The sequence below is a fragment of the Schistocerca americana genome, chromosome X (genome assembly GCF_021461395.2).
Source record: "Schistocerca americana isolate TAMUIC-IGC-003095 chromosome X, iqSchAmer2.1, whole genome shotgun sequence".
In the NCBI taxonomy this organism is placed as follows: Eukaryota; Metazoa; Arthropoda; class Insecta; order Orthoptera; family Acrididae; genus Schistocerca; species Schistocerca americana.
Window position 1 is genome coordinate 702,469,337 of NC_060130.1, and position 288,358 is coordinate 702,757,694.

Below are 288,358 nucleotides of genomic sequence, written 5' to 3' on the forward strand. Positions count from 1 at the left end.
TGTACCAGCCTGGCCAGTGATAAATTTTAGAACTGCTCCAGGATATTATCTAGCCAGGCACGTACATACTGTTCTACGAAAGCACAACACATATACAATAAAAGACCTAATCCACAAAGCATAGACTAATATGCCTGATACCAATAAACTACTCTGAATCGACATCCACATACTGTTTGAAGAAAGAATCAAAATAACTGAGAGACATATAATAACGACTAACATTATACCACAAACGAGACACAGAAAGTATCAGTGAACGTGAAAGTAATTACAGGATAAAAAATTTGAAGTTTAAGAAACACTTCCATACCCAGCCTCAACGACACCCCGTGGGGTAATCCTTACGCAGCTTACTGCTCAGTACCTTCCTTAACAATTGAAGCTTAGGAAACAACTATTTTGTAATCCACAAAATCATTGACATGAATATAACTGATTCTGGTATACTCATCTGATCTCACATCAACATACACCCACAAACCAACTGAATAAGCAATCAGAATAATTGAAAGACTGCTGCGACAGAAAAATAATACCAGAGACACAGAAAGATGGTTTCAAACATTTTGAAACTAATTACAGGGCAACATTATTTAAATTTTGAGGATTGCTTTGCATTCAGCAGGCAGGGCTCTCCTTCGGATCGCCCGCAAGTGGCTTACTGCCGACATATTCCTTAAGGATACAGGTTACTTATAAATGGTAGAAAACTCGAATTTTGTTATGACTTTATTAAATTCTATAGTCTTTCCTGATTACATTGATGCATACATAATAGGGTTTCAAATGAAAAATCTCCTATGTATACCAAATTTTAAAGTTACAGTCGTGTATGCCGCCATGCCCCCTTTATTTCTGTTACAGAAACCAGTATTATTTCGAAATGAACCGAACTTTCTGTTTCCTGCGATTATACGTACGATATATTGTATATGTTGATAACAGTGCAGGTTTCTAGTGTCTGTAAGTACTTATCTTTGCTACTATTTGCTTTTGTTTCGCTGAAGCAGTTTGTTCACGTGTTACTGAATGTTTGTCGCTCAAGTGCTACATATACTTGCGGAAGTACATATCCTTTATTGTGTAATAAATACGAGCTATGCATCAAGAAATCCAATAAAAGGAAATTCCGTGGTAACCAGTTCACAAACAAAGCAAGCCACACTGTTGAAAGTAACCTATGTATCAGTTCTTCAGGGAAGAAACTCCCACATGGCATGTCTCCTGGTGATTCAAATTTTTGTGTTAACAATGATACTGTTTGTAGTCGATTTGTTGTTGATGAAGTGAGCATCTTGTCTTCTTTGATAAAGGAAGTGGCGAATGTAAAAAATGTGATGTTGGCTGTCTGAAAATAACCGAACAACAAAGTACCAGGAAGGGCTGAGCGTCAAAATTAGTTGTTCTGTGTAGATCCTGCAATAAATCTACCTCGAAAATGACATTGTACATAATTCATATGATGTGAATTTGAAGTTAGTGTATGCAATGCATGTAATAGGAAAAAGAAAAAAGGCTGTTCAAACGTTGTGTGGTTTGATGGACCTTCCTCCTCCTCCCAGTAGGTTCAGCAAGTACATAAAATTACTTTTAGGTGCCTTGGCGGTTGTGTCTAAAGCATCTATGAAACGTTAAGTTGAAGAAACTGTAAATATTGGTGGAACCAGGGCCTTTGCTGTTGCACTTGATGGGATATGGCAACATCAAGGACATCGTTCCTAGAACGGTGTTGTCAGTGCCACTTCTCTGGAGAATGGAAAAGTTGTTGATGCTGAGTGATAAGCTAAGTACTGTCACTCCTGCCATGGTAGCACTGAAAGACATATTGAACATCAGTGTTCTAAGAATTATGATGGTTACAATGGAAGTATGGAATGTGCTGGAGCTCTAAAAATATTTCAGAGGTCGGTGCCCTTTCATAACTTTAGATATACGAAGTACCTAGGCGATGGTGACTCTAAAGCTTGCAATAAAATTAATGAGTTCAATGTTTATAGTGATACCTTGGTAACAAACCTGGAGTGTTGTGGACATGTGCAAAAGAGAATGGGTGCTAGATTGAGGAAGCTACGAAGAGAAATGAAAGGAAAGTTGCTATCTGATGAAAAATCTCTCTCTAGCCGAGGCAGATTGACAGAAACTGAAATAGACCTTCCTCAGAGTTATTATGGACTGACCACTAGACGAACTGCACCTCTGAATGATGTTACATCAATGAGAAAAGCTGTATGGGCCACCTACTTTCATAAGTTGTCCACAGATGACCACCCTTTTCACAGACTTTGCCCTAAAGGAGCAGATTCTTGGTATGGTTACCAAAAGCAAAAGAAAGTAGTCGAATAAACCACTATAAGAATTCTCTTGCTGAGCCTGTTATGAACGAAATAAAACCAATTTTCAGAGAACTGAGTGACCCTGTTTTGCTAAGTAAATGTCTTCATGGGGGCACTCAGAATACAAATTAAAGTTTCATCCATTGCCTATGGGAGAGATTACACAAGAATATTTATGTAGGACTAAATACATTAAACGTTGGTGTACTAGATGCAGTGATATGTTTCAATGATGGAGTGATAGGAAGGTTAGAAGTCCTGATAAATTTAGGCGTAAAATGTGGCTTTAATGTGGAAGATCAATTGCTTGCATGTGACAGACAACAGGTGCACGAAGCTGAAAGATTCCCTCTTCAGGTTGCCAAAGAAAGCAAGAAGTCCTAAAAGGAATGCCAAGAGAAAGCTTGAAGATGAAGAAATGCTGCAGGATGAAGACTAGGCTTTAGGAATGTTCTGAGGCACAGTTTAATAGGATTCATATCTTCATTCTCAATTTCCTGCAAGTTGTATTTTTCAGAATTCAGGTACAAATATTTCATAAAGTTTATAAAGCATTGCTCTAATTTTTTTCCAATAGGCCATACTTATGAAGTAAGTAAGATTATACAAAAAATAATATTTTTACCAGGGAAAAATTATAAAAATTACAATGTAACATGTGATAGTTTTTATCCTTGTAATATACATATTAGGTGGAAATAAATAGGTCTTGTACCTCTGCCATCATGTCATGCATATCTGGTAAAAATTTGGTCTCTTCCAAATCTATAACATTGGATTTAATGTTACCTCAATTTGAGGAAGTATTTTGGGGGAAAATTGCATTAATTTCTCTGTCATTCTTTAGTAACCCTAAGCAGGTTCAAAAATATCCAAAATACATCTAATTTGTTTAGAAAGTGTGCTGCTTTACCTGATACAAGAACAAAATTTGTAAAACATATACATTATAAACAGTGCCTGAAAGAAATAGGAGTTAATTTTTACGTGATATTGAGCCAGAAAAGTACTCTGTATCCTTAACTACCTTGAAAACAAAATCTTTGAAGAAATAAACCTAACTAGTACAAAGTAATATACTGGTACCTCTAGTCTGATTACATAATTTTCTTCATACATGAAACACATGACTGGACATCACAATTACATGTAGACATCCATACCCGCCCACATGAACACCCATTTCACACTTGAAACCACAACAGATAAGCAAACATTCTTCCTAGAAATCACAATAGAAAACAAAAACCACCCACACCAGTCCTCAACACAGAAAACCAAAACTAACTTGTAGAATAATATGTAACAGACACAAATTTCTCACAACACACAAACAAGCCAGCCTCAGATACCTTGTACACAGACTGAAGAGAATTCCAATGGATAAAGATAGCTACAGAGAAGAACTAAATATAAACAAGTAGACAGTCACAGAAAATGGTTACAAAAAGAAACTGAACTCTGAAATAAAAACACAACTGACAGAACATACACAAGACAATATTACAGCACAATACACCATCGATCATGACACAGCAATTAACACACAAAGTATACAATATGAAGAAGACAAACAGGAAAACGAAGAACACACTGACATTTTACCACAAAATAACCCAGCAGAAAAGGAAAATAATTGTGATAAGCAAATGCTACAACATTTCTATCGAAATTCTCTTTTGACACGACTCTCCTAAATTTTAGATACTACCATCTTCAAATGACTGTTTAACCATCAATGTAACATTCAAGTCACAATTCAGATTTCTGATGCATTTCATTACTGAGAAAACTACAGAAACATACAACAAGAATATACATTTTGCACTAGGTAAGAAATTATAAGTTAACAGTATTCTGTGAGGCTTGTACAAGGTGTCTGACCATGTGAGAGATAAAATACTTTTTCTGAAATGAAAGTCTTGTGGTGTCACATGAAGTGCTCAAAAAATGGTTCAAGTCGTCTTTCAAGCAGTAAGCCAACAGTTCAATACAAAGAGACATCAGTCATCATCTCACTGGCAATTAATTATATGAGATGTCCTTCAAGGTTGCATTGTAGGGCTTTTAATTATTGTTGTACATATTAATGTCCTTTCATCAGTTATATCACCAAATGCTGAGTTTCTTGTCTGCATCTGATAAAAATACTGAGGTAAATCACAGGTCAAGTGCACTACTGAAAGTGACGGTCAAGGAAGCAAATTATATTTTGTGGGGATTCCAAAGTAGATTTTCTGAAAAAAAAGCTTGACCTTGACATATTACTTGGTTCTTTCAATTTGACATCAGTTATTGATTTTCACACTCAGGTCATTCAGGGAAGCAGCACAGTGATAAATAATGTTTTTATAGACCAAGATAAATTTAATTAAATGAAAACTTTTCCTATGAAGAATGGTCTGTCTGATCACAATGCACAGCTAGTTACAGTATATGACATAGCTCCATACAGTAATGCAAAACATTCCTTCAAAACAGTTCTTTCAATTAAAGATTGAACAATTGAAAGTTTTAGGGAAAGCTTAAACAGATTGGGATGAGGTGTACAGGGAACCTGATGCTAATTTAAAATTTAACCTGTTTCATGATACCTTTGTGAGTATATTTGAAAAGAGTGAAATATAATTGTAAGCAACTATCTAAAAAGCCATGGCTTACTAAAGGGATAAAAATATCTTGTAAACAAAAACGAGAAATGTATCTTATAGCTAGGAGGAGTAATGATCCAGAAACAATGAAACATTATAAAAACTACTGCACTGTATTAAGAAAAGTTATTAAAAAGTCCAGAATTATGTTCATTGTGTCAGAGATTAGCACATTTAATAATAAAATTAAACCAATTTGGAATATTGTTAAAATGGAAACAGGGCAATAGAGATCACAGGAAGACAGTATTTCTATCAAACTCAATGAAAAGTTTGTTAACAAGACGTCTGAAATAGAAAACATTTTAATAATCATTTTTAAGTGTTGTAGAGAAAATAGGATCCAGAAATTCAGTAGAAAATGCAATGCAGCAAATGACAGAGGCAATACCTATGCAATTTGACAAAACTGAAATTCAACCCACCTCTCCTACTGAAATTAGGAAAATAATAAATTCACTCAAAAGTAAAAGCTCACATGGAACTGATGGCATTTCCAACAGAGTATGAAAAGCTTGTTCGCAACAGATCAGTAGAATTCTCTGCCACATATGTAGTAGCTCACTGACAAACATGGCATTTTTTCAGATAGGCTGAAATACGCTATTATTAAAGCAAGGCATAAGAAAAGGGATAGGTCTGATGCTAACAACTATGCCTAATCTCACTTCTGATGGCTTTATCCAAAATTCTGTAAAAAGTGATCTATTCAAAAGTAGCATCACATATTTGTAAAAATGAAGTGCTAACTAAATATCAGTTTAGTTTTCAGAAAAGTTTTTCAACAGAAAATGCTATATATGCTTTCACTGATCAAATATTAAATTCTTTGACTAACCAAACGTCACCCAATGGAATGTTTTGTGATCTCTCAAAGGTTTTGGATTTGTGAATCATGAAATTCTAGATAGGCTTGAGTGTTGTGGTAAGTGTGGGACAGTGCACAAATGGTTTAATTCATATTTAACTGAAAGAATGCAGAAGGTTGAAATTAAAAGTACAGATAGTCTGCAAAAATCAGCAGAGTCCTCTAACTGGGGAAGTACCTCTCAAGAATGATGCCCCACAGGGTTCAGCCTTGAGTCGCTTATTGTTCTTAATATATATTAATGACTTGCCACTCTGTATTCATGAAGATGCAAAGTTGGCTCTTTTTGCTGATGATACAAGTATAGTAAACACACCCAACAAACAATCAGCTGAGGAATTTGTAAATAACGTCTTTCAGAGAATTATTAAATGATACTCTGCAAATTGACTCACTAGCTTATGAGAATATATAGCATATACAATTCTTTCCAGGAAATGTCATAACACCATTGATAAATATATCCTATCAACTGAAGTCTGTTGCTGAGGCAGAATATGCAAAATTTCTGGGTGGGCAGATTGATGAAAAATTGAATTAGAAGAAACACATTGCTGATCTGCTGAAACAGTTATGTTCAACTACTTGTGCTATTAGGGTTATTGCAAATTTTGGTGATAAACATATCAGTAAATTAGCCTATTTTATTCATTGCTTTCATATGGCATCATACATTGGGGTAATCCATCATTAAGAGAAAAAGTATTCATAACACAAAAGTGTGTAATCAGAATAATATCTGTAGCCCACCCAAGATCACCTTGCACACATTTACTTAAGGAATTACCTCCGCAATACATATATTCACATATGAAATTCGTTGTTAATAACCCATCCCAGTTCAAGAATAACAGTGAAGTGCATTGTTACAACACTACAAGAAAGAATGATCTTCACTATTCTGGGTTAAATCTGACTTTGGCACAGAAAGGGGTGAATTATGCCACCACAAAAATCTTTGGCCGTTTGCCAAATAGCATTAAAAGTTTGACAGATAGCCAACCAACATTTAAGAACAAAAGAATTTCTGAATGACAACTCCTTCTACTCAATAGATGAATTTTTAGATAAGAATTAGTAACTAAATTAATTATTTTTTGTAAAGAAAACTTATGTTAAAGTGACACATTCTTCATCACTACGAAATGTGGTATTCATGGTCTAGGGAACAAATATTAATGCATGAAACTTCCTGGCAGATTAAAACTGTGTGCCAGACCGAGGCTCGAACTCGGGACCTTTGCCTTTTGCGGGCAAGTGCTCTACCATCTGAGCTATCCTGCTACAGAAGCAGGAGAGCCTCTGTAAAGTTTGGAAGATAGGAAACGAGGTACTGGCGGAAGTAAGGCTGTGAGGATGGGGCGTGAGTCATGCTTGGGTAGCTCAGATAGTAGAGCACTTGTCCACAAAAGGCAAAGATCGCGAGTTCGAGTCTCGGTCCGGCACACAGTTTTAATGTGCCAGGAAGTTTCATACCAGCACCCACTCTGCTGCAGAGTGAAAATCTTATTCTGGAAATATTAATGTGTGTATATATGTATGTACGTAACCAAGAGGTTGTATAAAATTAACAGTCTTAAACTTAGAACAGGCCCATTCTATGGCATTTAGAAACTAAAAATGATTTCCATTGACATACTTATGAAGTAAAAGAACATGGAACTAGTAATTGTTGGATGCACTGAATTCTTATTATTGCAACTTGATTATAAATTTAGTTTAGGAAGATAATACTTTCCAATTGCTGAATTTTTTGCAAAATGATTACTAGCCAAGAGGATGTCATCATCCAGTGGTGCCATAAAAGTAAAATGGTGACATATATTCTTACTTCCCTACTATAATATTAACCAGTTTCATATTGTAAGGGTAATTCCTCAAGATATGCTAGTGTATTCTGTGTACAAAACAGTATAACATTTATTTGTCAGTTTAGTTGAAGAGCATACTTCAACACCTGTTCAGAACATTGACTATGCTAAGTGCACTTCACGAGTATGTTTATAACCCTAATGAAATTTCTTGTATATAGTATTTTTTTCAATCAGCACATCACTTCAGAAACTATTAGGGATAACTTAACACAAAAGCTTGTTGCAAGTTATGTTGTCATGATAAAGTGTTTATTATTCACAAACAACCATTATAAACAATGTGAAAAACAATCATAAACTTATGTAACTAGAACACTCATTCTGTTAGGTGCCTACAGGCGTTATTGGTGACCAAATTCTTCTACTTCATCAATGAGTTTATTATCACAACTAGTTTACGAATATAACAGTGATAATATTATAATATATGAGTTGAATGTAATATTAAACTTCTGTTTGTTTTAAGGGGTGTAATGTGATCAGTATAAGTTAACATTGCAAAACTCATTTTCATTTGTTATTTATCTACATTAATTATGAACTATTAAAATAAGTACATTTACATGTCTATAATGAATAATGTGTTAGTCTACAGATGAAAGAATAGTTTTAATCTTGCTTATTTCTTCCACAACAGTCCACCAAGAATGAACGGAATGAATTCCACAGCTTCAAGGACCTGTTCATGTTAGGTCTACAGTAGTAAGTAAACATTTTACGTAATCTATAGTATGTCATTGCTCTGTGAGCACAGAATATGTTATTAACCTTTCCTTTGTGAGTTCTGAATGTAAAAACGTTTTTGAATACTGTATATTTATGTTACTTCACACATTAATGGGAAGTGATATATTTTAAAGCCTATGAATGTGATGTTTCTTGAAGTTTCTAATTACTGCAACATGCCTTACAAGTTGATAATCAGCACTTATGAATTTCCGTACTCTTCTGCCTATAGACTACAGCTTCATATTCCATATGAATGAACGAAGCATCTCAGAGATATGGTCTTCAAATATTTACTCTCATATCAAGATGTAGCAATGGCATTATTTCTTTTATACATATGGTCACCACTCTGCAGGTGACACAGGAATTTTCTGACACCATTTAATAAAATTACTTGATCTAATGGATAGCATTCATTTCTCCAAACTTATATTCCTGTGACTGTTATAAAATTGACAAAGATTTTAGTTTCTGAATGAAATTAGCACAGTGAAGACAAGAATGTAACTAATGTGAGACGCTATATATAATTCATTAGACAGAAATACAGCTCATGATTTATAATGTAAGTTGATGAACCTATGTAACTGAAACAGAACTTTATCTTTACCTTCTTCCTTTAGTGGCTAGTTCAGATACATACATTTATATGATAGGCCCTTCACTTGCAAATACCCCCTGTTCAGCCATATGACAGATGGTTCAATGCTAAAATTTTTGAACAAAGAAAGAAAAACTATTGGTAGAATTTTAGTGAAACCTATGGATCATTTTAAGTTATTTATTTTGCTATATGATACAAACAACAGAATAAACACAAAAACAATATTTTTCAATTGTTATGGTTTCTTTCTTTGGATGAAGACTGTAGATGTTCATGATAAAAACGAATGTAGGTCGATGGTACCTGCATTTCTTTTATTTTAATTAAAATTGTGTATAGAATTAGAGACCTGATAGAGATATTGCAAATTACAAAATTTGAAGCTGCAATTTTAATAAAAATGTACGCACTAGAAGATATGTTTTCAAATAAACTATACTGTTCATACTCTTTATGTGGGGAAAGAGAGACTACCTATGAGCAGTAATGATCTAATTTCATGCACATGTCTTCCTAAACTATTAAGCAAGTACATTTTTCATTGAAAACAGTTATCTTTCTATCAGTGTTATAAGAAATTATTGATGATACACCAATTATGTGTTATGGAAGAAATTGAACAGATTAACGTGTTTCACAGAATTATGAAGTTCACTGTTGAATGTGAAGAAAAAACCTCCATAACGTTTCTTAGTATTAGCACATATACATAGATTGCAAACCTACACTAATATCACTATACACAATTCATCTCACCACCACACAAGATACAAATATGCCATCTTTACATCAACAGATAATGTAAATATTATCCTTTACTGAGGTCAGCCTCCAGTGAGAATTGAAAACAATCACGAATAGCAAAAAAAGATGATTATAAAGAAAAAACTACTTATAATCTATGTAAAAATAAGCATGAACCAGCTCAAAACTAGTAGAGAAAACGAAGATTGCTTCACAAAAAGTATGAGAGCAAATCGTATCTTGGAAATGATTCCAGTAGATAGTCTACTTTCAAGAAGTGTAAGGCTAAATTTATTTTTGCACAACAAGCTAACACAATGAATAACTCAACACAAATTCACACAAGGACAAAAAAGAAAGTAGTTACATACATAAATTATGTTCAAAAAGCTGTCATGCTTATTATCAGTCAGGTACACAGAAGCTGCAACGCCCTATTCAAAGAGCACATGGATGTATTCAGCGAGAACAGTTTTGAAATACTGCCAGTAACTAATGATAAGTACATATATGAACATACAGCAAATGACATTCAACAATGTATAGGTTTTACCACAGGAGCAAAAGAAATAACCTTCAGCTCTTGGCAGAACTGGAAATTTTCTTCCACTGCCTAAAACACTCTTAATCAAGAATCTGAACTGAGTAATCACGTTTCTCACAGTTCTTCAGATATATTTTGGAACAACAAGACACGAGATTAAAGGAAATTACGAAACGAAATATCTTTTTAAATAGTTGACAAAATGTGACCTCTACAAGGACAGTGAAGAAAAGTCTTTGTAACAGATGTCTATTTTCACATCTCGCATATGTTTACTATGTGTGGTAATAATTAACTTTGAAACAATGTATGTATTTACTAATTTGAGTGTTGTTCGAATCGAGAACAGTAAAATGTGTTAGTAAATGATCACAGTAAGAGTCGTTTCATTTGTGCTGATAATTTTTGTGGGAGGTTTCACATTCACACGCAAAATTTAATAGCTTAAGTATATTTTCATAGCACATATAAAGACATTAACAAAATAATTTATGTCTGAAGAAGACTTATTCATCAGAATCGTCAGATACAGTCATAAGAATTACCATTTGCATAATGGAAAATGTGAAATGTATTAAGCCATCTTCGTTATAAAAACAGTAAGGAATGCTAATTGTTTTCTACTGCACTATATTTTACACAAAACATGATTCACGGGCAAACAAGACGCCAGAGAGTTAGCTGAAGATACAGTGCAATGGAAGATGGAGATTTCAGCGCTGTGAAGGTTGTGCTTAATAGCCACATCAGTTCGGTATTATAGATATTATCTGAGATGTGGCGTAGAAACGTGAATTGCACGCGTTCCCCACGGAGTGAAATAAAAAAGTGGAGAAAAGAGGCATCAGTGAGCATCTGACAGCATTAATGTCCATGTTTTCATTGTACTCTACTATCATCATCATGCTACTAGTACAAGCGCTTAGGGATATGAGGGGGCAAACGCGGCAACCTCTTTCGTCTCCTTTGTGCTCTTTTCTGTCGATGTCCTTTTACTGGCAAGTGTTTTTCGCGCCGCTCCCGGAGAGCTCTGAAAAAAGGGAAATTATCATTATGAAGTTTCTTCTTCTGCTATATCCCAAAATGAAACTCTATACATATTACATTCTCAGCTATCTCTACACAACATCAACTACTACTCCAGTGTAATAATGGGAAAATCTCAGAGATAATCATCTCTGCTCAGGATTGTTTACAATATCAAGTCTTTTTTCTCAAAACTATAACGTCTGTATTTGTATGACTTTCTCATGTGTTGTTCATTACGTTCTACTGATTGTGGGACGAAGGTGTTGAAACTAAGATTTCCGTACTTACATTGCCATTATTACAGTTTGTCAGGTTCCTTCGAGAGAAACTGCGTTAAATGATAAAGACACTGAAGACTGTCACAGTCATATTGTACAATTTACAGCGAATTAGCAAAATATTGGAACCACGTCAATGATTTCTGTTCTTAATATCATTGTCCACCCTATTATTTTACTGCAGCTCGACTCGACAGAAACGTGTACGAAGTGTCAGTTGAATGTTTCGAGCGTGTTTAATGGAATGTCTAGCTTGTTTAATGGAAAGTGTGACTTCCCAGCTGCACGCATTCTGTTTGTTCTTTTTGCTCCTGTAACGGAACTTCCTTCTTCCAGGAGTAGTCGATTAAAGTATGTAGGACAGTTTCTGCGGGGATGAAAAGTAGGAGAGATATATTGTTATAATCGAAACTGTAAGGGCGTGTCGTGAGTCGTGCTTGGGTAGCTTAATAGATGAGCACATTCCCAATGAAAAGTAATGCCCCGCTTAGCCATGCCAGTTAACCACACTGTTTTTCCTGCGCTCACAAGTTGTGGGCTGTTATTTGTAGGATAGACGCTATGACTTCTACTTATAATTTGCAGAGTAAACGGATCTACTGGTAAGAGGAAGGATAAATGTAAGTACATGTGATTCGATCGCATGGCATCAGCGACAAACTATCGCTATTCAGTTAAGGATGACACAGTTCAGCTCAGCAGTATGCAAGAGGCGAAATCTTACAATAATATACGCCAGCTGACGTTAGCTCTGTACATCTACACACACACACACACACACACACACACACACACACACACACACACCGCAATCCTGTGCAGAGTACTATGTATCGTTTTTGGCTGCTATCTCCTGTGCAGTTTGGGAATGGAAAGATGCAGATGGATGACATACTCCAAGAACGCCATCAAAGTGTGAACATGGTGCGCCTAAATTGGTCAAGTACTTCATGAGTAGTTTCTGATATCTACATCTACATCTACATGACTACTCTGCAATTCACATTTAAGTGCTTGGCAAAGGGTTCATCTAACCACAATCGTACTATCTCTCTACCATTCCACTCCCGAACAGCGCGCGGGAAAAACGAACACCTAAACCTTTCTGTTCGAGCTCTGATTTCTCTTATTTTAATTTGATGATCATTCCTACCTATGTAGGTTGGGCTCAACAAAATATTTTCACGTTCGGAAGAGAAAGTTGGTGACTGAAATTTCGTAAATAGATCTCGCCGCGACGAAAAACGTCTTTGCTTTAATGACTTCCATCCAAACTCGCGTATCATATCTGCCACACTCTCTCCCGTATTACGTGATAATACAAAACGAGCTGCCCTTTTTTGCACCCTTTCGATGTCCTCCGTCAATCCCACCTGGTAAGGATCCCACACCGCGCAGCAATATTCTAACAGAGAACGAACGAGTGTAGTGTAAGCTGTCTCTTTAGTGGACTTGTTGCACCTTCTAAGTGTCCGGGCAATGAAACGCAACCTTTGACTCGCCTTCCCCACAATATTATCTATGTGGTCTTTCCAACTGACGTTGTTCGTAATTTTAACACCCAGGTACTTAGTTGAATTGACAGCCTTGAGAATTGTACTATTTATAGAGTGATCGAATTCCAACGGATTTCTTTTGGAACTCATGTGGATCACCTCACACTTTTCGTTATTTAGCGTCAACTGCCACCTGCCACACCATACAGCAATATTTTCTAAATCGCTTTGCAACTGGTATTGGTCTTCGGATGACCTTACTAGACGGTAAATTACAGTATCATCTGCGAACAACCTAAGAGAACTGCTCAGATTGTCACCCAGGTCATTTATATAAATCAGGAACAGCAGAGGTCCCAGGACGCTTCCCTGGGGAACACCTGATATCACTTCAGTTTTACTCGATGATTTGCCGTCTATTACTACGAACTGCGACCTTCCTGACATGAAATCACGAATCCAGTCGCACAACTGAGGCGATAGCTATAACCTGGATTTAGAAGGCATCGCATTGAGTCACCTACGCCAACCACTACGATGTACAGTGCATTCGGCATCAATGGACGATAATGACGTACAAGCAATCACGTCGGAAACTGCTTGGACTTTTGCTAGCTGACCATAAATGCATAGTTTCAGCTCTGTATCTAGTTATCTATCCAGACAACAGGCCTTTTTTCACAAAGAGAGCATTTTATAATAGCTCGCTCCATGTGGTAAACGTAGCATAATGTGTTTTACATTTCGATCAATGACAGAAGATATTGCACAAAACAGTAAAAGTCTAGCTTTTATCAGCTAAAGAGTACATAATACTTGTGAGTTTTCTCATAAGGCATGCACTGATCTTGTTAGCTTAAGTTAGCCAACTTCCTTTTAAGTGGCGAACTTCAGACAGGTGTACACTTGAAGACTAACGATGCCTCTCACCACTGCAAAGGAGTGGCAGTTGACACAAGAAAAGTCCTAATGATTGGTTGGTTGGTTTAAAAGAGGGGGAAGGGACAAAACTACGAGGTCGTCGTCCCTTGTTCCTAATAAAGCAATGTCACAAGTGTGAGAATAAAACAGACGAGACATATAACACGAAACGGAAAGAAAGGAAAACCACAAGAACGAAGGAAAGGCAACGAACACTAAAAGGAACAAAGGAGGACAAGAAAACAATACAGAGACGCTAGAAACAGAAGAGAGTAAAACAAGAAAGCAGATTACAGTGGCTGGCCGACCACAACAATAAAAAGGAGAGGTCAGCCACTCAGCAACACATTAAAACCTCCACCATAAAAGCACTAGGGAGGTGGGCACATAGGGACAAAGGACATGTGTTTAAACTTATATCAAGTGGGAAAACCCACCCTCACGAATAAAACGTAGAACTCAATCAGCCTGAGGTGTTGTTAGATAAAATGAGCGGCAACGAGTCCAGTTACCCAAGATTTCGTCACTGGGCAGTCAAAGTGGGCCAGTGCACCAGAATATGGGCCACTGTCAACCGGGCGCCGCATAGACACTGAGGCGGGTCTTCACAGCTTAAGAGCTAACCCTGGGTCCCCCAAGTGTGGCCAATGCAGAGCCGGTAGATGACAACTGATTCCCTGAGAGAGGCTCGCATGGAAAACTTCCACACATTTGTAGTCTCCTTAATGACATGGAGTTTGTGGTGTGTACTGTTATGCCATTCCACCTCCCAAAGCCGAAAAACCCTACGACTTATGCCATTCCGCCTCCCAAAGCGGAAAAACCCTACGGCGTAGGTTAGAACACAGGTCAGGTTCAAAGATGCCCATCTCCAGAAGCGTTTTCCGCGTAGCCTGTTTGGCTAGCCTGTCAGCACATTCGTTGCCTGGGATGCCGACGTGTCCTCGGGTCCACACGAACACCACTGAAAGACGGGACCAGTCCAGGGCATAGATGGACTCCTAGATGGACGCCACCAAAGGATGGCGAGGCTAGCACTGGACGACAGCTTGTAGGCTGCTCAAGGAGTCAGTACACAGAAGAAACTATTCCTCGGGGCATGAACGGATATACTGAAGTGCATGAGATATGGCCACCAGCTCTGCAGTGAATACACTGCAGCCATCGAGCAAGGAATACTGTTCAATATATCCTCTATCGACATACGCGAAGCCAACGTATCAGCCATCGAGCCCCCGGTGTAAACCACTTTCTGGCCTTGGTACTCGTCAAGAATCGAGAGGAAGTGGCAGCGGAGGGCCATGGGGTTAACTGAGTTCTTAGGGACATGTGAAAGGTCCACGCGAAGCTGCAGCCTAGTACGGACCTCAAGTATAGGTGGTAAAGGCAAAGAGTCCAGTTCAGAAAGAAAGGATAGGAGATGAACTGCAATTGGAAGCCCTCACCTGGGGCGTCGATGTGGGAGATGAACCGCAGTGTGTGGGAAAAGGAGACGATGATTCGGATGTGCAGGAGAACACCGAACATGTGCTACATAACTGCCCAGCAGATGTGCACACCTAACCTGCAATGGAGGCACTCCGGCTTCTACAAGGATGCTGGTCACTGGACTCGTCCTAAAAGCTCCTGTCGCTAGGCAAACGCCACAGTGGTGCACTGGGTCGAGTAAAGGCAATGCTGAGGGCGCTGCTGAACCATAAACCAGACTCCCATAGTCAAGGCGGGATTGAACAAGGGCTCTGTAGAGCCGCAGCAGCGTAGAGCGATCTGCACCCCAGTTGGTGTTGCTCAGGCAGTGTAGGATATTGAGGTGCTGCCAGCACTTCCGCTTAAGCTGACGAAGGTGAGGAAGCCAAGTCAATCAGGCGTCGAAAACCAGTCCCAAGAATCGATATGTCTGCACTACAGTGAGTGGATCGTTATTAAGGTAAAGTTCTGGTTTTGGATGAACGAAGCGACGCTGACAGAAGTGCATAAAACACGACTTTGCAGCCGAAAACTGGAAACCGTGGGCTAGAGCCCATGACTGAGCCTTATGGATGGCTCCCTGTAGGCGCCGCTCAGCAACAGCAGTACTGGTGAAGCAGTATGGAATGCAGAAGTCGTACAGAGAAGGTGAGATGGACGGCCCTACAGCTGCTGCTAGACCATTAATGGCCACTAAAAATAGAGGTACACTCAATACAGAGCCCTGTGGGACCCCATTCGCCTGGATATGGGGGGAACTACGGAAGGCACCAACTTGGAAACGGAAGAACGAAGTGACAGGAAATTCTGGATAAAGATCGGGAGTGGGCCTCAGAGACCCCACGTATAATATGGCAAGGATATGATGTCGCCAGGTCGTGTCATATGCTTTACATAAATCAAAAATGACGGCAACCAGCTGTTGGCGTCTGGAAAAGGTTGTTCAGATGGCTGACTCTAGGGACACAAGATTATCAGTGGCAGAGTGGCCCTGGCGGAAGCCGCCCTGACATGGATCCAGTAGGCCACGTGACTCCAGGACCTAACCCAACTGCCGACACACTATACGTTCCAGCAGCTTACGAAGAACGCTGGTGAAGCTTATGGGCCGATAGCTATCCACATCAAGCAGGTTTTTACCGGGTTTGAGCACCGGAATGATGTTGCTCTCACGCCATTGCAATGGAAAGACGCCATCGCACCAGATCCAGTTGAAGATGATGAGGATATGTCGCTTGTAATCAGATGACTGTTTAATCATCTGGCTGTGGATCTCATCAGGCCCAGGAGCCATGTTGGGGCAATGTGCAATGGCACTGAGGAGCTCCCACTCTGCAAATGAGGGGTTATAGGATTCACTGTGGCGTGTAGTAAACAAGGGGACTTTCCCTTCCGTTTGAGAGTGCAAAAGGCTGGGGGGTAATTCTCTGACACAGAGGCTCGAGCATAGTGCTCAGAAAAGTGCTTGGCAATCGCGTTTGCGTCGGTAGATAACACGCCATTTATGTAACACTGGGAACGTCTGTTGGGGTCTAGTACCCGAAAACACGTTTGATTTTTGCCCAGACTTGGGATTGTGACGTATGGCACCCAATGGTCGAGACATACCTCTCCCAACACTCCTGCTTCCGTCGTTTGATAAGATGGCGAACGCGGGGACGGATCCATTTAAAGGCTATGAGGTGCTCCAGGATAGGGTGCGGCTTATGCCACTGTAGAGCTCGCCGACGGTCCTTAATTGCTTCAGTTACTTCCGGCGACCACCAAGGGACTGTCTTTCGCCTGGGGCACCCTACAGAGCGCGGGATCGTGTTTTCTGGCACAAAAACGATTGTTGTTGTCACCTGCTCAACCATCACATCAATGTTCCCATGCGGGGGAGATTCAGCGGTGACAGCAGAGGTGAAGGTTTCCCAGTCCGCCTTGTTTAAAGCCCATCTCGACAGGCGTCCGTGGGCCTGACAATGGGGCAGTGACAGCAAGATCGGGAACTGGTCACTACCACACAGGTCGTAATGTGCTCTTCAGTGGATAAATGGGACAAGTCCTCGGCTGCAAATTGATAAATCAATGGCTGACTAACTGCCTTGAGCCACACTGAAATGTGTGGCAGACCCACTATTTAAGAGGCAGAGGTCGAACTAAGACAGCAAAGTTTCGATATCTTTGCCTCGGCCAGTAAGCATGGTGCTACACCATAAGGGGTTATGGGCGTTGAAATTTCCCAAAATTAGGAAAGGTTTAAGGAGTTGATCAATCACTGCAGTTAATACATTCAGGGATACTACACCATCTGGAGAAAGATATACATTGCAGACAGTTATTTCCTGCGTCGTCCTTCTTTTGACAGCCACAGCTTCAAGAGGGGTTTGAAGGGGCACAGGTTCCATACAAACTGACTTTAGCACATAAACGCAAACTCCACCTGACACTGTATTACAGTCACTATGGGTCCTGTAGTGTCCCTTATAGCCGTGGAGGGCAGGGGTCTGCATTACTGGGAACCAGGTTTCCTTGAGGGCAATGCAGAAAGCAAGTGTAAAGCTTAGCAGTTGCCGTAGCTTAGCTAAGTGGTGGAAAAAAACCGCCGCAGTTCCACTGGAGGATGATGTGATCATGAGAGTGGGAAGGCATGGAACATTCAATGAGGCAGTTTACTCCTCACGGTCACCTCCTGCCACCGAGTTTTTGCCTGAGCAGTCTATATCCAATTTGTCTGAGGGTCCTGCGAGATCTAGGTGCTCTGTGGACGCCAGAACCTCCACCTCATCCACAGACGCTGAGCATGGAGGTAGCGGTGGTGTGGGTTCCACCAAAATTCCCTTGGTCTTGGGGACCTTCTTTTTGAATTTTTCTCACTGTTCCTTGGGTTTCCCTGGCTGATTCAGTCTCCAGGACTGAGGATAAGCGTGAAGCCCTGCGACCAGCTACTTTGGGCTCTTCTGCCACTGGCAGGTGTTATCTTTCCCACTAGCAGAAACCTGGGAAGGGAGTGACCCAAGGGACCCCTTCCTAGCGAGAGCAGCCAAAGAAGTTGTACGCTTCTCCGGCTTAGAAGTGGGGACGTGCATCCCCGATGGTTGGGGAGGGGGGTGTTGCTCCTGAAGTAGGTGGTGCAGGAGCAACAGGGAGGGAAGTGCGCACCACCATCAAGGGGGCAGGTGTAGTCTTCTGGCTCTGAGAGGTGACTGGGGTAGGCAGAGCTGATGGGGTTAGAAGGCGTTCAAATTTCCTCTTAGCCTCAGTGTAGGTCAGTCGGTCCAGGGACTTGTACTCCATGATTTTCCTTTCTTTCTGGAGAATCCTGCAGTTTGGTGAGCAAGGCGAATGGTGCTCTCCACAGTTGACACAGATGAGAGGCGGGGCACATGGAGTATTGGGATGTGATGGGCGTCCGCAACCTTGACATGTGACGCTGGAAGTACAGTGGGAAGACATATGACCCAACTTCCAACATTTAAAGCTCTGTATTGGGGGAGGGATATAGGGTTTTACATCACAGTGGTAGACCATTACCTTGTCCTTCTTGGGTAATGTATCACCCTCGAAGGCCAAGATGAAGGCATTGGTGGCAACCTGCTTATCCCTTGGACCCCAGTGGACACGCCGAACTAAATGTACACCTCGACGTTCTACATTGGCGCGCATCTCATCGTCGGTCTGCAAAAGAATGTCCCTGTATAATATGATACCCTGGACCACATTTAAGTTCTTATGGGGCGTGATAGTTACAGAAACATCTCCCAGCTTGTCACAAGTGAGTAACACCCGTGACTGGGCAGACGATGCTGTTTTGATCAAGACTGACCCACATCTCATTTTGGACAAGCCCTCCACATCCCCAAACTAGTCCTCTAAATCCTCAACAAAAAACTGAGGATTCATCGTCATGAAAGATTCCCCATCAGCTCTCGATCATACAAGGTACTGGGGCGAATAAGAGCCGCCGCCATCCTTAGCCTGACGTTCCTCCTATGGTGTGGCCAGGAAAGGGAACGATTGGAGGTCGTACTTGTGTGCATTAAATTGAGCCCGTGAACGCTTAGAGACTGCTGGTGTTTGACCACCAGGAACTCCTAATGAAGTAACTCTACTATTAGGGCTTACGTGACAGCTCTTCGTGATTAGAACATTTCCAGATTATTGCATTCCATGTCTCATCGACGATGCCACCATTAGCGACAGAAAAAAAGTTCGGATCGTGGAAATATGCGGAAGGAAAAAGGCCGTGCCCTTTTGAAAGGAACTATCCCAGTATTCGCGTGTAGGAAACTCTTGGAAAGTGTAGATGGCCAAAAATGGATATTCCTCTTCCCGAATGCCTGTCCAGTGTATTACCTACAACACAGATGCGGCTGTAACATTTGGTGTACTCAATAGACAATAAATGCAATAAGATGAAATACAAAAAATGTTACTAGTTTTCTCATACTTGTTACCCAGTAACTGTACACCTACTAATTTTCAAATTTTTGGCCTCCTTGGAAGTGGAATACTCGATTTGCTCGTATGGTACTCTAGCCAGAACTGGATTGAACACGAGCGGCGGATTAACGACCATTGGTCTGTTACATCTCCTTTACTGAATGTGGTTTTTGGGTGGTTTTCCACGTTCTTTCAGGCAAATGTTGGGCTGGCCCCAATCTCAGTTTCCGAGAATACGATACACAAACAGCTGAAATGCGGTAATATACAGAACAAAGCTACGTGGCGGAAACTACTACTCTTCCGTAGGGTAACTGACGGCTCTGGCGACAGAAGGGGCATAAAGTCACAAAGATAATCCACACATATATAAAAAATGGATGTATATATGCTTGTATGTTCCACATCTCCTCTTAAACCACTGGATCAGTTTCGACCAAACCTCGTACACATACCACTTACTGTTTGGAGAGAACTTCTGCGAGGGTAAGAGCAGCCAACCTATCAAAGGAATGGCGATGGGGGTGAAAACTAAGTGTAGCCAACAACGTGCGAATACCCAGATTTTATTCATCCAGTATCTGAGAATGAGAGTATTCTGTGACTTGCAACGAACTTTAAACACAATTTCAAACCATTATGGAAGTTTTCCTCCCTGACAACACTAAAAAATGATGGAAGGAAGTTTGTCACTTACTACATTTTCACTGTTCAAGGAGTAAGACTGTCACATCAGGCACGACTTTTAATTTATTACTACTTTAATACCAACTGTATTCATGACACATTTTGCAGACAGTATTCACATATACCACTGTATGTACCTGCAAAATTGAATCACTCTACGAGAAACAGTTCATGAGATATGATTTCATAAACACTGATTTGCTCGAAAACGAAACTGCAGGGCAGAATTCACTAGAGATACATTATGTGATCAAAACTATACGGACAGCCCCTAAAAGATACGTTTCTCATATTAGGTGCATCGTGCTGCCACCTACTGCCAGGTACTACCTCAGTACTCATTAGACATCGTGAGAGAGCAGAACGGGGCGCTCTGCGGAACTCACGGACTTCGAACGTGGTCAGGTGATTGGGTGTCACGCGAGATTTCCACACTCCTAAACAGCCCTAGGTCCACTGTTTTCGATGTGATAGTACAGTGGAAATGTGAAGGGATACGTACATCACACAAGCATACAGGCCAACCTCGTCTGTTGACTGACAGAGACCGCCGACAGTTGAAGAGGTTCGTAATGTGTAATTGGCAGACATCTATCCAGACCATCACACAGGAATTCCAAACTGCATCTGGATCCATTTGCAAGTACTATGCCAGTTAGGTGGGAGGTGAGAAAACCTGAATTTCATGGTCGAGCAGCTGCTCAGAAGCCAAACAACGTCTCGCTTGGTGTAAGGAGCGTATACACTGGACGATTGCACGGTGGAAAAGCGTTGTGTGGAGTGACGAATCACGGTACACAATGTGGTGATCCGACGACAGTGTGTGGGTATAGTGAATGCCCAGTGAACATCATCTGCCAGCGTGTGTAGTGCCAACGGTAAAATTAGGAGGCGGTGGTGTTATGGTGTGATTGTGTTTTTGATGGAAGGGGCTTGCACCGCTTGTTGTTTTGCGTGGCACTATCACAGCACAGGCCTACAGTGATGTCTTAAGCATCTTCTTGCTTCCCACTGTTGAAGAGAAATTTGGGGAAGGCGATTGCATCTTTCACCATGATCGAGCACCTGTTCATAATGCACGGCCTGTGGCGGAGTGGTTGCACGACAATAACATCCCTGTAATGGACTGGCCTGCACGGAGTCCAGACCTGAATCCTATGGAACACCCTTGCCAGGCCTTACCGACCGACATCGATACCTCTCCTCAGTGCAGCACTTTGTGAAGAATGGGCATCAATTACCCAAGAAACCCACCAGCACCTGATTGAAAGTATGGCTGCGAGAGTGGAAGCTGTCATCAAGGCTAGGGGTAGGCCAACACCATATTGAATTCCAGCATTCCCGATGGAGGGAGCCACGAACTTGTCAGTCATTTTCAGCCATGTGTCAGGATACTTTTGATCACATAGTGTACAGGCTAACTGTGGGTACAAATATGTCTAAAATATATTAAATGTGTGTTAAATATATGTGGCATGTGCGTATGCCAGCAAATCGGTCGATAAAGAAAGTCCACCGAAACCTCTGAATCGATTTCAACCAAACTTGGTACACATATTACTTACTACTCGTGTCTGGAAAGGAATGCTGTGGGGATAAAAAATAGCAACCTGCAATCGGGGTAGGCGTGATAAGGTGAAAAGAGTAGGTGGAGGAGGAGATGGACAGAGGAGGTAGGGCAGATGGACTGAGAGAGTGTGTAGGAGTAGATGGACGAGGGGGAAGGAGCAGATGGCAAGGCAGGTGAGGAACAGATGGACACAGGGGGAAGAAGCAGATGGATGGAGGGAGTGGGGTGGAAGAGATGGACAGAGAGAGGGGGAAAGAAGAGATGGACAGAGAGAGGGGGAAATAAGAGATGGATAGAGAGAGGGGGAAATAAGAGATGGATAGAGAGAAGGGGAAATAAGAGATGGATAGAGAGAGGCGGAAAGAAAAGATGGATAGAGAGAGCGAGAAAAAAGGAGATGGACTTAAGATTTGAATAAATACATACCCGGTCAATGCCCAGTACTAAGCTAGTATAAAATAAAATGGCAAATCATGAAAAATCCCATACCCTGGGACGAAAGTTAGGAAAGAGAGACTGAAGTAGATAGAGCTAGAAATATTTCCTCGAACTCGGACCTGAGTTGCTCGATGCAGGCGATGAGGCAGGCGAGCGGGATGCCTGCAATGGCTATGAGGAATGCCGGTGCCACCGACATGATGCGGATGCTCTCCGCCTCTCCCGCCTGGAGACAGGGCGGCCGCGGCGGGTGCCAGATGCGCTCCTGGTAGTTCAGCAGCCCACTCTCCCACACTTTGCGTAGCCTGCAGCATGCGTCCATCTCTTCTCTTTCCAGGCGCCTAAATAACTCATCTACATGACATAATAGAGCTTTTATACATCAAACACCGAGATCATTAGCATACGCTACAGCATAACACAGACCTAACATTGATTCTGGAAGTCTGGTGGCAGAGAAAATTTTCCTCACTAGCATTTGCTCGACAAGGACAGCGAAGAGGCTGGCCAAAGGTTTCTCACATCCATTGACCTGGCATAAATTCCACGCCTATTTGACATTTCTTCTATTCATAGAACGATAGCATGGAACGTTGCTGCTTTGGATCTCTCTCTTCAAACGAAATGTTTTGCTCAATGGCACCATGTGTAACTAAGAACGACTGGGTGATCCAAGGACTCATTGACACTGTTTCCTTTACACTGAATTGTTGCTGTATGTTCACAAACATTTCGTCATGGTAAGATTTACCCTGAAACAAAATACTGGCAACGTCTAAGTAGTGTATCAGTGTGGGTAAATAACGATAATATCCAAGGTAATGAGGTAAGACTTCCGAGAATTCCCAGCCCCACCCACGCTCCCTAGATGAGGCCAGCAGGTGTCCACCTAGACCCCAAATTGGCGGGAAAATGAAACTGACATTTGTCAAGTTAACTCCCATGCCTAGAATGGCAGGAAAAAAGACGTCACCCATCGACTGTGAGAGTCATACCTTATTTAAGGCTCTAAGCCAATTGCATGAATAAAAAATGGCGGAAAACCCCTCCCACCCCGTAAGTCAGTAAGAATAAACCTCCCCCATCCTTTTGCTAGTCATAAATCCAATTGCATGAGCCTCGTCATCCTTGTTCTGTATGCAGTAGTGAAAGGATCCTCATAAGGTGCCATCAGCGAGAGAGACCAGCCACCAGCCAGAAAAAAGGAAGAACACCATCTGTAAGTATTTGTCCATCCATTATTACTATTACAGTTAAGTATTAATTTATATTCTCTGTGTCTATACTTACAGTTTGATATTTTTTCCAACAGCACAACACGCCCTTGATGTGACGCTAGCAGAAATGCTGGAAAAGGACTCGCAAGAGTTTCACTTAGTACTGTCTGCACTACCACAGAAGCCCACAGTCGGCATTCCAAATTTAACCTAGTATTCTCTACTACCACAATTACAGCTGTCTGAACTTCCTCAGTTAAATGCTACGAGAATCCTATCCAACACTACCTATAATCTGACTTCTAGTGGATCTAAACATATAAACTTTGGCCTAGCACCTGATAGCGACTTTGACATAGTAACTGAAGTGGAAAATGTCGAATGCCTTGATTCTAGAGTACAGTATATATAATATGAGTGGGAATTTGCAGTATGACCGATTACATTGAGAGGAAGATGATGTGTTCGCCACACACTCCTATCAAAGGCCATATGTTTGGAAGGAAGGTATTCATAGCATGTATGGAGAAATGGTGCTGGAACTAGCTTCAGAGTCGATTTACATTAAACATTCTAGTGTCGTGATTTTATGTGAACTATACTGCACGTTAACAATGGTGACAGACAATGAGCCATTGGTATCTGTATGTTAACAGCTGCCTATTATGACTGAAGATTATGTATGCAAGCACAGTGTAAATATGAGTTAAATAGAATTCAGTGTATAAATTTCTGTGTCCATCCAGCGCCAAAGAATTCAAGTGTTAACTCCATAAACATAAAATCTATATAACTGGAATTTATGGACAGAGTACCCAATATGTAGTGCTGAATCTGATACAGGTCGAATTTAAGCCATACAAAAAATAAATAATTGGCAACATATTGCAGAACAGAATGACCATAAATTTATATCAGTATATTCATGTACATACGTAAATAATAATAATATTTTCCTACAAAATTGTTCCTAGTTCCTCCATACTGTCTTTGAAATGTTTTATGGTCACAGCTCAATGGAGGGGGAGAGAAACAATAGCAGTGATATCAAGTGACACACGTTAAACAATTACAAATACATTCATACTAAGTTACGTGCTCCAGCAATATTGCGATCATCGCTGCCACAGCTATGTCCTATAGCGGCTTACTGCAATGATTGCACTTATGTCAGTAAGTGCAGTAAGCAGCACTTGACAGGCAATGAAGCTGACACATGCAGAGGTCAGCACCCACATATGCCCGCATGGATTAACAAGTACACCAGCTGCCTACACTCACACATACCTTAGTGTCCAAGGAATAGAAAAGCAACTGGAATCACTCAATAGAGGAAAGTCCACTGGACCTGACGGGATACCAATTCGATTCTACACAGAGTACGCGAAAGAACTTGCCCCCCTTCTAACAGCCGTGTACCGCAAGTCTCTAGAGGAACGGAGGGTTCCAAGTGATTGGAAAAGAGCACAGATAGTCCCAGTCTTCAAGAAGGGTCGTCGAGCAGATGCGCAAAACTATAGACCTATATCTCTTACGTCGATCTCTTGTACAATTTTAGAACATGTTTTTTGCTCGCGTATCATGTCATTTCTGGAAACCCAGAATCTACTATGTAGGAATCAACATGGATTCCGGAAACAGCGATCGTGTAAGACCCAACTCGCCTTGTTTGTTCATGAGACCCAGAAAATATTAGATACAGGCTCCCAGGTAGATGCTATTTTTCTTGACTTCCGGAAGGCGTTCGATACAGTTCCGCACTGTCGCCTGATAAACAAAGTAAGAGCCTACGGAATATCAGACCAGCTGTGTGGCTGGATTGAAGAGTTTTTAGCAAACAGAACACAGCATGTTGTTATCAATGGAGAGACGTCTACAGACGTTAAAGTAACCTCTGGCGTGCCACAGGGGAGTGTTATGGGTCCATTGCTTTTCACAATATATATAAATGACTTAGTAGATAGTGTCGGAAGTTCCATGCGGCTTTTCGCGGATGATGCTGTAGTATACAGAGAAGTTGCTGCATTAGAAAATTGTAGCGAAATACAGGAAGATCTGCAGCGGATAGGCACTTGGTGCAGGGAGTGGCAACTGACCCTTAACATAGACAAATGTAATGTATTGCGAATACATAGAAAGAAGGATCCTTTATTGTATGATTATATGATAGCGGAACAAACACTGGTAGCAGTTACTTCTGTAAAATATCTGGGAGTATGCGCACGGAACGATTTGAAGTGGAATGATCATATAAAACTAATTGTTGGTAAGGCGGGTACCAGGTTGAGATTCATTGGGAGAGTGCTTAGAAAATGTAGTCCATCAACAAAGGAGGTGGCTTACAAAACACTCGTTCGACCTATACTTGAGTATTGCTCATCAGTGTGGGATCCGTACCAGGTCGGGTTGACGGAGGAGATAGAGAAGATCCAAAGAAGAGCGGCGCGTTTCGTCACTGGGTTATTTGGTAAACGTGATAGCGTTACGGAGATGTTTAATAAACTCAAGTGGCAGACTCTGCAAGAGAGGCGCTCTGCATCGCGGTGTAGCTTGCTGTCCAGGTTTCGAGAGGGTGCGTTTCTGGATGAGGTATCGAATATATTGCTTCCCCCTACTTATACTTCCCGAGGAGATCACGAATGTAAAATTAGAGAGATTAGAGCGCGCACGGAGGCTTTCAGACAGTCGTTCTTCCCGCGAACCATACGCGACTGGAACAGGAAAGGGAGGTAATGACAGTGGCACGTAAAGTGCCCTCCGCCACACACCGTTGGGTGGCTTGCGGAGTATCAATGTAGATGTAGATGTAGATGTAGAAAGATAACAATTTTACTACTTATCTGACAGTAGCAGCAGTCTATATTCATCTGTGAATTAAGAGTTAGTAAATAGTTGTAGTCACCATGGCTTAGTGGATATAGTGACAGAAATACTTATCCATTACAATACTCCAACCAGCTCAATAAGCTGCACTTAATACACATATAATTTTTTTGTAGGAAAGAGAGGGAGACTGATAAATCTTTTTCATTTTTTTGTTTATTCTGACTGTAGAACCCATCGATTTTTTTTTTTTTTTAGTGAGAGCAAAGATAATATAAATTATTTTTTGTTGTTAAATGTTACATATACTGTTGCTAATATTATATACAGGGTGAGTCACATAAGATGTAACATCCTTTTTATTTCGTCAACGGTTACACATATGAGAACGCGCTTTTCTGCAAATGTTAGAGTGTCGAGGGGAACGTATTTTTTGTTTGGTTAATGTTTTTAGTGCTGGTATCAACGGAGATATTGAAGCAAGTACATTTTTCTTAAATGGAACTTTATACTTTATATACCTGCATTCGACAGCTCTTGAAAAGAAAGTTAGTCGTATAACGTTTGTTAATGTTGACGTTGAAACCTGTCTTTAAAAAATTCGAAAAATGTCCTAGAATGTGACAGCAGCGTGCGTGGAAACGGCATTTACGCGTTTCGATATGTGTACCCGTTTACGAAATAAAAGGGGTGCTACGTATAATGTGACTCACCCTGTATATTTGCAATGGATGATACATCGTTCACCCAGTTGTATGAGGTCTCTCAAAGTGTAAACATGCCAAAAGGCATAGCAACACCTCCTGTTGCAAGGCCTGTAAGGCAGCCCTCATGGAAGTGTTAGTGCTGCTGAATAACAATGTAGTTGTAAAAAAAAAAAGAAAATAAAAGTGTAGCTCAATTTTTTCATTTCTCCTTGGAGAGGTGATGTCACCTGACGTGAAAATAATGATGTAAATGTGAGTTACAATTTAAACATCAGCAGTAAGAAACGCATCAGTGTGGGAATGATGTCAGATCATGACTTATTAAGTGGTGGTTTTGGAAAATTCATTATATAGTGACACAAAATTATAGTAGCCCTGGATGAGTGGACTCGCCTGTGAGACAACAGTGGAAATCGCTACCATGTTCCACAGAAATACTCACTCTCCTTCAGCGACATTTTGTGATCATATGATCACTGCAAGGAACTTCCCACAAGGAATTAAACTGTTTAACGAGAGAGCGAGAGTACACTTATCTACAAGAGCATTCTTTAAGAAATCTAATGCATATCATCTACGTCATCCAACATGATCTAGAGCTAGACAGTCGACTAAGTTGGCAACCGTACAACGATGAGCCAAAACATTATGACCACATTCCTAGCATGTTCTTCCACTTTCAAACACAGCACAACAGAGATTCTGCCGGACATACATTCTACAAGTCGTTGACAGGATTCCAGACTTATGTGCCACCAGATGTCTGCACACAGGTCGAGTAATGCCGCAAATTACTAGATGATGATTTACAGAAATTCAACTGGCTCCCGATGTACGCCCTTTGTAAAAACCACTTATAGCCATGGATTTCCGCATTTACGGCCCCTATCTTCGCTATAATGACTGCACATTCATCTCTCCTGCGCTTACAGTCTTCCCATACTGCGTCATATGCCCACGACACAACCAGGAGGCATTCAACCTCTGAATGGGCAGTTGTCATAATGTTTTGGCTCATTAATATACACTCCTGGAAATTGAAATAAGAACACCGTGAATTCATTGTCCCAGGAAGGGGAAACTTTATTGACACATTCCTGGGGTCAGATACATCACATGATCACACTGACAGAACCACAGGCACATAGACACAGGCAACAGAGCATGCACAATGTCGGCACTAGTACAGTGTATATCCACCTTTCGCAGCAATGCACGCTGCTATTCTCCCATGGAGACGATCGTAGAGATGCTGGATGTAGTCCTGTGGAACGGCTTGCCATGCCATTTCCACCTGGCGCCTCAGTTGGACCAGCGTTCGTGCTGGACGTGCAGACCGCGTGAGACGACGCTTCATCCAGTCCCAAACATGCTCAATGGGGGACAGATCCGGAGATTTTGCTGGCCAGGGTAGTTGACTTACACCTTCTAGAGCACGTTGGGTGGCACGGGATACATGCGGACGTGCATTGTCCTGTTGGAACAGCAAGTTCCCTTGCCGGTCTAGGAATGGTAGAACGATGGGTTCGATGACGGTTTGGATGTACCGTGCACTATTCAGTGTCCCCTCGACGATCACCAGTGGTGTACGGCCAGTGTAGGAGATCCCTCCCCACACCATGATGCCGGGTGTTGGACCTGTGTGCCTCGGTCGTATGCAGTCCTGATTGTGGCGCTCACCTGCACGGCGCCAAACACGCATACGACCATCATTGGCACCAAGGCAGAAGCGACTCTCATCGCTGAAGACGACACGTCTCCATTCGTCCCTCCATTCACGCCTGTCGCGACACCACTGGAGGCGGGCTGCACGATGTTGGGGCGTGAGCGGAAGACGGCCTAACGGTGTGCGGGACCGTAGCCCAGCTTCATGGAGACGGTTGCGAATGGTCCTCGCCGATACCCCAGGAGCAACAGTGTCCCTAATTTGCTGGGAAGTGGCGGTGCGGTCCCCTACGGCACTGCGTAGGATCCTACGGTCTTGGCGTGCATCCGTGCGTCGCTGCGGTCCGGTCCCAGGTCGACGGGCACGTGCACCTTCCGCCGACCACTGGCGACAACATCGATGTACTGTGGAGACCTCACGCCCCACGTGTTGAGCAATTCGGCGGTACGTCCACCCGGCCTCCCACAGGCCCACTATACGCCCTCGCTCAAAGTCCGTCAACTGCACATACGGTTCACGTCCACGCTGTCGCGGCGTGCTACCAGTGTTAAAGACTGCGATGGAGCTCCGTATGCCACGGCAAACTGGCTGACACTGACGGCGGCGGTGCACAAATGCTGCGCAGCTAGCGCCATTCGACGGCCAACACCGCGGTTCCTGGTGTGTCCGCTGTGCCGTGCGTGTGATCATTGCTTGTACAGCCCTCTCGCAGTGTCCGGAGCAAGTATGGTGGGTCTGACACACCGGTGTCAATGTGTTCTTTTTTCCATTTCCAGGAGTGTATATGTGCTGATTGTATGAGAAAATTTGGGGAAAACTTTGGAGTCAGCGTGCAAACACTTCCTCTATCAGAAGAAACCATTGTTCAAGATTAATATTCACGAAGAAACCATTATTCGACATTAAGATTCACGATGTGCATCAATACATGTAAAAACGTGTGACCCAACTCTGCCAGATGTATTTGCAGAACTACATTTGTATTTAAGTATGTTCATATACTCTGCTATATGTAAGAGTTTATAAATAAAAAAACAAAAGTGTAAGAGCTGTATGTGTGCGTTTTTTATTTCTCTACAAACTTCCTCCGATGATACTGAAAACCAGAACTATGGATCACTCCTTCCAGATAATATACATGCTGTAATTATTGGACTATCTGACTGCAGGAAGACTAATGTTATTATGACATTGTTAACACATCCCGAGGGATTGTGCTTCGAGCATGTACATATATTTTCAAAAACATTGTTTCTGCTAAAATACAAGCAATTAGAAGAGATTTTACACAGCAACAATGGCTTAATCTACCAGTCTTGAGTGAAAGATCAGTCTTGAGTGAAAGCAGTGACATACAGCCACCTGAAAAATTAATGCTAACACTGTATACATATTGACAATTTTCAGCGGAAAACCAGTATCAAATACTGAAATACTTTTGTTTCAGCTGCCATATCAAGGCTGGTGTCTTTTATATAAAATAAACATATTCCAGGGTTGAGAAACAGTTGGTAAGGAATAACCTGAACCTTATTGTCACATTTTAAACAGGAGAATATGAATTTGAAACATTTACAAGCGCTTGTAAGAACCGTCATGACATTCAGTGAATTTATTACCATATGCAGGGAGTGATGGAATAATATGCAGTATGGCTTCCTGGTTATTGATAAAATGGAAAAATTGAATCACGGGCAATATAGATGAAACTCCTAGGAGTTTATGCTTAAAAGACAGTTGTCATTACATTATAGACTATGGAAAAATTCGCATGCATGCAGTACACTCATTATTAGCGGGCAAAGCATAGGCCAAACATACATTTACACGTTAATACACAAATCCAAGCAATAAAAATTGAAAATATCAACCAAACTCTTCACTGTCATCTATGGAAATGCAAACATTGGTGTGAAAATGGTAACTGTAGAGGTCCAAGAAATGGAAAAAAATTAGAAATTATAAACAACTCTTCTTGTAGCTATGAAGCTCAGAAAGAAAGCAATGAATCCCTTCTAAGGTTAATCCATGTAGTAAATACGAAGGTTGATGAGATTGAAGGAGTTTTAGACATATGAAGAGAAAAACCCACATAAGACTATATAAGATGTGTACTCTGCCTAACTCCAAGGTCAGTTTAGTCTGTAGCAGCATGTCAATAAAGCAGTCATAAATTAAGATTATTAAAATTAGAGTAGTTGGGGCGACATCAGTCTCTCTCTGAAATGTTTGAAACAGTAACAAAAAGGATTAAACAGCTCTCACACATGGCAGATGGAGGCAGCAGAGGAGGAGGAGGAGGGGGACGAGGAGGAGACGAAGAAGAAGAAGAAGTGTGTACAAGTGCTACTACCAATTACGTAAACTATCACAGTGTTAACGAAAGAGATGCGACTAATGAGATGAGCTGGGATCAGCCTTGGAACTAACTTTCTCAAAAAACCTCGAACCCTGAGAAGTATTTGTCAAAAGAGAAACGAAAGTATGACGAAACAACATCCCACAAGAATGAATAAAAGGTTCAAACAGTAGGAAATACATTAATGTTGTTAGGCGCACATTAGATGGTGTTCATAGAGCAGGTGGAGGCATCGACATTCAGCATAAGAGGCTGAGGAATCTACTTCAATACATACTACAATGACTCTAACAAAGTAATAGAACAGCTATGAATGCTCACAGCATTGGCTGCCAGAAAGAATACAGCTCACACGAATGATGTGACACCAATAATTTCAGAGCTTTGAGGAAGACGCATTATTGAATAATAATTATGGAGATGATGGTGCAAGAACTCCACAAATTGTTATTCAAAATATTTCCGTTTAGATGTGTCACAATACAAGGTTTGGATGCTTTGTGGCAGGCAGACCTCGTAGATGTGAGACAGTATTCAAGGGTGAAAAAAGGGTTCAAATACATTTTAGTAGTGATAGGTACATATTCCAAATTTGTCAGGACCCTCCCTGTGAAAGCAAATACTGAGTAGGAGGTTGCACAGATGTTTGAACGAAAGATGCAGATGAGGATGACAATGGAAGCATATTTTGCAATGGGTGTTTTAAGATGGTAATGGAGCGATATGAAATAAACCAATCCTTGACATTCTCTCATATGAAGGTGAGTATTGTGAAACATTTGAACAGAACAACAAAAAAACTATATGTGGTAGTGACTTAAACTTCATGGTAATACAAGTGGCTAGATATTCTCCCACATATAATTGAGCAGTATAACCGAACATCATTTGTCTAAAGTGAGGCCAATTGATATTCATGATAATGACGTTCTAAATATAATATAAAATAGTACTGAGACAGTGGATACACACAAGCAGAATTTCAATATAGGTGATTTAGTATGTATTTCAAGATACAAGACTGCATTTGAGACGTCTTACCTGTCAAACTGGTCAACGAAGATATTTACAGTTACCAAAATGCAACGAACTAACCCAAGGAGTTACATCTTAAAGGACAGCGAGGATGAGAGAATTGATGGGAGTTTTTACACAAAAGAATTATAGGAAGGCCCTGGACCGGATTTGTTTCTGATACAGTATGTTATCAAACATTGAGGGAACAGTGCTTTAGTTACATGTCTCGGCACCCCATCACTGCATAACAGTTGGGTAAATGCTCTCAATTTGATACATAACAGGGTGTGCAAACCTCAAACAGTGATTAGCATGAGTGCTAGGTAGCATATCAAGGTGGTAGCAGTATTCTCAATAAGGTGCCAGTTGCACTGTACAACCCTAGACATATCTACTGTGGACCTGGAACGAAGCTGACAACTGTCTATCTTGCGGAGGGAAGGAGGTTAATTTACTGGAATAGCCCCGTAAAGGAGATGAGTTAGTTCACACGGCAAATGTAGGTTTGGCAGGACGTCAAGCTACCGATCGAATTTTAGCTGATAAGGTCACGAAAATACACCAAAAAGAGAGACAGGTATACGACAACATATTGTAGCATTCATAGTTGATGAAGCAATACGCACCAAACTCAAACTGGATGCTGGGATACGTTCCTGACATTTTATGAATGCTGCTAATTGTGCGTCAAAGGAGATGAAAAAGAAAAAAACATTGGGATATTTAAAAAATCTGCGGTTGCAGCAGCTAAAAGTGCCTTGATGCGGAAACAGCTAAGAAGAAGAACACATTCTGAAAAACCTAGGCCTCTGCCAATCCCTAAGACATTTGTTGAAATTATCCTAAACCTAGTTCCATCACTTGCCAGGCTGTTGGCTATTCATTCTCTAGCAGGAGGGACAGTGTTCATACCCTGAAAAGTGGAGAATCCACTAAATACAGAGAAGGAACTAAAAGAGGCTAAAAGGCATAATGGATTGAGGGAGGCCATCACTATTGGGAAAGGACTACTTAAAACCATACTAAAAGGGACCTGGTCTGTTTACAAAAATAAAAGTCTCCTAGCAGTACTACCAGACACACCGCTTACAAATACAGATCTGCATAAATTCGACAAAAAATTCAATATACCGAGTTTCTGTGTAGTGTTTATGCAGAATACGTATCCCAAGACGATGTGGATATCCAAAAACTTTGGATTATACATTTAGATGTTGGAAGATGATTTGGTACCCACTGGGTTGCAAGCAGCTGCATAGGCATACGGTGTAAAGCATAAAACTTAAGCACACAGCCAACAGTATATAAATTTGCAATGGAAGCACAACTTAATAATGTGGGTGTATTACAAGTTTCTTAAATTAATGCAACTGAAACCCAGCAATGATGTCACTCAATATAACACCTTCAGTTCAATATGATTAGGAAATCATTTGTCAGGACTATTTCTCCGACAAGCCCCTTCCTTTATTGATGTTTAATAATAATGATAAAATAAAGATTCTCATTCAACATCAAGATGCTCTAAAAATTCTGAGCACCGGTTTCCTGTATATGAGAGGGACATTTATGAAGAAGGATGGAAGATCTCCGGTAGCATTCTGGCTTACACATAATGTGTTTGACTTTGTGTTCGAAGAAATAAGATATAAACTTGATGCTGTCGAGGTCAACCACACAAGAAATATTGGAATCACATTGATCCTCAACTTCGGACTTGAATGGTCTACAGAATCCAGTGTGGTTAGTAGATGGGTCAATAAGTAGCAACTTAGCGTCTGGCACCCCTTCACGTTGTTTATAATCGACAGATGATCAACAATGTTGAATACGAACTGCTACTGGTTCGATGTGTGACAGGTATTAGCTCGCACATTCAAGGAGAGCAAGAAGAGAATAAGTTTGTGTTTGAGGAATTGGTAATGAAAATGATCCATATTTCTATTACAGATTAGAAGCACCTATAATTTTTAAGTGTGCTGAATTCAGTATTCATTTCCCATTAAGTCTCCATACATGGAAACCTTTCGAATATTCATTTCTACTGACAGCATATAGGCAGTCATGTGCCATTGAAACAGAAACTGAAGATGAACTGCTTCGATTCATTATCTGCTGCTGCAAACATGTGGGAGAGGAAATGTGAAAAATAATTGCAGTGTATGCGACATTGGTAAGCTAACCACTAGTAGAGTTCACTCGAACTCTGAATACTACTCATATGATATTCTACAACTTGACTAGGGTAACAACAACATTTCTCTATTATATGATTTGTGCATGATGATTCACTTTTAGTAGTATGAGGGCTGTGAATTTGGATGCATGTTCAGGTCACAGCAATTTAAAATAACAGTATCCATTGTTACGACTGACTGCTCAGAGCAAAACAAAAGCACAAAATAGGGACCAATAGGCATCTGTATCGAATTTGAATCCCCACACGACTTTACCTCAAACACTACTGGATACCTACTATGGCTACATGATTGGGTGATAAATTTACACGCCTCTCACTAGGGTTGTACAGTGATATGTACAAATTTAATGGTGGTACTTCACATTTGAGACATTTCACGGTGACACCCAAGAGCAGAAACATCATTATGGACATGATGGAGACAAAACTGGTTTTATCTGTGCTTCAGGTAATGTAAAAGAACTTTTAAGTTGTGTTACCAATAAATGATACTTTTATAATGAAAAACGCTTTGTATTATCCCACTCCTCTACCAGTTACAGGTTCCAGGTAATTATTTATCACATGCTGCCAATGGACTTCATCCTTGACTGGAGATGTACTTTTAGAAGTCTCTTCTATATGAAACTGGAACTGGCAATGATCGTTTGCTGCCTGTTGCCAAGGACCTATCTTAGCCACTCTGTATGCAGAAAAATGACAATCACAAAATATGAAAACTGAGGCACACCTCATCTGAAGAGTGTACTTTCTTCATGCTATCTCCCAGCCTTTTTATACTAATGGAGACATGTGCGCTGGCTGGCGCGTGTTGCTCATCAGCCACAACTACTGCGGTGTGGAGAATGCACCAGCCGCGGCAGAGTAACTTAAGTACAGCACACGCCGCATTAGCAGAAGTGACATTACGAAATATATTATGTTCTTTGACCTGCGCTGCAGCTGTTTGATAAGAGCATTCCATTACCTACATAGTTAAAGCATGCACTGATTATGGCTTCGTGGACGCCCACATTAGGCTGCCGACACTTGGCAAAGCAACAGAAGACACTACACACCAGCACAGGCAACCACACGTTGCCAAATACACTAAAGCGCCAAGGAAACTGGTATAGGCATGTGTATTCAAATAAATTCAAATAAAGATATATGTAAACAGGAAGAACATGGCGCTGCGGTCCGCAACGGCTAAATAAAGTAGCAAGTGTCTGGCGCAGTTGTTAGATCGGTTACTGCTACTAAAATGGAAGGTTATCAAGATTTAAGTGAGTTTGAACGTGGCGTTTTAGTCGACGCACGTGCGATGGGAAACAGCATCTCCGAGGTAGCGATGAAGTGAGGATTTTCTCGTACGACCATTTCACGAGTGTACCGTGGATACCAGAAATCCGGTGAAACATCAAATCTCCGACATCGCTGCGGCAGAAAAAAGATCCTGCAAGAACAGGACCAAAGACGACTGAAGAGCATCGTTCAACGTGACAGAAGTGCAACCCTTCCGCAAACTGCTGCAGATTCTAATGCTGGGCCATGAACAAGTGTCAGCGTGCGAACCATTCAATGAAACATCGATATGGGCTTTCGGAGTTGAAGGCGCACTCGTATATCCTTAACAACGGCACGACACAAAGCTTCACGCCTCGCCTGGGCCCGTCAACACCGACATTGGAATACTGATGACTGGAAACACGTTCCCTGGTCGGACGAGTCTCGTTTGAAATTGAATCGAGCGGGTGGACGTGTACGCGTATGGAAACAACCTCATGAATGCATGGACCCCTAAATCTATACTCCATGTTAACAAACTTCTCTTCTTCAGAAACGCTTTCCTTGCCATCGCCACTACATTTTATATCCTCTCTACTTCGCCCATAATTAGATATTGTGCTTTCCAAATAGCAAAACTCATCTACTACTTTAAGTGTCTCATTTCCTAATCTAATTCCTTCAGCATCACCTGATTTAATTCGAGTACATTCCATTATCCTCGATTTGCTTTTGTTGATGTTCATCATATAACCTCCTTTCAAGACAGTCCATTCCCTTCATCTGCTCTTCCAGGTTCTTTGCTGTCTCTGATAGAATTGCAATGTCATAGGCAAACCTTGAAGTTTTTATTTCTTCTCTATGGAGGGTAATTCCTACTCAAAATTTTTCTTTTGTTTCCTTTACTGCTTGCTCAATATACAGATTGAATAACATTGGCGATAGACTACAACCCTGTCTCAGTCCCTTCCCAACCACTGCTTCCCTTTCATGCCCCTCGACTCTTATAACTGCCATCTGGTTTCTATAAAGATTGTATACATCCTTTCGCTCCCTCTATTTTATCCCTGCCACCTTCGGAAACTGAAAAAGAGTATTCCAGTGAACATTATCGAAAGCCCATACATGCTATAAACATAGGTTTGCTTTCCTTAATGTATCTTCTAAGATAAGTCGTAGGGTCAGCATAGCCTCGCGTGTTCCAACATTTCTACGGAATCCAAACTGATCTTCCCCGACGTCGGCTTCTACCTGGTTTTCCATTCGTCTGTAGAGAATTCGTGTTAGAATTTTACAGGTGTGGCTTATTATACTAATAGTTCGATAATTTTCACACCTGTCATCACCTGCTTTCCTTGCGATTGGTATTATTATATTCTTCTTTAAGTCTAAAGGTTTTTCGCCTGTCTCATACATATTGCTCACCAGATCTGAGAGTTTCGCAGGGATGGCTCTCCCAAGACTATCAGTAGTTCCAATGGAATGTTGTCTACTCCTGGGGCCTTGTTTCGGCTTATGTCTTTCAGTGCTCTGTCAAATTCTTCACGCAGTATCATATCTCTCATTTCATCTACATCTTCGTCCTCTTCCACTTCCATAACATTGGCCTCAAGTACATCTCCGTTATATACACCCTCTATATACTACTCTTACGTTTCTGCTTTCCCTTCTTTGCTTAGGACTGATTTTCCATCTTAGCTCTTGATATTCATACAATTGGTTTTCTTTTCTCCAAAGGTCTCTTTAACTTTCCTGTAAGCAGTATCTGTCTTACATCTAGTGATACAAGCTTCTAAATCGTTACATTTGTCCTCTAGCCATCCCTGATTAGCCATTTTTCTCTTCCTATCGATCTCATTTTTGAGACGTTTGGATTCCTTTTTGCCTGCTTCAGTTATTGCGTATTTGTATTTTCTCCTTACGTCAATTAAGCTCAATATCTCTTCTTTTAATCAAGGACTTCTACTAGCCCTCGTCTTTTTACCTACTTAATCCTCTGCTGCCTTCACTATTTCATCTCTCAAACCTACCCATTCTTCTTCTACTGTATTTTTCCCTCCGTTTTTGTCAATCTTTCCCGAATGCTGTCTCTGAAACTTTCTACAACCTTTGGTTCTTTCAGTTTATCCAGGTCCTATCTCCTTAAATTCCCACCTTTTCGCAGTTTCTTCAATTTCGATCTACAGTTCATAACCAATAGATTGTGGTCAAAGTCCACATCTGCCCCTGGAAATGTCTTACAGCTTAAAACCTAGCTCCTAAATCTCTGTCTTACCATTATATAATCTATCTGAAACCTTCCAGTGTCTCCAGGCCTCTTCCACGTATACGACGTTCATTCATGATTCTTAAACCAAGTGTTAGCTATGATTAAGTTATGCTCTATGCAAAATTCTACCAGGCGGCTTCATCTTTCATTCCTTACCCCATTCCATATTCCCCTACTACTTTTCCTTTTCTTCCTTTTCCTACTATCGAATTCAAGTCCCTCATGACTATTAAACTTTCGACTCCCTTCATTATGTGAATAATTTATCTTATCATACACTTCTTCAATCTCTTCGTCATCTGCGGAGCTAGTTGCCATATAAACTTGTACTACTGTGGTAGGCGTGGGCTCCGTGTCTATCTTGGCTACGATAATGCGTGCCCTCGGGAAGAATTACGGCTATTGTTTTCAGCCCTTCGCAGTACCAGCACAGCAACGCCGTTTTGGTTAATGTTACAAGACCAGATCAGTCAATCATCCAGACCCTTTCGTCCGCAACTACTGAAAAGGCTGCTGCCTGTTTTCAGGAACTACACGTTTGTCGGGCCTCTCAACAGATACCCCTCCGTTGTGGTTGACCATACGGTATGGATATCTGTATCGCTGAGGCACACAAGCCCTCCCACCAACAGCAAGGTCCATGGTTCATGGGGAGAGGGATTTTCTAAATAAGTATTAGAAATTATTATTATTATAATAGGCATCTGCGTTTGTCTTTTCGGAATTGTGAGACAGATTATATTTACCAATACCATTCCATTTTTTTCCTTCCTTTGCAAGTGTACTGGAACTGTCCAGAGGCAGAACTATCGCAACAACACCATGGCCTAACCAGTCGATGATGCATTCTCCCCAAATGGTCTGTCGACAATGTGTTTTCCACACCCATCAATGCATCATTTGCTCAGCCTGGTCAATCATCTGGTCGTTATGGTCAACACTGTCACGGTTGCAATGGTCTGCACCATTGATGGCAGGATCACCATGGCGCAGCATGTGATCATTGCCAGGCTCCCCGCACATGGTACGTCACTCCAGCTGCTGGGACCTGTTTTCCATCTCCTGATACTAGCCTGCCAGTGCCCTGGATCACCTCATCATCACCCTGGGCTTATTCCAGTCCCCCAGCCCGCCCTAACAAGGAGCACCAGGTAAAGCACACACCTGATTGGAAGTATTCTGTTGTTGTAGGCCCTTCTGGGGATCGCAACTCATAAGCTCGCCTAATATGGACCACCGAGACCCTGATACTTTTCTTAACATGTGACTACCTGTTTTGGAAAGAGAGCTCCATGGAATCGTCAACAACCCGTGATATCCCACCACTGAGACTAATAAATTACGTTGGTGCTCATAAGTTCGTAACGTTTTTGTTCTGTATGTTGGTATGGCGCTTGTTATGGGTTTATTTATCGATTGTTACTTTTATTTGTAGTTTACCGTTGCTACTTGAGATTACATATCGTCATTCCATCATTTGAAGGTAGAGAGTGGAGCTGTGGACGGTAGAAAATGGCGTGCCAAGAGGAGAAATCAGAACATTTCCACCATATTCTACTGTCTGAATTCAACAGAGGGAGAAATGCAGTGCGGAGGGTACAAAAACCGGGCGTATGGGATATAGCATGCCCTAAGTCAAAATCACAAAAATCCCTGGGTGATCATATGTGCGTCTCTTCTTGCTCATCGTCTGTTGCCTTCAGAGCAACACCGACCATTCCTATCCTTTATCCTTACTGGTTACGAGAACTGGTGTCTTTGTGCTAACATAATGAACATAAAGGAATGGTAGAGCCCAAACGGAGCAGCATATCCTTGTACAAAGAATTGTGTGCATCCACACATCCACAGACGATAATTTTACGCATCGCGTTGAGCAGCGACGACGTGGTGTACTACGAATTGCTTCCCCGAGCTGTAACCATCACTGCTGAGATTTATTGTCAACAACTGAGCAGGAACAACAGCCCATGTAAAATGATGCTAGTCCATCATAGCACCTGCCTTCATTCTGCTAGATTAACGAAAAACACTATACAGTAGTTGGATTGGGAAGTCATTCCACACACATCTTATTCACCTGACCTTTTGCCCTCAGATTTTTACCTTTTCCCCTCTCTATCGAAAAATGTTCAAGGAACTTTCTTTTCGGATGAAAATGGGCTCCAAACATGGCTCGACGAGTTCTTCCCCTCAAAACACGTGATTTCTAGTCTCAGAATCTAACAGTTACCCAGCGTTGGCAGATTGTTGTAAATAGTGGAGGAGAATATACAGGGTTATTTTTTCGTCCGGGTACAAACTCTAGGGATTGATCGATGTGACGATATGGAACAAAAAAGGTTTAATGAACTTATGTCCAGGAGTGCATGGTTTCCATGCTAGAGATAATTTATTCAATCATACATTATTACAGAGACTCTGGTCTAATAAGCAGTGTATCATGCCGCCACAGTTACAGTATGTGCTGAAAATGGTTTCCACGTGCATCGACGCATGCGTGTATGTGCCGTATCATGTTCTGTCTCACATGTTCACATCGCCCAGGATGCATCTGAATAGTGTCAAAGGCAGCATGAATACGCTGATCCAGCGTCTCCACATCTGGAATGGTCTCTGCATATGTAATACTTTTGAGATGGCCCCATAACCAGAAATCGCACGGGTTGAGATCCAGTGAGCGAGCAGACTATACAACTGGACCCCTTGTCCGATCCACCAACCAGGGAAGACACAGTTGAGATGTGTCCGGATGTTAACGACGAAGTGGGCTGGAGCACCTTTATGTAGCAGCCACATAATCATCAATGGTACTTCTTCCACTAGGGGAGGCAAAGTCAAGCCGATGGTTCCAGCCTGTTAGGTGACGTGGAAGGAAGACTGGTCCTGAAATACGGTCGCCAGTTATCCCGGCCCATACATTCCGGCTGCACCGATGCTGATGATTCGCTGTCACCATATCATGAGGGTTCTGCATACTACCCCACATATGATTGTTTTGAAAGCCGAAGATACCACTCCACGTAAAGGTGGCCTCATCTCTCAGTAGGATGGATGACAAATCCCGGAATCGTGGTTGTCTGATGAAAAAACCAGCGACAAAACTGCTCACGATGTGGAAAGTCTGTCGTTAGTAAGCACTGCACACGCTGTAAGTGATAAGGTTAGTAACAACTGTCATGGAGAATGTTCCACGGTCATTTGGCTTACCCTGTACTGGCGGGCCAGCTGCCTGGTACTGACATGGCGCTCGTCTTCCACAGTGCTAATCATATTTTCCTCCAAGCCTGGAGTCCGAACATTTCGGTTACGTCCTTCGCGATTTCCTGCTTCCTGAAGCGACCCTGTCTCAGACAAACGGCGAAACATTATTGCAAACATTGAATGCTGTGGTTGTTGTTGGCCGGGATGGTCTCCTGATGCAACCTTGCTGTATGCCGCCCGTTGTCATTTGCCTTTCCGGAAGTAAACACAATGTCGGCAAACTCTCGATTCGAATACGGAACCATTATGTACAACGCTGTATCACATCCACTACATGGTAAGTCAGCAAGAGAAGTCAATCGGACAACATTACCAATGACTATGGCAGGAGAGGGCGCTAATCGTACAGCGCGTATTAGACCGTACAGTGAGTATTAGACCGTTGTCTCTGTAACAATGTGTGACTGAATACATGGTCTCCAGCATGGAAACTATGCATTTCCAGATATAAGTTCATTTGATCTTATTTGTTCTGTAGCCTCTCATTGATCAGTCCCTAGAGTTTATACACGGTAAAAGAAATTACCCTGTATAATTGATGACTAAAGTCTCTGTTAAGTGTATCTCTGGTGATTATTAAACTTAAGAAAAAACTCTACAAACTGATAGACCAACCCAACAGTACTATGTTGGAAACTCATGGATATCTCGAAAGAAGGTAGTAATGGTATTGAAGAAAAGACCACTGTCTACATCTGGGGGGGGGGGGGGATAATGGTGATATATTGCAGGACGATTCAATTATAGATTGGCTCAGAACTTTTATAATGAGCATCATAATGGGCTATTTTTTCTGAAATGTGTCTGGTAAGGTACTCAGCTGTGTACTTCACCTTCATGTGTATTAGCATGTCTATGGTCCAGGAAATGGTGGTGCCCAGTTTTATCCCTCTTCAAGTGGATATAGACGTTGAACAGCCAAGTATTAACGTCCAGAATACTACTGAAGGGGATGAATTTTGCTCTGCATGTTCGCTGCTGGTTTGCAATAGAAATTACCAAAAATATGTACATTGTACAAGTAAATACCAAATTTCTGATATATGCGAACATTGTAACTTCCATGGTATCAAATTCCTCGTTAAACTCCAGGACCCATCAAAAAATGAGAGGCAGAATTTTAATTCTCGTATTTCCAGCCTGGAGGTAGATGAAAGCAAACCACTGGAAGATGAAGGGCACACAGTACAGAACAAAAAGAAAGATGTAAACTATAAAGTAGTAAAAGCCCCCTACTTTTCAAAAGTAGCTGGTCCCTGCCCCAAGCACACAGATTTGCTGTTAATCTCCAAGGGTGAGACGCAACACTACATCAGGATCAGAAGCATGTCCCACCCACTTTCTGGCCAACTGAGTAAAAATAAAGGGCACGGCATTTTTGTCAGATGCCTCAACTCGTTGACTACGACTGAGTATTTAGAAAACCATCTAATTGCTTGTTCTAATCAGGAACCGATAAGTGTGGGAATGCCTACTTGAAGTTTAAGAACACCCACCAGTAGGAGCGCTGTCCCTTTGTCTTATATGCGGATTCCGAACGCCTTGTAGCTCCTGTGAAACGTTGTGAATGTGACAACACTACCTCCAACATTACCCTAACAGAACGACTAATGCCATATACTGCTGTGTATAAATTTGTATGCTCATATTACTCGAATCTTAACCAATTCGAATCGTATGTTGGGGATAATCCTGCGAGATGTTTGCTCACTGAGCGCGAAAATCTTGCATGGTGTGTCGATGCGATTCACTGCAACACATTCAATGACCGTATCGCAGGAGAATGGTACAATATACATGCAGGAAGTTGAGTGTCACATTTGTGGGATACTTCTGGACAGAAAAGAAAGGATTCCACATACAGACCCGTGTCCTTTAACAGGGAAGTTCAGTTGCAGAGTACACAGTGAATGCAACTTGAAATACCAACTGCCGTGACAAATACCCAATTTGAGAAGGTATGACGCTCATTTCATTGTAGAGCACTCGGGTAATGTAGGTGACGAAGTTATTGCCCTGCCCGATAACTTCAATGAATACGTCTCATTCTCCACTTACTAAGGACATTCCGCTCCGCTTCCTGCATTCACTAGATTTTATGCATGCACCTCTTCAAAAACTTGCTGAGACAGTGCGTTAGGAGGACATGCATATCAACAGAGCTGCAATCTTCGTGATGCGAAGTTTCAGCTTGTGACGAAGAAGGGATATTTGCTTACGAATACTTGGATTTGAAGGAGAGACTCAGCAAAACCATATTGCCAAGCATAGCCCCTTCACCAGTAAACTCGCAGGCAGAGCCATAACGGACACAGAGTATGCGCATGAAGTGAGTGTGTGGGAGGAGTTCGGAATTCCTAATTTAGACGAAAATGCAAGACTGTATAAGGACACAGAAGTACGCCTTCTCACGGATATTTTTGAGAAATTCCGAGTTGTATGTACGGGCACATGAACTCTGGATCCTGCTTTTTATTACACCGTGCCAGTGATTTTGTGGGACGCAATGTTAAAAAGCACAAGTGTCCGCATTAAACTAATAACTGTTGACAGACTACTCCATTTCAAACACATGATTCGTGGGGGGCTTTCCCTGTGTGTGCATAGGTACGCTAAGGTGAATAAGCAACGGATGAGTGGATGAGTGGGCAGAGTACAAAGCATTTAACTATTTGAGTTACATCCTATGCTTGGATGTGAAAAACTTGTGTGGGCGCCCCATGCGCCAGGCTCTGCCAATTGGAGGGTTTCGATGGCTGACCGAGAAGATCATCGCCAGATTAGATAAGTTCCAAGATGTGGCTGTGGATTCTGGTGAAGGATATGTCGCGGAGGTAGAACTGGCATATCTTACCAGTTTGCATTATGTACACAGCAACTTAACACACCAGAGTGAAAAGTCCCATGCATTGGTTCTGTCCCCAAGGTGATGGTGACGCTGGTGGGTAAAAAGAGACATTACGAAAACGGCAGCAGTGCTTCAGTTTGGCGATGCAGCTTATTACAGTCACCCACGCAATCTCCTTCGAACAGCCATGCAGGCTGGAGGAGTATATAATTGTCCATACCAAAAAATACAGCTCTTACGATGGGTGATTTTAAAAACGATCTCTTTAAATTAATGGTAAACTCAATATTCGGTAAAAGACGGAAGATCTGACAAATCATTGTTAAATTCATTTAGTTTGCCTTTGGGTTTGACGTCATGGCGCAAGAGCTTACATCGCCAAGCTGAAGTCTAAGCAGGCCACCATCTTCAGTCACGGATTAGTCGCTTCGGAGATGGCTAAGGTTTCTGGGGAGTTCCCAAAACCTTTTACTGTCAGTACGTGTATACTGGATCTTTCCAAACTCCACATGTACCGATTTCACTATGAGTTTGCGAAACTTAACTTCGCACAGACATTTTCATACACTGGGTGAAAGGCTGTGATCCGTATGAATTAACAAGGTGCCATCCCGACGCATTCAGCGCATCTGGATAGGCGACTGACAATCTTTGTGGCATTACACCTCAAAACAATTAAGTTATGTGTCTGATGAAAGATGAGGCGAATAGGAAGCAGATTGTCCAGTTTGTGGGGCTCAGATCGAAAAGACGGGCTAAGGGTGTGCATCGAGTGGTATCAATGGCTCTAACGTTCGAGGATTACAGGCAGTGTCTGCTCGATAGTTTTGGTGGTCCTCCCCATATGGTGTGGCTAGTAGTCTGCTAATAGCGAGATCGTGTTGTACCTACTGTATCATAGCTGAAAGTCTGTCTATCGTGCCATGACGACAAACGGTTCGTCTGTGGTAACGAGATTATCTCATTCTTATACTGTTCACTTGAAACACAACAGAGTGGACGCGCGTTTATACTCTATGTGTGTGTGGGATAGTAGTATGAGCTATTTGTTATAAGTGTGTATGCGTAAGCGTGCCCAAGTTAACTGCTAACGCACTATTTTTGTGTATGTAAATTGTACATACTGTATAGAAAAGAAACTTTTTACTATGAACACATCTATGTGTGTGTGTGTGTGTGTGTGTGTGTGTGTTTGTGTGTGTGTATGTGTGTGTGTGTGTGTGTGTGTGTGTGTGGTTTTTCCTTCACCTGCTGTTAATTGTCCCAATTAGTTTCATTTCCCATGTATCGCATGTATCGTATGAAAAAACGAAAATTGTACAGAAAAAAATGTTTGTTGTAAAAAAAATGAAAAAGTGAATTGTATAAAAAAGTATGTAAATAACCAATCAGAAAGAATAATGATTAAACGGGAAATGTACTATATAGAATCTTTACTAGTATCAGTGGAAATAATATTTTTGTATCTGGTAGTAGTATTGGTATCTCTGCACATATGCATACAATTTTCTATTAAAGTACAAAAAACAATGTATTCTAAAATAACTTTGAAAAATTATTGTTAAGGAAAAGAAATGTTAACAAGAATGTATTGTACAAAAACAGAAAAGTATTGTTAATAAACTATAAATTTGTTATATACCTGTTACTATTTACAAAGTAACACCCCAAACCAGCGCAATCCTTTCACTGCGTAGTACAGAGCACAGATGACGAGATTCGTGCAGCTGCTCGAGAGAGAGAGAGAGAGAGAGAGAGAGAGAGAGAGAGTAGAGAGAGAGAGAGAGAGAGAGAGAAGGGGGGAAAGAATATATTCCCGCCATTTTTTATATGCAGTTGCCCTAAATCCTTATCTGGGCTAGAAGTCGCACAGTGGATGGGTGACCATTTTCTCGCCAATGTGAGGTGTGGATGGATATGTGCCGGCCTTATCAAGAGAAAGGGGGAGGGGGGAGGGAGAAGTGGTGCATGCATCTGCGAATGAACATTGCATTGTGCTCCTTAACAACACAGGCACGGTAATATGGTATTTATTCACTGGTACCAGCCAGTGACTCAATTAAGATGTCCTCCCATCGAGGGAATTGCATAATGTGTACCAGTGCATATTGTCACTAATGAACAACGACGTACGAAAGTTTGGGTCTGGTCGTGAGTCGTACACGGGTACCCAAAGTGGTTAACAAGATCGTTGACGAACAGCGAGGAATCCGGGTTCGAGTCCCAGTGTTGCACAAAGTTTCATTGTTGTCATTCCATTATACAGTTGATGATTGCCCGTGTTCGCAGCTGCGTATACATTTCATGTGCAGCAGTTTTTCTCGCATCTCAGGGTTTATGTGTCATATCACCTGAACTCCTGGTGCGGCAGTTTACTTTAGAAAGAGATAATTTTTTTCCTTTCATCATTCGGTTGGGGAAGGGGGGGGGGGGAAGGGGGGGAGTGTCAGAGAGAAAAGGTATCGTAGAGCTTTGAAATTATGTGTGAATTTTGTTACAGGTCACTAATGGTGGGTCAGGAAGAAAGGTGCATGCTTTGAGAGATGATAGTATTAGTGATTGTGAACAAAAACATCATATGAAGGTATGTCCTCCTCTTAATGGTTTCTGTGGAAACTAATGAAATGGGGAACAGGACAAATGCAGGCTACAGTAAATGAAATGTTGTGATATAATGTTTTGTTCAATTGTGTACATTTCCTCACAAAAGAAGTTCAAAAAGTCCACCGTCAACTGAAATGCATTTTTCAGCTCTTGTAGATACGTGCTGTGTTGCTGATCTGATTTCATTCATACGGCCTTTACTTGAGCACACGCATGTAAAATACGAGCGAGAAGTTCCTCCTTTGTGTCCACTTTGCGCTTGAAGACTGCTCTCTTACGCCAACCTCAAAAACAGTAAACCAATGGAGTAAGCCCGGGTGATCTCGGTGGCCAAGAAATGAGTCCAAGGCGACCGATCCATTGCCCGGGATACGTTTCAGTGAGGTGCTGTGTCACTAACCGCACAAAAAACGAGTAGGAGGTCCGTCGCGCTGAAAATACATACGACACAGTGTTGGCAAAGAATATCCTCCAAGTATTCTTTATTACACATTCTGAAGGAAACCTAAAATAAATGGATCGATGAGCTGATCATCACTAATGATTGTGTATTAAAATGGTCCGTAAAGACAACGTAGCCTAATATCGCTTTGGTTGCATTCGCATTTGAGTGCTGGTGAAGAGACTGACGCCCGTGAGTTTCAAAGAGATCTATGTCGGATACAGTTAAGAAAAAGGCATCCCTTCACTTGAAGTTTTTTGTTAAAAATCACGAAATCTGTCTCCCCTGAGAGCATATACCTCTCCTCCTGCCTCGCCCTATATAGTCTGGCTATTTGCCTGTCGTGAACTACCCTTCTTTTTCACCTCCACCCCAACTCCGTTGAGACGTCGGTGGTTTTTACCCTCACAGTGGTTCTTTCCGGACAGTAAGTGCTATGTGTACCAAGTTTGGTTTAAATCGATCTAGTGGTTTAGGAGATGTGGAACATTCATACATACATATACACTATGAGATGAAAAGTATCCGGACACCTGCCTGAATATGACTTACAAGGTCGTGGCGCCCTCCATCGGTAATGCTGGAATTCAGTATGGTGTTGGCCCACCCTTAGCCTTGATGACAGCTTCCACTCTCGCACGCGTACGTTCAATCAGGTGCTGGAAGGTTTCTTGGGGAATGGCAGCCCATTCTTCACGGACTGCTGCACTGAGGAGAGGTATCGATGTCGGACAGAGAGGCCTGGCACGAAGTCGGCGTTCCAAAACATCCCAAAGGTGTTCCATGGGATTAAGGTCAAGACTCTGCGCAGGACAGTCCATTACAGGGATGTTATTCTCGTGTAAGCGCTCCGCCACAGGCCGTGCATTATGAACAGGTGCTCGATCGTGTTGAAAGATGCAATCGCCATCCCCGAATTGCTCTTCAACAGTGGGAAGCAAGAAGGTGCTTAAAACATATCAATGTAGGCCTGTGCTGTGATTGTGTCACGCGAAACAACAATGGGTGCAAGCCCCCTCCATGAAAAACACAACCACACCATAACACCACCGCGTCCGAATTTTACTGTTGGCACTAAACACGCTGGCAGATGACGTTCACTGGGCATTCGCCATACCCACACCGTGCCATCGGATCGCCACATTGTGTACCGTGATTCGTCACTCCACACAACGTTTATCCACTGTTCAGTCGTCCAATGTTCACGCTCCTTACACCAAGCGAAGCGTCGTTTGGCATTTACCGGAGTTATGTGTGGCTTATGAGCAGCCGCTCGACCATGAAATCGAAGTTTTCTCACCTCCCGCCTAAGTGTCATAGTACTTGCAGTGAATCCTGATGCAGTTTGGAATTCCTGTGTGATGGTCTGGATAAATATCTGCCTATTGCACATTACGACCCTCTTCAACTGTCGGCGGCCTCTGTCAGTCAACCGCCGAGGTCGGCCTGTACGCTTTTGTGCTGTACGGGTCCCTTCACGTTTCACTTCACTATCACATCGGGAACAGTGGACCTAGGGCTGTTTAGGAATGTGGAAATCTCGAGCGACAGCTAGTCACCTGACCACGTCCGAAGTCTGTTCGCGTAGTTCGCTGATATAGAGTATCTGGCAGTTGGCAGCGCAACGCACCTAATATGAAAAACGTATTTTGGGGGGGGGGGGGGGGGTGTCCGGATACTTTTGATCACATAGTGTATCTTTATAATATGAATGGATTTCTCTGTGATGCATAAGCGTAAAATAAAATAGAGTGAGAACGCAAATTGCACACTCGGTCATATCGACATTTTTGTATCCACATCAGTTCACATAATTTTCAGTTTATGATTTTTGATTTATTACTATCCAACATTAGACAGTTTCCAAATTGATTTTCTTTACGCGTCTACGCCCACCACCACACCAATGCCTTACTGCTTTGTGATGTTTCTGCTAAATTACTTCTTTTTCGTACAAAACTGTCAATTTTTTTCAGTCTGCAGATCGCTTTTTTTTCCCAAATCCATTCAGTCGCGCCCATCTTCTGATCATATGTTGTAGTCACAGGGTGACCTCTCGTAAGTAATTATCAGTTCACTGTCAATTTTTTTGGTTTCTTTGTGAGTATATGACGGTGAACGGCAGCTTACTCTGTAACTATAACAACTGCTCTGAAGATAGGCCACATTGCTCGAAGCCGGTAATGTGGAAACGAAAACCAGCGATGTGCAGACTTAGAAGTGAGAGAATATTATATAAATAATGGTCAAGGATACTCTAGTGACAAATACGTCCAGTTCTGATAGATTTTACTTTTGCCGAAATAAATTTCTGCCGCATAATAGGCATGAGCTCATAAATTTCGAGTAATTTTTAATCGTGGTATACTTCAATGTTTAGTGTCCCGTATCCTCCATTAGCAATTACTACATTGCTAACATCAACATTCCTAAGTCAGCATTTACTGACCCGTGTGTTAGCAGCCATTTCCATCTCTAACTTTGGCTTCGAAAAGAATACAACTCAAGTTAAATTATTGTTGTGAACCTTTTATATTGCTTTCGGTAACCTGAAGTTCTCTGTGAGTCCACTTATGCATCTAAAGATGCAAGATATCCGATTTAACGTACTCACTCGTTTTGTCGCAGACGTTTTCCGTGCGAAACCGCAGAACAATTAAACATCTTATACTCACCAAATCGATAACCGGCATACGATACTGAGGAGTAAAGGCTGTCGCTGTGATATCAAGAGAGGGAGATCCTGTAGAACTTTGAAGCCTGTGATGTTCTACGGCGGACTACTGACAAAGACATCTGTTGCGAAAATATTTTTACATGTAACTGTTATTACTGTCGGGTCAGGCAGTGGAATAAATTATTATCACGGTTTGATTACACACGACATTTTAGCGTGAAGAGAAAATGGAGTTTAAAATAATTACAGAATGTTGAATTATGTAAACTATGTTCTGAATTTATACCGCGTGAAGCTTACCGCAATACCATTGGTACAGATTGGAATGTACTGTACATGCACGCAGAAGACAGTTTCATCTGCATATTGCTGCTGCCTACAGCAGTGTCGACCTGCATAACTCTCAGAACTAGGAATTCAGAGGCGAAGTTAGCTATTGCATTAGTGACCGACTCGGACCTGGCCATTGCGGCGTCTGCAGGCAGGTGTTCGTCAAAGGATGGACAATATCTCGACACGGACTTGCAGGGTAGCAATCTTCAACTGTTCTAATTAGATTTATTCGTTTACTTAGGTGCGATCAGTATCGGGACAGTGTAACTTGAACAACTCAGAAGTACAGGCGTTCTTGTATCAATACACAGGCCGTTGGGACCCCACAATCTGTCCACCAAAGAATGATAAATATCCTCAGCACCTTCTGTCAGATTAAACATGTTACCATAAATTGCGGGGATGCACAGAGGTTCGTTGGAAGTTTGCCGACAGATGAGATGATCATAACACAATGATTGCAATCTACTTCGCAGAGTGACACATTCATTCAGAATGTTAAGTAATATGTTCTTCCAAAGCAATGTACGCTTGACTCCACATTTATGAGTGTTTACTCTAGTCCCTATGGAACAGCCCACGTTACTGAGACACTGTAAGAAAAAGATTTTGTGAAAATCGTGTAGCCTGCACATTAGCAAGAACTTTATCTCATAGAGAAGGCTTTCAAGAGACTTATTGCAAAAAAGATTCCACCACATTGTCGCTTAAAGATAAGCAAATAGCATAAATGACTAATGTTACATACAGCTACAGAAATGATCAGTAAAATTGTGGAGGACAGATCACGTGTCGCTTTCGACAGTGGCAACACTCATTACTGAATTGTTAGCGGATCCGGAGAAATGACAGCTCTGCACATAGTACGTATTGCTCCGAATGCAGGGGTGAGGTGTGTGGGGAAGGGGGGGGGGGGGGTTGCCTCTATCTGCGATGCTGAACTACTGCCATAGATGTTAGTGTTGCCTCTTAGTCTCCCAGTTCAAAGATTAATTAAATGCTAAAATGACATGTTTGTGCATTTCATCTAAGAAATAGGGAAGCTAAAAGAAAACACAACATCACTTTTAGAGGGGAACCACTGTGTCACACCCAAATACCTTCGAGAAAAGGGCACTGTTCCATTACATTTAAGCCCGCTACAAAGAAATAATGCACAAATTTACAGCCACCAGCTGGAGCACTCAAATCAAACATGCTTGGCACATCTGCCCTAGCACAATGTCTCTCCGCAGCAGAATAATCGGCACCATCTTGGCAAAATTCTGTACGTGCCAATCAGATTTGTGCAGTTTTGAACGGTACTGGACGCACTGTGACAGGCTACCTACGACCAACTCCTGTCACTAAGCTGTGCCAAATTATGAGTGGAGCTCCAAGTATTTGCAGGAAAGCAGCTCCAAACTGGAGAAGAATAAACAGGAAACTGATCCTAGGCATCCCTTATTTGGCTACGGGTCTCAGTGACCAAGACTCAGTTCGAGGAATAACTTTACGCAGAAGTCTAGAGAAGTTCCTTCGTGTTCCTGAACTTGCCGAGTGGAGCTTTGTCGAGATTCCCTGCCTGAGGCACGGGGAACGAATGTCAAAGACGAACCAGCGATGTGCTCACACTTGCCTTAGGCGACATGTAAGACGCTGAGAAGACTGAGAAATGGGGTCTCGTGATGCAAAGCCAACCTCAGAGGAGTTAGTGACCAGCATGACTAACAACATCTGCTTGTGTCCAGAACCCACCGGATATGTTTACTACCAGTGGTCTTGTAGTAGCTAACAAAACAACAGCCATAATCGCCGAATACTGTGCTCTCCATAGAATAAGAAAAGAACTATCTTGTTGGTTGCTTTTTTCTTTATGTTCCTGTCTGTATTTCATTGAAGATTGCATGAAACTGATTGTTTGTATGTCATTCATCTGTTTGTATATTACACTACTGGCCACTAAAATTGCAACACCACGAAGATGACGTGTTACAGACGCGAAATTTAACCGACAGGAAGAAGATGCTGCGATATGCAAATGATTAGCTTTTCAGAGCATTCACACAAGGTTGGCACCGGTGGCGATACCTACAACGTGCTGACATGAGGAAAGTTTCCAACCGATTTCTCATACACAAACAGCAGTTGACAGGCGTTGCCTGGTGAAACGTTGTTATGATGCCTCGTGTAAGGAGGAGAAATGCGTACCATCACGTTTCCGACTTTGAAAAAAGTCGGATTGTAGCCTATCGCGATAAAGGTTTATCGCATCGCGACATTGCTGCTCGCGTTGGTCGAGATCCAATGACTGTTAGCAGAATATGGAATCGGTGGGTTCACGAGGGTAATACGGAACGCCGTACTGGATCCCAACGGCTTCGTTTTCACTAGCAGTCGAGATGACACGCATCTTATCCGCATGGCTGTAACGGATCGCGCAGCCACGTCTCGATCCCTGAGTCAACAGATGGGGACGTTTGCAAGACAAAAACCATCTGCACGAACAGTTCGATGACATTTACAGGAGCATGGACTATCAGCTCGGAGACCATGGCTGCGGTTACCCTTGACGCTGCATCACAGAAAGGAGCGCCTGCGATGGTGTACTCAACGACGAACCTGGGTGCACGAATGGCAAAACGTCATTTTTTCGGATGAATCCGAGTTCTGTTTACAGCATCATGATGGTCGCATCCGTGTTTGGCGACATCGCGGTGAACGCAAATTGGAAGCGTGTATTCGTCATCGCCATACTGGCGTATCACCCGGCATGATGGTATGGGGTGCCATTGGTTACACGCCTCTGTCACCTCTTCTTCGCATTGACGGCACTTTGAACAGTGGACGTTACATTTCAGATGTGTTACGACCCGTGCCTGTACCCTTCATTCGATCCCTGCAGAACCCTAAATTTCAGCAGGATAATGCACGACCGCATGTTGCAGGTCCTGCACGGGCTTTTCTGGATACAAAAAATGGTCGACTGCTGCCCTGGGCAGCACATTCTCCAGATCTCTCACCAATTGAAAACGTCTGGTCAATGGTGGCCGAGCAACTGGCTCTTCACAATACGCCAGTCAGTACTCTTGATGAACTGTGGTATCGTGTTGAAGCTGCATGGGCAGCTGTACCTGTACACGCCATCCAAGCTCTGTTTGACTGAATGGCTAAAATATCTCTGAGCACTGTGGGACTTAACATCTATGGTCATCAGTCCCCTAGAACTTAGAACTACTTAAATCTAACTAACCTAAGGACATCACACAACACCCAGTCATCAAGTTTTGACTCAATGCCCAGGCGTATCAACGCCGTTATTACGGCCAGAGGTGGTTGTGCTGGATACTGACTTTCTCAAGATCGATGCACCCAAATTCCGTGAAAATGGAATCACATGTCAGTTCTAGTATAATATAATTGTCCAATGAATGCCCGTTTATCATCTGCATTTCTTCTTGGTGTTGCAATTTTAATGGCCAGTAGTGTATTAATGCTGTACTAGTATTGCAATAATTTCATGAACTCGACACGTAAAATAAAATAAATTAATAAACTAACTGCAACACATTACATGGCAGTTAATTGCATCTGGGAAGCAAACTGTCTGGCTCGTACCCGTACGACATATGCTCCCGCAGCGGCGAGCCCTTGGGGACGGCAAGATAGGTCATGCCGTGGGGCACCAGGATGATCTCTGAGAGCGCGCATTTCCCGCGTTCACTGAACGTGCGCAGGATGAGCGGGTACATCGTTACCGCCTCCGCCTGGAATGCGAACAGCGACGTGCGCATCCGCTCCACGCCCACATCGATCTGGTAGTAGGCTGGCCGTTTCGCTGTCGGCGGGAACACCTTGCGTACGAACAGCTCGCGCACAACTGGATCTGTCGATTTCTGAAAATTTTACAAAGAGAAATAAAACATCCAAAATCAACACTATAAGTTACCACATCAATGCAAGACACTACTTTCCACTAGAAATACAGAACATTTATGGAAGACAATTATACAGGGTGGTCAGAAACAGTCTGAGAAGTTTGAAATGGTGCTGCAGGGTAGATAGTGTTGAGAAATAATTGTTTTCGAGATAATTAGTGTGGAAGTTAACGTCAAGCAGATGCGAGCGCAAATTCAAGTGACTCGCCAGATACAATTAGTATCAGTTGATCCCATAGCGTAGATGATAGCGTACGAGAGTGCTCGGCCTTTGATTCTGGCTCGTTCCTTCCTACTGTGCCATGTTAAATTTTTATATTACTCTCTTTTTCGGTTTTAGGGTACCAAACGAAGAACACTTTTGTCGGCACCGTCACTAGCGGTCAGCTTGAATTTGTGCGCGCAACGGCCTCATTAGCTAACTTCAATGCTAATTAACTCTGAAACTGCACAACGTATCGATTTTTTTCCTTAACATTATTTCTCGGTGCATCCTACCCTGCAACAGCTTTAGAAGCTTTTCAAACTGTTTCTGACCATCCTGTGAATCCTATGGTCCATCTAAGTAGGTTTCTGGCGCTGACGTGGGGCAAGTTCTGTGCTAATCACAAGTATTACCCGTCAAAGCGAACTCGAGACTGGGACAGGGAGGAATCACAGTCCTGCTTAGAACCGAGACACAGAATGGGAGATAGTAAAAGCGTACACTCCAGCATTCTACAAGTGGAACGCTGTTATAGGCTGCACGTCTATATGCGAGTGGCCTGCATAGTAAAATGACTAAACATTGTTCTTGACAATACTACTCGCCCACCATCAGAGTGACAACAGTAATTCACAGAGTAACTTTCATGAACCGACGTTTCGTTGGAACGAACGACTGGCCCCTTTAATTTTAGTGCTTCGTATTTTGCTAAAGATCGGTACGTATGGGGCGGTATGGGCTACCTAATATGTTCCAAAAACACACGCATAAAAATGGAATTTTCCCGGAGTTCATACATCGCGTTCTATTGGTGATAGGAAGGTAGGGTAAATTATTTTGGTTAGCCCTTGGGCAATTGACCATTTGTATGGAAGGATCGTCTTACTGTAACTGTCCTACAATACGGGGCCAAAGTTTGAATATTACAAACTTCCTGCACCTTATGCAGATGGAGCAAATCGGATGGTTCTTTGTGCATTAGATTTGGATTACGGTGCGCCCTAAGAGGTTTATGGAGGCACCATTTAGTTCATGGGCGGTTTGTGAGGAAACATGAAAAACATGATGTTCGGGTAACAAAACCGAGCCACTGATTCCAAGACGACAATGCACAGCAGATGGCTGAGATACGAAGTTATCCTACTTGTACACGTAAAATACTCACGTGAAATCCGATGCGCCCCGGAAATGTCGTTTATAAAGTGACGTAGCACGCAGAAGTATGCCGTAAAGTGTCTCCATTATCATCAGAAGGGTTCTGGGAACCCCATGTTGTTGTAGTGCTGAAGCACACGCAACATTTTTGTGCACATAAAATCCGGCCAGAGGTGTAAAAGTCTATAGTTTTGCGTTATTTTAATTTCATATAAGTAAGCTATCAAAATTTAACTGACCCATAAAATTCTTTTCGAGTGAGTGAGATTCCTTGCTGCAGCACAGAAAAGGGAACCAGCAGAAAAATGCTCCTACCGGAGCACAGAAAAGGCGAATATGTTTCTGTTTATTAAAATAATGACTGAAAAATGCTCAAGTCCTTCATTCTACCTTCCTCAGCAGCTTTAAAAATTTTACGAAGAATTTTTGTATGCGAACATATTCGCACTTTTTTATACCGAGAAAGGAGAGAGTGGCAGTGGGAAAGAGAAGGAAAAGTAATAAATACTAGAGGACTGTAGACAGTGGTTATGGTACAGAAAGAGAGAAGGTGACAATGGCGTTGTGAGAGAAAGAATGAGACAATGGCAGTGGAACATAGTTGAGAGTGACAAAACAGAGCTAGGAAAAAGTGAAAGAGACAGTGCCAGTGGGAGAGGAATAAAGATAAAGAGAAAGTGAAAGTAGGTGGCAGCCAGTGATAATGAGAGACAGAATCTATGATAATAACAACGAGGAAGAGAGAGATAGTGACACTGAGACGAGGCGGCAACAGTGGGAAGGGATGAATGAGATAAAAGTAGTAAGAGAGGGCAACAGGGAGACAGTGAAAGTGAGAGGAGACAGTATTAGTACGACAGAAAGAAGGAGACTGTGGTTGTGAGAGTTACAGAGACACAAAGAGATAACAACAATGTGTTGGGCTGAATGAGAAAAACAATGGGCAAGTGGGACTGGACGGAATAGTGGGTATGGGCGAGGTTCAGTTAAGGGAGCTTGTGTGAGTGAGCGGTGCATTGCACGTTAAAAAGAGCGCCAATACCATCTCATCTCATACTTTTTGGGAAAATATTTAAAGGTGCTGACGAATATAGAATGAACTGGTACGCCACTTTTCACTCAGAGTCTTTAAATAAACATGAGCATGATCACCTTTTTGTGCTCCTATAGTAGTATTTTGCCTCTGGTATAATGTAGTAAGCACTTTTTTAAACTATGTGGTAGCGTTAGCACACATAACGACGCATATACAGGGTGTTACAAAAAGGTACGGCCAAACTTTCAGGAAACATTCCTCACACACAAATAAAGAAAAGATGTTATGTGGACATGTGTCCGGAAACGCTTAATTTCCATGTTAGAGCTCATTTTAGTTTCGTTAGTATGTACTGTACTTCCTCGATTCACCGCCATGATTTCATACGGGATACTCTACCTGTGCTGCTAGAACATGTGCCTTTACAAGTACGACACAACATGTGGTTCATGGACGATGGAGCTCCTGCACATTTCAGTCGAAGTGTTCGTACGCGTCTCAACAACAGATTCGGTGACCGATGGATTGGTAGAGGCGGACCAATTCCATGGCCTCCACGCTCTCTTGACCTCAACCCTCTTGACTTTCATTTATGGGGGCATTTGAAAGCTCTTGTCTACGCAACCCCTGTACCAAATGTAGAGACTCTTCGTGCTCGTACTGTGGACGGCTGTGATACAATACGCCATTCTCCAGGGCTGCATCAGCGCATCAGGGATCCCATGCGACGAAGGGTGGATGCATGTATCCTCGCTAACGGAGGACATTTTGAACATTTCCTGTAACAATGTGTTTGAAGTCACGCTGGTACGTTCTGTTGCTGTCTGTTTCCATTCCATGATTAATTTGATTTGAAGAGAAGTAATAAAATGAGCTCTAACATTGAAAGTAAGCGTTTCCGGACACATGTCCACATAACATATTTTCTTTCTTTGTGTGTGAGGAATGTTTCCTGAAAGTTTGGCCGTACCTTTTTGTAACACCCTGTATTCTGGCACCTTTAGAAACTAAGTATCATAGAACAATTTTTGTGACATTGCTTGATAACCTTGAGATCCAGTTCACTGCGAAAAAACCTTTGAAGTTTTCGCGAAGTTGATGCTTTGTCATTAAAAATAAGCTGCTCATGTGTGCTTGCTATCTGTCTTGTTCTTGAAAGCCACTTTGAATGGTTGAGGATTCTCGTTGTTAATTACTCATGAAACCTTCCACCTTTCCTGTTTCTAGCTATGATCAGGTTTCTATACACGTATTTGGACTACTAGAGTGCTCAACACTTAACAGTGGGGACACAGACATTAATAGGAAACGTGACGTTACAGACAGAAGCGTACAGCTTAAGCACGGGACTTCTTTATGACTGGTACCTTTTACTGACAACAAATATCACTCTTCGAGTTGGTGTTATTAATAAGAGGTTTAAATCCCCCGCAGATGGATAGAATATTGTATGACATCGTAATTTAAAGATTTACAGTGTAAATGAATAAACCTTTTGCTGAACTCAGTTGTAATTATGGGCTAACATATGAGAAACCAGGCTGCCTTTACTAGTGATGATTACCAATACACAGAATGATTATAAGTGCAGCTACACAGGAAGGCCCAGTATGGGCGGTAATTATCATATGGCAGCGAAACTTGGTATATATCCTAATGCATTAATGCGGGACCTATTTAACTGGAAAAAAATTAGTTCCAATTTTGGCCACCTGGTGCGAATCTGGCGCTGTATAGCATTTCGTCGAGCTCTCCATATTGAACAACTAGTCAATGCCTTTATCACTCGTTTAACCTCTTCTGCCCAAGTCCCGTTTCCTGATCTATTACATATGGAAACACTTTTATGCGTCTTTCGTGCATTCACAGCTCCAGATTTGCACCTAGTGGCCAAAATTGGAACTAATTTTTTCCCAGCGTAAAGCTGTTCCGCATTAATGTATTATAATATCTACCAAGTTTCGCTGCGATACGACAATTTCAACCTCGTATGTGGACTATTGAAGTAAGAAAAGAAGTAATTCACTGATTAACCTAAACGCCCATGACTTTGGACACAAAAAAGCGGCGCAGGAGAGGCGGGAGGATAAATGGGACAGTGAGGGAAAGCAATACGTTCACAAACCAGTTCATGTGAAAAATAAAATTAGAAGCATCATTCTTCACTTCGACTATTAACAACATGTTTATAACAAGCCCACCAGAGAGAGCATGTTTCCACTCCGTCGGTGGCCATGAGTTTGCAAATATACATCAAGTCTTTTAAATCCGATTTTGAGAAAAGAGAGTAAATGATATTGTACAGGCGTATAGGTACTCGTTCAGCATGGAATGCCACGTATTATTCGCCAACTCGACAGTTTAGGTGCTCATTTTCGAAACAGAAACACATGTGTCTCTGACTACAGGCATTCTACAACACATGTAGAGAGGGTAACTGCGGTACCAAAATTAACACTTTCTGGTGGTTGAGAGCAAGTGGACAGGAAACAATTAGTGACTCAAATTTAGAGCAAAAACGAGTCTGATGGACTCGTGATGACACGTAGTAACCATAAGGGAAGGTTCAAAAGTCTCGATTAAAAATTGTGAGTGAACGTGTTGTTTAATAAGTGCTGAAGGCATATGCAACTTAAATTTTATGGCGATTCAACACTACGTGTGAAGTCGTTGAACAATGATGCAAGTCTATAACATGACAACTCTAACCATACAGAGGTAAAGGGCGCTAACTATACGAACTATTACAGCAAGATATAATATTATCATTCACCTGGTACTTGAATAGCCAGACCTAAAGGATGTACAGACATAGGCTATGTGTCACTTCCGAACACTAGAGCAGTTGCCCGCAAATGACAAAGGTCCCGACTTCGATTCTCGTTCCGGCACACAGTTTTATTCTGCCATGACGCTTCAAACACAAAGATGGTTATATCGTCCGTTCAGATGACTCTCATTAGAAATTAACGTGGAATAAACCTTAAACTAACCCGTGAGGCTCACAGTGAATTCAGTCTGGGGATACATTTAGATAATCATGACCACACCGTTCTCCTAGTTATCGTAGCTACAGTTCGGATCAGAATAAAAGCGCCCTCGCGGAGCTCTCATTTTTCACACCCGTGGACTATTACAAAAGACATAAAGAATTCTCCCTAACATTATTCAGCTGAAAAGAAAACGTTTCGTATTACGATCGCTGAAAAACGAGACATCCTGATACCCATATCCGGAAATATACAGTGTGTTCGCAAAAACACAACTGTTCATACTCACCGCTGCGGCCCAACTGTGGCCACATCGGCCGCGCCAGAGCGCTTGGGGAGCCCAATGTGGTGGGGGTTAGCAAAGAGGCACGAACGAGCCTCTGGCCAACATAACGGCCCGAACACGAAAACTCTCCTTAGCGTCACCTATGGATGTGGACAAACCTCTCTGCTTTCTTTTATCAGCATATCAAATTGACATAACTACCATATTATGCTACGCCGGCCGGTGTGGCCGAGCGGTTCTAGGCGCTTCAGTCTGGAACCGTGCGACCGCTACAGTCGCAGGTCCGAATCCTGCCTCGGGAATGGATGTGTGTGTTGTCCTTAGGTTAGTTAGGTTTAAGTAGTTCCAAGTTCTAGGGGACTGATGACCTCAGATGTTAAGTCCCATAGTGCTCAGAGCCATTTGAACCATATTATGCTACAGTGTACGGTTACCCATGAAACTTTCAAATTAAACCTCATCATGCAGCCATGCACCCATTGCTTTCATACACAGCACGGGGAGAGGCACAAACATGTATTCATACTAGATGGACATAAAACACCTCTCTCCTCCAAAGACATATCACCTTCATTTACAGGCAACTTGTGGCGTCAGCTGCAGATAATCCACACAGTGAGAGACTTTCTGTATGAAACGGTTCTAATAAACTTGTTTCATTGTATTGTTTATTATATCGCTGAAATTACTACGAAATAACGCCTTTATCCATGTCATCAATGGGATACTTTGTTTCTTCTTCTTCGACGTAGATACTTGGATCACATACTCCACTCAGAATCGATCCCGCCTTCGTAACTTGAACATCATAGACTTTAAAAATTTGTTTGCACGTTCCGTCATCCTTCCCATCAGCGTTATTGCTCCCTTCTCCGTCTCATCAATACATTTATTGGCGTTAATAGCAAACCGTCTTGGCTTACGTCAAACACATTTACGTGCCTCCACTGCAAGCTAGTAATGGGGACTACTTTCAACTGCACGTAGTCAAGTGACCGAATTAGTTTCCGACACGGCTGGGTTTATGGTCTCTTTGCCGAGTAATGTATGTGTTGCACAACTTTCAATGCATTTCCCTTTTTAGTGCAGTTTGCAACGATCCTACATAAACTGGTATTGCCTTAATGGAAGAACACCTTATTTTTTGTGCCTCTGTGTTTAGACAGTCATAAACAAGGAATTTATTCGACTGTTATGTGGTACATATGACTGAGATCACTTGGCCTGTGTCGAACTCTAGTGGCAGTTTGGATAGGTCTGTCTTCTGACTGGAGGAAAATGATTTGGAAGTGCAAACAAGAGCCTTCTATTGACTGATTTCAATTGGGTACTACAGACCTTCAACTTGACGGGAACCCCAAAAGCTAAGAAGGTTTAAGGATTGCTAGTCGACGGAGTTCCGGAGTAGACTGAAGGCATTAGCAGCGTGACGATGGCTGAATCAAGAATCTGCAAATTAGAGAGTAAGACCATGAGGAAGAGATGTGCTGGACAGAGACCGGCGTCTGAACAACTCTTCACGGAGGATGTCAGTCTGGCAAAAGACGAAGACACCGAATTCTCCTTAACCATTACTTCCATGGTGTGTTACATGTCGCACTGTTTGAGAGTTACAGATTCTGCGATCGATGCTAGTAATAAATACTGCAGTTTCAGTAGAATGTGGAAAAACATATTGCCTCTGAATTGACAGCAATCTGAAAATTTATAGTATGTGGTCATGGACTTATATGAGCAGTACTTCTGGATTCAGCATCAGTCTATTAACTCCCACACTAATCAGCCACATCGAGAAAGAGGTTAAAACACTGGACTGGTCTTCGAGAGAAGCTGTATTAAAATCCCCGCCTGGGTGTCCCGATTTGTATTTTCTTAAACAGCTTAAAATGTATATAAATTGTAACAGGTTCCAGCGTCTACTTCACTATGCTACGTAGTTTAGTACGCAATAAATTGACGGTAATGACACTTATAACATGAAAATGGATTCCACCGCTTAACTTTGAGAAGTAGTCCAACACTATTGTCATTTTTAATACAGGGACCTAGGCTTCAACGACGTACTGCTAGACTATCATATTTATTTTTTTATTTACTTATTGCGTATTTAGCCTGACCAGATTGTGGTCTTAAGGTCTTCTCTTACATCTGCTCCGTCGATAGATTCGATATCGATAGATGCTTTTTTTTTTCTCTGTATAGTATGAGAAGAATTTCAGTTGCAAAACCCGGATGCTAGAGGAAATTAGTTAGTGTTGCTTTCTTGTATACCTTTTCTTTATGGTTAGCATTTTAAATACTAGATCTGCTTCATAAATTGAGTATCTCCAGTAAAAGAAAAAGAAAGACTCGAAGGACATTGTTGGCTGGGAGATCGATAAGTTTATTTTCCGCCGTATAATCTACATACTGCTGTTACTGCTTCTCTTCTTACATCACAACACACCCCGGCTCCTTTTGTACTGGTCGGTCCGATTCTTATGACGGCTGGAGGTCCATTCCGCATTACAGAAGGGTGTCCAGATACGTTTGAACATATAGTGTAGCATATGCAACTAAAGACAACCCAGAATCATTAAGATTTGCTCCAATGCATTATGTTAATATCAGTGTGGATGTAAATATTGCCATACGAAGTAGTCTGATGATTTTTAATCACTCTGTACTTCCCAATGTTATTGTGAATATTACTTCATATTTAATATTTATAATGCTGGAATTTGGTGAAATCGTTACTTGATACGTACAACAAACTCACAATAGAACTCGCCAGGATTTACTTAAGAAGAGTTTTTAGAAATCGCTTCGCGTTTTAGACATTGCGAATGATCAGATATGTTGCCACTGAATGTCACTGGAACATCACTTCTGTGACACGTTGATTCGAGCAGCTTCATACGACAAACTGATCGTGGTAGGTTTTCATCATTTCGCTTTACTTTGAAATGAGATACGTCAGAGGTGACTTCCAGGAGGTGGAAGATATGCATTGGCAGCGCACACTCTTACGTCTGTGTAGTGAAGGTCGGTGTCTATTGCAACACCTCGGCTGCGGCGTGTCACGTTTATGGATCCCGTTCCTGTGAGCGAGACGGACGGGGAACCACAGGTGAACAGAGGTTCCTCTTCTGTTGCTTCAGATCACTCTGGCTATCTAGCACAGCATCTTGTTTCAAGCCAACTTCTTTTGGTGGAGAAACGTTTCGTTGAATTTCAGTAAATGGAACTCATAAAGCTGACAAACGAAATACATCCTAATTACGTATTTAGTGATTCTTTTTGTCAGGTGTTCTATCATTAATATAAATTAGCTACTTCTGAATTGGCACCAGAATCAGCAAACCGATCATTAAATGAGTATATTCCTGGAAGCATTTTCTGCACACTCTGTTTACGGTAAACGACATGTCGATTTAGTCTTTGGAGATTTAACTGGAGAAAATATGTAAGAGTATCGTTGGATGCCTGGTAAATTATTTCTGCAGTTAGTAGCAATGTAGACTACTAGGCGATCTGTGTGCCGTTATCTGTGTCTTTATGTTTGTTACGCAATTTCATTTCATAAACAGCGTCTGTAGATACAATACGTTAACAATTTCCTTTGAAACTTCCATGTATCTTGTGGCGAGTATGACTCTAACAACACAACGTAACTAAGATATGGTAAACAAACTAAACTGTTTCTGTTACTTCGTATATTATGACTGTATTGAGTGTATTCCAAAAAAATGGCTCTGAGCGCTATGGGACTTAACATCTGAGGTCATCAGTCCCCTAGAACTTAGAACTACTTAAACCTAACTAACCTAAGGACATCACACACATCCATTCCCGAGGCAGGATTCGGACCTGCGACAGTAACGGTCGCGTGGATCCAGACTGAAGAGCCTAGAACAGCTCGGCCACACTAGCCGGCTAGTGCATTCCATCTAACGATGAGTTGCAGGATGTGGGTGCGTCACTAGCATGAGTCATATTTGCATTAGTAATTAATACGCATTTTCGCAGTTGTTAATAAAGTAATACTATTTCAAAAACTGAAAGAAAAATACAGTTTAAAAGTGAATTATAAGCAGGCTAGCAGCGTAATATTAACATATGGAAAGCCTCAAGATGTACTGAAAAACTACTGAAATATTTTATTGTTTATTCAAATTATATTATTGGAACAGTTATGCTCAAAAGTATCCGAACGACCTGAATTGCATTTCGCCTGATTCCCATGCAACCCACATAACGCAGCTTTCTAACAGGTCCTCTAATCGCTCCTTGCTACAGTCGTTTGACTATTGAAAATGGTTCCAACAAGTTACCACTAGAAAACACTGCTCTGTATCGTAATAACTCAAGATGTAAAGTAATACTACGATACTACAAATATTAGGGAACACCTTATCACAGGTAAGACTGTCCTTAAGGCTTGTATGCTCACATTTATTACAGTAAATGACACACCTGAAATGTTACCACTCTCATTATTACGTCAGATAGGTAATGCACGTAGTAAGTTCGTCGTATTCATGATTTCCTCTTCAAAGTAACATACCGTACTTATTATTTAACACAAAGTGACATTAAAAATTTAAGTTATTCACGAGCAGCCAGTTGAGAATATGTATGAACTTCAAATGACACAACGAACCGTCTCGTTTTGCATATGGATTCAAACCCAGGTCATGCAGACTAAGCAAAGATTTCGTGACTGACGGAAACTAACAGTCATTCCTGATTAGGCATACAGAGAGTGATATACCTCGATTTTAGACAGTATCAATTAGCAAATACCAACTTTAAATTACATAACGTAAACATTTTTAACGGACGCGAATTCCATCCCAGCACCTATTGTCCCTGTTAACGAACTACGAGAGATGTTAAATATTGCTTCTTAACAAGTAACTTATTTGAAATGCCGTGAGGTAAAGCTTTGTGTTGGACAGGGATTCCAACTCAAAACCTAATAAGATAGATATCGAACAACAATCAACTGTGATATATCGGATTTTCTCGGCAGTAGCTAGATGTTTTAACTGAAATGACGAGACGAAACATTAATTTCTTCCTTTCCAGGACTCCAACCCGGCACCTATCGCTGTTATATTCTAGAGAAAACGAACGTTAAATATGGGTTTGTTGCACCAGCAGCGAAAGTTGAGCATGTTTGAACTAGAAATAATATGACGAAGAGTTCAGTGGTGACTGGGAATAGAGCTCCACACGTATCATTGTTGACTACACACAAAGAGACGTCAGCTACCGAAATTTTCTCCACCAGCAGCTCGGAATAACATCTTGCACTTACAGCGACCTCGCAAATAGTTCTGTGTCTCACTGGGAGTCAAAAACGTCAGATATCGTTAGTGTCGACAACGAATGAAAATACATTAAAAAACGAAATTATTATCCACCAGCACATAGGTGTTCTCATGCTAGAGCTTGATAATACATAATGAAATCCTTAGTGCCGAGCCAGGATTCGAACCCATTCACGCGCAATATGTGGAGATGTTGAGGAATCTGCAGTTTCGAACAAACAACATATTGTAGCTGAGCTGTATTGTCACGAAGGGAACAAGTTCCACGTTAAGGGTGGTCTGAGTTGCAGTCCCAGTTCAGAACCAATTTTATCGACATACAGAAGCTCAGATAAAAGATGGAATAAGTGTCCTGTGAGCCTAAATAACGTTTGTTTCGTCACTAGAAATAAATAACTAGTCTAAGAAAGGTTACTGGTGATAGAGTTTCTACATGTCGCCACTCCAGACTTTATTGTGGTTCAACCTAAAGTCTACTTGGTAGAGAAGGAATATCATTTTTAATGTGAATTTCAGACCACAATGCCATTATATCTTCTTCACCTGGTGTAGCCAGAAGAGAATGGAATCTGTCTCTCCCTATCTAACATCATTGACCGAAGCTGGAATCGAACGCAAACCAGAGATATATAAACCTATCATCAGTCCAACAGACCACAAAATCCTCTTCTCAGTGGCTAATGTTTCTATCCTAACGCCTTTGTACCACACTGGCTGAGAATTCTGACACACAGGCTCCCTGTATCAACTTGCAGCATGTTCAGTAAATTCATTTACTTGGTTGACTGAATCACAATGAACTAGCTGCCTCGGCTACCCAGTGCATACATTCAACTTTATTTTGTAATCACCAAAATAAAATCACGTAACTGCCACCAACACAGAACTGCCAACAGTGTAGAATGCAGAAATTTAAACAGGAAATATTCCTTTCCACTTGAGCTACTCTATTGCACTATCTGTTTGTTGAAAACGTCGTCCAGTGCAAAAGAAAAGGTATAACTGTTTGTCTCCCTTAAGTATTGACCTGGCGATATGCATTAGCCCACAGCGCTGTGGAATGCAGATTTTCTGGAGGACTTGTTGTTGACTTCTGGAGCTATTATAAGTATGTGTGAGCTAGTGGCGTAATGGTAAGTATCGCGCACGGTAGATAAGATGTCGCGAGTTCGAGTACATTAATTGGTATATTTTTCAAAACGCAATTCTGCTGTCTGCTAAAATTATCAATCTAATGGAACTCGTACCATAATTTCCTTCACTTCTCAACCCAAAATAGTCGTATGTGGAAAAGGGGCTAACTTCTGCGACATTTTGTTCATTTCAGGTTTAATAGACAGCCAGACAGTAGATGCATCTCGAAAATTTTGTATTATGTATGGGTAGAGCGCATCGTGCCAAAATACATCGGAAAAGTATTTTCTACATTAGCTGTCGTCTGGTAGTGGCATTTTATTCTTCTTCAAACCTTGTTTGACAGCTTTAACTCAGAACAAATTTTCTACATGCATGTAATCAATAAACTGCATGTGCATTTTCAGACTGTTATAAATAACATCAGAGAATTCGCATATATCGTTGATGATTAATTTCTCTCTCATATTTACTATTGTTTTAACAACATTAAGGGAAACCTTACGAAAATTGTGAACTGTATTATAAAAAAATGAAATAAAACTACCCACGATAACCTTACGACGAACGTCTGCTTTAATAAAACTGAGTATCTGTACACAAGCGTGCCTCTATCGTCACGAATTAGTAAAATACTACTCACTTAGATTTTGATTGGGTCTGTGTTTAATTGGTATGCTATGTCATACTCAAGAGGTATGCAAATGTGGCATTTCATAAATAAAGTTATGTATTCCTAGAAACCCAAAATTTGCTTGTGAGCAGCGGAAAGAGGCGTTACCTGTTGTGCAGCATTGTAAGTTTTTCACCATAGCACTATGAGCCGAAAGTACTTTCTTGCGATTTACTTATCGATGTTTGATCTGACTGCTTGTAGCTCTTTCACAGAAGGGATAAAAATAATACACTCAGTGAGACTGGAACTACGAACCATATCAGACACTTTTTTATTTTTTTATTTTTTGTTTTTTCTTTTTTTTCTTTTTTCTTTTTTCTTTTTTTTCCTTTTTTGTTTTTTGAGTCCGAGCCCTAAACATCTATTTTTTAAGTTTTTAAGAATTTTTTTTCTTTTAAAAATTAATAATAATCTATACGTGGACATATAAGTTTTTTTTGAAAACCCCTTAATAAAATGGAACTACAAAAAAAAACCTAAGTGCCACCGTCACTTTTCATCCTATAACAAAAAAATCTGGTCCACTTCAGGCGCTGGCTCCTGACTATACCTACCCCAGAGAGCTGCCTATATACCAGGGGAAATATGGGAAATCAAGGTTAGGGCTATCCTTACAAACAAAACAAAATCTTACTTTTTCTGATTTTATTTTTTTATTTTTATTGTTTTTATGTTTTTTTGTTTAGTTTTTTAGTGTAATTGATCAGAGGCCTTCTGCGCCCCGCTGGTAATATGTTGAGTCACGTCTTCTCGAAATTGATGTGTTAAGTTCAATTGTACAGAAATGTTCGTTTGTTCAAACAGGAAATCTTCTTCTCTCTTGGCTTAACACATTCCAGCTGCGAGGCGGGTCGTGGAAAGCACTCCCAAGGAAGTTCGAGAAAAATTGTCTGTATTTTGGGTGACGGACAACGACATGACGGTCATTGAGGTATGTCCAAAAATCGAGTACAGAGTCTACAGTTTGTCCAAATAGGTATTGAATGGCATGTCCGCGAATCCAATTCACAGCATTGGTCTTTGTCCGAGGAAAATAGTCACGTTCCGGAAATAATAATGAAAAATGGTTCAAATGGCTCTGAGCACTATGGGACTCAACTGCTGTGGTCATCAGTCCCCTAGAACTTAGAACTACTTAAACCTAACTAACCTAAGGACATCACACACATCCATGCCCGAGGCAGGATTCGAACCTGCGACCGTAGCAGTCGCACGGTTCCGGACTGCGCGCCTAGAACCGCGAGACCACCGCGGCCGGCTAATAATGAAAGGGGAGTAAGCCGATCTGGAATGTCCTGCGTTAGAAAAGCCACAATACGACGAATCAAGTGCCAAACCTCCGCCGCCGGTCCGCAAACAAACCGATGTTCATCATTGTCTGGCACTCCACACGTGGAACATAGAGGTGATTGGGCGAGGTGGATACGATGAAGGCGAAATTGGTTGATTTGCTTACTATTGACGGTTAGGTACCAGGCAGACTGAGCATTCATGTCAAGGTAACAGGCGAAAACCGCGCGCCATACATGACGCCAGTCAACCTGGGGGAACTTTTGTTCAATCTGGTTAGGTGGACGACCTAATTGGAGGACATTGTATACTGCCTCTGTCTTGAGTAAAAGCTGTCTTGGTAAGGTGAGGTGTGGATAACTGAGTTCAAGAAAGAAGCATCGTATATAATGGAACTGGGCCGGAACATCCGAGATCATCACTGGGGCTGACAGTGAGACCGGCGTATAGGCCGACAGGAGGAGACCAGTGAGGCTCGTTGGGCAACGTGTCCATACCGTCATCTGGAAGCTGACAAATAGGGCGCGAGCTCTATCCGGCACGTGAAACAGACCTATCCCACCTCGTTCACGGGGAAGAGTAAGGGTTGCATAGTTAACTTTGAACAACAGCCCAGAGCTGACGAAAGATGCCATCGCTGCCAACATGCGGCATGCCACAGTAAGCGGGAAAGGTTGAACTTGTGCTACATGGGGAACTCGGGATGCGATATATATATATATTGACATATCGAGCTCGTTGGAGAATATCTAGGGATCGAAGGCGATGGTCCATAAGACCTGCTCTGATGATTAAAAGGAGGCGTCGGCAGTTGATGGTGACTGAACGCCGGAGATCAGATGAGAAATCTATTCCCAAACAGCGAATGGTATCAACGATGGTGAGAGGTGTAACGCACTCCACGGAAAGTCCCGTGCCAATGAACATAACTTGTGACTTACGTATGTTTAAAGAGCTACCCGACACCTCACCATAAGTCGCTACCCACGTCAAAACAGCTCGAACCTCGCCGGAATTACTTAAACAGATTACCACATCGCCAGCATAGGCCGTGCAACAGAATCGGTAGCGATCTATGGACAACCCTACCAAACGTTGTCTGAGTCCACATAGCAAGGATTCCAAGGAAAAGGCGTACAAAATCGCTGATAGAGGGCAACCTTGACGCACGGATCGACCTATTTTTATCGGAGGAGTGAGTCTGCCATTGTACATAACCTTGGAAGAGGCACCCCGCAGAAGGCGCATCACTACCGTGATAACGGCGACTGGTAAACCCATATGGTGGAGAACAGCCGTAAGGAACGAATGGTCAACCCTATCAAAAGCTTGACTAAAGTCCAAAGACTCAAGTGCCCCAGAGAGACTTTGTGCCTGGGTAACGGCGATCATATCCCTGTAGCGGCATAAAGCCGTGCGGATATTATTATCCCCTCCCAAAGATGCTTGATCTGGCGACACAACATATCGGGCAACGTTTTTAAGTCGTGCCGCCAAAAGGCGAGTGAAGACTTTCATATCACTGTTAAGGAGGGTGAGGGGCCGATAATCACTGATATTGTTGCCACCATGCGGTTTAAGTACAGGAATAACAATTCCTTCCATGAAAGCGTCCGGCACAGGTACTTCCGGAGACATCAGGTTCCCGACAGATGGAGGTGAAGGTGGTCTCTAACAAATCACGGAAGGTGCGATAAAATTCGAGGGGAAGACCGTCGGGTCCTGGGGAGCGATTGATGGTTTCTGCCCGGATCGCATCGCGGACTTCATCATCAGTCACCTCTGACATCAAGTCAATCGCCGCATCTCCTGGGATACCACCGTAGTTGAGCTGTGAGACTTCCTCGATCAACTCTGGGGAATGTGGAATTGCGGCGTAGAGCTGCTGGTAGTGGGCGTGAACACATTCCCTATTGCAGATTGGGTTACGTAGCGACGCCCTTCTTCGTCTGTTAGGACGTGAATCAATTTTCGGCGTCGATGTTGGCGTTCTTGGATGATATGGTACATCGACGGATGTTCATGAGGCATGCGATCAGCAGTACGAGATCGTACTATCGCTCCTTCCAAATGCCTTCGCATGAGATTGGAGATTTGGGCCTTATCATGGTTCATCCTTGTATGGCGCTCAGGGGAGGCTGGCATCGTGGAGCATTCTCGTAGGATCCTGTAGTAAAAGTCCATAGTGCTCTTCCTCCAGGCGACAACATCTTTGGCATACCGGATCAAAGTTTTTCGAAGAGCAGGTTTTGCACACTGGATCCACCAGGATATGGTAGACGGATACGTGGGACGTCGTCTAGTACATGTGATCCAAGTGTCTTCTATTAGAAGTCGACAATCAGCTGAATTAAGAAGTGCCGTGTTAGCTTTCCATAAACCACGTCCGTGCCATACTGCCTGTCTTGTGAGAACAACGTCACAGAAGTAAGCCTCATGATCTGAGAAAGCAACAGGCCAGATTTCAGCCTGTCGAGTGTGTTGAATTAGGGATCGCGAGATGTAGATGCGATCTAGTCGGCTAGAGGAGTGCGCAGTGTAGTACGTAAAGCCCAAAAGATCACCGTGAACATGTCTCCACGTGTCGACAAATTGTAGCCGCGTGACGACTGTTTCCAGAGCTGCGCATGGTGAGTGACGCGGCAATTGATCCTGAGGTCGCTTGGTGCAGTTGAAGTCGCCATCCATTACCCAGTCATCGTGTGGTCCCATAACAAGGGGTGTAACTTCATTCGCGAAGAAGGCATTGCGTTCACGACGGTAGCTGGAGCCCGACGGCGCATAAATGTTGACGATGCGTACACCAAAGCGAGTAAGGACCATACCTCTGCCGTTGGGGAGGTATAGGACATCTTCGGCGGGAAGACCATCTCGTAAGATGATGGCAACACCACTACCGGTGTCCGAAGCGGGAGAAAGATGCGCCGTGAAGCCATGTGGTGGTGAAAAATCGGCGACATGCACTTCCTGAAAAAGCGCAATATCTATGTCCGCATCATAAATCATATCGCGGAGCAGCGCTAGTTTGTGGGACGCACGAATGGTCGCGAGGTTGATCGTTGCGACGCGATAATGCTGGTGGAGTCCCACAGGCACAGGTGGGGCTCCTTCTTCAGGAGCGAGAGGTCGTCGATCTTGCCGGTCCGCTGAAGAGGCTGCTATTGTGGAGAGTTTGCGGGCGCAGGCGCAACCGATGGGGGCGCCCCATCATCAGCACCGTCCACCCCAGTCCCTTCGATCTCCACGTCGTCTGCCCAGGAGACTGACACTGCGGTAGGACATCGGCTGTGCACATCATCCACGTGGAGAGGAGACGTAGTTTTCGGTTCAGCGGATAGGCTCTCTTCAAATTCGTCCTGTGGGGGCGACGGCGCCAGTAAGAAGGGGTGTTCGTTGCCAGTGGTCGCCTGTGACGGGTCGTTCGCATCAGACTTTTGGTCATCAAAGAGCGATTTGTCGTCCATCTTCGGGTCTGCATCCCTGGTATCCATCCGTAGAATGATTTATCAGGGGGTGTACGGCTACGTGTCTTTCTCTTTCGTATCGACCCTTGTTTCCGAACAGGTCGTTCAGAGTGATTGCGGGTGGCTTTCGTCTGACTCCGGACCAGTCTGAAGGAAAGCAGAAGTAGGTACCACTCCCGGATCAACGTCCATCTCAGTAGCATTTTCAGTGACAGCGCTGCGATGATTCGGCGGGTCATGAACTGGCGTCTGTGGCACCTCAGAAGGAATCTCAGTACCGTTTGCATCTACCTGATCAGACGACGGCAACGGAGCAGGAAGACCCTGTGTAGAGGTGCTACCTTCCTGGGCAACCTTGGCATATGTGACAGGGATCTGAGTGATCACCGCTGGGGACGCTTCCTAACCGACCGGCGTCTGGATCAGGCGGCGTCGCATGCACGCGGATCTGACGTGGCCTTCTTGACCACAACCCGCACATGTTCGGGGTTGGCCGTCGTACATGACAATGGCTCACAGCCCGCCAATTGTCGGGTACGATGGTATATGTTTTTTCATTTCAATTTTGACCTGACCCACACCATTAAGGACATGGTAGGTCGTGAAGGTTTGCCATTTTTCCTCTACGTAACCGATGACGTTATCGTATGGTTGTAACGCAGAGACAACTACGTCCTTCGGCACTTCAAAAGGTAGTTCAAACACCCTAATCGTGCGTTGACCGTACTCTGCGAGTTCAAGTGTTACAGCTCCGACGTGACCATCAGAGTATTTGAACTTAAGTTCATTGGCATGGCGGCGAATAACATCTTCACACACCTTGGTGTTCGTCATTTTAATATAAACGACACTACTCATGATCGAAAAATGGATTCCGATAACGTGGTTAGGATCTAAACGAACTTCTTCACGTATGAACGTTTCAACTTCATGTGCACGAGGTCGCGCATGTTCAGCTGGGAAGGAAACTTTAAGGGTCGCACGGCGGTAAGCGCTCGACATGTTGTTCACGGTGGACGGACACAAGCCTTAAAGTACGACGCGGAAGTAAACAAACACCGACAACGGAGCACTGGCCGGCGCGCGGGGCCGTCCGCACGCTGCCACGGCTGAGAGCCGACTGTGGCAAACTTTTGTTACACCTCAAGCGATGATAACTCAGATTATTCACTGGAAATGACAGGTAAAATCAAGTGAACTTTGAGGCTTAATTCCGTGCACACCAGGAAGTAACTCGTCGATCACAGAGTTGCCAAAACATACATTGCCTTGTTGCCAAATCTCAGTTACAATACCAGCAGGAAGAAGACGAACCGATGTGATCTTAACAGCGGGCTGAGAAGTGACCATAGCTGGTGTCTCCAAGTCGCGGCTGCTACGGCCTGGAATACGTAATGCGTCTGATTCGCATTTCTGTAACTAGGTTTAGGGACTGGAGCGTAGTTACTAATAATACTCACAACTGACTGCAAACTAAGCATCATAAATCAGTAACTCTCATAGTTGTTTTTATATTTCTTTCGTAAGTGTACTCAAAACTAAGAAATTTATTCAGAGACGTTCTCGTGCCTCGCCGATAGTCGAGCACAACAAACAAATAAAAATAAAAAAAGAATGTGTGTGTCTGTGTGTGTGTGTGTGTGTGTGTGTGTGTGTGTGTGTGTGTGTTGCCAAAAGGCAAGAGATTTTACTGCCTTCCGATATACGTCGCTGTCAGTTCTTCCATATGATTTGGTCGACATGACCTGTTTCAAGTTGTGTATGACAGACAATGTTTTAGAAAATCAATTGTTTTCCTTTGCAATAAACAGAAAGATTTTCATTCTAAGCTATCCAAGTACAAAATTTTCGCAATATTAGTTCAAATTTAATATTCGCTTCTATAATGTAGGAAAGTATTTTGTGGTGTCACCGCCAGACACCACACTTGCTAGGTGGTAGCTTAAATCGGCCGCGGTCCATTTAGTACATGTCGGACCCGCGTGTCGCCACTGTGTGATCGCAGACCGAGCGCCACCACAAGGCAGGTCTCGAGATACGGAATAGCACTCGCCCCAGTTGTACGACGACTTTGCTAGCGAGTACACTGACGAAGCCTTTCTCTCATTTGCCGAGAGACAGTTAGAATAGCCTTCAGCTTAGTCAATGGCTACGACCTAGCAAGGCGCCATTAGCATTACATAGTTTGATAGTTATCATATGAAATGTCTCATCAAGAACGATGTATACAACAAGGATAGATTAGAGTTACGTATTCCAGCAGCTACCTACTTTTCTTTATCGCATTTATGAAGTATCCTGTTTCAGACCATCAAGTCCGCCTGCTTGCTTTATGGCCGCCTCCCTTAAATAATGTGCGTAGTGTTGGCAATCTGTCAACACTACAAATGACGACGAGGATTAAAAGCGGGATCGGTGCTGTGCTTGCGCACAAAGTTGGCTCGCATGATCGCCCTATTGCCTTTGCGTCAAAATTGCTCTCGTCTGCGCAAAGAAATTATTCACAGATAGAGAAAGAAGCTTTGGCTCTCGTGTTTGGTGTTACTAAGTTCCATGATTTCTTGTATGGTCGTCACTTTACCATCATCACAGACCACAAACCTTTGACGTCGCTTTTTCATCCGAACTAGCCTGTACCTCCGCGTACAGCGCAGAAATTCATTCGCTGGTCTATTTTCCTCTCGCAGTACCGCTACGATATCTTGTATCGGTCCACTGCTAAGCACGGAAACGCCGATGCGTTGTCCCGTTTGCCTGTTGCTGAGGATAAAGCATTCGATTCTTCCGAACTTGCTTGCATGTTCATTGATGCGGAAACCGATGAAGTGGTCGACTCGTTTCCGATTGATTTTCGTCGTGTAGCTACAGCCACAGCTGCTGACCCCGTCCTTGCTACCGTTTTGCGTTTTGTTGCTACGCAATGGCCCTTGTCAAAGTCACGGATCGAGGATCCGTTGGTTCGCCGATTTTTTGCTCACAAGGAGAGACTTTTTGTTCGACGTGGTGTTTTGTTGTTGCGTTCTGATAATGATCAGTGCAGAGTCGTGGTCCCACGTTCGTTACAGTCCTCTGTATTACGGCTTCTTCACCAAGGACATTGGGGTATAGTGCGAACGAAACAACTTGCTCGTCAGCACTGTACTTGGTTCGGCATCGATCCTGCGATTACGAATATGTGTTCTTCTTGCATGGCGTGTGCCGAACAACAATCCGCACCACCGCAGAAAGTCTTTGCATGGCCAAAAGCCACTTCCCCTTGGCAACGCTTGCACATCGATTTTGCTGGTCCATTCTGGAATGCTCGATGGTTGGTTCTGGTAGATGCCTTCAGTAATTTTCCTTTTGTTGTCCGGATGTCTTCCACGACGTCCTCTGCCACCATCCAAGCGTTGTCTGCTATCTTTTGCATTGAAGGTCTTCCGCAGACTATTGTTTCCGACATTGGCCCACAATTCATGTCTGCAGAAATTCAGTCATTCTGCCAGGCCAATGGTATTCAACATCTGACATCCGCGCCGTTTTCGCCTCAGTCAAACGGTGCCGCTGAGCGATTGGTCCGGACTTTCAAGTCACAGATGTTGAAGTTGAAAGAGTCGCATTCTCGGGAGGACGCGTTGTTGCTCTTTTTTTCATCGTATCGCTCTCAGCCCCGAGATGGTCGCTCGCCGGCTGAGTTGCTCCACGGTCGTCCTCATCGAACCTTGATGTCTTTGCTGCATCCGCCGCATCAGGTTCCTGTGCAGCGGCAGACTCATGCTTTTGCTCCAGGCGACGTTGTATTCTATCGCAACTATCGAGGTTCACGGCGTTGGCTCGCAGGGCGCATTCTTCGCGATGTATTTGGTTTTGGGGGCCTCTGGTGAGGTGCGTCGGCATCTCAATCAGCTGCGCCTCTGTCGTCGCACGGGTTCTGCCGCTCCCCGTCTGCTTTCAGCGACGGTGCCGTCCGGTCAGCGCCCTGGGGACCCATTTACTGGCTCGCCTCATCCCCAGGTGTTACCGACGATGCCGTCCATTTTGCCCCATGGCGACGCGCCGCCGCAGCCGCCGCCGCCGCCGCCGCCTGTTCTCCCGCCGGCGCCGCCCGCATTCGACGCTTCGCTGCAGCCGCCAAGCGCCTCCCTGGGTCACGCGCCGCCGATCGCTTCCCGTGACCAGCTGTCCTCCGCCATGGAACTCTTGCCCGCTCCGGACCACATGACGTCATCGCGCGTCGGATACCCTGACGCAATGGAGGTCGACCCTTCGACCCCTCCTGTCTCTTTCCGGGCGCATACACCGCATGTTGACGTGCACCCTGGACTAGGTTTTCAGGCGTTTCCTAGCTCCCCTCGGACCGAATGGCCGGGTGCGGGTGGCACAGCCTCGCCTGTTGCTACGCTCCCCACCTCATCGCCTACGTCAACATGGGGTCCTCCCCACGGCGGGCGGAAGCCTTATAACACGACCGTTCGCCGATTTGCGGGGGAGGAATGTGGTGTCACCGCCAGACACCACACTTGCTAGGTGGTAGCTTAAATCGGCCGCGGTCCATTTAGTACATGTCGGACCCGCGTGTCGCCACTGTGTGATCGCAGACCGAGCGCCACCAGAAGACAGGTCTCGAGATACGGAATAGCACTCGCCCCAGTTGTACGACGACTTTGCTAGCGAGTACACTGACGAAGCCTTTCTCTCATTTGCCGAGAGACAGTTAGAATAGCCTTCAGCTTAGTCAATGGCTACGACCTAGCAAGGCGCCATTAGCATTACATAGTTTGATAGTTATCATATGAAATGTCTCATCAAGAACGATGTATACAACAAGGATAGATTAGAGTTACGTATTCCAGCAGCTACCTACTTTTCTTTATCGCATTTATGAAGTATCCTGTTTCAGACCATCAAGTCCGCCTGCTTGCTTTATGGCCGCCTCCCTTAAATAATGTGCGTAGTGTTGGCAATCTGTCAACACTACATATTTCACTGTTGCAAAACTCGCATCCGACTCATTGACCTTATACTTAGTCGCTGACCATAAATTCTAGCTCAGAGTGACACCAGGTTAAGTAACCTAATATAGCGAAGACTGTTTGCCAGTGCTCTTTCTCACCGGAAAATACGCAATTCACTCATTGCGCTCCATTAGTACACTGTAACAGTAATTTCTGTGTGTATGCAATGCATATGGATTGGAATTTAGTGGTGCTCTCTCTTCCACTTCTGTATACAATATGCCTGACCTAAATGGGCCTTTTATCATTACAGGCCCTGGGCAGTGCAACATCATACTGACAACAGTAATGTGCTTATACTGACGACCTGACTGTTCGTTTTACCTGATTTTGTAATCATTTAAATAAAACAACATGACCTTCCAGTGGGAGACATTTCGTCCTCCTTTTCCTTCTGTGAAATTTGTCAGTAAGCTTTTGACCTTCCAGCCAGCGAAGTGCTGCAGAGTACGGCCGGTAAACGATTCACAAACCACGATTTAGTGCCTGTTAAGACGATTTATTTAAACATTGTCGTAGTTGAAGGAATTTAGTTTCGTCTTAAATCGTCTCAAGCAGCAACGTTCACAGACATCTCAAATAGGAAAAAGCTCATTATCCAGGTACGAAGGTTGTAAAACAAACTTCCCACAGTTTGTGTCAGGTTGATCTTTTCGTCTGATAGCACTGCGTAAGTATTTTGTCTATGAGGTATCACAAGTAGTGTTCCTGTAGCTGTGGGAATCATTGGTTGAAAACGAGTTTAACACCAATGGGTACAGTACTGCTAAATATTCAAAATGATTGTCAACCTAAGTCTGAGTTCATGCACAAACTGAGGCGAATTTATAATATTGAAGCTACACTGTGTATCCTTGTCTTCCTTGAGTAGGCATTGGAAGGCATTTACACACACTTATACAATACTATGAATACTTCGAACGCTGTAGTTAACGTTGCTCTCATAAACTACTTTTGTTTTTTAATTCTTCTGGGTCTTCAGCGTGCAATATGTATTGTAGATACAGTCTTAGAGCAAAAAATTGACCGCCGAGTCGTTCACGTAAGGTGGGCAATACAGTCGTGCTACTCTCAGAATCCTATGTCCGGCAATATGCTCGATCTGACAACATTGTAGACTGCGGCACTTCCCAGAGGAAGACTTGACTTCAGTCTTAGTACTTTATTCTTGACTACGACCATAGTCTTGAGGTAAAACGCGAGACCAGCTTATACGACTCTGGTAACTAAAAGCACACGTCGACAAAGTCTTCATCGGCCCTTTCCTCTCGGTGCTGAAGCTATGAGTGTAATTCAAGCGAATCTACAATAGATTTCGCTCTCTGTCACACTGGTAATAATAGTTTGGTCCAACAATGTTTTAGCGAAAGATTTCTTTGCCGACCATCTGCCTCTGAACACCGCATGCGTCTGAGTTCTCTGGGACCCGTGTACTGCCTACCGGCGGGGGCTGAGGCACTGCATTGTCTCGCCTTGTGCCGACAACGTCTGCTCCACTCCGCACTCTCGACCATGTAAAATGCTTTAATGTTGTTGAGTGGTGACCCATAAAATCTGTCTACGATTTGTGTTTCACTCTTGATAGCAAAGGAGGCACAAAACCGTTTTTATTTGATGATCATTTTATTACACTAGAATGTGGCACAGAATTAATTTCATTGTTCCTGATCCAGTGCAATACAATTAAAGTGTCACATTCTGTTCTTTTTCCTTTCACAGGAGGTTCCTCAAATAATTTATTATTGTCATGGATTCATATGTGTTAGTCAAGGCACAGAGAGTAAATGCAATGTAATGTGTTTGGTTTCTTTGATTCTCTATGGTAAATGGATGCTAAAGATTGTGTCAATACCTATCAGAACCTGCTCTATAGCTACTCAGGCAAATTGCTTCTTTTGGGGTCTATACCTTAATTAATGGAGAAGTGAACGCTGTTCACAAGTGATATTTAAAATATTCAATTGGATTTAAGGCGGCAAAATTGCCCATATTTGAAGCTACCCAGAGAAAAAGTAAGTTTCTAGAGCCGCTGTTAGCAAATGTCTGCAGGGAGTTCCTAATTGCTACTGTGGAAATTTAGCATAGAGGCCCTATAGTAATCAAGAGGTTCATTTCCTTCATACTTATCATCATGGCATGTGAGTCTTAAGTGAAGAACAATATTGAAATTCGTATCGCTGATGGTCGATTCGAATTTCTTCAGAGACGCTAGTATTGCGAAGCAGCTTGGCAGTCAGAAAGCCAAGATCTATGACCATTAACACAACTTACTGAGTCGAGCTACCAAGAGGATTTGATGTGTAAAGGTTTTCTTCCGATTTCGATACAGAATTTTTTCTGGAAATTCGCAGCCTCACAAAATATATCAGAAAAAAAAGCTCCCACACGCTGGCCCCTACCACGGTTAGAACTGACGACTGATTGAGCCGTTCTGACCCGAGACATGGGCGGTACCACCGGCCTACGGACACACTGCTACCTATACGCCGCTCTCATCATGGTATTTGTCACTCAGCCTCATAACGCATCGTGAAAGATAATAAAAGTTGTCACTTGTGTAAAGAATAGCATTTTTATAGGCAAAAAATTGAATTTTCTGTCTCAGTGTCTTAGTTTACATGAGGATTATATAGCACGAGTCACTCAAATGGAAAGGGAATATCAAGTGAATTTAGCGAGTCAATTCAGTACCATACGCGGAAGTGATTGCACTGCCACAGTGTTGCCTAATGTTTGTGACGATGTTGCTCGCACACGCTGGCCCCTACCACGGTTAGAACTGACGACTGATTGAGCCGTTCTGACCCGAGACATGGGCGGTACCACCGACCTACGGACACACTGCTACCTATACGCCGCTCTCATCATGGTATTTGTCACTCAGCCTCATAACGCATCGTGAAAGATAATAAAAGTTGTCACTTGTGTAAAGAATAGCATTTTTATAGGCAAAAAATTGAATTTTCTGTCTCAGTGTCTTAGTTTACATGAGGATTATATAGCACGAGTCACTCAAATGGAAAGGGAATATCAAGTGAATTTAGCGAGTCAATTCAGTACCATACGCTGAAGTGATTGCACTGTCACAGTGTTGCCTAATGTTTGTGACGATGTTGCCAATTCTCAGCTGTGCTAGGAACAGCTCTGTAGCGGTATGCGAGGAGAATCCCGTGCTCGTGTCATAGGAGGATATGGAGAGGAGGCGCGAGGTTTGGTTAATATGCAGCGTTTTCTCCTACCAGTTGTGTCAAACATTCAGGTGTATAATCTTCCATCACGATTACAGTTTCCTACAAAATATATACGAATAAAACACTTACCTTGTTACTTTGTGACAAAAGATTATTTCATTACAATAAAAAGTCTTTGAAAATCACTTATGCCCACCTGTCACAAAAGGAAGATAACAAACACTTGGCACCTCGAAATCGATTGCACCTATGTGGAGTCTTGTGGCGTTTAAATAACTCGTCTTAACAGGCACTAAATCGTGGTTTGTGAATCGTTTACCGGCCGTACTCTGCAGCACTTCGCTGGCTGGAAGGTCAAAAGCTTACTGACAAATTTCACAGAAGGAAAAGGGGGACGAAATGTCTCCCACTGGAAGGTCATGTTGTTTTATTTAAATGATTACAAAATCAGGTAAAACGAACAGTCAGGTCGTCAGTATAAGCACATTACTGTTGTCAGTATGATGTTGCACTGCCCAGGGCCTGTAATGATAAAAGGCCCGTTTAGGTCAGGCATATTGTATACAGAAGTGGAAGAGAGAGCACCACTAAATTCCAATCCGTATGCATTGCATACACACAGAAATTACTGTTACAGTGTACTTATGGAGCCCAGTGAGTGAATTGCGTATTTTCCGGTGAGAAAGAGCACTGGCAAACAGTCTTCGCTACATTAGGTTACTTAACCTGGTGTCACTCTGAGCTAGAATTTATGGTCAGCGACTAAGTATAAGGTCAATGAGTCGGATGCGAGTTTTGCAACAGTGAAATACTTTCCTACATTATAGAAGAAGCGAATATTAAATTTGAACTAATACTGCGAAAATTTTGTACTTAGAATGAAAATCTTTCTGTTTATTGCAAAGGAAAACAATTGATTTTCTAAAACATTGTCTGTCATACACAACTTGAAACAGGTCATGTCGACCAAATCATATGGAAGAACTGACAGCGACGTATATCGGAAGGCAGTAAGATCTCTTGCTTTTTGGTTTGGCAGTACTCGATAGCCATTTCTAGGCGCAAGTAAATGAAGAAAGGCAGCGCGTTTTTGTTATCAAGTAACGTCTTCATCAATTACTTTAGTTTTAATGTAATCTACGATGTTTGATATTGACATGAAAAGGATTCCGTAGACAGGGAAAGAACCTGTTCTTGGGAAACTACTTCAATAGTGACCAAAAGGCATCAAATGATCTTCAAGTACAGTGTTCCAGCAGCGGTATGAAGAAAATGACAGTAATAATGACGGTAATAATCGAATTATCCGGTAACTTCACACTTCCCAGTGGATTTTCTCGAACTAAGAAATTTGCTGAATTCATGAAAATTTCAAAATGGCTTCACATCGAGCCTATGATGCCTAGACGACCCTTTCATCCTGCTGACATGAGAATAGCATAATCTCCGTTTCAAAAGCTTGCTTCTACTTAACCATTTAATAGTCTGCGTTTTTCCACCGTGACTAATTTTGTAAGCTAAGCACATCACCTGTTACAGCACACTCCTGGGGCTGGGAAATGTGGCCACAATGGTCTGGCGGAACGAACTATCTCAGGTGCAATGCGTGGGTTCAGGCATTTACTTTTAAGAGGCACAAACGTCAAGAGAAAGACGTTATAATCCAGAATCCGCCTGAAACATCATGTTCCTTCATTAGAAACTGGGCAGAGCCGGTTTACGTTGGGAAATGACATAGCGGAAGTCATGGTAAACAGAAATACAGTCGCCAGCAAACTTAATTACAATAGAAAATTTTATTTTATTTGATGAACCGATAGCCATTTAAAGAAACAAGGCTCTTACTTTACCTGTACTTGATTGAACTAGAGACGTTGAAAAATTTGGTGCTGGACTGTGATTTGAATTCGAATTTCCTCTTTCTAGGATCTGAATCTCTCGGAACAGTATAGTTCAATCATTTCGTTCCTTTTCTCAAGACTGCAGTCTTCTCTAGGTCTCCTCCAAAGGTAGTATATGGGTCCAAATCCTGATCCAGTACAAAAATATTCATAATTTCATTTCAAGCCCTATCAAGTGCACATTGGCCTGTTAGTGAAAATTAACGTGCATGTTTAATGTCTCTTCATGTGCTGCCAACAATCGCAATAGATGTCGTTATTTCTGGTCAAACACGCACGCATCTTACTATTGGTGAGTAAGCAACTGATACTTAAGCTATATTCGTGGATGCACGGTAGGTGTGCAGTTCGATTGTCGCTTAGGCACGAAAGTTTGTATCCTTATTTTAGAGTCTAGCAGCTGATAGGAAAAACCGCAACGTAACATTTGATTTTACTCAGTTACCAATCTGATTACATGTTGGGTTCGTATCTCCATCACAGAACTTCACATCGTGCTCTTCATCTTTATATGCAAGCACACTTTGTTACTTCAGAATAGAGGTATATCAGACATCCTTCGTGGTTAGTCATCAGGGACGAAAGGGTCTTGATAGATGTCCCGGTTTATTACAAAAACTGTCGTCTTTTACTTTCAAGTTTAGATTTGGTTACTGGTATTGGCAAAAACTTCGGTAATACAAGACTCTTCATGGCTAGTCATCAGTATGATATGATTACATTAGATTACATTAGATTATTTCTTGTTTCATAGATCATGAATACGATATTTCTTAATGATGTGGAATGTGTCATTTTAATCAAAGATTTCTTTACGTAGAATGATTCAATTTCTTTATAATTTTTTACTCTCTCTCTCTCTCATTCTTTTTGATTTTTATCTCTCTCTCTGCCCCCCTCCCCACACACACACACACACACACACACACACACACACACATATATATATATATATATATATATATATATATATATATATATATAATTTTTATTTGTTTGTTGTGCTCGACTATCGGCGAGGCACGAAAACGTCTCTGAATAAATTTCTTAGTTTTGAGTACACTTACGAAATAAATATAAAAACAACTATGAGAGTTACTGATTTATGATGCTTAGTTTGCAGTCAGTTGTGAGTATTATTAGTAACTACGCTCCAGTCCCTAAACCTAGTTACAGAAATCCGAATCAGACGCATTACAAATTCCAGGCCGTAGCAGCCGCGACTTGGAGACACCAGCTATGGTCACTTCTCAGCCTGCTGTAAGATCACATCGGTTCGTCTTCTTCCTGTTGGTATTGTAACTGAGATTTGGCAACAAGGCAATGTATGTTTGGCAACTATGTGATCGACGAGTTACTTCCTGGTGTGCACGGAATTAAGCCTCAAAGTTCACTTGATTTTACCTGTCATTTCCAGTGAATAATCTGAGTTATTATCGCTTGAGGTGTAACAAAACATTGTAAATTTACGGTTTTCTGCCCAGGAAAGTCATTGCACGTAGAAATCGCAACTAATCTCGTCCTTCAAATAGCAGTTTACGAGTTGTAATTCCTATTGGTCTCGTAAAAGGAAGTACAGACACATGCATCTTCCCTAGCTCTGTGGGAACGTGCTGACCTGTAATACGCGTGTGTTAAGATTTGCAGTTCCAGTCTTTCTAAGTGAGATGTTTTTATCCCTCCTGTGAAAGAGCTACAAGCAGTCAGATCAAACATCGATAAGGAATTCGCAAGAAAATACTTTCCGCTCATAGTGCAATGGTGAAAAACTTACAATGCTGCACAACAGGTAACGCCTCTTTCCGCTGCTGACAAGCAAAGTTTGGGCTTCTAGGTTTCTTTTAATGTTGTTAAAACAACAGTAAACATGAGAGAGAAATTAATCATCAATGATATATGCGAATTCTCTGATGTTATCTATAACAGTCTGACAATGCACATGTAGTTTATTGATTACATGCATGTAGAAAACTTGTTTTGAATTAAAGCTGTCAAACAAGGTTTGTTGAAGAATAAAATGACACTACCACACGACAGTTAATGTAGAAAATACCCTTCTGACGTATTTTGGCACGATGCGCTCTCCCCATACACAATACAAAAGTGTCGAGATGCATCTACTGCCTGGCCGTCTATTAAACCCGAAAAGAACAAAATGTCGCAGAAGTTAGCCCTTTTTCCATATGCGACTGTTTTGGGTTGAGAAGTGGAGGGAATTATGTTCAAAATTCCATTTGACTGATAACTTCTGAGAGACAGACAGTTACAGCTTTTCTTTTGCACTGAACGACGTTTTCAACAAATAGATAGTGGAATAGAGTATCTCAAGTGGAAAGGAACACTTCCTATTTAAATTTCTGCATCCTACACTGTTGGCAATTCTGTGTAGGTGGCAGTGACATGATTTTATCTCGGTGATTATAAATTAGAGTCGAATGTATGCTATGGGTAACCAAGGCAGCTAGTTCATGGCGATTCGGTCAACCAAGTAAATGAATGTACTGAACATGCTGCAAATCTCTACAAGGAGCTTGTGTGTCAGAATGCTCATCCAGTGTGGCGCAACGTTGTCATGATAGAAAAATGAGTCGTAGAGGAGAGGATGTGGTGGTCTATTGGATTGATGATAGGTTCATATACTTATGGTCTGGGTTCGATTCCAACTTCTGCAAATGATTTTTGATAAGGAGAGACAGATTCTATTCTTTTCTGGCTACGCCAAGTGAAGAAGGTATAACGGCATTGTGGTCTGAAATTCACGTTAAACATGATATTCCTTCTCTGCCAAGTAGACGTTAGGTTGAACCACAATAAAGTCAGGAGTCGTGTCACGTAGAAACTCTACCAGCAGGAATCTCTCTTATACTAGTTATTTATTTCTAGTGACGAAACAAACGCTATGTAGGATCACAGGACACTTATTCCATCTTTTATTTGAACTTCTGTATGTCGATAAAATTGGTTCTGAACTGGGAATTCAACTCAGACAGCCCTTAACGCGGAATTTGATCCCTTCGTGACAACAGAGCTCGACTACAATGTGTTGTTTGTTCGAAACTGCAGAGTGCTCAACATCTCCACATATTGCGTGTGAATGGGTTCGAATCCTGACCCGGCACTTAAGTTTTCATTACGTATTATCAAGCTCTAGCATGAGAACACCTATCTGCTGGTGGATAATAATTTCGATTTTTAACGTATTTTCATTCGTTGTCAACACTAACGATATCTGACGTTTTTGACGCCCAGAGAGACACAGAACTATTTGCGAGATCACTGTAAGTTCAAGGAAGTTATACCGAGCTGATGGTGGAGAAAAATTCGGAAGCTGACGTCTCTTTGTGTGCAGTCAAGAACGATATGTGTGGGGTTCGATTCCCAGTCATCACTGAACTCTTCGTCATATTATTTCTAGCTCAAACATGCCTAAATATCGCTGCTGGTGTAACAAACCCATATTTAACGTTCGTTTTCTCTAGAATATAACAGCGATAGGTGCCGGGTTGGAGTCCTGGGAAGGAAAAAATTAGTATTCCTTCTCGTCATTTCAGTTAAAATATCAAGCTACTGCCGAGAAAATCCGTTATGTCACAATTGTTTGTGGTTCGATAACAATCCGATTAAGTTCTGGGTTCGAATCCCCGTCCAACACAAAGCTTTACCTCACGGCGTTTCAAGTACGTTACTTGAGAAGAAGCAATATTTAACATCTCTCGTAGTTCGTTAACAAGTACAATAGGTGCTGGGTAGGAATTCGCGTCCGTTAAAAATGTTTACGTTATGTAATTTAAAGTTGATATTTGCTAACTGATACTGTCTAAAATCGAGGTATATCACTTTCTGTATGCCCAATCAGGAATCACTGTTAGTTTCCGTCAGTCACGAAGTCTTTGCTTAGTCTGCATGACCTGGGTTTGAATCCATATGCAGAATGAGAAGGTTCGTCGTGTCATTTGAAGTTCATACATATTCTCAAATGGTTCAAATGGCTCTGAGCACTATGGGACTCAACTGCTGTGGTCATAAGTCCCCTAGAACTTAGAACTACTTAAACCTAACTAACCTAAGGACAGCACACAACACCCAGCCATCACGAGGCAGAGAAAATCCCTGACCCCGCCGGGAATCGAACCCGGGAACCCGGGCGTGGGAAGCGAGAACGCTACCGCACGACCACGAGATGCGGGCACATATTCTCAACTGGCTGCTCGGGAATAACTTAAATTTATAAAGTCATTTTGTGTTGAACAGTAAGTACGGTATGTTACTTTGAAGAGGAAATCGTGAATACGACGAACTTACTACGTGCATAACCTATCTGACGTAATAATGAGAGTGGAAACATTTCAGGTATGTCATTTACTGTAATAAATGTGAGTTTACAAGCCTTAAGGACAGTCTTACCTGTGATAAGGTGTTCCCTAATATTTGTAGTATCGTAGTATTACTTTACATCTTGAGTTATTGCGATAGAGAGCAGTGTTTCTAGTGGTGACTTGTTGGGACCATTTTCAATAGTCAAACGACTGTACCGGGTAGTGATTAGAGGACCTGCCATACAGCTGCGTTATGTGGGTTGCATGCGAATCAGGCGTAATGCAATTCAGGTCCTTCGGATACTTTTGAGCACGACTGTACATAGTTCGTCATGTCCAATTGTAGTTCGCGAATGTTTTTCGGTTTCATTGGGATTATTTGACCATCTATGGCAGGCTAAAACTGTGTGCCATTCGAACTAAATTTACTAAACATTAAAGTACAATAACATGTAATTTATCAGTGAAATCCCTTTGGAAATGATAAGCTTGCAATTTAATAAGTACGTCATAACAAAACAAAATTGTTCTAGACCAGGATACGAAGGCTGCTCTTTTGCTTATCGTGAGCAGCCGCATTACCCCTCCTGGCTTCTGCGCCACATGAGTTATTTATCTTTGTTATGATACATCTCGAGGTGCATCGTCTTGTCCAAAAATCCCGTGTTTCTATAGTTAAAATAGAATAAATTAAATAAATAGTAAGTCTCTCTTTCCTAATTGAAAAAGGAACGTTCTTCTCTGAGGTACTCTTTTAAATATCCAAGCAGTTAGTCTTTTGAACCTAAAATTGTATATACTTCACCCTTGAATGAGGAAGCTGTTCTTTTAGTCGAATCAGAAGAACCCACTAGATCACACCGGTAAGATAATCTGTTAATTAAGATATTTTGAAACCAGATTGTTTAGAGTGCTTTCGAAATTTATGGTGCTCTTCCGCAGTATACACTGCATATTCACATGTCCTCACAGCTTTGTTCGTCGTAACAAAGTATACGAATTGGCCACTAACTGCTTGGATTTTCTTCTTTTGAGTCAGAAAATAAATACAAGTCCGTAAGTGTTATTAAAAGTCCCTGTAATTCTTTGAATATTTTCGAGTTGTTCTTTCCTGAGGCAGTTCCATATTTTGATCTTATCTCAACATATTAGGGTATGTGCCAGCATCTCCACATCCTGGCAGTGTAGCAGTAGGAGATCTGTATCAGTTTAGTATTACAGAGTCTACCACCAGTGGGAATGTTTTGACTTTCAGAGTCATTATGTAGAAACTATTTTTAATGAAATATGATGTTAAATCTTTGCAGATGTTTTCCCATCAGGTTCTGATGCTTCTTGTGGGTGTTACGATGTTTTTTTATTTGGTGTTGGGGGGGGGGGCGGGGGGGGGGGAGGGTAGACTGCTAAATAAACTTTTACTGATTGTAGTACGGATAGATCGCAGGATCTGGATCATATATCTGGCGGCACATTGTAGCTGTACCTCCTCGATTTTCGACCAACCATCAATACGGGTTAGAGCTGTCGTTGGCGTTATGACCTTGATAATAGTTTCCCCCAGACAAATAAAAATACGAGGCATGTCCGGAAAGTAAGTACCGTTTGGAGAAAAGCACATAAACCTTTTTTTCAAATCAAAATTAATTTTCACAAGGAAGACCATTACTTAATCTGTTTTTCTACATAGCTGCCACCAGTGTTCAGACATTTGACACAGCAGCAAGCCAACTTTTTTATGCCCTCTTCAACGAAATACGCCGCCAGTGAAGACAACCACAGTTGAACACCGATTTTTGTGTCATTTTCTGCATGTGGAGTTCCTTCCCAGAGGTGAAACTGTGAATGAGGTGCGATACTGTTAAACACTGAGAAAACTTGACCGCGCAATTACACCAAAAGGCTTGGAATACTCAGTCAAGGCACTGTGTTGCTTCGTGACAATGCACGTCCCCATTCTGCTGGTGTAACTCAAAACCGTATTCAGCTACTCGGTTGGGAGCACTTCGATAACCCGCCGTACAGCCCCGATCTCTCGACTGCTTCTTCTTGAATCTGAAGCGTGACTTTGGATGAAGGCGATGACGACGCAAAAAGCTGTGTTTAGCAGTAGCTATCGTCACTGGTGGTATCTTTCTATGAAGAGGACGTAGAAATGTGGGTTTCCCGCTATGAAAAATGGCTGAATAATGGTGGCAACTTTGTGGATTAATAGTTTAATAAATGCTCTTCTTGTACAAATATTTGGTTTGAAAAAAATGTTTTCATGAGCTTTATTCCAAAACGGTACTTACATTCCATACATGTCTCGTATAACCACCATAATCTTGTTCGCAGTATCCTTGTGGACTGATGTAATGGCTGAAATGTAATATATTTCACCGAATAACTTTTAGAACGTAAACCTCAATGCAAACGATTTAGCTTTTCTTTCTATGGTCATAGACTGTAGTTCTTAATTCCGATCAGTGAGCCAGATACCATTAATCATTGGTCCTTACTGATGCTGCTAGAATCGTAAACTATACTATCTAAGGTTTCACGTTATAGATAGCTCAACAGCTGTAACTCGAATTCCACCGACAAAATTTCGGATTATCTGCAGGGATATATTCTGGGTATTTTGGTATGAGCGAACCTTGGCTTCCAGTGGCTCATTCCGGTGTAATTTAATTTCGTTTGACTTCTTGCCCCCATTTTCTTTGTGCACGAAGACAAGCAGTGTGCCTGGAGGTCTTACACTACTGGCCATTAAAATTGCTACACCACGAAGATGATGTGCTACAGACGCGAAATTTAAACAACAGGAAGAAGATGCTGTGATATGCAAATGATTAGCTTTTCAGAGCATTCACACAAGGTTGGCGCCGGTGGCCACACCTACAACGTGCTGACGTGAGGAAAGTTTCCAACCGACTTCTCATACACAAACAACAGTTGACCGGCGTTGCCTGGTGAAACGTTGTTGTTATGCCTCGTGTAAGGAGGAGAAATGTGTACCATCACGTTTCCGACTTTGATAAAGGTCGGATTGTAGCCAATCCCGATTGCGGTTTATCGTATCGTGACATTGCTGCTCGCGTTGGTCGAGATCTAATGACTGTTAACAGAATATGGAACCGGTGGGTTCAGGAGTGTAATACCAAACGCCGTGCTGGATCCCAACTGCCTCTTATCACTAGCTGTCAAGATGACAGGCATCTTATCCACATGGCTGTAACGGATCTTGCAGCCACATCTCGCTCCCTGAGTCAACAATGGGGACGTTTGCAAGACAATAACCATCTGCACGAACAGTTCCACGACGTTTGCAGCAGCATGGACTATCAGCTCGGAGACCATGACTGCGGTTACCCTTGACGCTGCATCACAGACAGGAGCGTCTGCTATGGTGTACCCAACGACGAACCTGGGTGCACTAATGGCAAAACGTCCTTTTTTCGGATGAATCCAAGTTCTATTTACAGCATCATGATGGTCGCATCGGTATTTGGCGACATCGCGGTGAACGCGCATTGGAAGCGTGTATTCGTCATCGCCATACTGGCGTATCACCCGGCGTGATGGTATGGGGTGCCATTGGTTACCTGTCTCGGTCACCTCTTGTTCGCATTGACGGCACTTTGAACATTGGACGCTACATTTCAGATGTGTTACGACCCGTGGGTCTCCCTTCATTCGATCCCTGCGAAACCCTACATTTCAGCAGGATAATGCACGACCGCATGTTACAGGTCCTGTACGGGCCTTTCTGGATACAGAAAATGTTCGACTGCTGCCCTGGCCAGCACATTCTCCAGATATCTCACCAATTTAAAACGGCTGGTCAATGGTGGCTGAGCAACTGCCTCGTCACAATGCACCAGTCACCACTCTCGATGAACTGTGGTATAGTGTTGAAGCTGCATGGGCAGCTGTACCTGTACACGCGATTCAAGCTCTGTTTGACTCAATGCCCAGGCGTATCAAGGTCGTTATTACGGCCAGAGGTGGTTGTTCTGGGTACTGATTTCTCAGGATCTAAGCACCCAAATTGCGTGAAAATGTAATCACATGTGAGTTCTAGTATAATATATTTGTCCAATGAATACCCGTTTATCATCTGCATTTCTTCTTGGTGTAGCAATTTTAATGGCCAGTAGTGTATTTTGCTGAGAAGTAACCCCAGGATTTCTTACCATGGAGGGGGAAAAGATGGGGCGTAGAATAAAGGTCGAAGTACCACAGTGTCGTAAGGGGGCCTCGGATGAAAGCCAAAGGGGTCCTGCTATGAAATGAAATGGCACCCGAACCCGCCAATCCCGACTGTATGGCGGGCGACAGTCAGGTTGGTATCCAGCCACAGTCTGGGGGCTCTCCAGACTCGTCTTCGGCCTGGGATCTCATTGACTAGAGTAGAATTGTCTTCTCTAATGCGTCCCGCTTTGAATTGTGCTCCCATGACCAGCGAAGACGTATCTGGAGGCGTTCTGGAAAGCAGTGGAGTACCAACCAGACTGTCGTCTGGTTTTTACCAGAATGTTCATATTATTTTCTCCGCATGACACCCGTGCTCTTGACCGCCGTCCAGATAAAAGTCATGTTACTGCCCACGTACAATTGCTCATCGCTTTCGTTGTAGCCTTGAGCATCACAAGTTCTGTGTCATCCTCCAGTACACGTTTTATTCTGACATATTATGATGAAATCATACGACATAGTATCTGCTCATCACATCTCATCAGTCACTAATGACACTTATTCGAGAAGCTCTAGACGTTAATAACACAACAAAAAGCGTTTTTTCATGGGTCTGCCAGTTCAAACTCCTCTGCCCATCTTTATTTAGGTGTTCCGTGGGTTTGAAAATCGACTAAGATAAATGCAGAGATGATTTCTGCGAAAGAGGCACGGCAGATTTCCTTGCCCATTAGTATTGGGTCCGAAATTGAGCTACCTCTCTAATGAAATAGTCTTCGGTGGAAAATTAGACGCTAATGTTTAATTTTTCTTCTTCCTCCTACTTTTCTATGCAGCAAGATATACAAGCGCATAATGAAAAATGTAGGATCACCGCCAGATCTATATATTGCGCTTTTGTTAGTCTAAACTCTCGATCTATTGTTTCTGCTATTTACGAAAAAAAATCAGGATTTTGTAATGTTTAATTTGGTGTTGTGGGTTTCAGTCCGAAGACTGGTTTGATGCAGCTCTCCACGTTACTCTATCTTGTGCAATCCTCTTCATCTCCGAATAATTACTGCAACCTACATCCTTTTGAATCTGCTTACTGTATCCATCTTTTTCCCTCATATTTCCCTCCAATCCAAAGTGGTGATCCCTTGATGTCTCAGAAAGTGTCCTAACAAGTGATCCCTTCTTTTAGTGTAGTAATGCCACAAATATCTTTTCTCCCCTTTTCTGTTGTGTTCAACCTGATGTACCAGTCTAATCTTCAGCATTCTTCTGTTTACTGCATTTCAGAAACTTATATTCTCTTCTCGTCTAAACTGTTTATCTTCAGCGAGTGAGGTGGCGCAGTGGTTAACACTGCTGTTCCATTCGGGAGGACGACGCTTCAAACCCTCGTCCGGCCTTTCTGATTTAGGTTTTCCGTGATTTCCCTAAATCACTTCAGGCAAATGCCGGAATGGTTCCTTTGAAAGGGCACGGCCTACTTCCTTCCCCATCCTTTCCTAATCCCAAGGGATCGATAACCTCGCCGTTCGGTTCCCTTCCCCTAATCAACCAAACACTGTTTATCGTCCACGTTTCACTTCCATACGAGGTTAAACTCCAGATGAATTACCTCAGAGCAGACTTTATAACGCTATAATCTATATTCGATGTTAAGAAATGTTTGTTCTTCAGAAACTCTTTTCTTGCCATTGCCAGTCTACATTTTATATCCTCTCTTCTTCGGACATCATCTGTTATTTCGCTGCCCAAATAGCAAAACTCATCTACCACTTTTAGTGTCTCATTCCCTAATCTGATTGCCTCAGCATCGCCTGATTTGATTATACTACGTTCCATTATCCTTGCTTTGCTTTTGTTAATGTTCATCTCATACCTTCAATACACTGTCCATTCCGTTCAGCTGCTGTTCCGAGTCCTTAACTGTCTCTGACAGAATTACAGTGTAATAAGCGTACCTCAAAGTGTTTATTTCTTCTCCCTGAACCTTAATTCCCATTTTAAATTTTTCTTTGGTTTCCTTTACTGCATGCTCAATGTACAGATAGAATAACATCAAGGACAGGCTGCAACACTGCCTCACTCCCTTCCCAACCATTGTTTTCTTTCATGGCCCTTCACTCTTACAACTGCCGTCTGGTTTGTGTACAAGTTATAAATAACCTTTCACTTCCTGTATTTTACCCCTGCTACCTCCATAATTCAAGAGAGTGTATTCCGGTCGACACTGTCAAAAGCTTTCTCAAAGCTACAAAAGCCATAAACGCAGGTTTACTTTTCTTTACCCTAGCTTCTAAGACAGGTCGAAGGGTCAATATCGCCTAAGCGTTCATACCGCTATCTATAATTTTGAGTTCAGACTGTTTAATTAGCTGTAGCCTTCTACATAATTTGGAAGTCTTTGAAGTATACTATGAGTCATTTGTTGTGGCAACTGTACTTTCTATTAAGGGCTACTTTCTGTCTATTTATCAAAAAAATGGTTCAAATGGCTCTGAGCACTATGGGACTCAACATCTAAGATCATCAGTCCCTAGAACTTAGAACTACTTAAATCTAACTAACCTAAGGACACCACACACATCCATGCCCGAGGCAGGATTCTAACCTGCGACCGTAGCGGTCTCGCGGTTACAGACTGTAGCGCCTAGAACCGCATGGCCACTCCTGTCGGCGTCTATTCATCAGCACTGAATCAGTCATATATTCTTACAATACACTATGTCCATGATTTTAATTTGAAATATTCGATGAAAATCTGTTTAGGGTTATAAAACTTAGGATTTTATGAAAAAGTAATGAACCTTTGGGATATGCTTCGGTGATATTTCCGTTCCTTTCAAGTCGACGACGATTATAAGACTTTCTACAGAGATGCCTATAGAATATTTTTAGTTTGGGGTCATTATTCATGATGAACATCCCTGCCAAAACATAACACAATCGCGATATTTGTCCCGTAAAATTATTGACATCTCTGTGGAGAAAATAAGACCTGACGCTACAGACATCATTTTCTAAATTCAGGTAAAATAGAGTGCAGGCCCTTGAAGAAAAACAATATGTGTTCTCGCAAATCTAGGCTAAGACTCACAAGATTCTGCCGCCTCGAGCAACCTGAATCTTGAAGTAATGCATACCAACGACCATGACATTGATGCACCATTTACGTAAAAAATTTCATCACATATCTAAAAGAAAAGACACATTTCAACATACGGATGCTTTATGTGTACGCAACACAGTTACGTCAGCGGTATTTCAATTTACATATAATGGTTAAGCAATACCACCTCTGTCCTCACTGCTGTCACCTTTTCCTCCTTTGGCTCCAGGCAATATTTCCCCAGGCAGAACTCTTTCGAGAAAGTATGTAGGCACCATGCCAAGGCGCGCGCCTCTTAGTTCTAGTCCCAGCTCCTGTCTCGTCTTTATTTCTTGCAAACTTGAAATGTTTACTCGATTTTATAAAGAAAAAACCAAGATCATATACAAATGCGGTATAATATTTCATATGGGAACAAATAAAACTTTAAATATATTGACGCCTCTGCATTAATTTCTTTATTCACACATTTTTAATTTTTGCAATGGGTTTTGATATGTTTATTGTTTGTTATGGTCTCGTTTGATCCAACTCTCCTTGATATATCGTCACTTGCAAGCCTTTCCACCTCTGCATAGCTGCTACAGCTAACATCCATTTCAACATGCGTCCTATTTTAAGCCTTGGTCTCTATAATTTTTAGTTCCCACACTCCCTTCCACTACCAAACCCATAATTCATTGGCGTTTTAGATCCTATCATCTGGTCCCTTCTTTAAGAAAGGTTTGTAACATATCACAGGCAGGCCGCGTCGGCTGGCGTGTGCTGGTCGCTATTATGAGCGACAGCACCGGCTTCCCACTCTCCGTGGAACTGCGGCTATCTCCAGGCTGAAGGCAAAGGGCCTGGTTCCCCTAAGCCGGCTAACGGGTGTTGGCCTGTCCCGACTGGGTGGGTTTCAAAGGCGAGTGTGTTTCCCACGGTGTCCAGTTAACTGCACCCAGTGCAATCTGCACCCATTGAAATTTTCACCCAGAAAAGGTCGAGGAAAGATCGACTAATCCCCCACCCCACCCAACCGCGTGACCTGCCCGGTAGGTAGAGGAGCCGAGGGTGCGCCCCGGTCCGCACTTACATGGTGTGCTGATGAAGAGAACTGGAAGTGCTCGAACAATTGTAATGTCTAAACTTTTAGAGTCGGACGTAATTACAATTCTTTTTTTAATTTTCTCTCATACCCTTTAAAAATCTTTTTCCCTTACGACCAGATCTTCAGTATATACAGTGGAAAACATTAAAATCGAATTACAAACACGGATTTTAAAAATTGTATGTCTTCAGCTCGACAAAGTACCGGGTGATCAAAACGTAAGTATAAATTTGAAAACTGAATAAATCACGGAATAATGTAGATAGAGAGGTACAAATTGAAAAACATGCTTGGAATGATATGGGGTTTTATTAGAACCAAAAAAATACAAAAGCTCAAAAAATGTCCGACAGTTGGCGCTTCATCTGATCAGAATAGCATTAATTAGCATAACAAAGTAAGACTAAGCAAAGATGATGTTCTTTACAGTAAATGCTGAGTATGTCCACCATCATTCCTCAACAATAGCTGTAGTCGAGTAATAATGTTGTAAACAGCACTGTAGGACAAGGTACAGGGATACAGTATTATAAGTGGCTAAAGAATGCCTTGAAACAGTAGTGTGTAAAGGTAGGATGAAGCAAGCAGCTTGGTGGAACACCCGTTAGCCGGATTAGGGGAACCCGGCCCTTTGCCTTCAGCCTGGAGATAGCCGCAGTTCCGCGGACAGTGGGAAGCCGGCGCTGTCGCTCATAATAGCGACCAGCATACGCCAGCAGACGCGGCCTGCCTGTGATATGTTACAAACCTGTAAAAGGAAAAAGAAGGCGTATCAAAAATGGCTACATACTAGAACTCAGGTAGACAGAGAAAGTTATGTTGAAGAAAGAAACAAAGCCAAACAGATAATTACAGCATCCAAGAAGAAATCTTGGGAAGACTTTGGAAACAGGTTGGAGACTTTAGGTCAAGCTGCTGGAAAGCCATTCTGGAGTGTAATTAGCAGTCTTCGAAATGGAGGTAAGAAGGAAATGACAAGTATTTTGGACAGGTCAGGAAAACTGCTGGTGAATCCTGTTGATGCCTTGGGCAGATGGAGGGAATATTTTGAAGAGTTGCTCAATGTAGGTGAAAATACGATCAGTAATGTTTCAGATTTCGATGTACAATGGGATAGGAATGATGATGGAAATAGGATCACATTTGAGGAAGTGGAGAAAATGGTCAATAGATTGCAGTGCAATAAAGCGGCTGGGGTGGATGAAATTAAGTCGGAACTCATCAAATACAGTGGAATGTCAGGTCTTAAATGGCTACACAGGATAATTGAAATTGCGTGGGAGTCGGGAAAGGTTCCATCAGACTGGACGAAAGCAGTAATCACACCAATCTTTAAACATGGAAACAGAAAAGATTGTAACAACTACAGAGGTATCTCTTTAATCAGCGTTGTGGGTAAAATCTTCTCAGGTATTATTGAAAGGAAAGTGCGAGTATTAGTTGAGGACAAATTGGATGAAAATTAGTGTGGGTTTAGGCCTCTTAGAGGTTGTCAGGACCAGATCTTTAGCTTACGGCAAATAATGGAGAAGTGTTACGAGTGGAACAGGGAATTGTATCTATGCTTTATAGATCTAGAAAAGGCATATGACCGGGTTCCTAGGAGGAAGTTATTGTCTGTTCTACGAGATTATGGAACAGGAGGCAAACTTTTGCAAGCAATTAAAGGTCTTTACATAGATAGTCAGGCAGCAGTTAGAGTTGACGGTAAATTGAGTTCATGGTTCAGAGTAGTTTCAGGGGTAAGACAAGGCTGCAACCTCTCTCCACTGTTGTTCATATTATTTATGGATCATATGTTGAAAACAATAGACTGGCTGGGTGAGTTTAAGATATGTGAACACAAAATAAGCAGTCTCGCATATGCGAATGACTTAGTTGTGATGGCAGATTCGATTGAAAGTTTGAAAAGTAATATTTCAGAGCTAGATCAGAAATGTAAGGACTATGGTATGAAGATTAGCATCTCCAAAACGAAAGTAATGTCAGTGAGAAAGAGATATAAACGGATTGAGTGCCAAATAGGAGGAACAAAGTTAGAACAGGTGGACGGTTTCAAGTACTTAGGATGCATATTCTCACAGGATGGCAACATAGTGAAAGAACTGGAAGGGAGGTATAGCAAAGCTAATGCAGTGAGCGCTCAGCTACGATCTACTCTCTTCTGCAAGAAGGAAGTCAGTACCAAGACTAAGTTATCTGTGCACCGTTCAATATTTCGACCAACTTTGTTGTATGGGAGCGAAAGCTGGGTGGATTCAGGTTACCTTATCAATAAGGTTGAGGTTACGGATATGAAAGTAGCTAGGATAATTGCAGGTACTAGTAGATGGGAACAATGGCAGGAGGGTGTCCACAATGAGGAAATCAAAGAAAAACTGGGAATGAACTCTATAGATGTAGCTGTCAGGGCGAATAGGCTTAGATGGTGGGGTCATGTTACACGCATGGGAGATGCAAGGTTACCCAAGAGACTCATGGGTTCAGCATTAGAGGGTAGGAGGAGTCGGGGTAGACCAAGAAGAAGGTACCTGGATTCGGTTAAGAATGATTTTGAAGTAATGGCTTAACATCAGAAGATGCAGCAACGTTAGCACTGAATAGGGGATCATGGGGGAATTTTATAAGGGGGACTATGCCCCAGACTGAACGCTGAAAGGCATAATCAGTCTTAAATGATGATGATGATGATGATGATGATGATGATAATAATAATAATAATAAAACCCCATGTCATTCCAAGCATGTGTGTCAATTTTTACCTCTCTATCTACATTATTCCGTGGTTTATTAAGTTTTCAAATTTATACTGACTTTTTGATCACCCGGTATACTGCAAAATACAAGAAGACATGGTCTATATCCATGAATCAGAATACGGCAGGTTAATGTACATAAGATGCTTTGTCATTCTAACCAAAAGGCCATTTTGAGTGTAAACAGGGTGAGCCAGAAATCAAATCATAAAACTTCGGATGTTGCCCAGTGGTTCGTTACAGAGTAATTACAGTTCGTTTGATTTCTTTCTCCTGGTATTACTATTGCATTGACAATGTTGGCGGTATGCGCTGTGTATACTGTTTAAAAACAAACTTGTTCCATTCGCTCCTCCATTCATTCCTCACAACAGTGAGGCCCACTTCAGTACTGCTTAGTCCAGACGAGGGTTTATTTTTTCGGCAATGTTATTTGCACATTATCAGTAATACACAACAGTATGAATAGGTTTACTAACGAAAAAATCGGCCGATATGCATCTCGTCTGAGGATTCATTGAATGCAATGGAAAAACGGCACGATGACAATATGCTCAGCTGTTTCCGCAGCGACGGCAATCACATCACAGCAGTTTTCCGTCTGTACTTAGTAGCCCACGAATAATCGGATCCTTTCGTGTTATTACATTTTTCGCTGTTGTGAAAACATTTTCACAGAAACAAAGGTAATTCTGGTAACGAAGTGTATTAAATCCGTTAAGTCATAGCTACATCAATACTTTGTAAGAACCCACCGGAGACCACAGGTCGTTATACCACAATGTTCAGAAAATATCTCTGAATAAACTCTGAAATTTTCTCGATGGAGTTCGGATTCAACCTGTATAGGTGACATGAGTTGTATGTAGTTTCTTCTCCCACTCGCAGTGCTACGTGCACGAATGTGTGACTTTAAAAACGTGAAAACAATTTTCCTTACAACAATAATTATATATCTACATCCACACTGCAAACCACTGTGGAGTGCATGGCAGAGGGCACTTCCCACTGTACCGTTTACTAAGGTTTCTAAACGATCCATTAACGTAGCGAGCGGGGAAAGTCGTCACTTAAACGCCTCAAGGGACGGTGTAATTATTCTAAACTTGCCCTCGCCATCCCTATGGGATTGTAATATATTCCTAGGATCATCATTCAAAGCTGCTACTTGCAGCTTACTACTATGCTTATTCGGGACAGTGTGCCTCGATCTTCAAGCATCTGCCAGTTCAGTTTCATCATCATTTCCGTGAAATTCTCCCACAGGTCAAAAGTACTTGTGACCATTAGTGCTACCTATCCTCTGTTAGTAGTGTTTGGTATGTATTCCAACCACTTCAACAACATTCTATAATGGGCCGCACAAGAGATTGGTATGCAGTCTCCTTTGTGGGCAGATTACATTTCCCTAGTATCCTTGCAATAGACCGAAGTCTGGCTCCAGCATTACCTACGACTGATCCTATGTGACCGTTCCTTTTCATACCCCTACAAAGTGTTACGCCCGAGTATTTGTATGAGTTGACCGATTCCAACTGTGTCTCGTTGATATTGTAGTCATAGGCCCTAAGTGATCCATCCCCGAAGAAGAAGAAGTCATAGGATAACACACTGTTTTAGTTTTGTTAAGCGCATAGTTTTACATTTCTGAACATTTAAAGCAAGTTTTCAGTCTTTTCACAACTTTTGAAGTCATATTAAGATCTAACTGAATATTTATGCAGCTTTTTTCATGTAGTACCTCATTATAGATAACTCCTTCATCTGCGAAAAATCTGAAGTTACCAAAATATTATCTGCAAGGTCATTAGCAAGAAGTTTCCCAACACACTTTAAGACTACATATGTTCATCATTCTCCACCGGAGATAATTTGCTACGGCCTCCTCACCAAAAAATCCTTAAACTACTCATAAACCTCGCTTGATACCCCATACAAACGTACATTTCATAATAAGCGTAGATGTGGTACTAAGTCAAATGCTTTTTGGAAATCGAGAAATACTGCATCTGCCTGACTGCCTTGATCCATGGCTTTCCGGATGTCATGGGTAAAGATTCCTAGTTGGCTTTCATATGGTCGTTGTTTCCGGAATCCATTCTGTTTGGCATGAAGGAAATACCTCAATACGTTTGAGCTCAGAATACATTCTCAGCTTCTACAACAAATAGATCTCAAGGATATTGAACGTTAGTTTTGTGGTTCACTTGTGATACGCGTCTTGAAGATGTGTGTGACCTGTGCTTTCATCCAACCACTGGGCACCGTTTTTTGTCCGAGGGATCTATGATAGATTATGGTTAGAAAAGGGCTAACTCAGGCCGAAGTCTTCCATCAAGTGCCGAGGCTTTGCTAAATTTAACCTATTTGAGCTTTTTCTCAACACCACTAGCTCCAGTTTCTATATCGCTTCTCTTGGCAGTGGTGCGGGAATTATGTAGGAGCAATGCTCCTGGACAATTCAAGATACCATTTTCATTCTTGTCAAGGGGAAATACGTGAACATAATAAAAATGTATATCAAGTAAGATATACGTTCAATGAACAGAGTATTCATCACAAATTACGTGACATCCTACCTTACGTAGGAAAAGAAAAAAAAATTTAAGGTGACAAAGCATAACGATTTTGGATGTTATACTAGAGTACGCGTCGTAACGTTACCGATGACAGTGCCACTAAAGGGAAGTTACTAAACACGGTTTTCCAAATCACTCTACCAAAGAAGACGAAGTAAATAGTCAAAATGGAAATGAAATGGGCGCATGGCATCGTTGGCCGCCAAGTGCAAGTCTTATTTCATTCGACGCCACATTGGGCGACTTGCGCGCCGGTGATGAGGATGAAATGATGCTAAGGGCAACACAACACCCAGTCCACGAGCGGAGAAAATCTTCAACTCGGCCGGTAATCGAACACGGGCCCACTTTCAGGGGAGGCAAGCACGTTACCACCCAGCTATGCAGGCGGACATAGTCAAAATTCGAACCAAGAACTGCTATCAACGTGAATAACTTAAAAGTAGATAACCTCGGCGTAGCGAAACGACTTAAATCACTTAATAAAGGCAAGTTTTACGATCCAGTATGTATACCAATTAGAGTGCTTTCACAGTATGCTGATGTAATAGTTCCATGTTTAGTTATCACGTACAACCGCTCGCTCGACGAAAGATCCTAACCTAAAGACGGGAAACTTATACAGGTCATTCCAGTACTCAAGAAAGGACATATGATAATCCCCTGAATTACATACCTATATCACTGATGTCGATCTACAGTAGGATTTGGAAGATCTATTGTGTTCGAACATTAAGAATTACCTCCAAGAAATCGGTTACTGACACACAATCAGCACGGATTCGGTGTAATCGTTCTTGTGCGACGCAAGTAGCTCCTTATTTTCATGATGTAATGAGTGCTAACGACAGAGGATCTCAAATTGATTCCGTATTTCAAGATTTCCAGAAGGCTTTCGACGCCATTCCTCACAGGTGACTTCTAATCAAATTTTGTGCCTATGATGTATCGTCTCACAATCAGTCGTTCAAATGGATTCGTGATTTCCTGTCAGAAAGGTCACAGTTCTTAGTAACTGGCGAAGAGTCGTCGAGTAAAACAGAAATATGTCTGGCGTTCACAGAGGAAGTGTTATGAGTCCTCTGCTGTTCCTATTCCACATAAACGAATTAGGAGATAATCTGAGCAGCCATCTTAAATTGTTTTCAGATGATGCTGTCATTTACCGTCCGCTAAAGCCATCAGGATATCAAAATCAATTGCAAAACAATTTAGAAGAAATATCTGTATGGTGCGAAAAGTGACAATTGTAATCCTAAATAATGAAAAGTTTGAGATCATCCACAGGAGCACTAAATCCTTCGTCAGATTTCGGTCATACGATAATTCACACAAACCTAAGGGCTGTCAGTTCAACTAAGTATCCAGGGATAATCTAACGATTACATAGATAATGTTGTGGGGAAGGCGAACCAAAGACTGCGTTTTATTAGAGGAACAGATAGAAGATCCAACTAATCCGCTAAAGAGGATCTCTACACTACGCCTGTCCGTCCTCTGCTACAGTGTTGCTGTAAAGAATGGGGTCCTACACAGATAGTGTTGACGAAGGACGCAGAAAAAGTTCAGAGAAGGGTAACTAGTACTGTACACTGATGGAAAAAAAATCGCAATCCCAAGAAGGAGCTGTGCGACATAAAAGAAAATAGGTAGGCTTGTTTCTACACTCATGCTCATAAATTAAGGATAATTGCCGAATGTTGTGCCACACAACGTGGTACTACACAAAACTGGCGCTAATAGCATAAGCACATAGGGAACACACACGACACAGATCTGTAAGTCCACGGTATTGGTGATAAGTTGAGAAAACCGTCCCGAAACACATGAGCTACAAAACGCCACTGTTTCCTGCGCATGTACCCCGACATCAATATGGGATATTATCACCATGCACACGTACACAGGCCGCACAACGTGTTGGCATACTCTGGATCAGGTGGTCGAGCAGCGGCTGGGGTATAGCCTCCCATTCTTGCACCAGTGCCTGTCGGAGCTCCTGAAGTGTCGTAGGGGTTTGAAGACGTGCAGCGATACGTCGACCCAAAGCATCCCAGACGTGGTCGATGGGGTTTATAACAGGCAGGTCACTCCATTCGCCTCATATCTTTGTTTCAGTTTACTCGTCCATGATGGCAGCTCGGTGGAGCCATGCGTTATCATCCATAAGGAGGAAGGTGGGACCCACTGCACCCCTGAAAAGGCGGACATACTGTGCAAAATGACGTCCTGATACACCTGACCTGTCACAGTTCCTCTGCAAAGACATGCAGGGGTGTACGTGCACCAATTATAATCCCACTCCACACCATCAAACCACAACCTCCATACAGGTCTCTTTCAAGGACATTAAGGGGTTGGTATCTGGTTACTGGCTCACGCCAGATGAAAACCCGGAGAGAATCACTGTTCAGACTATACCTAGACTCGTCCGTGAACATAACATGGGACCATTGTTCCAATGACCATGTACTATGTTTTTGACACCAGGCTTTACGGGCTCTCCTGTGACCAGTGGGCCAGTGGAAGGCACCTTTCAGGTCTCTGGATGAATAAACTAAGTCTGTTCAGTCGTCTGTAAACGGTGTGTCTGGAGATAACTGTTCCAGTGGCTGTGGTAAGGTCCCGAGAAAGGCTACCTAGAGTATTCCCTGGCCGTCTACGGTCACTGATGGTGAGATATCGGTCTTTTTGTGGTGTTGTGCACTGTGGACATCGCGTACTGTAGCGCCTGGACACGTTTCCTGTCTGCTGGAATAGTTGCCATAATCTTAAGATCACACTTTGTGGCACACGGCTTGTGCTACGATCTGCTGTGTTTGACCAGCCTTCAGTCGCCCTAGTATTCTACCCCTCATAACGTCATCAATATGTGTTCTTCGAGCCATTTTCAAGAGACAGTCACTATTAGCACGTCCGAACACGTCTGCACACTTACTCGTTGCACCGCACTCTGACATGCACCAACACACCTCTGCGTATGCAGACTGCTGCCAGCGCCACCGTGCGACGACCGCAGGTCAAATTGCGCCGCATGGTCATACCCCGAGATGATTTAAACCCGCAAACCGCCCACCAGAGCGTTGTTTCACCATGTATCAGCATTATCCTTAATTTATGAGCATGAGTGTATTTCTGAAGATGAAGTCTATTCAAATTTCGCACGATTCGCATAAGAGTGGCGCTAGTAGCGACACTAGGGCGATGTATATCAGGTTTGCTTTAAATACACACTGTAACGGCGGTGAGCATTATAGTTACCTTTGATACTGAACGTGGTGATTTGATGTTAGTCAAGAATGCCTTTAAGACGACAAACACGCCATTGCCAACACGTCACTGAGTTTGAATGTGATCGTGTAATAGGGCTGCGAGAAGCTGGATGTTCCTTCTGTGATATTGCAGAAAGATTTGGTAGGGATGTAGTAACTATACATGACAGATGGCACCGGTGGTCACGGGAATGTACAGTCGCAAGAAGAAAAAAATGTTCAAATGTGTGTGAAATTATGGGACTTAACTGCTAAGGTCATCAGTCCCTAAGCTTACACACTACTTAACCTAAATTATCCTAAGGATAAACACACACACCCATACCCGAGGGAGGACTCGAACCTCCACCGGGACCAGCCGCACAGTCCGTGACTGCAGCGCCTAAGACCGCTCGGCTAATCCCGCGCGGCTCGCAAGAAGACAGGGCACCGGATGACCAAGTGGTTCTACCGAGAGGGAAGACAATCGCGTTCAGCGTGTGGCTCTGGTGCATCGTACTGCATTTGCAGCAGCAATATGAGCAGCAGTTGGCACCATAGTAACACAAAAAACTGTTACAAATCGTTACTTCAAGGACAGCCCCGAGCCAGAAGCCCTTTAGCGTGCATTCCACTGACCGTTAGCCGGCCGGAGTGGCCGTGCGGTTCTAGGCGCTACAGTCTGGAACCGAGCGACCGCTACGGTCGCAGGTTCGAATCCTGCCTCGGGCATGGATGTGTGTGATGTCCTTAGGTTAGTTAGGTTTAATCAGTTCTAAGTTCTAGGCGACTGATGAACTCAGAAGTTAAGTCGCATAGTGCTCAGAGCCATTTGAGCCACTGACCCTTAACCACAGACACTTGCGGCTTCAGTGGTGTCACGCTAGAGCTGATTGGAGGGCGGGCTGGAGTTCTGTTGTGTTTTCTGATGAAAGATAATTCTGCTTCGGTGCCCCACTGATGGCTGTGTGTTGGTTAGCAGGAGGCCAGATGAGGGACTGCAACCAGCCTGAGCGAGTGCTAGAAACACTAGACCTATACCTGGAGTTATCGTCTGGGGTGCGATATCACATGACAGCAGAACCACTCTCGTCCTTATCCCACGCAACCTGACTTCAAATTTCTACGTCAGTCTGGTGGTTCGACCTGTTGTGCTGCCATTCAAGAACAAAAAACTGTTACAAATCGTTACTTCAAGGACAGCCCCGAGCCAGAAGCCCTTTAGCGTGCACTCCACTGACCGTTAGCCGGCCGGAGTGGCCGTGCGGTTCTAGGCGCTACAGTCTGGAACCGAGCGACCGCTACGGTCGCAGGTTCGAATCCTGCCTCGGGCATGGATGTGTGTGATGTCCTTAGGTTAGTTAGGTTTAATCAGTTCTAAGTTCTAGGCGACTGATGAACTCAGAAGTTAAGTCGCATAGTGCTCAGAGCCATTTGAGCCACTGACCCTTAACCACAGACACTTGCGGCTTCAGTGGTGTCACGCGAGAGCTGATTGGAGGGCGGGCTGGAGTTCTACATCTACATCTACATTTATACTCCGCAAGCCACCCAACGGTGTGTGGCGGAGGGCACTTTACGTGCCACTGTCATTACCTCCCTTTCCTGTTCCAGTCGCGTATGGTTCGCGGGAAGAACGACTCTCTGAAAGCCTCCGTGCGCGCTCGAATCTCTCTAATTTTACATTCGTGATCTCCTCGGGAGGTATAAGTAGGGGGAAGCAATATATTCGATACCTCATCCAGAAACGCACCCTCTCGAAACCTGGCGAGCAAGCTACACCGCGATGCAAAGCGCCTCTCTTGCAGAGTCTGCCACTTGAGTTTGTTAAACATCTCCGTAACGCTATCACGGTTACCAAATAACCCTGTGACGAAACGCGCCGCTCTTCTTTGGATCTTCTCTATCTCCTCCGTCAACCCGATCTGGTACGGATCCCACACTGATGAGCAATACTCAAGTATAGGTCGAACGAGTGTTTTGTAAGCCACCTTCTTTGTTGATGGACTACATTTTCTAAGGACTCTCCCAATGAATCTCAACCTGGTACCCGCCTTACCAACAATTAATTTTATATGATCATTCCACTTCAAATCGTTCCGCACGCATACTCCCAGATATTTTACAGAAGTAACTGCTACCAGTGTTTGTTCCGCTATCGTATAATCATACAATAAAGGATCCTTCTTTCTATGTATTCGCAATACATTACATTTGTCTATGTTAAGGGTCAGTTGCCACTCCCTGCACCAAGTGCCTATCCGCTGCAGATCTTCCTGCATTTCGCTACAATTTTCTAATGCTGCAACTTCTCTGTATACTACAGCATCATCCGCGAAAAGCCGCAGTTCTGTTGTGTTTTCTGATGAAAGATAGTTCTGCTTCGGTGCCCCACTGATGGCTGTGTGTTGGTTAGCAGGAGGCCAGATGAGGGACTGCAACCAGCATGAGCGAGTGCTAGAAACACTAGACCTATACCTGGGGTTATTGTCTGGGGTGCGATATCACATGACAGCAGAACCACTCTCGTGGTTATCCCACACAACCTGACTGCAAATTTCTACGTCAGTCTGGTGGTTCGACCTGTTGTGCTGCCATTCAAGAACAGCATTCCAGGGGAGTTTTCCAACAGGCTAATACTCGCTCACATACCGCTATTGGCCTTCTCGATCACCAAATCTGTCTCCAATCGAGCACGTATGGGACATCATCAGACGACAACTCCAGCATCATCCACAAACAGCATTAACCGTCACTGTACTGACCGACCAAGTGCAACAGGCATGGAACTCCTTCTCGCAAACTGATATCCGACACCTGTAGAACAAAACGGATGCAAGTTTGAGTGCTTGCATTCAACGTTCTTGTGGTTACACAAGTTTATTAATGTAGTAGCATTTCACATTTGCAATGGCTTATCTCGCGTTTACATTAACGTGTGGTCTTGCAGTATTAATCACTTAAGTATGTCACCTGTACAAATGTTTTCCCGAAATTTCATTACTCTACATTAATTACTTTTTGGTATTGCCATTCTTTCCCGACAGTGTATTATAGGGAAATAGGGGAGTGAGTGTCACGGATATGATTGGCCATTTGGAGTGGCAATCATTAAAACAAGGGCGTTCTTCGTTGCAGCGAGAGATTTTGACGAAATTTCTGTCTCCAGCTTCACCTCACAATAACGAAAATGCGTCCACCTGCATAGGAAGAAATGATCATGGCAATAAAATATGAGAAAGCAGAGCTCGCGCGGAAAGATTTAGGTGTTCGTCTTCCCCGCGTACTGTTCGAGATTAGAACGGTAGAGTAATGGTTCGATGAACCCTCTGCCAGGCACTTAAGTGTGAACTGCTGAGTAGTCATGTCGATGTATATGTGCATAATAAAAGGAGGAAAGGGAGGATATAAACGTTAAAACGAGTAGAATCAGTACCACATATGTGTGTAAGAGACAATATTGAAGAGCGTTTTGCAGACAGTTGGTGGTGCTCTTCCTCTTCTTCCGGCAACAGGATATTTTGTTCACGCTTATCTACATCTACATCTATACTCCGCGAGCCACCTTACGGTGTGTGGCGGAGGGTACTTATTGTACCACTATCTGATCCCCCCTTCCCTGTTCCATTCACGAATTGTGCGTGGGAAGAACGACTGCTTGTAAGTCTCCGTATTTGCTCTAATTTCTCGGATCTTTTCGTTGTGATCATTACGCGAGATATATGTGGGCGGTAGTAATATGTTGCCCATCTCTTCCCGGAATGTGCTCTCTCGTAATTTCGATAATAAACCTCTCCGTATTGCGTAACGCCTTTCTTGAAGTGTCCGCCACTGGAGCTTGTTCAGCATCTCCGTAACGCTCTCGCGCTGACTAAATGTCCCCATGACGAATCGCGCTGCTTTTCGCTGGATCATGTCTATCTCTTCTATTAATCCAACCTGGCAAGGGTCCCATACTGATGAGCAATACTCAAGAATCGGACGAACAAGCGTTTTGTAAGCTACTTCTTTCGTCGATGAGTCACATTTTCTTAGAATTCTTCCTATGAATCTCAACCTGGCGCCTGCTTTTCCCACTATTTGTTTTATGTGATCATTCCACTTCAGATCGCTCCGGATAGTAACTCCTAAGTATTTTACGGTCGTTACCGCTTCCAATGATTTACCACCTATGGCATAATCGTACTGGAATGGATTTCTGCCCCTATGTATGCGCATTATATTACATTTATCTACGTTTAGGGAAAGCTGCCAGCTGTCGCACCATGCATTAATCCTCTGCAGGTCCTCCTGGAGTACGTACGAGTCTTCTAATGTTGCTACTTTCTTGTAGACAACCGTGTCATCTGCAAATAGCCTCACGGCGGCGTCGAAGCAACTCGGACAGCGTCGCACAGCAGCCCACTGCGGGCGAAGAGAGAGAGAGAGAGTAAGCGAGGACTTGGTGTGTAGGTAGACCGTGATGTAGTGACCAGGAAGCTTAAAGGTACACTGGGTGCAAATTTCACAGATTTCTGGTTGGGGGCAAATTTCACAGAGTGCGTCTTTCATATATCCGTTTCCCACAAAATGGCGAGCGTTTCCTAGTGCTCTCTGGGAAATATCAGCAGCACTTCACAGTAGTATTACGAGTAATAACAAGGTATGACCAATTGCAGCGCCTACTTTCTGCTCTGGGGGCTGACTGGGCGAAACGTCTGTATGCGGAAAAAATGCCGTGGAGTTATAAACATCTCGCGAAATCGAAGTGTCGGTGACCCTGTTAGGATGGAAGAGGCGAGTTTGAGCCCTCTGGGGTGGAGATGATGTGGAGGTGTATTTCGGAAGTGTGTAATCAGGGATTATCAAAGATTTTCCCTACATGTGGAAAGTTCAGAAATTGCTCGGAAGAGCGTCCCCTTGCGCAATCGAGGGAAACGTCTTAGTCTATTGCCTATTCCGAGGTGGGTATTGTTGTTTCGCGAGTGTACGTGCTCATCTTCTTTAATTTTAGACTGTGATTCTGTGTTGTTTACAGAGGAGACCGTACGCACAGATTAGTGGCATTGTAGTGACTGATTGCGGTGTTTGCTGCCCAATCGGACTTGGAAGCTTTTCGAAGTAGTCGGATGGCTACAGAGCACTGAGTGGAGGTCTAGAGGAAGTGAGTATTTTAACCCTGTTTCATAGGTCTAATCGAGGCTGGCGACCCTGATTTAGCTTAATAGCGTGTTATAGGAATGCGTGGTGGCTGTTCTTTCGGATGTGTCCACGCATTTGCGATAAACTCTGTGTCTGGCTAGCGCTGTGGTTAACACAACCGCCTAATAAGCAGGAGATCCCGGGTTTGTATACCGGTCCGGCACACATTTTCACTCGTTGCCGCTGATTCCGCATAAATTCCCGATGTAGCTGATATCATTAGCTCCTTCCCTTTCTGCCTCCTCCACCTTCAATTTACATAACAATGATAGTATATGTGGAGCAGTGCACATGAATGATCCAGGGCCACCAATAAACATTTCGGGAGGAGTCTACGGAGCAATACGTCGCGCGCGCTTTGTCTCGCGCACACCACTGCGCTTAGAGTTCGTGGACTCTGGCTGCGGCCGCGGGAGAACACCAAACGCAACAGAAGCTCGGAGACGACGGAAGAGGAGGAATGTTTCAAATTGTGCCATAAATTTCTTTTATTCCCCAATTCGATTCAGTCCCTTCTCATTTGTTACTCGAACCATCCATCTGCATTCCTCCGCAGTATCTAATCATCTGCATTCTTCTATAGCAACACATGTCACAAGCTTGTATCTTCTTCTTCTCTGAATTGCCTATGGTCCATGTTTCACTCTCAAATAAGGCTGCACTCCAGACAAATGCGTTCAGAATAGATACCCCAACGCTTAAATTATTAAGGGGAGATCAAAAAGTTTCCGTTCGAAGGCCGTAAAATCCAGAATCTATATGCCAATCAGGTAAAACCACTGAGAGTTTTGAGCCGATCATTCCACCAGCGCACCAGGTTAAAAATACCCTTTGGTAAAACACCGTGTCGTGCTGCGTGAAAAAATCCGTAACTGCCTTCTCCACATCCTCGTCAGACAGGCATCGTCGCCCCTTCAAGGCCTTTTTTAAAGGATCGAAGGCGTGATAATGGCATGGGGAGAAATCAGAACAGTAGGGTGGGAGCTCGTGTGTCTTCCACTGCAGTAACTTCTGCGTTGCGATATTTGCGATATAGGAACCTGCGTTATCCTGAATCAACAGCATCCCTTGTCGCAGTTTTCGGTCCACAACAGTGGATTTCGGCGGACATGCTGCTCTATGCACGTTCTTCGTTCTCCGACAGAGGTGTGTCAGTGTTTGTTCTTCGGCAGTTTAAAAAAGAATAACAGCACGTTGGTCCTGCTTGGACGCATTTGGTAATAACTTCGTCATAGTTCACGTTTCTATATTTACAGCACGCACGCCGTAAAGACACCAATGTCGCACTAAGTCTTTGCCTACATGCCAGTGATTATATACCCGCATCGGAGTCCCACTACACAGCATATACGCTGCAGCAACGCCCTCAAATGGGATCGTTTTGATCTCTCTCTTCTACACTGAGATGACAAAAGTCATCTGATACCTCATAAGGTAGTGCAGTAACTCGACGTGGCATGAACTCAACAAGTCGTTGGGAGTCCCGTGCAGAAATATTGAGCCATGCTACTCTATAGTCGTCCATAACTGCGAAGGTGTTGCGGGTGCAGGATTTCGTACACCTACTGACCTCTCGATTATGTCCCATAAATATTCAATGAAATTCATGCCGGGCCATCTAAGTGGCCAGACCATTCGCTCGAATTGTTCAGAATATTCTTCAAATCAGTCGCGAACAATTATGGCCCTGTGGCACAGCACATTTTCATCCATAAAAGTTCCATCGTTATTTGGGAACATGACGTCTATGAATGGCTGAAATCGTTTACAAGTAGCTGAATATCCAGACGACCCAGGCCATTCCATGCAAACACTGCCCACACCTTTATGGCATGAGCAGAGGCGCATTCCAATGGGTTTAACAAGGGGACAGCGAGTACTCGTCATCACTGATTTAGTCCAGGTTTGTGGTATACGGAGGGCTTGGCAAGAAATGAAAGTTTCAGAAGTGTAGGCTCCAGATAGCTAAGAGTTTAGAAGAAATACGAGTAGCATATTTGGTGCGTGTCGGGCGAGGCAGCGGTTGGCGCAACGGAAAGCCTACCAGACGGTAACGGAGGGCCGCGTTGTCGAGTTCCTTTATGGAAACTTCTTTTATTTTCAGTTTTCACGTTACTTTTGCCCAATATATTGCATTTATCAATATATTGTGTTCAATATTTTCATAAAAGGCACGAAAAGGAAAGGCAAAGGTAAATTTGCTTTTGTAAATAAATTTCGAGCAAAGGACTGTACCTACAACAAGGACTCTGCAAATAACTTCGCAAGAGAGGATTGCAATCAAAGCGCACGGATAAAAATGTGGAGTTTATAACGTGCGCAAGATACAGAGACTATTGCTTCTTCTGTTTTTAAAATGAATATCACCCCCAGTGCGCGCAGATTATCAACTGTGAAGTATAAAAGCATTTAATTTTACATACATAGTTCTCGTGTGCGTCTTACAATCCCGTGCCGTAAATTTATTTGCAGTCGAAAATTATCCTATGTCTTCCTTTTTCATGCCTTTTATGAGAATATTAATAAAATCAATATACTGAGCATTATTTCAATTTTTTTTCAGTGTAAGTAACGTAAAAATTGAAAATAAAAAGAATGGTTCCGTGCAGGGTTTCGACGCCACGACCATCGGATTACCGTTCCGTACTTTTTCCGCCACGCCAACTGCTGCTTGGAACGTATGCTAACGCAAATGGCTTATGCCTCGCCCGATCTACATCTACACGCGCATCTAGACTCCACAAGCCACCTTACGCTGTGTCGCGGCGGGTAGCGTCACTTCCTCCTTTTTCTGTTCGAGTCGCGTGTGGTTCGCGCGAAGAACGATTGCTGGTAAGCCTCCGTGTGGCTCAAGTGTGTCTAATTTTATCTTCGTGGTCTTTTTGCGAGATATACGTAGGAGGAAGCAATACAACTGCTGACACTTCTAGGAATGTACACTCTCGGAACTGTAACAGTGGACTATGACGTGACGCTGAACGCATCTGTTGCAATGTCTGCAACTGGAGTTGGCTGAGCATTTCCATGACCCTTTCGCGCCTAATAAATAATCTGTAACGAAACATGTTACCCTTCTTTGGATCTTCTTTATTTCCTCTATGAGTTCCACCTGGTACGGATCCCATACTGACGAGCAGTATTCAAGTATTAGTCAACGAGTGTGTTGTAAGATACTTCCTTTGATGATGCACTACATTTCCCGAGGACTATTCCAGTGAGTCTCAGTCTTTCATTTACCTTACTCGTGGTTAATTTTATGTGCTCGTTCTAATTCGAATCGCTCCGTACGCATATCCCTAGATAGTTTATGGAAATAACTGCAGAACACAGCATGTCATTCTAAACTGAGAGAACTCTTCAGACGTAATACTAACTTCGGGCGTGACCCTAGGGGAGTGTTATGAGGGCATTTCTTTTCACAAGATGTATAATTTCAATGATTGTTCTGCAATTTTGTAATCATACAATAAAGGGTCTTTCTGTCTACATATTCGCACCACGTTACATGCGTTTATGTTGAGGGTCAACTGCCACTCCCTGCACCAGTCGTCCATCCTCTGCAGGTCTTCCTGCATTTCGCTACTATTTTCTGGCGTCGCGACTTCTCTGTGTACAACAGCATCACCCACAAAAAGCATCATGGTACTTCCAGCATTATCTACTATGCTCTCTATACATCTTGTGAAAAGTAATGGCCTTATAACACACCCCTTGGGTCACGTCCGAAGTTCGTATTACGTGTGAAGAGTTCTCTAAGTTTAGAATGACATGCTGTGTTCTGCTCGCAAGAAATTCTTCAGTTCGATCACACAGTTGGTCTGATATTCCATACGTTCGTATTTTGTTCACTAGATGACACTGCAGAAGTGTACCGAATACCTTTCGAAAATCGAGGAATACGGTATCTACCTGGGCGCCTGTATCTACTGCTTTCTGCATCACGTGGACGAATACAGCGAGATTGGTTTCACATGTCCGTTGTTTTCTGAAAACCCATGTTAGATTCTACGGAGGAGATTTTCGGTCTCCAGAAATGTCACAAAGCGTGAACATAAAACATTTTCCAAAATTCAACAACAGACCGAAGTCAGAGGTATAGGCCTACAGGCCTTTTTGAAAACGGGAATGGCCAGCGCTTTTTTCCAGTCATTAAGAACACTTCGCTCTTCAAGAGACCTACGGTACACTACTGTTAGAAGAGGGACAAGTTCTTTCGCATACTCTGCATGGAATCGAACTGGTATCCCGTCATGTTCAGTGTCCTTTTCTCTGTTAAGCGACTTCATTTGCTTTGTTGTCCCTTGGACATTTATTTCGATATCTCTCATTTTGTCGTTCGTGCGACGATTTAAAGGAAGAACTATAGTGTGATCTTCCTTTGCGAAACAGTTTTGGAAAAAGACGATTAGTATTTCGGCATTTTCTGTGCAATTCTTTGTTTCAGTGCCACAATGGTCACAGAGTGTCTGGGCAGATGGCTTTGGTCCGTTTACTGATTTAACATAAGACCATAACTTCTTAGGATTTTCTGTCAAGTTGATAGCTAGAGTTTTACTTTCGTATTCGTTGAACGCATCCCGCATAGTCTTCCTTACGCTAATTTTGAGTTCGTTTAATTTTTGTTTATCTGTGAGTCTTTGGCTACTTTTAAATATGCAGTGAAGCTCTTTCCGCTTTCGAAGCAGCTTCCTAACACGGTTATCGAACCACGGTGGGTCTTTTCCATCCTTCACAATTTTGTTCGAGACATACTAGTCTAAAGCGTATTTTACAATGCTCTTGAACTTTATCCATCGATGATCAACATTGTCAATGCTGAAGATGAAGTTTTCATGACTACCTGTCACGTAATCTGAAATCTGTCCTTGTCGCTCTTGCGAAACAAAAGATCTTTCTGCCTTTCTTTGTATTCCCATTTACGGAGGTATTCAGTGATACTGTAACAGCCTTATTATCACTTATTCCTCGTTCTACACTAAATGAGTCAAAAAGTTCGGGTCTGTCTGTCACCAGCATGTCTAAAATGTTATCTTCATGAGTCAGTTCTCTGATTAACTGCTCAGGGCAATTTTTGGATAAGGCACTTAGAATAATTTCACATGATTCTCTGTCGCTGCTTGTCAATTGAGTCTGCCAGTCTAGAGCTGGTAAGTTAAACTATCCACCTAAAACTATAACATAACCAGGAAATTTACGCGAAATGTTTTCCAGGTTTCTTCTCAACTGTCTCACCACTGCTGTTGCTGAGACAAGAGGCCTATTAAAGGATACGATGACCATCTTTGATCCACCTTTAACACTTACCTTCACCCTAACTACTTCGCACTCTGAGTCTACTAATCTAACTAGAAATTATCGTAATAATTTTCCCATTCCATCGTGATAGGCTGTTACAACAAACGGTTTAAAAGTGTTTCAGAACAAAAACAGTCTCGGTTGCAAAATTATTTAATGTCAATGACGCGTTTCACCCTTTTGCGGTAACATCAGATTTTATCGTACTTTTCATTGCTTTCAAAATGACTCCACCACCAGTTTTCCGCCGGCCGCTGTGGCCGAGCGGTTCTATGCGCTTCAGTCTGGAACCGCGCGACCGCTACGGTCGCAGGTTCAAATCCTGCCTCGGGCATCGATGTGTGTGATGTCCTTAGGTTAGTTTGGTTTAAATAGTTCTAAGTTGTAGGGGACTGATGACCTCAGATGTTAAGTCCCATAGTGCTGTTTAGTCGTCGTCTGTCGCAGTCTACCGCCTATATATAACGAATCCTGCTCTTTTAACACACAGCGAGATGGGTATTACGAGGGGACTTGAAAAAGAAAGTTACACATTATTACGACAAGCCAAGTAACTTTTATTGAATGTTGCGCTACACTTCATTGTGACACAGATACATAGTACTGTTTGTCGACACAGCCGCCAAACCTCTGTGAACGACGGTCGCTTCCTCGGCGTTAGAAATCCGCTCCTTGGACTGGGAGCCATTCGAGAACCACTGTGTGAACATTCTCATCATTGGAAAATCTGTTTCTCCAAGATGTTCTTTCAGCTTGCCGAAAAGATGGAAATGGCACGGTGCAAGATCTTAAGCCTATTGCAAATACTCCTAAACCTCCCATCGAAAACGTTGAAGTAAAATGTGTGTTGTAAGTGTATTGTGGGGTGCTGCATTGCAGTGAGGGGGACAATACTTTTGATTAATTTTACATGTCTCTTGTTCTTTATACATTAAATGTATTCGTAGTTGTGAATATGGACAGTCATCAGCTGTATAATGGAATGACAACAATGAAAAGTTGTGCAGGAAAGGGATTTGAACCCACTTATCGCTAGCGATCGCCTTAGCATTTGGCTACCTGAGCACGACTCACGGCCAGATCCAAACTTTCATATTTCGTCAACTATCTGTCCACAACCTCTACTCGTACGTCCATTATGTATATTCCTGTACAGGGGAGACATTTTACTTGAAAGCCGCTTGCCCAGCTTCGGCGGATAAATTCGATATTGCACTGCCTGTGTTATTCCGAATTACGATGCAAAGTTCCTTCGGACGTGCATGCATGTCCATATTCGCAACTGCGAATAGTTCATACATTTCATAACGGCCGTAGTTGCCGCAGTGGCTGTTCCTTCGGACATGCATGCACGTGACTTCATTCCATATAGGCTCTCTTTGTTGCAGGCGTGAAATAATGGACCTATGTATCATCGCCAGTAATGATGCGACAGGAAATCTTTACCCTCCACAGAGTAATGCTCAAAGCAGTCCAGAGAGCTATAAACCTTGTACTTACGTGTGCAGGTGGTAGTGATCGCGGAACCCACCGTGAGCACAATTTCCAATACTGCGGACGATCTCAGAAGATGACATGAGCGCTGCTTATAGAGATGAGCATCTGCCGAGCAATGTCCGCGATAGCTACTCTGCGACTGCTGTGAATCAGTTCCTCAGCTGCCTTGACATCGTCGTCTATGGTCAATGGCCTTGCTCCAGGATCAGCATCACCCACCTTTGTGCGGCCTTGAAAAAACTGCTGGCTCAATTTCGCTACCGCTGTACGCGATGTTGCCATATTTTCATGGTGAATCTGTGGGCTATTTGGACGTTTTGTCTACAAGAATCGTGCTGTCCCGCGTAATTCAACTTCGGAGTGCATTCCCAGTTGCCACGCCGTGTCACTCTCACTCTGTGACGCGTCTGTCATGCATACCACAACAGAATTGTCTCTGCAGGTAACCCGAAATATGTACTTTCTTCTGACAAAGCGCAACTCTACTCGCACAATGGTCTTAGCGTGGGCAGACACGTGTTACTTATTTTCTGTAATTTATACGTAGTATGGAACTTGACCTACTTGGCATGCCACTGCCCGACTCCGAGGTTGAGATTCACCAGACACCTTCTACCTCCAAAAATACGCCGAAATACGAGAGAAGGGCGACAGCAAATGCACGAAGTTCGCTGAAGAAGAAGAGTGCCAAACAAACCCCTGTACAACCCGCTAATAGCTTTGTACAACCTAAAGGATGGCAAGAGGTGCAGTTCTTTCTACTACGCCGCCACACAGATCACCAATAAATTCCAATCTCTCGAAATGGCAGCTGAATAACCCCGAAGGAATAAGTGGGTGACCTCTATAAAAAAAAATAACAGAAAGACTGCACATGTTCTATCCCTTCCTGAATCTGAAATCTTCATTCTGGCCATAAGTTGCAGCCATCTTTAATGTGGTTCTGCCTTCTACATACTGGATAATGCTGGCACCAGATGTAGCAACACTGTGAAGACGAACGTAAAGCGGTTCCAACGACTCCAGATCAGGGCGATCCGTCTCACTCTGCAACTACCATGAGGCTACCCATCCGGCGATCTCCAACGGATGAGCCATGTGCCTCCCCTTCGTAAGAGGTTCTGTCACATTACTCGCATTTTGTACCTGGAGACAGCGCAATTACCAAATCGCCACATCCACACAGTTGGACTGAGGTCAACCCATGAACACCTCTAGATAGCCCCACTTGCTCCAGAGCTAATGTTTCAGTAGCGCTATTAACGAGGAAGACAAAAACAGAAGAGCAGTACAAGAGAGATCAACCATCACAACAAGAAACACAAAAATAAAGTCTAACCACTTTGGAGACATAGACGGCCGCTGTGGCTGAGAGGTTCTAGGCGCTTTAGTTCGGAACCGCGCTGCTGCTACGGTCTCAGGTTCGAATCCTGCCTCAGGCATGGATGTGTGTGATGTCCTTAGGTTAGTTTGGTTTAAGTAGTTCTAAGTTGTAGGGGACATATGACCTCAGATGTTAAGTCCCATAGTGCTCAGAGCCATTTGAACCACTTGAACCTGCTTTCCAGCTGTCTTTGCGATAAACATTCCAATGAGAGTTTAGAATTTCATTGCAGTGAGGCTCTGGTTACAGCCAGCTTTCTGTCCCAAGTACTATGTCGACACTGTTACGTTTTAAAAGCGATTTTAATTCGCTAACACTTGCTTTAAGGATTATGAAAGAAGATTGTATACGTGGAAAAGACCTGGATACACCGGAAGGTTTCAGATTGGTTATATTATGGTAAGACAGATATTTTGGAACCAGCTTTTAAAATTGTAAGACGCTTCCAGGGGCAGATGTGGACTCTGATTGGTGACTGAAATTTCGTGAGAAGATTCTTCCGCAAGGAAATACGCCTTTGTTTTAATGTTGTCCACCCCAAATCATGTATAATTTCAGTGACACTCTCTCCCCTATTTAACGGTAATGCAAAACGTACTGCTCTTCTTTGAACTTTGTCGATGTACTCCTTGGATCCTATTTGGTGAGAATCCCACGCACCGCAGCAGTATTCTAAAAGAGGACGGACAAGCGAAGTGTAGGTAGTCCCTTCAGTAGATCTGTTACAGTTTCTAAGTGTCCTGCCAATAAAACACAGTCTTTGGTCAGCCTGTGTTCCTTCCAATTTAAGTTGTTTCTAATTGTAATTCTTAGGTATTTAGTTGATTTTACGGCCTGTAGATTTGATTGCTTTATCATGTAACTCAAGTTTAACTGATTCGTTTCAGCACTCATGTGGATGACCTCACACTTTTCGTTATTTAGGGTGAACTGCTAATTTTTGCACCATACAGATACCTTTTCTAAGTCGTTTCGCAATTTGTTTTGATCTTCTGGCAACTCTGCTATCGGTAAACGACTGCATCGTCTGCAAACAACCTAAGACGGCTGCTCAGTTTGTCTCCTAAATCGTTTACATAAATAAGCAACAGCAAAGGACCTATAACCCTACCTTGGGGATCGCCAGAAATAATTTCTGTTTTACTCGGTGACTTTCCGTCAATTGCTACGAACTGTGACCTCTCTGACAGGAAATCAAGAATATAGTCACATAAATGAGACGGTATTCCATAAGCAAGCAATTCCACTACAAGCCGCTTGTGTGGTACAGTGTCAAAAGCCTTCTGGAAATCTAGAAATACGGTATAAATTTGAAATCTCTTGTCAACAGCACTCAACATTTCATGTGAGTAAAGAACTAGTTGTGTTCCACAAGAAAGATTTTTCTGAGTACAAGTTCAGTACGTATCAATAGACCGTTCTGTTCGAGGTAATTCATAATGTTCGGACACAATATACACTCCTGGAAATGGAAAAAAGAACACATTGAAACCGGTGTGTCAGACCCACCATACTTGACCCTGACACTGCGAGAGGGCTGTACAAGCAATGATCACACGCACGGCACAGCGGACACACCAGGAACCGCGGTGTTGGCCGTCGAATGGCGCTAGCTGCGCAGCATTTGTGCACCGCCGCCGTCAGTGTCAGCCAGTTTGCCGTGGCATACGGAGCTCCATCGCAGTCTTTAACACTGGTAGCATGCCGCGACAGCGTGGACGTGAACCGTATGTGCAGTTGACGGACTTTGAGCGAGGGCGTATAGTGGGCATGCGGGAGGCCGGGTGGACGTACCGCCGAATTGCTCAACACGTGGGGCGTGAGGTCTCCACAGTACATCGATGTTGTCGCCAGTGGTCGGCGGAAGGTGCACGTGCCCGTCGACCTGGGACCGGACCGCAGCGACGCACGGATGCACGCCAAGACCGTAGGATCCTACGCAGTGCCGTAGGGGACCGCACCGCCACTTCCCAGCAAATTAGGGACACTGTTGCTCCTGGGGTATCGGCGAGGACCATTCGCAACCGTCTCCATGAAGCTGGGCTACGGTCCCGCACACCGTTAGGCCGTCTTCCGCTCACGCCCCAACATCGTGCAGCCCGCCTCCAGTGGTGTCGCGACAGGTGTGAATGGAGGGACGAATGGAGACGTGTCGTCTTCAGCGATGAGAGTCGCTTCTGCCTTGGTGCCAATGATGGTCGTATGCGTGTTTGGCGCCGTGCAGGTGAGCGCCACAATCAGGACTGCATACGACCGCGGCACACAGGGCCAACACCCGGCATCATGGTGTGGGGAGCGATCTTCTACACTGGCCGTACACCACTGGTGATCGTCGAGGGGACACTGAATAGTGCACGGTACATCCAAACCGTCGTCGAACCCATCGTTCTACCATTCCTAGACCGGCAAGGGAACTTGCTGTTACAACAGGACAATGCACGTCCGCATGTATCCCGTGCCACCCAACGTGCTCTAGATGATGTAAGTCAACTACCCTGGCCAGCAAGATCTCCGGATCTGTCCCCCATTGAGCATGTTTGGGACTGGATGAAGCGTCGTCTCACGCGGTCTGCACGCCCAGCACGAACGCTGGTCCAACTGAGGCGCCAGGTGGAAATGGCATGGCAAGCCGTTCCACAGGACTACATCCAGCATCTCTACGATCGTCTCCATGGGAGAATAGCAGCCTGCATTGCTGCGAAAGGTGGATATACACTGTACTAGTGCCGACATTGTGCATGCTCTGTTGCCTGTGTCTATGTGCCTGTGGTTCTGTCAGTGTGATCATGTGATGTATCTGACCCCAGGAATGTGTCAATAAAGTTTCCCCTTCCTGGGACAATGAATTCACGGTGTTCATATTTCAATTTCCAGGAGTGTATGTTCCAAAATCCTGCTGAATATCGAAGTTAGTGACACGGGACTGTAACTTAGTGGACTACTCCCACTACCTTTCTTGAATATTGGTGTGACCCGTGCGACTTTCCGGTTTTTGGGTACGGATCTTTCGTCGCGCGAACGGTTGTATGTGATTGTTAAGTATGGAGATATTGTATCAGCATACTCTGAATGGAACCTAACGGGTATACAGTATGGACCAGAAGACTTGCTTTTGTTATTTAAGCTGCTTCACTACTATGAGGATATCTACATCTAAGTTACTCATGTTGGCAGCTGTTCTTGATTCGTATTCTGGAATATTTACTTCGTCTTCTTTGGTGAAGGGATTTCGGAAGGCTGTGTTTAGTAACTGTGCTTTGGCAGCACTGTCGTCTATAGTATTTCCATTGCTATCGCGCAGAGAAGGCAGTTATTGTGTCTTGACGCTAGCATACTTCACATACGACCAGAATTCCTTTGGATTTCCTGCCAGGTTTCGAGACAAAGTTTCTTTGTGGAAACTATTATAAGTATCCCGCCTTGAAGTCCGTGCAAACCACACCTGGTCTATACTTACACTGTTAATTGAGAAAGAGTGGAGATTGTCTCTTAGGAAGGCAGCAACTGAAATTGTATCTGGTTTTCTGAATAGGTATATTTTTCGTTTATTTTTGGAGGACTTGGGTGTTACAATATGCAGTCTCGCTACGACACACCTGTGTTCACTAATCCCTGTATCCGTTATGACACTTCTTACTAGCTCAGGATTATTTCCTGCTAAGAGGTCAAGTGTGTTTCCACAACCGCTTACCACTCGCGTGGGCTCATGAACTAACTGCTCGAAATAATTTTCAGGGAATGCATTTAGCACAATTTCGGATGATGTTTTATGCGTACCTCCGGATTTAAACATATATTTTCGCCAACATATCGAGGACAAATTAGAAGCACTACCAACTATAATTGTATGGGTCGGGTACGTGTTTGAAATTAAACTCAAGTTTTCTTTGAACCGTTGAATAATTGTATCATCCGAATTGGGAGGTAGGTAAAAGGATCCAGCTATTATTATATTCCGATTGCCAAGAGTGATCTCTGCCCTCACTAATTCATACGAATTATGTACTTCAATTTCAAGTTTAGCCAAGAAGAGAATAGAAGCTTTTGAAATGTGGTGCTACAGAAGAATGCTGAAGAATAGGTGGGTAGATCACGTTACTAATGAGGAGGTACTGAATAGAATTGGGAAGAAGAGGAACTTGTGGCACAACTTGACTAGAAGAAGGGATCGGTTGGTAGGACACGTTCCGAGGCTTCAAGGAAACACCAGTTTGGTACTGGAGGGAAGCTTGGAGGGTAAAAATCGTAGAGTGAGGCCAAGAGATAAATACACTAAGCAGATTCAGAAGGATGTAGGTTGCAATAGTTACTCGGAGATGAAGAGGCGTGTACAGGATAGAGTAGCATGGAGAGCTGCATCAAACCAGTCTTTGGATTGAAGACCACAACAACAACAACAGTTGTGGAATCATTTCATAGACGTTAATTGACACTATATATTGACGTTTCCTTTCTCTGATGAGCTCTGACGAATGCTACTCTGTCTGGACTCAAAGGCAATTTATCGGGCCTGTGTAAGGATTTCTGTTACTTAAAAAACCCAGATGTGCACGCCACCTGTACTCTGCACACCCCAGTAGCCGATTCCTGCGTGTAGCGTACACCTGATCTATTAAAGGGTATCCTACAATTCACCACCCGATAGCGGAGGTCGAGAAATTTGCAGCTGACACCGTCTCAGAATCGTCTGAGCCTTCTTTAGACTTTCCACTCTGCTCCAAACCAGAGGACAGCGATCAGTTCTGGGAACGATGCTACATAACGATAACTCTGCTTACACTCTGCAGGCTAGGCTAGCTGTTCTCACCAAATTAGCCAGCCGCGTCTAGATACCGAGTATGGCCTCTGATTCCTGGCGGTAGGCGTCATTCGTGCCTACCCTCACAAAAATGCTATTTTTTCTAAACACTTGGCCATCTGGAGCTCACACTTCTGTTACTTTAACTTCTGACCAAGCTCAGCATAAAATTTGAACGAAATCGGCGACGACTAGTAAGCGCGGTCACCTTGTAAGAGGACTTAGCGAGTGCTGCTGCTTCATCATTCGAATTAGTGACGTCATTGAGTTGAGATGCTATTGAGTGCGCTGCGGATGGAGCCACGGCTCTGCACGCTCGAAAGTCGGTCGATCGAGTGTTTAGTCGTCGTCTATCGCAGTCTACCGCCTATATATAACGAATCCTGCTCTTTTAACACACAGCGAGATGGGTATTACGAGGGGACTTGAAAAAGAAAGTTACACATTATTATGACAAGCCAAGTAACTTTTATTGAATGTTGCGCTATACTTCATTGTGACACAGATACATAGCACTGTTTGTCGGCACAGCCGCCAAACCTCTGTGAACGACGGTCGCTTCCTCGGCGATAGAAATCCGCTCCTTGGACTGGGAGCCATTCGAGAACCGCTGTGTGAACATTCTCATCATTGGAAAATCTGTTTCTCCAAGATGTTCTTTCAGCTTGCCGAAAAGATGGAAATGGCACGGTGCAAGATCTTAAGTATATTGCAAATACTTCTAAACCTCCCATCGAAAACGTTGAAGTAAAATGTGTGTTGTAAGTGTATTGTGGGGTGCTGCATTGCAGTGAGGGGGACAATACTTTTGATTAATTTTACATGTCTCTTGTTCTTTATACATTAAACGTATTCGCAGTTGTGAATATGGACAGTCATCAGCTGTATAATGGAATGACAACAATGAAAAGTTGTGCAGGAAAGGGATTTGAACCCACTTATCGCTAGCGATCGCCTTAGCATTTGGCTACCTGAGCACGACTCACGGCCAGATCCAAACTTTCATATTTCGTCAACTATCTGTCCACAACCTCTACTCGTACGTCCATTATGTATATTCCTGTACAGGGGAGACATTTTACTTGAAAGCCGCTTGCCCAGCTTCGGCGGATAAATTCGATATTGCACTGCCTGTGTTATTCCGAATTACGATGCAAAGTTCCTTCGGACGTGCATGCATGTCCATATTCGCAACTGCGAATAGTTCATACATTTCATAACGGCCGTAGTCGCCGCAGTGGCTGTTCCTTCGGACATGCATGCATGTGACTTCATCCCATATAGGCTCTCTTTGTTGCAGGCGTGAAATAATGGACCTATGTATCATCGCCAGTAATGATGCGACAGGAAAACTTTACCCTCCACAGAGTAATGCTCAAAGCAGTCCAGAGAGCTATAAACCTTGTACTTACGTGTGCAGGTGGTAGTGATCGTGGAACCCACCGTGAGCACAATTTCCAATACTGCGGACGATCTCAGAAGATGACATGAGCGCTGCTTATAGAGATGAGCATCTGCCGAGCAATGTCCGCGATAGTTACTCTGCGACTGCTGTGAATCAGTTCCTCAGCTGCCTTGATATCGTCGTCTATGGTCAATGGCCTTGCTCCAGGATCAGCATCACCCACCTTTGTGCGGCCTTGAAAAAACTGCTGGCTCAATTTCGCTACCGCTGTACGCGATGTTGCCATATTTTCATGGTGAATCTGTGGGCTATTTGGACGTTTTGTCTACGAGAATCGTGCTGTCCCGCGTAATTCAACTTCGAAGTGCATTCCCAGTTGCCGCGCCGTGTCACTCTCACTCTGTGACGCGTCTGTCATGCATACCACAACAGAATTGTCTCTGCAGGTAACCCGAAATATGTACTTTCTTCTGACAAAGCGCAACTCTACTCGCACAATGGTCTTAGCGTGGGCAGACACGTGTTACTTACTTTCTGTAATTTATACGTAGTATGGAACTTGACCTACTTGGCATGCCACTGCCCGACTCCGAGGTTGAGATTCACCAGACACCTTCTACCTCCAAAAATACGCCGAAATACGAGAGAAGGGCGACAGCAAATGCACGAAGTTCGCTGAAGAAGAAGAGTGCCAAACAAACCCCTGTACAACCCGCTAATAGCTTTGTACAACCTAAAGGATGGCAAGAGGTGCAGTTCTTTCTACTACACCGCCACACAGATCACCAATAAATTCCAATCTCTCGAAATGGCAGCTGAATAACCCCGAAGGAATAAGTGGGTGACCTCTATAAAAAAAATAACAGAAAGACTGCACATGTTCTATCCCTTCCTGAATCTGAAATCTTCATTCTTGCCATAAGTTGCAGCCATCTTTAATGTGGTTCTATCTTCTACATACTGGATAATGCTGGCACCAGATGTAGCAACACTGTGAAGACGAACGTAAAGCGGTTCCAACGACTCCAGATCAGGGCGATCCGTCTCACTCTGCAACTACCATGAGGCTACCCATCCGGCGATCTCCAACGGATGAGCCATATGCCTCCCCTTCGTAAGAGGTTCTGTCACATTACTCGCATTTTGTACCTGGAGACAGCGCAATTACCAAATCGCCACATCCACACAGTTGGACTGAGGTCAACCCATGAACACCTCTAGATAGCCCCACTTGCTCCAGAGCTAATGTTTCAGTAGCGTTATTAACGAGGAAGGCAAAAACAGAAGACCAGTACAAGAGAGATCAACCATCACAATAAGAAACACAAAAATAAAGTCTAACCACTTTGGAGACATAGACGGCCGCTGTGGCTGAGAGGTTCTAGGCGCTTTAGTCCGGAACCGCGCTGCTGCTACGGTCTCAGGTTCGAATCCTGCCTCAGGCATGGATGTGTGTGATGTCCTTAGGTTAGTTAGGTTTAAGTAGTTCAAAGTCTAAGGGACTGATGACCTCAGATGTTCCCATAGTGCTTAGAGCAATCTGAACGATTTTTTTAAGACATAGCCATCAAGGCTTGAAGTCCACAGCAAATCGGAGATTATGGAAGAACCTGTCATTGCTGCAGCTTCCTTGCAGCTTCAGTCTGTCGACTCACTTAGGAGATGACAGGAAGATATACAGGCGAAATATCCGGCGATGAAATAGGGTTTCTGCAGTTCCACTCGTGAACTCTAAAGCCGCGTCCACGTTGGATGCGCCGCACTCAAACGCAATCTTCCAGTGTGTGCGCGTGCATCAGTAACAGTGGATAACGAGAAACGCCTTCCAAACAGTGCCGCCCACAAACGAACCATTTTCCTTGATGTACTGCTACTGCGCGCAACTTGTTCGTTTATTGCACAGAGAGGCGTGGTTTGACTTGCACACCCGAGGCGTCGCGTCGCGCCGAACCACTTCTCTTGGTTTTGCGCGGCCCGGCGCAGCGCAGCGCGGCCGATGTGGATGTGGCTTCATGGATCATTAGTTCATTGCACCGCGAAAGTATCGAGATGCACAATTAAGTTACTAATGAGGTTTACTGTTTGTCTTTAAAAAAGAAGCACGAAAAGAAGTTGCAGATCAGTATTGTATCAGAAAGAGGTGTAAAATAATGTCCTAACCTCAAACGTGAGACAGCTATATCGACAAACTTCACTCTGGAAAAAAAGGACAAGGAAATTTAAGAATAGTGTATCTACGAACCTCAAGGTAGTCACGATTGTAGCCGATGTCCTCAATGCCGACCTGTATGGGGCTGTCTATCAGGTGTCGCAGCGTACGAATGGTCTTGGGCGGCGGTACGAGCAGTGACCCCACGACGGCGGCGCCGTAGTACGTGTTGAGCATCAGCGACAGCAGGAACGTGAACAGCAGCACCACGCGCCACGACAGCCACTGCGACCGCTCCGTTGTGCCTGCGCAACGCACCACGGCCTTACGTATCAACAGAACCTGAACAAAGGAGATTCAAGGTCTGTAACGACAAAGCAAGTTACAGATATCATGTTGTAGGTTGAACAATAGAGGGTCAGACGAGGTAAATGACCGGGTGGGGGTGGGGATGGGAAAGGGGGGGGGGGTGGTTGTATGACATCATTAACGATGTCATCACCTAATCCCCTACACGATCTATGACATCATAGGCTCAATAATGGAGCTGGAAAACGTGAAATCCTCAACAGGATGGAGATGGCGACATAAAACCCGCTTCTAGCAAGCAATGTTTAGAGCCTTAGCCGGCCGGTGTGGCTGAGCGGTTCTAGGCGCTTTAGTCTGGAACCCCGCGACCGCTACTGTCGCAGGTTCGAATCCTGCCTCAGGCATGGATGTTTGTGATGTCCTTAGGTTAGTTAGGTTTAAGTAGTTCTAAGTTCTAAGGGACTGATGACCTCAGATGTTAAGTTCCATAGTTCTCAGAGCCATTTGAACCATTTTTAGAGCCATATTTTCAGCGTGCATTGAAAGGAGGTAAGCAGTGGTGGTTCAAAGCCCACACATTCCACGAAAGTATAATTTGAATCCTTGCGAACAGAGTTCGGCGAGTTGCTTCTGGTTCTCCTTCATCTGTCGAGGCAAAGAATCATAATTTTGATTTTTGTTATATTTTTAAATCAATGTTCTCTCCTAATTTTTTTGTGGAGAGAAACGGCTGTCTGGCAATAAAATATTTATTTGCAATAGTTAATAATTTAAGTCAGAATGTGACCATCTCCATTCCATTTACATCATGATGGTAGGCGTTAAGATGAACGGTGAAGGTTTTGTGATTCCACGAACATCAACTGTTCAAATAGTTGACGTTCGTTGACTGTCAACGCCTGCCATTATAGTATAAATAATCTGAAGAGGGTCACATTCTGACCGAAACCGGTAATCACTGAAAATAAATATTTTATTGCGGTCTAGGTTGTTTTTAATCTATTTTTAAAATGTTTTCTCCTGCCTCAACGCTCGAGATACCAACTAAAATTAGAGCACTGTAAATTTATTTGTGTGTTTCACAGTGCCAATTACAACTAAATTATGTGGGTATATATACAAAATAATTTTTTTTCTGTAATTTTGAAAACATTAGTTCAGTTGAAAAAGCTAATACAGCACTTTCATTTCGAATTTACAGAGCGTTACTCGCTGAGCGACAACAGTAGGATTGAGAAAGAAATGAAGCAACTAAATAATGAACTGCTAATTTTGCACTATATTCGATACCTCAGGCTACGGTAAAACTAACTTTTAACTACTTCGAATTTACAAAAATAATGCAACCACAGATATAATTTTGTAGATGTTAGCCCCAGCTGTTGTGTGTGTGATACATAGAGGTTCTTACTTACTGATAAAACACTATGTTTGAATTATGGCGTGTACAGATGTGATTTCAACTGATTTCAGGGCGCGTAAACCTTCAACCGTTTTACTGGCTGCACGTTAAGTGAAAAGAGATAGTGTATTTGTGTTCACCTAGCATTCTCCTATCGACTTTAGAACGAAGGAATAAATGCACTCTACCTGGGAAAAGAAACGTATCATCCAACGTGCCGCCGATTTCTACTTTGCTCTGATAAATAAAACTGTCGACAAGGTTCTTCTGCTAAGGAGAACACAAGCCGTCTTTTGCATAGTTAACAGCAGCGTTTGCAGAAACACAGAATACATTAACCTATTTTGCGTAATGGTAACCATGTACGGAGAGCGCCATTATTAATTGAAGTGTAAAACCATCCCTCCTCAGTTTAGAAATACTTCCTTCAGGTTTAAAAATAAGCATGCTAAATGATCAGTCGTGGAACGTAAACTGTTACAGAAAATCTTAGTATTTCACAACACCTTCTAATAAACTCAACGCTATTATTCTCATATGTAATGTGAGTGATCAAAAATTTATCTTTTAAAAAATATCACACTCATATTCCATTGATATACTCTGCAGGAAAGACCTCGTTATCCAGGGGTAGCCGGACTTGGAATTCATAAAAATGGAGACAGTTCTTTGGTTCGTAGTTTATATTTTACTTTTCTTCATGCCCTGTTAAATTTTCAGTCGCATGTTTCCAGAAAATTAGCTTCAAATGGAACGAAGTTACATTTTTCAATTTAACAGGAGATCTTATTCGTAAAAGGCATCATAATAACCAGCAAAAACAAAACTGAATAGCCACTTCGTAGTAAAACCAGAACAAAGAAACTGTGAGGATAAAGAAGCGCTGGCTGACTCGCTTATTAATATCAGACGATATGTGAACTATTTACAAGAAAGTAAGCAGCCGAACTGAATCTCTGCCTTCTGACGCGCTTTTTGCTGCAATTTATAGTAAATGTACGCCCGCTGGAACATTCTCTATACCTCAAGTGCCAGTGCAGTTATTTTACTCACAACAGGATTTAATAATAAATTTAAACAAAATTATATGGTTTCGGGTGTGGAAAAATCAAAGAATTAACATAGTAACAACAGGTACGTTAAATACTAATGATTTAAGTATAGAAGATTCCAGAGTGCGATGCCTATGAACCATTGTTTGTATCTTGCAGATGGGTGGTTTTATGTTAAATAAATATGCTTTTCGTAACGCTAACTATATTTCCGTGATCGAAAGGTTACTGTTTCAATACTGAATAATAAACTGTGTAGTCTGGGACAGCCTAAATAAAATTTGCACGTTCACATAAATTTGCTGTGATCTGAACAACTTAAATGATGGAATGTTACATTGTTTTCAGGAAACAGTTATCTTCAAAATTATCTTCTCTCCTGTGTAAGAAGATTGGAAGAACGGACCTACAAAATTACAAACCAATATCCTTGAAATGAAATGTCGTGTGGCTAAGGCCTCCCGTCGGGTAGACCGTTCACCTGGTGGAGGTCTTTCGATTTCACGCCACCTCGGCGACCTGCTCGTCGATGGGGATGAAATGATGATGATTAGGACAACACAACACCCAGTCCCTGAGCGGAGAAAATCTCCGACCCAGTCGGGAATCGAACCCGGGACCTTAGGATTGAAATTCCGTCACGCTGACCACTTTTTTTTACCTTTTTTTCCCTTTATTAAAACAACCATATATGTACATAAGCACAAAAACAAAATATTGAAGTGCTGGAACTGATTCAACACGAATTGTATCCTACAATAGACTGAAGAATGCATTTCAATATAGTGTCATTCGTAAGCTTACAAAATAGATCATAAATAGTAAACTGAGAATAGCCTCTTCAGTCCAGACAGAGACACAGAACCGAAACGCAAGCATATATATAATTGATTGTCTTAACTGGAATGACAGTTCTGTCATTTGATTCATAACCGTCCAAACTCAAAGTCATTTGGAGCACACAAACGGATAACAAGAGATGCATAGGAACATAAATTAATGAAAACATCATAATGAAGTTAATAACACCATTGAGAAGTCTTGAGTAGTCCTAGGAACTGGTATAACCCCTTATTCGTTGTGTATTTTGTTCGCTACATAGTCTTGCATGCGATTTGTGTCCTTACCGGCATCGAGAATTACCCTACGCGTTGTTTTTCAAAAATTATGTCTAACATGTTAGCAACCATCTTCCTGAAATTTGGGTAACGTTTCATCTTCCAGCGTGCCGTTCTCATGTAAGCCTCGAAACTAATGAGATTATCTTCACTATTATGGATGACGATAGATGTCACAAACTGTCCTAACATCCACATCACGGTGTTGTTCTTGGTGGCGGGAAAATGTTTCGCGTCCGGCCAGAGCAGGATGTCGGTGCAGTGGCTGGCTGGGCTGCTGCGGGCAATCAGGCCCAGCCTCTGCTGCACCCATTTCCAGTTAATGAGATGGCCGCCACAAGTGAAGCGATGGCGTAAGGTGTCGACCAGACCACAGCGGACGCATTTATCACTGTCACTTAAACCGATTCTATGCAACCTTTCATTAGTGGGTATAACATCGTTTACCACTTTATACCATGTGGACGGCACTTCAGCAGTGTGGACAGTTAAACTTATGTTGTCCCAAACTGCCTTCCAATGAACACTCGGGTATTTAAGTTCAATGGGATTCCGGACTATTGGAGATGTCCATCTTTTTAATAACAGGTGCGTCGTCGGTAAATCCCGCGTGAAATAATGTCCATCAATATAGCTTACTTCAAGAAAAAACTGCTTGACATGTCGTAGTTTGTAATGTATTTTACCTACATCAATGGGTGGATGCATATCGGTGGGTTGTAACGTTCGGAAGAGCCAACTGGTTACGCTGAGAGGTTCCTTGTCCAACAAATGGGTGATTCGTTTAATATATAACGCAGTACACTTTCGGTTAATGTCAGGCATGTTTAGTCCGCCGGCCTGTCTGGAAGACGTCAGCGTGGTGTATTTCACTTTGAACAGATGTCCTTGCCAGATAAATCTATTAGAGAGTTTCATCACGTGTTTGGCCTGCATTTGGGGACTGGAAATAGTTGGGCCATATAGTACACTTTACTGAATATATAACTGCTGAGGAGTCGTATGCGTTGGAGAATGTTAACGGACCGCCAATTGATTTCATAGATGGCACCTTACATTTTATTGGTGACCTGCTTCCAATTTTTTGCATTCATTTTTAGCTGGCATTTATCGATAATCATCCCCAGAGTGGTGTGAGTTTCGACACGCTTCGCCCAAGGTATAATAAATGCGTCGAATCCTCGAATGTTGACAAAGGTGCATTTACCGGCATTGATTTTAGCACCGGAAGCACGACAGTACTCGTCTACCGCGGCCTTGAGGGTTGATACGTCTCCGTCGTTGCGCAATAACACTCCGACGTCGTCGGCGTAAGCACGAACCACGAAGGACGTCCCGGCGATCGAAAGGCCTGCAAGTTTGTCATGAATAGTGTGGTGTCACCGCCAGACACCACACTTGCTAGGTGGTAGCTTTAAATCGGCCGCGGTCCATTAGTACATGTCGGACCCGCGTGTCGCCACTGTCAGTGATCGCAGACCGAGCCCCACCACACGGCAGGTCTCGAGAGACTTACTAGCACTCGCCCCAGTTGTACGGACGACGTAGCTAGCGATGCACACTGACGAAGCCTCGCTCATTTGCAGAGCAGATAGTTAGAATAGCTTTCAGCTAAGTCAATGGCTACGGCCTAGCAAGGCGCCATTAGTAACATTGCATGTATCTAAAGAGTCTCACTTGTATCGCCACAATCTCCAGATGTACCAAAAGGATGGATTAAAGTTAAGTATTCCAGAAGCTACGTACTATTCAATATACCATTCATTACGTATCCTGTTTCAGACCTCACGGCTTCCTGCTTTAGCTTAGCGCGTGCCTTTCGGCTTCCTCTCATTGTGTCTAGGCTGTCTTGTCTAGACACAACAAACAGAGCGTAAGAGCGGCTCGAGCGATAAAACAAATAACATCATGGAGAGAGGGCTCCCCTGCGGCACTCCTCTTTGGACCTCGATGGGTTGAGTAAGCTGTCCATTTACGCTGTTTCTGGTTGTAATGCCCGTGACGAAATGTTGCACGACATTTATAACCCGTTGCTCAAAACCACAACGCTGCAGTAGCTGTAGGAGGTACTCGTGGCGGACGCGATCAAAAGCCTTGCAAAACAGCAAAGCGAGATTCACGTTAGTGACTGACGCTATGGCTATTACATCTCTATATTCCGAAAGGGGCGTCATAATAGTGCGACCAGGGATGCATGATTGATGGTTGTGAATCACTTGCTTCATTAGCGGATACAATCTACTGTTGAGTGTTCTGGTGAAGGTTTTGTAGTCAAAATTGAGTAAAGTAATAGGTCGGAAGTTATCTAAGGTTTTTCGGTGTTTGCTTTTTGGTATCAATACAATTCGGCCTTCCTTCATTTTGGCCGGCACGTCACTCCCTCGCATCACTTCATTGAGAACATCTGTAAATGCGTGTCCGATTATGGGCCAGAAGCGCACATAAAATTCCCGTGGCAAACCATCAGGGCCAGGGGATTTATTCGATGGCGAGCCAGAAATCAGTTCAAGGACTTCGTCTGGAGCAAAATCGTGTACGACCGCCGAGTATTCCGCAGACGTAACTATATACATACATACATACATATGTATCGCATACATATGTGTCGCATTGCGAGTACTGATCCGTGAAGTACCGGTAAACTGCAGTAAGAATATCACTCTGTCGGGTCAAACGGAGTCCATCATCTGTGTCCAGCTCCCCGATAAAAGCTCGCTTGCGATGGGCACGATGTTTTATGAGGTGATACAGCGATGCAAGTTCGTCCTCTTGAAGCGATTTTGCTTTAGATCTGATCTTCAGTCCTTCAAGCTGCGTTCGCTTTATGCCTATAAGCTTCGCCTTTATTTGTTTGATGATCGTCAGCTGTGTGTTGGTTGGTGTCGTAGTCGCATATAACCCTCGCAGAACTGTTTGGTAAAATCAATCGTGCGTTTGACACCCGTTGCCAACTGTAGTTTCTTAAGGATAATCGCATTTTCTGTTTGACCACAGCATTCCACCAGGCTATCTTGCTCGGATATCTGCAGCATTGCTTGAGACAATCCGCCCATGTCGTGGAGATGACATCTTGTAGCAAGGCATCGGCGAGAATAGAAACATTTAGGCTCCACGGAGTTCTTTGCCATTTAGTATGCTGTTTGGCCAGATTTATCGTGACACAGAGGGCGCAGTGGTCGGAGAAGCTAGCCGGAATGACATCGGCGTCCAGAACATGTTGGCAAATGTTCTCAGAGATGTACAAACGGTCTAGACGGCTACATGCGGTTGGGATCAGGTGCGTGTACTTTACCAGGGTAGGAAATTTCAGTTCCCACGCATCCATCAGCTGCAGGTGACGCACCAGATCATGTACTTTTCCTACTGTAATTAAAGTTTGGCGATTGGTCTTTCCTGTGGATCACACAGTTGAAATCACCACTAATTATCAACTGGGTTGGGTTGCGGCGTAGCAAGTATATGATGTCTTGTTTAAAGAAGTTAGCTCTTTCTGATTTTAAGGTCGTTCCAGATGGAGCACAGATATTGACGAGGGTGACGTCAAAAATTTGGCAAGCTATGCCTCTACCGGAGTCCAACATTTCGACATTGCTCACTGGGATTCCGTCTCGTGATAGAATGGCCGTACCTGTACCCCCGTCCGCCACGGTGTTTACGATCGTTGCAAATCCTGATACATGAAAACTTAAGATAGACACTTCCTGTAACAGAACTATATCAGCTTCGGACTCATAGATAAACTGCCGTAGTATTGCTAATTTTAAATCTGTGCCGGCTGGTGTGGCCGTGCGGTTAAAGGCGCTTCAGTCTGGAACCGCGTGACCGCTACGGTCGCAGGTTCGAATCCTGCCTCGGGCATGGATGTGTGTGATGTCTTTAGGTTAGTTAGGTTTAATTAGTTCTAAGTTCTAGGCGACTGATGACCTCAGCAGTTGAGTCCCATAGTGCTCAGAGCCATTTGAACCATTTTTTGCGCTGACTTTACTTTTTGAGTTACTTCCAGCCACGGAGTCCTTTGGTTTAACTTTATTTTGCCGTCGCAAAGTCGTCCGAAGTGTCATTGAAGACGGTGGAGTTGGCGAGTCATGACTGTAAGCAGTATGTGAAAGTCCTTGCTTCGGAACGGGTGACGGCAAGTCCGAAGACGCGGCTTCAGTAGGCTCACTGTGTTTGTTTGGAGCCGCACTGGCTGTTTGTATACAGCTGTCCTGGTCCTCGAGTTGTTTGGAAGTAGTTTCGAGGTGGCGGCTGTTTATGTTATGCTCTACACCGCGTGCTTCATCCGCCGTGTTTACGAGTTGCAGTTGACTGACTGCCGCCTCTTGTGTGTTGGCCACCTGCGGCGAGTCGGCAAGCGGCATCGGAACGGATTGCTGTAAACACTCGGCTGCACTCGTATTGACAGTTTCTGCGTCGGGCGGTTGAATGGGAATTTGGCGGGTCGTTACTGAGCCATGCGACACATGCGTGTCCTGTGTGGAGGCCCGTGGCTCCGCGTCATCGGTTTGATGTTTTACTACCTGGTCGCCGGAACCACTACCGTCACTTATAGTACGTCGTCGTTTGTTACCGACAGATAATGCAACACCGGTGGCTAAGGGGTGACTGGCCACGGGTTTTGGAGGCTAAGGGTGGGAAGGTGCTGTTACCGAGATCGTTGTCCTCTGACACAGATGCACTCGGTTGGGAGTCAGTCACAGAAGGCGTCTGATATTGAGTTAGGACATTAGCCAATGTTAATCTCTGTCGTTGTTGGAGATTGTTTCGAAGTACAACAACTCGCCGTGGGCAATCCTCTTGTAAATGGTCACTCGTGTTACAGATAAAACAAGTGCCTACTTGCCCCTCGTAAATGACATGAGCCTTATAACCACAAACCATTATATGGTATGGGATATTGACTTTAACGGCCATGTCAACTGAGCGAACCTCACTATAAAATTGGAGTTTGTGACGGCTTGACCATTTTTCGTTTCTAATCTGTCGGATGTCAGCGTATCCGGCGAGGACATCTCTAAGAAAACAATTCTCAACCTCAGGTGGCAAATTGAACACTCGCACTTGCTTATACTCAATGTCAGCGTTAGTTATTGAAACTGTACTCACCGACTGATCACGATGTCGGATCTCTGCTTTCCCACCAGTACTCACCAAAATTTTCTCCAGTTGTATCTGGTCTAAAAACTTCACAAAGAAACAGTATTCCGCCATGTCATAATATGCTGTGTGGACCTGATCGGATGTGATGCCAATAATATCTACTATCCAGTCATGGATTTCTAGAGAACTCGGTTGCACATTCCTGGAAGATTTCTCAAATGCAAAACACAGGGTATTCTTACGAGGTACACTGGGAGCCATATCTGCACTTTATGAGCGGTCGGGACCGCTGTGAGTAAATTAAGAAGCTTGTGCACGACGGTAGTGAAGAAGCACTGAGAATATCACAGGTCACAATCCAAGAATTATTATAAACACGGCTTGCGGCGCTACGACTACGCGTAAGTACCGACACGTCCGATCGCTGTCGCGTCCCAAGCGAAACTGCGTACCTCTCAGCTACCGGGGCCTGACAGGTGTGGGGGAACTATCCTTAATATCGGTTTGCTGCAGGATTCTTGAACATATTCACAGTTCGAATATAACAAATTTCCTTGAGACGAAAAAGATTCTATCCATGAATCAGCACGGTTTTAGAAAACATCGCTCGTGCAAAGGTCAGCTTGCCCCTTTCTCATACGATATACTGTGAAATATTGATGAAGGGCAACAGGCAGATTCCTTATTCATAGATTTCCGAAAATCATTTAGCACAGCTTCCCACTGCAGACTGTTAACGAAGATACAATCATGTGGAATGATTCGAAAGCTTCTTAAGTAATACAACTCAGTACGTTGTCCTCGATAGCGGATGTTCATCAGAGAGAAGAGTACTGTCGCGAGTGCCCCAAGGAAGTGTGATAGGACCGCTGTTACCCTCTGTACGTCTAAATGATCTTGCGGACAGGGTGAGCAGCAATCTGCAGCTGTTTTCTTATGGTGCCGTAGTGTACGAGAAGGTGTTGTTGAGTGACTGTAGGGGGATACAATATCACTTAGACAAGATTTCTAGTTGTTGTGATGAATGACAGCTAGCTATATATGTATCAAAATGTACGTTAATGCAGATGAGTAGGAAAAGAAAACCCGTAATGTTCGAATACAGTATTAGTAGTGTGTTGTTTGAAACAACCACATCGATTAAATATCCAGGCGCAACGCTGCGAAGCGATATGAAATGGAACGAGCATGCAAGGATTGTAGTAGGGAAGGCAAATGGTCAATTTCGGTTTGTTGGGGGAATTTTAGGAAAGTGTTTTTCATCTGTAAAGGAGATCGCACATAGTGCACTAGTGTTACCTATTCCTGAGTACTGCTTGAGTGCTTGCGATCCGCACCAGATAGGATTAAAGGAAGTCATCGAAGTAATCCATAGGCGGGCTGCTCGATTTGTTACCGATAGTTTAAAACAACATTCATGTATCACGGAGATGCTTCGGGAACTCAAATAGAAATATCTGTAGGGAAGGTGACATTCTTTTCGAGGAACACTAGTGAAAATATTTAGGTAACAGACATTTGCAGCTGACTGTAGAACGATTCTGCTGCCACCAACGTACATTTCGGGTAAGGACCACGAAGATAACAGAAATTAGGGCTCGCACCGAGGCATATAGACAGTCGTTTCTCCCTCGCTCTATTTGCAATTGAAACAGGAAGGGAAGTAACTGGCAGTGGTACAAGGTACCCTCCGCCAAGCACTGTAAAGTGGCTTGCGAACTATTTATGGAGATGTAAATTTAGACTTTCCCCCGTTTTAAAGGGCGAAGCATTTATATAGATGTAAATGTAGACTTTCCTCCATTTTAAAGTGAATTTAATGGGATGGCCAACATTCTGGAAAATTATGCTCACGTGTTGCGACTGATTCAGATGTTCTCGTTAATAACAAACAAATAGAAAATATAGTCGTTACAGATGCTCCAACGTATCGTGTGCTTTAACAGAAACCATGCAGTGAGCATTTAAAAACTAAAATACCACAAAATGCTTCAAATCAGAAAGTAGTATCAAACAGTTAATTCTGTATAACTGACCTAAATCAGAATGTTCAGTAGGGTATAACACTATCGGTAAGATGTGAGCTGGCGTTACCAAATTATAAGTTCCTGCAAAATTATGTTTGAGAATAATCAGCTCATCTAGATCACAAAAAGATGGCATGGACTGTTGTTAATGCACTGAAAATATGCGTTTACTTTAACTTCAGATACAAAAAAAAAAAAAAAATCGTAACTTGCTTCTGCACATCGGAAGTAGCAAGATTCAAGATCACAATTAGCAATAAGTCATATTAGAGTGAGTGTTTCCAATATTTTTTGCAGTACAGTGATTTCAGTAAGATTATATGTAGCCATTTATTTGTCATATTCATCTGCATGTCAGTCCAGTTATGAAATTCTACAGACATTTAACTAGCAAATGTGGTATTCAGTTGCTTCTGTGCTTTCTGAACTTTCACTCTACACCATATGTTTCGATGTTTTTGAAATAATAAAAGAGATTATAACAAGATTAGGAACCTGTTTCATGCTTCCTGTAAATCTTAATATTCGCTAAGTTTGCTCATATCTGACACCCACAAAATTTTTTTAAACTCTAACTGTCCAACAATATATGCATTTAACTGTCGATTTCTGGTAGTATTACAGTTTGTATGAACAGTACGACGCAGTGGTAGGTAAGTCTAAACATTTCTTAATCGAAAGTGTTGACACCTCACCTGACAAGAATATTGAAAACATGATTACGAATCCAGTTTCACGGAATATATCAGTGGCATCCACTACTGCCGAAACGCAACACGTGTGACTGAGATGGAGCTTAACATCGAGTTCGCTGAATTTCAACGCATTTGGATATAACCACAAACATGTCTTACTAGACTGGCAATACTGTATTCAGTATCACTGGTGTCACCGAAGCCAGCATTTTAGAATCACGATATGGCGGCAAGCACAAAGGACGTGTAACCGGCTGTTTATTAACTGGTAAAACAGTCGTAAGTAACGGGGATAAACTGACATAACTACGATACCCTTAGAGTTTTGACGTAATGGTCAATATATGCATCGTGTTCGGCTGTAATTTTTCGTACATCAGACGGAAGATCAAGGGAAAGGAACATATCTCAATACAAGCATAACTAGAAACATCTTACGTATTTTTGCTTTTGTACTGTATGGAAGACAAAATAATTACATTACAGTTTGTCTTATCTAAACACCTGCGGCCTTTAAATAGTTAATACACATTATATTTTAAGGGGTGCAATAAATCTAAGATTAACAGATGTTGCTTAATCATGTGTTTTTAACGAGATTTGATCAATTTCTGCTTTTCTGCGAATAGTATGTTCGTTATGAAAGTGCTCCTTAAGCAGATCGTGTTATTTCTCGTTGATAACAAGCATATTTATTCATTTGAGTGTTGCTACGGGAAATACAGTATGCTTCAAACGTGTGTATATGTAACATGATGGTCTTCTAATAACACGATTCTCCAACGTATGTTTGTTTAGAGCCGGCCGCGGTGGTCTAGCGGTTCTAGGCGCTACAGTCTGGAACCGCGCGACTGCTACGGTCGCAGGTTCGAATCCTGCCTCGGGTATGGATGTGTGTGATGTCCATAGGTTAGTTAGGTTTAAGTAGTTCCAAGTTCTAGGTGACTGATGACCACAGATGTTAAGTCCCATAGTGCTCAGAGCCATTTGAACCATTTGTTTGTTTAGACCACCTCGTAATGTTTTCAACGTCACTTCATTCGGAAAATCGCAGTACTACCATACACAAACTTCCTGACGTATCCATGTTCCCACACGTCAGACTTCAGTAAAAGATGCGCCTTTGCCAGTCTAGTAATGTATGTTTGTGGATGTAACAACCGCTAGCAGGAGGTTTCAACCCCTTACGTACAATTACAGCAACGGAACACGAGGCCACACAGTTACTAAGTGTCTGGGGGAAAACTACTTTCGATGTGTTAAACAGTGGAAAGGATTGCAGCCACTACATACAAAAGCGATGAGTTAGCTTGAGCTGTAGTTCTGCCCTGAGAATCAGCTGACGGTTGCTCCGTTTCACTCACCTTCTGTTGTTACGGCAGGACTACCTCCAAGAAGAGCTTCCTTTCAGTATACTCATAATTCACAAGAATAGTAGGGGGACAGAACAGATATGGTGATGTTTTGTGTCTAATAATATTGTGATGCTACTTGCCAAAACTTATTTTCTATAATTATTAGGAAGATGTACCAGAATAGCTGTTTATAATTACTAATCTTAATTAACGACAGACTGTTTCGGCATTTCTTGCCAATGTCAAGTATCTGGGAATACCATTCTGGTGAGACAATGTATAAATTTGAATGTCAGTTACATTAAAATGACTATATTGTACTCACGTCTAGAATGACGTGACGTCCATGTTACGTCATTAGTGTACTGTCTTATAATTATCAATATTTTGATTAGATGGTAACTAACGTAAATATTATTGCAAATGATACGTTAACTACGGTTTGGCGGTAGCTTGACAGTTCTACTCTTACGACGTTATATGTTTAAAAAGATTGTTGAGATGAATAGCGATATTATTCTATTAACTAAATTTTGTCACGATTAGCTTTAGCTGTTGTATATCTTATTTTAGATTTACCGTTTCTCGTGTCCTAAAAGTACAATAAAGTATTTGAGACAGTATTTGTGTTTAAATTCTGTATGCCCATAGACCTTTTGGTATTCTGTGCAAGATTTGGAGTGTATTTTCCATTGTATCAGCAGTGTGATTTCAATTTTTCAAATGTAAAAAGAAGCTCGACAGATTGTTCTCTCTGTTTCAAATGTGCGCCTTAGACCTAAGGTTAAAATTTCCACCTGTTTGGCCAATGTAAAAGTTATTACAGTTGCTACACGTGATTTTATATATGCCTGGGTTGTCATATTCGGATGTTCTAGAAGTGGCGAAGCGTTATTTTATTGAAAGGTTGTTACTGGTTCGAAAGACTAGTTGAATATTTGAGGTTTTAAAAGTATTTTAACTTTGTTGGAGATTCTACCAAAGTAGAGTGTTGGAACGCATCTTACTTTTTGTCGATTTAAGCGTATCTCTATATATATTGTCTTCTGATTTAGTGTTTTACATTTGTAGTACAATTTTGTGATTACGTTGGGGTCAAAATTATATGTGTAGGCGATATAACGAAATATTTTAAGTTTTTTGAGAAATTTTAAGGGCAAGTGTAAAGAACACATTATAAACAGCTAGATTAATCAGGTGAGCTTCTTTTTATATTTGAAAAATCAAAACCAGACTGTGGATAAAATCGAAAATACAGTCCATATCCTGCACAGAATACAAAAAGGTCTTGCAGTGAACATTCTTGAAAAATTGTAAACCTATATACACACGAAAAACACCCACAAGAAATATTAAACGAGCATACAGAATTTAGACACAGATACCAACTCAAATACTTTATTGAACTTTTAGAACACGAAAAAGTGTAAATTGGAAATAAGATACGCAAAAAGCGAAGATAATAGTGACAAAATTTAGTTAGCAAAATAATATCGCTGTTCAACTGTATAATCTTTGTAAACACATAACGTCGTAAGAGTAGAGCCGTCAAACAACTGTCGGACCATAATTACGTATTATTTACAGTATATTTATGTCATTTATCATCTAATCAAAACACTGACGACGTAATAAGGAAGTCATACCATTCTAGACGTGAGTACAATATAATCGCTTTAGTACAAATGATATTTATATACGGCCTCACCACAACTGTATTTCCAGGTACTTGACAATACCGATAAATGCAGAAACAGACTGTCGTTAATAAAGACTAAATATTTTAAGCAGCACTTCTGGTACACCTTTTTATTAATCATGCCATTATCGGTCATATATTATGCTGCTGGCCCTAAAGAAAAAAAATTATTTTATGAGCTATTTACTTTTAACATATTGACAGTTCTCCCTATATGTAGTGCGTGGCACATAAGTTGGGACATTCACGTAGTCAGTAATATTACCGATGTGGTATTCGATTCTGATACACTCCTAGATAACGTCATCGTAGTTACAGAATACATCGGAGTGAAGTTGGTGACATCAAAGCATAATCACTGGTTTTATTGATGTCACATGGGATGTAGAGAGACGCAGAGCTAAATTTCTGCAATGAACACTATTTCAATTACAAACTGCAACTACTGTGTTCCACTGCTTATCATAGCCATTTCGCTCTCCCAGTTAACATTCGTTGCTATAGGTGAATACAGCATTGCTGCAGCTAACTGAATTTATGACAGTGACGACGTGGAGGCCAAGAACGAATGAACAGTGATCCAGAGGCCAGGAACGCACATGGAGACGTGGCGCAATCCTGCTGCCGAGCGCAGCGGATCGGCGAACGGTCTCTTAACCGCGCTGCGCAGACAACGCCCCACAAGAACACCAGAGGCTAGGATGGCACTCTGACTTATAGGCTCCCTTGTCCTGTTTTTTGGTGAGTTAATTTCTCTTATACATTCTTTACTTAACTGCCTCTTCGTTCTTTAACTATCTCTGCTGATGATAATAGAGATACAATAGACTGCGCAACAGAATTAGAGGATCACTTCTTCGAAACCCCTAAATTGCGTCCCACCCCGACGCATAACTTTGAAATTTAGGTCAAATGTTCCTACAATCTTACTCTGTAATGGTGCAAAAGCGTGGCACCCTGCGACTTCACCCTCGGGCTCGAAGACGCTTCCAACAGCAAGGTGTCGTCACTTACTAAAAAAAAAGGATAGATACGAGAGGTTCATGTGACGTCTAAGGTGGGTTAATGATGTGACATTGGCACCAAATTTCACCACAATTCTGCCCAACGACATCGTGAACGTGTAACACGATCTGAAGGTTGTCACACAGCCTCTTATCCACATTCCGCGCCTGATTTGGACTCCTCAGCGATGGATGTCATGACTGCAACGCCCAGCGTTCAAATCACGGAGTTTTCTTATGGGTGACAGAGGAAAACATTTGAGACACACTGCCGCGCCGAATGGGCGTCAATGCAAGCACCCCTTTCCTTGGGGCATTGAGTCCCACACCGAAATCGACAGTCCGCAACGCGATGAGGAGCAGGATGACATTCTTGACAACCTTTGTCTCTGGTGACACCCCTGGACGTTTCAGCTCTTTTCTAAGGACAGTGCGGGGCTTCATCCCCACTGAACGTAATCGTGCCCCTTTGGAGTGCAGCGTGCCTGCAATTTTTGCTCTCGTGTAGAGGTTGGAACGAATAGGGACCGTTCAAACCCATTCGACGAACCCCGGACACGTTCCAAAGTAGTAACGTGCCTTATGCTTTTTCAGTGTTCCAATTTCACGCCCTTCTGTGGCGGAGGGGTGCAACAATGACACATGCTCAAATAAAACAGCAGTGAGTCCCTTTAAGACCCCCATTCGGCAAAAGACTCAGTAGCACCTGCTCACATTTATTTAGAATTTTAAAAATGTACAATGGTGTTCAAAATTAAAGCAAGAAACGGAAATTTTGCAAGGTTGCGTTTACGTTGTCATAAAACAGTATAAAAAAAGTAATGGTGGGGTAGAAACAATGTAAAGAATACCGAACGTAAACAACTGCAACATGCAAAACTGTAGACAAAAATGTTCTGTGTTTTTTCCAACTTAACTGATTTACACACACATTCCGACAACTGCTTAATATGCTCAGTATGCAGTGTAATCATTTTCTGGCAGCAATACAGGCCTGACAACGGCGGGGCCTGCTGTGAATGATATCATCAATCTCATGTTTCATGTTGAGGCAATGACGCCCATTCTTTCTGCAGAGCTGCTCGTAAGACTTGGAGAGTGGTTGGTGGATGCTGACATGATGCAACCTGTCTCCCTAATGCATCCCAGACATGATCTATGGGATTCAAATCGGGAGAGCGGGCAGGCTATGCCATGCGAGCAGTATCTTCCGTTTCCAGGGAAACATCAACCACCTGTGTTCTGTGAGGTCGAGAATTATCGTCCATCAGTAAGACGTCTAGGCCCACAGCACCTCACAATAACCTCACGGGTGGTCCTAAAATCTCATCACGATACCTGACAGCAGTTAAACCTTGCCGGTTGACCCATACAATTTCATGAAGAGGTATTCGAGTGGTCAACATAATCCCTGCCCACACCCTGAGGGTTCCGCCCCCGATCAGGTCTCTTTCCACAATTTTTTGGATCCGAAACCTTTTCCCATTTCCCTCCAGATGCGAATCCGTCAAGAATCATTCTCCAGACCCAGTCGGGATTCATCTGTGAAAATAATACTGACTCACTGGTCGACCGTCCAGATATCTTGTTGACCATTCCCCTCTTGGCGTTCTCTTCTGTGAAGACACGTCAGGTCTCCGACAATAAAGGCCATTCTGCTGAAGCTTTCTCTACACCGTTTGCCTCGATACAACACCTCCAGTGGATGCTGTGAGGTCAGATGACATTTGCCATGCAGTACTAATGCGGTACCGTTGTGTCTCTTTCTGATGTCACATGTGGTCTGTCCTTCGCTAGTCTTCCGGATACAATTTCGGTCTCTATAAACTTTCGACACATCCGAGAAACAACAGAACGATTCATATTAAGCCACTGTGCAACATCAGTTTGGCCGAGCGGTTCTAGGCGCTTCAGTCTGGAACTGTGCGACCGCTACAGTCACAGGTTCGAATCCTGCCTCGGGCATGGATGTGTGTGTTGTCCTTAGGTTAGGTAGGTTTAAGTAGCGGACTGATGAGCATAGATGTTAAGTCCCATAGTGCTCAGAGCCATTTGAACCATTTGAACATCAGTTTGCGACTGTCCTGCTTCCATTTTTCCTATGGCCCTCCACCACAGAAAGTGTGATAGGCGTCTTCTCTATGCCATATTGCACCATCTGTGACTGTATGCAATGCGACTGTGGATATGGGACTGCCCGACAAACACTATTGCATTTCATAGGTGCCCTGACGTCATCGTTGGCGTGGTTGTCCGTTGATCGGAATGCCATTTTCCTCGCAGAAAACAATTGTATGGACATCGTTTGACAGTTTGTATGATAATATTGTGACTAAGACACGGGATGGGGAAACAGCGGTTTGTTGCTTTAATTTTGGACACTAGTGCACTTTTATAGAGAAAACCTGCAAAGTGACCTGAGGTGCCTGCAGGTAGGCAACCACTTGACGCACTTCCAAGGCCAGTTGCCTGCCTGCAGGCGCTTACGAGTATTTTGCAAATTTTCTCTGTAAAGGCACATTTTAAAATTACTCAGTAAACGTGCACTGCCGCTACCGAGTATTTTCCCGAAGTGGAGGGGGAAGGTCTTAGACGGACCCTTTGCCGTTTTATTCACACATGTGTCAATGTCACACCCCTTCGTGATTACGCCACAGGAGGGCATGAAACATGAGCACTGCAAAAACATAAGGACCCTTTTATGCTTCCGATCACTTTCAAATTTCGTCGAATGCTTTTTAACGGTCCCTACTGGCTCCAGCCTGTACTCGATAGCAAAAATTGCTGCTGCGATGCTGTCGCGGAGGTTACGATCACATTCAATGGGGATGCCACCCCACAATGTCCATACAGAAGGGTTGAAAGATCCGAGGGTGTCACCAGTGTCAAAGGTTGTGAATAATGTCTTTATGTTGCTCATCCCACTATGAACTGTTGTTTTCGACCGCGAAATATGTTGGGAAAAAATGGCTCTGAGCACTATGGGACTTAACTTCTAACCGAGGGAGGTGCCACAGTGGTAGCACACTGGACTCGCATTCGGGAGGACGACGGTTCATACCCGTCTCCAGCCATCCTGATTTAGGTGTTCCGTGATTTCCCTCAATCGTTTCAGGCAAATGCCGGGATGGTTCCTTTGAAAGGGCACGGCCGATTTCCTTCCCAATCCTTCCCTAACCCCGAGCTTGCGCTCCGTCTCTAATGACCTCGTTGTCGACGGGACGTTAAACACTAACCTAACCTAACTTAACTTCTAAGGTCATCAGCCCCCTAGAACTTAGAACTACTTAAACCTAACTAACCTAAAGACATCACACACATCCATGCCCGAGGCAGGATTCGAACCTGCGACCGTAGCGGTCGCGCGGTTCCAGACTGTAGCGCCTTTAACCGCTTGGCCACCCCGGCCGGCAAATATGTTGGAATCAACGTCCCAAGGAAAGGGGTGCTTTCAGTGGCGCCCTTTATACCACCCCTGAGACCTTTCCGTTTCGATTCTAAGCGCCATTGTGTCTGAAGTGTTTTCTTCAGTCGTTCATAAGAAAACCACGTGTTTCAACACTGGGAGTCGTGGTTCTGACCTCTATCGCGGAGGCGTCGAAAGAAATGCTGAAATATGGCTAATAGGAGCTGTGACGACTTTCCTATCGTGTTACACGTCCGCAGTGGCATTGGGCAGAATTGTGGTGGAATTTGGTGTCTATATGACATCAAAAAATGTCAAAGGTGTGTGAAATCTAATGGGACTTAACTGTTAAGGTCATCAGTCCCTAAGCTTACACACTACTTAACCTAAATTATCCTAAGGACACACACACACACACCCATGCCCGAGGGAGGACTCGAACGTCCGCCATAATCAGCCGCACGGTTCATGACTGCAGCGCCCTAGACCGCTCGGCTAATCCCGCGCGGCGTTTTGACATCATTAACCTGCTTTACGGCCCACATGAACTTCCAGTTCTAGCCTTTTTCCTGCATCTATCGACACTTTGTTGTCTGAAGCGTCGTCGAGCCCGAGGGTGAAGTCTCAGGGCGCCACGCTTTTTCACCATTACAGAGTAAAATTGTAACCATTTTTTATCCAAATTTCAAACTTTTGCATTGTAATGTGAGATAATTACGGGGTTTCGAAAACACAGTGTTGCACAGTGTATTTCTAGCTATGTTTCTTATGGAAAGATAATCTAACATAAATTTTAAAGACAGGCAACTCCTGTACTGCTTTCCCTTGTCAAATTCATTCTTCGAAGAGGGGTGTTATCTCGGAGGATCTATTCATCTGGAAGAGCATTCTAGAAGTTTCCACCTTATGGTTTCCCGTCAGTCCACACAGTCTTAACGCGTGTGGTGATTACTCCCGAATGGACCCATTCCACGGTAACGTTGTGGCGGTGTTCGGGTTTCATTTGACTGCCACTGATAGTTTGAAGATGTTTTACAAAATTCAAAAAGCCAGTAAACCCCCAGAAACAAGAAATAAGTTAACCTTTCACGTCTTTTGTTGATACGTTGGCCTCTAAAATCAATACATCAACAGAGACAAGTTTTCTAAATACAGAAATAAAATCCATTCACTTACATACATCTGCAAAGTAGAGTAGATACGTAATGAGAGTGCCAGGTGACTCTTACTCAAAAACTCAACAAGCATGTTTTAATTCTTGCTTTTTTTTATATAACCGAGCGAGGTGGCGCAGTGGTTAGTACACTGGACTCGAATTCGGGAAGACGACGGTTCAAACCCGTCTCAGACCATCCTGATCTAGGTTTTCCGTGATTTCCCTAAATCGTTTCAGGCAAAGGCCGGGATGATTCCTTTCAAAGGGCCCGGCCGACCTCCTTCCCCGTCCTTCCCTAATCCGAGCTTCTGTTCCGTCTCTAATGACCTCGTTGTCGACGGGACGTTAAACACTACTTAAGAAATCACTTTCTTAAAGGGAAACACTTTTCTATTATACAGGGTGTTACAAAAAGGTACGGCCAAACTTTCAGGAAACATTCCTCACACACAAAGAAAGAAAATATCTTATGTGGACATGTGTCCGGAAACGCTTACTTTCCATGTTAGAGCTCATTTTATTACTTCTCTTCAAATCACATTAATCATGGAATGGAAACACACAGCAACAGAACGCACCAGCATGACTTCAAACACTTTGTTACAGGAAATGTTCAAAATGTCGTCCGCTAGCGAGGATACATGCATCCACCCTCCGTCGCATGGAATCCCTGATGCGCTGAAGCAGCCCTGGGGAATGGCGTATTGTATCACAGCCGTCCACAATACGAGTACGAAGAGTCTCTACATTTGGTACTGGGGTTGCGTAGACAAGAGCTTTAAAATGCCCCCATAAATGAAAGTCAAGAGGGTTGAGGTCAAGAGAGCGTCGAGGCCATGGAATTGGTCCGCCTCTACCAATCCATCGGTCACCGAATCTGTTGTTGAGAAGCGTACGAACACTTCAACTGAAATGTGCAGGAGCCCCATCGTGCATGAACCACATGTTGTGTCCTACTTGTAAAGGCATATGTTCTAGCAGCACAGGTAGAGTATCCCACATGAAATCATGATAACGTGCTCCATTGAGCGTAGGTGGAATAACATGGGGCCCAATCAAGACTTCACCAACAGTGCCTGCCCAAACGTTCACAGAAAATCTGTGTTGAGGACGTGGTTGCACAATTGTGTGCGGATTCTCGTCAGCCCACACATGTTGATTGTGAACATTTACAATTTGATCACGTTGGAATGAAGCCTCATCCGTAAAGAGAACATTTGCACTGAAATGAGGATTGACACATTGTTGGATGAACCATTCGCAGAAGTGTACCCGTGGAGGCCAATCAGCTGCTGATAGTGCCTGCCACACGCTGTACATGGTACGGAAACAACTGGTTCTCCCGTAGCACTCTCCATACAGTGACGTGGTCAACGTTACCTTGTACAGCAGCAACTTCTCTGACGCTGACATTAGGGTTATCGTCAACTGCACGAATAATTGCCTCGTCCATTGCAGGTGTCCTCGTCGTTCTAGGTCTTCCCCAGTCGCGAGTCATAGGCTGGAATGTTCCGTGCTCCCTAAGACGTCGATCAGTTGCTTCGAACGTCTTCCTGTCGGGACACCTTCGTTCTGGAAATCTGTCTCGATACAAACGTACCGCGCCACGGCTATTGCCCCGTGCTAATCCATACATCAAATGGGCATCTGCCAACTCCGCATTTGTAAACATTGCGCTGACTGCAAAACCACGTTCGTGATGAACACTAACCTGTTGATGCTACGTACTGATGTGCTTGATGCTAGTACTGCAGAGCAATGAGTGGCATGTCAACACAAGCACCGAAGTCAACATTACCTTCCTTCAATTGGGCCAACTGGCGTTGAATCGAGGAAGTACAGTACATACTGACGAAACTAAAATGAGCTCTAACATGGAAATTAAGCGTTTCCGGACACATGTCCACATAACATCTTTTCTTCATTTGTGTGTGAGGAATGTTTCCTGAAAGTTTGGCCGTACCTTTTTGTAACACCCTGTAGATTAAATTGTTAAATCAGATTTTTGTAAATTACTAATTATTCATACAATTGCAAAATTTTCTGGCTGTAGTAATTTAGGCCTATGAGAGAAACATAACATTAACAGACGACTTTCTTCTCAGGTACCTAAGTATATTATATTAGTAGGCACTGATCATTTCGACGGTCACACCAAAAGACACTCGAACTCCATGCAGCACGCGGATGAAGTCAGCACGCAAAAGCTTTTGTGGCATATATGATGGTTGCAATCAGGTTGACCTCGAGCGGATATCTATCCACATAAACTGTCACTAATAGTTAACACACTCATGAAATAAGTTTTAACACATTTAGGACCAACTTCTTTCCCTTAAGAAATCAATTTTTTTCTAATTTTAATATGTCGCTGGTATAAAAAAATCGGTGTACAGCGCGAAATTTGTGCAGTTAAAAAATCAACCCCTGTTTTGTGTGTGTGTGTGTGTGTGTGTGTGTGTGTGTGTGTGTCACTTTTGGAACAATGATACAGGAAGGTATGATTCTAGATCTTCTTGAGTGTTCCAGTTTTGGAACAGCTGTCCTGATAGGGTAATATAAAAACAATCACAGCATTCGATTATAATTAGATATTTATTCATTCGTATATGATAACTGTATATTACCGGAACAACCTAATAAATCTAAAATGCAGCTACTTTTCAGGAGACTCAAAATGCATTTTGCGTGGAGGATGATATTACTTTTCAGGAATTTCATTTTTTTTTTTTTTTTTTTTTCTTTTTTTTTTTTTTTGCGCTGTTGGCATCGCGTCTCGTTGTGTCGTTTCATCATATGATGTCCACTGTTATTATATCTCGCTTCCTGTATGGTTCTCTATGCAACAGATCTGACACAGCCGGTAACATACTATTCCGCAAAACTTTCTTGATGATACTTTGGTAAGTATGGCAAAGTTATTCAGAATGTGAGTGCAAGAAGACCTAAAGCTTCTTTCTTACTCTTTATACTCCACCTGAAGAGTTCGCAAACATTCACTACCGTTTGATTGAAAAGGAATTTTATGATTAAAAAATGGTTCAAATGGCTCGAAGCACTATAGGACTTAACATCTGAGGTCATCAGTCCCTTAGACTTAGAACTACTTAAACCTAACTAAGGACATCGCACACATCCATGCCCGAGGCAGGATTCGCACCTGCGACCGTAGCAGCAGCGCGGTTCCGGACTGAAGCGTCTAGAACCTCTCGGCCACATCGGGCGGCTTTATAATTCACCAATACCACATTTTACATCTAATTTTTTATTTTATATTCGGCTAAAATTTCATCTAAGTGCTCATCTCCACCTTTGTATTTATTGCAATGAGTAACACGTCATGGTTGATCGATTTTTTATAGTATTACCAGCTCTCACATGGAATGGGACGCACTAAATAGTGAAGACGATAATAAGGATACCAAGCATTATAATCAAATCTAATTGGATCATCAAGCTTATATTGTTTTGTTCCATGTCCTCCATAACACGGTATCATCGCATCATATGTCCCCATGATAAAACTTCTTTCATTTCCCATTCAGTGATTTCCATAAAAGCCAAACTTGAGTGAACGTATTACGTGGATCCAAGTTATAGTTTACTGAAAAATGAATGTTACTCATAATTTGTATAAATCTGTTTCGGGCCATATTATTAGAAACAGCCTTGTTCATGCAATCGTCACTTTTTCAATCTAGGAAGCCGATAATAAACAGATACAAGTAAGTTTAAGAAAAACACTTCAAGTTCGTTAACAGTAACGTCTTGTCGGATGTATCATAGTATATTGCTAGATATAAGTAACAAACATGGTTAGAAGGGTTTCATCAAAGAAAACCTCAAATAACTCAACAGAACTGGAAGCCTTTTCTTAAATTAAGGGACTCAGTGTCCACTCCTTGCCTTCGACAACTGGTAGATCTCTGTGTATAATCGTTTCCTCTTTAAACAGCTCTTCTAATTTTTTTATTCTTTTCGTTCACTGTTACACGTCACACAGTCTTCTAAATTATCACCAATTTCTTCAGAATCATTATTTTGTACAAAAGATTCTTTGTAAGCTGCACCATTTTCAGATCTATCGACGAAAGTTCATACAGCAATTGATGTCACTTTGCTCCACCTACAGCCATGATTCTATTTTGTGCTTTTGCTGTGATTTTCCCAGATACATGGTTAAAGATTTTCTCTTCTTCGTGGTCACTGCCGTCATCCGTGACATTTGTTGAGGATTCTCCTCTGTTTTTATCTTTATTTCCTTTAAAGACTGCCAAAAACCAATAAAAAAGAAAACAAGGTACCCGCTCTGGACCGCTGTTCCAAAATAAAAGTGTAACTCGCATCTTTATTGTAAATTTGTGAGCAGAAATCCTGAGGAACTGATATTAATGTACTTCAGATACGAAGTTTTCTCGTAACTGCAACTCACATACACCGAAAATTAGTGGGAAAACAGACAATATATACTCACAAGTTTGAGGATAACATGTTGCACAGAAAGGAAGCTCATCAGGAACGTGTGTTGTCACTCATATGCAATCGAAAATCAGAGTAACGGCAGCTTTCTCTGACTCAGTGGCGGCAATGTAACACCATAATGCAGATATTTTCCGCTACTCCATAACACACCCTCGACTAGAAACTAGCGCTCCAAAAACAGAACACTGGCTCTAGTTGGTTAAGAGATCTTTACCAACAATCCCCCACCAGACTTCTCAAACTAGAGCCTCCCTCAATTGAAGCAGAAGTATTTCATATCAACAAGCATCTGGCACAACCTTTTTTCTTTTACCTGCGGCGTTAACAGGCGTGATCTGAGTGGTCATTTATTCTCAAGTATTCTCAAGTTACATCTCCCTCAGAGAGTTCTAATGCTCTTGCGGAAAGCGGATATTAGCTGTTTTGCTATTGAAATGTAATTACACTGTCTCCTTGGAGTGGATTTACATCACCGAATATACTCCGCACCCAGAGTGGGAGAATGCAGTCTTTACCCTGTTAGATGAAAAGGCTGGACAAAACTACCAACTATCCTGCATCTAACTGGTACTCTGATATTTTACAGTTGCTTCCCGTCAAAACTCTTACGCTGCATATTAAAAGATTATGGGAATATGGCTATATCTATGGAATTACAAATGTTGTCAAATAGTGTTACTCCGATTACTATTCAAGTCTGGAATATCCATTGTGAAGTCCATCCCCTGAACACGAAGTTCCATAGCAGTATCTATAACGAATACTCAGTCGGTGTCACGTTCACCACCATGCTGTGCTGCTTAGTAATTAGTGTAACTATTGACATAAAACCTCTCATAATTTATAAAGTAATTGCTCCCCAAAAAGACAAACCATTCGTTAAATAAAACGGGTCTGTACACTAGTACATTTCTCCTGCCATGCTGAAATGTTTTAAGCAGTGTATAATAACCTTCCCACGATCTCGGACTTTAAGGTGCAACACAATAAAATGATTCGCAAAACAGATGAGTACGAGACCACATCTCTTAAACGTTCTTGGCTTTATGGGCTAGCGTCACACTACAACATCCAAAATTCGACACAGAACTATAAGCAGGGAGCCTAACATGGAATTATTGTATCAAACTTCTCCGTAGCAAGAAGCTATCTCTTTAATATGATATATTGATCCTGTCACCGGCTACCTGGCTGTGCTGTTTACGGGCCGTTCCACTACGTATGCGCCCGCATCCATTGTGAAAGCGGAGAGTCTGATTTGTTTCCAGCATCCAGCCAATGTGGACCCCAACATCCGACCAATCATGAAGCTCGTTATTCTTTGCCGTCTCTCAAAGAAAACACTAGACGTACTGTTTTGGGTGCATCATCACAACAAAATCTGTTACAGGTCTCCTACAAAGTAACCTACCATAATACAGGAGTTTTATTAGTGTATATTCGTACTGAACAAAGGATTTCATTCCTTGTTAATTCCTCACCCTAAAAACATTGGCATGTATTTCTGTTTACAACGTCACATCTAGCATTACGTTCACTACGACACTCACTTAAATAATCCCCGTGCCTGTAGTTTTTGAGATACAAAGACAAAATTCGGCACAATAAAAACGTTTTAATTGAGAAACATTGGATAATACTCAGAAGTGCTGTACTCTAAGCAAAAAGCGTATTTAATTAACAAATTCTGTGGTTAGATTTAGAATACAGGAAAAATTTATATACTATTACATATTTTAAAAAAAACTGCTTTGTGGCGTTTTTTTCTTGTGATCCTATGGCAGAATACAGAATTTGGCCTTTCCAGTTTTTCCGCAGCGTATACAAAATTTTCACAAGTCATCGACTTTACATGAAAGTAACAGCCCCGTCTCGCTCAAACTACCAGATGTTACCATTTACATACTGCTCTGTCATATAAATAAAACGGGCAGTCAACATGAAAACTGGCATTACACAGGTAGCGTGCGAAAAATGTGCCCCTACTAGCAGCTTTGTTTCAGTCGGGGATTTCCTTTATCGAAGCAGCTGTACACTTCTCCGCTGCGATGCTGCCTTAAAGAGCCCATACGTTTCCAACTGCTTCCTTACAGTCAAATGGCCCAAAAGCGACAATTCTCCAAACAAAAAATAAAATAACAGTAATAAAAGACAAGGAAAACATTATTGAACACCTTAAAAGAGTTTGGAGCTGACAACAAATCAGTGGCAATCATAACAGACACTGTAACAAATACAAAATGCAAAATTTAATTTTTAGGCGAAACCCCCAAGGCTTTTGCGATAAAACCTAGCATAAGGCAGAGAGATTCGTGGTAACGTGTTGTGGGACCAAACTGCTGAGGTCATCGGTCCCTAAGCTTACATACTACTTAATCTATCTTAAACTAACTTACGCTAAGGACAACACACACACCCATGCCCGAGGGAGGACTCGAACCTCCGACGGGGGAAGCCGCCCGGACAATGACAAGACGTCTCAGACCACGCGGCTACCTCGCGCGGCGCTAAGGCAGGGAGATCGACTGTTCTCACTGTAGTTCAGTTGCGTGCTAGAAAAGGTAATTAGGGAATGGAGGAAAAGAACAGAAGAAGAAGAGTGAATTAGATGAATCACAATTGGGAGAAAAGGGGATAATCTGAGTTTCTGTTGTCTGGCTTTTGCAGATGATCTTGCCACCTTTGCTGAATCTATAGTAGACGTAACAATGGAGATAAATCTCCTACAGGAGACCTCTTCAAAAGCAGGCCTACACATATATTTCGGAAAAACAGAGTACATGACAGGTGTGAAGGAGGTACCTACATGGAAAATGATTATGGTAGAATAAAAAAGGTTACAAAATTTAAATGTCTAGGTCAAATACGCATAATACAACCAAATGCTTTAGGCAAAGAAGTTACCTAGTAAGGGCAAGGAAGTGGAGGTGACTTTTCAACTAACAAGAAACCTACACTATGAGATCAAAAGTATCCGTACACACCCAAAAACATACGTTTTTCATATTAGGTGCAGTGTGCTACCACCTACTGCCAGGTAGTCCATATCAGTGACCTCACTAGTCACTAGACATGGTGAGAGAGCAGAATGCGACGCTCCGCGGAATTCACGGACTTCGGCGTGGTCAGGTGATTGGGTGTCACTTGCTTTATACGTCTGTACGCGAGATTTTCACACTCCTAAACATCCCTAGGTTGACTGTTTCCGATGCGATAGTGAAGTGGAAACGTGAAGGGACACGTACAGCACAAAAACGTACAGGCCGACCTCATCTGTTGACTGACAGAGACCGCCGACAATTGAAGAGGGTCGTAATATGTAATAGGCAGACATCTATCCAGACTATCACACAGGAATTCCAAACTGCATCAGGATCCACTGCAAGTACTATGACAGTTAGGCGGGAGGTGAGAAAACTTGGATTTCATGGTCGATCGGCTGCTCATAAGCTACACATCACGCCGGTAAATGCCAAACGACGCCTCGCTTGGTGTAAGAAGCGTAAACATTGGAGCAGTGGAAAAACTTTGTGTGGAGTGACGAATCACAGTACACAATGTGGCGATCCGATGGCAGGGTGTGGGTATGGCGAATGTACGCGGAACATCATCAGTCAGCGTGTGTAATGCCAACAGTAAAATTCAGAGGCGGTGGTGTTTTGGTGTGGTCGTGTTTTTCATGCAGGGGACTTGCACCCCTTGTTGTTTTGAGTGGCACTATCACAGCACAGGCCTAGATTGATGTTTTAAACACTTTCTTGCTTCCCACTATTGAAGAGCAATTCGGGGATGGCGACTGCATGTTTGAACTCGATCGAGCACTTGTTCATAATGCACAGCCCGTGTCGGAGTGGTTACACGCCCATGACATTCTTGTAATGGACTGGCCAGGACAAAGTCCTGACCTGAATCCCACAGAACACCTCTGGGATGTTTTGGAACGCCGACTTCGTGCCAGGCCTCACTGACCGACATCGATACCTATCCTCAGTGCAGCACTCCGTGAAGTATGGGCTGCCATTCCCTAAGAAACCTTCCAGCACCTGATTGAACGTATGCCTGCGAGAGTGGAAGCTGTCATCAAGGCTAAGGGTGGGCCAACACCATATTGAATTCCAGCACTACCGATGGAGGGCGTCACGAACTTGTAAGTAATTTTCAGCCAGGTGTCCGGATACTTTTGATGACATAGCGTATATAACAAGAAATATATTTTTAAAAATGCAAAACTTCGATACTTCAATACCGTCTGTAAGCCAGAGTGCCTTTATGCATCAAAATGCCTTTCGTTAAATACAGCCAGACAACCAGCTGAAATAGAAAAGAAGCAAAGGAAAATAGTCAGGAAAATCTTGAGACCAAAATATGAGAGTGGGAAATGGAAATCAAGAAAAAAAAGAACTTTATGAAACAATTGAACGAATATCAGACACGATGAGGAAGACAAGAGTTGCATTCTATGGACACCTAGAAAGATTAGATGAAAACAGGACAACGAAAAGAGTTTTTAACTTTTTTGACAGAAACCCCAAAACATCAATAACGTAAAAAGTTAAAGCCGACCTGAAGGAAACGCAAATAATGGAGGAAGAAACAGAACATAGAGAAAGTTTCAGAGCAAAACTGAACGATTTCAAGGGCTTCGAAGAGAAAGCAAAGAAAAAGGAAGAAGAGAAAAACATAAGGAAAGAATGAAAAATTACTGGAAAGAAAGATAGGAGAAAAGAATGAATATAGAAGTTATTCCATGTGGTCCTTAGTAGGCCAAACCAATAAAAAGACACATTTTGTTTGAATTTCATTTGCCTACGTTACATTTATAACATATTACCCTTTACTGTTCCACACAGTCAAGCGACATATTTAACACTGAGTACCCAGCATTGTGCGGGTATATATTAATTTCCATTCTAGTAGTCCATCTTCTCCTTCTCCCCTTCTGGCCATCTCCTCTGCCGCTTGTCTATCCATCTCCTTCTACCCCTTCTCTGTGTCCAGCTCCTCCACCCCCCCCCCCCCCCCGGCCCCCCAATTCTATGTCCGCCACATCTGCTCATCTGTTACTCCATCCTCCTTTTGTCCATCTCCTCCTCCTCCTCTCTGTCCGTCTCCTCTTTCCTTTCTACGTCCATCTCATCTTCCCCTTTCCCCGTCCATCTCCTCAGATCCTCCTCTTCCCTTTCTCTGTCACCTTGTAATGTGCCAGGCTGAATCCTTGTATTAATTCCACTTAAAGGTCACGTCACAACCGGATGTAGTGAAACATTTCCTCACGCAGTAGATAGTGCGCAGTGTTCCTGACCTACCTTGCTTTGCTTATTCAATATTGTCTTCTCGGTAGCTGCGTCCGTCTCACCTAAACCACACTGCAATTAAGAAGCCAGAATCCTAGATTATGTTTTCCAAAATCAAAAGTCAAGACCGTATTCATTGTTGAACACTTATGACAACCACAGTGCGATTTATTTGTTATCACTCACGCACACAATATTCATGTGACCAGGCCTCTTACACTTAATAATCGTCACATTAAGTAGGTCAAAAACTTTCAGTCTTTGACAATGTTCACAATACGCGTTAAATGTTCAAAGCCGAATACAATTACACTTTTTTGGTACGGACCGGAAAAGTTAAGCTTCTGTTTCAAGTATTATCACATCACATTCCGGCACCGACTTGCCGCACTTTTGCTCCATGAGAATCTGACCGAAAACTAACTGAGAACTGCGCCAGCTCGAACTTTATATAGACGAGTGCTTGAATATTTGACTATTTCTGTTAATATATTATAGTTTATAATTTCCCAGGGTTAAAATGATCCTTTCTAATTGGTTTTGAAGTTAACTATTGGGTTTTATTACTTAAATAACATGAGTGAGCTGTATCAATTTAAATACGCAGAACTAACTTATGCATCCGCAGTGGGAATTCCCGGCTTATAACCATGGCAGCCCTCTTGAACAATAATTTTTACTTATTCAGATTTACTTAATTCTTAATTAATGCACTTACAAAGTTGAGACTGGAGTCATTTTACGTAGAAAAATATAGGTAGCAAAAGTATCAAAACAGATCTCGGAATTATTCAGTAGTTCGGTCACAGTTGGCACTGAAAGTCATACAGGCTACAGATTTCAAGTCATAATGTCTATTTAACTAATAGACTTTAGGTTAATTTAAACACTTTGCTGGAATCAGTAAAATTTAGGCTTTCTTTTAGATGCAGTCTTATAGCTGAATTCTATCTATTAGCTCACTCGAATTTTACTTAATATGTATTGCACAATATATGTCATTGTTCATAACTTTTAAAAGGATGCATTTCCAATAAAACTAAGTAGCTCATTACTTTCAGAGTAGGCATTAGAATGTACTGAAATAATAGATTTCACTAGGGGAATTTTATTTAAACTATTTCTTAATTCTGTGCTATCGGGCTGAAGGCCATAGAATCTGTAGACGGAATCTGAGTAGCGAAAATGAAAAAAAAAATAAAAGTTAATTGCTTAACTAAGTTACTGAAGGAGTGTAAAACCAAAACAGGAGAGCAGTGGGCAACCCTGCTTCGTTACAACCTCCTACTCGTCCCCTCTCTGGGTCGTGCATTGGTATAATTTTGTAGGTACATTCAGCGACATATATGGATACTGTCTGCTAAATATGTTGCGAATAGAGTTAATAGCAAGGAAGTAAAAAATTTAAACGTCATGACGTCGTGACTGATGAGACCGTTTCACTGCAAGAAAAGCGAAAATTTTGTAAGAGTTGTAAGAGAGAAAAATTTTCGTAAAGGTTTGATATTATGTGTAAAATTTGTTGCAAATCACTAAGTGCTCTCGTTCTCAAATACTGGATAGCGCGCATAGTAGCTATACATTATGTAACGTGTACATTATGCAACAAATAGTTTTGAAGTATGGATTAAATACGATGAACATTGTATAAGCATTGTTGTCATTACTTTGAACCAATAGGAGCCTCTTCAGTCATGAAAACCACTTCCCAAATTTTCAAACGTATCTTGTGCTATTTTGTCATTTTCTTCCATTTTTCTTTACACTCCCAAGAAGAATATCCTGAAGAACATCAACAATATACTGAGGCGAAAAAAAGTCTTGGGATAGCGATATGCACATATACAAATGGTGGTAGTATCGCGTAGGCAAGGGATAATAGGGCAGTGAATTGACAGAGCTGCCACTTGTACTCAAGTGGTTCATGCGAAAAGGTTTCCGACGTGATTGTAGCAGCACGCCAAGAATTAACAGTCTTTGAACACAGAATAGTAGTTGGAGCTAGATGCATGGAACATTTCGTTTCGGAAATCGTTATGGAATTCAATATTCCGAGATCGACAATGTCAAGAGTGTGCCGAGAATACCAAATTTCAAGCATTACCTCTAACCACGTAAAGACCGAGAGTAGCAGCGTTTGCATAGAGTTGTCAGTGGTAGCAGACAAATAACACTGCGTGAAATAACAGCAGAAATCAATATGGGACGTACGACGAAAGTATCCTTTAGTACAGTGCGGCGAAATTTGGCATTCATGGGCTGTAGCAGCAGGCGACCGACACGAATGTCTTTGACAGCAGCGTCACGACATCGCCTGCAGCGCCGGCCCCCATCCTTTGTCAGTCACCGTTATGACAGGCAGGACTGCAGCTTGCAGAGCAGAAGTACCCTGTACGGCTGGACAGCTGTGGACTTGCATCAGTGGACTGCAAGTTGGTGGCAGCTTGTAGACAGTTCTTGAACTCAGCAGAGCATCCTGCAACTTAATAGAGCTACTCTTCCGTTCGTATCTGTGGTGCAGAGGAAATGACAGCACTCTGAGCGGATGAGTTTCAGGAGGGCGGAGGTTTTATACCAGGTGATTACATGATACCCACCCCCCGTACCCCAACCCCACCAGACTGGTGAGTTTGCTCTAGTTTTCGGAGCCTGCCGGAACTTTCGACTGCTGTAGTGTTTAACTTCATGGTTTCACGACGCACCTTTATGTAAATTTTACATCCTGAATGGCATTCTTATGACACTCTAGGTGAAGTTACTACATTTAGCCTCGTTACAGTAGAGAGTACAATCCCTCAAAGTGCTGAATCAGCTGTTCTTGGCTTCCCTCTCGCATTGTCTGATGGAAGAGCAGACTGATGAAAGAGCTTCCAGCTTATTTGTATTTCGGGACTTCCATGTGGACTTTCGGTTACGACACCATTGCGTAGCCAGTAGATGCGCCCACTTAGCCAAGTCTCAGTCAGTTTCTAACAAAATTTTATTCCGGCGCTTACCTACTATTCTGATGTGCAGCAGCGCAATCATTCTTCATTCACGTAAAATCCAGAAAAAAAATTCTCACCACTCAAATGAAGTAGGATAATTACAAAATGAGACCAGTAATGAAAGAGAAAGTGGAAGGATACTGCATCTAAGAGCCTCTACTGCTTCATTGCTGGCCGGCCGAAGTGGCCGTGCGGTTAAAGGCGCTGCAGTCTGGAACCGCAAGACCGCTACGGTCGCAGGTTCGAATCCTGCCTCGGGCATGGATGTTTGTGATGTCCTTAGGTTAGTTAGGTTTAACTAGTTCTAAGTTCTAGGGGACTAATGACCTCAGCAGTTGAGTCCCATAGTGCTCAGAGCCATTTGCTTCATTGCTGTTTGTCCTTCTCATAGCTCCGGCAGAATATTAACAATTATTGTTCTTGAGATGCACTACTGAATGCACTAGTTTTCAGCTAAATTACATTCCGAGATCATTGTGTGTTAATATTGGGAATGTTTTGCTGTGGTTGCCATCGGCATTGCCGCAGTGATAATACCGGTTCCCGTCAGATCACCGAAGTTAAGCGCTGTCGGGCTTGGCTAACACATGGATGGGTGATCGTCCCGATCTGTGGAGCGCGGTTAGCTAGCAGGGTCCATCTAGTCTTTGTGGGGCCAACTGAGGAGCTACTTGATTGACAAGTACCGGCTCCGGTCACGGAAACTGACAACGCCAGAGAGAGCGGTGTGCTGACTACATGCCCCACCGTAACCGCGTACAGTGGCGCCTACAGGAAGAGGATGACACAGCGGTCGATAGGTACCGTTAGGCTTTCTTAGACATATCCGGACGGATGCTTTTTAACTCTAGTTACATCTCTGGTGGAGTGGAAAAGTTAGTTCATTCAAAACAGCGCTGTTATTGTTGTTACGGTCTTCAGCCCAGAGACTGATTTGATGCATCTCTCCATTCTACTCTATCATCTACAAGCCTCTTCTTCTCCGAATAGCTACTGCAACCGCAATCCTTCTGAATCTGCTCGGTGTATTCATCTCTTGGTCTCCTTCTACGCCCTCTACGACTTTTAGCCTCCACGCTTCCCTCCAATACTAAATTGGTGATCCCTTGCTGCCTCAGAACGTGTCCTACCAAGCGATCCGTTCTTCCAGTCAAGTTGTGCCACAAATTCCTCTTCTCCCCAGTTCTATTCAGTACCTCCTCATTAGTTACGTCATCTACCCATCTAATCTTCAGCATTCTTCTGTAGCTCCACATTCCGAAAGCTTCTATTCTCTTTTCGCCTACACTGTTTATCGCCCACTTTTCACTTCCATACATGGCTACACTCCACACAAATACTTTCAGAAAAGACTTCCCAACACTTAAATCTATACTCGAGGTTAATAAATTTCTCTTCTTCAGAAACACTTTCCTTGCCATAGTCAATCTACATTTTATATCCTCTCTACTTCGACCATCATCAGTTATTTTGCTCCCCAAATAGCAAAACTCATTTACTACTTTAAAAGTCTCATTTTCTAATCTAATTCCCTCATCATCACCTGATTTAATTCAACTACATTCCATTATCCTCGTTTTGCTTTTGTTGTTGTTCATCTTATATCCTCCTTTCAAGACACTGTCAATTTCGTTCAACTGCTCTTCCAGGTCCTTTGCTGTCTCTGACAGAATTACAATGTCGTCGTCAAACCTCAAAGTTTTGATTTATTCTCCATGGATTTTAATCCCTACTCCGAATTTTTCTTTTGTTCTCTTTACTGCTTGCTCAATAAAAGAACTGAATAACATGAGGGATAGGCTACAAACCTGTCTCACTTCCTTCTCAACTACTGCTTCACTTTCATGCCCTCGACTCTTGCAACAGCCGTCTGGTGTCTGCACAAATTGTCAGTAGCCTTTCGCCCCATGCATTTTTCACCTGCCACCTTCAGAATTTGAAAGCGAGTATTCGAGTCAACATTGTCAAAAGTTTTCTCTAAGTTTACAAATGCTATAAACGTAGGTTTGCCTTTCCTTAACCTATCTTCTAAGGTAAGTCGCAGAGTCGGTATTACCTCGCGTGTTCCTACATTTTTACGGAATCCAAACTGATCTTCCCCGAGGTCGGCTTCTACCAGTTTTCCATTTGTTTGTAAAGAATTCGTGCTAGTATTTTGCAACCATGACTTATTAAACTGATAGTTCGGTAATATTCACACCTGTCAACACCTGCTTTCTTTAGGATTGGAAATATTATATTCTTCTTGAAGCCTGAAGGTCTTTCGCCTGTCTCATACATCTTGCTCACCAGATGCAAGAGTTTGTTATGGGAGGCTCTCCCAAGGCTGTCGGTAGTTCTAATGGAATGTTATCTACTCCCGGGGCCTCGTTTCGACTTAGGTCTTTCAGTGCTCTGTCGAATTCCTCAACCAATATCAAATCTCGCATTTCATCTTCATCTACGTCCTTCTCCACTTCCATAATATTGCCCTCAAGTACATCGCCCTTGTGTAGACCTTCTGTGTACCTCTTCCACCTTTCTGCTTTGCTTAGGATTGGTTTTCCCTCTGAGCTCTTGATACTCATACAAGCAGTTTTCTTTTCTTCAAAGGTCTCTTTAATTTCCTGTAGGCAGTGTCTATCTTACCCCTAGTAATATACGCTTCTACTTACTTACACCTATCCTCTCGCCATCCCTGCTTAGCCATTTTGCACTTCCTGTCGATCACATTTTTGAGAAATGTGTATTCCTTTTCGCTTGCTTCATTTACTGCGTTTTTATATTTTCTCCTTTCATCAATCAAATTCAATATCTCTTATGTCACCCAAGGATTTCTACTAGCCCTCGTGTTTTTACCTACTTGATCCTCTGCTGTCTTCATTATTTCATCTCTCAAAGCTACCCATTCTTCTTCTACTGTATTTATTTCCCCTGTTCTTGTCAACCATTCCCTAATGCTCTCCCTGAAACTATATACAACATCTGGTTCTTGCAGTTTATCCAGGTCCCATCTCCTTAGATTCCTACCTTCGTGCAGTTTCTTCAGTTTTAATCTACAGTTCATAACTAATAAATTGTGATCAGAGTCCAAATCTGCACCTGAAAATGGCTTACAATTTAAAACCTATTTCCAAAATCTCTGTCTTATCATTCTATAATCTATCCGGTGTCTCCAGGCCTCTTCCATGCGTACAACCTTCTTTCATGATTCTTAAACCAAGTTATAGCTATGCTTAAGTCATGCTCTGTGCAAAATTCTACCAGGCGGCTTCTTCTTTCATTCCTTACCCCCATTCCATATTCACCTGCTACTTTTCCTTGTCTTCCTTTTCTTATTATCGAATTCCAGTACCCCACGACTATTAAAGTTTTGTCTCCCTCAACAACCTGAATAAATTGATTTATCGCATCATACTTTTCTTCAATCTCTTCAACATCTGCGGAGCTAGTTGGCATATAAACTTGTACTACTGTGGTAGGCGTGGGCTTCGTGTCTGTCTTGGCTACAATAATGCGTTCACTATGCTGTTCGTAGTAGCTTATCCGCGTTCCTATTTTTTATTCATTATTAAACCTACTCCTGCATTACCGTTATTTGACTTTGTATTTATAGCCCCGTATTCACCTGAACAGAAGTCTTGTTCCTCCTGGCACCGGACTTCACTAATGCCCACTATAACTGTCTTTTACCTATCCATTTCCCTTTTTAAATTTTCTAACCTACCCGCATTGAACGCTCCCATCCGTAGACCGCCAGTTTTGTTTCTCCAGGTATCGACGTCCTCCTGAGTAGTCCCCGTCCGGAAATCTGAATGGGGGACTACTTTACCTCCGGAATGTTTTACCCAAGAGGACTCCATCATCATTTAACCATACAGTAAAGCTGCATGCCCTCGGGAAGAATTACGGCTGTAGTTTATCCTTGCTTTCTGCCGTTCGCAGTGCTAGCACAGCAAGGCCGTGTTTGTTGATGTCACAAGGCCAAATCCGTCAATCATCCAGACTGTTGCCCCAGCAATTACTGAATATGATGCTGCCCCTCTTCAGGAGCCACACGTTTGTCTGGCCTCTCAACATATATCTCTCTCCCAACCAACGGCAAGGTCCATGGTTCATGGAAATGGAGGGGCAAACTAGTACTACTGTTGATAAAATAAGTTCAAGTGGTGAATATTCGTTAAAAAACTGATTCAACTGAACGTAGTTGGTCTCCAACAAAGTCACCTGTACTGCACAATTTTCAATGAATTCGAAAGTAAAGTTCTATGTACTGACTTGGCAGAAAATCCTAAGAAATTTTGGTCTGATGTCAAAGCAGTAGGTGGATCAAATCAAAATGTCCAGACACTCTGTGACCAAAATGGTACTGAAACAGAGGATGATAGACTAAAGGCCGAAATACTAAATGTCTTTTCCCAAAGCTGTTTCACAGAGGAAGACTGCACTGTAGTTCCTTCTCTAGATTGTCGCACAGATGACAAAATGGTAGATATCGAAATAGATGACAGAGGGATAGAAAAACACATAAAATCTCTCAAAAGAGGAAAGGCCGCTGGACCTTATGGAATACCATTTCGATTTTACACAGAGTACATGAAGGAACTTGCCCCCCTTCTTGCAGCGGTGTACTGTAGGTCTCTAGAAGAGTGTAGCGTTCCAAAGGATTGGAAAAGGGCACAGGTCATTCCCGTTTTCAAGAAGGGAAGTCGAACAGATGTGCAGAGCTATAGACCTATATCTCTAACGTCTATCAGTTGTAGTATTTTGGAACACGTATTATGTTCTAGTATAACGACTTTTCTGGAGACTAGAAATCTACTCTGTAGGAATCAGCATGGGTTTCGAAAAAGACGATCGTGTGAAACCCAGCTCGCGCTATTCGTCCACGAGACTCAGAGGGCCACAGACACTGGTTCCCAGGTAGATGCCGTATTTCTTGACTTCCGCAAGGCGTTCGATACAGTCCCCCACAGTCGTTTAATGAACAAAGTAAGAGCATATGGACTATTAGACCAATTGTGTGATTGGATTGAAGAGATAACAGAACGCAGCATGTCATTCTCAATGGAGAGGAGTCTTCTGAAGTAAGAGTGATTTCAGGTGTGCCGCAGGGGAGTGTCGTAGGACCGTTGCTATTCATGATATACATGAATGACCTTGTGTATAACATCGGAAGTTCACTGAGGCTCTTTGCGGATGATGCTGTAGTATATCAAGAGGTTGTAACAATGGAAAATTGTACTGAAATGCAAGAGGATCTGCAACGAATTGACGCATGGTGCAGGGAATGGCAATTGAATCTCAATGTAGACAGTGTAATGTGCTGCGAATACATAGAAAGAAAGATCCTTTATCATTTAGCTACAATATAGCAGGTGGAAGGAATATATAGAGGGTCTGCACAAGGGCAATCTACTTGAGGACAATATTATGGAAATGGAAGAGGATGTAGAAGAAGATGAAATGGGAGATACGATACTGCGTGAAGTGTTTGACAGAGCACTGAAAGACCTGAGTCGAAACAAGGCCCCGAGAGTAGACAACATTCCATTAGAACTACTGACGGCCTTGGGAGAACCAGTCCTGACAAACCTCTACCATCTGGTGAGCAAGATGTATGAGACAGGCGAAATACCCCCAGACTTCAAGAAGAATATAATAATTCCAATCCCAAAGAAAGCATGTGTTGACAGATGTGAAAATGACCGAACTATCAGTTTAATAAGTCACACCTGCAAAATACTAACGCGAATTCTTTAGACGAGTGGAAAAACTGGTAGAAGCCGACCTAGGGGAAGATCAGTTTGGATTCCGTAGAAATGTTGGAACACGTGAGACAATACTGACAAGGAAAGGCAAACCTACGTTTCTAGCATTTGTAGACTTAGAGAAAGCTTTTGACAATGTTGACTGGAATACTCTCTTTCAAATTCTGAAGGTGGCAGGGGTAAAATACAGCGAGCGAAAGGCTATTTACAATTTGTGCAGAAACCAGATGGCAGTTATAAGAGTCGAGGGACATGAAAGGGAAGCAGTGGTTGGGAAGGGAGTGAGACAGGGTTGTAGCCTCTCCCCGATGTTATTCAATCAGTATATTGAGCAAGCAGTAAAGGAAACGAAAGAAAATTTTGGAGCAGGTATTAAAATCCATGGAGAAGAAATAAAAACTTTGAGGTTCGCCGATGACATTGTAATTCTGTCAGAGACAGCAAAGGACTTGGAAGAACAGTTGAACTGAATGGACAGTGCCTTGAAAGGAGGATATAAGATGAACATCAACAAAAGGAAAACAAGGATAATGGAATGTTGTCGGATTAAGTTGGGTGATGCTGAGGGAATTAGATTAGGAAATGAGACACTTAAAGTAGTAAAGGAGTTTTGCTATTTGGGGAGCAAAATAAGTGATCATGGTTGAAGTAGAGAGGATATAAAATGTAGACTGGCTATGACAAGGAAAGCATTTCTCAAGAAGAGAAATTTGTTAACATCGAGTATATATTTAAGTGTTAGGAAATCATTTCTGAAAGTATTTGTATGGAGTGTATGGAAGTGAAACATGGACGATAAATAATTTGGACAAGAAGAGAATAGAAGCTTTCGAAATGTGATGTTACAGAAGAATGCTGAAGATTAGATGGGTAGATCACATAACTAATGAGGAGGTATTGAACAGAATTGGGGAGAAGAGGAGTTTGTGGCACAACTTGACAAGAAGAAGGGACCGGATTGTAGGACATGTTCTGAGGCATTAAGGGATCACAAATTTAGTATTGGAGGGCAACGTGGAGGGTACAAATTGTAGAGGGAGAGCAAGAGATGAATACACTAAGCAGATTCAGAAGGGTGTAGGTTGCAGTAGGTACTGGGAAATGAAGTAGCTTGCACAGAATAGAGTAGCACGGAGAGCTGCATCAAACCAGTCTCAGGACTGAAAACCACAACAACAACATAGCATGTCAGCAACTGGAAGCAGTTAATTCCATAAATTATCCGGGAGTAGGCATTAGGAGTGATTTAAAATGGAATGATCATATAAAGTTGATCGTCGGTAAAGCAGATGCCAGACTGAGATTCATTGGAAGAATCCTAAGGAAGTGCAATTCGAAAACAAAGGGAGTAGGTTACAGAACACTTGTTCGCCCACTGCTTGAATATTGCTCACCAGTGTGGGATCCGTACCAGATAGGGTTGATAGAAGAGATAGAGAAGATCCAACGGAGGGGAGCGCGCTTCGTTACAGGATCATTTAGTAATCGCGAAAGCGTTACGGAGGTGATAGATAAACTGCAGTGGAAGACTCTTCAGGAGAGACGCTCAGTAACTCGGTACAGGCTTTTGTTAAAGTTTCGAGTCAAGCAGTATATTGCTCCCTCCTATGTGTATCTCGCGAAGAGACCATGAGGCTAAAATCAAAGAGAGTAGAGCCCATACAGAGGCATATCGACAATCTTTCTTTCCACGAACAATACGAGACTGGAATAGAAGGGAGAACCGACAGAGGTACTCAAAGTACCCTCCGCCACACACCGTCAGGTGGCTTGCGGAGTATGGATGTAGATGTGGATATAGATGTATTTTACCGTGTATAGAGGCGCAATCGCAATAACAGAAACTGTGTTCCATAACTAAGGGCAAGTATACGTTTTGGAACAGGGATGTACTTCCTCTACAGCTAATATTCAAGCAGAGACTTGTTCCTCTGGCTTCCCAAGCACGGAGTTGTAGAATGTGTTCCAGCTCATAGGAAAAGCAGCACTTACAAACAGCAGATACTGAAACGAGGAGAAATGCAATTTATGTTCACTGAGACGACATCTGAAGTCAAGTGGGCATTAAATACCTCCAACTCACGAGGAGAAGAGAAGAAGTGCCATAACCAGATTTCCCAAAAACTTCGCTCAGTGGAACAGGGGTCAAAATAAGCGAAAACCTGTCTCGTCTTATCCGTAGACATTCTACCGTTTCTGAGAAATCGACGGTCAAAGTTTTCGAGGCATTTTTCCAGGTACGGTATGTGCCTTTTATCGCGCGATATCGTCAGGCGAGATGCTGACGCAGTGGTTAGCGCCGCGGCTTCTTAATTTTGCGCCCGTGTTCGAAATCCAATTATTACTTTCGTTACTGTTTTTCGTTTGTATACCCATGCCTGTTGAAGATTACTAAACGGATGTTTTCCAGTGTATATTGATATAATGTTGAAATTATTCGTCTACTAATTGTATGTCTAAATAATGAATTTGAACAAAAAAGGAGAAAATTATTTGAATTTGTTTTCGGTGAAATTTCTGTAGTGTATCTTGATTCACAATCAAGTACGGTTTGCCGCGAAATTAGTGCCAACGCGCGAAATCTTCAACAATGTAACGACGTTCCGTTCCCGAGTAAAATTCACACAAAGAAATGTCACTGTGAAGAACTTCTGCCTTTGCGCGACACTCGTGGTGTTCAGGACCTCTGAGTTTCGAAGGTTTCTACGATCGGTATCATCCAAGAGAATGCACCAAATCTTTCTGAAGAATAAACATACGAATAGGTTCAAATGGCTCTGAGCACTATGGGACTAAACTTCTGTGGTCATCAGTCCCCTAGAACTTAGAACTACTTAATCCTAACTAACCTAAGAACATCACACACACACACACACACACACACACACACACACACACACACACACACACACACCCATGCCCGAGGCAGGATTCGAACCTGCGACCGTAGTGCCTAGAACCGCCCGGCCACCCCGGCCGGCACATACCAATAGGAAATAAGAATTAATATAAGAATGGAGATAGAAATAAAATATCAGAAAATAAGAATTTACAAAGATTGCAACCCCTCAGCATACCATACACACATATATTATGTAATAAATATATGATGACACTTACTGGGAAATCTAGTTGTAATTTTATTACAACATTATAATAAATATAACGCTGCGGGCTTTCAAATAATAAATGAATGAAATGAGGTGGCACTAAACTATGAACGCTCCGACTCAACATTGCAATATTAAAAGTTTTGGCTGGTTTCGTTGTCTATGGGCTGGGATACGTAGTTGCCGCATTACAGACCAAATACTGCTGAGTCTACAGTATACAATAGGAATACACACATGAATCGAAAATAGTCGAAGGTTTCTATCACTCGGCAATTGCGAATTATGAATGTAACATATAAACTAATAAATGAATGATTACAATTAAAAAAATCTGCAGGTACTGTCTTAACGACTTTAAATGATGAGTACGATAGTACAAGTACTTTTGAGAATGCGGTATATTTCTGCAAAACACATACTGATGTCGATGGTCCAGCAGTTAAATGAAATATAAGTTGAATAACAGGGAAACAATAGATTCCTACTTCACGTAATTAGTTATGAACAACAACATAGCACACGAGATATTCACTTCCGAACGCATACTACGTCTTCACTGCAGAATCCACGGTAATCACACAAGAGTACAGGTCGGCCCTCCGAAATATTTCTATCCTCCGTGAACACGCGCAAACTTCTCCACTGTCCAAGTCTTTCTTTCTGCCCACACCGCTTCCGTCGCGTCGTCGCGTCTAGCACTTCCCGTGTCCTGTACTGCACCGTCCAGAACTACCACACTGCTCGTACTACCTCGTGTCCTCTCTGGAAACGATCCTCCTCCCCAGCCTCCATTCGTCTCTCTCAGTAACGAGCGCTGTGATTGGCTAGAGAGCTCCCTCCATGTCTCCAAGCCAACGTGCACTCACAAACATATTGAAACACTCGAAATACTTGATTTACATTTAAATAACTTGAAATTAAATAAATATTCCTATGGCTGGACTATAAACACGCTCTAACACACATTATTAAATACATAAAAAATTAAATAAACATATATCAAAAGAAAAGAAGCAAAAGGTAGGCCAGGAGCTTAATGTCTCTGTGCTTTCTAACACACAGTAAATATTTAATCAGTTTCTTCACGAATAGTATATATTGGATATAAATAAAGATATAGGCGAATAAATATATTTATAAGCATGCTGCTACCGTTTTCTCGTGTAACTGTGGCATACTTATGGCCTGACGCGATCGATAGTAATTGGCCACTTTGACCTCCAATAACTCATGTACTATTCAAGTTACATGCCAGTAATTCATACCAATTTAGGTTTACACTAACAGCTTTCTAAAGCCACGGCGATCGACAAAATCGGATGAAACGTTTATATTTTGAGAATTCGTTGCTGGGTGTTACTTGTATAATTTACCATCAGATACTAAGCTTTAAACTAATAAAGATATTGAAAATCTAATTACGACATCAGAATTGTTGTACAAATAATAGTAATGTACATGTTTCTTTTTGAGGTATCATGATTCATCTGGCTACTATTAATTTCTATACGAACTGTGAAATGTCTGCCATTAACGTTTCACAAAGCATCACCAAGGAATTACCAGCCACGTGCTCGATGGACCACGTGGCCGGCCGTTGTGCGGCATCACGTGCTTGCTAACGAGCCGCGCCTTGTCGAGCGGCCCTAGCGAAGGCCGCCAACCCCGAACTTCGAATATTTTCAGGACACCACAATTCGCTCGTTACCTCACACACCTCCACTTATTAACATTCAGGCTAGCAGAACGTTCATAAGTAGCACCATTCAGTTCATACTAGTACATATAAACAAATTACAAAGAATAGAATTAAATGATTAAAACGCCAGAGCCACAGTGTTTAAAAATTTTTGTAGTGGTGTTGGAACAGCATGAATTTTGAAATAATCTTAAACTAATACAAATTATGAACGAAATGGCATATTAAATAAATGCCTGCATTTCAGTTGTGCACACACTTTATTTATTTTCTTTAAACAAGAAATAAAATTTTTTAAACGCATTTTCACTTATGTGTCATTTTGAAAGCACTTCTTGTGTCACTCACTCAGCGCTAAGGTGCCTTCTTGCACTAATTTTTCCGTGGCACTACACAAGCTCACACGGATTTTAGCACGAAGTATTGGTCAACTCATATCAGTCTTTTGACTAAGTGCCTCGCAGAAAACATGACTGCCTCTGAATTCCGAGTTCCACCGCTTATCGTGACAAACCTGTCTACAACGAAAACAAAAACTAGACACCGGTCAACAAACCACTTCCCAAAATCAACCAGGATCCTTGCTAAGCATTCCCTCCAGTGGAAAACGATAGTTTAGGAGCAAAGTCACAAGGCAAACGACTGAATCACAGTAAGCTCAAATTCCCATAAGTTCTATTTAATTGACTTTAATAAATCCTTCCTACCTCCACACATCAAAATTGCGCTTACATACAATCACAATTTTAATATCCTTCAAATTGACCACTAAATTCTTTACCACATTCTTATACAAAGCATAAATTAATACATATTTTACTTAAACCCACGAGGTAGCTGACCTCCACGGACCCTCAGTGCCTAAACTTCCCCATTTTTGCACATGTACAGTGCCACAATAAACTAACAAATTACTAATGAATCCCCAAGTAAACATATAAGTTATCCCTCCAAAATTACTACCACTAATTACAGATTAGAACGACTTTCCATTTCTGCCTTTCTCTATATACGCTTAATAATTTTAAACCTCTCTTATTTCCACATATGCTGCAGCAACGACCGTAACGTTCTACCGTACCAACGCCAATGAGTCTCACTAGAATCACACTCCTCCTTCATATAGCAATTTGTAGGAACTTGATTACACAAACCATCCCCATCCACACCATTTACTACCGAGCGAGGTGACGCAGTGGTTAGACACTGGACTCGCATTCGGGAGGACGACGGCCTTCCCTAATCCGATGAGACCGATGACCTCGCAGTCTGGTCTCCTACCCCAAACAACCCTCCCCCCCCCCCCCACCCCACCCCACACACACACCATTTACTTCAGCCCTCTCTAAATTTTCTGTTAGTTCTTCCACACATCTGGCCGATTCACCACCCACAGCATGCACAACTTTACTGGTTTTCCCCTCCAAAATATCGACACTTGCAGCTTCAACAAAATTACACATCAATTCACTGTCAAACACTTTATCTTCCTGAAATGATAGATTGATGTCTAAGCCATCATAACCATAAATATTCATCTCAGGAACCTTATCTACTGATACACCGTTTAAATCACTACAAAATTTCACATCAGAAACTTTACTTTCCTCCATCTAAAAATTAACTTTACATGAATCGTACACAACTTTATCCTCCGCCGCTACATTACACAAATTGCCGCTACCTTGTCGTACAATTTTGGGGCTTCTACACTTACTACCTTCCGCTGTGATCGGACAAAAATCAGCACACACTGCCATTTCTACTCACATTTCATCCAGGTGACCCCCGATCCTACTTTACATACATTCTCGCAATCACACTCTGACAAACATTTTAGATCCACACATTCATCAATAAGTTTCGTTTCGCCTTCATTCGTGACTACAAACGCGTAAATTCCTTCTTCCGAAGTATCAATGCCAGTAGCTTTTACATCATTACATAACTTATCATTACTCTGTTCCTTTACACAGAAATCATCTAACTCCTCCTATACATTTTTAACTTCGACTACTGGCGAGACCAACGCTAAGCCTCCGTTAGTAATATCGACGCTTTCCGCTGAAGCACAATCACCCTCACATGCAGCTGGCGAGACCAAAGCTACGCCACCTTCACTAACATCGACGCTTTTCGCCGACTCACAAACACTTGCTACTACAACACCTTTCTTACTGAAATTGCTACTGTTTGCTAATACCTCTACAGAACTCTCCACACACAATTTGATTTCACAAAATTCATCTCCTCTTAACTTCTTTTTGAGCCACTGAATATTTCCATTCATCACCATTCACACACTCATTCATTACACATTGTTGAGTGGTACTTAAGTAAATAAATTAGTGAAATCAAAGTGAAGTAGAAATTAGAATATAAATGAAAAACTTGGTTTAGTTTAGAGAGTTACATACTGGCAAACAGCGGGCAGAACAGCAGACCAGAAGAGACAATGACCGTGAAGTCAGCAAGTTCCACATAAGCGGACGCTGTTGATTCAGCCGTCAGGGCATCGTCCGACCGGCTCACGTGTTTCTCAGTTGTCACATGTGAGCAAAGGCCCTCGCCTACATTCCAAGAGCCAATGACCGACGTTAAGAACACTCTTCGAGAAGCTTTTCAACGTGACAGAAGAGGCAACGACCGGCTCACGTGTTTCTCAGTTGTCACATGTGAGCAAAGGCCCTCGCCTACATTCCAAGAGCCAATGACCGACGTTAACAAGATTCTTCGAGAAGCTTTTCAACGTGACAGAAGAGGCAATGACCGTGAAATCGTTCACCTCCAGTAAACTGAAGTGAATAAATACGCGAGACGCAGTGAGCCTGACAGACGAAGGAAGAAGAGAAGAGTAGCAGTAGTTTTCAGTCAGTTTCGGTGCTGAAGACCGTCATGCAAGAAGAGACTACATCATACACAGACGCACCAAGTCCACCGCTGTAATGAAATAGCAAGCAGCAGCCTCGGCGCAAGAAGACAGAAATTAAAAGGTATTTGAAGTCTGATTTTTACGTACCCGGGTGACTCGTGAGGACGGGAAGGAGACGGCCTCACATCAGCAGTCACCTGTGAGCTGGGATGAAGATCTGACAGCCGAAGACTGGCAAGCGGGAGTCCGTTGTTCGAGTCCGGGACACTGGCCTTCCCCCGCCGCGCCGCTCCGCCGGCCGACGCACAACACACGCGGCCGCTTAGAGAAGAGAAACTCTGGGACGCCACATCCAAGGTATCACCATCCGATGCACGATTTCGTTCGCAATAATTAAACGGGCCACCTCGCGCTGCGCGTCTCCAGTCAGCTGGGCGAGACGGCGAGACGAGATACACACTGCCACGCGTAATCAGACGCCGCCGCTGCCGCAGCAGAAGGCTTCGCAAACGACACAGCTGCCGCTCTCAGAGCCAGGACATCGAGTAAGGAAACAGTTGTACAAATCTTCAATAAAAGTTATCTTATGTAAAACTGCTGTTTCATTCTACCTCATACCAGAGCCAAGGAATAACCCACCCTGCCCACATGTTGTTAAGAGAGAAAAATTAATTTATTTAGTATTTTCACCCTGACATAATGCTTTAGAATTAAATGCCCATTGCAGTGATGCTCATCCTGACAATTGACTAGCATCAAAAGAGAAAACCCAGTTACATTTAGTGACAGAACTGTTACAACATTCATAACTTACATCATTCCCCGCAAATTTATTCCCATTACTTTTACTTAAATCTCTCACAAATCTATGCTTCTGCCGTTCGCATCTGCTTTTATTGAAAGAGCCACCTATATAGCCTTCCTCTCTAACATACTCCATATTACATATTTGTTGTCTTTCTCCGAACCTATCAACATTTCTACCATTACCATTATCTCTAGTCCTTTTCATCGCCTGTTCAGATGGCCGTCCCCGGAACTGAGACGTGGTGAACATCAGTTTCCCGATCGGTTGTTACGCGATTGCACTTCACGCGAATTTCCCCTGTCAAATCTGCATTCTTTACTTGGGTCCCGTTCACGGAAGTTATCACTCCTGTTCGTTCTCCGACCATTCTGCTCATTCCAGCTACTATCTCTCTGAAATTCCTTTGATTTCTCCCACGATTATTATTTTGGTGGTGATTGTTTGCATTCCCATTTTGATAACTACCATACGGTTTTTTCTGAGGTTTGAACTTCATAGCCTCTCTAATTATTCTAAAAATTCTAGAAATTCGCTCACGGAGTCACATGGACTATGGACAAGATCCTACTGCAAATCTTCAGGTAATCGCCTTCTTAACTTGGTGATTTCCGTTAAAACCCCCAACGGATTTTTCACATGCATAAGTTTGCCAAGTTCGCGCTTGCAAAAATCTCTCATCGTCCCATAAGCGTACTTGAAACTCGGCCCGTTTAAGAATTCATTTTGGATCCACATCTGTTTTGTCTCACTCCAAAATATATTCGAAAAACACAAACTACATGTAACATTTGCCCAAGACTGTGGGTCTCCCTCCAAATGCCGTTTAATGTATCTTATTTTCGCTTCGTCCGACATGCCGTGAACAAAAGCGTCCCTACACACAGCCAAGAAATTTACTGGGTGATATCTTCCTTCATCTGTGTAACATTTCACAGATCCGGTATTTGCCCAAGGGATATTTATGACCGCCGTGGCTTGTTGGAAGGCTAACGAATTTAAATCATTTTTTATCTGTTGCATTTGTTCTTTAAATTCATTTTCACTAGTGATACTGGACTCTGTTTTATTTTTAATTTTGCCCTCTTCTTTCTCCCCCTCACCTACACGATTGGCAATGTCACTAATTGCTAAATTTACATCGCTTTTATGGGCATCTTGCGCTTTTATACAGTCATATACCTTGTCCCCAAGTTCCCCCTGTATCTTATCCATTTTTCCCCAATATCTTTTTCCACTGATTCGATTTTAAATTTTACTATTACAACTTCGTCTGTAATTTTCCCCACATCCATTCAGACACATTTTAATTTATCATCAATTGCTTTTTCAAGGTTACCTATAATTTTTTCAACTTCTCCTTGCACAGCGGAGCCTATTTCAGCGCCCATAGTACCCATATCAGGCCGAATTGTATCCGTAACTGTTTGCAATGTGCCCATACCTGTTCTCAATGTACCCATAACTGTTCGAACTGCACTGATATTATTTGCCATTCCCTGGATCATTTGCATTAGCTGAGACATCATATCGCCCCAAATTCATTCCCCCTACCCGAATTCCTACTAGTTACACTTTCGTGCTCTGATTTCGAACTAACCGGCTCTCTTCCGTTTTCAGAATTACACATACTAGGTGACTGTTTTATATTCGCGAGATCTATAAGTGGAGCTCCAACTTCAGAGTCACACATTGCCTCACTATTTGCGCAGGCACTTATCTGATCTGAGATGGTTCCCTCTGCCACGGTGATGCCGTAGGTTGTAGTGGAAGACGCGATTGAAGCCTGCCCTGGAGTACTCGGAGACACTGCCGTCGTACTGCTGCTGGACTGCGTCTGCCACTGGAGAAGTCGCCTGATGTCATTGTAGCTGCCGCCGGTTACCGAGCTTTCCAACTGTCTCCGATACCGCTGTCCGTTAAACGCGCTAACCGCTACTGTTCCCTGCACTCAACTTACTTAGACTCTGAGCCCCATGCAAATTCCCTTTAACGTGATACATTAGGACCTCTATTGATAGCATGTGTTGGCTGTGAAAATTACTGCGTAATTTCACTATTTCCAGAAACCTACTTGCGGAAAAAGTCTTTCTCACACTGTGTTTTGTGAGAGGTTCACTCTACAGAAATCTCTACTGGTTTTGCAAAGGTTTTCACACTTCGCATAGAATGCTGAATAACAGAGAGCAAAGGAATTACCACTTTGCAGGTCTCAAATCCTTGACAAGCCCCCAGTTGAGGGCTTTCAAATAATAAATGAATGAAATGAGGTGGCCATCAACTACGTACCCTCAGACTCAACGTTGCAATATTAAAAGTGTGGTCTGGTTTCGTTGTCTAAGGGCTGCGATACGTACTTACCACATTACAGGCCAAATACTGCCGAGTCTATAGTATACGACAAGAATACACACATGAATCGAATAGTCGAAGGTTTCTATCACTCGGCAGTTGCAAATTATGAATGTAACATATAAATTTATAAATGAAAGATTGCAATTAAATGGTCCAGCAATTAAATGAAATATAAGCTGAATAACAGGGAAACAATAGATTCCTACTTCACGTAATTAGTTGTGAACAACAACATAGCTCGCGAGATATTCACTTCTGAACGCATACTACGTCTTCACTGCAGAAGCCACAGTAATCACACAAGAGCACAGGTCGGCACTCCAAAATATTTCTATCCTCCGCGACCATGCGCAAACTGCTCCACTGTCTGGAAACGATGCTCCTTCCCAACCTCCATAGTCTCTCTTAGCAACTGGAGCTGTGATTGGCTAGAGCGCTCCCTCCATGTCTCCAAGCCAACGTGAACTCACAAACATATTGAAACACTCGAAATACTGGATTTACATTTAAATAGCTTGAAATTAAATAAATATTCGTATGGCTGGACTATAACCACGCTCTAACACACATTATTAAATAAATAAAAAATTTAATAAACATATATTAAAAGAAAAGAAGCAAAAGGTAGGCCAGGAGCCTAATGTCTCTGTGCTTTCTAACACACAGTAAATATTTAACCAATTTCTTCATGAATAGTATATATCGGATATAAACAAAGACACAGACGAATAAACTGTGGAGTACTTATGGCTTGACGCGATCGAGAGTAATCGGCCACTTTGACCTCCAATAACTCATGTACTATTCAAGTTACATGCCTGTAATTCATACCAATTTAGTTTTACACTAATAGCTTTCTAAAGACACGGCGGTCGACAAAATCGGATGAAGCGTTTATATTTTGGAAATTCTTTGCTGGGTGTTACTTGTATTATTTACCGTCACATACTAAACTTTATACTAATAAAGATATTGAAAATCTGATTACACCATCAGAATCGTCGTGCAAATAATAGTACAGTACATGTTTCTTTTTGAGGTATCATGATTCATCTGGCTACTATTAATTTCTATACGAACTGTGAAATGTCTGCCATTAAGGTTTCACAAAGTCCGCCATCTCTAGCCCTCTTGGCGCACAGCGTCACCAAGGAATTCCCAGCCACGTGCTCGATGGACCACGTGGCCGGCCGTTGTGCGGCATCACGTGCTTGCTAACGAGCCGCACCTTGCCGAGCGGATCGATTGGTCGCCGCCAACTCTGAACTTGCAGTATTTTCAGGGCGCCACAGTTCGCCCGTTACCTCACAACGCCCTTGTATCCCCTAATTTGACAAGAGAGATTCGTGTAGCAACTTTCTACAGATATGCGTAGATACACGAAAACAATAAAAATAAAATAAATAAAAACAATTAACGTGTTTCGAACACAAAAAAAGACCCTAACCACTGAGCCCCCACTTCGTCAGAGCAATAACACGCGATAAAAGGCACATAAAGTACCTAGAAACTACCTCAAAACTTCGACCGTTGTTTTTTTTTTCAAAAACGGCCGAATACCTACGGATCAGCCAAGAAGAATTCGCCTTTTTAACTCCTCTTCCACTGAGTGAAGTTCCTGGGAAATCGGGTAATGCCACTTGCCGTGTTCTCCTCGTCTACTGCAATGGTCAAAATCTTGTTATTCTCGATCCGTGGGCAAACAACGTACACTTGCAGATCACAGTAGGGTCTGTGACCGGTTACCAGTCTCCGTGAATACATTGTGATGAATACTGCGGTAAAAAGAAAGAGTGTCTACCTTGTAAGCCAATAGCGCAGGCGGCGAAGACGACGACGGCGCCCCAGGAGCTCTCAGCCTGCACGATGCTGCCCGCTTGGCGCGAGCCGATCCACGTGATGAGCCGCAGCGAGCTCATGATAAGAAGCCAGACGGCACCGCTGGCCACCCACACGCTGCTGCAGAAGGGTGCGAACAGCGAGCTGCGCAGCCCCTGGCTGGTCGGGTGGCGGAACGCCAGATACGACCTGTCACCGAGAACAGCGCACAGCCATCTTTGTATGCAGAATAAAGAACCATCCCCTCTCACTGAGACACAGTCATCGATCGTTCTCCTGACATGCCATAGAAACACCCAGGCTATGTGGCAACATGGCAAATTAGATCTTCATGAAAGAAGGATAAAGCAGGTACACTACTGGCCATCAAAATTGCTGCACCAAGAAAAAAAGCAGATCATAAACGGGTATTCATTGGACAAATATATTATACTAGAACTGACATGTGATTACATCTTCACGCAATTTGGGTGCATAGATCCTGAGAAATCAGTACCCAGAGCAACCACCTCTGGCCGTAATAACGGCCTTGATACGCCTGGGCATTGAGTCAAACATAGCTTGGATGGCGTGTACAGGTACAGCTGCCCATGCAGCTTCAACAAGATACCTCAGTTCGTCAAGAATAGTGACTGGCGTATTGTGACGAGCCAGTTGCTCGGCCACCATTGACCATACGTTTTCAATTGGTGGGTGATCTGGAGAATGTGCTGGCCAGGGGAGCAGTCGAACATTTTATGTATCCAGAAAGGCCCGTACAGGACCTGCAACATGCAGTCGTGCATTATCCTGCTGAAATGTAGGGTTTCGCAGGGATCGAATGAAGGGTAGAGCCACTGTTCGTAACACATATGAAATGTAACGTCCACTGTTCAAAGTGCCGTCAGTGCGAACAAGAGGTGACCGAGACGTGTAACCAGTGGCACCCCATACCATCACGCCGGGTGATACGCCAGTAAAGCGATGACGAATACACGCTTCCAGTGTGCGTTCACCGCAATGTCGCCAAACACGAATGTAACCATCCTGATGCTGTAAACAGAACCTGGACTCATCCGAAAAAATGACGTTCTGCCATTCGTGTACCCAGGTTCGTCGTTGAGTACACCATCGCAGGCGCTTCTGTCTGTGATGCAGCGTCAAGGGTAACCGCAGCCATGGTCTCTGAGCTGATAGTCCATGCTGCTGACAACGTCGTCGAACTGTTCGTGCAGGTGGTTGTTGTCTTGCAAACGTCCCCATCTGTTGACTCAGGGATCGAGACGTGGCTGCACCATCCGTTACAGCCATGCGGATAAGATGCCTGTCATCTCGACTGCTAGTGATACTAGGCCGTTGGGATCCAGCACGGCATTCCGTATTACCCTCCTGAACCCACCGATTCCATATTCTGCCTACAGTCATTGGATTTCGACCAACGCGAGCAGCAATGTCGCGATACGATAAACCACACTCGCGATAGACTTCAATCCGACCTTTATCAAAGTCGGAAACGCGATGGTACGCATTTCTCCTCCTTACACGAGGCATCACGACAACGTTTCCCAAGGCAACGCCGGTCAACTGCTGTTTGTGTATGAGAAATTGGTTGGCAACTTTCCTCATGTCAGGACGTTGTAGGTGTCGCCACCGGCGCCAACCTTGTGTGTATGCTCTGAAAAGCTAATCATTTGCATATCACAGCATCTTCTTCCTGTTGGTTAAATTTCGCGTTTGTAGCACGTCATCTTCGTGGTGTAGCAATTTTAATGGCCAGTAGTGTACTTCACCTTTTGTGATCGTCGGCTGGAATACACACTTAGAAATTCTGAAGGTAACAGTGGTAAAATATTGGGAGAAAATGTTATATACAACCTGTACAAAAAAACAGACAGCAGATGTAATAGTCGAGGGGCATGAAAGGGAAGCAGTGGTGAAGAAGTGAGTGAGATAGGGTTGCTATCTATCTCCTATTTTATTCAGTCTGAACTTTGAGCAAGCAATAAAGGAAACGGAAGAAAAATTTGGAGATGGAACTAAAGTTCGGGGAGAAGAAACAAAAACATTGAGGTTTGTCATTCACAATGACATTGTAATTCTGTCACATTCAGAAAAGTTCTAGGAAGAACAGCTGAATGGAAGGAACAGTGTCTTGAAAGGAGGATATAAGAGGAACACCAACAAAAGCAAAACAAGGTTAATTGAATATAGTCGAAATAGGTCATGTGATACTGAAGGAATTACTTTGTTAACCAGGCAATGAAAGTAGTTGTTATTCGGGCAGTAAAATAACTGATCGTGGCCGAAGTAAAGAGGATATGTACTATAGACTGGCAATGGCAAGAAAAGCGTTTCCGATGAAGTGAAATGTGTTAATATCAAATTTAGATTTTAGTGTTGGAAGTCGTTTCGGATGCATTTGTTTATCATGTAGCCTTGTATGGAAGCGAAACATGGACGGTACACAGTTCAGATAATCTTTTGAAATGTAGTTCAAATGGTTCAAATGGCTTTGAGCACTATGGGACTTAACTTCTGAAGTCATCAGTCCCCTAGAACTTAGAACTACTTAAACCTAACTAACCTAAGGACATCACACAAACCCATGCCCGAGGCAGGATTCGAACCTTCGACCGTAGCGGTCGCGTGGTTCCAGAGTGTAGCGCCTAGAACCGCTCGGTCACCCCGGCCGGCTGAAATGTAGTGCTACAGAAGATTGCTGAAGATTAGATGGATAGTTCATGTAGCTAACGAAGTGGTACTGAACACAACTGAGGAGTAAAGAAATTTGTAGCAAATGAAGGAATCGGTTAGAGAAGTGTGGGGGATAAAAATTATAGAGGGAGGCCAAGAGATGAATACAGTAAGCAGATACAGAAGGATGTAGGTTGCAGTAGTTATTCGGAGATGAAGAGGCGAGCACAGGGTAAAGCAGCATTCACCTTGAATTGCTTCGTAAAATATTAAAAGCTAGAAATCTTCATTCATGTAATCGAAACGGAGACACTGACATAGCTAGATGGCTACGTAAATATACAATATGGAGGAACACAACGTGATAATAAGGTCAGAGCAAGGTAGGGGATCTTCAATCGAGCAAATTTTTCTAGATGACGACAGCATACGATAAACCCTTAAGTTTCCTTATCATATAGTTGCAATAGAGTTATTGTTAACATATAAACACACTGGAGTAAAATTAGCTACTCCCAGGACACATCTCTTTAATACCATATAAGACCACCTCTGGCCTGCATATTGGCCTCAGTTCGGCTGTGAAGGGAGCGTAACAGCCACTCATTGATAGGAACAGGGAAATTACGGGAAAACGATAACGGGAAAAATAACCTGAAATTACGGTTGTAATTTTGTAATATCAAAATGCTATAAATCTAACGACGGCCGTTTGCTTATGTTCTTATCTGATAGTCATTGAATCTTAAAACAGCATTTACAGTTCTAATCTCCTCAAGGTTGAGGTTCATGTATTAAAATGACAGTTCATTTTTCACGTAACCAACTCTTATGTGAAGACGAAAATAGCACTGAAAGTGTCAAAAAAGGCGCCGAATGTGGCAAACAACAATATCGAATTTGGAAAAACGACGACTGAATTTGCCAAAATGTAGCACCGAATTTGGTAAAATGATAGCACCGAATATGGGAGAACAATAACTCCGAGTTTGGAAAAGAAACGAAGTATTTGGTAAAAAAATTACATCATATTTGTCAAAAAAACTTCACATTTGGGAAAAATAAACCGAATGTGGCAAATTTAATATCAAATTTCACAAAAACCAGTTCCGTAGAAACATATTTCGTAAAAACGACACTAAATTTGGCAAAAAAAGTCATTGAATTGGGCAAAAACACGACACTGAATTTGGCAACAAAAGTGCACTGAATTTGACAAAAAGCAACACTGACTTAGGCAGGAAAAGGACAGTGCTTTTGGGGAGTAAAAAAAATAACACCGAATTTGATGGAATGAATAACACCAAATTTGGCCAAAAAATGACGCCGGCCGGAATGGCCGAGCGGTTCAAGGCGCTGCAGTCTGGAACCGCACGACCGCTACGTTCGTAGGTTCGAATCCTGCCTCGGGCATGGATGTGTGTGATGTCCTTAGGTTAGTTAGGTTTAAGTAGTTCTAAGTTCTAGGGGACTTATGACCACAGCAGTTGAGTCCCATAGTGTTCAGAGCCATTTGAACCATTTTGAACCAAAAAATGACACCAAGCTTGGAAAAACTTACACTGAGTTTGGCTAAAAAGTAGCACCGACATTGACAAAGAACAACGCCGACTTCAGAAAAAAATGACCCCGATTGTGGCAAAAAATTACACCGATTTTGGCCTTAAAATATAATAATTTTTTCCTGTCACTACTTATTGACGATAAAGTCACATGGAGATAAAAATTACAGGAACGTAGAATGCTACGTTTCACCCGTTGCTTGAGATATTTCCAAATATTTCATGTAGAATCCACAAAGAGTGATTCAGTAGGATAATAGAGATCAGGCAGGATATCTGAGGGTTTGACAAACCAGGAATTTATGCGTGCGGTCCTGTAAACACAGCTGTTTATAACGGAAGTGCTCATAGCCTACTCATGATGAAGTGGCAGAAGAAAGAGATAATAATGCGTCATCGAGAACGTTGAAATAAACAACCTGATTAATGTTCAAGGTAACCTGAATGAATGGGTCCAATTTATGGTACAAAAAAACCCAAAGCAACAGCCTGAAGTACACCTTCCACACTCTACAGGATAAATGCCTCACTGAACCACCTGTACATTCCATGCTTTGCACAGTTTGAAAAAGAGGCAAAATCGCAGCCCATCTAACCACACTCCACGCCTCTAGTCAGCTACTGTACGGTCTCTACGTCGTAAGGCCAATTCAAGAAGTGCAGATGCAGGAGTTGGACAGAATATGGAAAGACCGCGAGAAATGTATACTTGAACATTTTCAGAAGCTAGACAAGCCCGCAGGGTGTTGTCTTTGACCAGGAACAGGACCTGTGCACTGTTCTCAATACATTGCAACTGTCAGTCGCTAAGTGAACTCGGAAGTGAGCAAATTGTTGGTGCTCGTGTGGTGGTGGGTGCTTCCCTAACCAAGGAAGCCGAAATGTTTGGTATTTCAAGAGATTCATGCCGCTTATAGAGAAAAAAAAAAAAAGCATCCGCTAAGTCACACCGTGGACGCAAGTGTGTGTTCAGTTATCGTGATAGACGGTCATTGAAGAGGATTGTGACGAAAAATAAAGAGGATGACAGCTGAAAAATTCACTACAGAAATGGATGTCGCACTCAAAAACCCTGTCGGCACAAAATCAGTACAAAGGGAGCTCCATAAGCTGTGGATTGCAGGGCGAGCTGGAATTCGAGAACCACTCATCAGAACCCACAACAAGAAAACGTGGTGCCAAAGGCATAAAACCCGGGCTACGGTGCATTGGAAGAATGTTATTTGGTCTGGTGGTCTTGTTTCACCCCGTTACCAACATTTGGCCGAGTTAGGGTTCGGTGATTATTTGGGTAGCCATACCGTGGCATTACGTGGGCCTCATGGTTATTCTGCAAGAGTGCATAACTACCAAAGTTGATGTAACCAATTTGGCTGATCCCGTCCATGCTATGGCACAACGTTTGTACCCGAATGGTGATACTGCGCACAAAGAAGACAGGGAGGCTCTTCAAACAGCTCGCATCGTCCAGAACTAGTTTTTTGAGCACGAGGATGAATTGTCACATCTCCCCTGGCCACCACAGTTACTGATCTCAATGTTATTCAGCCTTTGTGATTTACTATGGAGAGATGGGCGCTTGCGCGCTATCCACCACTTCATCGTTACCTGAATTTGTCATTATTTTGTAGGGAGAACGGTGTAAGATTTCCTCGAAAACTATAAAAGACCTATATTTGTCCATTCTGAGTTGACTGGAAACTGTTTTAAATACCAACGGACTTCCTACAATGGACTGGGCATGATCATGTGTTGTGTTTTTGGTGTTTCCATATTTTTGTCCATGTTACTGTGAGCAATGCCTAAACGTCGACTGTAAATCGATGAGATAGACCTGCCTGCAAGTAGTAAATGCTGGAAGATAGCAGACAATGGTTGTGGTATAGAAACAGAGAAGGAGACAATGACAGTGTGAGAGAAAGAGAGGGCTACAATGCCAGTGAAACATAGTTGACAGTGACAGAACAGTGCAAGAAAACGAGTGATGGAGACAGTGGCAATGTAAGCGAAATAAAGGCAAGGAGAGCCCATCATTGTCATAAGACGCACTTTCATTGGACTATTTCCAAAATAAGTGTGTGCTTAGGGAGGAGTTGAGAACTTTGATCAAACAAGCTGATATGGCACTGAAATACTGAGCAGCGACCGGGAGAGCTAAATATGTGTTTACTGTACTACAGTTCGCTTAGAAGCTCTTTAAATGGCGGTGTACTTCCATTCCGTTCGGGATATTTCTAATAAATTAAAGAGGAAGTCAGAGGGAAGGGAGAGTGGATGGGAAGGTGAAGGGGGCGGCGTGTATCTTAGGAATGGGGGTATGGCCTATGAGGACATGATGATGTATTGTTTTTCCCCTGCACGTAGGCACCCTAAACGTCAAAGGTGATATTTAATCCAGAATGCCTCTTGGTGTTCTCTCATGTCCCAAAATGCCTATTAGTCTCTACTGCCTGCTGTTGTTTGGATGGGGGATTACTGTAAGGTGACAGTATGCATTTGTATTTGAAGTGACACAAAGATATTTTTCAGAACGTCATGAGACATAAATCCAATGTGGTTCACACAAACTTCTCGATTAATTTATATAGGACTAAACGAGTACCAGGCATTGCTGCATACGTTTTTACTCCAATTTTCTGTTAATCTTCCTCCTCCCTCCCTCTCTCTCAGTCCACCTCCTACATCACCCTCTTTCTGTCCATCCTCTCCACCCGTTCTCTCTGTCTACCACCGCCATCACCCCCTTTCTGTCCATCTTCTCCACCCTTTCTCTCAGTCCACCTCCACCATCACCCCACTTCTGACCATCTTCCCCACCCTTTCTCCCAGTCCACCTCCACCCACACCCCCTTTCTGCCCATCTTCTCCACCCTTTCTCTCTGCCCACCTCCTTCATCACCCTCGTTCTGTCCATCTTCTCCACCCTTTCTCTCAGTCCACCTCCACCCTCACCCCCTTTGTGTCCATCTCCTCCACCATTTCTCTCTGTCCACCACCACCTTCACCCCCTTTCTGTCCATCTTCTCCACCCTTTCTCTCTGCCCACCTCCACCCTCACTCCCATTCTGTCCGTCTTCTCCACCCTTACTCTCTGTCCACCTCCATCACCCCCTTTCTGTCTATCTTCTCAACCCTTTCTCTCTGTCCACCTCCTCCATCACCCCCTACCTGTCCATCTTCTCCACCCTCTCTCTCTATACACCTCCTCCATCACCCCCTTTCTGTCCATCTTTTACACCTTTTTTCTCAATCCACCTCCACCCCCACCCCCTTTCTGTCAATCTTCTCCATCGTTTCACTCTGTCCACCTCCTCCATCACACCCTTTCTGTACATCTTCCCACCCTTCCTCTCAGTCCACCTCCACCCTCACCCCCTTTCTGTCCATCTTCTCCACCTTTTCTCTCAGTCCACATCCACCCTCACCCCCTTTCTGTCCATCTTCTCCACCCTTTCTCTCTGTCCACCTCCTCCTTCACCCCTTTTCTGTCAATCTTCTCCACCATTTCTCTCTGTCCACATCCTCCACCACCCCCTTTCTCTCTGCCCACCTCCTCCATCACCCCCTTTCTGTCCATCTTCTCCACCCTTTCCCTCAGTCCACTTCCACCTGCACCCCCTTTCTGTCCATCTTCTCCACCATTTCTCTCAGTCCACCTCCACCCTCACCCCCTTTCCGTCCATCCAAAGATTACGTCGAGCAATTAAACAGAGAACCAACTCGTGGAGATAACATCTTGGACATACTGATAACAAACAGACCCGAACTTTTCGACTCTGTATGTGCAGGACAGGGAATCAGTGATCATAAGGCCGTTGCAGCATCCCTGATTATGGATGTTAACAGGAATATAAAAATTGGGAGGAAGGTTTATTTGTTTAACAAGAGTAATAGAAGGTGGATTTTAGACTACCTAACAGATCATAACGAAAATTTCTGTTCCCACACTGACAATGTTGAGTGTTTATGGAAAAAGTTGAAGGCAATCGTAAAATGCGTTTTAGACAGGTACGTGCCGAGTAAAACTGTGTGGGTCGGGAAAAACCCACCGTGCTACAACAACAAAGTTAGGAAACTATTGCGAAAGCAAAAAGAGCTTCACTCCAAGTTTAAACGCAGCCAAAACCTCTCAGACAAACAGAAGCTAAACGATGTCAAAGTTAGCGTAAGGAGGGCTATGCGTGAAGCGTTCAGTGAATTCGAAAGTAGAATTCTATGTACCGACGTGACAGGAAATTCTAGGAAGTTCTGGTCTTACGTTAAATCAGTAAGTGGATCGAAACAGCATATCCAGACACTCCGGGATGATGATGGCATTGAAACAGAGGATGACACGCGTTAAGCTGAAATACTGAACACCTTTTTCCAAAGCTGTTTCACAGAGGAAGACCGCACTGCAGTTCCTTCTCTAAATCCTCGCTCAAACGAAAAAATGGCTGACATCGAGATAAGTGTCCAAGGAATAGAAAAGCAACTGGAATCACTCAACAGAGGAAAGTCCACTGGACCTGACGGGATACCAATTCGATTCTACACAGAGTACGCGAAAGAACTTGCCCCCCTTCTAACAGCCGTGTACCGCAAGTCTCTAGAGGAACGGAAGGTTCCAAATGATTGGAAAAGAGCACAGGTAGTCCCAGTCTTCAAGAAGGGTCGTCGAGCAGATGCGCATAACTATGAACCTATATCTCTGACGTCGATCTGTTGTAGAATTTTAGAACATGTTTTTTGCTCGAGTATCATGTAGTTTTTGGAAACCCAGAATCTACTCTGTAGGAATCAACATGGATTCCGGAAACAGCGATCGTGTGAGACCCAACTCGCTTTATTTGTTCATGAGACCCAGAAAATATTTGATACAGGCTCCCAGGTAGATGCTATTTTTCTTGACTTCCGGAAGGCGTTCGATACAGTTCCACACTGTCGCCTGATAAACAAAGTAAGAACCTACGGAATATCAGACCAGCTGTGTGGCTGGATTGAAGAGTTTTTAGTAAACAGAACACAGCATGCTGTTATCAATGGAGAGACGTCTACAGACGATAAAGTAACCTCTGGCGTGCCACAGGGGAGTGTTACGGGACCATTGCTTTTCACAATATATATAAATGACCTAGTAGATAGTGTCGGAAGTTCCATGCGGCTTTTCGCGGATGATGCTGAAGTATACATAGAAGTTGCAGCATTAGAAAATTGTAGCGAAATGCAGGAAGATCTGCAGCGGATAGGCACTTGGTGCAGGGAGTGGCAACTGACCCTTAACATAGACAAATGTAATGTATTTCGAATACATAGAAAGAAGGATCCTTTATTGTATGACTATATGACAGCGGTAGCAGTTACTTCTGTAAAATGTCTGGAAGTATGCGTGCGGAACGATTTGAAGTGGAATAACCATATAAAATTAATTGTTGGTAAGGCGGGTATCAGGTTGAGATTCATTGCGAGAGTCCTTAGCAAATGTAGTCCATCAACAAAGGAGGTGGCTTACAAAACACTCGTTCGACCTATGCTTGAGTATTGCTCATCAGTGTGGGATCTGTACCAGATTGGGTTGACAGAGGAGATAGAGAAGATCCAAAGAAGAGCGGCGCGTTTCGTCACAGGGTTATTTGGTAACCGTGATAGCGTTACGGAGTTGTTTAATGAACTCAAGTGGCAGTCTCTCAAGAGAGGCGCTCTGCATCGCGGTGTAGCTTGCTCGCCAGATCTCGAGTGGCTGCGTTTCTGGATGAGGTATCGAATATATTGCTTCCCCCTACTTACACCTCCCGAGGAGATCACGAATGTAAAATTAGAGAGATTCGAGCGCGCACGGAGGCTTTTAGACAGTCGTTCTTCCCGCGAACCATACGCGACTGGAACAGGAAAGGGAGTTAATGACAGTGGCACGTAAAGTGCCCTCCGCCACACACAGTTGGGTGGCTTCCGGAGTATAAATGTAGAATTAGAAGTAGATCTTCTCCACCCTTTCTCTACGTCCACCCCCTTTCTGTCAATCTTCTCCATCGTTTCACTCTGTCCACCTCCTCCATCACGCCCTTTCTGTACATCTTCTCGTACCTTTCTCTCTTTCCACCTCCACCCTTACCCCCTTTCTGTCAATTTTCTTCACCCTTTCTCTCAGTCCACCTCCACCCTCTCACCCCCTTTCTGTCCATCTTCTCCAAACTTTCTCTCTGTCCACCTCCTCCATCACCCCCTTTCTGTCCATCTTCTCACCCTTCCTCTCAGTCCACCTCCACCCTCACCATCTTTCTGTCCATCTTCTCCACCCTTTCTCTCTCTCCACCTCCTCCATCACCCCCTTTCTGTCCATTTTCTCCACCCTTTCTCTCAGGCCACCTCCCCCATCAGCCCCTTTCTGTCCATCTTCTCCACCCTTTCTCTCTGTCCACTTCCTCCACCACCCCCTTTCTGTCCATCTTCTCCGCCCTTTCTCTCAGTCCACCTCCTCCAACACCCCTCTCTCCCCATCTTCTCCACCCTTTCTCTCTGCCCACCTCCTCTATCACCCCCTTCCTGCGCTTCTTCTCCACTCTTTCTCTCTGTCCACCTCCTCCATCCCCTCTTTCCGTCCATCTTCTCCACCTTTTCTCTCAGTCCACCTACACCCTCACCCGTTTTCTGTCCATCTTCTCCACCATTTCGCTCTGTCCACCTCCACCCTCACCCCCTTTCTGTCCACCTTCTCCCCCCTTTCTCTCTGCCCACCACCTACATCACCCCCTTTCCATCCATGTTCTCCACCCTCTCTCTCTATCCACCTCCTCCACCACCCCCTTTCTGTCCATCTTCAACACCCTTTCTCTCTGTCCACCTCCTCCATCACCCCCTATCCGTCCATCTTCTCCACCCTTTCTCTCAGTCCTCCTACACCCTCAACCCCTTTCTGACCCTCTTCTCCACCCTACCTCTCAGTCCACCTCCACCCACACCCCCTTTTGGCCATCTTCTTCACCCTTTCTCTCTGTCCACCAAATCCATCTCTGTCCATCTTCTCCACCCTTTCTCTCTGTCCACCTCCTCCATCACCACTTCCTGTTCATCTTCTCCACTCTTTCTCTCTCTCCACCTCCTCCATCACCCCCTCTCTGTCCACCTTCTCCACCCTTTCTCTCTGTCCACCTCCCCCATCAGCCCCTTTCTGTCCTTCTTCTCCACCCTTTCTCTCTGTCCACTTCCTCCACCACCCTCTATCTGTCCATCTTCTCCTCCCTTCCTCTCTGAGTACCTCCTCCATCACCCTTTCTCTGTCCATCTTCTCCACCCTTTCTCTCAGTCCTCCTCAGCCCTCACCCACTTTCTGTCCATCTTCTCCCCCCTTTCTCTCTGCCCACCTCCTCCATTAGCCCCTTTCTGTCCATCTTCTCCACCCTTCTCTCAGTCCACCTCCTCCATCACCCCCTTTCTCCCCATCTTCTCCACCCTTTCTCTCTGGCCACCTCCTCCATAATCCAATTCCTGTCCATCTTCTCCACTCTTCCTCTCCGTCCACCTCCTCCATCACCCTGTTTATCTTCTCCACACTTTCTCTCTGTCCACCTCCACCCTCATACCCTTTCTGCCCATCTTCTCCATCCTTTCTCTCTGTCCACCTCCACCATCACCCCCTTTCTGTCCATCTTCTCCATCCTTTCTCACTGCCCTCCTCTTCCATTAGCCCCTTTCTGTCCATCTTCTCCACCCTTTATCTCTGTCCACCTCCTCCATAATCCCCTTCCTGTCCATCTTCTCCACTCTTCCTCTCCGTCCACCTCCTCCATCACCCTGTTTATCTTCTCCACACTTTCTCTCTGTCCACCTCCACCCTCATACCCTTTCTGCCCATCTTCTCCACCCTTTCTCTCTGTCCACCTCCACCATCACCCCCTTTCTGTCCATCTTCTCCATCCTTTCTCACTGTCCTCCTCTTCCATTAGCCTCTTTCTGTCCATCTTCTCCACCCTTTCTCTCTGTCTACCTCCTCCATCATCCCCTTTCTGCTCATCTTCTCCACCCTTTCTCTCTGTCCACCTCCTCCATCACCCCTTTTCTGTCCATCTTCTCCACCCTTTCTCTTTGACCACCTCCTCCATCACCCTCTTTCTGTCCATCTTCTCCACCCTTTTTCTCAGTCCACCTCCACTGTCACCCCCTTTTTGTCCATCTTCTTCCCTTTTCTCTCTGTCCACTTCCTCCATCACCCCCTTTCTGTGCATCTTCTCCACCCTCTCTCTCTATCCACCTCCTCCATCACCCCCTTTCTGTCCATCTTCTGCACCCTTTCTCTATGTCCACCTTCTCCATCACCCCCTTTCTGTCTATTTTCTCCAACCTTTCTCTCTGTCCACCTCCTCCATCACCCCTTTTCTGTCCATCTTCTCCACCCTTTCTCTTTGACCACCTCCTCCATCACCCTCTTTCTGTCCATCTTCTCCACCCTTTTTCTCAGTCCACCTCCACTGTCACCCCCTTTTTGTCCATCTTCTTCCCTTTTCTCTCTGTCCACTTCCTCCATCACCCCCTTTCTGTGCATCTTCTCCACCCTCTCTCTCTATCCACCTCCTCCATCACCCCCTTTCTGTCCATCTTCTGCACCCTTTCTCTATGTCCACCTTCTCCATCACCCCCTTTCTGTCTATTTTCTCCAACCTTTCTCTCTGTCCACCTCCTCCATCACCCCTTTTCTGTCCATCTTTTCCACCCTTTCTCTCTGTCCACCTCCTCCATCACCCCCTTTCTGTCCATGTTCTCCACCCTTGCTCTCTGTCCACCTCCTCATTCATCCCCTCTCTGTCCATCTTCTGCGCCCTTTCTCTCTGTCTACCTCCACCTTTACCCCCTTTCTGTCCATCATCTCCACCCTTTCTCTCTGTCCACCTCCTCCATCACCCCCTTTCTGTCCATCTTCTCCACCCTTTCTCTCTGTCCACCTCCTCCATCACCCCCTTCTGTCCATCGGCTCCACCCTTTCACTTTGTCCACCTCCTCGATCACCGCCTTTCTGTCCATCTTCTCCACTCTTTCTCTCTGTCCTCCTCCTCCATCACCCACTTTCTGTCCATCTTCTCCACCCTTTCTCTCTGTCCACCTCCTCCATCACCCCCTTTCTGTCCATGTTCTCCACCCTTGCTCTCTGTCCACCTCCTCATTCATCCCCTCTCTGTCCATCTTCTGCGCCCTTTCTCTCTGTCTACCTCCACCTTTACCCCCTTTCTGTCCATCATCTCCACCCTTTCTCTCTGTCTACCTCCTCCATCATCCCCTTTCTGCTCATCTTCTCCACCCTTTCTCTCTGTCCACCTCCTCCATCACCCCTTTTCTGTCCATCTTCTCCACCCTTTCTCTTTGACCACCTCCTCCATCACCCTCTTTCTGTCCATCTTCTCCACCCTTTTTCTCAGTCCACCTCCACTGTCACCCCCTTTTTGTCCATCTTCTTCCCTTTTCTCTCTGTCCACTTCCTCCATCACCCCCTTTCTGTGCATCTTCTCCACCCTCTCTCTCTATCCACCTCCTCCATCACCCCCTTTCTGTCCATCTTCTGCACCCTTTCTCTATGTCCACCTTCTCCATCACCCCCTTTCTGTCTATTTTCTCCAACCTTTCTCTCTGTCCACCTCCTCCATCACCCCCTTCCTGTCCATCTTCTCCACTCTTCCTCTCCCTCCACCTCCTCCATCACCCTGTTTATCTTCTCCACACTTTCTCTCTGTCCACCTCCACCCTCATACCCTTTCTGCCCATCTTCTCCACCCTTTCTCTCTGTCCACCTCCACCATCACCCCCTTTCTGTCCATCTTCTCCATCCTTTCTCACTGTCCTCCTCTTCCATTAGCCCCTTTCTGTCCATCTTCTCCACCCTTTCTCTCTGTCTACCTCCTCCATCATCCCCTTTCTGCTCATCTTCTCCACCCTTTCTCCCTGTCCACCTCCTCCATCACCCCTTTTCTGTCCATCTTCTCCACCCTTTCTCTTTGACCACCTCCTCCATCACACTCTTTCTGTCCATCTTCTCCACCCTTTTTCTCAGTCCACCTCCACTGTCACCCCCTTTTTGTCCATCTTCTTCCCTTTTCTCTCTGTCCACTTCCTCCATCACCCCCTTTCTGTGCATCTTCTCCACCCTCTCTCTCTATCCACCTCCTCCATCACCCCCTTTCTGTCCATCTTCTGCACCCTTTCTCTATGTCCACCTTCTCCATCACCCCCTTTCTGTCTATTTTCTCCAACCTTTCTCTCTGTCCACCTCCTCCATCACCCCTTTTCTGTCCATCTTCTCCACCCTTTCTCTCTGTCCACCTCCTCCATCACCCCCTTTCTGTCCATGTTCTCCACCCTTGCTCTCTGTCCACCTCCTCATTCATCCCCTCTCTGTCCATCTTCTGCGCCCTTTCTCTCTGTCTACCTCCACCTTTACCCCCTTTCTGTCCATCATCTCCACCCTTTCTCTCTGTCCACCTCCTCCATCACCCCCTTTCTGTCCATCTTCTCCACCCTTTCTCCCTGTCCACCTCCTCCATCACCCCCTTCTGTCCATCGTCTCCACCCTTTCACTTTGTCCACCTCCTCGATCACCGCCTTTCTGTCCATCTTCTCCACTCTTTCTCTCTGTCCTCCTCCTCCTCCATCACCCACTTTCTGTCCATCTTCTCCACCCTTTCTCTCTGTCCACCTCCTCCATCACCCCCTTTCTGTCCATGTTCTCCACCCTTGCTCTCTGTCCACCTCCTCATTCATCCCCTCTCTGTCCATCTTCTGCGCCCTTTCTCTCTGTCTACCTCCACCTTTACCCCCTTTCTGTCCATCATCTCCACCCTTTCTCTCTGTCCACCTCCTCCATCACCCCCTTTCTGTCCATCTTCTCCACCCTTTCTCTCTGTCCACCTCCTCCATCACCCCCTTCTGTCCATTGTCTCCACCCTTTCACTTTGTTCACCTCCTCGATCACCGCCTTTCTGTCCATCATCTCCACTCTTTCTCTCTGTCCTCTTCCTCCATCACCCACTTTCTGTCCATCCTCTCCACCCTTTCTCTCTGTCCTCCTCCTCCATCACCCCCTTTCTGTCCATCTTCTCTACCCTTTCTCTTTGTCCACCTCCTCCACCACCCTCACTCTCTTCCGATCTCCTCCATCACCCTCACTCTCTGCCCATCTCCTTCTGCCCATCTCCTCCTCCCACCTATCTGTATCCATCTACTTTTCCCTCCTCTGTCCTTCTGCTGCTTCCCCTTCTGTCTATCATCTCTTACCCCTCTAATTCCACCTTCTCCGTTTCCTCCTCCTCCTCACCCTTCTCCGGTCTCTGCCCAGCTCTTCCTCTTTCCAATCGCTGTCCATCTTCTTCTTTCCCCTCGCTCTGCCCATTTTTTGCTCCACTTCTCTCTGCCCATCTCCTCGTCGCCCTAGCTATGTCCATCTCCTCCTCCCCCTCACTATCTTTCCGTCTCCTCCCCTATTCTCTCTCCACGTCATCATGCTCTCCCCACTAGGAGGCTGGTCGTTTTTTCCAGTTCGTAACTAATCTGTGCACCAAATTTCGTTGAAATCTTTCTAGGACTTTTGGATGGGCTTTTTACCCATGGCTTTGCCAGTGTACGCAAATGTCAAATATATTTGTCGTATATTTATATATTTCACACTTATTTGTACATAACCTGCATCTTTCACCTGATTATGTAGCAAATTTCGTCTAGTAGTTTCAGTTTTACGCAGCTCAATGTTTATGATGTATCTCCTGAACAATGTGCTGTAAAATTATATAATTTTGCAGGTACATCAAGTGATATACGTGGATACTGTCAGCGAAATGTGTTGTGAACAGAAATAGTAGTAAAGAAGTAATATATTAAAAGTCAGGGCTGATGCAGCTCAGTGTTTATGACGTCATATCTCCTGAACTTCATGTTGTAAAATGATAGAACTTTGCTGATTCAGTGGTATATGTCTACAATGTCTGCAGAATGTGTCGTTAGTAAATTTATTAGTAAAGAACGAAAAAAAATTAAAAACTGATACTTCATGCGACTGTTTTACTAGATGATCAACAAAAGTGCAGTAAGCGATAAACTATTTTCCTTTCATCATTTTGTAGGAGCTGTCAACGAGAATAAGCTTCGCAAAGGTTTTAAACTGTATGTAAAGTTTGATGCAAGTCACTAAGTGCTATGATTCTCAAATACTAAATAACTAGAACGTGTTTACTAGCGTGTCGTGGTCTACACTGCTTTTTCTCCACCACCCCCTCGATTTGCAGTTCGTAGTTAGCCCAACAACGAATCTTTTCCAGAGGGCAGTTAATACGAGCATGTGTACCAAGTTTCACTGCAATCGGCCCAGTGTCACAGGAGAAGATGTGGAACGTACATGCATACATAACTTATATATATATATATATATCAGAAAAAGTTTTGCATCACCTCGGTTTTGAGAGTTCCGGAACCTGTATAGAAAATTGGAATATAAATCAACATAAACATCATTTCCACCCTTTTTATTGCTCATGAAAACCACAAATCGCATGTTGTACCACCATACAGCGAGACCTTCAGAGGTGGTGGTCCAGATTTCTGTACACACCGGTACCTTTAATACCCAGTAGCACGTCCTCTTAAATTGATGCATGCCTGTATTCGTCGTTCCATACTATCCACAAGTTCATCAAGGTACTGTTGGTCCAGATTGTCCCACTCCTCAACGGCGATTCGGCGTAGATCCCTCAGAGTGGTTGGTGAGTCGCGTCGTCTATAAACAGCCATTTCCAGTATATTCCAGGCACGTTCGATAGGGTACATGTCTAGAGAACATGCTGGTCGCACTAGTAAATCGATGTCGTTATCCTGAAGGATGTCATTCACAAGATGCGCACGATGGGGGTGCGAATGGTCGTCCATGAAGACGAATGCCTCACCAATATGCTGCCGATATGGTCGCACTATTGGTCGGAGGATGGCATTCACGTATCGTACAGCCGTTACGGCGCCTTCCGTGACCACCCCAAAACATCAGGGAACCTCCACCTTGCTGCAATCGCTGGACAGTGTGTCTAAGGCGTTCAGCCTGACTGTGTTGCCTCCAAATACGTCTCCGACAATTGTCTGGTAGACGACATATGCGACACTCATCAGTGAAGAGAACGTGATGCTAATCCTGAGCGGTCCATTCGGCATGTTGTTGGGCCCATCTGCACCGCGCTGCATGGTGTCGTGGTTGCAAAGATGGACCTCACCATGGACGTCGGGAGTGAAGTTCAGCATCATGCAGCTTACTGCGTAGAGTTTGAGTCGTAACACAATGTCCTGGGGCTGCACGACAGGCAGTACTCAACATTGTGACGTCGCTGTCAGGGTTCCTCCGAGCCATAATCCGTAGGTAGCGGTCATCCACTGCAGTAGTGGCCCTGCCTCTCTGCATATCCTCCATATCTTAACAACATCGCTTTGCTTCACTCCGAGACGCCTGGACACTTCCCTTGTTGAGAGCCCTTCCAGGCACAAAGTGACAATGCGGACGCGATCGAACCGCGGTATTGACCGTCTAGGCGTGGTTGAACTACAGACAACACGAGCCGTGTACCTCCTTCGAGGTGGAATGACTGGAAGTGATCGGCTGTCGGACCCCTTTCGTCTAATAGGCGCTGCTCATCCATGGTTGTTTACATCTTTGGGTGGGTTTAGTGACATCTCTGAACAGTCCAAGGGACTGTGTCTCATACAGTATCCACAGTCAACGTCTGTCTTCAGTAGTTCTGGCAACTGGGGTGATGCAAAACTTTTTTTGATGTGTATATATGTACTGAAGAGCCAAAGAAACTGGTGCACCTGCCTAATATCGTGTAGGAACCCGCGAACACGCACAAGTGCCGCAACACGACGTGGCACGGATTCGACTAACGTCTGAAGTAGTGCTGAAGGGAACTGACACCATGAATGCTGCAGGGCTGCCCGTAAATCAGTATGGCCGGCCAGAGTGGCCGAGAAGGTTCTAGGCGCTACAGTCTGGAGCTGCGCGACCGCTCCGGTCGCAGGTTCGAATCCTGCCCCGGGCATGGATGTGTGTGATGTCCTTAGGTTAGTTAGGTTTAAGTGGTTCTAAGTTCTAGGGGACTCATGACCTCAGAAGTTAAGTCCCATAGTGCTCAGAGCCATTTGAACCATTTGAGCCATAAATCAGTAAGGGTACGAGTGTGTGGAGCTCTCTTCTGGAAAGCACGTTGTTAGGCATCCCAGGTGTGCTCAATAATGTTCATGTCTGGGGAGTTTGATGGCCAGTGGAGGTGTTTAAACTCATAAGAGTGTCCCTGGAGCCATTTTGTAGCATTTCTGGACGTGAGAGGTGTCGCATTGTCCTGCTGGAATTGCCCAAGTCCGTCAAAACGCACAATAGAGATGAATGCATGCAGGTGATTGGACAGGATGCTTACGTACCCGTCAGATTCGTATCTAGACGTATCTGGAGTCTCATATCACTCCAACTGGACACGCCCCACACCATTACAGAGCCTCCACTAGCTGGAAAAGTCCCCTCTTGACATGCAGGGTCCATGGGTTCATCAGATTGTCTCCATACCCGTACACGGCCGTCCGCTCGATACCATTTGAAACGAGACTCTTCCGACCAGGCAACATGTATCTGGTCATCAACAGTCCAATGTCGCCCAGGCGAGGCGTAAAGCTTTGTGGTGCGCAGTCATCAAGGATACTCGAGTGGGTCTTCGGCTCCATGTTTCGTTGAATGGTTTGCAAGCTGACATATGTTGATGGCCCATTGCTGAAATCTGCAGCAATTTGCGGAAGGGCTGCGCTTCTGTCTCACTGAATGATTCTCTTCAGTCATTGTTGATCCCGTTCTTGCAGGATCTTTTTCCGGCTGCAGTGATGTCAGAGATTTGATGTTTTACTGGGTTCCTGATATTCACAGTACACTGGCGAAATGCTCGTACGGGAAAATCCCCACTTCATTCCTACCTCACAGATGCTGTTCAAAATGGTTCAAATGGCTCTGAGCACTATGGGACTTAACAGCTGTGGTCATCAGTCCCCTAGAACTTAGAACTACTTAAACCTAACTAACTAACCTAAGGACATCACACACATCCATGCCCGAGGCAGGATTCGAACCTGCGACCGGAGCGGTCACGCGGTTCCAGACTGAAGCGCCTTTAACCGCACGGCCACACCGGCCGGCTCACAGATGCTGTGTCCCATCGCTCATATGCCGACTATAACACCATGTTCAAACTCACTTAAATCTTGATAGCCTGCCACTGTAGCAGCAGTAACCGATCTAACAACCGCGTCATTTTCTTCTTTTTTTTCCTTTATTGTTTTTCCAATTTCCCATGTGAGGAGGGCTAGCAGCAGCATAGGCGCTACTCTTCAGCCAAGGAACGTTACAGATGTACATGAGAACATTTAGAAACAATAAAAAGGAGAAACGTGGGTGAACATAGGTATGAAGGAGGGGGAACATAATGGAAGAAAGAATATAAAAGAAGGTGTGATTGTGAAATAGAGATAAAAAACAAAAAACATTTTACACAAAAAACCACACACTGTAAGAAGTAAAAGACACAAGTCCAAGTAGGTGCAGAGCACAGAAACTCACAGGACGATTAAAACAGCAACATGATAGGTGGTGTAGCACAGAACAACCATAGACAGCAAAACTATATAAAAGTCGAGCACACAATTAAAAACCATATCACTGGACGACAATGTAGAACTGCACTGAACACAACACTGACACAGCACACCCGATGATGGATAAAAAACTGGGAGGATCTGCTGGGGATGGGGATACAAGGAAGAAGCGAACAGGTTGGGAAGGGGTGGTGTTAGAAGGGGGCAGAGAAGGGGGATGGGGGATTGGGTGGGACGGGTGGGAGAGGAAGACAGCCGAGGAGGGAGTGCAGAAATTCAGGGGTGGGGGGGGAAGTGAAAGGGGGAAAACCACTCAGGGGAAGTAGGGTATGGGAAAGGGGGAGCCCTGGGGAGGGAGAAACAAGGCCAGGCTAGAGTTTGTAATAAGGGTAGACATTACAGCGAAGTTCATCATCTGGGAGGGGCATGTGCTGGAAATTGCCCTGATGAAGCCTTTGAGTGCTGCTCGACGTTTCTTTGCTGTAATGATGTTCTGAACGTGTTGCTGTAGTTGTCAGTGGCGGTGGAGTTTATCCTTGTCATGTTTGTCCAGGAAGGAGCAATAGAGGCAGAGGGATTAGTGGAGGAGAAGGACAGCCCATGGAGAGAGAGTGGGACGGTGGGGGGTGGATGGTTTTAGTAGGGACATGGGCCTCCACGCCTTCAGCAATCGTCTTCTGGAGGAAGGACAAGATGTGGGTGATGGCGTCCGGATGGTGATAGGTAAGAGGGTGGCTTTCGACCTGGATGGCGATGGATTCTGGTACGCATCCCAGTTCGCATGTTGGTAGTCATGGACTACCTTGGGAGAGGGTGCAGGGCTGGGGCCAGAGGCAAGCGGTGAGCAGACATTATTGCGAGAATAATGGGAAAGTGGTCGCTACCTGTAGGGTCAAGGATGTCTACGACAATATGCCCAAGGAGGTTGGCAGAGGCAATGACAGCATCAGGAGTGGCAATGACAGCATTGCAACGGGTGTACTGAGGAAAAGGAAGAAGAGCACCATCAACCATGGGGAGGAACTGATGCCACCAACAAAGAGCGGAAAGAAACGGCTGTGGATGTTGATGTCGGAGGCAATCACATAGGTGGAGAAGTTGTGCTCAACATGGGAGATGAAGTCATAGGGAATAGGAGCAGTGGAGCGGATGTAGATGGTAGCACAGGCGATGTTGAGGGAGGACAAAAAGAAGCTGAGGATGAGGCGTTTGGTGGGGTCATGGAGAAGGGGTTGTGTGCTTGAGGTGGTCGATGGCGACTCCACCTTGCACTCAGGGACCAGGATCATCTGTTCAGTTGAGGATATAGGGAGAGGTATGGACAGTAGTGAGAGGCTAGAGATTGGTTTCATTCAGGAGGAAGGTGTCAACCTGGTGTTGGGAGATGGGGTTCATGAGGAGGTATTTGTTGGTGCAGAAGGAGTGGATGTCCTGGAAGAGGATGCTACACTAGTGCCGCACCGTGACTGGAAGAGGGGGGGGGGGGGGAAGGGAGAGGAGAGGCTTAAAACAGGGTGTCTAGGCAGGTGAAGGTGAAGTGGGCTTGGTAGTGGGAGTAGGTGGTGGAGGTGTTGAGTTAAAAGACAGAGCAGATGGCAAGTGAAATCTGTTGGAGGGGGGGGGGGGGGGTAGGAAAGGGTGGATGTTTTGTAAGACTACGGTTAAGAAACGGATGATGTCTTCAGCCGTAGAATGGACAGAAGGAATTGTCGGGTGGATCTACGTCTACATCTACATACATACTCCACAATCCACCATACGGTGCGTGGTGGAGGGTACCTCGTACCACAACTAGCATCTTCTCTCCCTGTTCCACTCCCAAACAGAACGAGGGAAAAATTACTGCCTATATGCCTCTGTACGAGCCCTAATCTCTCTTATCATATCTTTGTGGTATTTCCGCGAAATGTAAGATGATGACAGTAAAATTGTACTGCAGTCAGCCTGAAATACTGGTTCTCTAAATTCCCTCAGTAGCGATTCACGAAAAGAACGCCTCCTTTCCTCTAGAGACTCCCACCCGAGTTCCTGAAGCATTTCCGTAACACTCGCGTGATGATCAAACCTACCAGTAACAAATCTAGCAGCCCGCCTCTCAATTGCTTCTATGTCCTCCCTCAATCCGACCTGATAGGGATCCCAAACGCTCGAGCAGTACTCAAGAATAGGTCGTATTAGTGTTTTATAAGCGGTCTCCTTTACAGATGAACCACATCTTCCCAAAATTCTACCAATGAACCGAAGACGACTATCTGCCTTCCCCACAACTGGATGGGGGGTGAGTCGATGGGATGGATGGGGACAGTAAGCTAGGGGGTGGCAGGAGGGGGTTAACTTTACATTTGTAGGAGTAGGTGGGATATGGTCCATTGCAGGTGTTACAGGATGGAGGGGGTGGCGAGGTTGTGACGGTTTTTGAGGAAAACGACTGCGCCAGACACTTGTCTTGTATAGGCGCTGCTGACCGCAGCGCCGTATTCTGTCTGTTTACATACATCTGTATTTGAATCCGCTTGCCAGTTTCTTCGGCGCTTCAGTATATATATAATGTGTATGGATTACACCGTTATGTTGTTAAGTAACAATTTTTCTTTAAATACGCGTGTTCATTTTCAACGTCTCACGATATCATGTACAGTATGTACTTCCATCTTAACATAAGATTTATGTAATAAATAATATTTCTGAAATCAGACTAAAAATTTCTAGAAATTGCTAATACACACTTGAAGCGCCAGGCAGGTCCTGTGTAGTCGACGACATCCCAGCGGTTCTTTTTCATGATGAGCGATGACCCAGACACTTGTGAGAGATCCCGTTGCATTAATTCAATCATACCACCGTACGTTCCGTTGTGCAAGTAGCCCCATGTTTTGACTGGTACCACCCGTAATCTGCAAAGATACAGAAAACTTGTGACTAATTTAGTTCAGTATCGTAATATCTGATAACAGGTGCTAATTTACTTCAGTATCGTAATATCTGATAACAGATACAGTACAGGTATTAAATCAACAGGAGGTAAACGTTTAAAGCTCTCCAAAGTGACAAATATAAGAAACTGATTAGTCGCATTCATGCTAACTAAGATTTTGTCTACCTTCAGGGATGTTAATACCGTTGCCACTTGAGGGTCTGTTGTGTTTACAGAACCTAAAGAAGCAGTAATTGCCTATTTATGACACACATGTAGCACTGTAATTCAAATGTCGTAGTAGCCTGCAGTGTGGATATACGACAACACGTATAGTCTTGTTGGAGTTGGATCCAATGCGAACATATCATACGATTACATTCCAGATGAGCTTGGCAGTATTCAAATCATGTAACCATGGGGGCGATACATGTACCATCACTTCCTGGAATACTCCTTACATCATTTGGCGGATTTTGGAGTACTAGAGTGTTCATGTTGTTGCAGTAGATGTAGACCATCTGCGGGTTGCCGTTGGCGAACGTGCGGGTACTTACGATCGCAAGATGCAGGCGCAGTAGAGGTCCTCTTACATCATATGTCAACATCTCCCCGTCAAAATGAAACATCCAATAAATATAACTGATCCATGATAGTGGATATATGAGAACGACAATATTTCGTGGTAATAAGTGGTAGTTTCAAGCTACTGAGACCTTTGAGGTCTTCAAACTACTGTAGCTTGTAATTCTCCGAAAATCGACAACACAACTGACATTCCTCTGTTAAAATTTGGAACGTTTAATTATTGTTTTATCATCTCTGTAAAGTCATACAGCATAAAAGAGTGCGCACATTTAATGTGCAAATACAAGTACTGTTAAGGAGAACATGCAATTTTCTTTAAAATATACCATACAGTTGTTCCTGATACAAACAAGAAGGAATAGAAGGCTGTAGAAATTAAAGAGCAACATAAAGATAATCATTACTTACGTTGACCCAGAGACGAAAACGTTTTGGACAGAGTTCTTTATGTTGAGATTATTCTCCTCATGGATGGTTGTACGTACCTGTAATTCAGAATATCCTTCAGATACAAATTCACTGCATAATTTAACTTAGACATTGTGTCCAAATGTTTGTCCTCCAAACTCATAAGTCGTTCCACTGGGCGATCCATAGGCATTTTAGTGAACTGAAATGCATACACACGTATTTAGTACATTTTCCGGAATTTTATAATTACATAAAGTCCATTTTGGGCAATCTGGAAGAAAGCTTGCAAACGATTATATCGAGGGTCCAATTCTTACAGAACTAGATATCAATTGTGAGAATCGCCAAGTCATGAATGGTAAAGATTCCTGTATTCTGACACTGGTAGAGTTTTGCAACTGTTCCCGATAGAGTTTTCTTGACAACTCAGCGTATACTGATCGTGTTGTAATAGACGTGAGTGAAGGAAGCAGTGCTTCGAATAGCTCTAGTCTTACAAGGCGTGACTTAATTCCCGTATTAGGTACCATTCAAAGTTGCTTAGATTTCTGTTGGGAGTACCATTTACTGCCAATACAAGACCCGAAAACTTGCGTGGATTGCAGTGGACAGATGAGTAAGAAGCTCGGTAGAAAAAGTTTTGATTCGGAATTACCATTCCAGTTATATTGCACAAAATGCCGGAAAAGAAGTAGTATAAGGAGAAATACGGAGTTCGACAACTGCAAATTGACAATTCATCAGAGTGTTATCTTGGTGGTTTGCTGGGTTAAGGACTACATATTGGAGAACATAGCCTCAGAAATAGGACTATCTGCAAAACTGTGTGTGATTACTACGGATCCTGCTGCGAAGTGTTCTACGCGAATTGTGACCAATGATAATGCTTCGATAGACGGTAACAACAAAACTGTGAATCGATGAGTCACACATAACTACCAGGAAGTATGAAAAAGGACGACCTTTGAAGACCGAATGTGAGCAGATTTGATTATTTGGAGGTACTGAGAGGATATCGAAGAAATATTATTTTCATTGTGTAAGTTTATCCCAGGTCAAAACGAACTTTAGTACCTCTTATAAAGAACTTCACCATGCCTGGAATGGGAGTAATTACAGACGGATGGAAAACTTATAAGACACTCAAGAACGAAGGTTTTGACCACGAATTTGTGAATCATTCACCGTCAATCGTTTCCTCTGGTGCTCCGTTGGCACAGAGCATCGAGCGTCTTTGGAAATCTCTCAAGTCGTCTACCAGAAGAGAAGGCCGACCAGGAGAACGTGACTAACTGTACATCTTTCAATACACCTACTTCCACAATCTGAGATTGCGTGGTATAAAACTTCCTAGAGACACTGTACCAATTTTTTACGAGACATAGCTAGAGTATATCCTGATTATGGAAATAAAGGATTCCTACTGGCAGAATTGTCCAAGACGAAAGTGTCAGTGACGAATAATGTAAGTGAAATTACATTACATCTAATCATCGCCTGATATTTATACATTGTCATATTTTTTGGTAACTCTATAAAACAATCCATTTCGTTCATATTTTGCCGTTGTCGTCTTTATCGCTGTAAACATAGTCGGTATCTGGTTCCGTGACAGTCGCATCTTCGATGTATATCATTTGCAAGTCTTCTTCCAAATTACCTCATTTTGAATAGTCTTTAATAAAATTATTATATAAGTGTTTAGCACTCTAACCGATATATATCTACATAAGAGACGCTGTTTTTTTGACATAGTCCATAGAAAATAAAGACACGAACACAGAAGGCCGGAAATCCTAAAAATAGATTACAATCATTTCTTTAAGACTAGAGAAGTATTTAAGATTAAATTAAGCGACAAACATCTTAGGGAATGAAAAAGATGAAGATGTAGAAGGCAGGGTCAGTTATTTAATATAGATAGTCACATAAATACACTCCTGGAAATTGAAATAAGAACACCGTGAATTCATTGTCCCAGGAAGGGGAAACTTTATTGACACATTCCTGGGGTCAGATACATCACATGATCACACTGACAGAACCACAGGCACATAGACACAGGCAACAGAGCATGCACAATGTCGGCACTAGTACAGTGTATATCCACCTTTCGCAGCAATGCAGGCTGCTATTCTCCCATGGAGACGATCGTAGAGATGCTGGATGTAGTCCTGTGGAACGGCTTGCCATGCCATTTCCACCTGGCGCCTCAGTTGGACCAGCGTTCGTGCTGGACGTGCAGACCGCGTGAGGCGACGCTTCATCCAGTCCCAAACATGCTCAATGGGGGACAGATCCGGAGATCTTGCTGGCCAGGGTAGTTGACTTACACCTTCTAGAGCACGTTGGGTGGCACGGGATACATGCGGACGTGCATTGTCCTGTTGGAACAGCAAGCTCCCTTGCCGTTCTAGGAATGGTAGAACGATGGGTTCGATGACGGTTTGGATGTACCGTGCACTATTCAGTGTCCCCTCGACGATCACCAGTGGTGTACGGCCAGTGTAGGAGATCGCTCCCCACACCATGATGCCGGGTGTTGGCCCTGTGTGCCTCGGTCGTATGCAGTCCTGATTGTGGCGCTTACCTGCACGGCGCCAAACACGCATACGACCATCATTGGCACCAAGGCAGAAGCGACTCTCATCGCTGAAGACGACACGTCTCCATTCGTCCCTCCATTCACGCCTGTCGCGACACCACTGGAGGCGGGCTGCACGATGTTGGGGCGTGAGCGGAAGACGGCCTAACGGTTTGCGGGACCGTAGCCCAGCTTCATGGAGACGGTTGCGAATGGTCGTCGCCGATACCCCAGGAGCAACAGTGTCCCTAATTTGCTGGGAAGTGGCGGTGCGGTCCCCTACGGCACTGCGTAGGATCCTACGGTCTTGGCGTGCATCCGTGCGTCGCTGCGGTCCGGTCCCAGGTCGACGGGCACGTGCACCTTCCGCCGACCACTGGCGACAACATCGATGTACTGTGGAGACCTCACGCCCCACGTGTTGAGCAATTCGGCGGTACGTCCACCCGGCCTCCCGCATGCCCACTATACGCCCTCGCTCAAAGTCCGTCAACTGCACATACGGTTCACGTCCACGCTGTCGCGGCATGCTACCAGTGTTAAAGACTGCGATGGAGCTCCGTATGCCACGGCAAACTGGCTGACACTGACGGCGGCGGTGCACAAATGCTGCGCAGCTAGCGCCATTCGACGGCCAACACCGCGGTTCCTGGTGTGTCCGCTGTGCCGTGCGTGTGATCATTGCTTGTACAGCCCTCTCGCAGTGTCCGGAGCAAGTATGGTGGGTCTGACACACCGGTGTCAATGTGTTCTTTTTTCCATTTCCAGGAGTGTAGTAAAAGATGTTACGAAAGACAAATGGAGAGAAAATTTAAAATGGAAGAAAGCAACATTTAAAGTGAAGCTGAGAGCTTTAGCAAAAGACAATACGAACATAACGGAATATGCTGAATTAAACAAAATTATTCGGAAATGTCTGTGAGAGTATATGGGTGGCTAGAATGAATACTTGGTGTGAAGAAAACAAAACACCGAGCGAGGTGGTGCAGTGGTTTAGCACACTGGACTCGCATTTCAGAGGAGGACGGTTCAAACCCGCTTCCAGCCATCCTGATTTATATTTTCCGTGATTTCCCTAAAGCACTTCAGGTAAGCCGCGATGGATTCTTTGAAAGGCCACGGCCGATTTCCTTGCTCATCCTTCCCTAATCTGAGCCTCTGCTCCGTCTCTAATGACCTCGTTGTTGACTGGACGTTAAACACTAATCTCCACCTTCCTCCGGAAACAAAACAATATTTTATGTTGAGTAGATATCGCGTTTCATTAGTTGAGATGGTAGACTGCGCAGTAACAAAGAAAGAGAAAAAAGACTGGTAAACATTCTAAGATTTATTTAAATGTTTCGTATGGTCCAATAGATGACGTAGAAACATTGATAATTAAAGACGAACATAATGAAACGGTAGACACATAAAAGGTGAGGTGTAGACATCCATTCGAAGGATGAATAAAGGAAAATCACTGGGAAACAGCTGTGTTTATAGGAATGACTAAAACCATATGAAAGAAACACAAAAAGAACGTGTAAAATTACTTACAAAAATCAGCGAACGAATAAAGATTTTAATCAAGCAAAAGAATAAGCTGGCTTTAGAAATGGATGTAGTCCAACGGACCATCTGCAAAATGTGAACAAAATTATAGAACGGACCAATATGTATGAAAAATCGTATTGTCTGGGCCATTGGCGAAATGTGACCGAAATTACAGAATGGACCAATAAGGATGAATAAGATATTTATGTGAGTTTCATACTATCTATTAAGCTTTTGAGTCAATTTAAAACGAAATCTGTACTAACAGTTGTTGAGAAACGAGGCATCGTCCTACCTAAAGATGCCAGAAGAATAGACAATGGAGAAAAGAAAAGTAACCAATCGCAAAGTGCGTCGTTTTATTACAGCAAAGCAGATCTAGATTTCAACAATTACACAGTCATCTTCACTGCATATAACAACAGGTAACATTAGACCAGAGTGTCACGTAGGAAACTCCGGATATCAGTCTATTCAGGGATTTCCAAGTTGTCCATTCCCCGTCATGCCCTGGAGGTAAAGCTTCAAATGGTTCAAATGGCTCTGAGCACTATGGGACTCAACTGCTGAGGTCATAAGTCCCCTAGAACTTAGAACTACTTAAACCTAACTAACCTAAGGACAACACAAACATCCATGCCCGAGGCAGGATTCGAACCTGCGACCGTAGCGGTCGCGCGGTTCCAGACTGTAGCGCCAGAACCGCTCGGACACCAGCGACCGGCTAAAGCTTCAACAACTCCTTTCTCACCAGGGGGAAGGTAGGTCGCAGCCCTCCATTATTATAACCTAGCTTTTTCACAGGTGTTGGAGGAGGAGGAGATTAGTGTTTAACGTCCCGTCGACAACGAGGTCATTAGAGACGGAGCGCAAGCTCGGGTAAGGGAAGGATGAGGAAGGAAATCGGCCGTGCCCTTTCAAAGGAACCATCCCGGCATTTGCCTGAAGTGATTTAGGGAAATCACGGAAAACCTAAATCAGGATGGTCGGAGACGGGATTGAACCGTCGTCCTCCCGAATGCGAGTCCAGTGTGCTAACCACTGCGCCACCTCGCTCGGTCACAGGTGTTCTAAGTTCCTTTGTGTCCTAAGGAAATTCTTCCTTGACTTCAGTCGTTGCGAATGTGGTTCATGCCCGTACAGAGAATGGGTAATTTCCTTTTCTACTGTCTTTCTTTCCTTGTTCGCAGCTATCTCTTTTCGAATAGGTGGTGGTGCTATTCCTGCGAGGTGGTAAAGCCATTCGACAGGAGAGGATTTCAAGCAACCTGTTATAATTCTGCAGGTTTCGTTGAGAGCTACATCCACCTGTTTGGCATGAGTTGAATTATACCAAACAGGATAGGCATACTCTGCCGCAGAATAGCATGGTGTCATTGCAGATGTTCGGATTCATTACTCCAAATAACTCGTTTACAGTCATCCACTCTCCAGTGGCGTCGCTCATAAACACCACCTAAAGCGCCGCTTAGAAATGACTACAAAAATATGTGTCTTATAAGGAGTTGGTCGTCCATTCTACGCAACTCCTTTTAACTTCCAAAACATAGACGTTGTGCTAGCTGGACTGCTGATTTCTTCCACAGATTTCATCTCATTTCTCACAAGCACTCTCTACAATGCTCGACGGTTCCTTTCCGTCAGTAAATGAGACCGCCTTGTCTATGTTTACATGCGTTTGTTCCTGCACGTTTCAACTTCACAATCCTATCATCAACAGTCGACATTTTAGAAGTGGCATTTTGAAACGTGATGCATTCTGCCGGACATCAGCGTCGTTCATGCACAGTATTTCGTCAACGTGACTCATTATCTTCATTAGGTGCTGCCTGAGACAGCTCGTCGAGTGGAACAGACCCAGTATTTATGCCTACAGCCTTCCCCCTCCTTGTCAAGCCGAGTGCTGAGTTCCGTCTACAGTCCGGTGCAGTTCCAAGTGTTCCTTCTGCGGTCCGCTCGCGCTAGATGCGTTCTTAGGCGTTCCCTCTTCAGTTTAGTGCACCAGGTCGAGCGCTGGCGTTTTATCTTCGGTCCAGTGGACCTATCCGCGAGTTTGCGTTCCATTGTTAGTCAGTTGTGGTTCTAAGTGTTCCCTCTGCATTCCGCTCCCTCTAGAACCAATCTTAGGCGTTCTCTCTTTGCTCCTGCGTGCCTCACCTGGGCCCGACAATGGACTGCTGATGATTGGAAACATGTTGCCTGGTCGGACGAGTCTCGTTTCAAATTTTATTGAGTGGATGGACGTGTACAGGTATGGGGACCACCTCACAAATCCATGGACCTTGCATGTCAGCAGAGGATTGTTCAAGCAGGTGGAGGCTCTACTGGCCGGCCGGTGTGGCCGTGCGGTTAAAGGCGCTTCAATCTGGAACCGCGTTGTTGAATGCCCTTCCTGGCACAAAGTAACAAAGTGGAAGCCGGCCGGTGTGGCCAAGCAGTTCTAGGCATTTCAGTTCAAAAATGGCTCAAATGGCTCTGAGCACTATGGGACTCAACTGCTGAGGTCATTAGTCCCCTAGAACTTAGAACTAGTTAAACCTAACTAACCTAAGGACATCACACACATCCATGCCCGAGGCAGGATTCGAACTTGCGACCGTAGCGGTCTTGCGGTTCCAGACTGCAGCGCCTTTAACCGCACGGCCACTTCGGCCGGCGCAGGCATTTCAGTCTGGAACCGCGCAACCTCTACGGTCGCAGGTTCGATTCCTGCCTCGGGCATGGATGTGTGTGATGTCCTTAGGTTAGTTAGGTTTAATTAGTTCTAAGTTCTAGGCGACTGATGACCTCAGAAGTTAAGTCGCATAGTGCTCAGAGCCATTTTTTTTTTTTTTTTTTTTTTTTTTTTTTTTTTTTTTTTTTTTTTTTTTTTTTTTTTTTTTTTTTGGAGGCTCTATAGTGGCGTGAGGCGTGTGCAGTTGGAGTGAGGTGGGACCCCTGATACGTCTAGATATGACTGACAGGTGACACGTACGTAAGCATCCTGTCTGATCACCTACATCCATACATGTCCATTGCGCATTCCGACGGGCAATTCCAGCAGGACAACACGACACCTCACACGTCCAAAATTGCTACAGAGTGGCTCCAGGAACACTCTCCTCATTTTAGACACTTCCTCTGGCCACCTAAACCCCCAGACGTGAACATTATTGAGCGTATTGGGATGCCTTGCAACGAGCTGTGCAGAAGAGATCTCCACCCCCTCGTACTCTTACAGATTTATGGATGTGGTATCGATAGCCATGATGCCACGGCCTAAGTACAAGTTAAGTTGGCACTACGATAGACACCGATGACAGCGCCCTCTAGCAGGTGCTGTTGAGGTCTACGAGTGCCGCTGCAGATTCTGCCCATTTGATGAAGAACAGATGGTTGGACACTTCGCACCTCATTGCAAAGTTATGTATTCTTTTTGCTAGAGTAAAGGTGATTTAAATGCATACTGCAGTACCGACGTGTATTACCTTTTCCTGCTCCTACCCACGTGCCGCCTTCCAGGCGGGATACAAAAGTTGGCGGCGAGGTGCCCCCTATCCTTTCCTTTTTTGCTCGGCACTGCTTTCTTTTCGTGCCAGCCTCAGTATAAGACTTTGTGTAAACCATGGCTTCGCCACAGGAACAGGCTTCGCTGTCCCATCTTGTACGTTTTCAGGCTCAGCAAATGACGCAGCTACTTGCTGTCATAAATGGACTGGTCACACTACAAACTGCAGCTACTTCGGCGCCTCCGACGCCACCGCCTGTACCGACGCCGCCGCCGACGGCGCCGCCGTTTCGTGCCTTCAATCCTGACGTTGAACGCTGGCCAGAATACATCGCCCAGCTCGAGGCACACTTCGCAGCATGTAACATACCAGGTACAGAGCGGCTTGCTTTTTTTATTGCCAACGCGGGTGTTGTGTTATACCGTGTGCTCGTCAAGTTGTTTCCCACCACCCGCTCAGAAACTAAAACGTACGACGAAGTGATTGATGCTTTGAACTCGCACTTCTGTGACAGTATAAATGTTGTAGCTGCACGTTAGAAATTCTTTCGTCTCCGGCGTGGCCCTACTCAGTCTAATAAATGTTGGTTAACGGATCTTCAGGGACTAACTCCTGATTGTGACTTTAATTTCTCATGTCGACGCTCATTTGCGGATATGATTAGAGACGCTGTTGGGCAGAATGTGGCGGATCACCGCATCTGCGAACAAATCCTCCGATTTAAAAACCCGTCTTTGCAGGAAGTAGTGGACTTGCTAGGCAGACAAGATACATTAGACACGGCTACTTCCGCGTACGACGTGACCCCGGGTGTGTGTACTGTGAGCACGGCACAACACGTGCCCTCCCCCGCGGTCGCAGCACGGCCAGCCACGTCACGCCGCTCCCGCGCACGTAAACACGTTTCAAACCAGGCACCCACTAACAAAACTGAAATCATGTCCAAACTGATTTCGTGCCCACCCACGGGACGGTTGCCCATTCCATCAAGCAAAGTGTTACTTTTGTAATAAGAATGGACATGTGCAAGCTGTGTGTAGTAAGAGAAACTCCAATTCACCACTTGTCTGCCGTTCGCGTGACTCGCGTGGGCGTCACCGCAACGGCAACCGCCATAATCAGGATTCACATCAGCCTATGGACGTTAATGCCATTTATTCAAAGCCTTCTGTTTCCCGTGCTTAGACAGCTCGTCGTGTTTTGCCAGACACTTCCTCTCGCATAGCCGGCCGAGGTGGTCTCGTGGTTCCAGGCGCGCAGTCCGGAACCGCGCGACTGCTACGGTCGCAGGTTCGAATCCTGCCTCGGGCATGGATGTGTGTGATGTCCTTAGGTTAGTTAGGTTTAAGTAATTCTAAGTTCTAGGGGACTGATGACCACAGCTGTTAAGTCCCATAGTGCTCAGAGCCATTTTGAGCCTCTCGCATTCAGCGCGATGCGAGGAAACTTTTTGTGACTTTGAACATTTGTGGACGTTCTATTCGCTTGCAGCTGGACACTGGTGCGTCAGATTCTTTACTGAACAAATCAACGTATGACTCGCTTGGTTCGCCCCCGCTTCGTCGTTCACATTCCACACTGACTGCATTTACTGGACAGGAAATCTCAGAGCTCGACGTGTGTAGTTTGCAAGCCACGTATGGTGCAACGACCCGTACAGTGTCTTTCCATGTGCTCAGCTCTCGTGATGCTACGAACATTTTTGGCATGGACGCATTTGAACTTTTTGGCCTCGCAATTCAGAACAATGTACTTTGCATCTACGCTAGTGACCATGCAGACAGTGTTGCCGCACTATGCGATGATTTTGCTGAACTCTTCTCTAATGGCCTTGGTTGCGCCACAGACTTTGCAGCGCATGGTGCAGTTAAAGGCAATGCCATGCCTATTTTCCGGCGCGCACGACCGGTACCGCACGCACTGTGCGACCCCGTAGCTGCAGAACTTACGCATTTGCCAGACACTGGTGTCATTGAACCTGTTTCTGCTTCGCAATGGGCTTCGCCTATAGTGTGTGTGAAGAAACCAAACGGTCGTCTCCGTATTTGTGCTGACTTTAAGTCTACAGTAAATCCCCAGACAGTGGTAGCTACGTTTCCCTTACCGCATCCTGAAGACATTTTTGATAAGCTTGGTGCGGGAAAATTCTTTTCCACGATTGACTTGCGGGACGCATACTTTCAGATTCCGCTCGACGAACAGTCGCAGCGCTATTTTGTGATAAACACCCATCTTGGCTTGTTCAAGTTTCGCTGCTTTCCGTTCGGTTGTGCTTCAGCTCCTGCAATTTTTCAGTCTTACTTGCAGCAGCTGTGTGCCACTGTCCCTGGTTGCTCAAATTATCTGGACGATATAGTTGTATCAGGTCGCACGCCTAACGAACATTTGCAGAATTTGCGTGCATTATTTACTGTGCTTTTGCAGCCAGGACTAAAGTGTAACAGAGACAAGTGAAATTTTTTTCAAACTGAGATTCAGTATTTAGGACATATGATTAACGGACAGAGTATCCGCCCCTCGCCGTCACATCTCAGTGCGATTAGAGACTTGCCAGCACCCAGGAACCTGTAAGAACTTCAGTCTGTGTTGGGCAAAATTACGTATTATGTTCGGTTTATACCAAATGCAGCGCAGATTGCAGCGCCTTTGCATCGCCTTCGGCGTAAGAACGTTCCTTTTGTTTGGTCTTCGGAATGTGACGCTGCTTTCCACAAGCTCAGATTTGCTTTGTTGAGTGATCGCTGTTTGATGCCTTTCGATCCCTCGAAACCAGTTGTTTTGGCTGTCGATGCATCTCCCCACGGCATCGGAGCCGTTCTCTCACACTGCATTAATTCTGTCGATCGCCCGATCACTTTTGCGTCTAAATTGCTCAATTCTGCCCCTCAAAACTATTCTCAAATCGAGAAAGAAGCTTTAACTATTGTCTATGGAGTGACTAAGTTTCATGATTTTTTGTACGGTCGCAAGTTCTGTTTGGTCACCAACCATAAGCCTTTGACGTCGTAGATGCACCAGTCAAAGCCAGTTCCGGCCCGTACTGCACAAAAGTTGCAACGTTGGTCTTTGTTTTTGTCTAACTACAATTACGAAATCTTGTTTCGGCCTACGGCCCAGCATGGCAATGTTGATGCTTTGTCTCGTCTGCCTATCGGTCCTGACGAAGTGTTCGATTCTTCCGAATTGTCTTGCATGTTTATTGATTGGCAGGATAAGGAATTCGCTGATGGTTTTCTGGTGGATTTTCGTCGCATTGCTTCCGCGACAGCCGCCGACCTTCTTTGCAGATTCTTTTGCAGTATATTCGTACTCAATGGCCTCCATCTGCTACGCAGATTCGAGATCCACTTGTTCGACGTTACTTTGCGCAATATCACAACTTATCTGTACACCACAGTGTTATCTTGTTACGAACTGACAATGATCAGTCTCGTGTGGTTGTACCTCGTTCGTTGCAGTCGGAAATCCTCCTTTTGCTGCACGCTGGTCATTGGGGTATAGTGCGGATGAAGCAATTAGCACTTGGGTCGGCATGGATAAAGATATTGAGACTTTGCTTACTAACTGTCGCTCTTGCGCGGAGCGTCAATCTGCTCCCCGCCAGCGCTTCTTTGCGTGGCCGACAACTACTGCGCCTTGGCAGCGCGTTCATATTGATTTTGCGGGTCCTTTCTGGGACACCCGCTGGTTGATAGTCATTGATGCGTACAGCAACTTTCCTTTTGTTGTGTCTGTCTTCTACTACATCTGCCAGTACTATTCGGGCTTTGACGCCTACTTTTTGCATTGAGGGCCTTCCTGAAGTGATTGTCTCCGACAATGGCCCCCAAGTCGTGTCCTCAGAGTTTGAAGCGTTCTGTGCTGCTCATGGCATTCGCCATCTAACCTCAGCCCCGTTCCACCCCGAGTTGAACGGCGAGGCTGAACGCTTTGTGTGTATGTTTAAGTCACAGATGAGCAAGTCACGCGCCACGCACTCTCGCGAGCGCGCGCTATGGACTTTCCTTGCTTTTTATCGCTTCCCGTTCCCCAGTGGAATTGCTACACGGCCGCACCCATCGGTCGTTCCTGCAGCTATTGCGCCCGCCGCCGCGCGCTCCCGCTGCTTCGCCTCGTTCTGGCTTGGCGCCGCGTGATTTGGTGTTCTATCGCGTTTTCTCAGGCAGGCAGCGCTGGGAGCAGGGGCGCATTCTTCGCTGGCTTGGCCACACCTTATTTGTCGTTTCTGGTCCCTCTGGCACTGGAACCAGATTCGTCTGTGCCGTCCTCAGTTTTCTGCTGCTGGTTGTTTTCCGGCAGAATTGGAAGCTTCGCAGCTTCCGCCGCCTCAGCCCACGACTCCACCGACGGAACCTCCGCCACTCGTGCCTCCGCGGGCGCGCCTGCAGTCGTCGCCGCTGCCGGTCCGGTCACCTGCACCGGACGGGCTCCTCTCGCCGCCGCCGCCGCCGCCGCCGCCGCCGCCGCGTTCCTCCGCAGTGCCGGAACCGATGGACGCTGAGGTTGCCGTCACGCCGCCGCCGCCGTCGCCAATGGAGGTCGTTGCTCCACCTCCTCATCAGAGCATACCCAGTGGCGGCGCGTGGCCTGGACAGGTTCTCCACGGGGCGTTTTCCTCGCCCCCTCATGAGCGATTCGAGGTCGCGGGTGGAGAGCGCGCCCCGGCAGTTGCTCTGTCCACCTCCTGAGCTGGGCCACCCCTGGATCCCTCCACCCGCCGTCGGAAGCCATACTCAACAACGGTGCGTCATTTCAGGGGGGATGGATGTGGTATCAATAGCCATGATGCCACGGCCTAAGTGCAAGTTAAGTTGGCACTACGATAGACACCGATGACAGCGCCCTCTAGCAGGTGCTGTTGAGGTCTACGAGCGCCGCTGCAGATTCTACCCATTTGATGAAAAGAAGATGGCCGGGACACTTCGCACCCCATTACAAAGTTATGTATTCTTTTTGCTAAATGTGATTTAAATTCATACTGCAGTACCGATTTGTATTACCTTTTCCTGCTTCTACCCATGCGCAGCCTTCCAGGTGGTATACAGACATGGACAGCCCTGTAGGATTCATGGTGTCAATTCCCTTCAGCACTACTTCAGACATTAGTCGAGTCCATGCCACGTCGTGTTGCGGCACTTCTGCGTGCTCGCGGGGGCCCTACACAATATTAGGCAGGTGTAACAGTTTCTCTGGCTCTTCGGTTGTAGGATATGCCGCTGTGACATTGGGCAACGCTGCCACCAGCCACATCTAAAAGTTACTGAAAGTGCAGAACAGACCACTTCACTTGCTCTACATCTCCATACATGAGAGCTCCATGAGCTACCAGGCATCCTCATACTCAAGGATCGCTTTAAACAGACTGTTCATACATTCCATGTATTGGTGCAGCAGTTTGAGAACAGTCAATCAGTCTTCGGTTTGGTGCATCTGGTGCTCTGTCTGTGGTTCGTTCTCCATGTCAACACTTCCGATTCGTCTTTTTGTGGGGTTTTGGCGTTGACTCCATTGCGTTTTCAGGAACTCCAGTTTAGGACTCCAGGTTCTACTGAGTTTGTGACGATTCACGAAAGTTTGTCACCTTTATCTCTATAGACTCTATAACACTGTCTAATGTCTTGGAGTCTCTGCCTGAACCCTTGTATCATCATAGTATATGCCATGATTGTGTTCAAGACAGTCTCGGCAATTACTGATGTAGCTGCCTGTTTCATTCTGACGTTCTTTGTGTCTGATGTCCACTGTGTTAGTTGTTTGGCCAATGTACAACACGCCACGTTGGTGAGGTAAAAGCTAAACTGGTAGAGTAAATTCACAGCTTTCGAACCTTGAAGTTCAAGCCGACTAGTGCATAAGAGAAAATTTGTAAAATATTTTACAGTGTATACATCTATGCTTAGCTCTGTTGCAGACTGGCCTAAGCTGGCGACATGGTATCTGGTTTTCCCAAAGAGGCGAGATGATGTAAAACCGTTGCTATTTTGTGGACTTTAACACAGAAACTAGTGGTTCGGTTTCAGCAGAGACGCCAGCCGGAGTGGCCGAGTGGTTCTAGGCCCTTCAGTTTGGAACCGCGCGACCGCTACGGTCGCAGGTTCGAATCCTGCCTCGGGCATGGATGTGTGTGATGTCCTTAGGTTAGTTAGGTTTAAGTAGTTCTAAGTTCTAGGGGACTGATGACCGTAGAAGTTAAGTTCCATAGTGCTCAGAGCCATTTCAGCAGTGGCAATCGGCGGGTGCTTAGATTCTGGCACGTTGACTGCAGCATCAAGAGCTGTCTAGAGAGCACTAGACACGCCAGACAAAGCACTGCAATATTCCAACTGCAGCGGAAAACGGAACTCTTGCATGGCGAGTCAACCCGTTACCATACTCTCAGACCACAGATTTATTGCACCGAGCGCAGCTGAAAAAAGTACGTTGGTACAACAAGTGGACCGTGCACAAGTATAGCTAAAAATTAATATGAGCACAAGCATGAGCAGTCTAGGAGTGCCAACAGAGATGGGAGGGCCACACCAGATGACCAGAGCAAGTGATACAGGTTTGGGCTTCCATCACAACATCATTGCATTAGTGTCGAGTTCTCCTCCTTGGACTTGGTACTTATCTGCTGGCAGACTGCCACGTAGCCCCCTTCCAGCAGCTGCGAAGACTCCTACCCTGGTGAATAGCAGCTCGAGACGCGGAGGTTCCACCGCCCACCCTTCCGTGCCTGCTGCGTAGGCGGCCTAGTGCCACAAGTTGTCACTCTCTGGGCCGAGTACCACCGTCGGAGACTGGCATCCCCTGCAAGGGACTCGGCAGTCTACAGTGCCGCTACCTCCACCCGCGGGTGGGCGTGTCCCAGTAACGATGCCACACGCTGCTGCATGAACTACTGGAGTCAGTACTGCGGGGCGCTTACATCACAGCGAGGTAGCCGTCAGCCAGCCGCCGTCACACGCCGCCTCTCTATTGCTCGAGTGGGTGTGGTCGACGCCTCCACTGAGACGGTATAAGTGTAGAAAAATGAGTATTAATAAACTGTTTTAACTTCTTCATGTTATCTGCCTGAGCTACCAGAAGCCTGTTCACGGGGCTTCCACACATTTCCACGATCCAACCCCGCACATATGTGGTTCTACACCCACAGACCGCTTCATTGGAGTTACACGCTTTGCTTGGTCGGACTGAGAACCCATTTATGAACAGAAACACTTCCCACTCTGGCGTCCGTCATGTAATTATTGATCTTCGCTGGAATTAATGAAGTAGGATTTATCCACAACTCACGAGAGGAATAGAGACACTCGTAAGGACGATAAGACCAGGCAATTGCGGACGTCTGTCTTTTGTAACACGCAGAAGACGAATGGAGTTGAGTTACTTCGCGTTTAATCTGTCGTGTATGAACATTAGCAGTTAACCGTAAATTAAAGTCAGATTGTACTGTTTGCTTGGACCTTACAGGATCACCTGCAAAATTAGTGAGGTTATTCACATCTCACTGGATCACTTCTTTGCGAACTGTAAATGTCATACCACACTGTGGCTGTTTCGTGTGGGTGCTGGGTGGGTACATGTAGATGACAGAGTTGCTTTTTTATTACTGTTATAAATGAGAGTGAGAACAGAAAAAGTAAAATTCTCTGGCAGTACACTGCATGTGCATGAACTGCAGCAGTAGCTCTGGCAGCTAGTTCACCACCAACAGTCTCGCCCATCCTCACGCCACGACACTCTGTCAATAGTTTTGCGATTTAATCCAGGAGACTGGCACATCGTCTCGTTATCTCGAATCTTAGGTCACAGACTGCTTGCTGCTTAAGTCCGTCATTAGAGACCTCATAGTCGAGTTGACATCAGATCCTTCTGGTTAGATATTGGTGATGAACATTTCTGGGACTGCCAGAATACGAATTAACTAGCTGTGCACCAGCGTACTTGAGTAACTCTGCCTGAGGAATTGTACGCACCACGACAGCTGCGGTGAGAGTGACCCCCTGGAAGTCGCGCACAGGTTGCAGGTCGCCGGGCCGCGTAAGGAGCCGGCCGTCAGTGGGTAGCTTGTACAGCCTGGTGCGGCCGCCGTCGGGGCGCTGCCACGTCACCATGGACGCAGGGCTCAGGCGCAGCCAGTCCGGAGGGTCAGAGTTGCTCTCCACGAGCCACGACACGTGCCCGTTCTCCAGCTGCCGCCTTGCAGACATCTACGCACCACCAGCATACTGCTTTCACTTACGTCTCACAGCATTACCATGTACAGTGATTGCAACAATATTAGTAAAGACGTTTAACGGCCCCATATGCATAGAATTTAAACAGGACGATGCCAATTTTTGCTATGAAACTATTAATAGTGATGGTTCCTAGCACTGTAGAGGGTCCTCTAAGATTCTGGAACAACATCCCAAAAAATGTAGTCATCACAATTTAACAGTATTGCCTGCACCATCATGGCGTGTTGAAATGTAATGCTTCAGAATTTCTTATATGAAAATATTTGAAGTTTTTTTTAAATAAAACAAACATCATTAGCATTCTACCTCTTTATTCTTTATGTCTGCACATTTATTTCTCAACATAGTCTACCTTCGCGATGAACACATTTCTCCCAACGAGAGACTAGTTTGTTGATACCGCCACCGTAGAATGTTTGACATTTTGACGAAGCCACAACCTCACCGCTCCTTGCACCGCTTTATCACTATCAAAGTGAAGTCGTAGAATGTGTTCTTTAAGTTTTGGAAACAGATAACAAGGATGAGGCCGCGTCGGTACTGTGTGGAGGATGATCGATAACAGTGAACCGAAGCGTCGGATTGTAGTATATGTCGCAGAGCTCGTGTGTGGTCTGGAATTGTCATATTGAAGGAGAAGCTGCTTCATGCGTGGCCGAACTCTTCGAATTCGAAACTCGACTACATTACACTGTTTCTCACGTATCGACGTACACTATGTGATCAAAAGTATCCGGACACTCCCAAAAACATACGTTTTTCATATTTGGTACATTGTGCTACCACCTACTGCCTAGTACTCCATATCAGCGACCTCAGTAATCATTAGACATTGTGAGAGAGCAGAATGGGGCGCTCCGCGAAACTCACGGACTTCGAATGTGGTCAGGTAATTGGGTGTCACTTGTGTCATACGTCTGTGCGCGAGAATTCCATACTCCAAAACATTCCTAAGTCCACTGTTTCCGATGTGATAGTGAAGTGGAAACGTGAAGGGACACGTACAGCACAAAAGCGTACAGGACGACCTCGTCTGTTGACGCACAGAGACGGCCGATAGTTGAAGAGGGTCGTAATGTATAGTAGGCAGACATCTATCCAGACCATCACACAGGAATTCCAAACTGCATCAGGGTCCACTGCAAGTACTATGACAGTTAGGCAGGAGGACAGAGAACTTGGATTTCATGGTCGAGCGGCTGCTCATAAGCCACACATCACGCTGGAAAATACCAAACGACGCCTGGCTTGGTGTAAGGAGCGTAAACATTAGTCGATTGAAAAGTGGAAAAATGTTATGTGGAGTGACGAATTACGGTACACGATGTGGTGATCCAATGGTAGAGTGTGGGTATAGCGAATGCCCTGTGAACGTCATCTACCAGCGTGTGTAGTGCCAACAGTAAAGTTCGGAGGAGGTGGTGTTATGGTGTGGTCGTGTTTTTCATGGAGGGGGCTTGCACCCCTTGTTGTTTTGCGTGGCACTATCACAGCACAGGCCTACATTGATGTTTTAGGCACCTTTTTCCTTCCGACTGTTTAAGAGCAATTCGGGGTTACACGACAATAACGTTCCTGTAATGGACCTGAATCCTGTAGAACACCTTTGGGATGTTTTGGAACGCCGACTTCGTGCCAGGCCTTACCAAGCGACATCGATACCTCTTCTCAGTGCAGTACTCCGTGAAGAATGGGCTGCCATTCCCCAAGAAACCTTCCAGCACCTTATTGAACGTATGTCCGCGTGAGTGGAAGCTGTCCCCAAGGCTAAGAGGGGGGGGGACACCATACTGTATTACAGCATGGAGGGGGCTACTAACTTGTAAGTCATTTTCCACCAGGTGTCCGGATACTTTTGATCACGTAGTATAGTTATGGTACACACCACAATGTTACAAGCCACAAATCGGGGCCCTCTAGCGCTAGAGGGCTGAAAATAAGTAGGCAAGAAGGACAAAGAGGTAGAATGTTAATAACGTTCGTTTTGTTCAGAAAGCCTCAAATGTTTTCACATAAAAAATCCTGAGGCATTACTTTTCAGCACGTCCTTGTACAATTAGCAACATTTGGTGGACTAAGTTGACCGGGACCGATAATCTCAGCAGTTCGGTCCCTTAGGAAGTCACACACATTTGAACGCACACCAAGTTGACCATAGACAATGTTGCTCATGTTTTGTGTCGTGTGTACAGGACGCACTGAGACAGTTTACTCATTAGTTAGTACTATTAAATCACTGAAATCACTTATGCTGGAAAAGAGACATAGCACGCTATTTGCGAAGGCGTGATGAAAAGTAATTCCTTCGAGCTTTTAATGTGAAAGCTATTGAAGATTTTAAATAAATTTAACTTTATTAACATTCAACATTTTTGTTCTTCATGCCTATATGTGTATTTCTCAACATAAACACCCAGGCGACGAACACATTTCTTCCGAAGCTACAGAAGTTAGTTTATACCCTCAGTGTAGAATGTTTCACTTTGTTGATGGAGCCACAATGTCACATCTACTTCCATCTCTTCATCACTACCAAAGTGAAGTCCTCGGATGCGTTCTTTCAGTTCTGAAAACAAATGAAATCGGAAGGGGCCAAGTAGGGATTGTATAGAGGATGATTGACGACAGCGAACCCAGTGCGTCGGATTGTTGCAGATGCCGCATCGCTCGTGTGTGGCCTAGTATTGTCATTCTGAAGGAGAGGGTATTCCATGTTTGGACGAACTCTTCGAATCCATGCTTTTAGTTTTCTGAGGGTCTCGCAGCTGTCTTTCACGCACTAACATAATTACGTAAAGCACCGCCATGTTACACGCTAGAATTCGGACCCTTCTAGCGGCAAAGGGTTGCAACTTGTGTCAGCAATGGGGGAAAGCTGATCGAGTAATATAGATGATAAGTAACACCTAAAAATTTGGGAGCCATTACTTTTAGACATAATTTTAGTGTAAGTACATCGGACAAGAACTTGATCACCTACAGGAGCTGCAGTCATGGACTGTGCGGCTGGTCCTGACGGAGGTTCGAGTCCTCCCTCGGGCATGGGTGTGTGTGTTTGTCGTTAGGATAATTTAGGTTAAGTAGTGTGTAAGCTTAGGGACTGATGACCTTAGCAGTTAAGTCCTATAAGATTTCACATACATTTGAACATTTAAACCTACAGGAGACGTCACGCCAATACCGTGTGACACCACCTCCAGCCTTGATAATCGCCTCAGTTTGATGAGGAGGAAAGACCACAAGCTTCTGCAGGTGCACTCTATCCAGCTGAAGCATCTCGTTGATCATTAGATCTAATAGAGCCACAAAATTGCGACCATTTCGGTTGCTGCGTTTAGCCTGCTGTTCCAAATAGTCGCAGACATATTCTTTGAGATTAATATCGGATAATCTAGCTAGACACCTGAGGGGCGATTGTGAGTCTGCTTGCTCCCATCAACCCAGGAGCATGCATGCTTCTGTGACTCTGTGAGCATGGTTGTTGTCTGTTGTCATCTTGCAAGACAGAAGTCTCCACAGCATGCTCATGTGTATGTGTGAAATCTTATGGGACTTAACTGCTAAGGTCATCAGCCCCTAAGCTTACACACTACTTAACTTAATTTATCCTAAGGACGAACACACACCCATGCCCGAGGGAGGACTCGAACCTCCGCCGGGACCAGCCGCACAGTCCATGACTGGAACGCCCAAGAGCGCTCGGTTAATCCCGCGCGGCAGCATGCTCATCATGAAAGGCAGACGAAAGGGCAAAATTTGGTCACCGATGATGTTGAAACAGACATCGTGGTTCATGTACAAGGTAAACTGAATGAGTTGTCTCAAGACATCACGTATCAAACTCTGGCCTGAAGTACGGGCTAAATTCTTCATGGCACCATTGGTGCACTCGACGCCTTGCGTCATTTGAAAAGAGAAGAAATCGAGATTCATCGGATCACACTACATGCCTCCAACCAGCCGCTGCCTGTTTGCTGTGTCGTTTGGCCCACTGAAGACAGCTCCATGTGTCACTCCGATCAATGGCTTTTTGTTATTCCAGATGTCCATTGCGTGTAGTTTCCTTCGCAATACTCACTCGGAATGTGGTTGAGATGGACCTGCACTCACTAACAGCAGCAATTCCTGTCAGGTTTGAAACCGACTGTAGCTGAAAAGTCGTGGCTCTCGTCTCTTGTCGCTGTTGGCTAGGATCTTTTTATGACCATTGTTCTTACGTGTTACGTGGCTGCGAGTGGTATACCATTCCATGTGTAATATTGGGCAGTCCGCATTAATAAACCAACAAATCAGGCTACTTCATTCACGGCGTGGTCATGAGCACACCCCAAACACAATAGCTCGTTTCCGCCGATCTGTCTAGTCCCCATGACGACACACCTTGCTATTGTGATTCCATAAGACTGTTTGGCATATGAACACTAGCTCACAGCTATGACTAACATTAGCTGTGGAAGGCGACATGATCGCCTGGTACCAGTTCTACACCATCTACAGTGCTATAATGTGACCTGTATGCTCTTTCAAGGGAATGACTAACATTCTGTCTGGAGAGCTTATGTGGGTAAGAGAGAGATGGCCATAGTTAATTACAATGCGCACGCTCAGAGACATCTACCAGGTGTAGAAGTATGAAACCGGGCTTTGGCTGCAATAATTGCACGTCTGTTGATTGAAACTAATAAACAAAATTTTATTCAAAATAATCTCCATTGCTATTTATACATTTCTCTCACCTCTCTGGCAGGCTATGAATGCCGCACCAGAAAAACAGGTCTTCTTTTGAAGCGAAACAGTCAGAGAGCCATTTTCATACGAATTAAAGCGTTGTTCAGCGTGTCCCAATGATGGAAATAGATGGTAATCAGACGGAGCCAAGTCTGGAGAATAAGCCGCGTACCCTAGTATTTTCTAACTGAACGCCTCGATCGTTTCCCTAATCTGTTTTGCTGTGATTAATGGGGCGTTATCATGGATCAATATGACTTTGTGTTGCCTTTTTCCATATTCCGGACGTTTTTCACGTAATGCTCGATTTAAATCGATCATTTGCTGTTGGTAGTGATCAGTGTTTACGGTTTCATCAGGTTTTAGCAGTTCATAATAGATGGCACCCTTCTGATCCCAGAGCATTGTCTTCTTTCCAAAGCGATTTGGACTTGCAGTGGATGTCGATGGTCTGCTTGGATTCACCCACGAATTGCGACTCTCAGGATATCTAGTTTTCATCATCTGTCACTATTCGAAAGAGGGACGACTTTCTTTTGTCTCTGGCGAGCAGTATTTCACAAATGGTCTTCCGATTTCCTTGCTGTCTTTCATTCAGTTCATTCGGAACCCATTTTCCCTCTTTCTACACTTTTCCCATAGCTTTCAACCGAAAAGAAACGACTTTCTGCGTCACATTCAATTGTACCGCGAGTTCTTGTTGAGTTTGAGTATCATCTTCATGCAATAATGTCTGCAGTTCGTCGTCTTCTAACTTTTCGCTGGTTTTTCTTGCTAGTCGTTTCTCACGTCAAAATCACCACTTTTGAATTTTTTTCGCCGAAATCTTCGACAAGCATTCGATGCGATTCTGCAGCAGTTTTCTTCAAATGAAAACAGTGCTGTCCGCAAATCGTAGCTCGCAGGCACAAAACTCGACTTATTCACGGATTTGAAACAGATACCGACGTATGGAACTTTGGTTACTGTGTGTTGACCTTCGTCGTCAGCCGTTACAGGAAGCAGACGGCGCTGCAGACGCGGTCTCACGGGCCCTGCACTGACGGCTAGCACCATCTATAGGGAAATTCCGGTTTCGTACTTCTACACCTGGTAGATGGGCAATGACCACTACCACGACGATTTACCAATCTCTTTAATCAACTACACGACACAGGATATGTAACAGCTCGCATTGTGCCATTATGAGTAAAAGTTAGAAATTAGTGGTAATTTCCTATAGGACCAAACTGTTGAGGTCATCGGTCCCTAGGCTTACACACTACTTAATCTAACTTAAATTAACTTACGCTCAAGGATCCTTCTAGTCCATTAACACGGTGGGCTCTAAAATTAAGTGAGTTTGACTTTGAAGTAATTCATAAGCCAAGTAAGAAACATGGGAATCAGATGCATTAAGTCGCAAGTTAGACGCATTAGAAGTAATGGATAAGAGTGTCGTGGAATGGCAAAGGGCCCAAGCAGAGGATGAGGAGTGCCAGGCTATTAGAACTCAACTATATTTCACTGTGGAGGAAAATTTGTTGTGTAGAGTTACAAGTTGTGGACCAAAGAGTTTGAGAGAGGATGTCTTAAAACAGGCCAATGATTATGTGCTTTCAGGGCATGGGGGTTCTCGGAAAGACGAGTAGCAGAACGATTTTGGTGGCGCACTCGTAGAATGGATGTGACACAATACGTAGCAAATTGTGTACTGTGTGCACAGTGCGCGGATGCGACGTGCACAAGAATTCGATTGCAACGGTTACCAGAGGCTTCGAAACCTTTCGAGTTTATCCGGCTAGATATCTGCGGGCCATATGACAAAACACCGGGAGGGAATCGTTACGTTTTATCTATAACTGATCACTTTTCGCGGATGTCGTACCATCGTAATTTACGACTTGTTCGAGATGTAGGCAAGAGGGACATCTCAGATCAAGCTTTATCCAACGTCCCTTCACTCAACTCCCGATGGGGGAGCAGAAGATTTCGCCTGATCTAACGGTGCTTCCATTGACAAACGTGGGGGCCCTTCACACTGTTACACCTGATCATCAGAAACGTCGCCTTCAGTCGACACTGAGCAGCCTCCGATGCGGTGGCAGGGCACTACAGACGGTCAGTCTGCACTGACAGAGCTAGCCCTGGCATCAGCTTTGCATTGCAAGGAGGGAACGGCGCTGCAGAAGAGGTTGGCTACCGCAGATTTGGTGGTGAGAACCGACGCTTTTGTCCCTGGTGACAACGACCCCCAGTCGTTGTCGGATACCGACACTCATATCCGCAAACAACGAGTTCCAAAGCGACGGAAGAAACGTCCACTAGCTCCATCCGATACCTGCAGGACGCAGTCAACAGAAGACGAAGATCTCGAAGATGACGACCATCCCCACCAGGAAGATATGATTATCGGTTCCCCTAACAGATATCGATAAAGAGCGGATTCTAATGAGATCTCTCACGCTTCAGGATGAAGGGTAGCAGATCAGTTCAGTATCTAACCCTGTCACAGACGTACTGGAACCTTTGGCCGCCATGTTGATTCCGAGGGATGATCGTAACACAAGCCTACCTGCGTGGCGGACGATGTCGAGGACGTGACGTCTGCTGCAATAGCTAAATCGGTTGCAGTTACTTCACATCTCGACAGTTAAATGCCAGAAGACTTAGGAGGGGACTCATTGTTGACATCGGAGCCTTCTTCCCGTCTCCCATCTCCATCTGTCTCAACAGGCGCCAACAATACTGTGTCAGGCCTGCCGGATTGGCACCATCAGCCTCAACATCAGCAGTTCTGATGTCAAGCTGCAGATGTTTCGTGACATCTTGCATGCGGCAGATCTCGACGTCGCACACCTGCTGGAAGTGAGCGTCTACCAGTTCCCGTCTATTTATGGATATGAGGTTTATAAGGCACCAAGCGCGAGCCGGCCGGTGTGGCTGAGCGGTTCTAGGCGCTTCAGTCTGGAACCGTGCGACCGCCACGTGGATGTCCTTAGGTTAGTTAGGCTTAAGTAGTTCTGTTCTAGGGGAGTGATGACCTCAAATGTTAAGTCCCATAGTGCTCAGAGCCATTGGAACCAAGTGCTGATAATGGCAGTGGTATGGTCGTTCTTGTGAAGGAAGGCATCATGATCGATGGTGTGACCTACCTACCGTCAGCGCGAGGACTTGCTATCACACATGAGGGAGTCATGATTGTGAATGTGTATACTCCCTCTGGTACAGACAAGAGATCGTTCGAGATTTCATACGGGGAAGGTCGCGTCCTTATTCGAGGGATGCTACGTTCACATCATCCCAGGGGGCGACTTCAGTCGTGTCGTGTCACAACTGGATCAAATAGCTCACTCAGCATATGCAGAGAACAGTAAAGCCTGGTGCAAGACCAACGCCTCGTCGACACATGGTGGCGTATCCACAGCAACAGACAGGGATACACATATGTTACTGGGCATTTAGCGAGTCGCGTCGACTGTGACTATGTCTCCCAGGGACTTACAGCAGCAACGCTCGATGCCAATATATGGCAGGCAGCCTTTACAGATCATGATGCCTACCTGTTCAACATCTCCCTCCCACGACGGAGGGTGTGGCGGAGCAGGAGCACATGGAAGATGAACGTAGCGCTCCTCGAGGATTCAGAGTGTAGGTAGAGCATAGTGGAGACCTGAAGGAACTGTGAGAACCGGCATCCGACGTTTCCTTCCACGATCCAGTGGTGCCTAGATTGCGCAAAACCTGCACTACGCCGTGTGATGATGACTTGCGGTCTAGAAGCTCTGTGTTGGCAACATCACACCATACAGTATCATTTTACACTACTGAGGGAGACATCCACCCAGCCACCGTCACAAGGGCGTCAGGCTGAGCTCCAGATATTGCAAGCAAAGATCACAACGCTTACACGACGTCGTCTAGAGGGCTCGATTGTGCACGTACGTAGTCAAGGATCGGGAGTGAACCGCCGGCCATGTATCACATTATCCGCGAACGTCGCAGATATCGCAGAGCATTGACCTCCGTGCTGGATATGCCGGAAGGCCGACGCCTGAGGGCCCAAAAGGATATTGCTAACACCTTCTTGGATCTTTACCGATGGTTCTAAGCCACAGAAGACCAGGATACTACGGCGATGAATGAAGTCACCCGCTTGCTACCTCGCACCTTCTATGTCAACGCGGCGACGAGCCTCACGGACCCCATAGCGGCGGAGGACGTCGCCGATGCCCGCCGAAAAGGGACGAACAACAAATCGCCGCGCCCAGATGGTCTCCCGATAGAGCTCTACCGAAAGTTCAGTGATGTTATGATGCCCCGATGGGTTACGATGTACCAAGGACTGATGGACCCGGCAGTGCAAAAAAATGGTTCAAATGGCCCTGAGCACTATGCGACTTAACTTCTGAGGTCATCAGTCGCCTAGAACTTAGAACTAATTAAACCTAACTAACCTAAGGACATCACACACATCCATGCCCGAGGCAGGATTCGAACCTGCGACCGTAGCGGTCGCTCGGTTCCAGACTGCAGCGCCCAGAACCGCACGGCCACTTCGGCCGGCTCCGGCAGTGCAGATGTCACCTGCCTTTGTCGACGGTATCCTTATATTGGTCCCCAAGCCATCTGCCAGAAGGAGAATTGACCATTACTGGCCTCTTACGCTGCTCAACAGCGATGTCAAGACATATAGGAGAAATTGGGCTGCCCATATTCAAAGTGTTATACACCAAGTCGTCTCTGCCGACCAGACGTGTCTTGGCAGTGACAGCAACATACAGACGGGGCTCAGTGATTACCATGATGTCATCACACTGGCAGAGGCATATCACGAACACCGAGTCTTCGTGTCATTGGACTCTGACAACGCTTTTGATAGGGTATGCCACGATTATCTTGAGAAGGTGTTTCAACAGCTGGCCTTCCCACAGTTATTCATAAGCACCGCCATCCGCCTTCTGCGTGGCCCGACTTCACAGGTTACAATCAATGGACATATAGTGGGCAAGATCACTATCGCCTGCTCTGTGAGGCAAGGTGGTCCACAGACAGTGGTTATGTATGCCATTGCCATGGAGCCACTGTTACACAGACTATGATGCCAGCTGCAGGGACTTACATTGAGAGATCATACCTTTGTCTGCCGAGCGTTAAGGACTATCCGATACTTTTAGTGCATTTGCCAGCTGAAGTCCAAAGATAGCTAGACTGGATAGCCCAAGCCGCTTGAACTTGAAGAAGTCTGGAGCGATGGTCATCAGTAGTGGTTTCCCAGAAGAGAGCTTCGCCCAATACCCACTCTGGGATACTATGAAATGTTTGGGGGTTATCTTTACGCGTGACAGTCGATGGACAACACACCTTACATATACTCGTGTCCTACAAGGCATACGTACAGATGTCCACAGCAACTTGCTGCGATCTTTGAACATGGTACAGTGGATGTCTTATGTCAACATCTATCTGGCATCCAGGATAGCCCATCTTGCCACGGTACTCCCCATGTCGACAGTTTACAAGCAGTCTTTGGTTACTTTGCCACTGCAGTAATGATCATCAAAGTGCGATACGACATGCTCACCTTCCTTATCGCAAAGGCGGTCTCGGAATGGTCAATGTGCAGATTAGGGCAGCTGCCTTATATTTCACCACAATGATGAACATGTGAAACCACTGCCAGCGCAGCTTCACAGGAACTCTGATTGAAGAACGGGCCCCCACCTCTCACAAACACCTAAAGGAGGTTTTTGTGGACTTCAGTTATGTCAACGCTGACATGCCGAGTGAGCAACTGTAGAGACCCCACAATGTTTACTGCCAAATGATACGAGGCCATCCCCGAAAGTTATTTGGCCGGTGGTCTGGCGTTCAGCGCAAGACATTCTCCTCGATTCCAATGCCACAGTAGCATGGTACTTGGTGGTCAACAAGAAATATACGACTCCATTCCAAACGTATGGCTGATTCTCCATTATGTGCCCAGTGCCATCTAGATGATGCAGATGAACACCGTCTGGAATGTGGGTCCCCATGGAGGTGTGGAGGTTGATGAGACTGATGTTGGCCCTCACTCAGCGAACGACCCATACAGCAGCGACTTCGATATCCCTTCTTATTCCAGATATGACGTTTCTTCCACATACTAAGATGAACGCAGTGATATGGATCACGGGACTGATCATATTGTATCTTAACCATGATGATGACAAACACTTTCTCGATTTTTGGACCTTTGTATTGGAACGATTCACTCGTCTACGATGCCACCTGCGCTACCACCAATACTTTGGTAATTATGTGGGTAGTGTCTTATTGAACCCTCCCCACAGTAGGGGTGTGCCAGGTATGAGAAGTTAACCTTATGTGAATGTTGATTTAAGGAACGGACAGGAACATGTGGCAGAATCATATGAACCATATCGTCCTGAAGACGTGCCTGGCCCAGCTGATGGATTAGAAGGATCTATGGACACGTTGGTCGATGGTAGCAGTGAGTGTCGTGTCTAATGCTGGTTCCGCCAGAAGGGCGGCCTTTACGTTCTGTTTATGCTTTGATCTTTTTGTTGGTTAGTTACCTTCTTCACCCCTAGAAGGGCACTATTGTAAGATTAAAGATATTTTGTATAGCCTACCTTTCTGCTCCATAAAAAAATGACAAAATAAAATTTTTAAAAACTGGAAATGAGCGGTTCAGGGACAGGAAGTGGGATGTATCTTGGCCAGGTGTTGGGTTTCGACCCCTGCCCTCTGTTCCTCCACCGGGACCGAGATCGAATCCACCCAGCGGATTAACGACGAGGGGTCGGTGTATCAGCCAGCCTGGCTGTGGTTTTTAGGGAATTAACAGATCCCAGTAGATGAACATCAGGCTGGTTCCCATGATCCACCTCACAAACACGCTAGTCAAACATTTACAACACTTTCTCACACTGGCATACTGAATTTACTCTACACGCAGAGAGACTGGTACACTGCTTCAGTAGTGGGGTGAGAATAGGAGACTGATGACCTTCGACGTTTGATCTCCTTAAACACTTACCCAACAGGACTACGTGGAGAGATAATACAGTTGACTAAATTCACGTGCAGGTTTTTCGGGGACATGTTCCGGTTTTCCTGTGGTCCTCCTTGTCCTCATTTATTTTGTATAAAGTCGATAACTTACTATTAAATAGATTTAAACAGGTGACTGTGGTTCCCAGAAGTAGTTTTTTTAAATGTAATTCTTTTTATTTGGCGATAATGGTATTGCGCCCACGGAAAGGAAATCTACACAGTGTTTCTTATTCTTGGACACTGTCCATGCAGCCTCGTATCAATCAAGCGGGAGTCTCAACTAACTATTAAGAGTCTGTAGAAATGAACGAGACCGCTTTTAAATTGTCGTCTAAGGAAAAAAAAGCTGTGCGTGTGCCTTTTAACCGTCCACGTCACGTTGTTAACAGTCCAGAAATTAAACTAATAGGCTCCATTTTATTTTTTTAAAATTTAATGATATTGAATAAGTTAATTTGGTGCCCCTCATTTTTTATGTAAAACTTAGGGATCCGAAAACACGGTCCTTTGAAGTGTTCAGTATTTGACAATGTCTAGGCTATAAGACATGACGAGCGGGCAGAACACGTCTATTCCAGCTTTGTAGATCTTTGGTACGACGACACACAAATAGTGTACAGGTCTTATTCCCCATCCTATTTGTAGACTCTCAATGTACTTTACCGTAAGGAAATCGTGCTGGCCACAATTCCCAGTATTTTTGCCGAGGTGGGACCTTCTGAAGGTGCCCAGCGATAAGTTATTCTGAAGAATTTCTTAATTGCAAAGGAGGCTAAACACATTAAGCAAGGCAAGGGTTTACTCAATCATAAATTTCATAGTCACAGCCTTGTATCTCGGCCTAACGGCAACCCAGGCTCAGACTACAATACCGATATGGAGACTTCATAGACGTAATCCAATACCACGGTCACGAGACAACATGGCCCAGCTCCAGAGGCGCTCGCAACATGTACGGTAGTGCCCTCAATTACGGTCTATTTTACTTATTGTACTGTGATCAATTTGTAAATGAATCAGGGTATTCTTCAAGTACGTGTTGTTTACTTCAGTGACGACAGGGTGGAATTTGAAATGCGGAAATTGTGAACTTCAATATGGGGCTGTTGGTTTCTGAGATCAGTCATTGTGGAAAACTGAAACATTTATGGAGCTGGTGGGTGCTGCGAATACACACTGTGTGAGACATGGACTCCTGTGTGGAGCTTTAGGGTTCTGAGATCACTCACTGTGGAAGACATGGAACTCCAGTATGAAGCTGTTGACTTCTGAGATCACTCACTGTAAAATTATGGAATACCTTTGGAGAAGTTGGGTACTGAGAGCACACACTGCGGAAGATATGGAAGTCCTGTATGGAGCTGTTGGGCTCATATATCACTCACTGTGAAACACTGGAACACCTATGGAACTGTTGGATCCTGAGATCATACACTGTGGAAGACACGGAACTCTTCTATGGAGCAGAGCATCTGGGGTGCAACCTTTGTCAGGGGCCTGGTCTGGTGCTTCTCCACAGCCTGCTGTTACGAAAAAGTCTATACTGCTCATATTACGCTTAGATCCATGGCGATGCCTAAATTCAACCTTGTTCGCGCTATTCCTGTGCCTCTTCATAACCCACTCAAATATGAACACGATCGTACTGAGATGCAACAATTTGTGACACCCTCTCTTCCAGTCAATGGAGTTGTAATAGAGAAAGCTAAAGTCAAACCACGCCCCTGCAGTGATTTCAGATCCACTATCAACACTCAGTCTGTGGTGGGTTATCACTCAATCCCTCTACCAGAAGACTTTGCAGTGAAACGGGAAGGTGGTCGTTTCTTTTCGGTCGGGCAGATATATATTTCCAGTCTCCACTTGACAAACAGTCTCATTCGTTATGACAGTTAACAAACCATTGGTTTGTAGCGCTACAGTCGCACATCTTTAGGCGTTGCTAGCACCCCAATGACTATCCAGCGATACGCCGAACAATTTATCTGTGACATTTGCAGCTGTGCTAATTACTTGGATGATATAACAGTCACGGACATTACGGAAGCTGAACACCTTCTCAGTCTGCCCCTTCTCTTTACCAAGTACCAACAGAAGCATCTAAAGTGAAATTTAGATAAATGTGATTTATTCAAGCCTCAAGTGGAATACCTTAACCACGTTCTTAGGGCTAAAGGCTTGTAACTAACACTGAAGGATATTGACACCAATACTCATTTCCTTACACCAACAAACTACAAATTTCCTCAAGAAAAGCAAATTACTACTCCAAATTAGTATTGCAGTCTTCTGAAATTACTAACCCTTTTTAAAGGAAAAAAAGAAGAAAGAAAGAAAAGTGCACAATTCATTTCGGCTGCTAACGGGTCTGAACAAACCATTGCTCATGCTTATAAAACTCCGATTGCCAGCTCAGGCCCGCATCTCGTGGTCGTGCGGTAGCGTTCTCGCTTCCCACGCCCGGGTTCCCGGGTTCGATTCCCGGCGGGGTCAGGGATTTTCTCTGCCTCGTGATGGCTGGGTGTAGTGTGATGTCCTTAGGTTAGTTAGGTTTAAGTAGTTCTACGTTCTAGGGGACTGATGACCATAGATGTTACGTCCCATTGTACTCAGAGCCATTTGAGCCAGCTCAGTTTAACTACAGCCATCTTGGAAAGAAGCTCTCAGCATTACTTTCGGGGTACAATAATTCCAAAAATTCTTACATGGAATCAAATTTCACTTAATAACTGACCAGGAACCACTCATTGTTCTTTTTGGAGTAAAATCCAATTTGCCTCGAAAACATGCACAAAAACTTTAACGCTGAACCCTCTTTTTAAACAAGTACAACAACGACATTCATTAACATCCAATGTCTCAACATACAAAAGCAGATGGACTCTCCCGCCTCGCCCTTCCTTCCTTTCTCTGGACTCATATGCTATGAGATCGATGACACCCTAGGTGAAACAGTTTAAGGTTTCACAATCAACAAAGAGGCCGTCGTTATGGTAACTGGCGATGATCCGTAACTTCGCCAAATATGGCACTTTATTACCAATGACTAGGATGCACACCTAGCTGAAAAACCAGCCACAAATATACGGAAAAACCATTCTCTCCAGCATCTATTACAGGCCATCAATACGTTCATTGTCCATCTCCTGGAAAATGAAGACTGCAGGGCTGTCGTGCCTCGATCACTCTGTCCCACATCTTGCAGATACTTCATACAGATTATTGGGGCTTCAGCTGCGTGAGGAGGATGGCATGTCGTCAAGCCTACTGACCGAAAATCAGCAGAAATTTCAAGCACTCAGTCACCAATTGCTTAGCCTACGTGACCCTTCGAAGCACTCCACACTGTATCCCAGGCTGGTCAACGCCACGAGCTTTGTAGGATCACGTTCAGATGCACTTGACTGGACCTTCCCCCGGCGACATGTAGCTGATCGTCGTTGTTGTTTTCTCAAAATTCCCATACGTGGTGCGTCTGCACTCTACTACTGGTCGCACCACCATCTCAACCCTTAAAATCTTTGTTTAAAACGAAGGGTTCCTCGAAACCTCATTTACACAATATGCAACACAATTCAACGGTAACTTTTTTGAAATCCCGTAACTGTCATCCATTGCCACGCAAAAGTTTTAAATTTTCCTAGAACAACCTTCTCTGTAACGGTGCAAAACAATGGCGCCTTTCGTGAGTTCATTCTTACATATCTTGCGGTCGAAAACAACAGTTCGAAGTGCAATGAGCGACAAGACATAGTTTTTGACAAAGTTTGACACTGCCGACACCCCTTAAACAATTCAGTCCTTCTCTCAGGACATCATGTGTCTGAAACCCCACTGAACGTGATTACATCCTTTCGGAGTGTAGCGCCACCGCTCTGGTATACAGGGTGGAACAACTAGGGACCGTTTAAAACCATTCGACCGTTCCTGTGGCGTACTCACACGAGGCAACAGGGACGGGCAGGAGGGAGGGGCGACATTGTCACATGGATGAATAAAATGGCGAAGGGTCCCTATGAGCCACCCCCCCCCCCATTCCACCCCCACCCAGTTTGGAAACGGTGCCACCTGAGCACACTTGTTGACTATTTTAAAAATGTAACTCTACATAGAGAGCCAGTCACAGATTACAAGGCGCTGGAGTAAATGCGACCATTTTGACATCCCTATGCTGAGTGTGCACTATATCGTTGAACTAGTTCCTGCTGTCAACACGCAAAATCTACACTGGTGCCTAGTAATCACAAAAGTGTACAGATGGCACCAAGCATGTACCCAAACTGGTGGGTCTGAGACGGATTCACTCACACATGCGCCAATGTTACAGCCCTTCGTGATCACGCCACAGAGGACGCGAAGCAGGAGGACTGAAAAAGCATAAACTCCCTTCACAAATTCTGATCACGTTCAAATTTCGTCGAATAGCTTTGAACAGCGCCTAGTGGTTCCAACTTGCATATCAGAGCAAAGATTGCAATTGCACTACACTCCAAATGGGTGCAGTCACGTTCAATGGGATTGGAGCCCATGAAGTCCTTAAAGAATGGTTGAATCGCCGGGGAGGTAGGGGGGGGGGGGAGGGGGGCCGAGAGAGAGGTGGTCAGCAGTTTCAAAGGTTGGTCAAGAACGTCGTCCTGTCCCTCGCTGCACAGCGAACGGTCGTTTTCGACCGCGAATTGCGTTGGAATCAGTACCTCAAGGGAAGGGTGTTTCGCCCTTTATGGCACCTCTGATGCCCTTTCGTATCGATTCTGAGCGGTGATGTGTCTGAAATGTTTTCCATTGCACCCATAAGGAACTGTGAGGTGTCGTGGTTCTGACCTCCATAGAAGAGGCGTTAAATGAAGGGGTGAACTATGGGTAAGAGGATGTGTGATGACCTTCCCATCGTGTGACATGTCCATGGCGGCATTGGGCATAATTGTGGTGAAATATGGTGCCAATGCAACATAATCAAGCCACCTTACATCTACCATGAACTTCTGAGCTCTTCCCCTTTTTTAAGCATCTGTCGACACCTTTGCCGGCCGCAGTGGCCGTGCGGTTAAAGGCGCTGCAGTCTGGAACCGCAAGACCGCTACGGTCGCAGGTTCGAATCCTGCGTCAGGCATGGATGTTTGTGATGTCCTTAGGTTAGTTAGGTTTAACTAGTTCTAAGTTCTAGGGGACTAATGACCTCAGCAGTTGAGTCCCATAGTGCTCAGAGCCATTTGAACCATTTGTCGACACCTTGCTGTTTGAAGCGCCGCCGAACCTGTGAGTGGTATCGCAGGGCATTGTAGACGAAGGTTGTAGACACCTTTGAGCTAAATTTGAAACTTCTGCATCGCAATGGGAGATAGTTATGGGCTTCCGAAAAAGTGAACCTTTAATAGTGTTGCGCTATGTACTGAATGGTTCCCTCGAAACCTCATATCAAACAGTTGCTCCCAATTTGCATCTGCTGAAATCTCTTCTTATGAACTGTCAACCAGCACTGAACACATATCCGCACCCCCATTCCACCCAGTCTCAAACGATGAAACAAAACAGTTCATATATTTAAATAACAACCTAAGAAAGCAATGTCTAGAGATCGCCCTGGCAGGATCTCTCTCATCATATCGAACCACACTAATCCATGAGCGGTCCCAGGCCGAAATATTCCATGACCTTCGCATCTCATGACACATCCATCATTACAGCTAGCTAGGCGACACTACTCTGTGGATTCCCTAGAGTGGTCGATACCAATGGCTAGTTGCCAGTTGGAATGCTGTGCATATTTACCACCACCCATAGTAAAATGCTCTTCAGGATAGACGCCAGTGGGGCTAACCTCCGAAGTTAAGCAAATTAATTTCGTCTCCGCAATACACTCTATCCTTCAGATTGGTAACAGTCCTCCGCCTCCCTCCCATCTCAATGGTATATCCTCCAGCCTGACCCTGATGCTTCTAAAACCTTAACATAGCTCTGATATAAAGTCTCGAAGGAGGTGCGTGACAATGTTGAAAAAGGAAAAACATGTGTAGCCTGCAAAACGCTGAATTGGTCGATGAGGAAAAATTAGTTGACTGGAAGCAAGCTGACTTTATCATTCCATTATTACGCGTTTCGGACATTGCAATCACCAGATATCCTGGAACACCATGTTGCACATGAACATAAAAGTTACATGTTATAGTGGAAACGAACATAAGCACACCCTGGTCTGCTTCTACTATCCTCCTCCTCTTCCATTCTGCTTCAACAGGCATGAGAGAACCCATGGAGATAGATCCTATGTCGTTGCCATTGCTTCTGCTGCCGGTCGATGCTCCTATAACCCAGGACCCTTTCCCAGTAGAACTCGCCCCTCCCTTCAACACGTCAACAGGACGTGGACGGGATGTTACCAATAACTCGTCTTCAGCCTAGACGTGAGCAGTCGGCACCTCTGACCAGGCTACCCATTACATCCTCTCTCATTCCAGTGTCTTGCTGCCGCCAGCCGCTGTGTTTGAAGCAGGGGAACTGTTTGTGAGTCATCTAGAACTACGCATCGAGAGGAATTTGGTAAGCAGGATAATTACGTTTGAGAATACATTGCGTAATAGCTTGTGAGAAGAAATGACTATTTTCAACGTCCACAGAAAGTTGAAACTTGCTCGTCATTCGATGTTAACATGGCGCTTAATGTAAATGTGACAGCAACAAAATTCATCGCACATTGTGAGAATTTCCAAGATGCATCGTCCATACTAGGGATGATTTGTTTCTCCTGTAATTTGAAAATCACAAATTCCAAGCTTAGACAGCTATTTTTGAATCACCCTGTATATGCTAATGATCTTCCACTTAATAGTCAACATGCAGAATTGGTACTTTTTGCAGACGATACTAGCGTTATAATAAATCCCATTAAAAAGGAAGCAACTGAAGAGTTGGTAAATGATATTTTCCAAAGAATTATACAGTGGTTTTCAGAAAATGGACTCTCCCTAACTTCCACTAATTCACACTATATTCAGATCCGCACAGCAAATAGTCATTCCAACAACTGATGATGTATATGAGCAGAAGTCAGTAAATAAGGTAGAATGCTCCAAATTTGTGACTTTAAATTTCGATTAAACCTTGAATTGAAAGAAGCCTACTGATGACCTTCTGAAACAGTTAAGTTCTGCTACTTTTGCTCTTCGTACATTTGCTAATCCTGGAAAAAAACGAGTTAAGCTCCTGCATATTTTCACTCAATAATGTCTTACGGAATAATGTTCTGGATAACTCACCACTTAGAAAAAAAGTATTGATTGCACGAAAGCCAGTAGAAAGAATCATATGTGGTGTCCACCCATGGACGTCTTTTAGGTGCCTGTTCAAGAAGCTTGGCATTTTACCTGCGCCGTCACACATATATTCGCTACTGAAATCTTTATAAATAATCCGTCACAATTTGAGAAGGGAAACGAAGTCCATTCCAACAACACCAGAGGAACAAATGACCTTTATTGCCTATTATTAAAGCTGTCAGTGGCTAAGAAAGGAGTTCAGTATGCAGAAACAAAAAATCTTTCATCATTTGCCTAATAGCATAAAGCGTCTGACAGGTAGCAAAGTAAATTTTAAATCTAACCTAAAACTGTTTCTCCTGGAGAACACCTGCTATTCCACGGACGAATTTCTATTTTAAACTAGTAGCTTAATAAAAAAAGACTCGTTTTTAAGTGTAGTTGCATGAGTAGGACTATAACAATGATGTGTTCAGTGAAGTTAACACTAATCATGTCTACATATCCCGTAAGCTGCCTCGTTCCACATCATTTCGATAAAAGAATCGTTCAAACGATCTATGGAACATGTAACTAACACACTGGTTAAAACTTGCACCAGTCCATACCATTTTAGCCTAATACATCAAACAGCGACGACGGAGATCCACGACGGTTGCATGCTGGTTCCTCGACGCCTTGTAGCAGAATTGACATGCTGTTAGTGAATTTATTACTGCACAGCATCCCTTCATAGAAATCAACCAATAGTAAATGTAGTATGATTGACCACGTGTGAGACTTTGAGAGGTCTTTCAGCCGCCTCACCGGCAAGATATCTTAATTCTGCGAAAGTTCGTCCTTGACTTGCGGAGTTTGAATGATGAGTCTTAAATATAAATTTTTAGTGTAGGTGGTGGCTATGCCGACGCCATGTAGACTGTAATGTCGTGTTTACTTTGTTGATGGTGGTCAGATCAAAGGGAAAGGGTTAAATCTGATGAAAATATATTGTTTTCTCCCCTCAAGTAACACATCCTTAGCCGTGGAACATAATGCCGCCATCTGGCAGATCGATAACCATCATTAAAGTATCTCTTCGAGTGGAAATCATGAGACACTAAAGAGAGATAAAGATTTAACGCAGAGCGTCAAGTATGTGATGGAAATCAAGGGTTCATACCGTACAAGTCCTGGCAATGGATGTGTTTGCCATTACTAGAATACTAAATGGTTACCATCGAGTACAGCGCAGGTTTCGAACCGTTGCAATAGTTGTTGTGGTACAGGGTATCCTCCGACACGCACCATGCTGTGGCTTGCGGAGTTTGTATGTAGATCTAGATGTAGATGTAGAACATTGACTTAAGCAAAGGTATGGGATAGCCAACTAATATTTCCTAGTCTTTCCAATGATCCTTGTCAGCTCTTGAAATAAATATTCTTAGTTTCAACCAACTCTCGAACATTCTTCCGACGATTTGGGCGTAGGGTCCTATACTGCTAAAACTGACAATACTGTTAAGCAGAGTAATATTCTACACAAAAATATCTATATTAACACACTCCTGGAAATTGAAATAAGAACACCGTGAATTCATTGTCCCAGGAAGGGGAAACTTTATTGACACATTCCTGGAGTCAGATACATCACATGATCACACTGACAGAACCACAGGCACATAGACACAGGCAACAGAGCATGCACAATGTCGGCACTAGTACAGTGTATATCCACCTTTCGCAGCAATGCAGGCTGCTATTCTCCCATGGAGACGATCGTAGAGATGCTGGATGTAGTCCTGTGGAACGGCTTGCCATGCCATTTCCACCTGGCGCCTCAGTTGGACCAGCGTTCGTGCTGGACGTGCAGACCGCGTGAGACGACGCTTCATCCAGTCCCAAACATGCTCAATGGGGGACAGATCCGGAGATCTTGCTGGCCAGGGTAGTTGACTTACACCTTCTAGAGCACGTTGGGTGGCTGTTGGAACAGCAAGTTCCCTTGCCGGTCTAGGAATGGTAGAACGATGGGTTCGATGACGGCTTGGATGTACCGTGCACTATTCAGTGTCCCCTCGACGATCACCAGTGGTGTACGGCCAGTGTAGGAGATCGCTCCCCACACCATGATGCCGGGTGTTGGCCCTGTGTGCCTCGGTCGTATGCAGTCCTGATTGTGGCGCTCACCTGCACGGCGCCAAACACGCATACGACCATCATTGGCACCAAGGCAGAAGCGACTCTCATCGCTGAAGACGACACGTCTCCATTCGTCCCTCCATTCACGCCTGTCGCGACACCACTGGAGGCGAGCTGCACGATGTTGGGGCGTGAGCGGAAGACGGCCTAACGGTGTGCGGGACCGTAGCCCAGCTTCATGGAGACGGTTGCGAATGGTCCTCGCCGATACCCCAGGAGCAACAGTGTCCCTAATTTGCTGGGAAGTGGCGGTGCGGTCCCCTACGGCACTGCGTAGGATCCTACGGTCTTGGCGTGCATCCGTGCGTCGCTGCGGTCCGGTCCCAGGTCGACGGGCACGTGCACCTTCCGCCGAGCACTGGCGACAACATCGATGTACTGTGGAGACCTCACGCCCCACGTGTTGAGCAATTCGGCGGTACGTCCACCCGGCCTCCCGCATGCCCACTATACGCCCTCGCTCAAAGTCCGTCAACTGCACATACGGTTCACGTCCACGCTGTCGCGTCATGCTACCAGTGTTAAAGACTGCGATGGAGCTCCGTATGCCACGGCAAACTGGCTGACACTGACGGCGGCGGTGCACAAATGCTGCGCAGCTAGCGCCATTCGACGGCCAACACCGCGGTTCCTGGTGTGTCCGCTGTGCCGTGCGTGTGATCATTGCTTGTACAGCCCTCTCGCGGTGTCCGGAGCAAGTATGGTGGGTCTGACACACCGGTGTCAATGTGTTCTTTTTTCCATTTCCAGGAGTGTATGTATATACAATCCTGTATGTGGTGTCATTGTCTCAGATCACATGAATACAGTTATGCGCCTACCTGCTGGAGAAATTTCTGGTTAGCGACGCAGTCGTACTGGAGGAACACTCCTGTCGGATAGTAATCTTCCTCAACAAGCTCACCAGGCCCAACAATAACCCATGTTTTTCCTCTTCTCTGAAGGTCCCAGGCGATTTTTACAGCATCTGAAAAGAGAGCATTGGCATTTGGCAAAGGGTAAGACTATGCCAAATTAGACGAGCAAAGAAATTTTAAGTTTTAGTCATATATTAAATGTAACAAGAACAGCACTTACCTATCATATGAAGGTTTACTGTACGTAAAACTTTCCTAGGTTAAAAAATTCATGTGATTAGTGTATCTATGATAACTTAAAATATCTGTACAAAAATCAGTCCTTCATCACTAAAGATTAATTATTTATGAATAAAACTCCATAATTACGTATCAGGTTATAACTGTGATGAAATTTCATTGTATTCAGTCAAGTTTCGACTCCAATAACAGTGAGTTATGAAGCAATGATAAGCAGAAATTCTGTGGCGTTCAGCCCATGGTTTCATATTTAATTCAGCTAGAATTAAAATTGCATGTTATATAAAAATCAAGTTACTTGCAAAAAATCGATTTGTGTTGTTAGACTGATAGTACAAATATGAACTTTATCGGCAACTGATAGAGTAACTAAATTTTAACGTTGTTGGCTTATTATAATAATAACCAACTGTAAGTGGAAAATTATTTAATCAATTATAGTGGGCACCTCTATAACGATACCATTGAATATGTAAAGGTTGTTCTGCTCCATTATACGCTGATGGGTATAGCAACTGTTTTTAATGGCTGTGTAAAGAAGAAGTCTCAGTTGCAAAGTTATTTTATTACAAACACCGCTTTTCATCTGGTTAAGTCTTCATTAGATTTTATACAGAAAGAAAAGAAAAACTAGGCCATATTCATGAAAAGTGCAATTCTAGGGCATGGTTTTAAGCCGTGCTAAAAAAATTCTTTAAAAATATTTTCAGACAATGGAGGACAAATAAACACTGATGAAAAGCTATCAAGAACATTTCATGTCACCGACTGGAAAGGCGATTGGTCAGAATTGATGGTGAAAAAACCATCTAAAAGACATTTCTGTCGGACTAAATCCACTAAAACAAGGCCATATATAAGACTGTAATACGCATGAACCGTGGTTAAAAGTGTGAAAGTAAAAGAAAGGTCTTTACAAAACGATTGAAGTAACGGAGCATTATCATGGAAATCGTGAACACCACCGAAGGAAGTGCAGCGTAGATCCACAGGTACATTGCATAAACCTGAAAATCACGTAAGTAAACTGTCTACAATGTGGCCAGATTTGAAGTTGAGTGCGAAATAAGCACATACGGGCCACCGAACGAACACAGAGTGTGCAAGTGTCAGAAAATCGTCGACTAAGCCAGACATGAAACTATAGAAGAAAATGATTAAAAGTAAGAAGTAAGATCGATTAAAAACACAAGTTATCATAAAATGACAAAACTGCAAGAAGTGCAAAAAAACAAGTGAAACGTGTGGATATATGGCACCCTCTTAAAAGCTAAATAATAGTTCCTAAGATAAAATGACAAATACTGAGTATTAAAAACGTTAAAATTAACAAATATGACAAAACAAATATTCCTTTAAAAAAGAGCAGTAAAGGTCATAAAAAGTTATAAATTGCATGTACATGAATAAATATAATCAAAAAGGGGACATGGACTAAAGTAGCAGAATAGTACGTTCTAAAAATGAGGAGGGGAACCAGTTAGTAACTTGTGAGATCGAATTTATAACAGGTAACATGAGACCATAGAAATCCTGATTCTTATTGAACAACTGACCATTTAGAATCATACCATTACTACGAGTTAAATTTATAGTAATTTCCATCTCTTCAAGTAAGTTCAATTTTCCCCCTTTTTTCCAAATTAAATATCTACCAATTACAAAACTTTGCAAGAAAACTTTATATTTGAGGAGACGTTCTCTGTGCAAAACTGGCAAGAGTACAATTTTTCCACCTAACTCTCATCTCCTATCTTTGGATATAGAAAAAATCTTTATATCAATATTCCATTAAATGAGTCCATTACTCTCATACGAGAAAATCTTGCGTATAGCAGTTACGTACACTAGACAAGACCAATGAAATCTTCCCAGCCTCTCGCTGTTGGTAGCTGATGGTTCAAATGTTTCAAATGGCTCTGAGCACTATGGAACTTAACATCACAGGTCAACAGTGCCCTAGAACTTAGAAGTACTTCAACCTAACAAACCTAAGGACATCACACACATCCTTGCCCGTGGCAGGATTCGAACCTGCGACCGTAGTGGTAGCGCGATTCCAGACTGAAGCACCTAGAACCGCTCGGCCACACGGCCGGCTGATAGCTGATAATCATTTTTCGGTTAATGACAAATACTATAGACAAATCGATGGCTTGGCTATTGGTATCTCCTTGGCAGGTTTCATCGCCGATGTTTTTATAAAAAGTCTTGACTGGAGGTACTTCAGTAATAACAAAGAGGTTTCCAAATAAGTCCTCTTTCACCGTCGATATGTCGATGACATTTTTATTATCTACATTACAAAAACCGACGATATGAAAGGGTCAGTAGGAAGCATCAATACACTGCATTCCAAAATGTAATTTACCCAAGAATTGATGAATGAACATAACATATTTAATTATTTATATTTGCAGTTACAACTTAATGGAGTATCATGTTTAATATTTACTACTTATCGAGTGATACACGCTTCCTCCTGTCACCCGTTCCGTTATAAACTCACTTTCTTCGAGACTGTGATTCACCGCATTAGTGAAATACAATTATTTGTAGCCTTCATAGAGAAAGAGTTGACTAGTCTTAGGTGCATCGCCGCTCGTGACGGCTTCAAACTGGAGTTTGTTGATAATTTGTACAGGAACATGACTACGACAGAACAATGTCCCTCCCATTCACTCCCACCACCACATACTCAAAAGCTACTTCTAAATTTGTGAGAATCCCTTTCGTAGGGAACCTTTCGTACGACTTAGACAAACTCCTTCAAAAACACGATATAAACACTGTATATTCGTCGGCTAACAAGGTGCAAAACCGTTACATCCATGCTGAACAACCACACAGGGACAAATTTAATTGATCTGGAGTATATAGGATGAATTGTACCGAATGTGATTCAGCAAACATTGGACAAATACGTAGGATGATTAAGACGGGATTCCGCGAACATTTATTGAAAAAAAAGGTTAGCTCATACACCACACGGAATTTGTTGAACATTTGAAAGGTAGCCGCCACCGTCGTCTGACCCTAAATAATTGGGAAATACTTCATTTGGGAAATAAAAGGGGAAAATTGATCTTACTTGAAGAGACGGAAATTACTCTACATTTAACTGTTAGTAATGGTATGCTTCTAAATGATAAGTTGTTAAGAATCAGGATTTTCATCATCTCATGTTCCCTGTTATAAATCTCATAACTTACTATCTCCCCTCCCTTACTTTTATAATGTACTATTCTTCAGCGTTATTCCATAGCCCCTTTTCCATCATACTTATACATGTATATGCATTTTGTAACCTTTTATGACCTTTATTGCTCTTTTTTATACCAATATTTGTTTTGTCATCTTTGTTAATTTTAATGTTCTTTAATACTAACCATTTCTCTGTTTTCATTTTAGGCGCTATTATTTATCTTCTGAGAGGGTGCTATTTACTCATATATTTCTCTTGTCTTTTGCAACAAATTGTGCCGTTTGTAGCGCTGTGGTGCCAACCGCCCGATAAAAGTGTGTCTTCTATCACTGCGCATGGGGCTAAATGCTGTTCCAACGCACATGACAGGGTACGGGGCGGACAAAACTTTAAGGACAGAGTTTTGGGAGAAATTTAAAGACTGCACTTGTTTGTGGGACACGTCGTGCGAGTATTATAACAATATATACAGGGTGGTCCATTGATCGTGACCGGGCCAAATATCTCACGAAATAAGCGTCAAACTAAAAAACTACAAAGAACGAAACTTGTTTAGCTTGAAGGGGCAAACCAGATGGCGCTATAGTTGGCCCGGTAGATGGCGCTGCCATAGGTCAAACGGATATCAACTGCGTTTTTTTTAAAATAGAAATCCCCATTTTTTATTACATATTCGTGTAGTACGTAAAGAAATATGAATATTTTAGTTCGACTACTTTTTTTGCTTTGTGATAGATGGCGCTGTAATAGTCACAAACATATGGCTCACAACTTTAGACGAACAGATGGTAACAGGTAGGTTTTTTAAATTAATATACAGAACGTAGGTACGTTTGAACATTTTATTTCGGTTGTGCTACATGTGATACATGTTCCTTCGTGAACTTATCATTTCTGATAATGCATGCTGTTACAGCGTGATTACCTGTAAATACGAGGTGTGGCTAGAAAAAAACCGGACTAGTACTGGTGAAACAATAAAACGAATGCAATAAGGCTGAAAGTCGCGTGGCCTGTCACGTGACTCTCGCTCCGCCTACTGCTCGAGTTTCACCTGCCTCCTGCACTCAGTCTGCCCGTGGCGTCTGTTTTAAGTAGTTGACGTTTTGTCAGTGCGTCGGAAAATGTTGAGTGTACAGAAAGAACAGCGTGTTAACATCAAATTTTGTTTCAAACTAGGAAAATCTGCAAGTGAAACGTTTGTAATGTTACAACAAGTGTACGGCGATGATTGTTTATCGCGAACACAAGTGTTTGAGTGGTTTAAACGATTTAAAGATGGCCGCGAAGACACCAGTGATGACACTCGCACTGGCAGACCATTGTCAGCAAAAACTGATGCAAACATTGAAAAAAATCGGTAAACTTGTTAAACAAGATCGCCGTTTAACAATCAGAGCAGTGTCTGAGTTAACAGGAGTTGACAAGGAAAGTGTTAGGCAGATTCTTCATGAAAGTTTCAACATGAACAAAGTGTGTTCAAAAATGGTTCCAAAGTGTCTCACAATCGAACAGAAGGAACGCCGAAGAATGATTTGTTCTGACATCCTGGAAAACATTGAAAGTGATCCCACCTTCTTACAAAATGTTATTACTTGCGATGAATCGTGGTTTTTTACTTACGATCCCGAAACTAAACGCCAATCGATGCATTGGAAAACTCCTGGTTCTCCACGACAAAAAAAAGCACGAATGTCAAAATCGAAATTCAAGGCAATGATGATTGTTTTTTTTTGACATCAAAGGGATTGTGCACATTGATTGGGTACCAGAGGGACAAACAGTGAATCAGCATTACTACATTAGCGTCCTGGCTATCCTACGTGAGCGAGTACGGAGAAAACGGAACGATTTGTGGAGAAAAAAGTCATGGATCCTTCACCAAGACAATGCCCCAGCTCACAGTGCGTTGTCAGTGAAGACGTTTTTGGCAAAACACAACATTCCCATCTTAGATCATCCACCCTACTCACCTGATTTGGCCCCCTGTGACTTTTTTCTTTTCCCTAAAGTCAAGTCAGCTTTGAAAGGAACTAGATTTGAGACTGTTGAAGCAGTAAAAGAAAAAGCGACGGAAGTAATGTATGGACTTACCGAAAATGATCTGCAGCATTGCTATGAACAGTGGAAAATTCGTATGGAGCGGTGTAGAGACCGAGGAGGAGAGTACATTGAAGGAGATAACATGAAATTGTAAATAATTGTAAATAAATGTTTTTTTCCAGCATCAGTCCGGTTTTTTCTAGCCGCACCTCGTACCACATTAATACAATAAATGCACAAAATGATGTCCGTCAACCTCAATGCATTTAGCAATACGTGTAACGACATTCCTCTCAACAGAGAGTAGTTCGCCTTCCGTAATGTTCGCACATGCCTTGACAATGCGCTCATGCATGTTGTCAGGCGTTGTCGGTGGATCACGATAGCAAATATCCTTCAACTTTCCCCTCAGAAAGAAATCCGGGGACGTCAGATCCGGTGAAAGTGCGGGCAATGTTATGGTACTTCGACGACCAATCCACCTGTCATGAAATATGCTATTCAATACCGCTTCAACCGCACGCGAGCTATGTGCCGGACATCCATCACGTTGGAAGTACATTGCCATTCTGTCATGCAGTGAAACATCTTGTAGTAACATCGGTAGAACATTACGTAGGAAATCAGCATACATTGCACCATTTAGATTGCCATCGATAAAATGGGAGCCAATTATCCTTCCTCCCATAATGCCACACCATATATTAACCCGCCAAGGTCGCTAATGTTCCACTTGTCGCAGCCATCGTGGATTTTCCGTTGCCCAATAGCGCATATTATGGCGGTTTACGTTACCGCTGTTGGTAAATAACGCTTCGTCGCTAAATAGACCGAGTGCAAAGAATCTGTCATCGTCCCGTAGTCTCTCTTGTGCCCAGAGGCACACGACGTTCAAAGTCGTCGCCATGCAATTCCTGGTGCATATAAATATGGTACGGGTGCAATCGATGTTGATGTAGCATTCTCAACACCGACGTTTTTGAGATTCCCGATTCTCGCGCAGTTTGTTTGCTATTGATGTGCGGATTAGGCGCGACAGCAGCTAAAACACCTACCTGGGCATCATCATTTGTTGCAGGTCGTGGTTGACGTTTCACATGTGGCTGAACACTTCCTGTTTCCATAAATATCGTAACTATTCGGCGAACGGTCCGGACACTTGGATGATGTCGTCCAGGATATCGAGCAGCATACGTAGCACACGCCCGTTGGGCATTTTGATCACAATAGCCATACATCAATACGATATCGATCTTTTCCGCAATTGGTAAACCGTCCATTTTAACACAGGTAATGTATCATGAAGCAAATACCGTCCGCACTGGCGGAATGTTGCGTGATACCACGTACTTATACGTTTGTGACTATTACAGCGCCATCTATCACAAAGCGAAAAAAGTGGTCCAACTAAAACATTCGTATTTCTTTACGTACTACACGAATATGTAATAAAAAATGGGAGTTCCTATTTTAAAAAAAGCAGTTGATATCCGTTTGACCTATGGCAGTGCCATCTAGTGGGCCAAGCATAGCGCTATCTGGTTTCCCCCTTCAAGCTAGACGAGTTTCGTTCTTTGTAGTTTTTTCGTTTGATGCTTATTTCGAGAGATATTTGGCCCGGTCACTATCAATGGACCACCCTGTATATGCAACAATGATAGCAGTTATAAGAGTCGAGTGACACCAAAGGAAAACAGTGATTGAAAAGGGAGTGAGACAGGGTTGTAGCCTATCCTCGATGTTATTCAATCTGTATATTGAGCAAGCACTAAAGGAAACAAAAGAGAAATTTTGGAGTGGGAATTAAAATCCATGGAGGAGAAATAAAAAACTTTGAGATTTGCCGATGACGTTGTAATTCTGTAAGAGTGCAAAGGACCTGGAAGAGCAGATGAACGGAATGGACAGTGTCTTGAAAGGAGGATATAAGATGAACATCAACAAAAGCAAAACGAGGATAACGGAATATAGTCGAATTAAATCAGGTGATGCTGAGGGAATTAAATTAGGAAATGAGACACTTAAAATAGTAGATGAGATTTGCTATCTGAGGAGCAAAATAACTGATGATGGTCGTAGTAGAGAGGATATAAAATGTAGACTGGAAATGGCAAGGAAAGCGCTTCTGAAGAAGAGAAATTTGTTAATATCAAGTATAGATTTAAGTGTCACGAAGTCTCTTCTGAAAGTATCTGCATGGAGTGAAGCCATGTACGGCAGCGAAACATGGGCTATAAATAGTTTAGACAACAAGAGAATAGAAGCTTTCGAAATTTGGTGCTACAGAAGAATACTGGAGTTGAGTAGATAACGTAACTAATGAGGAGTTACTGAACAGAATTGGGGAGAAGGGGAATTTGTGGCACAATCTGACTAAAAGAAGGGATCAGTTGGTAGGACACGTTCTGAGGCATCAAGAGATCACCAATTTAGTACTGGGGGAAAGCCTGAACAGTAAAAGTCGTAAAGGGAGACCAAGAGATGAACACACTAAGCAGATTCAGAAGGATGGAGGTTGCCGAAGTTACTCGGAGATGAAGAAGCTTGCATAAGATAGAGTAGCACGGAGATCTACATCAAACCAGTCTCTGGACTGAAGACCACAACAACAACATATGCAAGAAATGACGCATATTTTCATTTTTTACGAGTACATAGTGGTTTTCTGCGGCACATAAAGAGAATAAAAGTCCGTCGACTTTCAGTATTTCTGTTTTCAGATTTTATCGCCGATATTTATCAGAAATGAATTATAAGAACTCGGATATAGTCCGCCCCTGGTAGCTGAGTGGTAAGTGTGGGAATAGCCGGCACGGTAGCCCAGAGTGTTCGGTCAGAGGGCTAGCTGCCCTCTGTAATAAAAAAAAACTGAGCTAATGGATCAACAACGAACTGAAACGGGTGTCTTCCGACGTCCGCACAGAGCAGATACAACGAACGGAAACGAATAAAATGAGATTTAAAAAAAAAGTGGTCAGCGCGACGGAATAGTATACCACATGCCCGGGTTCGATTCCCGGCTGGGTTGGAGATTTTTTCCGCTGAGGGAATGGGTGCTGTGTTTTCCTTATTATCATGATTTCATCGGCGTGGCGTGTTGTCAGCTCGAAAGACTTGCACCAGGCGAACAGTCTACCCGACAGGAGGCCCTAGCTACACGGCATTTCCATTTACCGAAATATGGGCGTTCAGTGGATGTTAATTCATAAAATTTATTTGCTTCATTGCTATAAGTGTTAAAACAGTCCAGCCTATATCGATGCCCTGTGGTGTAAAGGGGAAAGTGTGGGATTTTTTTTGCAGTTCTAAGAATTGCTAAATGCTTCATTTCTTATGTATCTCTTGTTGTACAAGTATTTATTAGCGATGTGCGCCACCGCCATGTATTGTCATTCTTCTTCGAATCTGGAATGAATTTCTTAAGCTTAGGGGTCACCTTTTATGCTACATACATAAATAAATTAATAACGTTTACATAAACTTCTTTTGTTTTATTTATTTTGATTTACGATGGTGTATTCCCTTAGTTAAATCAAATGGCTCTGAGCACTATGGGACTCAACTGCTAACGTCATTAGTCCCATAGAACTTAGAACTAGTTAAACCTATCTAACGTAAGGACATCACAAACATCCATGACCGAGGCAGGATTCGAACCTGCGACCGTAGCGGTCTTGGGGTTCCAGGCTGCAGCGTCTTTAGCCACCTCGGCCGGCTATACCCTTAGTCACCCACAAATCAAGCTGCATGTTTCAGGAATCATTTTAGTTAGTAATGAATCTGAGGTCCTCTTGACTATGCCAATGGCTAGAAATCGTAATGTCGCTAACAGCCTCTCCTCGCGTCTTACAGCCTCTCTCATCACTGTATTCTTTTTCATTAAGAGTGGTTTGATGACGTTCAGCAGCTTCGAAATGCATGGTTAATCCATTGTTTGATAATTACAAAAATAATCGGCTCCCAGATGCTGAAATAACAGAGCGTGGGTAAAGTTCTTTCCTTGATATAGCCACTTCTTTGCCCACATCTTTCTCTCGGCTTTTTTTCGCCTTGTTACCTCCAAAACAGCCAAGGCAAACACCCGTTTTTGTTTCTGTGTAAAGCCAAGCGGGATCTCGTAGAACATATACTCAATGAACTTAAGTAGTCGGTTGGCGGTTAGCCGATTAGTTGGTGCGTATACGGATTGCACAGGATAGAGTAGCATGGAGAGCTGCATCAAACCTGTCTCAGCACTGAAGACCACAACAACAACAATGTAGGGACCTTTACTCGAAGATTTTCAGACACTTGCGCCCGCTAAGTTCGTTCTGCTCTACTACCGACATGTGCTTATTTAGCACTCTAGTTTCAATGTGCCCACCTTGTAGATGGTTTACGTACCTGATTTTCGGGTTTATGTGAAGTATGTATGGCCCTACACTGCACTTCGTTCGGTGGTGTTCACGATTTCCAAGGTAATTCTCCGTTACTTCTGGGAATGCGACGGCCCTTTTCGTTATCCCAACGCCTCTGACATTTTTCACAAATTAGTCTTGATACGTCACATCTGTATGCCCTGCCTTATCACAATGGTATCAGAAATCTTTAAATTTTCTAGTCGATGTCTTCACCCATCTTATTTTGGCGTTCTTTCAGTGATTACCGCAGTGTCTGGCTACATGGTCCCGTCTCCCAAAATAGTAACATTTTACATCTCACCTTTGTTTATTATTACCCTGCCAGCCTGTTCCCATAGACGCTTGCTTTTTCTGTTTCATAACATCACTCTTTCCTCTTCTAGCGCTATCTCATCTGCGTCACTTAAACTAGTGTTCACATCACTGGTACGCACAGTGGTCTGTATTCCATCATGTGCCAGTCCTTGAACGAAACATGCATGTCCAAGCACGTAAACCAATTCTAACGCGCCATTTAAAAGCGTTTTTTCCGTTACCCTCGTTACGGCAATCATGAACGATTTGGATAGCTCATCTATACTAATTTCCCATGAGGCTACTGATTCTCCTGAAGGCTGTCTGGCTTGAAACATTCTATACACTTCATGATCAATCATCCATTAATCGGAATAGTTTTCTTGTAAAATACGAGTACATCGTACCTCCAGCCAGTTGCTCGTATTATCTCTATCAACTTGGCCCTTGTATCTCCCGTAAGTTTTGACTTTGCATATCGAAATAAGAATTCTTTTTCCACACTGTTAACAACCTCAAATACAGCATTCGCGTTCTCAATTAACGCCCGTAGTTCAATTTTATTACGCTCAAACGTTCTTGAATCTAATAGTAGCGCACCCTTAGCACTTATACCAGTCTTATCACTACTGAAGGATATCATTTCATACAATCACAAAAGATCTTCGATTTAATTCAAGGAACTGTCTTGCCAAGTCTGATGTCTTGATGCAATGCGGCTCGTTCAATCTCCTGGGCTCCTTCGATCGTCTATCTCTTGGTCGCTGCTACATGCACGGATATTAGTTCGCCGGGCTTCCCACTACCAAGTGATATGAGCCACCTTACGATTTGCACTAATCGCTATTGAATTCCAGACCCCCACCTCCAGGGCGCTCACATCTCTTTCGTGAGTGCATGGTTGGCCCCCACGGGGTCCCAGACCTCGCAGTGCTACTTCCCTTTTCATGCTGCAGGTCTACATTTCTCCTGTTCTTTTTTCCTCTCTGCCTTTCCATTGGCTGGTCTTCTTGGTGCCGATTGGGCTTGGATTTGGTTTGTGTGTAGGACACTCGTTTATTTGCCTTCCAGCTTTCGGCAACTTTTCATTACTAATCATATCGTCTCCTAGATGGGTTTTACTTGCTACTTCTTTTCCAAACATTACAGAAGCGTGAATCATGCAGGAAAGGTCGTCCAATCTTTTGTGCCTTTCTCTCTTTGCGTCTTTCCTTCTTACAGTGGTTCTATACCCAGAATCCAGCACGGTAGCCATTCTGTTGTGCAGGGGATTGTCAAGTACCTGCATGATGGTACCCCGCTGACAACGCAGGGATCACACTGTTGATGCCTCAGCTGGAAACTCCCAACCCACGCCAAGGAGTATGTGCCCATCATGACTGTGGCATGTGGACTCTGGGCAATTGCATATTGACCAGTGAACCGTTGCTGTGGCTGGGTGGAGCCCGTGGGGAGGGCCGCCATTCAGAATGGATGGTACCAAGGCGAAAAATTCCTGGTTATATGGCCCCAGCAGTCTCTTCTGAAACTAAGACATATTACAGTGCGGAGGGGTATTAACACAAAATGTTCCCTTCCCTGGCTTCGCCATGGGAGAAAACATGGGCCTCAGAGACATGGCGAGAAATACTTCCCCTAATATTTGCTTTGTTCTAGGACAGACAGGGATCCCTCTTTAACTACAAAGGGTTCATTATCTCAAGGGCAGGCTTTGGGAAATGGCAGCGGTTTCAAAAATGAAAAGTGATTCCGTTCTGCTTAAAACAGCCTTCTCTGCTCAGTCATGTGTACTGCTCGCCTGGGATAAACTGGGTGACGTTCCTAGCTCTATAACTCCCCCATAAAGGTTTGAATATGGCACAAGGTATCATTTGCCACCGACATGTCCTTTTACAGACTGATGACGATATGCGTGCGATTTCGAGCGACGAGGTGTACATTTTGTCCTCTGTGTCCAGCGGTGACCAAAAGGTAACAGAATGTACACTCCTGGAAATGGAAAAAAGAACACATTGACACCGGTGTGTCAGACCCACCATACTTGCTCCGGACACTGCGAGAGGGCTGTACAAGCAATGATCACACGCACGGCACAGCGGACACACCAGGAACCGCGGTGTTGGCCGTCGAATGGCGCTAGCTGCGCAGCATTTGTGCACCGCCGCCGTCAGTGTCAGCCAGTTTGCCGTGGCATACGGAGCTCCATCGCAGTCTTTAACACTGGTAGCATGCCGCGACAGCGTGGACGTGAACCGTATGTGCAGTTGACGGACTTTGAGCGAGGGCGTATAGTGGGCATGCGGGAGGCCGGGTGGACGTACCGCCGAATTGCTCAACACGTGGGGCGTGAGGTCTCCACAGTACATCGATGTTGTCGCCAGTGGTCGGCGGAAGGTGCACGTGCCCGTCGTCCTGGGACCGGACCGCAGTGACGCACGGATGCACGCCAAGACCGTAGGATCCTACGCAGTGCCGTAGGGGACCGCACCGCCACTTCCCAGCAAATTAGGGACACTGTTGCTCCTGGGGTATCGGCGAGGATCATTCGCAACCGTCTCCATGAAGCTGGGCTACGGTCCCGCACACCGTTAGGCCGTCTTCCGCTCACGCCCCAACATCGTGCAGCCCGCCTCCAGTGGTGTCGCGACAGGCATGAATGGAGGGACGAATGGAGACGTGTCGTCTTCAGCGATGAGAGTCGCTTCTGTCTTGGTGCCAATGATGGTCGTATGCGTGTTTGGCGCCGTGCAGGTGAGCGCCACAATCAGGACTGCATACGACCGAGGCACACAGGGCCAACACCCGGCATCATGGTGTGGGGAGCGATCTCCTACACTGGCCGTACACCACTGGTGATCGTCGAGGGGACACTGAATAGTGCACGGTACATCCAAACCGTCATCGAACCCATCGTTCTACCATTCCTAGACCGGCAAGGGAACTTGCTGTTCCAACAGGACAATGCACGTCCGCATGTATCCCGTGCCACCCAACGTGCTCTAGAAGGTGTAAGTCAACTACCCTGGCCAGCAAGATCTCCGGATCTGTCCCCCATTGAGCATGTTTGGGACTGGATGAAGCGTCGTCTCACGCGGTCTGCACGTCCAGCACGAACGCTGGTCCAACTGAGGCGCCAGGTGGAAATGGCATGACAAGCCGTTCCACAGGACTACATCCAGCATCTCTACGATCGTCTCCATGGGAGAATAGCAGCCTGCATTGCTGCGAAAGGTGGATATACACTGTACTAGTGCCGACATTGTGCATGCTCTGTTGCCTGTGTCTATGTGCCTGTGGTTCAGTCAGTGTGATCATGTGATGTATCTGACCCCAGGAATGTGTCAATAAAGTTTCCCCTTCCTGGGACAATGAATTCACGGTGTTCTTATTTCAATTTCCAGGAGTGTATATTACAGCCTTCATCTTGGCCTTTGAATATGACTCGTTGCCTGAGAAGGTCAAGGTGTTGGTGTATTACTGTGTTGTGAAGCTATAAATTCCTCCTCTTGTCAGGTGCTACAAATGCATGTGCTTCGGATACTTGTATTCACGTTACAACACCAACCCTCTCTGTAGGGAGTGTGTTGGTTAATTACACATGCACGCTCCTTGTGCCCCTCCGTCATTTGTGTCAACTGTGGGGAGTACCATTCCCTCTATTCATTAGACTGCAATGTTTTCAAACTAGGAAAGACAATCCAGGAATACAGGACCCTGTACTGCTTTATGTATCAAGAGGCCAAGAAGAAATATGAACACCTGCATCCTACACATATGACGTTGACGTTTGCTACTGCTATGACGATGTTATCCTCTCTAGTGACTGTGCGATTGCCTTCCATGTCGTCTGCATCTGGGCCTTGAGGTCGCTCGACTACATTCACTCCCCTTGTGGTTGGGGGTCCTCCTTCTACTGGTTCCTCTCCAGCCCCTTCAGGGCATCAGTCCACAACCCCCAGATGGATAAGCAATGTCCTACTCCAGCACTCCTTCTCAGGAAACGTTCCCTCAGGTTGCTCCCTTCCCACGACTCTGCTGACTTACAACCAGATACCAGCCAGTGACTGAATGAGCCACAAGTTGTATGTCATAGGACTTCATGCTCCTCCTCAGACTCTAGGGCAGACAAGCCCTCGCAGAAGTCTAAATCATGTAATGACAAGAAGCAGCTTTTCACAAAGAGGGAGATTCTGGTGGCCACCCGTCCCCATATGTTCCACTTTAGTATCTGGGGCAGCGTTTGTGATGGGACCTATAACCGCATACCCTCCCCCCCTCCCTCCTCCTACCATGCATCCTAATTCAGAACAAATGTGTATTGATGGTGCATGCTCAAAACCAGTGGCAACAAGTAGCCCTGAGGTATGACCTGCCTCCTTGGTCCCATCGACCTACACAGGATACTGATGGCGTTATCCTCTAGCGCAACTGTAGCGATTTCTTCCGCCACTTGGGTGTACTACGACTTCTTTTGTGCGTTTCTCCTGTTTCTTACATCGCCCTGCAGGATACTTGTTTCCCTGCAATGAGGACCCCTATCCTGTGTAACTATCATGGCTATTTTAAAAATTGCACTGACTAAGAAGGAACATTGGGTGGTGTTTGCACATATGTTCTGCACTCTGTCTTCAGCAAACATGTGCTACTCAATATGACTTTGCAGGCTGTGGGCGTTCGTGTGAATGTATTTCTGGAATTTACTGTCTATAATGTGTATCTCCCTCCCAAGGATGGAATGTCCCAGAACTATTTTCTCAGCTCCCACTACCCTTCTTAATATTGGCTAAATCAATGCCCACAACCATTTGTGTGGTAGAACTATGACCACTGACTGTGGTAAAGCTGTCGAAAACTCGCTCGCAGAGCTCGATCTTTGCCATTAAACACCGGTGTTCCACACACTTCAGGTGGCATATGTATCTTATACGGCCATTGATCTTTCCATTTGCAGCCCAGAACTTCTCTCGTCCATCCATTAGAAAGTCCATGATGACCCATTGGACAGTGATCATTCTCTGGTCGTTTTGTCCCTCTCTCTGCGTCATTCGCCTGGGCGTCTACCAAGATAGGTTCTCTTCAAAGCTGACTGGGATGCCATCATTGCTGTTGTCGCCCTTAGCACCCCTCCACATGGATGTAAAGATGTAGTTTTCCGGAGCACAACTGTAGCCATTTTATCTACAGCTGACTCGGCGATCCCCTCTTCCCTGAGACCCCCTCATTGGAAGACAGACGTTTGGTTGATCTTCGAAATAGCTGTGGCTATCAGAGATCGCTGGCAGGCTCTGCAATGTCATTAGCGATATCCGTCGATGGTGCACCTCATTGCTTTTAAACGACTTTGTGTCCAGGTCTGCCACCTCACAAGGCGACATGATCGAGAATGCTGGGAGTGGGATGTTGCTACCATTGGACCACATACCCCTCCTTCACAGATCTGGACGAAGACTCCACGCCTCTGTCATCTCCAGTACCCCACAGGTGTTCCAGGAATTTCTGTGAATGGTGATGATCCAGACGCTGGTGCTGAACATTTTGTTTTTCATTACGCTCTTACCTCTGCATCTGAGAATTACCAGTCTGCATATTCTCAAACAGCGGGCTGAAGTACTTCCTTTACCATTTACTACACATCACCTGTAACCTTATAATGCTCCAGTCAGTGAGTGGGAAATCCTCAGTACCCTAGACCTTTGCCCTGACATGGCTCCAGAGCCAGACTAAACCCACAGCCAAATGTTCAAACACTTATCAGTGGGTTGCCACCGTCACATCTTTGCCATTTCAAAAGTATCTGGAGCGAGGGTGAGTTTCCATCTAATTGCTTAGAAAGCGTGATCGTTCCAGTACTAAAACAGAGTTGACTCCCCCTTGAGATGGACAGCTGTCGCCTAATTAACCTCATTAATGCTCTTTGCAAGTTGCTTGATAGTATGGTGCGCCAGTGATTGTATTGGTACTTGAGTCTCCATGTTTTTTGTCTCCTTCCTAGGGTTGTTTTCGCGAAGGTCGTTCTATTGCTGTCAATTTGGTCTGCCTGGAGTCTGCTATTCAGTCAGCTTTTGCCCAGCGTCAATATCTTATTGCTGTCTTCAACTTACATAGGGCTTATGACACCACATGGTATCAGCACATCCTCGTTGCCCTCCATCAGTGGTATCTTCCGGGTCAACTCCCAACTTTGGTCCAGAATGTCTTGTCTCCCTGTACTTGCCAGGTTGAAGTTGATGCTTCCCTCAGTACTCTCCATATATAACACAATGGGGTCGGACAGGACTCTATATTGGGGCTACATTATGGCTATCAATGGGCTAGCTTCAGCTGTGGCGTCTACTGTGGCACCTCCTCTGTATGTTGCTTTTCCATCTACTATTCTTCCTTAACTGTGGGTGTTGCTGAACGCCAACTGCAGGACGCCACATGAATGGTGTACTAGTGGGCTTTCACCTATGACTTCCAGTTTTTCGCCACTAAGATGTCTATCTTGCACTTCCATCACCATCATACTGTCTGTCCCCAACCAGAACTCTACATTGATGACCAAATGCTGTATGTAGTGGAGTCTTATCTTTTTCGGGATTGGCCTTGAGTGCCTGGTTGACGTGGTTTCCCCATTTTCACCAACTTAAGCGAAAATGCTGGTCACTCCTTAATACTCTACAATTTCAGTAATACCAACTACAGTGCAGACAACTCTACCCTTTTGTGGTTCTTCAGAGCTCCAATTCTGTGGCATCTTGATTATGGGGGCCTGACATACGGCTCAGCATCGCCTTCAGCACTGTTGATACTGGACTGAGCAGCATTGTGGGGTCCTATTTACGACAAGTGCCTTTCGGACCAGTACTGTGAACAGCCTACTCACATAGGCTGGCGTCCCTTCCTTACAGATCTGGTGCCAACAACTGCTGCACAACCATGCTACACGAATTCGCTGCTGCCCTGAGCATCTGGACTAAGACGTCCTGTTTCCTGGTAGGGAGATCTGAGATCTACCTCCCACAACAGAGGCCAAGCACTGGAGTCACAAGCGTAGTTTGCATACAGAGTCTCTGCTCTGAGCTGTATCTTTCCCCACTGTCGCCTCTTGTCAGCGAGAAATTGAAGGCACCACCATGATGTGTACCCTATCCTCTGATCTGCCTTGACCTTTCCTTTGCATCGAAAGACTCAATAGACCTTACGGTTTCTCGCCCCCTGTTTCTGGACATCCTTGACACTTTTCTGTTCTCAGGCGTGGTATACACTAACGGCTCTATGGTCGATGCACGAAACGGTTTTGCCTACACATGCAGGACACAGTGAATCTACGCTTCCTGCCAAACGGATGCCGTGTATTCACTGCAGAATTGGTAGCTATTGCTTCTTGCACTAGCGAGTCGTTGTTAACCGACAGTGACTCCTTGAGTTGTCTTCAGGCTGTTGACCTGTGCTACTTTGCTACCTTCAGCATCTACTGGTTGTGACTGTCCAGGATCTCCTATATGTCCTCCACCAAGCTTGACGGTTGCTCATATTTTTATGGACCCCTTGTCACATTGGTATCCTAGGTAATGAACATACTGACCAGTTGGCCGAGATGGCTACCAGGATGCCGACTTTGGAGATGGGGTGCCGGAATTGGACCTTCAATCGACTCTATGTTGACAATTTGCTTCTGGGAATTGGTGTGCCCTTGTTTCTCCAAATAAACTGCGAAACATAAAGGAGACTATGCTAATATGGCAGTCTTCCCTTCGTGCTTCTCACAGGGAATCTGTCATCTTCACATTGGCCACATTTGGCTGACCCATGACCAGATCCTCCGATGTGAGGATCCACCTCAGTGTCAGTGAGGTACCCATCTCACAGTGGCCCACATCATATTGTCTGCCCTAACTTGGCCATCTTTCAGTGAAGCCTTAAATTTACTAATACTCTACCTCTGGTGCTAGTGGATGACGCCAAAGTAGCTGATTTGGTTTTACGTTTTACCCATGAAATTGGTTTTTACTCCTTTCTGAGATGTTGGTCACATTAGCCTCGTCGGCCACTTGACGGAGGGGTGCTCCATCATCTGCTCTGACCCAAGGGGCCCATGACTGCCCTTGCTCGATGTTCCACCTTGGCTCCTGCCCTTCCCATCTTTTTAATGCTTCGTATTCTTTTACATTTCTCGCTGGTTGACAGACTCATCATCATTGTTCTCTTTCCTGAGATTTTATCGTGTCTACGTATCTAGTTTTGTCGTGGTGAAGGTGGGCGTGGAAGCACCGGTTGGAGCAAAGGGTGTGTCTCCAGTCACATAACGTGTCCTGGGGACCTCCATCTACTTTCTGGGAGGGGCAGTCCTCCCACCTTCACACTTTTACCCATATCTCACTTCTGCTTGCTTTTATTTCGTGATTTTCTTGATATTCTGAGACAATCATGTCCATTGCGATTTGTCTTTTGTGTCGTTCCTCTCTGGAGACTATTCTTGGTTGACACACAGAATATTAAGTAACATGATGATCTGGTAGTTTGATCACTTTAACTCCATCAATCCATCTATCTGTTGTTAAGTTCACTACCGCGGTGCCTAGCTCAGACACGAGTGCAATCTTTGTCACTTGTTATGCCAGCTACTGTATCAATGGTCACTTAGCCTAGTTATGATACCACTGGCACTTAGTCGTAATCCACAGGACCACAGGAGACAAATAATATTCAGTTACTTATTCTTACTAGCATATGAAATCTGCTGCACAGCTATTTGAGACAGAGGCAGATTATCTTTGTTTAACACTATTCAGTGAAACATATATCAGATACTTGTTAAGTTTGCTAATTGTCTATCAGTTGTACCGAGCGAGGTGGCGCAGTGGTTAGCACACTGGACTCGCATTCGGGAGGACGACGGTTCAATCCCGTCTCCGGCCATCCTGATTTAGGTTTTCCGTGATTTCCCTAAATCGTTTCAGGCAAATGCCGGGATGGTTCCTTTGAAAGGGCACGGCCGATTTCCTTCCCCATCCTTCCGTAACCCGAGCTTGCGCTCCGTCTCTAATGACCTCGTTGTCGACGGGACGTTAAACACTCACCACCACCACCACCATCTATCAGTTGTCTTTGCACCGCCAAGAGTAATACTTTCTTCTCATGGACGAAATACTACTGCTCCATCAGTAGCGGTAGACATCAAACTTGTTGGCTCCTTCATTCACATTCTCTCTGTCAGTGTTATACTTTGCTGCTCTGCCTTGATGCTATCTACGGCTGTCGCTTTACACTTTTACTAAGGACCTTTTTTTAACTCAGACCTGGATGCACATGACGCTCTTCATTATCTTTCTAGCCTCTAGGAACATTCTGTCTTCATGTGACAATCTTAATTTCCCTCTAATAGCCAAGATTCTTCGTCAGATTATTCCTATCATGAGCGAGACCTCGAACGATAGGCTCCTTGGCGTTTTGACAACTGCTAACAACATTCTGGCATCTTGGCTGACCTTCAACAGATAACTAGAGGCAAGATTGATCCACAAGGATCTTTCCCAAATATCTTGCCTGCCGCTCTGTCGCTAAGCACTGTGTACAGGCCCAACAATCCAGGGCTCTTCGCGTGTCTGCCAAGAACTTTAGTTTGAATCTCCTCTTCTTGTAATGTAATATATAACTAAAACATTCTACATTCACAATATGACGTGCAAATCGGAAGACGCTGCAAAATCAGCGATCCCAGGCGATACTGTAGACAAAGAGGTCCCAAGACATTCGTGTCAGGAGCCCCACTGCCATAGCAGTTCAGGACTGCAGCCTAAAGCATGTAAACCGTGGCCAAAACTTCTCAGTTGTTCATTGACCATGACCCTGCAAGCGTATACAAAAGGCTTAGTCCTTATCCATCTTTACTCAATGTTCGTCTACACCACAAAGAATTTCTCTAAGCGCGCCCGACGTTACTTGAATGACATTTTTCCAGGACGTTGGACTGGAGGAGGGGGAGCAGAAGATAGCCTTCATCGCCGATGACCTTCCAGGTCTCCAGATCTCACACTTCGTGACTTTTATCTGTGGGTTTACGTAAAAGACAGCGTTTTTGTTCCCCCTATGCCTGACACCCTTGAAAGTCAGCGACATCGCATGGTTGAAGCTGTGAATTTCATAACGAGAGACCAACTGCTTCGTGTGTGGCAGGAAATGAGCCAACGTTTTGATATTTGTCGCGTAACACATGGTGCACACATTGAATATATACAAAATTGAACTTTTCTCTTTTCAAGAACGTTAGAACTGTGATTCTATCTTTTGTAGTTTGGAAGCAACAAATATTTGAAATCTGTTCCTTCTCTTTGAATAGCCCTGTATAATACTAACTCCACTAAACTAAGCAGTCAGTGGGCGCGATCTCACTGCTGTGCTACACTACTTCTGCTTTTACTGCGCAATGAAGTTAGCTCTCACAATACATATTCACTAAGATGTACGCAAAAACATAGGATAAGTTGGTATACCCTGTTCAAAACAGTATACTTTACAGCTGCTATACAGCTTACTTATAACCAGAACCACGTGAAACAAAAACTAAACTAAGTCCTGTGTAATAAACACTCATTTCAGGCGACTTCAAGCGTCTGTTGACCTCTGCGGCTGCAGCATATTCAGAAACATGTTGTCTCTTTCATACAACGACATGCAAATGCGCAAAAAACACGTAAATACACACTCGTATACATAATCATACCCTACTGGCCATTAAAATTGCTACACCACGAAGATGACGTACTACAGACGCGAAATTTAACCGACAGGAAGGAGATGCTGTCATACGCAAATAATTAGCTATTCAGAGCATACACACAAGGTTGGCGCCGGTGGCGACACCTACAACGTGCTGACATGACGAAAGTTTCCAACCGATTTCTCATACACAAACAGCAGTTGACCGGCGTTGCCTGATGAAACATTGGTGTGATGTCTCATGTAAGGAGGAGAAATGCGTACCATCACGTTTCCGACTTTGATAAAGGTCAGATTGTAGCCAATCACGATTGCGATTTATCGTATCGCGACATTGCTGCTCGCGTTGGTCGAGATCCAGTGACTGTTAGCAGAATATGGAATCGGTGGGTTCGGGAGGGTAATACGGAACGCCGTGCTGGATCTCAGCGGCCTCGTATCACTAGCAGTCGAGATGACGGGCATCTTATCCTCATGGCTGTAACGGATCGTGCAGCCACGTCCCGATCCCTGAGTCAACAGACAGGGACGTTTGCAAGACAACAACCATCTGCACGAACAGTTCGACGACGATTGCAGCAGCATGGACTGTCAGCTCGGAGACCATGGCTGCGGTTACCCTTGACGCTGCATCACAGACAAGAGCGCCTGCGATGGTGTACTCAAAGACGAACCTGGGTACACTAATAGCAAAACGTAATTTTTTCGGATGAATCCAGGTTCTGTTTACAGCATCATGATGGTCGCATCTGTGTTTGGCGACGTTGCGGTGAACGCACATTGGACGCGTGTATTCGTCATCGCCATACTGGCGTATCACCCTGCGTGATGGTATGGGCTGCCATTGGTTGCACGTCTCGGTCATCTCTTGTTCGCGATGACATCACTTTGAACAGTGGACGTTACATTTCAGATGTGTTACGACCGGTGGCTCTACCCTTCATTCGATCCCTGCGAAACCCTACATTTCAGCAGGATAGTGCACGATCGCATGTTGGAGGTCCTGTACGGGCCTTTCTGGATACAGAAAATGTTCGACTGCTGCCCTGGCCAGCACATTCTCCAGATATCTCACCAACTGAAAACGTCTGGTCAATGGTGGCCGAGCAACTGGCTCGTCACAATACGCCAGTCAGTACTCTTGATGAACTGTGGTATCGTGTTGAAGCTGCATGGGCAGCTGTACCTGTACACGCCATCCAAGCTCTGTTTGACTCAATGGCCAGGCGTATCAAGGCCGTTATTACGGCCAGAGGTGGTTGTTTTGGGTACTGATTTATCGGGATCTATGCACCCAAATTGCGTGAAAATGTAATCACATGTCAGTTTTAATGTAATATATTTGTCCAGTGAATACCTGTTATCATCTTTTTTTCTTCTTGGCGGACCAATTTTAATGGCTAGTAGTGTAATACGAATGCACATGCAAATAAATACACACCCATACACATTTAATTATCATCAAAAAAGAACTGAACTGCACTAACAGACGTAATACAGATACTTTCACACCATGCACATACTGTATCTCACCATACGACCTGTATGTTAGTACGTAACTCCCACATTGCAAGTGTTGGGATAAGATCATGTAAGAGATCTGGTGACGTCGGTGTGGTTGAGAATAGCTCGCCCTACGATCCACACCAAAAGGTGTCAGATAAAATCGTATTACCTTACAACGCTTGTCCTGTCATGAATGCGGCGCCTTCAAAGCTGTCAGTGGCGGCGTTCTGCGGTCTGAAGACGGGCAATAACTGCCGCCAGCGGAATCAACTGGCGTACTTACGTGATCAAGTTCATGCGGTGTCTGGCTTAACAGAATTTACCACTCCTGCTACCCTCAAAGACTTTCCCAGCAGAAATGTAATGTTTCTACACCGTTATCATCAAAACGACCTTTGGCTGAATTTCTTCTAGGTCTGCTGCAAAACGGTCTGAAAATACTGTCAATGACGTCTCTCTCTCTCTCTCTCTCTCTCTCTGTGTGTGTGTCTCTCTCCCCCTTTCTCCCTCTAACACTCTCTCTCCCTCTCTCCTCCTTCCCCCTCTTCTCACTCTTTCTCTCTCTTTCTCTCTCTTTCTCTCTCTCTCTCTCTTTCTCTGTCTCTCTCTTCTCCCCCCTCCTTCTCTTTCTCCCTCTCTCCCTGTCTTCCTATCTATCTATCTATCGATGTCCCCATACTTTCTAACATAACCTGAAACAACTACTGATGAGTAAACGCCAGCCGGAGTGGCCGTGCGGTTATAGGCGCTACAGTCTGGAACCGCGTGACCGCTACGGTCGCAGGTTCGAATCCTGCCTCGGGCATGGATGTGTGTGATGTCCTTAGGTTAATTAGGTTTAATTAGTTCTAAGTTCTAGGGGACTGATGACCACAGATGTTAAGTCCCATAGTGCTCAGAGCCATTTGAACCATTTGATGAGTAAACTTCGTGAAAGTCACATCATTTAAAAAATTTTGAAATGTAGAATAAATTTCATAATTTATCAGTGAGTTCCCTAAATTTTTACATTTTCCCGTCACTTTCATGGGATTTAACAATCTTTTTCTTTCTTACTCTGTACATTTTACCGTTTCTGTATACTAAATGGAGTGTATTGTGATACCTCCCTTACTTAGGGGGTCTAACTTTAGCAAGGCTGCCATCTCCATGAACCCTTAAACAAGACAGCATATAATCATCATTCACTAACATTCCTGCCAAATCCGATGACCTCATGCAGCAGGGGACATGTGTAAACGTTTTCCGGATTCCTCAACCCTTTGACAACGTCTTTTAGCGTAAGCAGACATCGGAACACCAGAAGTTGTGAGGTGCGACTAAAACCTGGCTCATTGATTCATCTGCTGTATACGTAGTTTTGTACATCATTGTTGTCCTCAGGAAATATGTGTCCATCATTTTAGTGTTGCGTCCGTTTAAGCTTTAAAAGCTTACCATTGTTTGTGGCTCAGTATTACAAGATGGGAAGTAATGACACACGTTCGTGAACGTGCTAAATCTGATAACAGTAAAAGGTACTGAAGCCATGAAATACTCAGATAAAAATTTGAAAATGACAAGTGTTAGCACTCGAACCCGCCATGGTAAATTGATGAGAAACTCATGCAATACATAACACAAAGCGAAAAAGTGCAAAAACGGCGAAAAGTGATACAAACTGTAAATGTAGCAAAAAATATTTAAAACTGCTGTCTTTGTGATTCAAACTAGTCATACGGGCAATCCCAATATTTAGATACGACACGATGCCCTGGTGGCACACTTTCTGACATTTTACATGATTCACTATCTTGAAGTTCTTTCCACTGTTTTACGGTGGTTGTTAATTGTTAGCTTTACTCGAATTTTTAGAAATTGTAACTCCATGTATTTATGTTATTTCCAGATTTTCCGCCAAAACTTGAATTTCTCTTCATTTTAAACAGCATATACCCTGTTTTCTACCACCAGGGCTGACAACTGTTTCTACCCTTATCACTTACAGCGTGTGCAGGGCTTACTAGAGACAAACTTTCCACACCCGGGGCAGTTTTGTCACTGGTTTCTTCACCAGGCAACCACGATTCCGAGATTTGTCCTCCATCCTAATCACAGATGAGGTCACCATTACGCAACTTTCATAAGTCATCTGTGGGATAGTATGCAGAATCCCCATGGTATGGAGACAGCGAATCATCAGCATCGGTGCAGCCGGAATGTGTGGGCCGGGATAATTGACGACGTATTTTGGGACCAGTCTTCCTTCGACGTCGCCTAGCAGACCGGAACTATCGGCGTTTCCTGCGGGTGACTTTGTCTCCTCTGCTGGAAGAAGCACCATTGATGATTAGAAGCCTGCTAAACGATGGTGCTCCAGCCCACTTCGCTGTTAATGGTTCAAATGGCTCTGAGCACTGTGGGACTTAACTTCTGAGGTCATCAGTCCCCTAGAACTTAGAACTACTTAAACCTAACAAACCTAAGGACGTTACACACATCCATTCCCGAGGCAGGATTCGAACCTGCGACCGTAGCGGTCGCGCGGTTCCAGACTGTAGCGCCTAGAACCGCTCGGCCACCCCAGCCGGCACTTCGCTGTTAACATCCGGACGCATCTCAGTTGTGTTTTCCCTGCTCGATGGATCGGACAAGGGAGTCCAGTTGCATGGCCTGCTTGTTCACCGGATCTCAACCCGTGCGAGTTCTGGTTATCGGGCCATCTCAAAAGTATCGTGCATGCAGAGCCCATTCCAGATGTGGAGACACTGGAGCAGCGTATCCATGTTGCCTTTGACACAGTAATTTCGGATGCAGTCTGACCGATGCGAACGTGTGAGGCAGAACATGCTGCAGCGCATACACGCATGCGTTGGGGCACATGGAAACCGTTTTCATCATATACTGTAACTGTGGCTGCATGATACAGCGCGCATTAGACTGCAGTCTCTGTAACAAGGTGTGATTGAATAAATGGTCTCTAGCATGGAAAACTTACCCTTTCATCGATCAATCCTTAGAGTTTGATAACGGTGGAAAAAATCACCTTGTATATCAGAATAGCCAGACAGGTGTTCTAGCCTCGCATATAAGGAATACTGACTTACGTATTTTCTTTTTTTACCTGAGGTGTCGTTGCCCAGTACCCTATCAAACGAATTGCCACTTAGAAATTGAGTGCCCTACGACAGCCGAAGTCATTATAACCGTAGCCAGTAATTTCGCATCCAGTGTAGTGTTGCTCGCAAATGTAGACCAGGATTTGATATTACATGTAACAGTCGCTACTCGTTAAACCAAAAACCATTCACAAAGTATCACTTTAAACCTGTGTAATGGGAAACTAGAAATACACTGTACAGCCAAAATATCTCTGGAAAAGTGCATTAGTTTAAATTTTCTCGGTGAAATAAATGACACGAATTTTCAACAATACAGACAAACGTTGTCGGTAGCCTACACTACTGTTTCGTCCAAGAGCTGTCTATCAGTCTTCAGATAGATTCAAATATAGGTTCTATCGCGTTCATGTCGGCTTTGATGTCAGTTTACTGGACGATCTGTCAACGATAAATCTAGACAAACGAAGTCATTCAACTTGAAACTATTGCGTGGAAGGAACAAATGAAAAAATAGATTACATTCATATTTTTCGCTGGGATAATATAATACTTTTGTTAGACAAAAATTCCTCCATACCTTTTGACGCTAACATGAACTCTGTTCTAGATTTGAGGGAAAACTAGTAGTTCTGTTTTCAAATATTAACGTATACGCAGACTGTACACGAAGGAAAAATTACTGTTGTTCAGTTTTTCTCTCAAATTCACATACAGGCCAAGTAACGAAGTAGCAGGAGAAAAGAGTAATACAAGATCCATTAAACACTTAGATAAGGTGTATGCTTTATGAAAGTTGCGCTCTTTACTTAGATTTAATATAAATGAAGATACTCTTATAAAGCCAAACACTCTCTCTCTCTTTCTCTCTTTCTCTCTCTCTCTCTCTCTCTCCCCTCTCTCTGTCTCTGAAGAACGCGGCATTGTTATGTAAAACAAGCTGGGCCGTAACTATTAACATGAAGTTAGAGTAACTTTCAACTTCTTAGTCTACCATTAACACACTCTCGCGCATTGAACTAGCAGCTGTCGTTGCAAAGGTTCCTAACTTACTGCGCAATACGAATATGATTTCTTTTCTTACCTGTCTTTGTACATGTAACAGGTGCTACGATACGAATCCTTTCTTTTATGAAATGATCCGTAATAGATTCAACTTCACTGAAAATACGCTGCAGTTCACATTTTCCAAGAAGCAGGACGAATGTGAGTAACTTAATAAAGCAGTACATTTCTTTGTCTTGGGTGCCCTCTCACCGGTATTCACGCTGTCTTCCCGTATGGCCGGTGAGTCAGTTCGCATATATAAAGGAATGTCCCTCTCATTTGAGATATTCCGTGACTCAGAGGACCGCAGGACATTCACAATTCAGAGAGAGCATTACCTGTTCCTTAGTAGCGGACGACTGATGTGGCTGGTGATATTGATAATGAAATGTTACGGAATTGCAGGTACTACGTAATCGATTTGCAAAAAATATGATTTGAGCCCGCAACATGCACTGGCGGTTGTCCGCAATTGTTAATTGACTAGAATCAAACCGCAGTCGCAGTGCTGGCTGCAACAACTTGCGACCACAGATGAAAAAGTTGTATCGCTTACTGGCTTCCTACAATGATGATCAGGCGCTGCACAAGTTACAATCACTAGCTACTTACGAAAGCAAAGATCATCGAGAAAATCAGACAAATAAATGATGACTGCCACTAGACACAGTAGTGACTGAAGTCAGTGTTGCTCTATACCTGCGTTTTCGTCGAAAGAAAGCGTCGTCTGTGTATATACTTGAGCAGCGATTATCAACCACCGAGATGCGACACATTGGTGTGTCTTCTAATGTCTCCTTATCTTCCGTCTATAAATTATCACCAAATCGTTTGTTGAAGTAGCACAGTTCGCAAGAGATTGCCCGTAATTATCGTGATTACACGCATAATAATAAAAAAATGTATTTTATGTGCTTCATGTGTTTGCTATTTTACATCTAGCAAAAAAACTGCATGTAGGTGTGTCGCGAAAGTCTGAAACGTACTTAGGTATGTCCCAAAGGAAAAAAGGTTTAGAATCGCTGTACTAGAGAACAGTAGGCTATTACAGATTAGGAGCATAAGCCATTGTCTTTATTTTTACTCGCCTACCAGTAAATTTAATTACTAATCTATTCCAGTGGTAGTTATTAAAACATATAGTTTGCTGACAAACTGCATAATTGATTATGTGTATGGACGTTCACGGTCTTGTGAACATCGGGTATGGATGTGTGTGATGTCCTTAGGTTAGTTAGGTTTAAGTAGTTCTAAGTTCTAGGGGACTTCTGACCTCAGAAGTTGAGTCCCATAGTGCTCAAAGCGATTTGAACCTTTTTTTTTTTTGTGAACAAGGTAAGTTGTAAAAGAAAAAACATCAAGCTTACAGATTTGATTAAATTTTGTATGATGAATCTCAATTGATATATGTCGAAAAAATTTGATTGTTTTGCTCTTTTGATGTTGTACTTCCTCGTGCATGTCACTATAAAACAGCTGTTTCCAAATTACTGGAAGCAACAAGAAAACAACCAAAAACTGGAAAAAATTTATACATAGAAGATTGTCATTTTAAGACTTTCATACTAAATGAGTGACAAAATACTGAGTGGATCTTTCACTCGTTATACTTTTCATACACTATAGAAAAATTCTGTTCAATCTTTCCTGTTTCTCATCATGGAACAGCTATCCGACTCCACACGCTCTTGCAGTATTGATCGATTGCAATACGGATTGAGACAGAAATTTTTATGGCCTGAATTTAAATGGCAAGGAGCAGGGTGCTGATATATACACTACTGGCCATTAAAATTGGTACACCAAGAAGAAATGCAGATGATAACAGGTATTCACTGGACAGATATATTATACTAGAACTGACATGTGATTACATTTTCACGCAATTTGGGTGCATAGATCCCGATAAATCAGTACCCAAAACAACCACCTCTGGCCGTAATAACGGCCTTGATACGCCTGGCCATTGAGTCAAACAGAGCTTGGATGGCGTGTACAGGTACAGCTGCCCATGCAGCTTCAACACGATACCACAGTTCATCAAGAGTACTGACTGGCGTATTGTGACGAGCCAGTTGCTCGGCCACCATTGACCATACGTTTTCAGTTGGTGTGAGATGTGGAGAATGTGCTGGCCAGGGCAGCAGTCGAACATTTTCTGTATCCAGGAAGACCCGTACAGGACTTGCAACATACGGTCGTGCATTATCCTGCTGAAATGTAGGGTTTCGCAGGGATCGAATGAAGGGTAGAGCCACCGGTCGTAACACATCTGAAATGTAACGTCCACTGTTCAAAGTGATGTCAATGCGAACAAGAGGTGACCGAGACTTGTAACCAATGGCACCCCATACCATCACGCCGGGTGATACGCCAGTATGGCGATGACGAATGCATGCTTCCAATGTGCGTTCACCGCGATGTCGCCAAACACGGATGCGACCATCATGATGCTGTAAACAGAACCTGGTTTCATCCGAAAAAACGACGTTTTGCCATTCGTGCACCCAAGTTCATCGTTGAGTAAACCATCGCAAGCGCTCCTGTCTGTGATGCAGCGTCGAGGGTAACCGCAGCCATGGTCTCCGAGCTGATAGTCTATGCTGCTGCAAACGTCGTCGAACTGTTCGTGCAGATGGATGTTGTCTTGCAAACGTTCCCATCTCTTGACTCAGGGATCGAGACGTGGCCGTACGATCCGTTACAGCCATGAGGGTAAGATGCCCGTCAACTCGACTGCTAGTGATACGAGGCCGTTGGGATCCAGCACGGCGTTCCGTATTACCCTCCCGAACCCAGCGATTCCATATTCTGCTAACAGTCATTGGATCTCGACCAACGCGAGCAGCAATGTCGCGATACGATAAATCGCAATCGTGATAGGCTACAATCCGACCTTTATCAAAGTCGGAAACGTGATGGTACGCATTTCTCCTCCTTACACGAGTCATCACAACATCGTTTCACCAGTCAACGCCGGTCAACTGCTGTTTGTGCATGAGAAATCGGTTGGAAACTTTCGTCATGTCAGTAAGTTGTAGGTGTCGCCACCGGCGCCAACCTTGTGTGAATGCTCTGAAAAGCTAATCATTTGCGTATCACAGCATCTTCTCCCTGTCGGTTAAATTTCGCGTCTGTAACACGTCATCTTCGTGGTGTAGCAATTTTAATGGCCAGTAGTGTATGTACATTTGTGTACCAAACCCCTCGGCGATATCTCATCGAGTGAGGACATGCGTCACTACTGTTGGTAATCCGGCCATCGAAAGCAAGCATCAAATAACGAGATGCCCTGTTATAACGCTGGAGGCCTAGGCTGTGGCCGGTACCGTGGTTCACTATCTCTGTTCGTTCCGTTACGACTGATACGACCGCATAAGGTCTAATGTCTAAACCGGCCTTCAGTCACAGGACGCCCTAGTAATTTTCTTGACAATCGTATACCTGTTACCGTTTCATAACTGCAATACAAAATCGGAAATATCAATTATTTTGCCTGTATTTATGCATAGCTGCTATCTTTTATCTTCCTTTTTCCATTGCGTTTCAGTTTTTGCAACGTGCAAATTAACTTCATGTGCAGAACTGATTCTTTTAGTACCGCTGTCGTGTCTTTCTGCTAGTATATAAACACTGACACTTAACTGGAAATTTATAAAAAAATATGTTCATCACAAAGTTACTCAAATTTACGTCATTGTTATAATATTACTCACTATTTTAGTTATTATTATCATTATTATTATTGTTAAATGTATGTTATTTTGTGTGCTCACTGGAATGTCAACTGTAAAGGGAACTAACTGTTTGTAGTATCGTTCCCAGAACCGATCGCGGTCCTCTGGTTTGGAGCCGAGTGGAAGGCTTAAACCAGAGGCTCAGACGATTCTGCGGAGATCTGGGGTGCAAATTTCTCGACCTCCGCTATCGGGTGGAGAAATGTAGGGTCCCCCTGAATAGGTAGGGTAGCGGAGTACGTGTGGAGTGCACATGTGGGTCTTTTAGGTTAGAGAATTCCCTCCCTAGGCCCGACAAGACGCCTCCTGAGACGCGGCAAGGTAGGAGTAGGCAAAATGCAACAGGGAATAACAGTATTAATGTGCTAATAGTAAACTGCAGGAGCGTCTATAGAAACGTCCCAGAACTGCTCTCATTAATAAACGGTCACAACGCCCGTATAGTACTAGGGACAGAAAGTTGGCTGAAACCAGACGTAAACAGTAATGAAATCCTAATCTCAGATTGGAATGTATACCGCAGAGACAGGCTGGACAGTGAAGGGGGAGGCGTGTTTATAGCGATAAGAAGTGCAATTGTATCGAAGGAAATTGACGGAGATCCGAAATGTGAAATAATTTGGGTGAAGGTCACGGTTAAAGCAGGCTCAGACATGGTAATTGGATGTCTCTATAGGCCCCCTGGCTCATCAGCTGTTGTGGCTGAGCACCTGAAGGATAATTTGGAAAATATTTCGAGTAGATTTCCCCACCATGTTATAGTTATGGGTGAAGATTTTAATTTGCCGGATATAGACTGGGAAACTCAAACGTTCATAACGGGTGGCAGGGACAAAGAATCCAGTGAAACTTTTTTAAGTGCTTTATCGGAAAACTACCTTAAGCAGTTAAACAGAGAGCTGACTCGTGGCGATAACATATTAGACCACCTCGTGACAAACAGACCCGAACTATTTGAAATAGTTAACGCAGAACAGGGAGTCAGCGATCATAAAGCGGTTACTGCTTCGATGATTTCAGCCGTAAATAGAAATATTAAAAAAGGTAGGAAGATTTTTCTGTTTAGCAAAAGTGAAAAAAAGCAGATTACAGAGTACCTGACGGCTCAACACAAAAGTTTTGTCTCAAGTACAGATAGTGTTGAGGATCAGTGGACAACGTTCAAAACAATCGTACAATATGCGTTAGATGAGTATGTGCCAAGCAAGATCGTAAGAGATGGAAAAGAGCCACCGTGGTACAACAACCGAGATAGAAAACTGCTGCGGAAGCAAAGGGAACTTCACAGCAAACATAAACATAGCCAACGCCTTGCAGACAAACAAAAATTACGCGAAGCGAAATGTAGTGTGAGGAGGACTATGCGAGAGGCGTTTAATGAATTCGAAAGTAAAGTTCTATGTACTGACTTGGCAGAAAACCCTAAGAAATTTTGGCCATATGTCAAAGCGGTAGGTGGATCAAAACAAAATGTCCAGACACTCTGTGACCAAAACGTTATTGAAACAGAGAATGACAGACTAAAGGCCGAAATACTAAATGTCTTTTTCCAAAGCTGTTTCACAGAGGAAGACTGCACTGTAGTTCGTTCTCTAGATTGTCGCACAAATGACAAAATGGTAGATATCAAAATAGACGACAGAGGGATAGGGAAACAACTAAAATCGCTCAAAAGAGGAAAGGCTGCTGGACCTGAAGGGATACCAGTTCGATTTTACACAGAGTACGCGAAGGAACTTGCCCCCCTTCTTGCAGCGGTGTACCGTAGGTCTCTAGAAGAGCGTAGCGTTCCAAAGGATTGGAAAAGGGCACAGGTCATCCCCGTTTTCAAGAAGGGACGTGGAACAGATGTGCAGAACTATAGACCTATATCTCTAACGTCGATCAGTTGTAGAATTTTGGAACACGCATTATGTTCGAGTATAATGACTTTCCTGGAGACTAGAAATCTACTCTGTGGGAGTCAGCATGGGTTTCGAAAAAGACGGTCGTGTGAAACCCAGCTCGCGCTATTCGTCCACGAGACTCAGAGGGCCATAGACACGGGTTCCCAGGTAGATGCCGTGTTTCTTGACTTCCGCAAGGCGTTCGATACAGTTCCCCACAGCCGTTTAATGAACAAAGTAAGAGCATATGGACTATCAGACCAATTGTTTGATTGGATTGAAGAGTTCCTAGATAACAGAACGCAGCATGTCATTCTCAATGGAGAGAAGTCTTCCGAAGTAAGAGTGATTTCAGGTGTGCCACAGGGGAGTGTCATAGGACCGTTGATATTCACAATATACATAAATGACCTTGCGGACGACATCGGAAGTTCACTGAGGCTTTTTGCGGATGATGCTGTGGTGTAACGAGAGATTGTAACAATGGAAAATTGTACTGAAATGTAGGAGGATCTGCAGCGAATTGACGCATGGTGCAGGGAATGGCAATTGAATCTCAATGTAGACAAGTGTAATGTGCTGCGAATACATAGAAAGATAGTTCCCTTATCATTTAGCTACAAAATAGCAGGTCAGTAACTGGAAGCAGTTAATTCCATAAATTATCCGGGAGTACGCATTAGGAGTGATTTAAAATGGAATGATCATGTAAAGTTGATCGTCGGTAAAGCAGATGCCAGACTGAGATTCATTGGAAGAATCCAAAGGAAATGCAATCTGGAAACAAAAGAAGAAGTTACAGTACGCTTGTTCGCCCACTGCTTGAATACTGCTCAGCAGTGTGGGATCCGTACTAGATAGGGTTGATAGAAGAGATAGAGAAGATCCAACGGAGAGCAGCGCGCTTCGTTACAGGATCATTTAGTAATCGCGAAAGCGTTACGGAGATGATAGATAAACTCCAGTTGAAGACTCTGCAGGAGAGACGCTCAGTAGCTCGGTACGGGCTTTTGTTAAAGTTTCGCGAACATACCTTCACCGAAGAGTAAAGCAGTATATTGTTCCCTCCTACGTATATCTTGCGAAGAGACCATGAGAATAAAATCAGAGAGATTAGAGGCCGCACAGAAGCATACCGACAACCGTTCTTTCCACGAACAATACGAGACTGGAATAGAAGGGAGAACCGATAGAGGTACTCAGGGTACCCTCCGCCACACATCGTCAGGTGGCTTGCAGAGTATGGATGCAGGTGTAGATGTAGATCTAGATGTAGAAAGAGAACCTCTAATAATGCTTGGTTGTATATAAGAAATGGATTGCAGGCCCTAATCTTCCGGGGAAAAATAAATTGTGAATAAATATTTAAAATAATTATTTATAAAGACAAGGACACAACACCACATTGCATAAATGCTCATTATAGTCATCGACACGTTGTGAAAGCAAGAGAGAAACTACGTCAGCATTTCATTACGCCTTATGGCATCTAGTGATAATGACCACAACGTTCGGATTTGCACAAATAACCTTCCATTTTTGGATGTGTGCCACATTTTGCAGTCTCGACCAAGATATCCGCTGTAGATGGTGCTTCTTAAATTCTGTAGGTGTATCATAATGTATTAGTGGGAAATTAATGGACTACACAGCCAAAGTTTCAGAATTTCGTTTATTTTTGATTCTGAGAATTCTTTGTCACTTTACGTGACCCTTACCCTTCCCAGCTTCCGAGTTTATGTAAAATGCTAAATTACACCGTACTTCGGATTCCTCGTTATGCTGTAAGTCCTTTTGTAAATAGCTGCACGAAGCAGTTCTCAGGTCAGAGTAGGACAAGTGCACGCTGTCTGCGATACCACCACTCCTACTACTTTGTTTGGAGCATTCGTATAGGAATCCAATTAAGGAAGCTCGTTCGAAATGTTACACCGTTCATTCTGTTATATACTTTCGCTTGCTAAATATACCGAGTAATCGAAAGGCAACATCTGCGTCACAATTGGATGCTGCAATTTTTTCGGCTGTTTATCACTATAAAGTTAAATAACTCTTATTGACTTAAAGAGGGATACATCCGCGCAGAGGTCCTGCACCCCTGACAGAAGTGCCGAGGGTACCTCAATTCCCGTAAAACTGTCTTTCTGTATTTCTTCTACACACATTTAGCAAAATTTATATTTTCGTGAGAAGGTTTTATAAATGAAGCATTATTGAAACACTTTACTTAAGTAAACAGTATTGATGAAAAATATTGCTCATACCAGATTAAATGCATCATGCTAGGAAACGAAATATAAATAATATTCACTTTCCAAAATAATTGAAAGCAAAACAAAATCTGCAAATCATTGTTTATGGCAGGTACTCTCCATTGGTTTTTTATAAAATGCGTGATTAAAACCGGTTTCGGTCAAATAACCAAAGTTATGTGCTGTCGAGCTTGGCTAACACTTGGATGGGTGACCATCCGGGTCTGCCGAGCGCTAATGGCAAGCGCCGTGCACTGAGAACTTGTGCGGTCAATTGAGAAACTGCTTGACTGAGTAGTGGCTCCGGTCACGGAAGCTCACAACGACCAGCAAAGCGGTGTTCAAATGGTTCAAATGGCTCTGAGCACTATGGGACTCAACTGCTGCGGTCATTAGTCCCCTAGAACTTAGAACTAGTTAAACCGAACTAACCTAAGGACATCACAAACATCCATGCCCGAGGCAGGATTCGAACCTGCGACCGTAGCGGTCTTGCGGTTCCAGACTGCAGCGCCTTTAACCGCACGGCCACTTCGACCGGCAAAGCGGTGTGGTGACCACATGCGCCCCCCCCCCCCCCCCCCATATACGCATCTGGTGGGGCCTCTCGGCCGAGTAAGACACGGCGGTCGGTCGGAACCGTTGGGCCTATCGAGGCCTGTGCGGACAGAGTTTGAGTTTCATATTGCTAAAGATATTTTATTAGCTCCTCATACGTTATTAATAGTGCATAAATTATTCATTAGAAACAAAAACAAAAAGTTATATTTAAGAATTGAAAAAAATATCCCTTGCCAGGAAATGTAATGTAATTATAATTTTAATCCTCATTTCCTTGCTTAGCTGAAATTGCATTTTCAGGATGCTGCAGTCACTGTCATTGACGTAAATATCCTCGCAACTATTCTGATGTTTCAATAAGCATCTCTTAACCCACACTTTGAAAAAACTTCAAAATGTACAAATAGCAGTCTCCATGCTACTCGAACCTTTATCTCGGAACATAAAAACAACTAACACGTTAAGTAACTCCTCTGTGTCAATATCTCTGGTATGTTTTACACCAAAATCAGTTGCACATTTTTCAAGGTAAGAGAAGCGGCTTTCATTTAAGGCTTTTTCTGACAGGAAATTAAACTCAGACGAGATGATGAGATATATATGCGGTCTGTAATATTGATAATTACCTACGGAAGGCTCATTCTTAAATACGCTACTTTTTTACTTACTAAGTAAATCGTTTGAACCGAAACTTTGGACCATTAAAAGTACTGACCGCAGGAGCAAGTAAATTACATAACACGTACAAATCTTTTACTTTTTAAGACAAAAAAAAGACGAACTACGAAGGAATTATCCGGATGGAACGGAAATCGGTAGATGTGATGTACATGTCCAGACAAATTAATATTACAGTTTTCAAAAAACTGGATGATTTATTCAAGAGAAAGAGCTTCACAAATCGAGCAAGTTAATAACGTGTTGGTCCACCTCTGACCCTAATACAAGCATTCGGCTTGGCATTGACTGATAGCTTTTGGATGTCCTCCTGAGGGATATCATGCAGATTTATATCCAAATAGAGCGTTATATCGTCAAAATCTCGAGCTGGTTGGAGGGCCTTGTCAATAATGTTCCAAATTTTCTCAGATGAAGAGAAATCCGGCTACCTTCCCGGCGAAGGTAGGGTTTGGCAAGCACGGTGACAAGCAGTAGAAACTCTCGCCGTCTGCGGGCGGACATTATCTTGCTGAAACATAAACCGATGATGGCTTGCCATTAAGGGCAACAAAACTGGGCGTAGAATATTGTCGACGTACCGCTGTACTGTAAGGGTGCCGCAGATGACAAAGAAGGTTTAATGCTATCAAAAGAAGTAACACCCCAGATATCAGTCTTGATTGTAGGGCCGTATGGCGGCCGAGAGCCAGGTTGGTATCCCACTTCTGTCTCGGGCGTTCTCAGACACGGCTTCGCTGGTCATTGGGGCTCAGTTCGAAGCGGGACTCATCACTGAAGCCAGTTCTACTTCAGTCAATGGGATCATAAGCCCAGATGACCAGCAAAGACGTGCCTCAGACACCCTGGAAATGGTGGGATACCGATCTGACTGTCACCGGCCATACGGCCCGACAACCTGGAGTGATGGTCTGGGGTACCATTTCATTTCGTAGGCGAACTCGTTTGGTTGCCATCCGCGGCACCCTGACTGCACGGCGGTACGCCGACAATATTCTACGCCCTGTTTTGTTGCCCTTCACGGGACGCCATTCTGGGCTTATATTTGAGTAAGATAATGCCCACCCCTACACACCGAGAGTTTCTACGCTTGTCTTCGTGCTTTCCAAACCCTGCCGTGGCCAGCAAGATCACCGAATCTCTCCCAATTAAGGAAGTTTGGAGCATTATAGGCACGACCCTCCAACCACCTCGAGTTTTGACGATCTAAAGCGCCAGTTGGAAATAAATTGGTATGATACCCCTCAGGAGGGCATCCAACAACCATCAATCAGTCCCAACCCAAATAACTGCTTGTATAAGAGCCAGAGGTGGGCGAACACGTTATTGACTTGCTCAATTTGTGAAGCTCTTTCTCTTGAATAAGTCATCCAGTTTCTTTGAAACTGTATCCATTTGCTCGTGTGTACATGTACATCACATCTATCAATTTCCGCCCCATCCGGATAATTCCTTCATCGTGCGTCCTTTTTTTTTTTTTTTTTTGTTTATCGTAGAGTGTACTTGCTTCCTCAATCATCACTTCTTGCTTCTATATTCAGTCAGCTTATTTGCTACACTACCAGCTCACCGAACTTTGAGATCCTACAATACCGGAGTGAATTAGTGGAACGAACTCTACTGTTGAATATGTGTGAGCTGTGTGGCGACAGCTGTCAGTTTTTGGGGCCGCTGTGTGTATGTGCAATCGGCAGGGAACTGTCTCGCCTCCCTCGATACTGTCCTGCATTCGTGATAACCACTCTTTAACCTGGCGGAAGTGTATTTACCTGCTTAATATAAAAAGTTGCCTCTTAACTGAGCTTGGACCAGCTTGGACTTAGAATGAAGTTAGTACGTTGCCAGCAACTCTGTAAATGAGCAACTAATTAAAGTAATGAAATCGGAATTCGTTACTTTCAAGGCATTATACATTTTTTACATTTATTCAAAGGGAGGAAGGTATAATATACAGTGTATCTATAGGAGGGGACTCCAGGGGACTCCAGGTTACCCTGAGACATAGGAGAAAGCAGGCTCTAACACACTCTTTTTACCAGGTTCTAGCTAAAAATGTTCGATTAACATCCTCGTAAAGCACGAGTTTGTGTTAAGGTCAATGAAACGCTTGGAGTGTATACTTATCTTGTTGGTTTCGACGACTTTTCTCAACAAGTGCATTCTTGATTGAGGTGCATAATATTAACTGCTTCACTGAAGAAATCCCAGGAGTCAATGTGAATAGCCCATGATATTAAATAATTCACGTCAACACACAGTTTGCATTATTTGTTCATGTTTATTTTGTTTCAGAATACTCGTACAATGCTGTCGTGCCTTTCTGCTAGTATATAAATACTGACACTTAACTGGAAATTTATAAAAAAAATGTTCATCACAAAGTTAATCAAATTTACGTCATTGTTATAATAATATTCACTATTTTAGTTATTATTATCATTATTATTATTATTAAAAACTAACTTTAAAAATCATATACTCGAACTACACCGAAGAGCCAAAGAAATTGGTACACCTGCATGGCCTCGACTAATGTCTGAAGTAGTGCTGGACGGAACTGATGTCACGAATCATGCCGGGCTGTCCATAAGTCCGTAAGAGTACGAGGGGGCAGAGATCTCTTCTGAACAACACGTTGCTAGGTGTCCCGCATATGCTCAACAATGTCCATTTGTGTGGAGTTTGGTGGCCAGCGGACGTGTTTAAACTCAGAAGAGTGTTCCTGTAGCCACTCTTTGGCAATTCTGGACGTGTGTGGCGTCGCATTGTCCTGCTGGAATTGCCCACGTCCGTCTGAATGCACAATGTATATGAATAGATGCAGGTGATCAGGCAGGATGCTTGCATACGCGTCACCTGTCAGAGTCGTATCTAGACGTAACATGGGTTCCATATCACTCAAATTGCACACGCCCCACATGATTACAGAGCCTCCACCAGGTTGAACAGTCCCATGCTGACATGCAGCGTCCATGGATTCATCAGGTTGTCTCCATACCCATACACGTCAATTCGCTCGATAAAATTTGAAACGAGACTCAACCGACCAGGCAACATGTCTCCAGTCATCAACAGTCCAATATCGGTGTTGATGGGCCCAGGTGAGGAGTAACGCTTTGTGTCGTGGAGTCATCAAGGATAAATGAGTGGACCTTCAGCTCCGAATGGCCATGTGGATGATGTGTCGTTGAATGGTTCGCAAGCTGACACTTGTTGATGGCCCAGCATTGAAATCTGAGGCAATTTGCCGAAGGGTTGCACTTCCGTCACGTTGAACGATTCTCTTCAGTCGTTATTAGTCCCATTCTTCCTGGATCTTTTTCCGGCCCAACGATGTTGGGGATTTGATGTTTTACTGGATTCCTAATATTCACATTACACTCGTGAAATTGTTGTACAGGAATATCCCCACTTCATCGCTACCTTGGAGATGCTGTGTCCCATCGCTAAGTGATAGAGAATGTAGGATCATTGTGCAAAAGTTTTACAAAACAGACTCATGTTGTGGTAGTGGGTGGAGCAGGAAACAGTATTGATAGGGATCAGGGCTACAATATTGAGTGTGACCTGGTAAAAATAGCATCTGCTACGAACCTTACAAATGTTGGCTTGGTTCCTGTTTTCATGCAGTATGACTGGCCCCAATTGAACAGCTCTGTCAGGAGGGTCAATATGGAGCTAGATCAGCTGTTTCGGGCAGCTACTTTGTCAAGCATAGGCTTGGTTCCTGTTGATGGTATTGGTAGGTGGGACTTCTTCACAAGACATGGCCCTTAAGGGGGGGGGGGGGGGCGCTGAAACTCATGGGTGTACTTGTTTAGGCTAAGATCAGTATCCAATCATCCTACATTGATTGAAATTATGCTTAATTAAAAAGTTCCGACAGGCAGGTATTAAAGACGTGAAAATATCATAAGATTCTTATAACAGTACAGTGATAAATAATGTTAGTGTGTCACAAGATTCACATAAAAGCACAGTAAAAAGTAATGTTAATATATTGCATCAGAATATCAGGGGATTATAAAACAAAGTAGATGAGCTTCTTGTTTGTATAGAAGATTTAGAAACTGAGGGTGGAATAGATGCACTATGCCTGTCTGAACATAATATAGTCACAGGTATGGAAATGGTAAATGTAGGTGGATATAAGCTTTTAGCTCACGTAAGTAGAGACACTATGGAGAGAGGAAGGGTTGCCATATATGTTAAAATCAGTCATAGTGTGAAAAATTTGGAAACTAAAAAATATTGTGTAGAGCAACACATAGAAGCATACGCATGTGAGCTTAAACTATATAAAGGCACTTTTATAATTGCAGCCATGTATAGGTCCCTATTGGGAAATTTTCAATTGTGTTTGAGAAACTTGGATTCTTTGTTGTGCTACCTGTCAGACAAAGGGAAAAAATTATTGTTTGTGGGGATTTCAATGTAGATTTTTTGAAAGAGTCAGATAGAAAGCTTGACCTTGAAATATTACTTGGTTCTTTCAATTTGACATCAGTTATTGATTTTCCTACTCGGGTGGTACAGGAAAGGAGCACACTGATAGATAACGTTTTCATAGACCAAGATAAATTTAATCAAATAAAAACTTTTCCTGTTAAGAATGACCTGTCTGATCATGATACACAGCTAGTTGCAGTATATGATATGGCTCCATACAGTAATGCAAAACAGTCCTCCAAAATAGTGCATTCCATTAACGATTTAACACTTCAAAATTTTAGGGAAAGCTTGCAGCAGTTAGATTGGGATGAGGTGTACAGCGAACATGATGCTAATTTAATATTTAACCTATTTCATGATACCTTTGTGAGTATATTTGAAAACAGTTTCCCTAGGAAAACAGTGAAATATAATTGCAAGAAACCATGTAAAAAGCCATGGCTTACCAAAGGGATAAAAATATCTTGTAAACATAAAAGGGAAATGTATCTTATAGCTAGGAGGAGTAATGATCCCAAACAATGAAACATTATAAAAACTACTGCAATGTATTAAGAAAAGTTATTAAAAAGTCCAGAAGTATGTGCATTATGTCTGAGATTAGCACATCTGATAATAAGATTAAAACAATTTGGAATATTGTGAAAAGGGAAACAGGGTAACTGAGAGCACAGGAAAACTACATGTCTATCAAACACAATGAAAAGTTTGTTAACAAGAAGTCAGACATAGAAAACATTTTTAATCATCATTTTTTAAGTGTTGTAGGGAAAAAAGGTTCCAGCTATTCATTAGAAAATGCAAGGCAGTATATGGAAGAGGCAGTACCTACACAATTTGAGAAAATTAAAATTCAACCCACCTCTCCTACTGGAATTAGGAAAAATAATAAATTCACTGAAATGTAAAAGCTCACATGGAATTGATGGCATTTCCAACAGAGTACTAAAAGCTTGTTCCCAGCAAATAAGTAGGATTCTCGGTCACATAAGTAGTAGCTCACTGAAACAGGTAATTTTTCCAGATAGACTGAAATATGCTATAGTTAAACCATTGCATAAAAAAGGGGATAGATCTGATGCTAACAACTACCGCCCAATCTCACTTCTGACAGCTCTATCCAAAATTCTTGAAAAGGTAATATATTCAAGAGTAGCATCATATACTTATAAAAATGAAGTACTAACAAAATGTCAATTTGGTTTTCAGAAAGGCTTTTCAACAGAAAATGCTATATATGCTTTCACTTATCAAATATTAAATGCAATGAATAACCGAACATCACCCAGTGGGATATTTTATGATCTCTCAAAGGCTTTTGATTGTGTGAATCATGAAATTCTACTAGATAAGCTTAAGTATTGGGGTATGAGTGTGATTGCACAAATGGTTTAATACATACTTAACTGGAAGAATGCCAAAGGTTGAAATTAAAGTACAGATAGTCTACAAAAACCAGCAGAGTCCTCTAACTGGGGAGGTATGAAGAATGGTGTCCCACAGGGTTTAGTCTTGGGTTCCTTATTCTTCTTAATATACACTCCTGGAAATTGAAATAAGAACACCGTGAATTCATTGTCCCAGGAAGGGGAAACTTTATTGACACATTCCTGGGGTCAGATACATCACATGATCACACTGACAGAACCACAGGCACATAGACACAGGCAACAGAGCATGCACAATGTCGGAACTAGTACAGTGTATATCCACCTTTCGCAGCAATGCAGGCTGCTATTCTCCCATGGAGACGATCGTAGAGATGCTGGATGTAGTCCTGTGGAACGGCTTGCCATGCCATTTCCACCTGGCGCCTCAGTTGGACCAGCGTTCGTGCTGGATGTGCAGACTGGGTGAGACGACGCTTCATCCAGTCCCAAACATGCTCAATGGGGGACAGATCCGGAGATCTTGCTGGCCAGGGTAGTTGACTTACACCTTCTAGAGCACGTTGGGTGGCTCGGGATACATGCGGACGTGCATTGTCCTGTTGGAACAGCAAGTTCCCTTGCCGGTCTAGGAATGGTAGAACGATGGGTTCGATGACGGTTTGGATGTACTGTGCACTGTTCAGTGTCCCCTCGACGATCACCAGTGGTGTACGGCCAGTGTAGGAGATCGCTCCCCACACCATGATGCCGGGTGTTGGCCCTGTGTGCCTCGGTCGTATGCAGTCCTGATTGTGGCGCTCACCTGCACGGCGCCAAACACGCATACGACCATCATTGGCACCAAGGCAGAAGCGACTCTCATTGCTGAAGACGACACGTCTCCATTCGTCCCTCCATTCACGCCTGTCGCGACACCACTGGAGGCGGGCTGCACGATGTTGGGGCGTGAGCGGAAGACGGCCTAACGGTGTGCGGGACCGTAGCCCAGCTTCATGGAGACGGTTGCGAATGGTCCTCGCCGATACCCCAGGAGCAACAGTGTCCCTAATTTGCTGGGAAGTGGCGGTGCGGTCCCCTACGGCACTGCGTAGGATCCTACGGTCTTGGCGTGCATCCGTGCGTCGCTGCGGTCCGGTCCCAGGTCGACGGGCACGTGCACCTTCCACCGACCACTGGCGACAACATCGATGTACTGTGGAGACCTCACGTCCCACGTGTTGAGCAATTCGGCGGTACGTCCACCCGGCCTCCCGCATGCCCACTATACGCCCTCGCTCAAAGTCCGTCAACTGCACATATGGTTCACGTCCACGCTGTCGCGGCATGCTACCAGTGTTAAAGACTGCGATGGAGCTCCGTATGCCACGGCAAACTGGCTGACACTGACGGCGGCGGTGCACAAATGCTGCGCAGCTAGCGCCATTCGACGGCCAACACCGCGGTTCCTGGTGTGTCCGCTGTGCCGTGCGTGTGATCATTGCTTGTACAGCCCTCTCACAGTGTCCGGAGCAAGTATGGTGGGTCTGACACACCGGTGTCAATGTGTTCTTTTTTCCATTTCCAGGAGTGTATATTAACGACTTGCCACTCTATATTCATGAAGATGCAAAGTTAGTTCTTTTTGCTGGTTATACAAGTATAGCAATCACACCCAAGAAGCAAAAATCAGCTGAGGAAATTGCAAATAATGTCTTTCGGAAAATTATTATGTGGTTCTCTGCAAATGGAATCTCACTAGATTTTGAGAAAACACAGTTTATACAATTCTGCACAGTAAATGGCATAACACCATTGAAAAATATTGACTATGAACGGAAGTCTGTTGATAAGGTAGAACACTCAAAATTTCTGGGTGTGTATACTGATGAGGAATTGAATTGGAAGAAACACATCGATGGTCTGCTGAAATGGTTAAGTTCAGCTACTTATGCTGTTAGGGTTATTGCAAATTTTAGTGATAAACATATCAGTAAACTAGCCTACTATGCCTATTTTCATTCACTGCTTTGATATGGCATCATATTTTGGGGCAATTCGTCATTAAGAGAGAAAGTATTCATTGCACAAAAGCATGTAATCAGAATAATAGCTGGAGCCCACCCAAGATCACCTTGCAGACATTTATTTAAGGAACTCAGGATATTCACAGTACCTTCACAATACATATATTCACTTATGAAATTTGTCATTAATAACCCATCCCAATTCAAAAATAACATCGAAATGCATAGCTACAACACCAGAAGAAAGGATGATATTCACTATTCTGGGTTAAATCTGACTTTGGCACAGAGAGGTGTGAACTATGCAGCTACAAAAATCTTTGGACATTTGCCAAATGGTATTAAAAGTGTGACAGATAGCCAACTAACATTTAAAAGTAAATTAAAAGAATTCCGAATGACAACTCCTTCTACTCAATAAATGAATTCTTAGATATTAAGTAGTAACTCTAAAAAAATAATTAATTAATTAATTAATTAATTTGTGTAAAGAAAACTTATGTTAATGTGACACGTTCCACATCATTACAAAATGTCGTATTCATGAACTATGGAACAAGGATTAATGTATGTAATGTATGTATGTATGTATGCATGTATGTCGCTCATGCGCCGATTATAACACCATGTTCAGACTTATTTAAATTTTGATAACATACCATTGTAGCAGCAGTAACCGATCTAATAACTGCGCCAGACACTTGTTATCTTACATAGGCATATCTGTCAGCAGCGCCATATTCTGCCTATTTATATATGTATGCATTTGAATACGCATGTCTGTAAGAGTTTCTTTGGCGCTTCAGTGTAAATGAAAACAACTGCCACTCTATTATCGCTCCTGAGCTCTTAGACTCATTCTTTCTGAGTTATTTGAAATTATTGTTCAACAAAGTCACATTAACTGAGTTACAATCAAAATCGGTTGTTTCATAAGAATTTACAGTTATAGTTTTGAAAATAATAAATGACTGATTATAACAAATGTGATTTCTAAAATTTCTTTTCAGATTTAGCATCGAAATCCTCCTTGAGAAATGTGGCTAACAGGACTTCACACAAAATAATGAATATCTCGTTAACCGCAACAGAAATTTTGATGCTAACATATTTTGGAGTACTTTACATAATGCCAAAATAGATTTTGAGGTTACAATTTTACATAATAATCTTGTTTTGACCAAATCATTGACATAATTATTTGTTTATGACAAACAATTCTAGAACTCGTAATTACACAATTAATTACAACAAATATGATTTTAGTTGTTATAGAAACATAATCTCTTAAGAGTGAACGTAACTTTCAGAGCAGCAGTTAGCCAGAAATGTACCCAAAACATCAATTTTCACGTTTTATGAAACAGTCGTATTTTGGCAATAAATTTTCCATTTAATGATGATTATTGTCTGATAGTTAAACAAACGAAATAATTAGTTTTTCTGTACACTTCGTGAAACTGATAATTACAATAAGATATTTTTCCAATAATTAAAAATTGCTGTTATTTGTATTTAAATGAGGTGTAGTTGACTAAATGGGTGTGTTATATTTCGTGTACAATGCTACTTGATGCAATACAGAGCAGCAAAATTTGTATTTTAACATTTGCTATGTTGTGAAATGTGTATCGTATAATACATAAAAGTATGGTACCAAATGCTTCATATAAGGGCCCCCATAATATGTCATATCACAAAATACGCATTTCAAGTAATTTAGGGGAACATCTTAAAGGCGGGACAAGAAATAGGACATAAAGCACTAGATGACGGCCTACATGTTTCCGCAAAATCTGAGTTCGTAGCTAGTTAGGCAGAGAGAGACTATGTCTAGATATTTTACTGGTCGGGTAGAAGTGGAGAACACGCATCCCTACGCTGACATATCTTTCTTCTTCAGATGAGATGGCAGTGAAGACGATCAAGGAGGCGCTGGGATGATTTAGAGGCGAGGGAGACATAGTCCTCTTCCTACTTCTCCTTCCTGTGTTTTATTTAGCGAATTTAGGCTTCTTCGTCCAGGTTTGTCAGATAAGTGCTGATTATCACCATATATGTTAGCGCCCCACAATAATAGATATATGTATGTATCCGTGGCGTGCTTGTTGAATTACTTTGTCCAACGTTACTTTGGAAGACTCAGCTTCACTTGACAATATCTATAACTTAAACCAGAGCATATCAAATAGTGTTCTTGTCTGTAACATCACTGTTACTTAGTTATGACTCTGTTCAATGCATTCACAGCTTGAAGGTTCTATGAAATAATGAGACATGGCTTGACTAATATCGGATTACTAGATACATGCCAGTAAAGTGTGTAACGCCTTATTAAAAGTGTGTAGTTCAGTATTCACTATCAGCTGCAAGACAACTAAAACAATAATATCGTTGGCTGCATCCTCATTGTGTACCCACTATGGAACCTTTTCTCTATGTCTGTAGAGATGGTCAAAATACTGACTCAGGCCAGATAAACAGCGCAAACTTTGTATGAGGGAAACTTTTAAAATTAATATTTTACTCAGAACGCTAAAAAATGGATGAGTTGGCCTCTAGAGGTGAAGGATGTGTTATAATCAAACCTGACACATATGTTGAAGCCTTCGATACCAATGGGTATCGGTAATTTCATTTATAAGTAGGAAAGTTTGTATAAGACTATGTTGTCTCAATTTCATTATTTCATGCATAATTATTTATATTTTGCGTAATTATGATAATTTTGAAGCTTTAACTCGAAAATCTGTAATTTCATTTTTACAAAGTTTTGCTAGATTTTGTCTCAGTTGATAGAAAAAATATCTTTGAGTGCAACATAAATCGTTTGAACTTCTTTGCCTAAATGTAATCTTTGTACTTCTTCTTGATGGAACTTGCTTGGAATCTGTGTAATGGAGTCAAGTCATGTATGTGACATTGTAGAAAGGAGACAAGTTTTGCTGCAATTTGTAGCTAATGGGAGCCACTGATTTTAAATTTTTTCAATCTGATGGTTGAAGAGTTTAAAATACAAAAGGCTAAAATTGTTGTTGTTGTTGTGGTCTTCAGTCCTGAGACTGGTTTGATGCAGCTCTCCATGTTACTCTATCCTGTGCAAGCTTTTTCATCTCCCAGTACCTACTGCAACCTACATCCTTCTGAATCTGCTTAGTGTATTCATCTCTTGGTCTCCCTCTACGATTTTTACCCTCCACGCTGCCCTCCAATACTAAATTGGTGATGCCTTGATGCCTCAGAACATGTCCTACCAACCGATCCCTTCTTCTGGTCAAGTTGTGCCACAAACTTCTCTTCTCCCCAATTCTGTTCAATACTTCCTCATTAGTTATGTGATCTACCCATCTAATCTTCAGCATTCTTCTGTAGCACCACATTTCGAAAGCTTCTATTCTCTCCTTGTCCAAACTATTTATTGTCCATGTTTCACTTCCATACATGGCTACACTCCATACGAATACTTTCAGAAATGACTTCCTGACACTTAAATCAATACTGGATGTTAACAAATTTCTCTTCTTCAGAAACGCTTTCCTTGCCATTGCCAGCCTACATTTTATATCCTCTCTACTTCGACCATCATCAGTTATTTTGCTCCCCAAATAGTAAAACTCCTTTACTACTTTAAGTGCCTCATTTCCTAATCTAATTCCCTCAGCATCACCCGACTTAATTAGACTACATTCCATTATCCTTGTTTTGCTTTTGTTGATGTTCATCTTATATCCTCCTTTCAAGACACTGTCCATTCCGTTCAACTGCTCTTCCAAGTCCTTTGCTGTCTCTGACAGAATTACAATGTCATCGGCGAACCTCAAAGTTTTTATTTCTTCTCCATGAATTTTAATACCTACTCCGAATTTTTCTTTTGTTTCTTTTACTGCTTGCTCAATATACAGATTGAACAACATCGGGGAGAGGCTACAACCCTGTCTTACTCCCTTCCCAACCACTGCTAAAATTAGAGGCATTTTATTGTATTTCGTAGTTAGTGACTCATTCTAACATTCATAATCCTTGAGTCAGTATATATTCTTTGCACATTCGAGACCTGTAGCCATAAGCACATTCCTGATAAGAAGACCGCGAAACCTACTCCAAAATAATCAACTAAGTAAAAACTTGTATTTTAGTAAAGTGAACATGCCCTTCAATGACATTTCCTGCAGAATAATGACAGAAGTCCATTCACCTGTCACATCATTTTTTTTAAGAATGAAAATATGGTCCAAGTAGTCCGTATTCTTTTTATTATCTATGCCATTGGCCAATTTCAACCTTAGCTCGATTTCAAGCACTTGTCTTGAACTTCCATCTTCATTTTACATTATAATATGTCGGTGGTACATGTAACAGGAATACATCTTACTTCTGTGCGTAGGGTATGTTGCACAAAAATAGTATACTACTGTACGTGGTTAAATGCACAAAAGAAAGATGTATTCCTGTCCACATGTACTGCCGATATATTATAATGTAAAATGTAGCTGGAAGCTTAAGATTCATGCTACAATATGACCGAAGATTGAAATTTGCCAGTCACATAGATAACAAAAAGAATACAGCCAACCTGGCTCATGTTTTAATTCGTAAAACACACTGAGACTGTAGATCCCACAAAAATTAAATTTTAATATAGGACATATTGTAATGTCGTTATTGAAGTGCGTGTTACAAGGTAATACGGCGTATAACAATTTGCCACATTGGATCACAAAAGTAATGCCAGGAAAGTTGTAGACACAACAGAATAGGTTTTATGCCTGAAAAACTTGTATAACATCATACATTGACAGAAATGGAAAATGCTACACAATGAAGAAATGGTCATGTATATATTAGACTTTGTAGGAATGTTCATTGCATAGCGATTATTAAATGATTTAAACTTCCATTCTATTTGGAACTGATGGCGATCGTCAAAATCACTATAAAGTGTGATTCCTACATACACGAATATACTGTTGTATTCGTAATGGAATGGAAGCAAACAGCCTCCAAATGTCATCTCGAAGAATTTCTTGCCATGTCTGAAACACTTGCTATGTCAGCTCATGAAGACCTGTCTCTGAAGGCCGTTATGCAAGTCCCAACTCAGACATGTTTTGCAATGGAAAATAAGAGGGCCGGACAGGCGAATAAGGATCAGTACATGTTCAAGGCATTTGTAGTATGAACTGCAGTATGAGGTTTTGAATTATCATGATAGAATATGCTATTTGGTATCCTGGTCATGAAGGGTATGACAACAAGGTTAATTATTTTTACCACATGCTGCCGAGACATATGCGTCGACATGACCGCCACAAATGGAAGCGAAACTCATCGCCGGCTGTAGTGGCCCAGCGGTTCTAGGCGCTACAGTCTGGAACCGTGCGACCGCTACGGTCGCAGGTTCGAATCCTGTCTCGGGCATGTATGTGTGTGATGTTCTTAGGTTAGTTAGGTTCAAGTACTTCGAAGTTCTAGGGGACTGATGACCATAGATGTTAAGTCCCATAGTGCTCAGAGCCATTTGAACCAATGTGTCTCCTGCTGCTCCTGGCGAAATAACGGTTTAACAGCTTTTGAAAACGTTCGCTCGCTGTGTTTTATAGAGTTTTCTGTGCGCTGAAGTCGTTTAGTAGATTTCGTCTGATAGTTTTCATCTTACGTTTCTTGTTGTTTCTAGTGAAATATTTCAGTAAAAAATTCATTCACTGTTTTAACATCGTTGAGTGTTCCAGTGGCCGCTTGAATTTTTGGTATTAGCTAATAAATTTTGTAAAGTTTGTTGGTTTGGTATTAGTTGCCGTTTAGTAATATTAACAAATTTTTTTGTTTTCGTAATAGAGAGACATTTCGGACATCACTATTGTTAGTTCTGTAAATAGTTCTAAAAGTGTAATTTAACTTAGGTAACGTAGACGTTTAATTTTGTTTCAGTAACTGTAAAATTTTACCATGAGTGAGAAGTGAGGGCTTTGTCGTAGGTTTGTGAGTAGTGTGTTACGGTGTGGAATTTGTTCAAAATACTTTCGTTAGGGGGGGGGCGGTGACGTCGGTGGAGGGGGAATTCAGTGGGGAAGCCAGCGGGCATTCTAGCGAGATCCTCTCCTAGGAATGCAGAATCTGTAGTAGAAATAATTTGATAAAGGAGCAGGAGCGTAAGATCTATACCCTGCTGTTACAATATGCAAAAGAGGAACTAGATAGGTTCAGGAGGGTGAAGGGTGCTGGGGAATGGGAAATGGCATTTGGCAAGAAGGCAGCTAGGAGGAGGTGGTGTTCAGACAGTTTTACTTCGCGTATGTGCAATAGATTTGACCAGCTGTCAGAGTTGAGTGGAGAAGTGCCTCCTGTAGCTGTAGGTGTAGGAAGCAGGCAGTAGTCATCAACAGTTAGGCCTAAGTCAATTAAAAAGTCTAACAGAAAGATAATTTTGCTGCTAGGTAGTTCACACGGTAGAGGTGTCGGCCAGCAGTTGCAGGAACTGCAGTGGCCGCGCGGTTTCAGGCACCATGTCACGGATTGCACGGCCCCTCCTCCCTCGGCCATGGGTGTGTGTGTGTTGTCCTTAGAATAAGGTAATTTAGGTAGTGTGTAAGTCTAGGGACCGATGACCTCAGCAGTTTAGTCCCTTAGTCAATCACACACATTTGAATATTTTTGAGCAGGAAGTGTTGAAGTGAGCACCAAGTCACCAGCAGTGTGAAGCCTAGTGCAGGTTTGGCTCAGGTGACTGGCAGCATAGGGGAGTTACGTAGGAATTTTACAAAAGAGGATCAGGTAATGATAGTGGGTAGTGCAGGGAATA

At 43.6% G+C, this 288,358-nt stretch overlaps 2 protein-coding genes across 2 annotated transcripts; one reads left to right on the forward strand and one right to left on the reverse strand.

Moving 5' to 3' along the window:
* Positions 1–11,259: 11,259 nt before the first annotated feature.
* LOC124556261 lies at positions 11,260–200,368 on the reverse strand. The gene is made up of 6 exons (XM_047130247.1): positions 200,253–200,368; positions 176,369–176,595; positions 124,981–125,192; positions 53,937–54,228; positions 22,781–23,015; positions 11,260–11,380 (listed from the first exon to the last, which is right to left on the reverse strand). The coding sequence occupies exons 1-6, from the start codon at positions 200,366–200,368 to the stop codon at positions 11,260–11,262; spliced, it is 1,203 nt and encodes a 400-aa protein (XP_046986203.1).
* Positions 200,369–200,529: 161 nt separating this feature from the next.
* On the forward strand, positions 200,530–213,754 carry LOC124556262 (leucine-rich repeat extensin-like protein 3). Its single transcript, XM_047130248.1, has 3 exons — positions 200,530–200,536; positions 212,086–212,381; positions 213,698–213,754. The coding sequence occupies exons 1-3, from the start codon at positions 200,530–200,532 to the stop codon at positions 213,752–213,754; spliced, it is 360 nt and encodes a 119-aa protein (XP_046986204.1).
* The last annotated feature ends 74,604 nt before the right edge of the window (positions 213,755–288,358 follow it).

Bases quoted from the DNA above. Each gene is read 5' to 3' on its own strand.
- LOC124556262 (XM_047130248.1), top strand. The intron at 212,382-213,697 runs GTTCTCCACGGG...GCTCTGTTGCAG, and splicing joins GCGGCGCGTGGCCTGGACAG to ACTGGCCTAAGCTGGCGACA.
- LOC124556261 (XM_047130247.1), bottom strand. From the start codon at position 200,368: ATGCCTATGGATCGCCCAGTGGAACGACTTATGAGTTTGGAGGACAAA. The intron at 176,596-200,252 runs GTACGTACAACC...TCTCGGTGACAG, and splicing joins AAGGATATTCTGAATTACAG to GTCGTATCTGGCGTTCCGCC. The intron at 54,229-124,980 runs GTTCGTAGATAC...TAAAATTTTCAG, and splicing joins ACAATCGTGACTACCTTGAG to AAATCGACAGATCCAGTTGT.